This window comes from Peromyscus leucopus, chromosome 11 (genome assembly GCF_004664715.2).
Source record: "Peromyscus leucopus breed LL Stock chromosome 11, UCI_PerLeu_2.1, whole genome shotgun sequence".
In the NCBI taxonomy this organism is placed as follows: Eukaryota; Metazoa; Chordata; class Mammalia; order Rodentia; family Cricetidae; genus Peromyscus; species Peromyscus leucopus.
Window position 1 is genome coordinate 31832352 of NC_051072.1, and position 288358 is coordinate 32120709.

Consider the following 288358-nt stretch of genomic DNA (forward strand, 5'->3'; position numbering starts at 1 on the left):
TACCCCTAACAGCAGTGGATAAGTGTTCCTCTTTCCCCACATCCACACTACCCCTTGTCTTTGTGTTATTTATCTTAGCCATTCTGGCTGGGATAAAAATGAAACCTCAAAGTAGTTTTCATTTGCATTTCTGGGATGTATAAGGATGTTAAACAGTAAAACAAATGCTCTCTGCCTTTTGTATGTCTTCTTTTGAGAGCTCTTTGCTTAGTGTCATGTCCCAGTTTTTAATTGGGTTGTTTGTTTTCTTGGTGTTTGGTTTTTTGAGTTTCTTGTATATCCTGGGCTGGCCATGAACTTCCCACCCATCCTGTTGCTGTCACTGGCTCCAGCTCTTTCCAAACACTAGGAATCTGGGTGAGCACTGTATTGTGATATATTCCTTTTCCATTACTTTCTCTGATTTATGTTGATACTTATTAACAAGAAATGAACATATCACATGTTTATTCCTACGAAGAAGAAGTGTTTTATCTCTTGAGAGTATTTGTCTACTACACTTTCCTTTTTCAGACTTGATCTAGTCTTCTACTCAGAAATCATTTCTTGGGGGTGGGGACTGGAGAAATGGCCCAGTAGTTAAGAGCATTTACTGCTCTTTCAGAAGACCCGGATTCAGTATTGAGTGCCCACATCACCTGATGCTTACAACCTCCTGTAGTTCCAGCTCTGACCTCCGAGGACACCTGCAAGCACATGATACATATAAATGCATACAGGCACACATTCATATACATAAAATCACTTTTGCAAAATAAATCATTTCTTCACATACAGTAAATGTGGATACTGGTTGCTACTCCTCTCATCGACATTGCAGCCCATTATATAAGCCTCCCTGAATGGGCAGCATTTGAATTTTGAATGATCATCACTAAAGAAAGTTGATTTCATGACTTACAATTTGCTGATTCCTTTTATATATTTATTTATTTAGGTGATGCTGGGAATTGTAGTTGGAGAGTTTCTCTCCAGCTCCTGCCAAGCCCCAGCAGTCCCGCAGTCCACTTATAAAACAAACACACAGACTCTTATATTATTTAAACTGTTTGGCCTAATGGCTCAGGCTTCTAGCTATCTAGTTCTTACATATTAAATTAACCCATTTCTATAAATCCATACCTTACCACATGGCTCATGGCTTACCGGTATCTTACATGTTGGTACTCATGGCTGCAGCTGACAGCATCTCCTGACTCAGCCTTCCACTTCCCAGAATTCTCTTCTCTGCTTGTCCCGCCTATACTTCCTGCCTGGTTACTGGCCAGGTAGGAAGTATAGGCGGGACAATCAGAGCAACACATTTAACATACAGAACATCCCATAGCAGGGAATTGATGCCAGATCCTCATGCAGTCTAGGCAAATGTTCTATCATTCAGCTACATCCTCAGACTAGCTTCTTCATCAACTGTAGTTCTATTAACTTATTTGTAATTTGGGGTGTTTCTTTACCTGATACTAAAATTCTTTCCCTTCTCAAAGTTCCTGTGAGTTTCTGAGTTTGCATACTGTGTGCAATCATATGGGAAACAATAAAGAGATTAGAGTGTACTTATAAATTTGTATGCTATTGTTTTGAAGTGTAATAAAATATTTAGTATACGTGGAAGAATGTCTATAAAATATGTATATCAGATCAGTACTTAAATAATAATGTATCTACCTCCAACTTTCAAAACCAGGTCACTGAAATACTTGTGAAGCTCATGTGACTTTAACCAGCAACTCTTGCCATCTCCGTTTCAATCATTTATTGAATTCCAATGAGTTTGCCTTCACATCTCTTTCTCTTACTCTGTTCTGTGTTTCAGGGAAATAGCACTTCCAGTTTTCTTTGCCTTCCAACTTCACAGTGAGATTGTTACTGGGAGACAGCAGGAGGTACCTGTATGGCAGATCATCCCTTTTTCTTCTGGAATTTCCAGCAATGCCTGTCTCTTCTCTACGGGTTTTAGTTCTTGCCAGAGGGTCCCTCCCTTTGTGGACCAACTTCCACCAGGCAAAGCTGATCTTACCTCTCACTGGTGTCTAGCCTCCTGGCTCCAATATCTTCTCATATTACCCTTCTAATCCTCAGGGCATACTGTCCCCTTCTTTTTAGTAGCTGACTCATCATGCCTGGTTTGGCTTCTGTCACCACTGTAGCCAATCATCTATATGAAATCATTCCTGCTTTGAAGAGCAAGAATAGTCTCTGATTTATAAATGGACACTAAAAGCTCTTTTATCTCTAGTATACTAAGAACATTTATCATGCTTAAATTTTATTGAATTCACATTGTACACCTCCCCATATGATTTGTTTTGCCTCCTGTAACTTATTAACTTGATGAACTGTATTTGTAAACCTGTGCATTTATCCTCTTGTCAAAAATGTTGTATTCGTGGGATAAGTACTATTTATCCCCCATTTTATGCTCTCTTATGATTTTTGCAGATTGTTGTGCTTTGTATGCTAACTTCTACTTTAGAATGCTTGTCATAGGTGCATGGCATTATCTTACGGTTTTGTTTTCTTCTGTATGACTTGTATTATATATCATTGCTGTCAAAACTGCATTTGTCTTATTAACAAATATTCCTTCTTTTTTGGTCCTGAGATAGTTTTTTAAGATGAAAATAATCCAGTTTTTTTTAAAACATCAGGCAAAATATCTGACTCTGTTCTACTTTTTTCTGGGAAAAGCTAACAAGTTTGTTTTTTTTTAATTAAAGCTCTGTACCATGTGAGAAACTCTGCACATTTTCTATTTATCTTAAACATTATAAATTTGAGCTATGACGTTTCCTGTTTCCTTGAGTGTGACCTTTCCCCGATTCTGTTTCTCTTTTGTAAATCAGTTTAGATAGACTATTATTTCTGTCTCTGTATTTCATGTGTCCATTTTCCTTCCTTCCATCTACTGCATTCAGAATAACTTAGGTCAGAGGATAAAGGAGCTAGTCTACTACAAGCCTAGTAACCTGAACTGATGTTGGGATTTCTATATTAGTTACTCTTCCATTGCTGTGAAGAGACACCATGACCAAAACAACTTATATTTTTTTTTTTAAAAAAAAAAAGCATTTAGTGTGGGGCTTGCTTACAGTTTCAGATGGTTAGTTCATGATCATCATGGCAGGATGTGGTGGCAGGCAGGTAGGTATGGAGCTAGAACAGTAGCTGAGAGCTACATCTGATCCACAGGCAAGAAGCAGGGAGAGCAAGATTGGGCCTGGTGTGGGCTTTTATAACCTGGAAACTCACCCCTGGAGACACACCTCCTCTAACAAGGATACACCTTATTAGTCCTTCCTAAACACTCTATCAACTGGGAACCTGACATTCAGATAGACGTATGTGCTTATGGGGGCCATTCTCATTCAAACCATCACAGCCACATACAGATGGCAGGTCAGCTCTACAGAATTGTCCTCTGATTCTCACAGGTATGTCACGGTACTCTTGCCACAGCCCATACACATAGCAATGAAAAAAGTTTTAAATTTCAGAAAGAGAATTTGCTTATTCTCTCTTATGTCTAGTTATATTAAAAACTATTATATTTTGGGAGCCAGGGAGCAGGCTCAATGAGAAAAAGCGATTGCCTTGTAAGTCTAATAACTTGAGTTCAATTCCTGGAACCCACAATCGAAGGAGGGATGTGACTCCCTAAAGTTGTCCTCTGACTTACACACAAACACATGCCATAGCACACATGCACGTGCCTATATGCACACACATCATACATCATACACACAAAATAACAATAACAAATACAATTTTATGCTAAGAATGTATCTTTTATATTTTCCATATCTAGAGGTTTCTTTTAAAATTGTGTGTGTGTGTGTGTGTGTGTGTGTTTGGGTTCACATGTGCCATGGTGCAGCACACGTGGACGTCAAAGGACAATTTTGCAGTCAGTTCTCAGCATCCACCTTGTTGAGAGCAGGGCCTCTCTTGTTATTTCTGCTATTCAGCATACTTCAGGGTAGCTGGCTCATGAGCTTCCAGCCAATTACGTTTTATTAACCTTAATATTTTTTGTAATGTGCTTTTAGGCATTTGCACAGCATTGCTACCATATATTAACAAACCCACCTGGAGGATTTTATAAGTATTGTTGTACATGACTCTTTTCAAAAGTAATACCACAATATATACCAATCTACACTATACATTCATTAAAGACAATTTCCTAGAAAGTAATTACTGAATCATTGACATGATCATTTTGGAGACTTAAAGCACAAATATGCCTGAATTATGTCCCCAAAATAATGATACTAGTCCACTTTGATACAAAGTAGCATTTTACTGCACTTCCATTAATGCAAGTCATCCTATTTGTACATCTGAATTATATTTTATATCTGGCAAAGATTTTGAAAGGCATCTCATTTCAGCGTGTGGTTTTTTGTATACTAAAACACTAAATCACTCATTTTGCGATTATCCATTTCAAACGAACAAAAAACCATTTTACTGTGCTTTATCTTAAACAACGGTCACCATTTTGTTCATCTCAAATAGCTTCCAAAGGAAAAGTATATGTTGCTCAGTTCACATGTATTTTTTTATTCGATTTCCCCTTTATTTTTATTTCTTGAAAAAATATGTCAGAATTATATGCTAATTGTGAACAGTTGATCATACACACTCTCTTCATCTGATATTGTCTTTGTGAACCTACATTTGATCAGCCTGGTAAGTGGCTCTGAGGTCTGGCCCTTGGCATTAATCATGGCAGATAGACTCACATTCCATTGTTTCTGCTCGGTTGCTAGCTACTGTTTCTCTTACAGCTCAAGACTTCTAGAAACAGAATCTGTTGCATTTTTTCTTCCTCCCAGCTTCCCACAACCATTTAAAGATTCAACTTGACCTTTCCTCCTGTTCTTATTTCAAGTTACCAGCATGTCAATACCTGAGAAATCTCATCAAAGGCTTAACCGTCTATACCCCACTGACTCATTCTTTATCACAATTTGATCTTGCTTATTTCCGTTCAACACGTTTTTTAGTAATGTAAGTTTTTCAGGCTTTTCTTCTCTAATACATTTCTCCAAATAGCAGCTGTTACCCCTATTTGCCCTTATTTAGAAAGAAAAAAAAATCAAATGTACTAGGTTTCTCCAGTGAAAATTTTTATTCTGACTTGAGAACAAGAAATTGATGCTTGGAAGACAAAATGGGGGTCTTGTGGCCATGCCCATGAGCAGAGCCAAGCCAGGGATTTCTGCGATCCCCTTGGGTTTTATTTTCAACAAGCTAAACATAATTGCTGTTGGGAAAAAAATCAAGTTTTCGCCTTCTCTTTGTTGTTACAATTGTCTGTTTTTAATTATCTGTGATCTGCTGTTCAGATGCAGATCCGGAAACCGACAGCTTCTGTGTCACAGGAGGCCTGGTGACCAAGGCGGGGCATTGGGCCCTACCCAGACCCGTTGCATCAGAGTATGTGATGTACCAGGATTCCCAAGTCATCTGAATACACCATCCGCTTCCAAAGTCCGGTGGCCACAGCCTGGCTCCGCTTTGCTGCGGGTGACTTAATTAGTTAATGAAGCAAAAAGCTCTTGTTTCTAAATGGTAGGGGAGAGACACTGACGATTATTTTGGGTGGCAAAACAGGTTATTCTGTCCCCGTTAAGAACAGAGGTGACACAGATAGACACCACGGTTTTCGTTTTCGTTTTTTGTTTTCTTGAGGCACAGTTACTTTGGCTGAGTGAAGCCGCTTGAACAACTAGAGCCCATTCTTGTCTTTGTTCTTTCTGAGGTGAATGGGAAACAGTAGACTCTTAGAACTGGAGGAACCAGGTGCCAGCTAGTAAAATGTGCAATCTTCCTTCCTTCATTTCACCATATTTCACTTTTGACATTATTGTGTAAAGCTAGAAATTAAGAGGGAGAGAGAGAAAAAAGAACAGCTCCTAATCTGAACACAACTGCTACAAAAAAGCAAAGGCTGGAGATATGGCTCAGTAGGTAAGAGCACTTGCTGTTCTTCCAGAGCACTTGCTGTTCTTCCGGAGGACCCAGGTTTGATTCCCAACACCACATGGCAACTCACAACCATCTGTAATTCCAGTTCTGGGGAATCTGATACCTTTTTCTGACTTCCTCAGGCACCAAGCATGATAGATATCTCATGAAGATAAAACACATAAAAATAAAATAAATAAATCTTATTTATAAAAAGAAATGTGATCATATCATCACACAGAAAACATGTGTGTATAGTTTGAAAGAGAAAGGGGGGCCTAGAAATTCAAGTTGCCTGAATCATTAGCTGAATACTTTATATGCATTTTAAAAAGCAACAAATTGATTTTATTGTTTATTTATTTAGTATGTGTATGCAAATATATATATATATATATATATATATATATATATATATATATATATGTGTCTGTGTGTGTGTGTATGTGTGTGTGTGTTTGAATGAATATGCATGCAATGACCTACATTTGGAAGTCAGGGGACAGTTTTGGAAGCCAGGTTTTTCCTTTTATCATGGGAACCATTTTGATTCCTGACCTCCGAACCTTAATTTTCATATTATTGTTATCCTTACTGATGTTTTGAGACAAGGTCTTTCTGTGTTGCCCTGGGTAGCCCAGTACTTGCTGTGTGTATCACCATGCTCAGCTTGTTTTATTTCATAGTAAACATAGAGAGAGAGAGAGAGCCGACAAGGAACTGGGTTTAACTTTGTTCTTTTCACAAGCCACACTCTGTAACTTAGAGGGGGATAAAAGGAAATGTGCAACTTTCCATGCTGCTTATCCCAAATTATTCAAGGGATTGATTGATTGATGGTTGTTGTTGTTTTGGAGTAACCAGGTCCCTCACATAGTTTAAGAACCTTGCCTAGCAATTGAAAATACCAGTGTTTTCTTTTGCTTTGTTCTTCTATGTTCTTTTAACCACATCCTTTTATCTACTGTTTCCTGTGTGTAGGGTCTGGTTTGCTTATGTGGCTTACCATTGGAAGGTCACAAACAAGGAGAGCTGTTTATTATGACCTTTTATCTCTTCCTACGATACTTCATTTCTTGAACCAGTTCATGATTGGCCTGCACCTATGTCTGCAAGATTTTAGGACACCTAACAGCGTAATATACAATGGCTATCTTGAAATCCTAATTTATCTTCAACCAGCCTAATATCTAGAAGTGGCATTAGTGGAATGATTTCAGATTTCAGATTAGAGAGATAGAGGTTAGAATCAGCTCTGCCCATTTTAGACATTTGCTAGCAAAGTTTCACCCACAAAAACTTACCATTGAGGCAGAATCTTTTTTTTGTCTGCAGAACAGCTATTTCTCATTCTTCTTTGAGGATGGTTCTGTTACTATTTAGGAGCTGGTTGCAGTTAATGAGTCATGAAAGGGTCTGAGCCAACCACCGATCATTTCCCCTTGGCTTATGATTGCTTGAGAAGCAGGTCTATTTCTGACCTCAAAGACAGAAGAGGAAGTAGGCTGAGAGCTTCTGGGAAAGAGTTCTGCTCTGGACAAAAATGAAAGAAGCTTTATTGACCACCTCTTCCACCTCCTTTCAAACTTGCAAATAGATATGGGCCATCTGAATTAACTGTTGTAGCTGCTTGCAACCTCGAGGGGATGAACTTCATGATGAGACCACCTGATGAGGAAGGCAGAGCAAAGGGAGAACGATATTTGATTTTAGAGACAACACCAGACAAAAAAAGCAATCTGGGGCAAAGAACCTTAAGATTTCTTATCACATGATATTAGGTCTCCCCTGCTTCCTTCTTCTTCTTCTTCTTCTTCTTCTTCTTCTTCTTCTTCTTCTTCTTCTTCTTCTTCTTCTTCTTCTTCTTCTTCTTCTCCTTCTTTCTCCTCCTCCTCTCCTCCTCCTCCTCCTTCTTTTTCTTCTTCTTCTTCTCCTCTTCTGCATCTGTGGTGCTGTGGATCAAGCCCAGGCTATCACATATGTCCATCAAGAGTCCACTACTGCCCTCCTCCCCAGCCCAAGAGTAAGGTTTTCTGTTTCATGCAAATGCATTTTTTGTTGTTGTTGTTGTTGGTAGTTTGATTTGATTTGACTTTGTTGTTTAATTGACAGAGGGTTTCATAGTCTGTAGCTCAGGTTGCCCCCAAATTCATCTTCCTGCTTCACCTTCCCAAGTGCTGGGATGACAGGCATGAGCCACCACGCCTGGATCTCTCCTTTTTTCAATAGTTCCATCTTGTTGTAATAACTTTAATCTGAGTAGTCTTTTATTGAATTATAATTGCATCACATTTATTTCTATTATGGTGTCTCTGTTGATAGTCCCACCATTTAATAACCTCACAGTTGCCTTTTCTTGTATAATATAATCTTTTAACATAATAGATTTAAAACATTGTAACTTTTTTTTGCATGCGTGCACATGTGCATTAGTGTTGTCATGAGTGTGGTCATGAGAAGGCCAGAGGTCAACATCAGGTGCCTTTTTCAATCTACTTCTGCAATCTTCACCTTATGTCCTGAGGCAAGATCCCTTATGTGAATCTAGAGGTTGCTGATTCGGCTGTCTAGCTAGCCAGCTTGCTCAGTGAATTCCAAGGGCTGAGATTTCAGGTGTACCACCATACCACCTGACATTTCTGTGAGTTCTAGGCATCTAAACTCTGGTCCTCATACTTGTGTGGTAGTCAGTTTATCTACTAAGCTATTTCCCCAGCCTCTGTTCCAATAGACATTCTTTATACTGATGGTATGGGACACACAAAATATGTCCATGGACGTGGTGGACAAATTATTGTACTCTGCCGCCTAGAACATTACATGCAAGCTTTGAAGTCTCTAGATTTTAGAGAATTCATTTTTTTTTCTTTCAGTCTCTCCTCTGTATCTTGGAATGCTGCCACCCTTTGTTGGTACCAAGATCAACAGAATAATTTGTACGTGGTCCTGATTACCATGCCCCTTGCTTACTAGTCTTGATACATTACAACCGCTGACAAACAACTACTGTGCTTCCCGGGATTTTAAAGAAAATTCTCTTTCGTTTGAGCAAAATAAAGTTCTTCTTTAAAGACATAACTCTTGGTTTGATCCTAGCCACTGCAGAAACTCAAGTCCTAGCAAAAGAACAAAACACAACACCAGACACTACTAACCGTGAAGGAGTCTTAGCAAGTCAACTCTCCTACTCCTGCAGACAGTGGGAATGATCCAGTCCAGACCAGTGTCCTCCAGGGATGTTTCCTTTGGTCAGGCTTATAGATGGTAGTTGATAATTTGGCTAGATGTTAAGGAATTGGAAGGAGTAAAATTCAAGGTTGGTGGCAAGCTTTAGGAGAGTACTATGTGGATGAATTACTGAGAATGAAGTACATGTCCTTCCTTCCTTCCTTCCTTCCTTCCTTCCTTCCTTCCTTCCTTCCTTCCTCCCTCCCTCCCTCCTTCCTTCCTTCCTTCCTAATTACCGTGATAGTAGTTCTGAGTACCACACCTAGCTAAACATTCGCACTTCAAGCAAAGGCTCACCATTCAACAACAAAACAATCAATCAGACTTAAAAGCGTGAGTCATCCTCCTCCATCAGGTACCTCGGTGCCTGCTTGGAAGACTGATGGACAAAATAATTAAGTGTTCAACATGCAAGCAACAGAGACTAAGCTCACAGACGCACATATCTTGGATGAGTGAGTCACCCCACTTTTATCAGATTTATTGATAATTCTAGAACTCATCTCTCTCAGAGGAAGTACGGAGCTGCATAATTGTAAACATTTACTTTTGGCTGTCTTTTGGTGAGCAAGAGCTTATGGTGGAGCAAAGCAGCTCACCTCCTGGGACACAGGAGCAGAGTGAGGAAGGATCTAGGTTTAACCTCCAAAGGCTCACCCACACCCACACCCATTGATTTGCTTCCTCCATCCAGACCGCATCACCTGAGATTTCTACTTCTTCCCCACCACATAGGAACCAAGACTCTTTTTTTTTTTTAATTTTAGATTTTCTTTTTATGTATCCTCTGTGTCTTTCACATCATGCTTCTCCATCCCATTCATTTCCCATCCCTTCATATCTATCCTTTGCCCTTTCAGTGCCCTCCCCTCATAAAATAATATAAAAATTAAGAGAAAAAAGAACAAAAAGGGAAAAAGGAAAAAATCTAGTCCTGGACGTTGTAGTGTGACACAGTGAATCACACAATAAACCCTTTTATCTCTGTATCTCTACATGCAAGTGTTTATTGCAAAGAGTCATTGTTCTGGTTCAAGGCCTCTGTTTTCTGCTACACTATTGATGCTGGGCCCTCACTGGGATTCCTCTGAGGTATCCTGTTGCTGCCCTGTGTTGTGGAGATCCTGCAGCTTTTGGTCTGCAGGGCTAACACCTTCAGGTTCTCCAGCAGATCACAGATGGGGTGGATGTTGGGGTGTGTTCTCCTGAGTGCTGCAGCCAATGAGGGGTTGCATCAGGTCCCCCACATGCTGTAGGTGTTGAGGGGTGAAGGGAGAAGGGTACCAAGACATTTTAAACCAAAAATTAATATATTTTATTTATTCTTTGAGAATGTCATACATGCAGCAATGTATTTTGATCATTGTCAGCCCCAACCCCCTCTCCAATTCCTCCGAGATTCTCCCACCCCTTATTCATTTCTAACTTCAAGTCCTCTTTAATATTATTTGTCTTATAGTCTCTGAGTCCAAAGGAACAAGGTTTTTGAACACGTGAACCTATGGTATATATTTCCAATACAAACCACAATACGTGTGTGTGTGTGTGTGTGTGTGTATGTGTGTGTGTGTGTGTGTGTGTGTGTGTGTGTACATGAGAGATGGAGAGACAGAGACAGAAGTCTGCAATTGGGTGGCACAGCCTGTAATCCAAGCACTTGGGAGGTGGAGACAGAAGAATCAGCAGTTCAAGATCATTCTCTTACATATAGTTCAAGGCCAACTTGGAATACACGAGATCCTGTCTCAATCATTTTTAAAATCTATTCACTTTTATTACATGTATTTATTGTGTATGCATGTGTCTGTATGTCTACCTGCCTATTGTTAGGCACCTGCTATGGTGTGTGCCTGTCACAGTGTGACTGTAGAGGACAACTTGAGGGCATCACTTCTCTCAGTCCAACATATGGGTCCTGGGAATTGAACTCAGGTCATCACACTTCGCATCAGGTATCTTTACCCACTGAGTTATCTCACTGGCCCTCTATTTATTTTTCTTTAAGGAATAAATTGACAATGACCCCAGTAGGCTCATATCTATAGGCAACCAAGCACAGCTTTGGTAAGAATTTGGTTATTCACTAGTAGTAAGAATTTGGGTGTCTCACCAGATGCAACTCTAATTAGCAGAGGTGCTAGCTGAAGGCAGATGGCCATTCAATCCAACCATTTAGTAAGTCAGTGAGAAGCAAAGATTGACATTTGTGTTCTTCTCTTGCCTTGCATTTAGTCAGAGAAACCAATATTTCCCCCTGTTTTAGCCTCCCTGTTTGTCCCTCTTTTTTATAAAGGGCACATTAAGAATGACTAATTTTATAGAATGTATGGTAGAATATCAAGGTAGTATAGCAATGATCTTAGAGGAATGGACAGCCTCCAGAAGTTTAGTGTGTTCAGTTTTGGTTTTGTGAGTCAGGGCCTCTTGTAGCTCAGTTGGCCTCAAATTCCCTACAGTTGAGGATGACTTTGGACTCTCGATTCTCCAGCTCCCACCTCTCAGCTGCTAGGATTCCTTGCGTGTGTTGACAATACTTTGCCAAGTCACTCAGAGTTCCTGAATTTGGACTTAATGCCCAGTTGCGAGGAAAATGGTTTCATTCTGTTAGAAGAAAATCCGGCTTTGTATGTTTAATTTTAAAAGGGAAGGTCTGTGTCGATATTGAGCAAACCAAAGCATGAATATCTGTTTTCATCTGAGGCTTCTTCCTTTCGGAGGAATTCCCCAGTGCACTAGTTTAGAAAGCACCGCCTGCTTTAGAAGAGCGAAAATGCCACATGCTTGCTTCCCGGGCCTCCTTTGCAGCTAGGGTACAAACATATGATTTCATTTTTGTCAATCTGTTTGCCTGGGCTGAATTTTTGACTTGGGAGTTAATAAAAATGAAACAGATTCAGTTATGCTTTCTCTGTTTCTCGTGCAGGCAGCAGAGCAGCTGCCGAAGTATCTGTTGTCTCAAGAGCAAGTGGGAGTGGTAAGGGTGGTGTAGCAGTTGGCTTAGGATTGAGCAAGCCTCACAGCTGCTGTTATTCAGGCTGCTTACTTCTCACTAGCGGTGGAGTGGCTTCCTCCACTAGCTGTGGGGCGTGTTTCCTGGCTGCTTAGTTTTGAGTCTGGCTTCTTAGCCATCTCCACAGTTCCACCAATTACTAACTATTTCTGTGATGAATGCGTTTACTCTCAAGGTCGGACATGTAGGCTTCTGTGCTTTCTACATTGAAAAATTCAAGAGAGGGCTGGCAAAATGGCTCAGTGGGTAAGGGCACTTGCAGCCAAGCCTGAGGGCCTGAATTGGTTCTCCAGAACTCACATAGTGAGAGGAGAGAAATGACTCCTGCAAGTTGTTTTTTTTTTTTTGACTGCTATACACACATCATAGCATGCCCCCTACAAATAAAGGTAACAAACAATTCGAGATAATGCACATATAACAGATACTCAGCATACATTTATCTCCATGTGTGTACATGCATGCCAGTGTGCTCATGATTTTGTGCACAATGGGACCAAAGATTGAGTTCAGGTGTGTTCCTCTATTGCTCTCCACCTAATTGTATTTTTGAGACAAGGCTCTTCACTGGATGTGGAGCTCACCATTTTTGCTCGACTAGCTGGCCAGAGAGTCCCCAGGTCTATCTGTATCCACAAAGCTGTGCTGGGATTACAAGTAATGTACCACCATGCCTGGCTTTTATGTGGGGACTGGGGACTGAACTCAAGTTCTCATGCTTATACAGTAAACATTTCATCCACTGAGCCACCTCCTGTTTCTAAGGATTTGTCTTCTTAAGTTAAGATGTAATGTATGTCCGGCAAGGTAGAATACGTAGAGTAATTGAGCTAAAGATCTCTCTCTCTCTCTCTCTCTCTCTCTCTCTCTCTCTCTCTCTCTCTCTCTCTCTCTCACACACACACACACACACACACACACACACACACACACACACATTTAAAAAAACTACAAAAAAATTGGATTAGTTACAGGCATATATTTCTTTCTGCATCGATGGCCAGGACTGAAACCAGGCCTGGGAGATCGTTGCACTCAAATGTGAGGATGAATAATTAGGTTTGTTGAGGAATGGGTGAATGGGGAACACTGAGCCTTTGGAGGCCACCACAATGCCTCCTGTGTGCATTTCCATTTCAGTCAACTTTCAGTGAAATCAGGGGAGCAGAGTCCAGAGTCACGACATTTGTTTACCTGACAAAATGACGTTTCTTCAACTTCAAAATCTCACATGTGCCAACACACACAAGTCCAAGCATATTTTAAGTAAATGTTAGATTCATATGGTTAGTAATTCTATTTTTATCTATACCTCTATATTATACATAATATACAACATGTATAAATATTCAACATATGTCTAACACACATCTCTATCTGTAGCTAAGGAATCTTCACATGAATCAGTTTTCTCCAAGGACAGAAGAGAAAAGGAAATATTTACATTTTTAGTGTTTATATCATTATATATTACAGATTTATTAACTGCTATAATTTTCAAAACAAGAAGATGGTTTATATTAAGCAAATGTGGGGGCAGTACATGAGAATGTATGTCTATAAGTCTGGCAGTTGAAAGGCAGAGGCAGGAGGATTGCTGCAAGTTCAAGGCCAACCTAATCAACATAGCAAGACCCTACCTCAAAAAGAAAAGAAAGAAGAAATAAAACAAGTAATCCCCAAGAAACAAACAAGCAAACCAACAACAAAGAAAACACAAATTCACTAAAAGCTAAACCTGGCTCTCATCCAAAAGGTATCAGAGTATGTCCTGACTGTAAGCTGCTCGTCAGACTTCTGCTCTGAAATTCCAAAGGCCCCTACATTTCTCAATCAGCCTAATGTGGGATTGGACTCTTGTGCTATGTTCTACAGTTGCCAAGTCTGACATAGAGCTTCGCACATTGCGGAGAGCTGGCAGCGCCTGAGTTTGCATTAGCCCCTACAGGTTTCTTCACCTTTTTCTGTCTGATATGTCTCCTGCTGCTGTCTTTAAGTGTTCCCTTAGCTTCTAATGGGCTTACGCCTCCGATGGGTCTCGTGTGAACGTGTAAATAATTAAAGATGCATTAGCTCTCAGGAGGGTTGCGGTGATTCCCTGAAGAAGTGGTACTGCCTAGAGACCTCGTCATACAGTTTTCCTAAGCCGTGGCCTAGCTTTGAGGATGAAGTCACATTACTCGGCAGTGAGCATTATAATTACTCACAGCAGTGTGCCTGGTGCTATATGACATCCAATTTACAGAATTAAAGGTAATGTAATTCAAAAGAAAAATAGCTGATTTTAAAGGATAAATGGCTGTCTCAACTATGGGAAATGTCTGAGTTAGACTATGTTGGGATTTTATAAGGTTTTTATTTTTTAATTAACATCTTATTCAACTTGCTGTAATTCTTTTGTGTTTTCTAGGGTAAAACAGATCAGAATTTGGTCTGGTGTGGTGGCACATACCTATAATGCCAACATTTGGAAGGGTGAGGCAAGAAAATCATGTTGAGTTCAAGGCCAGTTCGTACTACATAGTTCTAGGATAGAGGAGCTACTCTGTCTTAAAACACACATACACACACACACACACACACACACACACACACACACACGAAACAAAAATTAAAGAGGATGGGAGATCAGAATATGTTCTTTAATTATAAACCTAAATCCACCCATCAAAGAAGTTTTGAAGACAAATTTTGAAGGGCTATTAGAACTAACCACTCTGAAATATAAAGAATTACCAAGAAACAACCATATTTCATAAACCATACCAAGAATAAAATTGCTTTAAGGGCGGGTGGTGGCGCACGCCTTTAATCCCAGCACTCGGAAGGCTGAGCCAGGAGGATCTCTGTGAGTCGAGCAGCCTGGGCTACCAAGTGAGTTCAGAAAGGCGCAAAGCTACACAGAGAAACCCTGTCTCGAAAAACCAAAAAAAAAAAAAAATTGCTTTAAGAAATGTTTTTAAGGGCCCGCAAGGTAGTCAAGTCCACAGAATAAAGATGTTTGCTCCCAAGCCTGCCAAACTGAGTTGATCCTCAGGATGTACAGAGTAGTGGAAAGAGACAACCAACTCTATCAAGTTGTTCCCTGACCTCCATATGCACATCAGGATACACATATCCCTCCTTGCCCATATATGCACACACAAAATAGACAAATAAATTTAATTATTTTAAAAAACCTGTCTTGGGCCTGTGAGATGGTTCATTGCGTAAAGGTTCATGCCACCAAGCCTCAAGACACGAGTTTGATCCCTGTGATGAGTCATGTCCTGCAAGTTGTTCTCTGATCTTCACACATACCATGGCCCTTGAGTGCCCATGCCCATGCATATACCTCCACACACATACACTTATATACACACACACTAAAAAAAATTAAATGAAAAGAATTTAAACTGAAACCTTTTGCAATAGCTTCATATAATATAAAACATATTGGGGTAACTCTAACCAAGCAAGTAAAAGAATTGTATGATAAAAACTTAATACTCTGAAAAAAGAAATTGATGAAGGTATCAGAAGATGGAAAGATCTCCTATGCCCAGGGATCAGCAGAATTAATATAATAAAAGTGACCATCTTACCAAAAGCAATTTACAGATTCAATACAATCCCCACCCAAATTCCAGCATAATTCTTCACAGATCTTGAAAGGACAGTTTTCAGCTTCATATGGAAGCACACACACACACACACACACACACACACACACACACACACACGAAAACAACAACAACAAAAAAAACTAAAACAGGATAGCTAAAACACTCCTGAATAATAAAATAATTTCTGGAAGCATTACCATCCCTCATAAAGCTGAAAAGCTTCTATACAGCAAAGGACACTATCATTTGGGCAAAGCAGCAGCCTACATAATGGGAAAAGATTTTTACCAACTATACACCTGATAAAGGGCTAATATTCAATATATATATATATATATATATATATATATAATATATCCAAAAATAGGTAGCAAGAAAACAAATAACCAATTAAAAAAATGGAGTACAGATCTAAACAAAATTCTCAAACGAGGAAACTCAAATGGCTGAGAAACACTTAAAGAAATGTTCAACATCCTTAGCTATCAGGCAACTGCAAATCAGAACTTCTTTGAGATTTCATCTTACGCATGTCAGAATTGCTAAGTTCAAGGAAACAAATGACAGCTCATGCTAGCCGGGATGTAGAGTAGAGGAAATACTCATTATTGCCAGTGGGAGTGCTAACTTGTAGCCACTATAGAAATCAGTGTGGTGATTCCTCAAGAAGATGGGCATTGTTCTACCTCAAGATCCAACTATAGCACTCTTGGGCAGATACCTAAAGGATGCTTCATCCTACCACAGAGACATTTGTTCAACCATATTCATTGCTGCTCTACTCATAATAGTGAGAAACTATAAACAACCATATCCCTCCACAGACAAATGGATAAAGAAAATGTGGTACATTTGTGCAGTGGAGTATAATTCAGCCATTAAAAAACCGAAAATATGAAACGTAGAGGCAAATGGATGGAACTAGAAAAAAAAATCATCCTGAGTGATGTATTCCAGACCATAAAGACAAAGATGGTACATATTTGCTTGTATGTGCATATGAACTGTTAAGTCAGTGATAACCAAGTTACAATCCATAGAACCAGAGGTTACATATACAGTTAGGGACTAGGAGAAGATAGGTAGAGCTTCCTAGGAAGGCAAATAGAATAGATAGTTACAGGTGGATTGATCAGGGCTAAAATGGGAGTATAAAGTGGCGAAGGCAGAGGAAAGAGGAGGAGAAGGGAAGGAATATGGGGAGAAACAGCTAAAATTAAGGGCTATTTGAGGATAAGTATGGATGACTAATAAAGTAGAAAATTCCTGACATACGTGTGTGTGTGTGTGTGTGTGTGTGTGTGTGTGTGTGTGTGTGATCTAAATGAAATCACCAAATAATAGGGGAGACAAGAGTCCCAACTGGCCATCTCTTGTCATCACATGAAGCTTCCAGATGAAGCTTCCAGTACCAGGATTGGGTTACATCTAATTAAGTTGTTGGCCAAAGGGGTCCCATAGGAACCCCAAATAACCCAGGCTGTTGCCAAGACTGTAGGTTGCTCTCCACAAACTGTCAGCAAGGCTATATTGCTGAAGACAACACCTACACAACTCATTGAACATGGAGAAGTCAAGTTGGTAACTACATAGAGCCTTCACGCCTACATTCTAGGATTGTAGGTAGGTACAGGAAGGTACTCTTGTGTGTTACCAAAAAAAAGAAGAAGAAGAAAAAAAGAAATATAGACACCAAACTAGCCACAAACCCTTTGGTATATATCGGTGTCCTGCAAGAATATGCTAGGGCAATGGTGGCACAAAGCTTGTGGGAGTAAACAACCAATATCTGACTTGATTTGACTTAAGGCCCACTCCATGAGATGGAACCCATACCCAGTACTGCTTGGATAAACCAAGAACATGAGACTGGATAGCTCAGGGACGGAGGGCAAAGCCAAATACTACTGTGTTTGTTTTTTTTAAACAAACCCAAAACATAGCAATAAAATGATTCCTCATGACATTCTATTATATTCATAGATCAATACTTTGCTCAGTTATCATCAGAGAAGTTTCTTCCTGCAGCTGATGAGAACAAATACCCACAGCCAGACATTATGCAGAGAGTGAGAGATCTTGGAACACTGAGCCTTAAATGGGATGTCTCCATCAAATCCCCCCCAACAAGGAGTTGAGGGACAACACCTCTTATGAAGAGGAGGCAGAAGAATGTAAGAGCCAGAGGGGATAGAGGACACCAAGGAAACAAGGCCTTCTAAACACAACAGGACCAATGTATGTATGAGCTCACGGGAACTGAGGCAGCATGCACAGGGCCTGTATGGGTTTGCCCCAGAAGGGGTCCTAGAACTGTAAGAAGTGGACACAAGCCCCCATCCCTAAGCTGGAAGCTATCTCCAATTGATAACCACTTGCAAATAAAAATTGAGTTTCCTCTAAGGGAGTCTCACCGGGGAAACAAAGTACTCTTAGGGGCAGGCCACGTGCCAGGCAGTAGATGGCCAACAGAAAGTGAACTCAACAGCATCTCTGGTGGTTCCTTGTCTCATAATATCCAGTCAAGGCTTTTCTCTTTAAAAAGTCTTATTTTTAATGTTTATTTTAATGTGTGTGTGTGTGCATATGTGTGTGTGTGTGTGTGTGTGTGTGTGTGTGTGTGTGGTGGGTAGCTGTTCTAGCTTTGACCTTGAAGCACTGCCCCTAGTGAGGCAGCAGGTAACTGCCACACCTGCCTATGACCTGCCCCTGGGGTGTGGCCGAGACAGAACCCCTTAAGACCTGAGATGTGTACGTGCTCACTTCTCTTCTCTACCTCTCCGTCTTGGATGCTGGTACGGATCAGGGCAGAGCTCTCCAGAGAACAGCGCTGAACTGTGTGTGCCTCAATCCCTATTTCCTGTATTGTGAGTTTCCTGTATTGTAGGTTAAGCCCCCAATAGATTCTCATAATCTTTCAGCTGTTTCTGTGGATTGGTAGTGATTTAATCACATTATAAAACATATACATACATACATACATATTTTTTTCTCTCTTTTTACTGTATAGATCCTTCGTGTATATATTATGGCCTCCAGGTTAGTGTTTTTATGGCATTCCTGAGTGGATCTTTGTTTCCTGTGCCTTCTCTTGTTTTTTTTTTTCCTTTTGTTTGTTTGTTTGTTTTTTCCAATTCTGATGTGTTAGTTTTTGTTTTATCTTATTATATTTTATTGTATTACTATCACTAGAAACTGCTTTGTTTCCATTGAGAGACAGGAAGGGGGTGAATCTGGATGGGAGGTAAAGTGGGGAAGAACTGGAAGGAGTAGAGGGAGGGGAAACTAATCAGGATATAGTATGTGAGGAAAAAAAATCTATTTTAAGTAAAATGGGAAAAATGAAAAATAAAAGAATTTTAACCTGATCTCTTTCTTTCTTTCTTTTTTCTTTTTTTCTTTCTTTCTTTTTTTTTTTTTTTTTTTTTTTTTTTTTTTTTTTTTTTTTTTTTTTTTTTTTCTTTCTTTCTTTCTTTTTTTTTTTATTTATTCTCCTCTCAGACATCCCGACCACAATTTCCCCTCTTTTCACCTCCCCTCTTTCCCAGGCATGCCTCCTCCATTTCCCTTCAGAAAGAACAGACCTCTCAGGGATAGCAACTGAATTTGGCATAACAAATGGCAGTAAGATCAGGTGCAACCCCTCATATTAAGGCTGGAGGCAATCAGGTAGGAGGAAAAGGGTCCCCCAAACAGGCAAAAGAGTCAGAGACAGCCCCTGCTCCCACTGTTAGGAGCCCCACAGGAACACCAAGCTACACAAAAAGTCAGAGACAGCCCCTGCTCCCACTGTTAGGGGCCCCACAGGAACACCAAGCTACACAATCCTAACATGTATGCAGAGGACACAGCTCAGACTCATACAGGCGCTGCGATTGTTGTTCCAGCCTCTGTGAGCCCCTATGAGCCCTGGTTAGTTGATTTTTGTGGGCTGTGTTCTTGTGGTGTCCTCGACTCCTCTGGCTCCTACAATTCTTCCTCCCTCTCTTCTGCAGGGTTCCCTGAGCTCTGCATGTTTGACTGTGGGTCTCTACATCTATTCCTATCAGTTGCTAGGTAAAGCCTCCCTGATGACAATAATTGCTAGGCCCTGCTCCATGAGAACGGTAAAATATCATTAGGAGTCATTTCGTTGCCTTTTTCTTTTCTTTTCTTTCTTTCCTTTTCTTATGTTTTTTATTTTTTATTTTTTATTTTTATTTTTATTTTATTTTTCTGGCCAGTCTCTGGACTATCAAGTTCTGTGCCACCATTACTCCAGCACATCTTGCAGGCAGGACAAATTTTAAGTCAAAGATTTTGTGGCTGGGTTGGTGTCTCAGTCCCACCACTGGAAGTCTGGCCTGGTCTGGCTGCAGAAGATGGCTGGTTCAGGTTCTGTATCCCCCATTACTAGGAGTCTTCCTTAGGATCGCCCTCATAGATTCCTGGAAGTTTCTATTGCACTGGTTTTCCATATCACCCCTGAAATAACCCCCAATTCCAGTCGTCTCTCCCTCCATTACCCCACCTAATCCCCCCCTCCCATTGTCAACCTCCCTAGGACCCCTATGAAATCTATTTTCCCCTTCCCAGGGAGACCCATGCATTCCCCTTTGAGCCCTCCTTGTTACCTGTCTCTCTGGGTCTGTGGACTGTAGCATGGTCATCCTTCACATTATAGCTAATATCCACTTATACGTGAGTACACACCATGTTTGTCTTTCTGGGTCTGGGTTACCTCACTCAGGATGATTTTTTTTTTCCTAGTTCCATCCGTTTACCTGCAACTTTGATGTTGTCTTTTTTTTTTTTTTTTAAATTAACAGCTGAGTAATAATCCATTGTATAAATGTCATCCATTTTTGTCATCCATTCTTTGGTTGAGGGACATCTAGGTTGTTTCCAGTTTCTGGCTATTAGGAATAAAGCTGCTATGAGCACAGGTGAGCAGGTTTCTTTGTGGTAGGATGGAGCCTCCTTTTTAACCTGATCTTCTAGTCGGCTGTAATTGGTTCAGTAATTTTTCTCAGTTTCATTTCTTGATAGTAATGGTGACACTTCTTGATATTTAGATTTTAAAATTCGTATAAGATGTATTTCATTATCTTATTTTATGTGTACTTGTATGGATCTGAGTGTGTGTGAACTATGTATGAGTGTCAGGTCCCTGGAACAGAAGTAACAGGTGGTTGTGAGCTACCACGTGGGTGCTGTGAACAAAACTTGGGTCCTCTGCAAGAACAAAAGTTCTTAAGCACTGAACCATCTCTCCAGCTCTGATTTTAGAGTTTTAAAAACATGCTTTGTGGCCCAGCACTTGGGAGGCTAAGACTGGAGGATTGTGAGCTTGAGAACAACCTGGATCACACTGCAAGGCTCAGACCAAGTGTCTTATAAACCAATTTATATTCTTTGTCATTCATATATCTAAGTGTGTGAACTTGCAGACTTCCCCCAAGTAAAGCTCTTCAGAGGCATTTCTCTTTTTGACTTTGGAGCTAATACTAACACTAGGCCTGGCAGGCAAATAGCAGCCTGGCTTCTGGGTCTGTCTCCAGGTGTATATTCTCAGGCTCCAGCGTCCTCATTTGCATCTTACCTTAGAGTGACTACTCTAGACTTCCCTTCCCTGAGACTGGTCCCCTCGGGTTACACCACTTGTATTTCTTGCTTAATAAACACCCCCGTCAATAGAATTTCACCCTGTAAATAGAAAGTCAGCCTATGGGTGGTGGTGATGTGTTCCTATGATCCCTGTGCTTGGGAGGCTGAGGCAGGCAGCAAGATCAAAAGTTCAAAGCCAGCCCAGGTAAGTAAGAGCCCATAACACACACACACACACACACACACACACACACACACACACACACACACACAAGCCACAATTCCTCGGGATACAGAGAACCCTCCCGCCATCTCCTGAGGCCTGTTTTCCTGGAGTCCAACCTCCACACTGTGCCAAACAGAATGAAAACTTAACCTGGGCACTAGCTAGAGAGTATTGAAAGAGATGCCTCTAGGTTTCCCCTGTCCTTACACACATCTCCTTAGCCATGTGCAATCAAGACACTTGACTAAGGGCGGCAGAGACGGCTCAGCAGTGGGCTGCAACGGCCGCTCTTCCAGAGGATTCGAGTTCTGTTCACACAACCCGCGTTGGGCGGCTCACAACTGCATATATGACTCACGTTCCAGGGGAATTGAAGATCTCTGTCCGCCGAGGGTACCTGCCCTCAATGTGCACATACCCACATGCAGACCCATGCCCCTACACATAATTAAAGACAATACAAATAAAATCTAATTAAAGAGAGAGGGAATTTGACTAAATCCTCTACTCAGACAAGCTCTGGTGTGGCCATACTGGAAGTCCATGAAGGGACTGTGTCACCCAAGCTGGACTCATTTGCCCCCCATGCAGTATGTCAGATGTTTAAGCAATGGCGCCCACCAAAGAGATTATTTGGAAGGTGGCCAAACATGAGAGGAGAGCGATTTCAGGTTCAACCCCACCTCCCCAAAGCTAGAATTTAAGGACTAGAGAGATGGCTCAGTGGTTACGAGTACTTGCTGCTCTTACAAAAGATCCGAATTCAGTTCAGGACCATGTCAGACAGTTTACAATGATCTTAACTCCAGTTCTAGGGGATCTGACACCGTCTTCTGGCCTCTGCAGGTATCCGGACATGCATAGCATACATGCACACAGACACATGTACATAAATAAAATACCTTTTAAAGTTCTAAGGTTTAGTGTATTTATGGGATAAAGGATGGCAAGGGAAGGATCCCTGGGGACACGAGAAGGTAGATAAACTGGCCGACTGCATGGTCATCACCAAACCTCCTGGCTCTATATGCATCTGTTGCTCAAATCTTAAATTGTGGTCATATATATATATATATATATATATATATATATATATATATATATATATACAGGTAACAGATATTGGGGTAAGTGCTGAAAGATCAGAGAGACAAAGGAACAAGTCACTGCCATGTTTTAGCTCACCAGTTCCACGAATCCTCTGACTGAAATCCTCTGAGTCCTCGCCCAAAAGACTCCAGCTGAAAAAGCCTCTAGCTGAAAGGGACACGTGTGCCAAAAAGCCTTTAGTTTCTGTCTCCTCACACCTTACATACTTTTTTCTGCCTAGCCATCACTTCCTGGGATTAAAGGCGTGTGCCACCATAGCCTGGCTCTGTTTTCTCTCCTAGACTGAGTCAATCTCCTGTAGTCCAGGGTGGCTTTGAACTCACAGAGACCCAGATGGATCTCTGCTTCCCAAGTGCTAGGATTAAAGGTGTGAGCCACCACTGCCTGGCCTCTATGTTTAATCTAGTGGCTTGTTCTGTTCTTTGATCTCCAGGCAAATTTTATTAGGGTACACAAAAGGTAGACTACTGAATGTATTATGAAAAGAAAAAAGAGAGAATATGGATACAATAAGATAAAAAGGGAGATTATGGAATATACTTTAAAAAGGAACTACTTGTTTTAAATAAGACAAGTAATGAAAATTTTTTTTGGTCTGAGTTTATTAGATGTTACTGGACTGGACATTGTTAATATATATAATGGAGTTTTTATCTGAATCTGTCAAATGTTAATGGACTAGACATCATTAATGTAATTTTTGGCTGTATATATTGTATATACTTATTGGATAGTTTTTCTCATATTAGTTATAAGCTTTCTTTAATTTTAGACAAAATGAGAGGAGATGTGGTGGTATTGTGTTCCCCAAAATATTGTGCACCTTAATAAACTTACATGTACACCGTCCATGTTCAGAAAATGGTGCTGACACAGCAAACCTTGGGTGGAGTTTGTAACCCTCTGACGGCTAAAGGTCACCCGTCTGCGAGTTGTGTAAGTGATCCTAGTGAGCGAGACAGTGGCTTCAACTCGTTTGAGTCACTTCTGAAGAAGCGACATAAAACAGTTATTACGAAGTTGTGTATGTACCGTTGTTACACACAGCAAATCTGGCCGGGGTCTGTCACTTTGTTTAGCCACAGGATCTCTGCAAGCGGTCATGAAGGGGGTGACCAGAAGCACTTGGAACTGGAGGGAGGGCTGTTCAGGTTTTCTCTGAGTTTCCGAAGAAACAATGTCTTCTTTGGGTCTTAAGTCGTCACCATGAAAGCCAGCCAACAGGGAGGAAATTCCCCAGTCACTTGGAGGCTGGTGGGTCCGCAGAAGCATATGGCATTCTCAGCAACAGGGTCTTACTGTGTGGTTATGGTGGCTAACCAAGGTCAGGGCAATAGCCTGCGTTGCTTTGAAGACTTCTGGGGTCACCCTGATGGATAACATGTAGGGTCTTGCACTGAAATTTTCATTTACTAACCCACGCAAAGCAATTCTGCTCGAACTCTTTTTGTTGTTGTTGTTAAAGTTGTATTTTGAAATTAGCTTACGAGCTACTGTGTTCCCATGAGGGATTTTTGCTGACCCTTAATTTGATCAACTAATCTACTCTCTCCTCCTCTTTATCCCCCATATTCTCTCACCTGATTCCCCTCTTTAGTTCTTTAAATCTCATTATACCCCCTTCTTTCATTTAACATGTTCTATTTCCCTCAAATTCTTTTGGGTAGCTGGGTATGGTGGCACACGCCTTTAATCACAGCACTTGGGAGGCAGAGACAGGTGGCTTCCTGTGAGTCTGAGGCAGTCTTATCTAACATAAGAGAGTTCCAGGCCAGCCACAGTGACAAATTTATACCCTATCTCTAAACCAAAACCAAACTAAACCAAAACCCCCAAATAAGTTGGTTTGTAAGTTAGCTGACCTTCCTTTGGGTTACATCTTGATCACCCCTTAACTTCCCCCATACTTCCCCCACCCTCCTGCTTTGCTAAGCCTTTCTGCCCCCAATATTCTACCTCACTACTTTCCTTATACCTATAATTTTCTATTCCCTGTCCATTAATGTGTCCCTCTCCAAGATGTCTCTTTCTATTTTCCTGGCTCCCACTTCTGTTCCAAGTTAAACACACAAACCAAAGGATAGATTCCTAAGTGAGAGAAAAAATAGACATTTGTCTCTTGGGTCCGAGTACCCCTCTTGGTATAATTTTCCCCCCAGTTCTGTCCATTTCCCTATAAACTTCAGGATTTATTTGTTCTTTACAGATGAGTAATATTCCATTGTGTATGTATACCTCATTTTTCTTATCCATTAATCTGTTAACATGGACATTCAGGTTGATTCTTTTTCTTAAGCTATTGTGAATCAAGTAGTACTGAACATATAGACATGTAATTATCTATAGGTGGATATAAAGTCTGTTTGTACATGGCCTGGAGTAGTATAGCAGGTCATATCCCACTTCTATTTCTAGTTTTTTTTTTGTTTTAAAATTTTTATATTTGATTTTTATTTATAGGTATGAATGTGTGATGTATGTGGTTGGTGGGGGTTGATGGTGCCATGGCACACATACAACAGCCAGAAGATAACTTTTGGGAGGAGACAGTTCTCTCTTTCTATCTTGTGGGTCCTGGGGATCCAGTCGAGGTCACCAAGCTTAACTGTTGGTGTTTTTATTTGAAGAGCCATCTCACCAGCCCCTTTTCTCTCTCTCTCTCTCTCTCTCTCTCTCTCTCTTCTCTCTCTTCTCTCTCTCTCTTTTTCTTTCTTTCTTCCTTCCTTCCTTCCTTCCTTCCTTCCTTCCTTCCTTCCTTCCTTCCTTCCTTCCTTTCTTTCTTTCTCTATTTCTTTCTTTCTTTAGAAATCTCCAGACTGCTTTCTAAGATGGTCGCACTAGTTTATACTCCTACCAACAGTGTATGAGAGTTCCCCTTCTATCTTTTCCCTGGAGGCATTTATTCCTGTTGATGACCATTCTGATGAGTGAGATGGGATCTTAAAATACTTCTGATTTACACTGTCCTAATGATCAAGGATTTTGCACACATTTCAAAAGGCTGCTTGTTTTCCCTTGACAATTTTCTGCTTGGTTCCATATCCATTTTTTTTTTAAATTGAGTTATTTATTTTCTTAATGTTTAGTTTGGAGTTCTTTGTGTATGCTAGGCACTAATCCTCTGTGGGATGTAGAACTGGAAAAGATCTTCTCCCATTCTGTGGGTGCCCTATTCATTTGCCTCCATTTTTTTTTTTTTTTTTTTTTTTTAGTACAGAAGAAACCTTTTGGTTTCACAGGGTCGCATTTGTCAGTCTTTGGTCTTATTTTCAGTAAAACAGAGTCTTATTTGGATAGTGAATAACCAAGATGAACTACCTGTGTCCATAAGTTGAAGTATTCTCCCTGCTTTTTCTTCTGGCAGTTCTACAATATGGGTCTTTTGTTGAGGCTCTTGATGCATTTGGAGTTGAATTTGTGCAGTGTGAGGGATAACAATCTTGTTTTACTTTTTTCTACCTGGTAACATTCAGTTTTTCTAAGCACCAGTTGTTGAAGACGCTATCTTTTTTTTTCCAGTATATATTTTTGGTTTCTTTGTTTAAAAAGAATCTGATGTCATTAGTCACATGGACTATGTTTAGGTCCTCAACATGTTTCATGGGCTTATGTGTTTATATTTGTGCTGACCCCATGTAGTTTTTATTGCTATGGCTCTATAGCATGATTTAAGATCAGAGTATGATGCTATCTCCCACAGTATTCTCAGATTACTTGACTACCCTTGGGCTTCTGTGACACCATATACATTTTTTTAGTTGATTTTTCTATGTCTAAAGAGTGGCATTGGAATTTTGATTGGGATATAATTGAATCTGTGTGTTTTGTATGGCAACACAGTCATTTTCACAATAATAATAATTTTCCCTTTCATGAGCATAGGATGTCTTTCCATCCTCTGGCATCTTTCTCGGTTGTTTTTTTTTCTTTCGGTGTCTTAAATTTTTCATTGTAGAGATCTTCCATTTCTTTGGTTAGTTTTATTCCCTAGTCGTTTATTTATTTAATTTTTATTGAGGATATTGTGAATGGGGTTGTTCCTCAATTTCCTTTTCAGTCTGTTGTAATTGGTAAAAGAAAGGCCAGTTGATTTTGTATCCTACTACTTTGCTGAAATAAATGAGCTTATCAATTCTAAGATTTTTTTTTGATGTGTTCTTTAATACAAAGGATCCTTTTATCTGCAAATAAGGATACATTGACTACTTCTTCTTTTATATGTATTCATTTTACTTCTTTCTCTTGTCTTACTGCTCTAGCTAGGACTTCAACACTATATTGAGTAGGAGCAAGTGGACATTCTTCCTTTTTTCCTGACTTAGCGGGGACTCAAAGTTTTTCTCCATTTAGCAGGATGCTGTCTACTGGTTTGCTGCATAGCCTAGTTCTTAGCTCTTTTAGAAAATAGAATTCCAGATTTACAGCATCTAGAAGGTGTGCGTAGCTATTTTCTCCAATCTACAACATTTCCTGGAGGGAGGAAGGAGGTTTATTACAATTGGCAAACCCAAGAACTCACAAGGTTCCATGACCCTCCCCAAAGTTCCTGAGTAAGAAAGGAGACTCTCGTGTGATGCTGCCTGTGAGTTGGGCGGGGAGCTCCAGGGAATGCAGTTTTCCAGAATCATCACCTATGCTCTGGTAGGTTACTGGTGACACAATTGCCACTGAGTCATCCTGGCTCCTCTAAATGGCCCTAATAAACTGGTTGATTCGCCAAGGTAGATTAGATACAATCCTTTCTTTTGTTTTGTTGCTGGTGCTCTGTCTGGTGTGGGAAGTCACACAACAGGAGATTTTCTTTCCCTTGCCTCCTCCTCCTCTTCCTACTTCTACTGTTCAGAAAGGGCATCGCTGTGTTGCTCCTGCTCACCTTTGCTGTCCAACAACTTCCTCTAAATTGAAACATTCCATTCAGAGGGAAAGCTCAGCCTAAAAGGAGGCTCTTCAGGGCAGGAGAGATGGCTCAGTCGTTAAGAGGATTTGCCACACTTGCTGGGGACCAGTGTTTGGATCCCAGCACCTCCACCAGCATGTCACAACCACCTGTAATTTTAGTTTCAGTTGACCTGATACCTTCTTCTGGCCTCTAAAGGTACCTGCCCACATGTGGGACACATACAGAGAAACAGGTACATACTCATACACATAAATAAAAACATAAAAATTTAAATAAGTAACGAAATGGAGGCCCATGAAAACCCGTAAATGAAACAGTTCACAAATTTCACCTCAAAACTTACCAAATTCACAAGGCCCTTTTTTCCCCAGGGTTATGTGTTCAAGAACTGTTGCAGGGAGCCCCAATCCAGTTATGTGAGTCATCAACTCATGCTATGGTAGGGTTTTGGGATACAACTGCCTTCGAGGGGTCCGAGCTTCTGAAAGTAACTCCTCACTATGTTCAAATAATTAACCCAAATAAACTCACCGCGTGACGTCTCGCATTTTAACTGTTAACGCCATACAATCTAGAGTCACCTGGAAAGAGAATCTCGGGGCATTATCTAGATCAAGCTGGTCTGTGGGGGATCGTCTGGACTGTTAGCTGACATGGGAGGACCCATTTCTTCGTAGGTGGCCCTGTCCCTGGGCTGAACCCTGAGCTGTGCGCAGAGCTGAAGAAAGCTGGGCCGAGTGCTCAGAGCAGCTGGCAGGCAAGGATCCATGCATTTGCTCTCTTTCTGCTCTTGATTGTGGATGTGATGACTTGATTTCCCCACAATAATGCACTGCATCCTTGAATTGTAAACTAAATGCATATCCCCCCTCACCCCCCCCCCCCCCCCGCCTTGCTGTTTTAGATCAGGATATTTTTATCACAGCAGCAGGAATGACACTGGAACACGTTTATTCACCACGCTGGATTGGGGTGATGTTGTTACTATTGTCTGCCATTGGATCTCCATCTGGAGCGAGCAAACACTTGTTCACGTTTCCCCAGGAATAGGGTCACACAACACGTGGAGTTCCCCAGTTAGAGCCGTCCTTCTGTCTTGGCCTTCCGAGAGCTTAGATTACAAGCGTGGCCCCTTGACCCAGTTCCTAGCTTCTCATTCTAAACAAAAACATACACATATAAAGAAAAACACATCTCAAATCCTTTCAGTTGGGAAGCAAAAGAAGGGTGCGTGTGGATGGGTGGGTGGGGGTTAGAGTATAAAAGTGAAGAGAAATCTAGAGAGAGACCACTCCTTGAACCAAAATTCCTTTACTCAGGAGACAAGAGGCTGGAGACTCCGAGTGCAGGCTGGGCAGTCCCTGTAGCCACCACGCCGTCATGAAAAAGAAGTTTGTTCAGCTCACAGTTCTTCAGGAATACAACGTGCTGCAGAAAAGGCTTGCATCAGGAAGCGGTACCGAGGGCCCTAGAGAGTCAGTGCTCACTGCCTTCCTGTCTGTTGCGGAGCATGTTGCCCAACCGCTCCTTAGGGTGAACTTCCCCTCTGACCCTCGTGCCTGTCACCCCTTAGCAGAAGGTTGAAGGGTGTCATCTGTGCTTGCCAGTAGACAGTGATTTCCCTAAAATGCCACTGGTTAAAGAGTTTGAAAGTAGTTCACATGGATGAAGAGCTAGCTCCCTGCTGTTGATACCTGCTCCCTGTAAAGCTGACTCCTGGGTTTTGCAGAGCCTTCTACTGGTACCCCGTTAAGAGCATCTAAATGGACATCAAGAAACTGGAGCTGGCCGATTTTTTTTTTTTTAAGTTGGAGAAAATACAGTAACTGCAAAATAAATATTGAAGTTAGTGAAGTGCAACGATGTTAATTTTTCATCTTCTGTTGTGTTATAAAATTCTCATTAGGAGAACAAAGTAATCCTTTAAAAAATCTATTATTTGGAAAGTGGGTGGTTAGTTTCTTTTAAAGTATACTAAAATGTTTTAAAATTCTGCCCATTGGGGTTGGGGCTGTAGCTCAGTGGTATAGCGTTTGCCTAGCATGCAGGAGGCTGGGGGTTCAATTCTTATACCTCCCAGGAGAAGAAAAACAGAACTGGTCAGTAAAAACATGATGTATGTACCATTGTAAGAACTATGCCAACAATCTATGTCATTCCTATAAAATTACAAGTAAAGCAAAAAGAAATGTACGCACCCAGAGATTAGGACTCAGAGTGTCTTGATATGATTGCCATACTATAAAATCCAACTTTTCAGCTATTAAGACTTTACGAAGATTAGCATTTATATTCTCCCTTCAGCTTATAGACACGAACTGAGCATGAGAAAATGGGGACCAACATGAAGGCGTGGAAGTACTGTTGAGGGGCTTATTATCTGGGGCTTCCTTTCAAGAAATCTGAAGTTATCTGGGTTGTAGGGGTACTGGTCTTGTAGACTTTCTACAGCATTAGATTGGCTTCTTTTGTCTCTCTTATTCGTGTCAGTAAAGGTACTTGTTACTCCGACAGCGCTGAGTAACAAGGGCCCAAACTCACTGGCTTCACAGAGTCTTCTCTCATATGTCAGCACATGATCTCAGAGAGGCTAGACTGGCCTGGGTTCCAATTGTAACTCGGATCCAGTTTGCCCTGCGCTTCTCCCTTTCTTCTGGGACCCAGTAGATCATTTAAGTCATGTTTTTCTCCTTGTCTTGACCGAAGTAGAAGACACCAAGTCAGGCCACTAATGCACACTTCAAGCTTCTACTTCTCATGTACCTTCATACACGTCATGTGGTATACCCAAAGTCAGGAGGGAGTAATGCCTACTCTGTTGGTATGAGGCTAAAGGGAACCCCACACACAGCAAAAAAAAAATGAGCAGCATATTTCTCTCATGCAGATTGATGGCCAGGAAGAATTTTGAAGAATCGTGCACTCTATCTGACTCAATTTTTTATAGTTGAGCATAGTTTGTTTTATAAATTTTTGAAGTAATTATGGTCTGTTGATGCAATGTAATTATATTTTATTAACAGATATTTCCCATATGACTTTTTTTTCATGAATGACTTACTTTCATAAGATGAGCAAAAAAGAACAGGCATGATGGCTCATGACTATAATCCCATGAGGAGGCTGAGGCTGGTGGATTGCCATGAATGTTTTTTGTTTTATTTTTTTAAAGACATTTTTTATTTTTAATTATGTATATACTTGAAGTCCAGAAAAGGACTTCAGATCCATTAGAGTTGAAGGTATAGGCAGCTGTGAGCCTCCAATGTAGGTCCTGGGAACTGAACTCTGATCCTCTGTAAGGGCAGTACATATTCTTAACCACTGAGCCATCTTTTCTGGCCTGATTGCCATGATTAAGGCCAGTCTATCTAACATAATGAGTGCGGGGTCACCCTGGGCTACAAAATGAGATCCTGTCTCAGTTTCCTTACCATATTAAAAAAAAAAAAAAAAAAAAAAAAAAAAAAAAAAAAAAAGAAGGTGGGAAAAGAAAAGCTTGCAATAGCTTTGGACCTCAACAGGTTGTTCTGTAACTGATTTTTCTACTGGCAATGGTGGTACCAATATCAGCTTTAATTCCTCATTTTATTACTAACTTCCTTCATATGCTAGAAGAAGCTTCAGCACACCAGGCATGTAAGGGCACTCTTGGGATTCTATCGAATTGGAGATGAAGGCAGGAGGATGAGGAATTTAAGGTCACCTTGGACTAACTATACATAGGGAGTTTAAGGCCAGCCTCAAGAAAACCATATTGAGCAATAATTTTAAGTACGAAGTATTCTCTACACAGGGTGCTGGGAAGGCCAAAGATGCCAAGACAAGCAAAGATGCTAAGCCTGAGCTTAGGGCAGTGCTAGCCCTGTAGCTGCTATTGAGTATCTGAAACTCGGGAAAGAGGAAGCAGGAGCTGGGCTGCTCTGATGCCAAAACAATTTTGTGGGAGCCTGCCCACAGAGGCCCTTAAAGATGAAACTTTCACAACAAAGTTACTCTGAAAAGAGTTCTCCTGTGTCTTTCTCAGTTCATCCAAAGAGACCGGGCAGCCGCTGCTGCCAGTGCCATTCTATAGTTTCTACGTGAGCAACTGGGAAAGAACCCCACTTACTTTGCAGAGGGGCTATTTCCTGCTCAAAAGCATTGTCTTGAAGCCAGACCTTCTCACATGTCTGTCTTTCTACTGAAACTAGGTGTGTGTGTGTGTGTGTGTGTGTGTGTGTGTGTGTGTGTGTGTGCCTGTCATCCTTGAGACTGCAGGGTCTCAAGGTGTGGGTAACTCAGGAGTTAGGGGTTGGCACAATCAAGGTCACATAGAACTTCAACTGAGTTTGTGGCTTGGCTCTGGGTCCTTGTCCTGAGAATTTGAAGACTGAAATTCAAGGGCAGCTGGAAGGATGAGCTTAAAAGGGAGTTTTTATTACAGAGAGGAAGCATAAAGAAGAAAGCTTGAGGATCTGTTGCAGAAAGCAGAACTCTGGGAGCTAGCGGTGCTCTGGAGGGGGCTCCAAGAAAGGGGGAGGGGAACCCCAACCTGTTTATCTAAGGGCTATTTATAGGACATAAGGCACAAACTGGATGACGCCTGGGTAATTTCTGTTGATATTGGTTAATTCTCTGAGCATTTCACTAGTTGAGCCAATGAAGACCTACATGCTCTATGTATGTCCCCCTGGCCCAGCCATAGAGTCCGTCAGGTACTCTTCATGTTCCATTAGGGGAGGGGTCATACCTTGAACACTCTTTCCATCTCAGACTTGTCTTTACCGGCTGTTGACCCTGATTATCTGCTGACCATTAACCTAGGCTGCATAGCTGGTCATGTTAGCCTTGCAGATGACACAGCCCTTATTTCTTAACCTATGTAAGGATCTGCCGATTGTTATTACCCTATACTCTCTGTTCTTGTCTTTACATGACCAGCATGGAATCTGGCTATGGAGCTAGCTCCTACCACAGATAAGAAGATGTTATTATTGTTTATCTCATATTTTACCCCTTGTCTTTGGTGTGATCTAAGGAAGTCTCTTTCCTGAAATGGGTGGAGACTTTTCAGAAGTCATTAACCTTAGTCTGCTACAGTTGGGTTTATTTGAAGCACGATTATAAGGAAGGGCAATGTGCCTTGCATATGTTCTTCAAGGAGGAGGAACCAGTCAGCCTGCCAATACTGGCTCGGAGCCTTGCTATTCCTCTTATCTGGTCAGCTTGGTTATTTCATACCCAGTTGCAAGCCCTTTCATTTCTCACCTCCAGTGTTCCCAACCTTGCTATTTTAACCCTACCATTCTTTATAATGCCAACCTTTGTTCTTAACCTTATCACAACCAGTAAGCTATACATCCAGTCCCTCCCTCTCTTCTTCCTTCCTCACTTCTTCCTTTCCTTCCTGTCTTTGAGGCAGGGTTCCATGTACCTCAGGCTGGCCTTAAACTTGTTTGTAGCTGAGGATAGCCTTGAAATCAAGAGTCATGTGCTTCTGCATCCCACGCACTGGGATTTCAGCATAGGTGGGTCAACTGATTCATACTCTCAGTTCTCCTTCCTTCCTTCTTTCTTTCCTTCCTTTATTCTTTCATACATTTTTAGTGTGTGTGTGTGTGTGTATGTGTTGAGATGCATGCGAAAGTCAGAGGACACCTTTCAGGAGTCAGTTCTTTCCATTAGCCATGAGGGTTCTGGGATCCAGTTCAGGTCATCATGCCTGGCAGCAAGCCCCTTTAGCTACTGATCCAGCCCACCCTGGCCTCTCTCCTTTTTTTTTTACCAATAAAATTGAGAGAGAGAGAGAGAGAGAGAGAGAGAGAGAGAGAGAGAGAGAGAGAGAGAGAGAAGAGTAAGGGTGAGCCATTTCGAGAGGAGAGAGAATGTGTATGTGAGAGAGACAATATAAAATCCCGTTTAGTTCATACTTCTATTAGGCAGGCCCACACCTAAAATAATCTAGGCAGTAAAGAAAAATATGCTCGAGTTGGCAACCTTTGTGTTGGAAGTTTGCTAATGTCAACATTTCAGGAGGCTGGTGTGCCAAGTGGCATGAGGAAGCAGACTTGGACCATGTGGGATATATGAGCTCCTGGCTCAGACTTAAAGCAGTGCAGCTGCCATGACCACGCCTGGTCCTGTTGGAATGCAGCAGCCATTGGTCCTGGCACGCTTCCAGCCCATGACACAGGCTAAGATTGATCTACTTGGACAGACAAAAACTTCCTTAAAACTGCAAGCCTCTAATAGAGGGCAACTGTTGTGCTACTGTCTACCAATCTTGCCATGCACAACTCTGTTGCTGGAGAGGGCAACCCATAGAGACTGAACACGTTGCGTCATGTATTTTCTCTTTCACAATCTTTCTGTTGCAGAGAAATAGGTGTGTACAGCCCTGCTTTGCAGTTTTGGCTAGCCTAGAACTCTCTGTGTAGACTAGGCTGGCCTCGAACTTGCAGCAATCCTCCTACCTCTGCCTCCTGAGTGCTGAGATTACAGGCACACAGTGTCATACCTAGCTGTGTCTTTATCTCACTCTTTAATCCCGTTATTACTGGGGTTATACCTTCATGGCTTCCTTTATAACCATATACCTGCTCTTCCCACATTTCCATGTAGTGGCATGACAAGTGATTAGGATTCAACTTCCTGGTAAAAAAGAAAAAAGACCGGCTAAGTGGTGATTCTAACTTCCACGGTATCATAGTCTGACCATAGATAATTTCATACTAATGTGAAATCGCTGAATGTGGATCCCTGAATGTGGAGCTGAGAAAAGAAGTACACAGGTGGATTTGAAAGTTTATGGGGGCCAAATGCAGCATCCCACTGTGTCCAAATCTTCCCACACCCTATAACACCATTCCATATTTTCTTTACTCCTGACTTTCTTTTCCATTCTCAGTCTCCCCAGCACTCAGCCTCCACCTCCAGCCCTCTGAATTCTATGTTATTCTTTGCTGTTTCCATTTTGCTCCATAGAAGGCTACTGTCCCCTGTCTTTTTAACAGGTTATTTGTTGAGTATGGTCTGTGTTTCACACATCAGCTAAAAGAGAGGAGAAAGGCTTTTGAACAGAGCAAATTACACAGGCTCAGAGCCTCTTAAGAAAGGAGGACAAACAGTAAGTGTAATAGGTACTGTCACTAGGGCAAGCCCACAGGACATGTGCTGGTCAGGAGGACAGCCTGTCCCTGTAAGTATCACACTATGATCAAACCATGCCGATTGAAGATATTATTTTTTTTTGATATGATTCAGTTCCCATAGAAGATAGGTATTACCCTAGGTGCTGTCTTGAGAAATGGAGTCAGTTGGCTTACTGAATAATTTTGACTTTGTCTTTTTGGAGTTATGTTGTTGTTATTTGTTTGTTTTGAAACAGGTTTTCACCCTTTAGTCCAGGCTGGCCTGGATCTCACTGTATAGCCCTGTCTTACCTCAAACTTGCTTCACAGTTCCCTCGGTTTACCTTCAAAATCTCCAGACAATGCCAGACACATAGGACACACTGCTATGAACTAGAGGCTATCTTTATTCCTGGAATTTTAAGTTATTTGTAACAAAAGTTACCTGTAACAAATTCATCCAGACAATATGGTAGAAGACTACTGCACGTAGCTGCAGAACAATGAGGAATTGGTCAACTGACTAATTAAATACATTATTATTAAATAACTTTATTTCTGTATGTGTATGTAGAAGGATGTACTCATAAATTTAGGAATGGACAATTAGGAGGAAAGTGCCTTTGTTGTCTGATGTTTCTACAGCAAAGCAACCAGAGGGGAGTCAAATCTACTAGATCCTAATCAGGACTCATCCAGGGAGGGAGAAGTTGCTATTGTGGTCGTAGTGACAGTGGATCTAGAGAATTTGGAGTTCTCTTTTTAACTTCATTGGGGATGGCAGAACATGCCATACACGCCTTGTTTCTTGTCTGCTAGGTGAAGGAGGAAGGAGTTGAGATGAAATCTCTTACTTTTGATGCGGTGGAATGGAATCTGTCAGGGAGGACCATGGGTCTTCCTCTCTAACACGTCATGTCACCACTGTCAGGATGAGGATCAGACAGAGGAAAGCTCTGAGCCACTTCAGTGACTGTTGGGAACTTAGGCTGATAAGAGATGCTGACTGAGACGGGTGTACCTTGTAAAGAAAGGCTGCGAGAAACAACTCTTTGTGTATTCAGCCAGCACTGAGGTCTTGGAGATGACTGAGAGGAGCCTGCCTTTCTAAAGGTGTTGAACATTGTTAAAGTACTGTTAAATAAATGTGATTGGTTATGGGGCTTTGTGAAAGCATCCTTTTTTTAAAAAAAATTATTTATTTATTTCTTTTTAATTTTTTTATTATTATAAAGAGATTTCCTATTCATTTTACATACCAACCACACATTCCCCTGTGCCCCTTCCTCCCACCCCCCAAGCCTTCCCCCACAACCCACCCCCATTCCCACCTCCTCCAAGGCAAAGTCTCCCATGGGGAGTCAGCAGAGCCTGGTACATTCAGTTGAGGCAGGTCCAAGCCCCTCCTCTCTGCACCAAGGGAAAGCATCCTTTTTAATGGTATGTTGGGGACTAGGGCAAGTTGATGCCTTAACTTGTAAGCTTCAGTACCCTGCCTTGATATCCTGGCTGCCTTAAGCACAGGATTATCAGCCAAGTAGCCAGCCCAAATACTCTCACCCTAGCTCTTGCCATTCCAAACACTCCATGGGAGCCTACTACAATCACCATGGCTTTCCCTCTCTGGAAACAGGAGAAGCAGTTCAGTTAATGAAGTATAACTCCAACTCCTAATGTCACGGTCTCAGACATGAGTGTCTCAAACAGCTAGCACTGGATATCTTCCCACGGCATGCCTTGGTAAACTCTAGGTGACCTTGAAGCCTTCTCTATCCATAGCAGATGGAGACTTCCCCTAGTAATCCATCAGAAGAACTGTGATTGGAGCCAACGTGGTCCTTGGTCTGTATGAGGAACTGCCAGGATTGGTTCAAACCCTATCACCCCCCCCCCCTTTTCTGGCAACATAAAAGCAGGTTGTTTGGCTCACTTTAGCCCAGAAGACACTCCCTTTTGCTGACCATCCCCCCTCCCCCCCCCACACACATTGCAACATTGACCTTTAGAGAAGTCTTCTCAAGCAAGGTAGTGAAGGGAAACTGAAGGCTTCGGTTGGTCTCTGGAAGAGTTCCTGAATGTGGTCAAGCCTTAAAGACTTCAGATCTGAGCAACCATAGGCCTGGGCCTCAGATCACTTGTCAGGGAGGGCTAAGGATCGCTGTGTGCAAGGCCTGTGGGAGAACTTGAAAGCGGGAAAGCACCACCAAATTGCTGCAGGATGCTGTCTTATGCTGTCACCCATAACTGTCAGAAACCGAGGATTACAAAAGAGGACAAGTATGAGACTACAGATGCTGAAAGGCTGGAGATAGGTAAGCCTACAACCCGAGTGTCAAGAGCGAGTGTCTGGATTCTAAAGGGTTTGAGACGGTAATACTCCTCTGGGTTTGTCTGTTCAGCCCCTAGGCCTGGGGCACTCACCCAGGCTTGCCAGCACAGGAAGAACTTCTCGCCTACTCACTTTTCCTATCGGGAAGATTAAAAGGCTCCCGACCAGCTAGCTGATTGATAACGCCTCCTATATTCCAGACACTGCTTGGTTTTGGAATGCAAAACAAAATAAGCATGGTCTGCCAGGGGAAAGTTCTCAGTAAAGATGCTAAAGAAAAGTGCACGGTGGAGCCCCGTCCACATTGTTAAGTTATGGCAATAAGGGTGGGCCAGCTACCCTAAGCTTCAGGCAGGACAGAAGCGAGGATCTCAGCAGTATTGCTTTGCTGCTCAAGATACCAGGACTGGAGAAGCTTTCCCCCTGGCTAGCCCGCAGAAGGGTGGTTTCTGAATATGACCCAAGCCAGAGCCTCTTGCCTAGGGAGACCCTGGCACATTCCAGCTGCGCCTGTCAATTTCTTATTAACAGAGCTAAGCCGGAAGTACTGGTGAGTCTTTGGAATCTCTCAGAAAGGGCTTCATTTTCCAAAGAGCTCCTCAAAGGGGCTGAACTTCAACCTAGGGGAAAATAAAACAAAGCAAAACAAAACCAACCAACCAACCAAACAAAAAAAAAACACCACTACCACTGCCACCATCAAAAATTAAGGCATTAAAGAAATGAGAGGGTGATTCTGGAGCAATCTCCAGGCTTTTCCCTTCTTGCCTGATGTGATTACAAGGAAAGATTTGTTCACTTTATTTATTTTTAATTCTTGAAGATTTTTCTTTCCTCCCCTTTCTCCCTCCCAGCCACTCCGGCTTGGGTTTCCATATGACTCATAATTCCTTCTGAAAGTGGAGTCGAATTCATAAAAGTGGTGGAAAGGCGGGGAGGAGGGGGGGTGTGCGGGAGAGGCTGGGAGCCCCAGGGAGTCTTCACTACCTACACTGTCACTCAGCTCCCGGCGCGAGTGGCGGTCGGGGGTGGGGAAATCCAGACTGCGCGGATGGCGGATACTATTAAAGCCCCAGCGGCGCGCAGCCGGGCCCGGTGACCCGCGGCGGGTGCGGGAGGGTCTGCGGCGGGCGAGCGGGCGGGCGGCGCTGCAGCAGCCTGGGCACGGCCGCCGCCCGCGGGCGCGAGTGTGCGCGGGTGTGGGAAGGCCGGCGTGCGGGCCGCGAGGGGTGTGCGCGCGTGAGTCGGAGCGGGGCTCGCCCCTCGCCGGCGCCCGCCGCTCCACGGCTGCCCATCGCTCTCCAGCGGTCCCCGGCCCCCTTCGGGCCCCTCGGCTCCCCACGGCCGTCCGTCTCCGGGCGGGGGAGGGAGAAAGTGAGACTCGGTGTCATCACCATCCATTGTCAGAAGGGGAGGAAATTGGAATCCAGCAGCGGCGAGCAGCAGCTGGGCGGTCACATCTGGGAATGCAAAGCCGACCTCCCCCTCCTCCTCCTCCTCCTCCACCTCCTCCTCTCTCACCCGGGATCACTTCCGAAACCACTTCGCCTTCAGCCCCTGCCTCGGCCAGAGGTTTCATTTTTAACTGAATATTTACGAAAGCTGGAAGCGTGCGAGGGGGGTGGGGTGGGGTGGAAATAGCGGCTGCTTCTTTTCCAGGGATTTATTTAATGGGGATGTGTTCAAGGCAAGAGAGAATTCAGAAGGATATCGACGTCGTGATCCAGAAGTCCAGAGCCGAGAAAGACTGCCTGTTTGCAGGTGAGTTCTTGCCTCCCGGATCCTGGGACCCGGAGCCAGCCTTCCCCTCCGGCCATCCCCCCTGCCCAGATTTCTGACCGCGACGCGTGTAGCTGGGGGTGTGGGGCTGCAAGACCCCGTTCCCGGTGCATTTGCAAACAGCTGCAGCGGCGTGAGCTGGAGCCCCAAGGGGGAGGGGGGCACGAGCATCCCTCCAGCCCCGCCAAGCTCCGCCAGGCCAGGGGCAACCTCCGGCTCCGGGGGCAGGACCCGCGCGGTTGGAGCCGAGGGGCCGGGCGCTGGATTCCAGCCACCGGCGGTGCCCGGAGCATCCTCCGGGCTCCGGCAGCCGCGGCCGAGCGGGGCGGGTTTGCGCCATCGGCCGAACGGCGGCAGCCGGGAAGGGACCGGCTGCGCTGCGCTGCGCCGCGCCGCGCCGCTCGGCTCCGCTCGGCGCCACTGAGGCCCCGGGAGAAAGCAGCGCTGGGCCGGGCTCCCGCCCCCCTCGGCTGCACCCGCTCCTCTTGCGAGCGGGCGCACAGACACCGCCCCGGGGAAGGGATGGGATGCCCGGGGCTCCTGAGCTAGGCAGGCCCAGCCCGGGGGTCGCTTTGCGTCCATCTTTGCTCCCCCCGAGGCCGAGAGCAGTTCGGGCTTCGCAGCCCGAAGCCTGGCAGGGGTTGCTTCCGGCCGCCTGGCTGGGAAATTCCCCGCCGTTGCCATGGCACCCGGCACTTGTTGCGGGGGGCAGACTCCCGCTGCACCCCGCGGGGTGCTCGGCATCCCCTCCCGCACCGTGGCCGTGCCCACTCCTGGCTCTCCAGCCCTCCATTCCCGTCCTGCTCGGGCCTCCTTGGCTCCGATGAACTAGCAGGTTCCAGACAGAATTGGGGTTAAAAACAACCCACCCGGGGTGGCTTTTTAACACGACTTTTCGTTTCAGATTTCAGATACTCAGACTCCACCTTTACTTTCACCTACGTTGGCGGCCCCAAAAGGTATTTATGTATATAGAGTTGCTTCATTTCCTGTTCACACGCTTGTGTTTCCTTTGTTCCTAGCGTGTTCCGTGTTTGGGTATTTTGCTTGTTTGTTTTAATTCACGGGACTGCTTCCTAGGTGCATTCCTATCCTGATGTCTCCCGATTTTATATAGCAGGAGGAAAATGAATATACTTGAAGTTTTATTTTTCTTCTTCTGAAGCTACGCTACAGGCGAAGAGCAGAGAAGTCTCATGTTAAACTGTTGTGCCACAGCAGTGGATAGCTCCTTAGGCGTTCTGATTTGACACAGGAGAGCCGGTGCAAAATTGGGAGTATTGAGCTTGGAGTGAAATACGTGAAAGACATAAAATGCCACAAAATAGTTTGCTCGCCAGTGGTGATTTTTTCCCCCCATGAGTTGGGGCTGTGTGTTTCCCTTTCCCTGAAGGTTGACATAAACATGCGTTCTGCCAGTTCTCCAAACGGTTTTGTTTTTGTTTTTCCCACCCCCAAGGAGTGGTTATTTTGGTTTTCACATTAGTTGTAGGAAAAGATTTTGGAGTTACATGTAGCTGGAGTGGATGACTTCTGGAGAAGAATGAGAAATGCACATTTTAGTAGTAAATTGTCAAGGCTTTGATGCCGCCCCAAATCCAATTTTGTCATGAGGAAGTAGAATTAGCACCAGAAGTTTCTACAAAAACACATTTTCGTGGTTAGGATTTTCTTCCTTTATTCTTTTAGGGACAACTGATTTAAAAGAGCTTTGGCTATTGTGAGAGACTAAGTCTACGGAGACTCCTGAGCCTACCCCAGCTGTTAGGAGTCCACGTTCAAAATATCTTGACCACATTCCAAAATATCTCTTAGCTAATGGAAACATTTATGAATATAGAAATTGCAAAGAAGCTTTCATCTGTAAATACTTTTAAAAGCTTGATATTAATGTGTACCTTTAAAATACTTAGAATTTATATTGTATCCTTCATCTCAAAAATAATAAAAAAAGAAAATAAAAATCTTAGTTTGAATGGTTATCCTGTACCCAAATATAGTTCACCCTAAGTCTCAGGATTGGCATCACATTGATTGACTAAATTACATTATTTCTTAATTTCTGAGAGTACCATCATTTTTGTAATTATGGATCAAATTAAATTAGAGGATGTTTGATTAAATTAACACTGCTCCTACACTTAATATCCAGAGGACATTAGTATATGATGAATGTCCTCTTGGATTATTGTAAGGGCTAAAACATGCTATGTGGCCATGGAAAACAGTCTCAGGCAATCAGGTGCAGTCAGTTGTCACCTCCCTTTAGTGGAGTGTGGGGACAGGAATACCCTAAATGGGCCTTTCTTTGAGGGATGTGTGTGTGTGTGTGTGTGTGTGTGTGTGTGTGTGTGTGTGTGTGTGTGTGTGTGTGTGTGTGTGTGTGTGTGTGTGTTTCCGTGTTTCCTCTATAGCCCAGGCTTGCCTAGAACTCAAGGTAGTCCTCCTGCCTCAGCCTCCCAGGTGCTCTGATTTATGGTAAGATACTTGTAGTCCCAGTGTCTGTACCAAGAGGGGCAGACTGTGATTTTAATCTCTTACATCTGTTAGATAGCACAGTTAAGGTTCTTTATCAGCAATTAATGAGCTAGGGTTCAGTGGCTGGAGGTGGAGTAGTTATGAATATCCCTAGGATCAAGCCTAAGGTGCTGGGATGAATAATTAACTAATTAAGATAACATCAGTTTTCCCTGTAGAAACAAGTACCGTGCTTGTTTTTAAAGTAAGAAATATTGCCTTTCCTATGCCGCTCTATGAAGAGGTAGTGTGTTTCCTTGGTGCCTATTGAAATATCTGGGGCTTGTGTGTATAATGTGGAAAGGAAAAAAAAGTAGGGTTGTGTGGTTGCTTTGTTTTCTCGAGGCTTGTTCTTACAGTGCAACAAACATAAAAGTTGTTTGATAAAGGATAGTAGGAAATCCCTGTAAGTTTGTATTCGAGGCAGAGATTATTGTTTATTAAAAATATATTGCTTTCATTATCCATATTAATATTCATTATCCACTTCCCAACCTGAAATACCTATCAGGTGTTCAAAATTAAAATGCCTCTCCTGGATCTTGATTTATTTTTATATTTCTAGTATTGTTTTTGAGACAGTCTCACTGTCACACAGGCCGGCCTGGGACTCTCTATGTTGACCACTGTCTAGCTTTGGGCTGTGATTGTCCCGCCTCTGCTTCCTGAGTGCTGGAGTTACAGACGTGATCAACCACACCAGCTCTGTCTTGATTTAATATGCTTACCAACGTATAGCATTAGATGAATGTTTTCATTGCAAGTAAATTACACTTCACCATTGAAGGAAGTCTTCTGCAGAGAACAGTCCATGGTTATTTTGAATTGTTTTCAGCCGCTGTTCCATTTAAACCATTAGAAATCATTTTCAGTTCAAGTTGTAGATAAAATTTAACATACCATTTAATATCTGACACTTTCTAAGAATGAATTACATGTTCCAAACTTATAAAAGCCGGTCATTCACGGTACCATTAAAAGAGGGAATACTGAACTTCCATTTTTGATCTTTTTACTTCAGTGTTTCTGTAGATAAGAGGAAATGCAAAAGAGTGATTTGATTGTTAGGCTTGAGTAGCAGTCTTGTAACCATTCATCAAAAGGTCCTCACAGGGGCAAAGAACTTGTTAAAATATTAGGTATCCTGCCTTGGTGGACTGGAGTTGAGGCATGAGGAAGAGAAAATAGTTGGATCAAAGCTCTTCCTAATGGGAAAGCACACAGAGTTTCTCTTCCTCGCTTTCGGATGTGCTGAGAGCCCGAGACTGTTCAGTTTGCATGGTCACATTTGCTCAGTTAACTCAGGGAGCCCAGGTGTGAATCCCTGTTCTGTCACACTCCTGAGGTGTGTGCCACTCATTCCCTGTGCATCAGCTACTTGACCTTCCTGAGAGTGCAGACAGGTTCACAGAAACAAACACAACAGACAACAGGACTTTACAGACACTTGGAATGTTTAATGTCTGTGGATTGGGAAAAGGTGTTAAATATTGTGAACATTGGTTTTCCTGACATCTACCCGTTTGACTTCGGCAATGTTTAATACTGTTTAACTCGTTCATTCTAGCAGTGGTCTTTATAACACTCCCTGTTCCCACTCCTGAATTCCAGTGTTGCTTGATTTCTGACGTTTGCTAAGAATAGGCCTCAGCTGTCCATGATTTAGAGTTCATGAAAAAAAAATCATTTTTTTTTCTCTTACACTTTGCCACGTTTGCGACCTCCTGGCATTTCCCTTTTCCTATATGAATTAGCAGGACATTCCTTAAAACCTCAACGGATTGGGGCTCTGATTTTGCATCTTGGTGTGGTCAGAGATGGGATTAGTGCCAGAAGAAACAGAAGGGATAAAATATGTAGAACCAGATAACAAGGAGATTGGAAGGCCGACTCACTCTCTGGGGCCAGAGGTTATTAAAGTTTAGGCCAGAACCAAGAACCCAGTTGCCCTGACTATAGATTGCTCCCTGATTCTCTTGACCTTTCAACCATGGAAAGATTATGAAAATAAAACAGTTTTAAAAACCTAAGAATCAGAGTTTTGATTGTTGGAACTTTCGAATGGGGCAGGTGAAATGGCTAAGCTGGTAAAGAAGGCACCTGCCACAAGCCGGAAGACCCGAGTTCCGTCCCTGGTACCCACACATCCTAGGGAAAGAACCAGGCCCCCTGAAAGTGTCCTCTGATCTGGGCCTGTGTCCCATGGCTTGTACCTGTGCAGGTGTGTGTGTGTGTGTGTGTGTGTGTGTGTGTGTGTGTGTGTGTGCGCGCGCATGCATGTGTTCACAGGTGCAGACAAAATAAGTTAAAAATATTTAGAAAACTAGACATGACGAAAGGAAGGAAAATTAAAAAAACACCACGGAATTCATCTAACTTCTGTTAATGTATTAGTTTATGCTTTTAGATTTTTTTTGTGTTTATATACATATAAAATATACACTTCCAAACACTGGATTATATTCTTCTGAGAGGTTTTGTGTGTGGTCCAAGGGACTGAACCCAGCCTCTCCCACATGTTCTACAAACTTTCTACCACTAGTCTGCATCCCTTACCTTCATTTGACTCTATATATCCAAATAGAATCTCACTACCCAGGCAAGACTTGAACTCACTCTATAGCTCCAACTAGCCTTGCCTTTGTGACATTCCTGCCTCAGCTTCCAGAGGAGCTGGCATTACAACCTTGAGTCACTGGTGCTGGCTGAGAAGTCACATTTTGGAATATAACATCAATGATTTCCCTTTAGAAAGGACATGAGAATAAAGACATGTTCATTAAATGGAGGGATTCCCAGTCAAAAGGCGTGACTGCATCTTAAGAATTATAATATTTAAACTGAGTATACCATATACTTAAAATATCAACACCGGGACATCTGAAATAGGAGAATTAAGAATTCCAAGTCAGTCTGGCCTATGTATTGAGACCCTGCTTTTAAAAAGAATTCTAGTATTTATGTTAGAAATTATGAAATTTGAAGTGCAACATTCTACAGAAGTTGTGCATTTGCCTGCTCATGTACAGCCTCAGTTTGTGGTAACCCTCCTTCATGACCTCACAGGTGAACTGACATCTTTTGGAGCATACCTCCAGGGAAGTGCTTTGGAGCATTGGGTAATAGTAGTGGTATTCCTTGGAGCATATGCCACCTCCTGTTTCTCAGAATGTTCTTCCTGGACCTTTCTGTCTATACTTTGCCCTCTATTCTTTTACCACCGAATCCCTGGGCACTATTCATTGTTGAGCTGCTTGCTAAGACAAAATTCTCATCTCAGAAATCTTTTCCTGGAACCCTTCCCTGTAGGATTCTGCTAGATGTTTCTAAAGGCTGGCATAATACACGGATGCATCCCTACACATGAAGGGTTACGTCTCTTCATCCATCCATAGTAAGATGATATTACAGTAGGTTGATATGCATTGGTAATGCCTAACCTACCCAACACCCTGTTTTGGCAACACAGTTCACTGCTAAGACTGGGTTTCCCCTCATGATGGAAGGGCTGATGAGAAATGGCTGAGCACCACAGGAATGTATCTGATATCTTAGGGCTAACCGGGGAAAGATAGAAATTCAAAAATCGAAGGAAGTTCTGCTGAGTGCTCATTGCTTTTGCATTATTATAAAGTGGAAATTTTAGGTTAAAGCTTCATACGTTAGGGACTGTCTGTTTTGTAATTAATTGCTGGTTTACATCTTTGTAAGCATTTTAGAGAACTAACTTTGTCCTGTTCACTGTGGTTTCCCTCATCCCCCAACCCCAGCACTGCCTAGTACACTATTCTTTCTCTATAAGTAGATGGTTTATGAATTACGAGATGAATACTAAGGAATCTGGCAGGCAGGAAGGAATTTTCTAACAGAAATGACCAAATATGGCAATACTTGGATACTTAAGAGAGCCCTCACTCACTCTGGTGATTCCACTTGCAACAGAATTTCGTATGAATCCAGAATGGTGAAAGTTACCTGGCCAAGTCACAATCCCTGTTTTCTGCCTCTGTATTCAAGTTGCTTTTTTATTGCAGTTTTTTTAAAAAGAATTATTTATTTCATGTGCGTTGGTGTTTTGCCAAGGGTGTTGGGTCCCCCGGAACTGAAATTATAGACACTTGTGAGCTGCCGTGTGGATGCTGGGAATTGAACCCAGGTCCTCTGGAAGAGCAGTCAGTGCTCTTAACCACTGAGCCATCTCTCCAGCCCCTCAAGTTGCTTTAAGGGGGCAGGAAGACACGTAATGCCATTGTTTAAGATAACACTACAGTTATTTGACAGACCAGGGATTTGAACTCTTTAATACAGAAATAGCTTCTTTAATAAAAAAAAATTTCCTTTGGTAGCGGGGTCTGGCTTACCATAATTTAATGCTGGATTAGTGATTAGCCAAAAGAATGTCTTGAAAGTGTCTTCCTTAAAGTAGTGAAAGGCTACCTCAGATCCTGGAGTGGCTGGGGATGGCAGTGTGAAGAAAGCTGAATAAGTGAATGGGGGACCTGGTGGTTCCCACTCCCTGCCCTCCCTGTTCCCCCTACTCCCCTCCATCCCTCCTCCGACTGGGGATTGAACCTAAGGCCTTATGCATGCAAAGCAAATGCTCTACTACTGAGCTGTAGCTCTTAAATCATAGCTGCTCACTGGCTGGGGTGATGCATATTTGTAATCCTAGCACTTGGGAAGCAGAGGCAGGGGCATTTCTGTAAGTTCCAGGTGGGGCAGCGACATAGTGAACCCCGCTTTAGGAAAGAGAGCAGCAGCACGGACACCCCCTCTCCTCCAGCAGCTCTGTCTTGTGTAGTTGTTGAGAACAGAGTTCATTATTAAATGAAATTTCAAGCTGCTGGCTTCAAGTAACCTGCAGTTTAACATGAATAAGACTTTATTGGAGCGTACATATTTAAGATATTTAACCTTTATTTTGTGTATTAAGCTAATACTATTCATGCTACTAATTTTGTTTAACATAGTCTCAGCGGAGTTCCTGCCTCTCTTCTCTCACCCCCGTGTTTACACTAAAGAAAAGTAGGCATTTTGTTGGTTACCTTGCATTTCATAGCTAAAGGAATCGAGCATAGGGTAATTTAAAACAGATTAGCATTTGCACAAGACAGTAGGGTTACAGTTCGGTCCAAGTCAATGTTTATAGAAGGTTTAGGGACATTGGTTCAACTGGCCTGACCAGAGTTGTTGGGAATATTTGGGGACAGGGAGGGATTGCTAAAGGGATGTTTTCCAGGGTCAGTACTGAAAAAAAATCTACCGGTTGGCAAGAGGTGTGCCAGGGCCCAGTGCAGAGCATAGTAGTTGGAAAATTATGTACCTTGGCTCTGGAATCCTTAGGCAAATATTTGGCTAATCCATTTAAATTCCCCACCATACTCCGCAGCGTTAAAGAGAAAAAGCTAAGTGAAATTTCATCAATCCTGAAACGATTTTGTAATTCTTTACCCACCCGGATTTGCCTTTCGGTGGCTTGTGCTTTAATAGGTGAATCTTGCTTTAAGATAATGGCCACTGATTTAGTCAGTTTATTTTAGGCAAGTATTGACATGGGATATTTTTATTTCATTTCTGAAATACCATTTTCCTGTCCCTCCATGAACACTGGTAAGAAATGTGATACTAATAATGCCCATTTTAGTATTTGAGACCAGGTTTCTCACTCAGAGGCACAGTCTGGACCCTTAACTAGAAATCCTCCTGGCTCAGCTTCCCCCTTTCCCCCATCAAATGTCTGGATTAGAGGTGTACGTCACCACAATTGGCCAAGAATATATTTTTAGAAATGTATTTTTGTGTGGGCGCATACAGTGCGTGTTGTGTCTGAGTTCTTGTGCTAGGGTGTGTGTGTGGGGGGCTGTCACAGGACAACCTCGGGGTTGGTGCTCAGCCTTTACTTTGCTTGAGACAGTGTCTGTTTGCCGCTTTCCCAGTGTATCTACCAGGATGGCTGGCCTCCAGCGTCCAAGGGATTCTCCTTTCTCCACTTCCCCTTTCCCCAGAGCACTGTTGGAATTGCACACATGAGACACCACATTCGGCTTTTACTGGCTTCCAGGGACTGCACTCAGGTCCTTTGACTCTACCCCGAGCCATGTGTCCTGGCCCAGGCATGTGTTAATGTCTTTTTGTCAAGACCCCTTACCCCAACCTTTTTTTTTTTTTTTTTTTTGCATATGCTGTAATTGAGGTTTCTCCTTAATCTTAACTCTGTGAATTGCTTGGTCCCGCCACCTGAGCGTTTCTCAGCATCGTCTCAGTTCAGCATGTCAAAACAAACCATTTCCTCTTCAGAACAAGCTTCTTTCTCTGGCCTTTTCCTGAACAGAATCCTCTCTGTCTCCAACTTCACACGTCCAGACATCCTTGAAGTCCCACCCACTTAGGAGTCGCCTTTGGCACCAGCATTTCGGCAGTGACCTGTTTACTCCAATTTAGACCACTAGCACTTTAATAGAGTGGCCTTTAAGAATCCTGATTGTCATATTCTAATCCATTAGTGTCTTTACCAGATGATTTAAATTAATTTTTATTTATTTATTTTTTTTAAAGGATAGAATCTTGCTATGTAACTCTGGCCTGGAACTTACTACATAATACAGGCCAGTGTGGAATTTGGCACGGTCTTTCTGCTTTTTCCTTTAAAGTGCCTGGGATTACAGGCATGCACTAATACACTCAGCTTTCTTATATGTTTCCATGAGCATGAAGTTGATCATATGTGTCTCTTCAGCAGCTTTCAGCTGTGACCACACCGACCTTAAATTCCTGGTTTGGCTTTCCAGAACTGCTTTCCGTATCATATCCACCCCTATTTGGAATGTCTCCGGCTTCTAAATACTGACGTTCTTTTGTCTGCCTATTGCCCCATATCTCCACACTGAACAGCAGTTTGATTAATTTAGCAGAGGGCTGTTTAAAGCTTATTGATAGTAAAAATTCCACTCGCATAATGTAGTTGGTTTGGAGATCAAGAGCGTGGATTTTAGTATCATTAAAAAAAAGATGTCATTTTGTTTTCCTTGTCCAGGATCACATGTCTGCTCCTCCAAATGTATGACGTATTTAGAGATGAGTTGAACAGAGTAAGCATGAGTGGACGGAATGAGATCTGATAGGATGAGCAGGTCCCTAGGTTAGCTTTCTCCTTCTGCTGCTGCCTACCAGTCAGCCTTAACACAAAACCAAATCCACCAACCAAACAACAATAAATACCGACTTTTGTCATTGTTTTATCTTTATTCAACATATAGAAGCTCTTTTAAAAATCATTTATTAAAATAATTGGATTGGAAATGTGGAACCTGAGGCACAGAAATAATATAACTGTATTTGCTGACCTTTCACATTTATGAAAAGGAAAATACTGGAACACAAAAGAAAAAACAGATCAGATATTATTTTGAGGCACATGGCCTCCAAAGTCTTAATCATAAGTCAAAACCAGAACAAGTCAAAATGGTTCCAGAGAGACACATCAGTATTTTGTTTAGACATTATCATTCTTGTTTCAATTAGTGTGCCTAGATTAGTGAGTCTTTTTTAAAGTTTCTTTATGCCAGAGTGGTATTATTTCCTATATTATATGACAGTGTTTCCCAAACTGTTTTATTAGATATTAGGGCTGTGGCCAGATATGTCAGGGAAATGCTCAGTTCTTAAACCATTTTAACCATTAGGGTCTTAGAGTCTTTTATATAATGGTGTGCATTACATACAACCATGAGGTGGATGTAGTACTCAGGGTTGTGCAGACTTACTTGATTACGGATTTAGACTGTCTCAGGAGAGTTGTTTTATGGAAACTACTTTGGCAACCTCCGAGTCTTATTCATTGAAATTAGTTTTTGGGTAAATAGCAGTGTGCTGTGCATGGAAATTACAGATTCTTATTGAACACTGAAGACATTTTTTAAGCGTCTTTTTAAACAAATTTGCTTTATGACGAGGAAAGTATTGATTAAAAGACCTCTGGCTGCTTGTAGATTTGCCTCCGTGGTCCCCTCTCTCCTCTCCCAGTTGTGCCGAATCCATTTATGATGAGGGCTCTCTACTCTTCTTACTTATCAAAGCCCAAAGGTTAGGAGAGGCGTCTTTCTTGCATGATTAGAAGTCAGGCTTCAGGAAGTGTTGGAAGCAGATGATGGTTCTGGAGCCCAAGTGCTCATCATGGCCTTGAAATTCTGTTGCTGTGGCTCCAGTAGAGTGTCCTGGGGAACAGTCTGCTGAAGCACCTTTTAAAGATGTTCGTGATGAGGGAACTCTGGAATTTGTCCAGATAGTTCATTTCTTTGATAAATTACATTGAGAGAGAGAGAGGGAGAGAGAGGGAGGGAAAGGGAGGGAGGGAGGGAGGGAGAGAGAGAGAGAGAGAGAGAGAGAGAGAAAGGAGAGAGAGAGAGAGAGAAAAGGAGGGAGAGGGAGAGAGGGAGGGAGGGAGGGAGGGAGAGAGAGAGAGAGAGAGAGAGAGAGAGAGAGAGAGAGAGAGAGAGAGAGAGAGAGAGAGAGAAATAGTAAGAGTAAGGGAAAATATCTGTTTGGTTAAAATAATTTCCCTCAAGCCACCAAGTGAGAAATTTAGTGAAGAATTTGAAAAAACCTTTCCTTCCTTCCTTCCTTCCTTTCTTCCTTCTTTCTTTTTTTGTTTTTGGTTTGGTTTTTTGAGACAGGGTTTCTCTGTGTAGCTTTGGAGGCAGCCTGTCCTGGAACTCACTCAGGAGACCAGGCTGGCCTTGAACTGTCAGAGATTCACCTGATTCCGCCTCCCAAGTGCTGGGATTAAAGGCGTGCACCACCGCCACCACCGCCCGGCTTAAAACTTTTCTTTTAAGCCCTTTCAACATTAATGAGGAAGAAAATGACCATGTTTTGGGGGTACAGATCGGTTGTGTTTTTGAGACAGGATCTCATTCTCTAGCTAAGGTTGGCCTGGAATTCCTGATGTGTCTGTCCCAGCCTCCCATGTGCTGGGAGTACAAGTGTGAAGGACTTAAAGTGCCCCTTTAAAAGGCAGCGCCTATGTTTAACCCGAGGAAGCTGTGTATCACTTTTGGTAGGACTTGATTGGAGCCTAGAAGCCCTGACTTTCAGGTGGTGGACACAGTGATTGGCAGGTGCTGTGGATAGTTCTTGATGATTGTCGGTGTCCTCATATAAGAATACTCCATGGCTTTTATGATTCAGGGAAACCACAGGCACAAATAATCCGTTCACTCTAGGTTTCTTATTTAAATGTGCAAAATTTTAATTGAATGAATTGTTTATGGCAACTCATCAGTCAGCACAGATGTACACATTCTCTCTCCTTTACACACACACACACACACACACACACACACACACACACACACACACACACCCTTAGTTTTGTTTTCTATTGCTGTAATAAAATACCCTAACAGAAAAACTTAGGGAAGAAAAGATTTATTATTTATTTTCTCTCACAATTCCAGGTTACAGTCCATTGTTGAGGGGAAGTCAAGACAGCAGGAACTTGAAGCAGCTGGTTACATCTCAGCCAAGAGCAGAGCAAATAGATGTGTGCATGCTGGGATTCACTTTCTCCACTCTTACACAGCCCAAACCCAAACCCAGAGGATGATGCCGCCCACAATGGGCAGGTCTTCGCACCTAAGTTAAAGTAATCAAGACGACCCCCAAAAGTCAGACATGTCCACACACTAACCTGATTTAGACAGTCCCTTATCAAGACTTTCTTCCAGGTTAGTCTAGATCAGTGGTTCTCAACATGTGGGTGTTGACCCCTTTGGACATCACTTATCAGATATCCTGAATATCAGACATTTATATTACCATTCATAATAGTAGCAAAATGACAGTTATGAAATAGCAACGACAATAATTTTATGGTTGGGGGTCACCACAACATGAGGAAATGTCTAAAAGGGTTGTAGCATTAGGAAGGTTGAGAATCACTGTCCTAGGTCATGTTAAAAACTAAAAAGTTAAGACTACCTTCATACCTTGTCATTGATCCTGAGAATAGTCTTAAGGTATTGACTAGGTGTAATGCTAAAATCTACCAGTTAGATAAAGCTGATATACTAATCATTTCTCATTAAAATGTATCACAACTAGACACAAGAGGAGAAAAAAAAAACTCCATGAAAAAGCAGCTATTATTTTATTACCATATACAATCTGAAATGATTTCTGTAATGAGTGGTCAGATTTATTTTTAGGTAACTGAGGAAAAAGTTTGACTAATTCTTGGAGCCAAATTCTTTCTTGTAGGGAGGAAAGCAGCCTGATGGGTACGGTGATTCCAGCGTGTCTTAATTAGATGATTTCAGTGAGATTGCTATTCTTGGTTGAATTTGGCTCCAGACTGGTAGGACGCGGGCCAAGAAACACTTTAAACTTAATTTTTTGAAATTGTACTAGTTTAATTTAAAATGTGCTTCTCATGTCGACTTCCTATGCCATTAGTTTAACACTTCCTGGACCCTCAGTTCTTGATGTCTAATGCATGCAGCATCCTTTCCAACTGTGGGCAATTGTCAGGGGAAAAAAAATTGAGCTGTGGCAGGAGTTTTATAAAAGTTTTGGTTTTTAAAACAAGGAAATGATTTGCAGTTTCTGAGTACATTTTGAATAATACCACACTTTAATTGTATCTTTATGATCCAAAGCCAAGACTTCCCCAACCCGTAGATAAAGATTCTGGGCACAGAAAATTTTAAAGAGATTTATTTATGCATGTGTGAACGCCTGCACGTATGTATGTGCACCTCATGTGTGTGTCTGGTACCCAGAGAAGTCAGAAGAGAGTGCTAGATCCCTGGAAACTGGAGTTGCAGCTGGGTGTGATCTGCCATGTGGGTGCTAGGAACTGGGTCTTCTACAAGAGCAGCAAGTGCTCATCGCTGCTGGACCACCTTTCCAGCTCCAAGGGTTTTTTTTTACCATTACTAAAGCATAGAAATTTGAATCAGGTAAAATACATTATTTTTATGAAGTAAAAGGGCCTTGGCATAAAACTAAAATGAGTACTGTGTGTTAAGTACATGGAAGCAAATCACAATTTTATGTGAATAGAAATCCACCATTGGTTATATTCATATATGATTATAATCTAAACAATAAGTTTAAGAAATATTAAGAACCTTTATAAAAAGTCTAAACCCTTGTGTGAGGCACCCACCATGACTAGGAGATATATTAATATGTAAGATGGACTATCACTGAGTAACAACACATGATTTTAAAAAATGTATGTGTCCACAACTTTAAAGCATAGCAGCAGTACATTGGTCTAATTGCATTCATTCAGTTCGGAGGTGGAGTCTCTTCAGATAGTCCAGGCTTTCCTCAGATGCCTTGCAATACTCCTACTTCATCTCACTCAGCGTTGGGATCCAGGTGTCATCCACATGCCTGGATTATGAATTAATTTCCCTCCCTTTCCTTGCTTAGTTACACTGATTTCACACACTTAGTGAAGAAGAACATTGTTGAAACCAGGCATGTGCTACAGGTCTGTAATCCTAGCACTTAGGAGGTGAAGGCAGGGTGAGCAAGAGTTCAAAGTCATCCTCATCTATATAGCCAGTTCGAGGCCAGTCTGAACTACATAAGACCCTGTTCATCCCTTAAAAAAAATCCAAACCAAAACCAAAACCAAACAAACAAACAAACAAACCCCCCCATGGGCTTGTTATATACACATTTCACTTTCTTCACTTTCATTAGCTTTCCATATTGTAGTTACTTAGATACTGTGTGTGTGTGTGTGTGTGTGTGTGTGTGTGTGTGTGTGTGTGTGTGTAAATACAGACACATGGGTTGAGTTCAGGGGACCGTCTTGGGTGCTGATCCTCACCTCGTGCTTTGTTTGAAACATGTTCTCATTGTTGCTTCACAGAGAGAATTTTATTCACAGCCATTCTCCAGCCTCAGCCTCTTCCTTTTAGAGGTAGTTTCTAAGTGGAAATGGAATCCATGTGGTAAGAAATAGGTCAGAGTCAGTCTGGCTTGGTGGTTTACACCTTGAATGCTGGATGACAATGAGTTTGAGGCCAGCCTGGGCTACGCAATAAGACTGTATCTCAACAAAACAAGACAGAGTCATAGAATTGGATTTGAGTAAAGAAGTAAAATGTGCTATGGCATGGATCCAGTCAGCCCTGAACACTGTTGGCACTGAGCTCTGCCAGGTTTTCGTAAGATCTATGCATTGCTGTGAAAATACAACAGGAGTTACTTTTGTAGCCCGCTTAAAGGCATGCAGATATCTTGAGTGTTAGGAATGTCACTACCAGCTGAAATAAGATACCCAGAGAATAAACAGATAGACTACTTACCTTGCAAACTAATTTTATAGTTAATTTTCCACTCAAGTACTGAAGTAGGTTCTACTTCCAACTTAAAAAACACAACAAAAAACAACTGTGTATTGTGGCTGTAAGAACAAATGAGTCATGAATATCTGATCCCATTAGAAATAAAAATACCTTTTCTAAACATTTTTAGTAATCACAACTTAATGACCCTTAAAATAAAACATAATCGAGCAGTTGAGATCTCTCCCTGCTCATATCTTTCTTTCTTTTGGCTTAAAATGAATTGAGTTTTACCTTAGGTATCTTATCTGTTCCTGAATGTTTATTGTCAACTGGCCTGTAAGAAAAACACCGTTTAATTATGACCCATAGAGAGCTCATGATGTAGTCCAGGGGCCAAGGATCTGACAGCAGTTCTGCCTCAGCCACCCCAGTGCTGGGATTACGAGCCAGAGGCTCACTCTCCCTTCCTGGGTCTGCAGCAGCAGCTTTACACGTGGGCTACTCCTGCAACCTGGACTCCCTAGGATCCTTTAAGCTTTTGTGAGGTAAAGGACTAAGTTGAAAAGAAAAAACAAAAAATGAAACCAACTGGCCAACCCAACAACCCAAACTAATCAGCCAACCAACCAACCCAACAACCCAAACCAATCAACCAACCAACCAAACGAAACTAACCAACCCAACAACCCAAACCAATCAACCAACCAACCAACCAAACCAAACCAACCAACCAACCAACCCAACAACCCAAACCAATCAACCAACCAACCAAACCAAACCAAACCAACCAACCAACCAACCAACCCAACAACCCAAACCAATCAACCAACCAACCAAACCAAACCAAACCAACCAACCAACCAACCAACCCAACAACTCAAACCAATCAACCAACCAACCAAACCAAACCAAACCAATCAACCAACCAACCAAACCAAACCAACCAACCAACAAACAAAAAAATAACAAACAAAAAACCCCAGAGCTCCACTGTGCTCATTCACTGGGAACAATTTCTTATGGTTTCTATGCCTGCTTGCTGAGGATACCCAGCCTTTGGCCCCGTCTTAGTCCTTCATTTCCTGATTCTACTTGCTCAGTCTGCTGTTTGCAGTGTTAATGGATACCAGCTTGTTGGAATTGTTCCTGAAGTGGTAGGTTTTCTTGATGGCTCTGAATAAACAGGATTTGGCTTTGTGAGGTTGTTTTAAAAAATTTATTTATTTATTATCTATCTGTTATCTATGTGAGGTTGTTTTAAAAAATTTAGTGTGTGTGTGTGTGTGTGTGTGTGTGTGTGTGTGTGTATGTCTGCCACAGCAAGTGTATAAAGGTCAGAGGACAACTTGTGGGAATCAGTTCTCTCCTCCTCAGGCCATCAGGCTGGGAGGCAAGCACCTTTACCCTTTGCCTGAACTGTTTTGCTGGCCCTTATGATGCATATACACAGGCATATTTGGTAGCTTCAAACCTTAAATTTTTTTCTCCCGTTCCTAATTTATAGTTATGGCTCTGTCCTGACAAAGCAGCCTAAGTGTCATACATAGTACCATCTGTCCTCTTGGCAGATGGCTATGCTTAGGTGGCTAGAGTTTGCCCTGTGATCAAGGTTATGCCATTGGAAACTCATTTTCCAACTCTGGTTACATTATTCACCTTTATGGCTTTTGGAGAGAGGGATTATTTAGTAGCTGAGGCCACCCTGGAACTTACTCAGTGTATAGCCTAGGCTTGTCCTGAATTCATGGCACTCTTCTTGCCTCAGTGTTCACAGGTCGCCATCGACTTTTCTAGAGTGGAGTAACTGGACCTGCGTAGGGATTGATGAAGTACACAGGGGGCCTGGGATTGTATGTGCAGTTTGGTGTTGCTTCCTTCACTTGTGAATTGTTTATCTCATTTGAATATGAATTAAAACTCTTCCATCAGGAATAGGAAAGGAACATTTTGCTAAGCTCCATTTTAGCGAACACATCAGGATGTTTTTGTAGTCATTTAACATTTTCAACTTATGCACTAATACTTTACCTTCTGGGTAGAAAGACTTGGTGTCCCATATGATAACGGCTTTATTACTGTAGAAATGAAGTTTGCCATTTCACTTGTTTTACTTGTAGGATTGTGTGTGGGGAGAGCACACAGTTGTGGAGGCCAGAGGGTGACGTTTGGGAGCTGGTTCTCCACTTCCACCGTGGAACTCGGCATCAGGCACAGACTGTCAGATTCACAGGGCAGGCCTTTGTCAGTGCTGAACCATTCACCAGTCCATCATTTTAAAGAGCATGCATTTTTAGTTTAAAAAAACAATTGTTGGAGGATCTGGGAACATGGCTCAATTTGTAAATTCCTGAGGAGCTAAGTTCGGATCCCAGTAGTCACATTAAAAACCCAGGTACAGGAGCACATGCCTATAACCCCAGCGCTAGGAGTGAGGGGAGAGGAGGCAGAGACAAGCTAGTCTCTGGAACTCTGTCAGTGTGGGAGACTCTGCCTCAAAACATAAGGGTACAGAGATGGCTGGGTAAAGGCATGTAATGACTTGCAGACCTGAATTTGGACCCCAGAACACATGTCTGGTGCTCACAACTACCTAATCCAGCTCCAGGGGATCTGATACCTTCCTATGTCCTCTGTGGACACTGTACTGTCCCAACCCCAACACACGTGTGCGTGTGCAGACATTTAAAAATAAAAACAAGATAGAAAGCAATTGAGGAAAGACACTCATTGTCAACCTCTGGCTTCCACAGGCATGTTCAAACTATTGTATTTACATGCCCATGCACGCACACTCCCCCCCCCCCCCCCCGACACATGTACACAAAAAAATGCCTTTCAAAGCACAGAGATGATATGTGCTTGCTGTTATAAAATTAAGCCTGGAGGCCTTATACTATTTAAAAATTTCGAATTAGGTCATGTAAATGTTTTGTTGGACTTTCAGTTCATAAGAAGCTTCCTCAAGAATAGTGAACGATAAGATACATTTATATTCTGCTAATGGTTTAACTGTGAACCAGATGTGAACATAGAGTGATAATGGTATTTGATGTTAGTAAACTGGTTTTCTATAATTTCTTACATTATATAAAATTTTATATATTACATATATAAAAAAAGAGAACGACAGCCTCTTGTTTTCCCCCTTCCTGAAAGAATATTGGAACATATGGTCTAACAAGCCTGTGTACATTGGGGAGGGCAAGATGGAAGGCTTCAAATCAGGACTGACCTGGAAAAGCTTTGGTCACAGTTATTGTGGATCAGGAGGGGGAAGGGCTACATGCGCATTCTAGAAGCCTTCAGAAGGTAGAGCGCAGACTGGCTGCAAAATACAGAATCCCTCATGAAGAGGTCGGGGCATTTCAGTGCTTAATGCAGCAGGGACTCCCATCAAAGCCTTCCATCCACTCAGGCACTGCCTTCCACTGGCTGGCACTGGATTGGGAACACTCATTTACTGTGAGGAAGTGTTTAACCCTTCTCAGGCGCTCCATCAATCTCAGAGTACTGTAAATACATTTCCCCTCCGGCTATTTCACAAGGACATTGAGGATTAATTAAATTTAAAAGAAACTAGTGCAGTGAACTCCCCGGAGACAACAGGGCTGTTTATCATTTTCTCATCATTCTCTCCTCATTCATCCAGTTTACAAATATTTGTGGAGTTCAAATTATAATGAAGGAATGACACCAGGCGCCCTAATTGGGGATACAAAGAGGAGTGTTTAGGATGACTTTTGTCCTCTTTATGTGTTCTTATTTTAACGCTTTACTTTATTATTATTATTATTGTGTGTGTGTGTGTGTGTGTGTGTGTGAGTGAGTGAGAGAGAGAGAGAGAGAGAGAGAGAGAGAGAGAGAGAGAGAGAGGTGAGGGGGAGGCACACGTGTGTGGAGTCCAGAGGAAGACATTGTCCAGTTCCTCCTTCCACTTTTGTGTGTATTCTAGCTATCAAGCTTACGTTGTCAGGCTTGGTGGCAAGTGCCTTTACCAACTGAGCCATCTTGCTGGCCCCTCCTAATTTCATTTTTAAGACACCTACAATGTGAGTAATTATACAAGGTTATAGCATTACTTATATCAGTAAGAGTTGGTCTTTGATTGACGTCATGGCAGCATGTTTACACTTTGTATATTCATGTTTTCTTTAGAAATTTAAAAATTCTTTCACTTCTGCCATAAAGTATGCATAGAATAAACTCAGGCTTTTTTTTCTTTATTGTTATCAGTGCCGTATGAACTTTTTCTTGCTCAAACAATGAAAATACATCTAATCTTGTTTTACCTGGCTCATTTAGGTTTTGTTTTTTGAGGTGGAATCTCATGTTGCCCAGACTAGCTTTGAATTTGTTGTGTAGCTGAGGATGTCCCTGAACTAATCCTTCTGCCTCCATATCCCTAGTGTTGGGGTTACAGGTATGCTCTACCAAACTTGGCTACTACGGTCATAAATTTATTAAGGAAAGATTTGAATTTTAATTATTAGTATGCATGTGTATCTGTGTGTGGGGGCATATGTGCATGTGAGTGTTAGTGACTGGAGGTGAGAAGATGGTGTGGTATCCTCTGGAGCTGAAGTTCTAGGCTGTGGTGAAACGCTGTATATGGGTACTGGGAACCAAACTCAGGTCCTCTACAAAAGCAGTATGTGTTCGTAATTGCTGAGGCCTCTCTTCTGCCCCATATGTTTAGCATCATAGGTTTAGTGAAAATCACGAGGTCAAATTAGAAAAGAAAAGGAAGTGTCTAAATCTCCAATTTAGCATTAAAGTAGACACATATTAATCTATAGACCGAATAAAAATGTGTTAATTATCTAAAGTTTCATTTCAATAAGCATTTATAAAAGCTATTTAAGGAGAATGCATACTGTTTCCTAGGGAGGCAGGGGTGACCTTTAGTTGATGCTTAAATTTTGACTTTTGTTAGTTTAATAGTCTTATTTATTTGTTTGTCTAGCTGTTTATTTGGTATAAATGGCTGACATTATATCCCAACTTGATTTGAACTCCTGGGCTAGACATCCTCCCACAGCCTCTTGAGGAGCTGAGCATAAACGTGGGGGCCATTGCACCTGGCTTCAGGTTTATTAAATTAGTATTTGAATGAGTGGCTTGGACTACCAGCCTGAAAACGTTAATTTTTTATTTTAGTTAAACACATAGGAATAGCTAAGTTCATATGGTGTGTCTGAGTCTCCTTTCTGGCTTTGAAGAGATATAAAGATACATACATTAAGTGTAGAAAGAAGGAGGAGAATTTCTCTCCTTGATGTAGTTCTCAGTTTGTGGCGATGTTTGTTTGTTTGTTTGTTATTTGTTATTATTGAGACAGGATCTTGCTACGTAGCCCCAGGATAACTTCAAAATGGAGTTAGAGGTGTGAGTTGCCACACCTCATATGGCTTGTGCTTTTGTAAAAGGGAAATAGTGGTCCTGAGATCAGTAGCCCCGTCACTGCCCAGTCAGTTGCTGAAAGGGGAGCTAAGGGGGGGGTGGGGTTTGCTGATTGTGTAACAACACTCTTAGGCCTGCAGTCACAGAAAGAAAGCTGTGGAGGTATAATAATGCTGAAACAAAAGAAAAATTACAGGCTCAAAGTTACCACTTTGAGACTAATGGTAAATGACAGCCAAGACTTTATATGTATTCATAGATTCTATTTGTCTTCAACCTTAGTAATGTTATAAAAATGATAAAATGCCTCAATCTAGTTTTGATAGCATTTGGCATCCAGCTTTTGCTTAAATTGTGTGGTCTGTAAGAACTTTGGGCTATATTTTAAACGTAATCTCGTATTTTTAGTGAACCACTGTCTAGTACTCAACTTGACTCACATATTCATAGTGGGGACCTTAAGAAAACCCTTATTAATCAAGACCACTCTAGAGAAGGCAGGGACATGGGACATGCTATAGGACTTCCTCCTGGTTCGTTCTTTGAAATGGGGACTGGGGCAGCAGTGAATGCTGTTTTGTTGTAGGGTGCTGGGCTTGTCAGCCATCCCAGTGGCTGGTTCTGCTGTCTTTCTGTCTCTTGAAGATGCTTGTTTGGGGTCTCTGCTGTTTCAGCTCTGTGTCTCACTTAACTACTTCCTCAGAAATAGGCATCTTATAATATCCCTCCTCAGTCTCTTTGCATGTAGTGTAAACATGTTATTTGGAGTAGATTAGAGAGCAAGGCAAAAAAGCCAGGGTTTCTGGGATACCAGCCTGCTTGCCTGGCGCCACATACCACACAGAAAGCATGTGTGTCTTTTTGTGACACATGCTTCTCATAGTGCCTTCCTTAGCCAATGGCAGGACGTCCAACCTCACTCTGGTTTAAGTGCAATCATTGTCTTGTTTATCTGACTCTAGTTTCTCTAGTTCATTGGCTTTCTGGGTTGATTGGTTCAGGGCTTACCTTTGTCTTCAAGGATTTGGATTGTTTTTTTCCTTATTTTCTTTAGTTCTTGCCTCCCGGGTCAGCTAGTGCTGTTTCCCCAGGGGACAGGAGAACAGCCATCTCCAGCTCCCACGAGTCTCCCTTTTCCATGTCTAGATGCTCCCTGTCCCAACCCTAGAATCAGGAGTCAGGGATAGAATGAGCCAGTCCTAAGTGAGCCTTCCCTGTTTGGGGACAGGATTGTGTTATGTAGCCCAGGTTGACGTCGGTCTCCCAGTTCTCTTGCTTGACTTGCCTAATTGCTGGGATTCTAGACAAGTGCTAGTATGCTCAGACCAGCAGGGACATTTCTAGGATAACGATAGATATTGTTGTGGCAGCCATAATGCCTGCCACAGTGAGGGTTTTGACATTTCTGTTTCATAATATTTCTTCTCGGCTTTGGGAACTCAAAGGAGCAGTTGGGTTTATGTTAGACAAATAAATGGTATTGTGCTGCGTGGGAAGAGTTTACCATAACCCAGCATCTTCACTCAGGCAAAGCAGGCTCCTTGATTAGAATGTGCCTGGGGCACTTTTGTAACCGGTATCAGTGGGTCTGCCACAGGCCTCAAGGAAGCCTGTAGTGACTACAGCACTGTATAAATAGAAACTTCATGAAGAGTTTCATCAGAAATGGCATAACAAAACACCCTTCCCAACACATGCCTAGGGGATAATGATGTGAAAATGTTTTATTTTGCATAATTGTACAAATCACATAAAACTTTCATGATATCTTTGACTTAGGTTTCATACCCACAGATTTATATGATATAAAGAATGTACTAATGTGATATGAATTAAATTATGAGATAATTCTCATCTTCAGGTAAAGTGAAGTTTGGGAAGTTCTCAGTTTTAGCTTATGTAATGCCTTGAGAATAATTATAACTTGTTTCATTTGTTTTTTTGTTGGGGGAGGGGATGGTGGGAGAGACAGTGTCTTGGTATATAGTTCCAGATGGGTTCACATTCACTAAGTGGCCCAGATTGGCCTGGAAATTGCAGCAATCTGGTAAGAAAATTAAGGATGTCATCATATATTAGAGGTTGAACTTTGGCTGAGAGTACTTGGACAAGAGAATGGTGGTTTACGCGTCTTTGATCTTGGACATACAGCATCATTCAGGCCTGCTTCTTTGTTTGTGACAACTAGAAAAGATGTTTTTAATACAGTTGTGTTTTCTTGATGAGTTCTTCAGGGGTGCTATAGAGTGCTTGAAGGATACCTAATCTTCCAGGAATGTGTTCTCTGAAACTGTAGGATGACTGTGTTCATTTTCCTCACTGCATTCACTTTTGTGTGTTCTCACAGCGTTTGATTTCCTTGGCATTTGTTGAGCATCCTTTGGTTATGCTGCAACAAGCAAACAAGTATGAAATTAGAGCCACTTGGTTCTACCGAATTTTGTTTTTCCCTTTTCTGGCCACGTTGGTGCAGGTCTCTCCTCCATTCAGCCATTCATGGAGTCAGTTGAGGCATCATCTGTGTGTTGCCTGTGTGTTGTTTTTCTGACTGGTGTGACAAAACAGACAGAATCCCCAACACAAGAAACAGAGGGAGAAGAGAGTTTATTTCGTTTCATGGTTTGAGGCCATCATGGTGGGAAGACATGGTAACAGGAATGTGAGGTAGCCGCTGATGCCTGTAGTCAGGAAGAGAGAGTGAGAAATGCTGAGGAATGCTCATGTGCCTCCCAGTGTAGGATTGCTCTTCTCGGTTCACTTAACCTAATCTAGAACCTCCCTCATAGACATGCCCAGAGGTTTATCTCCTAGGTGACTCTAGACCCTCTCAAGTTGACAGTCATGCATTCTCTCTTTGGTCTCCACTTCAGAGAAACAAATAAAAGAATTTTCTGTGAATCTTTTATTACCTCAGCCTAGAAGTGATACTCGCTACTTACTCTTTCATTTCTGGGTGAAGGGGTGACATTAACGTGTAGATGTGGGCAACTCTAAGAGTTGTAGGACAGACAGCAAAAGACCATGTGGTCAGCATTTCTATGTGCGATACTAGCCCAAAAGGCTGCAATTTCTGAATACTTCGTGAGGTTGGTGAAGAATAATTCATTTCTTTGCCTAATCCCTCAGGTGTTAGAAGGCTCTCAGTGTTCACAGATTCAGATGACACCTAGAACATACTTTACATGGTGCACCTAGCTTGCATGTGCTTCCTATAGGGGGATTCTTTGGAAAACAGGATTTTAGCTTACAACTGCAAGTGTTGGCATTTTTAGTTCATTGTTTCCATTCTGTATCGACAGCTCTGATCATCGGTTTCCTTCTATTTTCTCCTTTTCTTGATATCCTACTTCTCCATGAACCCAAAGAGAAAAGGCTATAGGTAGGTGTTCCCTCACTGTTCATCTTTCCAAGGCTACTAATTTCACAGCTTTACCATTTCAGCCACTCCCCTATAACCACTTTCTAGAACTCTCTGTCCCCTGGAATTGCTTCACCTATGGTGCAGCTTATACCACACGCCTGAGTACTTGACCATCATGTGCTTCATTGCCGGCTCACACAATTACTACCTCCACTTCATCAAGACTATTGTGCTCAGAGCCCATCTACTTCTTCGTAATGTCTAGTTTTACCCTTCCCCTTTCTAGCTGTGTTCCGTCATTTTAGAGAATCATTTTGTCATGGTCCACTCAGCTGCTTGGTCTTTCATCTTTTTTTGAGTGAGGTGGGTCGTAAAACTACATCTATCGGTCCGTCCTTATCTTGCACTCCCAATGCCCCGGCTACTTCACATTTATAGAAACAGAAGCTCATTCATGACAATTAATATTCTGTGTATTCTTCAGCCCCAGTAGGGCCCTCACATATCAGACACTAAGTTGATGAGAATATGGAATTATGAGAACGAAGCACCATTTACCATTCAACTCACTACATGCAATGTTCTATCCTTCCTCTTTCTCTCTTTCTGTGTTTCTCAAATTTCCTATTCCTTTACCTTCTTTTAGTTAAGATTATATCAAATTAGAAGCTTGATAAGTTACTAGAAGTTGGTGACTTTCCAGATACTTAGAACTCAGATTGGTGATCTTTTCTTTCTTTCTTCAGGTCTGAGTAGTAAGGAGCCTAATGCCTGAAATTGCTTTTGAATCCTGGACTCTGTTCTCTGATTTATCCACCGTTTTCTCAGCTTCCTATCATTAGCTCTTTTCTGTGTTAAGAAACAAAGGGGTGAGGGGGAAACACTCTCTCTCTCTCTCTCTCTCTCTCTCTCTCTCTCTCTCTCTCTCTGTCTCTCTCTCTGTCTCTCTCTCTCTCTCTCTCACACACACACACACACACACAATCTCTTTTGTTTACTTACTGTTTTTTTTTTTTTTTGCTCCTGTTCTCTTCTCTCCAAAGCCTTTCTCTCACTTCCTCATGCTTTCTCTTTAGTCTGACAGTACTCTGGCCTTGATTCTAGGATTGAATGAAAGCTGTCCTCATTGTACTTCATTGAGTGAACACAACTCTCCACGGGGCTCCTCAGACCCACCCTCCTTCCTGAGTTGTTTTCCTCTCCTGTCTTATGGGAGGGACTTCTGGATTTTGCCTGTGTCTTGACCGCTGTGCCTCTTTTCTAGGGCTCCACTTTCTGCTTCGTTCTCATGAAGGCCAGTGCAATTTAATGGTTCCTCCTGTTAGTCTGTCTTTATCTAATTAAACACTCTAGGAAGTCCTCCTCAGTTCCCTCAAGTGCAGGTACTGTCTGGGTCACACCCCAGAGACCTTCCAGTTTCCTGATTTCTTTTAGTTCATTTGTCTGTAATGTTTTTGTCCATAACTGCTTTTGTGTTTATACACACAACACAGGCATCTTAATCTTCCTTGGAGTCACTGTGCTAAAAGTAAAAATCTCAGCATCAAAAATCTGGTGCTGTTCAAGATGCCTGCCTTTCTCACTAAGGAAACACAAATTATCATCACATTCTTGCTGGTTTTAACTTTTCCATCACCGTCAACTATCTGTAAACGAGGTCCATCCACCATCACTATCACTTCTTGCTTTGCTTGGTCTGAATGTCCTTTCCAAACTAGTCTCTCCTTATCCAGGCTTGCTTTATTCCATTTCAGTCAACCCATAGCAAAACAGTCTTTCTTAGGTATAAACATGATCGTGTTATTTCCTTCTCTTAAGGCTCTTCCCAGTTGCCTCTGGCTGAAGAGTCAAATCCAGATTTTTCCATTATGCTGCTCAGACATGTGTCTTTGTGATCTGGCATATCCACACACCCCCTTTGACATATGGGGGCTTTTGCAGTGGTGCACATGTGGAGGCCAACCTCAGAGAATACACTCTCCTCTTTCACCGTATGGATTCTGGGGATGAAGCTCTGATGAAAATAACTCTCAGTTTTTGATGTCACCTCTCTAGTTCTAATATGTGCTGTGTTTCAAGTTCTGCAGTGATGGTGATGGCAGACCAGGACTGAGGAGTAGTAAGTGAGGGCTTCACCTTCATGAAGGGACTGACTTCACTGTGCAAGTGGATTACTACTGAGAATAGAATTGCTCAAATGTAGGTGGAGCTTTGTCTTAAGACTCTTGCCTTCTGTCTCCTGACATGGGGTGATGTGTCATGAATGCTCTCACTAGATGCCTGCTCTACCTTGGGTTTACCAGTCTCTAGAACCACAAAACAAATAGATTATTCAGTCTCACATACCCTGTAACAGTAACACAAACTGAAAGAAACAACCTGTGAAGGGCAGAATTCACTTTTCACTTAGCACAGTGTCCTATTGATAAAAAGCAAGAGGCTGGAGAGATGCCTCAGTGTTTAAGAGCACTGGCTGCTCTCCCAGAGGACTTGTGTGCAATTCCCAGCACCTACATGGTAGCTCACAGCCAGCATAACTCCATTTCAAGGGGATCTCACACGTACTTCTGACCTCCATGGGCATCAGGCACATACAAGGAGCACAGATTACAAGCAGGCAAAACACCCATACACGTTAAATAAAGAGATAAATGAGGATCAGAACCCCACATTTATTTCATCAAAGCTTTTGATTGAAGGCGTGGGTGGTCTTGGGACTTTAGGATGCAAGTCTACCCGTGAAATATTCTCTTTGTTCTCATGATTGCTTTTCTTACTTTCATGGTTGGTGTGTTGGGTAGTTTTATGTCAACTTGACATAAGCTAAAGACATTTGAGAGGAAGAGATCTCAATTAAGAAAATTTCTCCATAAGATCAGGCTGTAGGCAAGCCTGTAGAGCATTTTCTTAGTTAGTGATTGATGTGGGAGAGCCCAGTTCATCGTGGGTGGGGATACCCCTGGGCTGGTGGTCCTGGGTTCTAGAAGAAAGCAGGCTGAGCAAACCATGAGTTACAACCATTAAGCAGCACCCCTCATGGCCTCTGCATCAGCTCCTGTCTTCAGCTCCCTGCCCTGTTTGAGTTCCTGTCTTGATTTGCTCCAATGATGAATAGTGATATGAAAGAATAAGCCAAGTAAATCCTTCCTCCCCAACTTGCTTTTGGTCATGGTGTTTCTGCACAGCAACAGTAACCCTAAATAGAACAGGTGGACACAAATTAATACCATCTCTAGCTCTGTAATCAATTGACCCAAATCTTACTGTCTTTTAAGTTACTTAGTGTAACTTGGCCCGTTCTTCCCCTATTTTAAAAGCGCCGACTGGGCACCCCCTTGGGAGCTTATTCACCACAGCCCAGCACTTAAGACTGTTATTTCTAATTGCGGTTTTCCCTTTTGTATTCATCTTGATTTTTAACTTGCCTGACACAGGGCTGTCTATATATTCTAATCTGTGCTGCTAAATCACTAGCCCAGAAGGAGTCAGGAACTCCTGAGATTTTTAGTTTAAAGGTGTTTGCGAACTCCCTTAGAGATTCTTCATATAATTTAAATAACAGTGCTCCCAAAGAAATTATCAGATTAAAGTGCTAAGAGGTAGATCCCTACCCCCATTTTTGAGACAGGAAGTCTGGAACTGTGTAGGCGGGGCTGACCTTTAACTTGAAGCCTTCCTGCCTCTGCCTCACAAGTGTGGGGATTGAAAGTGTGAGGGTCATACTTGCCGTGAAAGGAGTATTTGAATTCACTTTAGTTTCTTGAGATGGTGGCTTACTGTGTGAGCTCAGGCCAGCCTCAGTCCTCCTTCCTCAGCCTCTCACGTGCTGGGATCACAGGCTTGTGGCGCCACATACCAAGCCATATTGAACTGTATTTTACATGGCTCTTTGGTGTTGCCATCCTAATTATTCCAAGGAACTATAGATCCTGTCATTGACTTTTAAAAGGCATTGCAAGATTTGAATGAATGGAAGGCTAGTTTGGCCCAGTCTTTTCCCACTGTTTATTACTTTTGGGGGCTAAGACAGTGTCTCCCTCTGTAGAGCATGCTGGCCAGATTTTCCATGTAGTGTAGGCTTCCTGGGAACTTGTAGTGATTCTTCTCCCTCAGCCTCTCAGGTCCTGGGATTGCAATCCTGAGTTTCCACATAAACTCCTCCTTAATTAATTTAACACTGTAGTTCCAAGACTCTCCAGGCAGGCGTAGGATGGATTACACTCGGCCTTTGTTTGGAACCTTAGCCTTGTTCTGAAGCCAGTAGAAATCTAGTCTATCCGTTCGACTGACTGAGAATATTTTCAGTGTCTAGAGAACTGTCACAGAATAATTCTAAGCCTTTTTTGTTTATTATATTCATTTCTATGTTGCCTATAGTTTAACAGTTATCCATACTTGTTCCAAAAAAATCTTGGCAATTCAGAAGGAAATGAAGAAAGTGAAATTTATTATAATTTTGGCACCCAAAGATAATATATGGACTGTTGAATGTACATCTCATCAGTATTTGCTCAGATCCCTCCCTCACAGATTCAACTCTTTCTCACACATTTACTTGTCATGTATAAAATATTATTCTTATACTTATATATAATGAGAAGTGGCTCATGCCTCTAATCCCAGCACCTGAGAAGCTGAAGCAGGAGGATTACTTTGGTTTCAGGGCCAACTGTGGCTGTATTGTCTCAAAGACACAACGATAAATAGTAAAGGATTATCCCTAATCTGAGGTGGCATTTTGCAGGTAGAACTTTCATTTAATGATGTTAGTAAATAATTATCTAGAATCTTCTGTGTACCACATTTTATGTTTAAGACACCTTTTTGTTAAAATATTTTTGTTGCTCTTGGTGCCTTGTAGCAAACAAGGAACCTTGTGCTGATTTATTTGCATTTCTCTTGACTTACAACATAGGACCGGAGTGAACGCTCCGCGTCTGGCAGCAGGTGCCCGTCTAGAGGTGGCATCAGCGTGCACTCCTGCCAGTGTCCTCATGACAGCTCATGCAGGGGAGTAGAATTCTTTAAAAGTTTTTGCCTCTTCCATGGGAGTGAAGTTGAATATCATTATGGCTTTGATTTGTATTTAATTAATTGAAAGTGAATGTGAATAATTCTTTATGTTTACTGTGTTTCTAAATATGATAAATCTCTCTCTTTTTATTTTTGAGGAGTGGGGATGTTTAAGCAGGTGTTTGAAGGCAGAGTTTCAGTTCTGCTCTTCTAAACCTAGTGTCCTTGAGGAGCTTCCTTAAGGGGCTTCAGGAACCTTGGTTTTAACCATGCCTTGACAATAACACTTGAGATGTTTTGGAAACCGGAACTGTATTTAGCAGGTTATATAGTGTCTATGAAGAAATCAGCTCCCAAATACAGAAGTAGAGTTAGAATATCACTTTGTGATCACCACAATGACCGCAGTACAAAATTATAGGTGCTCAGGTAGGTCAGAATTAGTGCTGTGAACATGATTTTGGGGCAACATCACCAGTACTTAGAAAAACAACAACAACAACAACAACAACAGCAACAACTCTCAAGCTGGCTTGAGTCTGCAGTAGTCACTCAGGCTTCCTGACGGAGTGAAGTAGGTTGTAAATGATTACTGGGGTTGGAGCAGGTCAGCAAATTGAGTATTTTTTAGATGCAGTTCATAAAAGCAAATGGGTAGGTCTGTAATTAGTGCTCTTAATGTGCACTAATTAATGAATGATTATCATTTTCTATAGGAGGGCCAAAAACGTGTGTAAGCTAGTCTTTTAATGACTCTTTTAAACAAATAAATATGGTCATACCTTTCCATTGGTGGTTGCCCAATTTTATTTTTAATGTTTGTGTCTGTTCCACTGCATTGTTTCTAAACTTAAGTTTAAAGAATTGTGTATGTGTGTGTCTGTGTGTGTGTGTGTGTGTGTGTGTGTGTGTGTGTGTACATGCCCAAATAGGAGTGTGCACAGGGTGGTTGTGTGTGTGTGTGTGTGTGTATACACATACCCACATGTGAGTATGCACAGGGTGGTTGTGTGTGTGTGTGTACACACCCACATATGAGTGTGCACAGGGTGGTTGCGTGTGTGGAGGCCAGAGGATAACTTCGTGGAATGTGTTCTCTTTTCCCACCTTTCCTTGGGTTCCAGGGATTCAAACTGAGATCAGCAGGCTTTCTTGGCAAGGGCTTTACCCACCGAGCCATCTACCAGCCCTAAGCCTTCTCAAGAAGCCATGCTGGTGGCTTGGATCTCTGACTCTCCTTTCACCTCCCGAATGCTGAGATCACAGGTATCTCACCACACCCCATTTCTAAACATGTTTTCTTTTTTTTTAATTTTTAAAAAGATTTATCTATTTTATGGATGAGTGTTTAGCCTGCGTGTGTTTATGTGCACCATGTGTATGCCTGATCCCCAAGGAGGTCAGAGGAGGGCATCATATCCCCTTGAACTGGAGTTATAGGCAGTTGTGAGCTGTCATGTGGTTGCTGGGATTGAACCCATCTTCTGAAGGACAAGTGCTCTTTAACTGTGGAGACATCTCTCCAGCCCCCTAAACGTGTTTTCTTTCATCATAAATTATTTTGATTTAAAAGTAACTCTGCATGCATGTTGTTATTCCCTGAATCACAATAATTTGATTTACTTTTGGATATGAAAAATTCAAGCTTCAGTGTGGGTGAGCAAAGATTTTGTGATTTAGAGTTGCCGTGGGAATTACAGATTTCAAAAAAATTTCCCGTGGATGGATTCATAATTATTTTTCAGCGTGGCATTATATTGATGTATTTCAGCTGAATTATATTTTAAGCAAAGGTATGATTTAGATGAAAACTGTATGCTATTGTTATGAATCATGCAGCTCTTATACGTTAAATCAGCACAACAGCACTTAGAAAACTTAATGCATATGATGAAGAGTAAATATTTGGTGAAATGAGAAATAGCTGCATTTAATGAGCTTAAAATACACAATGGAGCTGAGGACTCAGGATACCAGACTGCAGGAATCATCTCTCATTTATTATTGCGTGGTCATCTCTTAGATTGTTTCGGTTGTTGTATGAAAGTAGTAAAAAGAACATAGATTAAAGTATGAATCATTTAAGTTTTATATGTGAAAGCTAGAAATTCATCTCAAATTAATTTAAATCTGAATGACTTCAGAAATTGGCCTTAAATTTAAATTGAACATTCAAGGTATTGTATTTCACTGTAACTTTGTTAAGTGGTAAACACATAATCTTCCTTTTGAAGACATGAAAACTCTAAAGTAGCTTTAATTATACTGTCGTGAAACACAGTAAGTCTTGTCACCACTGGCTGCCTCTCTGGACTTGGAACTTCTTAGGGACCCGGGGCTGCAGACTGTTGTGAACCCCATGCAGGAGCCAGGAACCAGACTCAGGTCCTGTGCGAGCAGCTGTGCTTTTAACCACTGGGCTGTCTCTCCAGCCCTCGAGGAGTAATTTAAGCTAAATGCACAAGTAGATAAATGGATGCACTGATGTTGCCCAGTAGGAGGCTTACATGAAGAAAACATTGAGTACAGAATGTGTGAAGTGTCTCAAAATTTCCATAGCTACTGTCCGGCAGGCAGGTGAAGTCAACCTGATCTTCGCACTGGAAGTGTTCATGTTACTCTAAATTTCCCTGTACTGTTCTCAGGCTTCCTAAGAATCCTAGAGGACCCATGAATATTAGAATTAAGATACCTGTAAATGAAGTATTTTCAGAAAGCTCAGTGACTGGGATAAACAGCACTGTTTTATTTGAAGGTAGATACTAAAAAATTACATTTTTTTTCAAGAAAGTGTGTGTGTGTGTGTGTGTGTGTGTGTGTGTGTGTGTGTGTAAGTATGTGTGTGTGTATTTGTGGGGATATTCTTGTGGTTATAGAAGTCCAAAGAGGCCTGAAGAGGCAGTGGGGCCCGCTCAACCTCGAGTTACAGGAAGGAGATCGTGAGACACCTGATGTGGGTGCTGAGAGCTGAACTGGAGTCCTCTAAAAGAGCAGTACAAGTTCTCGACTGATGAGCTATCCCTCTAGTCCCTGAAGCTAGAAGTTATCTCTGGGAGTACCATTTGCAGTGAAAATTTGAGGAAAGATTATCTGTCCTTTCTAAACACAAAGGTCAAAAAGAAAAAGAACTAAGACACAAGAACAATTAATCTTCTTTCTTCTTTTCTACCCTTCTAGTCTTTATATTGAGACAGGGTCTTGTTATGTGTCCCAGGCTGACCTCAAACCCACTTTGTAGCCCAAGATTAGCCTCAGACTCTCCAAGATCCCCTTGCTACCAACTCTGGTGTTCTGGGATTACAGTGTTGTGACAACATGCCCAGTAAGAATAACAAGTATTTTATCCAGATGAAAAATGAACTTTTCTCTGATTTTGAATTAGACAAGAGTGCAAAGGAAACAATAAGATTTCAGAAAGAATCTCTAGGGGCCAGGGCCTCCTTGGAAGTCCAGGGAAAGAAAAAGATCAAGAGGGAAGGTTTTATAAGAAGTTGCAGCCAAGATGAGCTTTACTTTTTAACTATGGAGTTACAACGGATGGAGTGCATCTCTTAAAGACTTTCTCTCTTGCTTTGGGTAAGAATTATAACAGAAATTTACTTAGCTTTGCAGGAAAAAAAATTTCTAGCCTTGCCTCCTCTGCACTCTCTTCCAAAGGTTATCTATATTCTTTTGGTTTGGAAACCAGGACACAGATGTCCTTGGATTTTGGGTGTCTTGTGGGAAGAGGGTGTCCTGTCTGTCTTGCTGTGCATGGACTTTATCTGTTCCAGGGCATGGCACAGAGGAGTTGTGTGTGAGTGAAGTAACCTAGTGAAGGGCAGACAGTTGCCTAAAGAATACGGATCTTGGCAGAACTGGAATCTTAAGACACACTAGCATCAGTAGTTATTTATGACTGCCATTTTCAGAGTGTTTCTATGTATGCGTTTCAAGTCATTTCATGTCCATAGTTGCCTCTGTCTCTCCGTTAGCCTGAGCAGAGAGACGTACAGGGGTATGGAGATGAGAGAAAGCCTATATCCCATCAATCTATTAAGATTCATCACCGCTTAGGACTCTCCTAGGAATCCTGGAGAACACGTGGGCACCCAGACTACTGCAGTGGTGTATTATCATCACAAGAAACCACGTGCATGCTGTGGCTTGGATCTCAGACTCAAAGGTCCTGTGAGTCACCTCATCTGCTGTTGGAATGCAGCTGCAGATTCTGGGGAGGGGGCTTCTGTGATGTCCTGAGGTGGGAGGGGCTTGCTTTAGATAAGGGACTATGCGGTGTAGTTTGGGTGATACTAACTTTCTGGGGTACAAAGTCTTCAGGGGCAGCTCAGGCCTTTTGCTGAACTCTCATTGGCTGGTTTTCTTGATAGGATAATGTCATAATTGTCTGTAAAAAGTTTCATTAACGATGTGTTGGGAGACAGGCAGCATACTCATGGACCCTATCAGCTTTGAAAACTAAGGAAATAAACCAAACTAAACGTGTATCAAGTTCTAAAAGTCCAGCTGTAGGCATTCTCATGAGAGAAGTGGGGCTTTCAGATATGGCCCGTGGCTCACGGTTTAACAAAGCAAGTTTGATTCGATTCTTACATCATGTACCCTCCCTGGGCTGTAGGAGCGCGCACAGATGCACCGGTCTCGGGTTCGGGGAGAGGAAACTGCGTGTCCAGGGTGACAAGAGCCAACATTAATATATGTTGTCTCTGACAAAGAGAACCGAACTCTTCGAACCTAACTGTACAAGAGACAAAGGTCTCTCTAGAATTCCACCTGGCCCCTGACAGTCCTCTGGGTGACTTTCACAGCTGGGAGACACCATAAATTTACACATGAAAATCATTTTCCTTGAGTGCTCTATGGTTTTCCAGCCTAAATTTTTGTTTGGCTTTTTTTCCCCCCTTCTCCTGTAATGCAGTGAGTTTGGAGACTTAATTGGATCCACTACAAGGAAGTAAACAACTGTGTTGTAAATTTGCCAAATAAAGCTTTAAGACAATTATTTAAATGAGTAATAATTGGAGTTTATATTTATTTTCCTCTTCTTTTAACTGTTTGAAATCTGTTGGCTGTTTCTTATATTGAATAAAGCGATGCTTTTCATCATTGTTAAAACTTTTGGTTTCCTCCCTGTGGGACCCATGTTAAACTAATGTGGTGGTGGTAATGCTCATTTGGCTGCTGTCTTAGGCATTTCCAGCTATTCTTATTTCTCTTGCAAAAGCCTCCTCTGGATAATCATTACACTTAATAATCCTTACTCTGAAACCTGAAGCAGCACCGGAGATCCATCTGAGCACTCCCTGGAACACTTTTGACATTACTGGAGTTTGTGAATTTTTCTGTCTCTGAGTCAGTGGAAATTCCCCAGATGATGCCAAGGAGAATTTCTTCTTATGTTAGAATTTATATTAAAAAAAGAATTGATATTCAAGTCTTGCATGTTCAAATGCTAATTTTCAATAAGGTTTCCACCATGTATTTTTAATACCTGCTAAATTCACATTATGGATTTTTAATTTTAGAGCTTATACCTATTGAAGATCTCACGGCATATGTCTTTGTCACTCGTGTGTGTTTTAGAAGAAAGATCAAGTGCAAAGAGGTCCCCACTTCAATCATAGGAGGTTCTTGTGGGTATAGGATCAGGTGGAGGAGGTGAAGAACACAGATCCAGCAGGGTTTATGGGGCCGTTTTCATGGGGGATGTGGAGCAAGGATCAGTTACTAAAAGTTCAGTATAGAAGTGGATTTGCTACCTAGGATAACACGTTTAATTCTTCCAGCAAATACAATATGCTTCTTAGATGTCTTCCTTTAAATCTTAATTTGGTCTTGTTGGCTTGGTTTTCATCAGTGTCATGCTGTACCACGGCATCCTAATTGTGTGGCTATATTTAAAGTCTGAAGCATCGTTTCCCAAGTGCCTTTGATCAGTATGATTGGTTCTTTTAAATTTAGATAGTTTATGAGATTGTCAAAGAGATAAAGTTAGCTTGAAGACCATTAAAAAACAAGTTGATTAATGACTACAAAATAAGCTGTTCATTCTTCTGACAGATTGCCCTGTGCTCAGCCAGCAAGGAGGAGGTTTGCTGGTGCTCAGTGACGTGGCCAGAGACAAGCATCTAGAATTTATTTATTCGGTTATCATTTTGTTAAAGAATGGACCTTGTTCTGACAGGATTGACTCATGAAAATAATGGGCTTAATTTTGGGAGTTGTGATGATCTTATGGGAACACAAACTACTGCACTTTTCTTGTTTTGACAGTTGACCTTTTTAACTTAAGTAACACACAGTTTTTATGCATTTTGTTCGTAGAACAGGTAATTTGGAACATGGTGAGAACACATTCATCTTTAGTTGTATAATTTGTGTATATTTTAGTGTATGAGCTCCTTCTAGAAATAAAGAGGTATCTTCTCTTGCCGTCAAAAAGTAACACATCAGTTGCATCTTTATTATCATCATTGAGTGATGGGGATTGAACCTAAAGCATCAGGCCTGTAGGAAGCATAGATAAATACCTTGCTGTTCAGTTCCTCCTTCTCCCATACTGGATCCGACATTTTTTTAAATGACAATTTATCTATGTAATTTTTGTTGACCTGGAACTCATGATCCTCCTGCATCAGCATCTAGATGGTTGGGATTACAGGCATGGGGCCCCATACCTGGCTTCCCAGGTTGGATCTTGTTAAATTTTTTTTCTTGTTGCCAGTAAAAAAGGACAATAAATAGTTTTTTTTTTTTTTTAAATAAGTGTGATACTATTTTGTTTTGTTTTGTTTTGAGACAGGGTTTCTCTTGTGTAGTTTTGGAGCCTTTCCTGGAACTCACTCTGTAGCCCAGGCTACCATGTATGTTTATACAGTTGCAATAATTAGACCTGTTTATTGTACATCAGTAAGCAACTTGACTTGTGGTCACTGATAAAGCATCATTGTAGAATAATGTTTTTTGGTTTCGTGACCTAGAACATCAGCTTTCAACTCAGACAAAGTAATCCCAAGCAACAGTTTTTAACACTTAGTACTTCATTACATGATTTTTAAATGTTTTTTTTATATTTTATAAACATTTCAATTAAGAATTTACAACAAACAACAACAAAACTCTGGTTTATTGGAGATTAAGTGCTTAGGAAGTGGGTCCCTTTTCTGACATTTCAATATTCTCTCTACAATTTTCAATATTCTCTCTCTACAAGAGAATATTGAAAACCCAAAGTCTCTTTGAAGCAGAGATCTCTCCTTCCACTCAGTTTTTTTCTGCCTTCAAGAACAACAGCAGGAATATTTTTAACTTAATACAGTGCCAGAGTTCTTTAGCCCAAATAGCATTGAGTGAAACAACAGGATTAGGTGAGCACAGGAGGAAACCTAAAACACGGTGGCTTTCCTTCATGGAATGGTCCCCTGAAGGCTTCTCTGTCAGACAGTGGCTGTGTCGGTGACCGGGTAGGCAGACCCTTTCTCCAAGGAGCTTATCTGAGTAAAATTGACAGATACAAGTTCATACAAATTGAGGAGGTAGCTAAAGATGGCAGCGAAGTAAAAGCAGATTATCAGGATGTGGCTGTCAGTTGGGACCATTGCTTCTATCTTCATCGGTTCTGAGTGGAGCAGATTCATATGTTTGAACTGTCCAGCTTAGACTTCCACTGATGGAGCTGACAAGGGGTTTGGACTTGACCTTCTTAGGATTTATATTATATATATTGAATAAATATGTCATAAACATATATTGTATATTACTTATTTTATATATTACTATATATTATATAAGCCTAAGGATTTATGTTGTCAAGGCAACAGCTTCATCTTCATTCCACAAATATTTATTGAACACTTGTATACCCAGTTCTCTTCACTGTGGAGAACGTAATTGTTGGATCCTGAGATCATAATTGAGTTCACTCCCTGGTCTCTTCCTTTGGAAAAACCCACCTTGGGGACAAGTGCCTCCCAATCTTCGACCTCTGAGAAAAAAAGCCATGAGGGGAAGATGCCCTTGGGGGGAATATTTAGAGCCAGTCTCTGTGGGAACTCAGTTTTCTCTTTGTCCAGTTCACTGTGCTTGGGAAAACGAAAAAGAGAAGTGGTTGGAGTTTAAGATTTTTGGAATTATTTAGACTTAGGTTTTTCTTTTTCTTCTTTCATTCTTTTATTTTCTTTCTTTCTTCCCCCCTGCAAATTTCATGCTTTCATTGCTTTTTTTCTGCTGAGTAGTACTCCATTGTGTATATGTACCACATTTTTTTCATCCATTTTTCCGTTGACGGGCATCTAGGTTGTTTCCAGGTTCTGGCTATTACAAATAGTGCTGCTATGAACATAGCTGAGCATGTATCTTTATGGTATGAATCAGCATTCCTTGGGTATAAGCCCAAGAGTGGGATGGCTGGGTCTTGAGGTAGTTCGATTCCTAATTTTCTGAGAAACCGCCATACTGATTTCCACAGTGGTTGTACAAGTTTACATTCCCACCAACAGTGGAGGAGTGTTCCCTTTGCTCCACATCCTCTCCAACATTGACTGTCATTGGTGTTTTTGATCATAGCCATTCTGACAGGTGTAAGGTGGTATCTCAGAGTCGTTTTGATTTGCATTTCTCTGATGATTAAGGATGTTGAGCATTTCTTTAAATGTCTTTCAGCCATTTGTATTTCTTGTTTTGTGAATTCTCTGTTTAGCTCTTTAGCCCATTTTTTAATTGGACTGTTCAGTATTTTGATGTCTAGTTTCTTGAGTTCTTTATATACTGTGGAGATCAATCCTCTATCAGATGTGGGGTTGGTGAAGATCTTTTCCCATTCTGTTGGCTGTCTTTTTGTCTCATTGACTGTGTCTTTTGCCCTGCAAAAGCTTCTCAGTTTCGAGAGGTCTCATTTATTAATTGTTGTGCTCAGGGTCTGTGCTGTTGGTGTTTTATTTAGGAAACGGTCTCCGGTGCCAATGCGTTCAAGAGTGCTTCCTACTTTCTTTTCTATTAAGTTTAGTGTAACTGGATTTATGTTCAAGTCTTTGATCCACTTGGACTTGAGTTTTGTGCATGGTGACAGATATGGATCTATTTGTAATATTTTACATATTGACATCCAGTCATGCCAGCACCGCCCCCCCCCATAACAGATTAGCTGTAAAGAATAGAAGCTTTTTGGCCTCATGGTTCTGCAGGTTGGAAAGCCCAAGAGCATTGCATCTCATCTGCTGTCTGCCTTGTTAAGCCTTGCTGAATCATATCATGGTGGAAGGTATAACATGGATAACCAGAGAAAGTATACTAGCTTGAATGCCTTCCTCTGAAGACTCTTATGGAAATATGCTAATGATGTCTTGGGATGCTTCCTAGCCTATCACCTCTTCTAATGCTGTTGACCTCAAAAGGCCCAGTATATAAATACCATTACCATATGAATTTGGTATTAAGAATCTAACACAAGGACTTGTGGAGTGTGTTCAAACCGTAGCAGTGGGATTAAAAATGTGTTAGTGCCTATCCTGATATTTTTCTTAACTTTTAGATCTTAACATGTCACCTAATTTTCCCCACAGTAATATCATATCTAGACTATAAAATGATTGCAGTAATAACTTCTTGTTAGCTTAGTGGGAGGAATAAATGACTCACGATGATGGCAAGTAATGAGTGTTTGGTGAATTACTGATAAGAATTTTTTATTATTATAACTACTCATACTTTAAAATCATACTTTTTAAAATTCATACTTTAAAAAATTAATTAATTTATTTATTTTATATCCTGACTGTGTCCTCTCTTCCTTCTCCTCCCACTCCCTCCCCACTCCTTTTCCATCTCTTAACCTACTTCTCCTCTGATAGTCACTCAGAAAGGGGCAGGCTGCCCATGGTTATCAGCAAAGCATGACATATCAAGTTGTCTTAAGGCCAAGCACCTCCCGCTGTGTTCAGACTAGGCAAGGCAATCCAGCATGAAGAATAGGTTCCCAAGAGCCAGCCAAGGTGTCAGGGACAGCCCCTGCTCTCATTGCCAGGAGTCCCACAAATAGACCAAGGTACTCAACTGTCACACATATGCAGAGCCTAGGTCAGTTTTATGCAGGCTTCCTGGTTGTCGCTTCAGACTCTGTGAGTTCCCCTGAGCCAGGCTAGCCATTTGTGTGGGTTTTCCTGCATGTTCCTCACCCCCTTGGTTCCAACAGTCCTTCCTCCCTCTCCTCAGCAGGACTCCCTGACCTCTGTCAAATGTTTGGCCATGGGTTTTTGACTCTACCTCCATCAGTCACTGGATGAAGGAGCTCCAATGACATCAGGGTTAGTCACCAGTCCAATCACAGGGGACGGCCAGTTCAGGCTGTGCGTCCACTGCTGCCAGGGGTCTTAGCTGGGACCGTCTTTGTAGACTCCTGGGAGTTTCCCTTGCATCAGGATTCTACCCAATTCTGTAAAGCCCCCTTTCCAGTCATTTCTTAGTACTCTCCCTCTTTACCCACCCCCCAGTCCAGTCCCCCAAGATCCCATGCCCACTTACCCCTAGTCCAACCAGGAGATTTCCTCTGTTTCCCCTTCCCAAGAAGATCCATGCATTCCCCTTTGGGCCCTCCTTGTTACCCAGCCTCTCTGGGTCTGTGGATTGTATCATAGTTATTCTTTACTTTACAGCTGATATCCACTTATGAGTGAGTACATATCATGTTTGTCTTTCTGGGTCTGGATTACCTCAGTCAGGATGATGTTTTCTAGTTCCATCCATTTGCTTTCAAGTATCCTGATGTTGTTGTTTTTAACAGGTGAGTAACATCCATTGTCAAAATGTACCACATTTTCTTTATCCATTCTTTAGTTGAGGGGCATCTAGGTTATTTCTGGATTCTGGCTATTACAAATAAAGCTGCTATAAACATAGTTGAGCAAGTGTCCTTGTGGTATGGTTGAGCATCCTTTGGGTATATGTCCAAGAGCGGTATCACTGGGTTTGGAGGTAGATTGATTCCCAGTTTTCTGAGAAACTGCCATATTGTTTTTCAAAGTGGCTGTACAGGTTTGCACTCCCACCAGCAGTGGAGGAGTGTTCCCTTTACTCCACATTCTTTCAGCATAAACTGTCATTTTTGTTTTTGATCTCAGCCATTCTGACAGGTGTAAGGTGCAATCTCAGAGTTGTTTTGATTTGTATTTCCCTGATGGCAAAGGATGATGTATATTTCTTTAAGTGTTTCTCTGCCATTTGAGATTCTTCTGTTGAGAATTCTCTGTTTAGATCTGTACCCCATTTTAAAATTGGGATAATTAGTTTTTTGATGTCTAGTTTCTTGAGTTCTTTATGTATTTTAGAGAAAGCCTTCTGTTGGATGTGGAGTTGGTGAAGATCATTTCTGATTCTGAAGGCTGCTGTTTTGTCCTATTGACAATGTCTTCAGCCTTACAGGAGCTTTTCAGTTTTATTAATTGTTGACTTTAGTGTCTGTGCTACTGGTGTTCTACTCAGGAAGTTGTCTCCTGTGCCAATGTGTTCAAGGCTATTCTCACTTCCTCTTCTATCAGATTCAGTGTAACAAGCATTGTTGTTAATATGCTGATCTTACGGGTCTGAAGAGGAACACAGTGGAGGGGTGGAAAACCCAATCATCTGGAAGACGTTAGTATTTGTTTATTGAGTTTGTTCATCTTGAAAACAGGAGCTGTTGGGATTATAGGTGTGTACCACCACTCCCAGCCTGCTTTATTAATTTTTTTCTTTTAATCAGACTAGATCTTTCTCTTTGTAGCCCTGTCCTGGAACTCACTGTGTAGCCTAAGCTAGCCTTGAACTTTAGCCTGTCCTGAGCTGGTTGTTTTTATTTAACTTACAATTTAAGGAGAAGGAAAGACCTTTGGCAGAGTTTTCTAGAAAAGAATAATAACTGTGTTTGTGATTTATTGATTCCATAAGATTTGACTGTATTTGTTCCATGGCAAGCACGTTGCTAGCTACTGACATATAGTGATAAACACAGTAACACAGTAACACTGGTTTCCGTATGCAGTTTGAAAAAGAGAAAGAAAGAGTGAAAAACATTGAAATGTTTACAGCACTGTTGTAGAAAATGTGATGTAGTAATTACGAATGTGAAATCTGTTTCTAGGAAAACTGCAGTGAGGGGCTGTTGATAACACTTATGTTTAGGAAAGGAATTTAGCAAATGTACATTCTATTTTATTGACTAGCATTGAAATGGTTCATGGAAGAGAGAAAGCAAAACATTGACTGTTATATTAGGATTTTAAAAAGCGTCATGCAAGACATCAGTGACAACATCAAAAGTGATTAACATTCATTACACAGTTATATTTTTCTAGACATGTACATGTATACCCCCCACAGAAAGAGACAGACAGATATGTACATATATATACACATACATATACATACAGAGCATTTTGTCACACACACACACACACACACACACACACACACAGAGAGAGAGGCAGTGAGAGACAGAGGTGAGAGAATGTAATAAAAAATTAAAATGTGTTAAGTTGGTTTAAGTGTATATGAACGAGCCAGTTAAATAGAGTTCTTGTATATGTTGCCACCATTTTTTTGTGGTATGAAATTATTATACAAAGTAAACAAATAGAAATGATCATCCACAAACAAGCAGAATCCATAGCTTTCATTCAGACGTCTTTCACTTGCAGCCAGGTATAGTAGCACACACCTGTGAATCCTAGTACTCAGGATGCTGAAGCAGGATGATGTGGATTCCAGGTTAGCCTAGGCTGCATATTGAGACTACTTGATGAAGTCCTGACTGTCAACGTGATAGGGTGAGTACCACCTGTAAGCCTAGTAAAACACATCTCTGTGTGTCTTTGAGGCATTTCCAGAGGCTTAACTGAAGGAGGAGACCTACTCTGTGTGTGGGTGGTACTGTTCGGCCAGATGAGATACAGACGAAGAGGAAACCCTCTAATGTGGGCATTCTCTCTGCTCTCGGCCACTGTGATGTCAGCTGCCCTGTTCTCCATGGCCTATCTGCCGTAACGTCCAGCAAACATAACTATCCTCAAGGCAGAGCATTTTGTCACAGAAACACAGAGTCTGACTAATACAATTTCCAAATGTTTTCTCTCCTCTCTAGACTATTGGTCTTTCAATTACCTACGCTATTTGCTTAAGCAATTGTTAGCTCTGCAGCCCTAAAATTTCACTCACAGGGATAATTCTTAGTGTGGACATTTACATCTGAAAGGCACAAGGAAGCACATTGTAAAGAGCCAGTGTTTGGAAGCTTGGACCAAATTTCAGGTCTTACAGTCTCAGGAAGCTCTCTCTGCAGACACAATAACCTGTTTCTGTTCAGCTGGAAGGTACTGCATTTCATCTAGTCTTGAGGTTTCTCTCTGGGGAGTGGTTAAAACCTGCAGCTGCCCGGACAGGTTTGGCAAGATGGCCATTCTGTAGTAGAGCTCTGACCAGTCCCTAGTGTTCCAGTAAGGTGAGCTGACGAGCCCAGGAGAAAATGCAGAAGCCTGTTCAAAGCAGCTTGTTGAATTCCAGAAAAGGTCTAGTTTGGAGACGTTTGTTTACTTAGCTAGGTGGCTTTTCTCTTTCGATTTTATTTGAACCAGTTTGAGTTCAGGATGGTTTCCACCGATGATGAGGGCCATAAAGCTGTTTACTGAGCCTTAAGTCATCCAGGTCAACTTACTACTAAGTGTTGTATCATCTTTGGAACTCTGTCATTTTTAGTACACTTGTCTATATAGGCAGTCCGACTGAATTGTCTTGATTATGCCCCTATGGAGATTTAGTTATTTCATTATAGTCTTTCTTGTTTCTCAGTGTTATTCAAACCTTTAAAAAATCCCAACATTGGAAGATAGCATAGTTCAGGTCATTTTAAATGAGTTTAGCTTCTGGGTAAAGTGAGATTCCAGAAAGTGTAGAGGGAAGATTCAATATCTACTGCTCCTCAGATTTTAAGGGTCAAATTTGCAAGTGCACTCTCTAGCAGTGGGTGATTTATTATAATTTCTAGGTTCTCAGCCTTTAGGTTGAATGGGTGGTACCAGATATAGGCACACTTGCCATGGTAATGTATGTCCCCAAATTCTTATTCCAAATGCAAGCCTTCTCTGTAGAATTGTGCTTTGTTCCCCCAATACTGGGAATGTAGCTCAGCAAGAAGCGAGCCACTGTTTGGAGTAACTACAGTCAGTTTGTTGATGTCCATGGATGGTTGCCTCTGTGTTTTGTAACTTCTCTATCTCTTGTTGGCTGAATTGTATGCCTGTCACTGATCACTGAGTTTCGCAAAAGGGAGTTTATTGAAAAAGAAGCCAAGTGTGGATCCTGGAGTCCAGACCTCAAGGAAGTCTCTTTTTTTAGGGAAAGGACTTGAAGATATTTTGGCAATAAGAGAAGCAGTTTGGCTTAAAGCAGAGAGAGATGATTGCAGGTGCGATAATGCAGAATCAGCCTGTGTATCTTTTTTTACAGGATGCATGGTCAGAAATGTGGTCATGATATGATGTAGCTTTTGGCTCTCTGACATCAAAAGGTCACCCATCAGATACTTGTGCTCTTCCTGAAAACTGACTGTCATCAGGACCCACATGACGGGTGTTATCTTCAGACAGGCTCATGGGAGCCTAACACATTGTTTAGCTGTCTGACCTCCAAAATTAGTGATTTTAAATTGTTGTTGTGTCTGTATGTGGTGTGAGTTTGTGAGTACGAGCATGTGTATACCACAGCATGTGTGAAAGGAGAACTTTGGGGAATCACTCTCTCCTTCTGCTGTGAGATCTAGGGATCTGTCTGAGATCGTGAGTCTTTTAACTGCGGAGCCTTCCCTGGCCCCCAAAGTCGTCAACTTTAAAGTCTACTAAAAGTAAGTAACTAGAAGCAAGGGAAGTTAGAGCATTTGCTCATATTTTCTTTCAGCTTCAGTACAAAGGTCTAAGTAGTTACTCTTCGAACATTTATTTTCCTGTTTTTAACCTGAACCATACGGGAAAGTGCCTATCATATATAACAATATAAGGCAAGCTTTGTTTTTTAATTTTAGTTTTTGTTTGTTTGTTGTTATTTTGAGACAGGGTCTTGTTATGTGTCCTAGGCTTAGCTCGAACTTGGGGGTCTTCCTGCCTCAACTTTCCCAGTGTTGTGAGTTGCAGGTGTGTGCTACCATGCCTAACCAGAAAGCAAAATAGGTTTCATTTACTACACATTAAGAGGATGGATTTTGTTGTTCCTTTGAACTGTATTTAGCATTGGCTTAATTTGTTTTCTTAAATCACATTAAATCCTTTCTGTAGTTAGAAGTTGTCAAGCACGGCATGGAGGTTGCCAAGTCCGCTGTGGGCCGAAGAGGCTGTTTTGTTTTATTTAGCCTTTGAGACTAGAGGCACATCAAAGTCCTTATTATTGTATTTGGGATTTGGTCTTTATTGGCCTCTTATGGCTGACTCCTGGTTACATATCTCCCAGTGACTCTCCATGATGAAATGTGTACAGCTTGAAGATGGGCTTATTATTCTGCTATTTGAAAGTGGACTTTGAAGCCTTAATTACTTGCTTGGGTCTATAACCAGTTATTTATTTGACTGTTTACTATGTGGTTACGTCTAAAGATTTTTTTTTTCCAGTTTTGGGAATGAAAAACTCTTTTTTTTTTTTCAGTTTGGAAACATGTACTAGTTCCTTGTACATGTTGGGCAAGGCTTTATCACTAGACCTAGCCCTTGGATTTTTAAGATGGGGCCTTGACAGATAATTCAGACTGGCTTGTCTTTTTATTTTGTAAATATTTATTTACTTATTTATTTAATGTGAATGGGCGTTTTGGATGTATGCGTGTCTGTAGACCACATGCATGCCTGGTGCCTTTGGATGTTTGGGACTGGGCTTGCCAATGTGTTTGAGCCACAGTGTGTGCACTTGGGATTGAACCCGGGCCTCGGAAGAGCAGGTAGTGCTTGAACCCCTCAGCCATCTCTTCTCCCCCTTAGCTGGCCTTTAACCCGAGACTCTTCTGCCTCAGTCTCCTGAGTGTTGGCATTATAGGTATGTTCCACTGTACCTAGTTCCCATTAAAGACTTGAAGTAGTAATTTCAACACTCTACATTCGTAAAGTTAATCCTTTAAATTACCATCCTGCGTGTGGCAATCACTAACTAGCCAGAGGGCTTATTGAGACTCGAGATGTGGTGCAATTGAGATGTGCTGTAAGTATAAAAGTCCATACCAGATTTCATAGATTTAGTACAAGAAAAATAGCGTAAGATCTCGTCAGTAATGTTCGTGTGGATGACATTAGAATGGTAAGTTTTGTACATACTGGGCTAAATGAAATTATCATTATTTATCTTTTGACTTTTTGAGGGAGGATCTTGCTATGTTCGGTTGGCCTTGAACTCAACATGTAGCCTAGGCTGGCACCCAACTCATGATGATCCTCCCCATCTTTTCCTCCTGAATGTGTGAGTTACAAACTGTGTTACCATTCCAATTGACAAAATGTTACCATTCCTAAATAATAAAATATATTTTTGAAGTATATTTGGGTGATTGTGGAGTTTGCTATGTAGCAGGGGGTGACCTTGGATTCCCAGTTCTTCTGTCTCTGTCTCTCAAGTGCTAGGATTACAGATATGAATCACCATGCCCAATTTCATTTTACCTTTTTAATATGACAGTTTCAAATTATAAATGTGGCTTGCTGCATACTCCTTTTGGACAGCACTGCTTTTAAAATAGAAATATGTACCGTATGTTCGAAATGGTTTTAGAAGTCCGGATTTGTTCATCTATTTGAGGAGCTGTGAGATTACTTGAGAGCAATGTAAAGTGTAAATTTGGACCTACTTTATGATCAATAATTTGCTTCCTTGTAGAGTCAATGAAAGTATTAATATTGCATGTGGAATGGATTTAGCATTTTCTGATGGGAAAAGTTTAAACTGGCCAAACCCATGTCCTTATTGCCATCCTGATTATCTTTCTCCTCAGTATAGATGAGACTCATGTAAACAATGATTATATTTTAATGCTAATTTGTCTTACATTAAAAAAAATCATTACCTAAAAGCTTTGGCTGTTGACACAAATGGTCTTGTGGTGAGGTTTCCTTTGTGTGGATGATGAGTTTCCTTAGACCCATGTAAAGATAATCAGGAGGTTTTCTGCCTGGGAATTATATTTTCCTCACTTGATTAAAGGAGACCAACCACAGTAGCAATTAACTTGTTTCTTCTTACATCTCCATTTCTTTATACACAAGGGAGAAATTAAAAAATACTGACTTGATAAAAATATCTGACAAAGGTTGCAATAACGGACTGTAAAGTGTGAAGTGTAATTGTATGGAAGAAAAATACTCAATGAAACTTTTAATGCAAGCACTTGTGTTATTGTTAGAAATACATAACTGATTAAGACAGCTGCTTCATCTCAGGCAATACGGGTCAGAAGAGTGTGTGATCTTAAGGTCAGAGAAGAACATGGCGATGCCTCGTTAGATTTCTGGGAACTACTATGAATAATAGCTGGCTCACATAAAGGTCAGGTCATTAACAAGAGTGGTTGAATAAGACATGAGGACAAGCTATGTGATTTCAAGATACCAAGGTACAAAATCAGCTGAGAAACTATTCATGTTCAGAAACTGCACCAATCACTTGCTGCTTAGATTTATCTTCTATGTACAAGTGTTTTTGCTGCATGTATGCATGTATACTGCATGAGTATCTGGTGTCCTCAGAGGTCAGAAGAGCGTTTTGGATCCCTTGGTACTGGAAGTTATGGATGGTTGTGAGCCACCATGTAGGTGCTAGGAATGGGCTGGGTCCTCAGCAAGGGTAACAAGTGTCCTAAACCACTGAGCTATTCCTTTAGCCCCCCCCACCCCATTTACAGCATTTTGTGTGTTTACTTGATAAATACTTTCAGTTTGGTTGAGTCTTGTTTTGTAAAGTGTAGTTCAGGTTTTGGTCTACATTAGAAGTATTAAAGTATATGCAAAATGCAGATTTCTTATTTTCACCCCAGAACAAATGGATATCATTTTCTGAATGTGATGCCTGGAAATTTGCATTATCACTTCACTTGACTTCTTGTGACTGTAGATAGGTATGAGAATCTCTGCAAAGGTCCCTCCCTCCCTCCCCTCCCTCCCTCCCTCCCTCTCCCTCCCTCCCTCCATCCCTCCCTCCTCTCCCTCTCTCCCTCCTTCCCTCTCTCCCTGCCTCCCTGTTTTCCTTCCTTCTTTCCTTTTCTTTCACTAATTTATTTTTATAAGTTTTGCTTTTTGAGACAAGGTCTCACAATGTAGCTCAGGCTGGCCTCCAACTTATGATCATCAAGCCTTGGCCATCTAATAAGACCATCATTACACATTGGCTTTTTGTTTCTTTGAGACAGGGCCCTATTATGTTGCCTTGGTTGGCCTGGAACTTTACTATGTAGACCAAGCTGGCTATAAACATGGGTTGATTTTCTTATCTTTGCCTCCTGAGTAGGATTACTCAGGATGTAAGTAGGATTACAGGCATATATAGTTATCACACCCAGATTTTAACAATTTCCTTCATTACATTTATCCATCCACCACCCATCCATCCATCCACCCATCCATCCATCCATCCATCCATCCATCCATCCATCCATCCATCCATCCAATAAATATCAGAAAACCAGGACTCAAAACAGTTTAAATATGAGGACATTTATCATCCCAAATGAGCAGAAACACAGAGCAACAGCAAGGCCAGCCATATTTCAGAGGCTAAGTGTCATAAGAACCTGGCTATGCAGGCTTTGTCTCAAAGCTTTGTCCTGACTTTTTGCAAGATGGTTGCCATTCACAGTTAGCATTGGGGGTGCTTTCTTGTCAAAGCGAGAACTCTGTCTTGACAGTAGGCCATGATCTGGATCTTTTCCCTTATTGTCATTAGGCCAACTTGGAGCTAGAGTTAGATTTGAAAGAGAGGAGTGCAGGACTGACTGACAGAGGAGGGAATCAGATTCTGTTTTTCAGGACTATAAAAAAGGCACATCGAGGGCAGCTAACTAACTGAGGCCATTCATATTAGGGTTCTCTAGCGAAGCAGGTCTGGAGAATGATAACAATATTTATTAGATTGGTGCATGGAAATATGCTTTCAATAGTCCCAACAACAACCATCTTACACGGAAGAAGCCAAGACCCCAGTGGTTGCTCACTCCACAAGACTTTGTGCCTTGCAGTCTCCATTTAGCCCCAAAGTCCTGGAGGCTGCCCTGGAAAGCACTGGTCCTCAGTCTGTATTGGAAGTGGAAAAGCCGGTTCTAATATTAGCATAGTAGCAGCAGCAGCAGCAACTGAGTAAGTCGACTCAGCAGCAGGAGGGAAAGCCAAGTGAGCACAAGGGGGAGATAATCTTCCTTATCCAAGTCCTTTTTATTTAGGACCTTCTGCCTGCTACCAGAGGTGCCCCACCTTTGAGCTGAGCCCTCCCACATCAGTTACAGCACCAGAGACAATTCCTTAATGAAGGCCCCTTGTTATGTGATTGTAAGTTGTGGCAAGTTGACATTTAAAACCAACTATCATGGGGGCTGGAGAGATAGCTCAGCTGGGAAGAGCACGTCCTGTACTCCTCTAGAAGACCTGAAGGGTTCAGTTCTCAGAACCCTTTCTGGTGCCTCTGGCAGCCACAGGCACCTGCATACCTGTATGCATTAACCCCCCCCCATATACACACAATTAAAAGTAATAAAAATAGATTTGAGCCCTAGCCACCCGTAGTGGGCTGGATCCTTCCACATCAGTTATCAGTCTTGACAGTCTCTTAAAGACATGTCCATAGACCAGTCTGATAGTGGCAATTCTTCAAATGAAGTTTATTTTTCTGATGTTTCTGTAGGTCGTTTGAAGTTGATGACACAAATTACTGTGTTTTTATTTATACAGTGACAGTTCTGCAACTGTATGTATTTTCTTCCCAAGTAATTTTGAGATTTGTTTAAAACTTACTGTTTTCCGCTTTCCCTTTTTTTGAGGTGAAATCTCACTTTGTAACCCAGGTTGGCCTGGAACTTATTTGTATAGTCCAGGCTGCCCTAGAACTCAGGATAAGTCTCCAAGCCTCAGCGTCCTGAGTGCTCGGATTACAGCCATGCACCGCCATACCCTGCTTGTTTAGAACTTTGTTGCCTATCTAGCCTATTGAGTTTCATTGTGAGAATAAGCCAGAGTTCATTTATCCATACCACAATTCCTCATAGTCCTTCAGTGAGAATCTTTGCTTGGCTTTCATTTGTTCTAGACTCTTCAGACTTTTCCATGTGGGATTTGTGGACTGTCACAATCAACAATTGCTTTCTAACTTGGTTCTCCTGAGTCATACTCCAGGCAGAAATGTCTTTACCCCTTCAACTGATACTATACTCTGTGTTCCCCAGTAATTGATGGTACACTTCAAAATTTATGTCAGTATTGTGACAGTAAATCATATGCTCTAGGTAGTTTGTCTCTACTACCTGTTTGGTTTTGAACATCATTTCTTTGGAGCTTTTGATTGAATTCAGGATACTTCTGCCTCAGTCCCCTGAGTGTTGGGATTAGTGGTCATGTGCTACTATATCCCACCTGTACCGGTTCATTTTCTTGAAAAATTTAGTTCTGGGAAATTGTATATCCTCTAAGGACTTTTTGATGTGAATTTTAGGAGTTATATTCTAAATCATTAGCTTTTGATACAAAAACCTCTGGTGCCTAGCCTGATCTTTTTTTTTTTTTTTTGGGCATAAATGATTACTTCTCTCCCTGTCCCATTTGACTGCATTGGTTCACCTCTCTCCACTTCCCTGCTTTTTTGAGGCAGGTTCTGACTCTGTGACGGATGTCTTCTCTCACGAGACTCCCAGTGGCTGGGATTACAGTCCCAGGCTTCCACACCTGGCAGCCCAGATAGAACCTATGGATTCTAAACTTTTTGTGATGGTAGATACCAGATCAAGCTGGCTTGATCATTTCAGTGGCTCAAATCAAGATCTTTAAGAGTTTAGAAGTTTTCGTTTGCATCTAGGCTCACAGTAGTGATTTGCCATCCCTCTTTCCTAACTAGGGGTGGTGATGGGCTCTGTTGCCCCCAGCACGCTCACACATAGGGATAACAGGGCTCAGAGCACATCTGCAGGAGAAGAGACTGAGAGAGCAGGACCAACAATGTTCCTTCCCCCAAGTCTCTTGTTTTCAGAATGCTTCTTCTTAAGTGAAATTTGCTCAATCTAAGCATTACCTAATTCATGCATTTTTTTTTTACAGTGCATTATAATTCTTACATACATTGACTGATTTCTGTAATTTTCACATACTGGTAGTCATATTTTGCGTATGAAATTGCTACTCACGGGCTGTGTAATTTACACAACAATCGTTAGAGCTACTTTTTTGTTTGGTAGACTTGTCTCCATGTTAGATTCACATCTATTTATGTAGTTCACTGAGTCATTATGTTCTTTGTAAACTGATGGAAAATCTTTCCATGCACATTTGTAAGAACATTTATTGATTTAATAAATCACACACTTGTCAGGCATGCATCAGTGTGAATTGTTGTTTGTGTATAATGTAAGCATAGCTCTTTAGACAGACTACATAAGTCATCATTCAATTACCATAAATATATAATCAGTTAGTCGTTTATCTTCCGAGGCCCAACTCCCACAGGAAAGGAAGTTTTGATATGTAGAATTTGTAGATGCCTATTGGATGCTTCTCCCAGAAGGCATTTGTGTTTCTTTAGACACCTTAAAGTTAGATTTCCTAGTGTTGACTTTATTGTAACAATGCCGTAGATTTGACAACTACATAGAATGCATAATTCTTTTCTTAGAAACAGTATGACTACTTGTGAAACTTTGATTATTGTGTCATTAGAACTTGTCTTTTAAAATCCAAATGCAATTGTGTGTATGATTGGAAGGACTGGCATTTGAAGGGTATTCCTGAAGGAGTAGGGCAAGTATGGGGAATGTTCTACCAGGTTTCACCGAACGGTAGCAAAGCTTCTGTTTGGTGTGCTGTCTTGTTCTCAGTAGGGAGTTATTTATTCAAATGTGTACATATGTATTTGAAAACCAGGCGGTAGTGAGAGGCTTATACTTAACTGTGTTTACTTCGTTCTAATGTGACACACTCACATTCATGGCTCTTTAGGTAGCTTTTGTTGAATGCCTGTTTCATTGGTCTCCCTCGTTCCCACATCTCCTTCCCCTCTTTCACATAGTGTTTTTAGTTGCATCAGCAATCAACATCACAGCCTAACTATGCATGTTTTCTTCCTGTAAGTTTTGGTTTTCCCACTAGAGTTGGAAATTGCTCATAATTTCCCATTAGCTTTTAATTTACCAAGTTTTTTGTTTGTTCTCAATAATTTGAAAGCATTTGTCACTTTGCCCATATGGCCAGATACACGAGGTAACTTAGCAAAGCTACTTCTCTCTCCCTCTCCCACGCTAAAGATGTTTCTAGGACTTCCCCTTCCCCCTAGTCTGAGCCATATCTGTGGAGGTCTGATCCTTGACTGTAGCCTTGAGTTTGTAGCCTCCGTTTTCTGGGTTCTCTGTCCTCCTTGTTTTGGTGATAGGGCACACTTTGCTACCAATAAAAAATGTCAAAGATCTTCTTTTCCTCCACAATATGGGCAAGTCTAAAATGTATTCCTTCTTCAGTTTAATTTTTGTTTGTTTTGAGGATGTGTCTTGCTGAGTAGCTGGTGTTGGCCTGAGACTGGTCGCCAGCATGACTTTGCCATCCTGCCTCAGCTTTTCGAGTGCTGGCATCACAGGCATGCGCCATTTCCGATATGATCTGACTCTGATTTCTACATATGGATCTTGTCTGTGTGTCTTTGACATGTTTGAGAGTTTTGTTTTGTCCTTGCAGTTTGAAATTTCACAGTGATTGTAGCTTGGGGTGGACTTTGACATATGAATCAGATTTGGCTTTTAGGATATTGCTTCAGTATTTGATAATATTTCTTTACCTCCTTTAATCCTTTCTTCTGGCTCTACCACTCTGATTCCTTTTATGTTGTGAAATTTTTCATTCTATTTCTTTCAAGATTTCATTAAATATGACTTTTAATTCTTTTTTTTATTTTTATTTTTATTTTATTTTATTTTTTCAAGACAGGGGTTCTCTGTGTAGCTTTGTGCTTTTCCTGGAACTCACTCTGTAGCCCAGGCTGGCCTCGAACTCACAGAGATCCACCTGCTTCTGCCTCCTGAGTGCTGGGATTAAAGGCGTACGTCACCACCGCCTGGCGACCTTTAATTCTTCTGTTGCATTTTAATTTTTTAAAATTTTATCACTTATCGTTATGTTTTAAATTTTAGTTTGGGAAGTAAGCACTCTGTAGCTCAGAGAGGCCTTGACAGTCCTGCCTCAGCCTCTGAAGTGCTGGGATAACTGGATTAGGACCACCACACACCGCTGCATTTTTAACTGTCAATAAAGTCAATCCTCAATCTCTCCCGTCCTCTCACCTTCTTCCTCCCCCTCTATCATCTATTATCTATCTACCTGTCTGTCTGTTAGCTCACTCTCTCTTTTTCCTTGGGTATCTTTATATACATAAATACACTATCTGCTGTGTCCATACTCAAGTGTATGCACTTGAATGTTTTCTTCGAGCCAATGTATACAGAGTTATTAAAGAGCCTCTGGAAAGTGCATTTTTAAAAAAATTGCCTATTTCTCAAGCTGTTTTCTCTGGTAGACAGTGGCTGTTTTACTATGAATCTTTCCACACACTTCTTCACTTTTGAAAGCTTCTTCACCTGGTCAGCTGTACAGTTAATTCTTTTGATTCCTATTTTAGAAATTGATCGTCGGGGGCCAGGGAGTCGATTCCGTGCTTAAGAGTGTGTACTGCTCTTCCAGAGGACTGCAGTTTGCTTCCCAGCACCCACGACAGATTGTCCACAACCACCTGGAACTCTGTCATGAGGGTTTCTCTGTCCCTTTCTGGTCCCTAGGGCACCTGCACACACACAGGTATACACACACACACACACACACACACACATGTGAGCACACACAATCTTTGCAAACCAAAATTGAAAGGATTGTTGGGATGACTCCCTGGTTTTTCTGTTGTCAAGTTGCTTTCTGCTGAGCCAGAAGTCCTAAGTTCAGTACCTGGAACACACATGTTGGGAGGGTAGCATTGACCCCCGAAAGTCGTCCTCTATACAGAGTGTTATGTTTGTTAATCCTCAGTTTATTAAATATTATTTGAAATGAATATGGCAGAAACTAAATTTGTTATGTTCAAAATAACGATAGTGTCTACCGACCTCTGACCTCTGACTCTCATTGTGCGGCTTCTTCCAGAGTTATGTATTTGGGAAAAGACCTTTGATGCTATATTAAAAAACAACCTGGTGAGTGGTCTTCCATTTTCCAGTGCATTGGAAAGCACTTGGGGAACAGCACACTGGGTCTCCCCTGTTTCACTTTGGTTACCATACTGGTGGCGTCAGATCCAAAATAAACAAGAGACATTTTAGAGTCTTTCCAACCTCACAGACTGATATTTTTTTTTTTGTTAATATCGGGCAATATTTTATTTTAAGAAATATACATTTAGTGGTCACATTTCTCAAAATGTCTTGGCAGAACAACCCGTCAGGGCTTTATGTGTTTTTTTGTGGTTCACTATTTCCTTGGGTTACTGAGTAAGCACTGAGGACCAGGCTGTGCCGACCACCCAAGTCCAGGACTGCATTCGCAGACCAGGCCAGGGATGCCACGGCAAGGCAAACTTGGTGTGTTCTAATATTGTATGTGACAGTAAAGATGGGAGCAGGGAGGTGTGAGAGCATATCGGATGGGAACCAAATTCAGATCTGGTGGGAAGGAAAGGAAAGATATTTCGGTGTAGGGAATATTTAAAATAGCAAAGTGGGAGGAACTTAAGGCCATCTTTTTTTTTCCAAGTTCTGTTCCTAATATTAGGTTTGACTATCATTGGGTTTAGTTTCCTCAGCTATTTTATGTTGATGTCATGAGATTAATAAACTTAATCCAGAGATACAGCAATGACAGCCAGACCTGGTTCTGTTTTTCCCCTGGTTGTTAAGACAGAGCCCGGGAGGGAATTGGCCCGCTTGGCTTCTCTACCCACTTCCACCCAGTGCTTACTGTGTCCTTCCATGTCACCTTAATCATGCTGCATTTGTTCTATCTATAAAATGGAAGGGATCCTTGTGAGTTGCAGATCTGCAGTGAGCTGCTAGTGAATTCTCCAAAGGATTTAGTTGCTCATACTTATTGAGTGTTCAGTAAACATGGCTGGGTAATCTCATTTAAACTTGTAATTGGATAAGGTTGAGGGGTAGGACAAAGGATGGCCACATCCTAACCCTACAAATGTTATTACTTTATGAGGCTGAAAGGTGTCTGCCATTGTGCTCAAATTAAGCTTTCTCTATAGTAAGATTATTTTGGAAATTCAAGGTGAGCAGAGGGGAATTACGGGACCCTCCTAGGTTCACGTGAGTCAGAGTAATGCTGATAGAGAGGAGCTGACCAAGGTTTAGGGATGTTGTTCTGCCATCTAGGAAGATGGAAGGAGCCGAGGCAAGGGTTATGGGTGGACTCTAGAAGTGGGAAAAGCAGAGATTTCCCATAGAGCATCTGTGGGGGGGAATGTATTACTAATGAAGCGTTTAGTCCTGGTCAAATCCATTTGGGATTCTGCCACTGAGTTCATGGTGTCTTCTCATACAGCAGGAAGCAAACATTTACGGGAGGCACTCCCATTTCACAGAGAAGGAGTAAGTTCTGGGCGGCAATCAGGGATGCTGGAAACTGAGAAGTGGGGGGCCTAGGGACTCATTGGCTTTATGATCAAATAGTCCGCCCCCCAAGGAAGGAATCTAAGCCTCATGGGTCTCTGCTACCTTCTCACCAGCTGTTGGTGTTGGTCTCCTCCCCCACGCCTCCACCCCCCATCCCCCAGCCACCGAGTTGGCGTGTTCCAGGGTTGAAGCTCACACCTTGACTCTCTCCTCCTTCAGATGGAAGATAACCCGCCACTACTGTTTTACTAGACCTTAGAACTCTTCCGTGGCGGTTCTTTTCCTTCCTCATTTTGAGCATTTATGTGTTCTTTTTCCTCTCCTTAACTCTCATTTTAGCAAGAGTTCATCAGGAAACACAACCAGCGCTGCCTCAGCCACTCGCCACCCAAGCAGCATACTAATTTTTGACTCCGGACAGTGCCTCCTCTGATGTCTGTGCACTTAAAAGACTGCAAACAGTGATAGATTCAGCCAGGATTGCTGGTGAAGCACCGCTCCCAAGGTCTTTATGAAAGCCTCCATAGTTCCCTGCTTCTTTCCTACGAGCATCATGGTAGAGCAGTAGGCAAGAGGCAAAATGTTCCTATGTGCTTTGCCAAGACAGACTTAATGAATGCGATTCATAGTTTAGAGAAATTCCTGTGAATTTGTGTGCACGTCCATGAACTTTCCAGGAATTTAATACTCTCACAAGCCCCTTCCCTACAGTCGATGAAAGAAAGTGTAACTTTGGAGAGTTGGAATGCATGCCAAAGTATCCTGATATGAATCCCAGAACCTTTATAAAAAACATATAAAGGGTATGAAAATTCATCACTAAATAAGGGATATGCTGAATATCCACAGGCATTTAAGACCTGGGTTGGTTTTTCTCCTCTCTAGCAGGAGATTGAGCCCAGGGCCTCTCCCATGCTAGGTGAGCCTGCTACTATTTTTGAGCCACACCCTTGGCCCGAGAGCTGGGGTTTTAAAAAGTTGTTTCTCCGGTCTCCCTGTTGTCAATAGTAATGACAAGAGATCACACACAAAGAGTATGAACACGGCTGTTAAGATTACAATGCCCAGTGTGGTTTTTTTTTTTTTTTTTTTAGATTACGTGAGCAAGTTTCTAGTCAACCAGAAATCTCAACGGTTGCGTCTTTACAGACACATATGCCTAGAGTTTCTTGTTCTCTCTCATACAGGAAGAATTCAGTCTGTATGTGCAGCACATATTTGCAATCTGGACACTCAGGAGACTCAGGGAAGAATCATGTAATTGAAGCTTCTCTGTGGTAGCCTGTTTTGAAAAACAAAAATATTTAAACCAAAGAGAATAACTTTCCCTTGTCTGGTCTTGCTTTTTTTTTATTTTTTTATTTTTGAGACAAGGTTTCTCTGTATAGTTTTGGTGCCTGTCCTATATCTTGCTCTGTAGAGCAGGCTGGCTTTGAAATCACAGAGATCTCCCTGGCTCTGCCTCCTGAGTGCTGGGATTAAAGGTGTGCACCACCACCGCCTGGCTGGTCTTGCATTTTAACTTATTTATTCATTATGAATTAAAGATTAAACACTGCATTGGATCCTTATTAACACATTCAATTTTCAGCTTTTTTTTCTTTAATTTATTTTTAATGTGTATGGGTGCTTTACTTACATGTGTGTCTGTACATCCTGTGTGCCCGGTGCCTGAGGAGACCAAAAGAAGATATTTGGAACCCTTGGGACTGTAGTTGGGGCAGTTGTGAGCTACCATGTGAATGCTAAGCCTCAAACCCTGGGGTCTCTGGAAGAGCAGCCAATGCTCTTAACCACCGAGTCAGCTCTGTAGCTCCTAATGCTTTCAGCTTTTTACGACAGGATTGATTTGTATTTGTTTATTTATTTATGTGTGTGTGTGTGTGTGTGTGTGTGTGTGTGTGTGTGTGTGTGTGTATACGCTAGCAGGTGCAGGTGTAGGTGCCTGATTGAATATGTGTGTATGTGCATTGTGTGTAGATGCCTGATGAATCCAGAAGAGGGAATTGGATACCGTGGAGCTGGGGTTGTGAGTTGCTTGATGAGGATGTTGTAAATGAAATTCTGGTCCTATGAAAGACCAGGAGGTGTTCTTAACCAAGGAACAATTTCTCTAGTCAATTTCTGCCTTTCTCATTGCAATTTCTCATACTTTTCTCCCCCATTTGCAAAAATTACACCCAATCCAGGCATGGTGGTATACACTTTTAGTCCCTGTATTTGGGAGGCGGAGGAAAGAGAATCTGTATGAATTCAAGGCTAGCCTGCTCTACATAGTGCGGGTCAGGTCATCTAGGGATGTGTAGCGAGACACTGTCTCAGAAAGAAACCAGACAACAACAACAAAAACCCTTTCAAACCCTCCAAAGTCCATCTGAATGAATATAACGCTGCTGCTGCAAGAATCCTGAATTTGTTATGACTAATAAATTAAAATAAAAATTCTCTGTCTTTCAAAAGTTCATCGGTAGACCCCCATATTTCCATATGGAGATCAAGAATTGTTATCTTGGCAACTTCTGCAGGGAGTGTGAGAGCTGGCTGTCCCTCAGATCACAGTATAGATGAGACAGGCTTGCAGAGGGAGATGGCTTGGTAAGCTGGCACAGGGCTTTTCAGATGAAACAGTAATTATGTGATGGAGGGGAGTCCTGATTGTGAAAGAACACAATTTGAACAAATTACATTTAATGATGTAATTGGCATTTATTAGCATTCATGAGCTGGGCAGGTTACCATTTATGAAATAGGAAGGCACTCTGGGAGCCCAGCGGAGGAGTCTTTTAGGTAGAGAAGTCTCTTTCTGGGGGTTGGTGTTAATTTTCTGCCATTTGGAAAACTCTTTTGATTTTTAAAACTCAGTTTTGACAGTGTAGCACTTATCGTGAGTGACTCCAGTTTGCTTTGGTCTAATCTTTGGATTTAATTTAGGAGTTTAGTTCAAAACTGGTCTCTGGGCTTTAACAGGACTGGATACCTGTGTCAGTTCAATGAGCTTTTTGCTTGCTGACCAAATGACCGATGCCTGTTTAACAAAATCTCAGATTGCAGGAATATTCATGATTAGTTTTTGCTCATGATGGTGTTAAACTCCTTTAAGGTTATTTTACTGTATTTGTGTTTTACTGTACCCTGTGTTTTTCTTCCTAGAGGTGGTGTTAATGCCAGTCAAAGGTTTGATGCACACAAGGTAAACAGTGAGTTCTCTCCCCTATACACTGTGCATTGTGGCTGTGCTTCTTTTTTTGGGGGTCCCCATGCTGTGTAAGTGCTCTTCCAGTAAGCTATATCCCCCAGACCTGTTTTGTTTATTCTTCTAAATATTTTGAGAATGGTTGTCTAGGCTGGACTTGAACTCACTTTGTAGCTACACTGGCTTTAAATGTTGTGTAGTTCTGCTGCCTGAGTTTCCTGAGTAGTTGGGAGTAAAGGCCTGTGCAACCACGCCCCACAGTATCTAGATCTTAATTATATAAAATGATCAATAAAATGATCGACTGTTCTTTTATATCCATTACTATTTAGAAGAGGAAAAAAACCCCACAGCTTTACCATTTTTGTGTTGCTCCTGTCAATTCAGATCTGCAGTGCACCTGTTTAAATGAAATGTGTATTATTTTGCGTGTGAGGTGTGCTTGTGTGTTAAATAACCCTCACCTCATCCTACCGTCCTTAGCACTGTTATCTAAACTTGTAAGAGGCCTAAAGCTATTCGTTTAGGAGACACTTTCCCTAGTTGGTGTCTTCCAAACTGTAACGGTGGCAATTTTCAAGCTTAGATTGTGCGTTCTTAACTGTGTCACCTAAATTTCATCTCCACCTAAACCCTGCCCTGAGAGCAGCGTCTCTCTGATAACCGGACATTAGTCGCTGTTGTGGTTTGAATGTAAATTGCTCCCTTAGGCTCCTGCATTTGAACACTTGGTCCTGACTGGCCCCACTGCAAAGAGAACGTTGTGTAACTTTTAGGGGTGGAATCCTGGAAAAAGTGGGTCACTGAGGGGCGGGAGCTTGAGAATTGTTTAGCAGGGCTCCAGAGCTGCTTGGTAGCTGGCTTCCAGGACTGCTGGGAAGGAATGTATCCCCTGAACTGTGAGCTAGAATCCATCCATCTTTCCTTCAACTGCTTCCTGTAAGGTATTGCATCATAGCAACAAACACAGTAACAAATTCAGTCACATTAGGAAGTTTATATGTAAAATAAAAATAGGGACCTCTTTATGGCACTTAATATTTTGTTATTGGGTAAATATAATCTGTTGTTGTTAAATTCGGGTATGCAAATTTAAGGGTTTTTTGTTTGTTTATTTTTTGTTTTTATTTATTTATTTATTTATTTATTTATTTATTTATTTATTTATTTGAGCTGAGGATCGAACCCAGAACCTAGGCAAGTGCTCTACCACTGAGCTAAATCCCCAACCTTGTTTTTTGTTTTTTGAGACAGGGTTCCTTGTGTAGTTTTGGTGCCTGTCCTGGATCTCGCTCTATAGACCAGGCTCTCCTCAAACTCACAGAGATCTGCCTGGCTCTGCCTCCGAGTTCTGGATTAAAGGTGTGTGCCGCCACCACTGCCTGGCTATTTAAGAAGATTTTAAAGAAACAGCGCAGCCTGTTTGATTAAGTCCATGAGATAGACATAATAACCACCACACTATGAAAATGATTGACTGGAGTAGATGCAAAACCTTACATGTTCCTTTGAGCCTTTCTGGTTGACAGAAGTTAACGTGGAAATCAACCACTCCCAGTTCAGGTTGGTGAACTGATTAGGATTAGACGTTAAAACTATAAGAAAGATGGACTAATATTTTGGCCTTTTCTTCTAAGGTTAGGCAGGAAGCAGGTGATGAAGGGATGAGACCCCTCTAGAAACAATCCCTGGAGCTCCTGTAAGTCATTGTCCTCCAGATTAGAGAGTTTGTAAGGATACCAGAGACTGGGCTATAATCCTTGTGTTTTGCAAAAAGAAGAGTCAGTGGAGAAGGCACAGGTTCAGCAAGACCATGACCCACCCTCGCAAATGGTGCAGTTGGTAGCTGGTGAGAGGAGCGAGACTCCAGGAACTGAAGTCTCTGAAGGCCCTGAATGCCACTGCTGAAGAGACCTGACTGATAGTAGCAGTAGGGAGAAAGGGGTTAATTCTTGGCCTCATACTTGGACATGAACACCTGGGAGGCAAATCTAGCCAGAATGAGGTAACTGATGCTCCCACAAAGGTCTTAGTTCTTCTCTTGAATCAGAGGTGGCATTTCTCCTTTAGGAAAGGAACACCCCCGCTCCATTTCACTTCTTTTCAGGTGCCTTCCTTTCTGCAGTCTGTACACTCACTATTCAAGCAATGGAAAGGTAGTGAGATGGCACAGCATCCCTCACTGGAAGAATGGGGGAAAACAAATGGGGAGTTGGACCAGAGGTCCATTTGAAACCACCCTTGGCTACTCCGTTTTTCTCTCAGCCTTCGGCCCCTCCCTGAATCTTTTCCTGAAGAGAAATCTATATAAGCTGGGGAGAGCCAAGTCCACTGTGAGTTTGTTCTCCAGAGGAATACAGTTCTGGTGCCCTTCAAATCTGTGTGGACCTGTGTGCATCCTTTTCTGTCAGGAACTTCGATTTCAGACATCACCAGCCTTGCTCAGCAGGGTGCAGCCAGAACCAATCCTTCATCCCACATCCATGGAAATGTAATGGAGGCTTGGCAGTGGAGATGTGGCAAAGAAGGTGGAAGCCATGTTGTAGGGAATGTGAAGATGCAGAAGAATAATCAGAGCAACAGACTTCTGAAGTTGGTTATTCTGGAGATGTGGGAGATGAAGTGGGGTATTAGGACCTTGGGGTTTGTCTCCTTTCCCTAATCTTTCCCCTAATCTGTTAACAATTTGTCCTTTTCACTTGGTGTTCTCTGTAAGACGTACTTCTTTCTCATGTGTCTCCAAGAAGACAATGCAGCCATTGCCCTAGGAAGTCTGAGTGAGATCCAGACCAGCTTCTAAGAGGGAGAGGAGGAGTCGATTACTGGGGAGGAAGATTCTGCTCAGCACCCCTGGCATTTACCACCTTGGTGTCAAGTAGCCCTTTGTGCCCCCATAAATGCCCTTCACATGCTCTGGGTACCGAGAGGTAGAGATTTGAGTTGGCCATGTCCTTCTTCCTTAGGGCTGGCCATGAGTGCACCTGTTTCCTTCTACCACACAGAACCCCAAAGTAAACAGCTACCATCCAGAGCAGGATTCAGGAGTGTGTTTTTCCCATAGAGACAGGGTAAGTGTTTGTAATGCAGCATCTGATAGATGATTCATTTGAACCTGAGAACTGGCTAAGTATTTAAGAAGTCGTGAGCTAATCATGACGTTCATTGTAGCTCCCGGGTTTTGTAATTTATCACAGCATATATAACTGCCTTAGTTGAGAGAGGGTATTTAAGTTAATCTTCTCTTTCCACCTCCCTCCCCCACCTAATCCCGAAGGTCAGGGGAGGGTGATTTCCAGTTGCATTGCTGGAGCCTTGCGTGGCCTGTGACTCAGTAGCTCAGCTCAGTTGAGTAGTGTATGGCAAGCTGTTCATATATGACACTGAGATGGATTACTGTGTGACTGGGAATGTCTTCATCTCTTGTAACTCTTTGTTGTGTGTGTGTGTGTGTGTGTGTGTGTGTGTGTGTGTGTGTGTGTGTGTGTGTATGTGGTTTTTTTGAGACAGGGTTCTCTGTATAGTTTTGATGCCTATCCTGGATCTCACTCTATAGACCAGGCTGGCTTGGAACTCACAGAGATCCGCCTGGCTCTGCCTCCCGAGTGCTGGGATTAGAGGCCTGCACCACTGCCACCCTGCCATCTCTTGTAACTCTTTAGATGAGTGTTGAACACAGGTGTCTTATTTCCAAAGGCAAGGATGAAACAATCCATAGAAAAGCACTCATTAATGAAGAAAAGTCATGATATGGTAAGATATCGTCATTTGCAAAAGAAATGCAATGCCTTAAAATTACTTAAGCTGCATTTAAAATTAAAAAAAAAAAAACCACATTTATTTATTGACTGTATGTGTGTGCTAGGGTAGATATTTCAGGAAGCTGACTGTGTACCTGTCCTGACACATGTGTGGCTGGCAGAGGGTGACCTGTCGAGTCATTTTTACTTCTGCCTTTGCTTGGTGACCCCCCCCCCTCCTCGGCCCATCTCTCCTGGTAGGCTCAGCCGCCCCTCTGGTCTGCATCTGTCCTGCGCAGTTCAGCAGCTCTATCTGAACTATAGTGGCATCGACGTGTGTGACAGAGCACGAAGCCCACTTTATTTTTCATTTCCAAGCTGTTTCCTTTTTCTTCTTAGCCAATTGAAACACTCACCGGTTGTCACAAGTGAGTCTTGACGTGTAACTTCAGAATGATGAGCCATGGCTGGGCTGAGCAGTTTTTTTTCAGAACTTTTTTTTTTTTTTTTTTTTTTTTGATTGCCGAAGTCTGCTTTAAAAATGACCTATATTTGTTTTTCTCTTCCGTTAACTCCTAATTAATGGCATTGCCAGTGAAAGTGACTTTCTGGAGTTTAGGCGAGAGTTTTCATAATAATTAGATTTTACAGTAAATCAATTATGACTATTGCTGCGGGCTTCTGTGTACTCACCAAATTCTCTTTTTAATATAGTTTTATTATCTTTGAGAATTTCATTCCTGCCTATGTGTTTTGGTGCTGTTCACTCCTTCCCCTCCGCCTAACTTGCCTAGCCTAGATACATTCTTCACTTCCCAGGTCGCCTCCCAACTTCATGTCCTTGTTTCTTTCTCCTCCTCTTCCTCTTCTTCCTTCAAAAATAACCCACTGAGTCCACTTTGTGCCACCCATGTACTCATGGGTGTGGGACCATCTTCTTTACCAGGTTTGTTTGCTCTAAATACACAGCCTGACTACGTTTTCCAGCTACCTTAGTAGTTCTGATCATGTACCGAGCTTCTAGGCAGTCGAATAAGGATGGAAATGGTGCATGTTGGGTCACTTCTTCACATTATTTATGTTCAAGTTTTCGTGCATGTGATGGCATGCTGAGGAGGACCAAGCTTTAGCAGATGGTTGGTGACAAGTCAGTAAGCCTGGCTCTCTCAATAACTGTGGAACAGCACCAGCCCCAATTCTCCGAAATGCTGTGATGTGAGTGAGAGGTCAGCCTTGATCGTGTTAAGCTCCTGAGATTTGGATTGTTATAGTACTTATTTACGTTCATACAGAATTGGTACCACTTAATGGCTTGCTCTTTTTAGTCCCTTTGGGGCCATGGAATCCAGCCATGTGCTCTGTACGAAGTAGGGATGGGACTTGGTTAATGCTGAGCAATATCTCCAGCAGAGAGATTTTGCCAATAGTTTTAAGTACAAAGATTTATGCACAACCCTTATACAATTGATTTTACCCCACCTCTTAACTAACACTGCAGTATGATGTGAGCTGTATGCGCACCAGCAATGTTTGGGCAGCCTACCTCAGGAAAGCACTTGAGTTAACTCTAAATCATGACCATTTCTGCAGCAGATGATTAACTTTGGTGATTGTATTGTTTTACAGCCAGCATCCTGGATGCTCTGTAATGCGGCCTGGCAGCAGTGGACAGTCACCAGATGCCATTTAGAATAGTTTACTGATAATGGGCAGTAAGTTCTTAATTTTTGCCCAGCTTCTCTGTTTGATGGATGTTCAGATGTTATTCTTGCCTTTTAAATGTGGCAGTAGCTTTTCCTTTACATGAAAATATTAATATATTATGATTGAAATGCCTTTCCTTAGAGAATCAACTTAAATGTGTTTAATGGACAATTAATTTTTATTGTTAGTTCCTTGAAAATATGTTGTTTTATCAACTTTGCAACCTAGTATAGTTAGGCAGACATGTAATCCCAGCAGAGGCAGAGACAGAAGGATCCTCACTGCTAGGCTAGCCTGACCTATATGGTAGACACTGTCTCAGAAAATAAAACAGAAACCAGAAAAAAAGAGCCTTACTTTCCTGAGGTCCTGGAGTAAAGTCTAGAAACAATGGGAAACTGCTTAGCCTCTCCCAGAAGGCTTTGGTGAGGCCTGCACAGTGGACCTGTGGCTCCAGACTTGGGAAGCCAAGGCAAAGAGATCAAGAGTTCAGGGTCATTCTTGGCTACATAGTGAATCCATGGCCAGTCTGGGCTCCATGAGACCCTGTCTCAAAACAAACAAGAACAGATAAAGAAATGAATAAATGACAAATGAAATCAAAGACTTTGATAAAGTTATAATATAATATTAATGAATCCTTAGGTATCAGAGACCAGAGGAGGCCTTTCTATTTGTTTATGTTTTTCTCTCTCATTTCATTTCCTCCCTCCTTTCTTCCCTCCCTCCCTTTTTAAGACAAAATTTTCCTTATGTAGCCCAGTCTGGTCTGAAATTTACTGTGTGGTCCAGACTGCCACGGACCATTCTAGTCCCCCTGCCTCAGCCTTCTGAGTGCTGGGTTTGCAGGTGTGCATTGGCAAGATTGCCAACCTTCAATTTATATTCTTGAGCCATTTAATATTTTCTAAAATTTCCTTTTGAAGAATTTTGTTTCCATTTTAAGTCTTAAGTCAGTGGTTCAAAATATCCTGAGGAATTTTTTTCTTTGGGGCCAGCATCTATCTGTGTAATATGATATGCCTGTAAATGTCAGGGTCAACAACAGAAATTCTGAAATGGTGATTGTCTATTCACACTACACCCCTTTCTTTCCTGGCCCTGGAAAGAACAAATACCAGTGAAATGTTGCTATCTGTGTGAAAATTGGTTCTTTACTCTCACCTTCATTAGGAATGCAAATTGCTAGCTTTTCTAATTTAAACATAAATTAGAACTAATCAAAGGTCTTGCTTTACTTCCTTCTGAAGGACAGTATGTATCAGCACAGCGGAGGGGGAAAAGTCAGTGTATTTATCCTTTACTGAAAACAAAAGTTGGTTGCTTCAGAAAAGAACTTGTCACTATTCTGACTTGATGTGTAGATGAGTAAGAATCACAGTGTGTCAGAAACTCTGCGTGTGACACATGGTGACATGGAAAATAATTCTTCCCTCCTCTACCCATCTGTCTACACTTCGCTTCTTTATTAATAGAAAATTTAGTTTTCTCTAAAAGTTTTTGGAAGCTATATTATGATACCTTTAAACATACTTTAATGTTTTAATTTATAATATAGTTATACTTGATGTAGTAGTTTGTTAACAGTTAAAATATAATGTTTGTGTATATACTAGCTATAGTTATATATACACACTGGTTAATGTGTATAAAAACTAGTGATTTCACATGTTTATACGTTTAACAAGAGATGCCAAAATTGAAATAAAAACCTTATATTTGACCTCTCACTGTTAATCTGTGAAAGTATTGGCTAAATATGTCTCCCTACCACATATACGTATTAGCATGCTAGGTTGGTTTTGAAATCCAAGCATGATCTCAAGTGTTCACCACTAATTCGGCCATTAATGAAAACAGAATTAGTTGATTAAAAGATAACATGGAAAAATTATTAGTTCACTAAAAAAAATGAATCCCCCTTCCCCCAAAGTCATGTTTCCTGCTACACTCCATCCCAGACGTCCCAGGCGTCTTCAGCTTGGTTTAATTTGCTAGCCGTCATCATCCGCCCGATCTCTGCTAGTTTTTCCAGGTTAGAAACAGTGAGCTTTTGTGGACTGGTTTTGGTGCTTCCAAATGGCACTGCGTGTGTGGGCAGTATCTGTTGGTAAGCTGTACTGCTTAAACAGCAGCCGCAGTTACTTCTGTAATTGTAGTTTGCAGGCAAGAGTTTCTTCAAGTCAAGGAGAGGGAAGAGACGCTCACCTGAGCTGTTCGGTTCTGCCTCTTGTTTCTCTGGAGTTTGGATGGCTCCTTTTTCCGAACCCAACAACTGGAATGCTTTTCCTGCGCTTAGTCTGGAGCTATGCCTGGCTGCCCCAAGTTGTGCCCCCAACTTGATGGGAGTTAGCTGCGGGTTGGGCCTGCTCGGCCCGAGACCTCATCTCTTTAATTCATTTGGTACCCTCATGAATGAGGGTTTCTCTGAACCTGAGAACCTCTGTGTCTTTGATTATCCAGTAACAGAGTCTATGATGTTTTATTGAATGACATAATTAAGTGCCATGTAAATAAAAGATGTTAAATAAAAACCCACTGAAAGACTTTTGTGTAATCAGTTCCACCGACTCCTAGGCAAGTCCCTCCCTCCCCAAGCACATTTCATAAATACAGTTTTACTGATAGACCTTCAGATTTAATCCGATTGAGCAGAGAAGCTGCTTTCTTGTTGAACCACAATGATTAGCATCGCTAACCACTGTAAAGCGTATTGTAGATTGCCAATGATGTCTCAATTTAAAATCCGCTGGAACAAAGCTCTATTAACAAAATTGGCTTGGGTACAGTGGGTTGAGAAAGTTCCCTCACAGGAGAGTCCAAAAGTAGTAACTTCGCACACTGCTGTCTTGTTGGTTCCTGAAAGTTTATTGCGATGGGCAGACCCACCAGAAATGATGCAGGGTCTGTGCATGCTAGTGCCAAAGGTACTGCCATGGCTTGTTGTTGAAGGTCATCCCCCTGTCTCTGCTGAAGTCTGTTCCCAGCAGGAATTAGGACCCCTATGCTTAGGAGCGAGTCTTTATTTGGAGAGGGAGTATGGTGGGTCTTATGAGTTGAACTTTAGAATAATGCCCTTTTCTAGTTCCTTTAACGTTTCTTTCTGTGGAAATAAGCAATGTCATTAAAAGTCACTTTCTCATTTCCGTATGGTAAACATGGCATTTGTAGTCTCAGATCAGAATTCGAGCTTCTTGGGACCTTTGGAGCTTGTGCAGAAACGGGTGATTCCTCTGTAGTATTGTGTGAGCATGCTGCTCTGGTACTTTCCAGGTAATCGCTTTCCTCCTCGCTTCCACCTGTCAGGAGTGTAGTGTTTTTGTGATCCTCCATCCCTTTTTCTGGATGAGTATTTGAGATCTCCCCTGCGCAAGGAACTGCTGGCACGTTTAGGCATCGTGAGTCAGACATAGCTCCCAGTGCCAGACACTCCTTTCTGTGGCTGGAGTCTGCTCAGTCCCCAAGCCTGGCTCCTGCTTCTCTCTGTCTCAACTTGACAAAGGGGGATTCTCCTGCACCGGCCTGCCGCCACCCTCCCATGGTGCTCTTCATTTAGAGCTGGGCAAGGGCTTGGATCTGACTTTTGCCCAGGGTAGATGGGAATGGTATTTTTGTGAAGTAAAACAGTGTAGGTACTGTACCTTCCAGGCTTGTTTTTAGTGCATTTTAACAAAATATGTTAAGGCCATCTGTGGTCCATATCCCCCCCTGGCTCCAGTCCACACTCTGTGTTCAGATGGAACAGGTTCTGCATTGATTTGGGAAATCGGGCTAAAGAGAGGACATTTGAAGAAGAACAAGAGTGGTTCTGAATTTAGACCCCACCTCCGGTCCTTTCCTTATATTCACCTATGAAATTTCCTGTTCTCACTACCTTCGGGAAATACTTTGTCGTTGACAAGTCTCATGTCCTTGTTTCACACAGATTCTCAGTAGTTTTACATTAGACATTTATTACAGCTAAACCTTGCATTTATTTGGATGATATTTTAATTGTATTGTCATACTTGTACCACAAATTTCTCAAGCCTGTTGTCCTGTTTCTTTTTATTTACCATCTTCTTTGTCAGTGTAGAGTGGGTCTTCAGGAATTATTTCCTCAGTAATCGGTTGGATGAATTTATGAGTTCCAGCCATTGATGGCTGGTGAAAACCAATTAGTCAGTCTATTCTCTTGTGTATGTCTTTCCATCCTGTGTCATTTCTTTAAAGGGTTCCTCTTCTAGCCTATTTGCACAGCTTTCCCAGCATGTTCATAAAGGATTGCCTTTGGTGGTAGTGGGCCAGTTGCTTTGCAGGCTTCCCCTGAGCCTTGTTCGTTTGCTGTTGGGACATGCCTGGTGGTGCTTATTTGAAGAGGAAGGTCTGGGTCTGGAGCCTGGCAGACAGAAGCATGGCCTGCATCAGTTAGCTCTGTGTCATTTCTCTCGGTGGGAAAAAAAACCGGTTTGAGTGTTTTCCTTTGAATTCTGACTGAATCCTTCTCAACCATTATCCTGTTTCTTCTCTTAAATGATGGCGTTTGGTGACGAAGATTCAGTGACATTTGCAAGTTTAGGTATTAGAGCGAGGATAGGTGGAGGTACTTCAACTGGCCTGACTTAAAAAGAACAACTGGGATTTTACATTTGTGAGTCCATTCATAAAGAGTAGTTATACTGATCTGAATATGCATATATTTTTAAGGTAGACCCTTTCCTTGCAGCCCATGCTGATTTCTGATTCAGGATTCTCTTGCCTCCACCTCTCTAGTGCTGGAATTACAGGTGTTTGCCACAACATCTGGCTCACTTTGACTTTTCAGAGACTTTATAATTCCACTTTGGTATTTTCTTATGAGCTTAGGAAAAAATGACACTGTGAGCTGAATGTGGCGGTATGACCCCTAATTCCAGCACTCAGAAGGCTGAGACAGAAGCACCTTGTTTTCTTTTTTCTTTGTTTAAAAAAATTTTTTTTTTGTATTATGAGTGTTTTGTCTGTATGTATGTCTGTGCACCATGCATGTGAAGTGCCTCCGGAAGCTAGAAGAGGGCATAGGGTGCTCTGGGACAGCAGTTACAGATTGGGACCTGTCATGTGGGTGCAGGAATTGAACCCAGGTCCCCTGGAAGAGCAGCCAGTACTCTTGACTGGTGAGCATCTTTCCATTCCCACATCTGGGTTACACATATTATTTGACATAGCTTGGCATCAGGGTCATACATTTTTCATTTGTGCTGTTCTGTGACAGTTTCATCTTTGGGGTTTATTAATCTGTGTTTTTTTTTTTTTTTTTTTTTATGTTGTACCCTTGTTTGCCTGGGAATCCAATTCAAGGTCAAGTTCTATAGTTTTCGCACTTCCTAAAGAGAGTATACGAAACTTTTTATTTTTGGCATCCCAGTAAGACCTTCGGTTCTCTTCTGGAAGTGGTTGCCTTTCCTTTTCCAAGACCACCCAATGGAAAAGCAAAACTAAGAGTTGTGGATGTGGCCAGCTGTCTCAGCATCATGACCATGTGTCTTGTCACGCTGTACTTCCAGCCTTTGGGAGGTGGAGATAGGAGCTTCTGGAGTTGGAGTCATCACTGGCTAGTATCAAGTACAAGGCCAACCTAGGCTACAGGGGACCCTGCCTAGACTAGTTACTTGTTTTGTGGCTGTGACAAAATATGAGAAAAGCAACTTAAGAAAGGGTTTATTTTTAGCTCATGGTTGCAAAGTAGAGTTGGTGGCGGTGGGGAGGCCCTGGCAGGAGCCTGAGGCAGCTGGGCACATCGTATCCCTAGTAAAGCAACAGAGAATAATTGCTGCTGGTTCTCAGCTTGTCTTTGCCTTTTTGTGCAGTTCAGGATCCCAGCCCGTGGAATGATCACCCAGTTAAGGTGGGTTGTCCCACTTCAGTTAAGCAAATCCCTCGCAAGCATGTCCAGAGCTTGTCTTCTAGGTCATCCTATCCCTGTTCAAGGTGAAAATATTAAGCATCATACCTCAAAAAGAAAGAGAAAGAAAGAAAATCCAACACAAAAAGCAAACTAATATTTTAATATTTGTAGTATGTTAATACCAATATTTTTGAATTGATAGCCTTTTCCTCTCAAAATTTAAAAAGATGCGTCATTTATAATGCATGATTTTGACATCATTCTTAAATTTTATGTTAAATATTTTAGTCTTTCCAATTTCACATTTTATTACATATATTTGTGTTAACTTTGAAATATTCTTACTAACACAATGAGAAGTGTCCAAGACGTTCATTGATGTGGAACAGGGCAACTCAAGAGCTAAATTGACTTTGAGCTGCTTAAAGCTAGTAGTTTTTCTCATAAATGTTGTTAAAAGCAAGTGTTGGGGAGACAGGTAAGTTGGCAAATGCTGAGGACCTGAATTGGATCCTGAGAACATACACACTTGTATGTGTGTGTGTGTGTGTGTGTGTGTGTGTGTGTGTGTGTGTATGTGTGTTTACATGTGTGTATATGCACAATCACATGTAAATGTATATTTGTATATACATATGTATATGTGTGTGTTGGTGTACACATGCAGATAGACATACACATGCCAGGCATAGTTGCACATTTCCAATCCCTGAGCTGGGGAAGCAGAGACAAGTGCATCTCTGAGGCTCCTTGGCCAGTCTACCTGACCTAGTTGGTGAGCTTCAGGTCCATGAGGGACCCTGCCTCAGGGTGATGGCTCGTTAAAGGATGCCGCCGGGAGTTGTCCTCTGGCTTCCACCAACATGCATGCACAGTATGCACCTCTGCACAAATGACCGAAAATGGACTCGTGTGTGTGTGTGTGTGTGTGTGTGTGTGTGTGTGTGTGTGTGTGTGTGTGTATTTTAGACATCAGATAGTTTAGTATTCAGTCTGTGTTACACATTAATGCTCTGTTGTTGACGAAATGAAGTTCCCAGTCCCATTTAATTAACAAAATACTTTTCAGCGTATTTTTGTTGTCCTTCTGTTTTGACAACTGTAAACGAAGTGAAATAGTCTCAATATGGAGATATATTATGTATCAAATAAAGCTTGCCTGAGGATCAGAAGACAGAGCAGCCACTAGATTCAACACAGATGCCAGGCAGTGGTGGCACACACCTTTAATCCTAGCACTCAGCCAGCAGAGATCCTCCTGGATGTCTGTGAGTTCAAAGCCACCCTGGCTTCATGAGATTGATCCAATCTAGGAGAAAAACAGAGCCAGACAGTGGTGACACACACCTTTAATCCCAGTACTTGGGAATGACATGCCTTTAATCCCAATACTTGAGATCTCATGCCCTTGGTACTAGTATTTGGGAAGCACACACAGCATTAATGCCAGCACCAGGAAGGAAGTGAAATGGCTGGGAGGAGAAAGGTATATAAGGCATGAGAAGACAGGAACTAGAGCTTTTTCAGCAGTCTGAGGATTCATGGACATAGGATCTCACCTTCGATTTGGCCTGAGGATTTGGTAGTGGTGCGAAGTTTCTCTATTGGCCTGATCCTTTGTCTCTCTGATCTTTCAGGCAAGCTTTATTTGATACACAATATTATTGGTGAAATTATTAAGGCCACTCCACGTAGTTAAAAGGGAGGTTTATTTTGTGAAGTAACTTACAAGTGAAGGGATAGTTTACAGGGTCTGGGAAAGGCATGTGCAGTCCGGTGGTGTTCTCTGGAGAACTCTGCTCTGTCTACCTCCAGCGTCCAGGGTCCAGGAACCAAGAGAGTGCGCTCACCCATCCAGGTCTCCAGTCTCCAGGCGCCTCCCCTGGCCCCGCCTCGTAGGCGTGACAGTTGCCAGAGTCTCAATGGGGGTTGGAACTTCCAGATCCAAGCTGGAATGGCTACCCACTACACAATATATGACCACAGTTCTTGAAGAATTTGATACTGAAAAATTAGCAACAAATAAAGTCAGATGTCTCCCTTTATGAAAGTTACTGAGGATAGAAAACATGATGACTTTTCCCTCCTATTTGGCTTTTAAATACATTTCACAACTGGTTTAAGTGGAATGATGCTGCTTCTTGTCCACCTGTGCTGTGCAAATTTAAACAGTTATGTAAATGGTAAACTAATGAAGGGCATCTGGACAAAGATCTAAAACTCTGGACCAAGTGCAGTGTGATGTAGGGCAAACTGATAGACGTCTCTGGGCTGTAATTTTCTTGACTTGATGATCAGATGAAAGATGAATGGTCCTTTTGGCAATACCGTTTTGTTAGTGGTGTAGAAGCACATTTTACTCCTTGCCTCCTGGGTAGATTGCTTTTCCTACATACTTTTCAATTAGATATCATTTTACCCACATGCCTCCCTCATCCATCTCTTCCAGATTAGCTGTCTCAAATGTTTCCCTTTACTTTTTAACCGATAATTCGAGAATGCCTCTTGACATGGATGACAACTTTACTTCCCTTGTCAGCTTGCAAGCTTTAAGCATAAAAGGTCGAGGAATGTACATTACAACAAGGAAGGTGGGCCTGTAAACATCTGTCTGTCTTTTATTGAATATGCATTTTCTGAACAAAATTTATTTGTGTGTGTGTGTGTGTGTGTGTGTGTGTGTGTGTGTTTCCTTTTTGATACAGGATCTCCTGTAGTCCAGGCTAGTCTTGAACTCACTGTGTTGCCAAGGATGGCTGTGAACCCCCACCTCCTTAGCACTGGAATGGCATTGTGCTTTAAAATACCAGCAAGGATTTTTTGTTTGTTTGTTTACTAGTCAAAGGGGAAGTATAATAGATAAAGAAATCATTGCATCTACTTAGAATACTTTGTAGGACGGTAACCTTGAGGGAGGCTTTGGCTCATCTGGGGCAGTGACTTTTTTTGAGCCAGAAATGTTAGATTCTGTTATAGTGGGAAAGAAGTTTCTTGACCATAAAGAGGTCAATATGAGAAACCACAAGAAGCTGTGTGATTCAGGAAGATTCTGGGAGACCTGACTCTGCTTCTTGATGGAATTGGATGTTTCTTTACATACTCACCGTGGGCATGATGGCATACTCCTGAAATCCTAGTATTTTTTGGGCATGTCTCAGAGAACAAAGAGAATAAAATTCATATTTCTTTTATATAATGAAGGGTACATAGCTGGCTTCTGACTTCTCTTCCACCAAAGTCCTCTGAAATCAAATTGTAATATAGACTTTTGTCCTCCATTGCTAAAACGTTTTTGATTGAGCTTCAAGAGAGGGAAACCAGAACATGGAGTCCCTCCAGTTTCAATCTCTTCTTTTACAGTGGTTTGGTTTTTACTCTTCTTCCCAAAACAATGAGTTTGTTACTAGGTGGACTGGAGTCTGATGCAAGTGTAAGCTGGAGTCTGCAGCAGTGTACAGTGTACAGGTCTGGCTCCTGTGTGCCTGGCCAAGGCTGGTAGTCTCTTTGTGTGTGAACGATGATGAGATGCCCTGTTGTAGCCTGCATGGAAGGGCCAGGAGACAGCTCTTTGTGATTTTCCCTGTGAAGAGACAGTCATCTAGTAATGACTTGGCACATAGATGTTTCCCATGTTTGTGGATGTAGGTACTGGAAATCCTGAGCTGAAGCACTCAGCACTTGGGTTTTTATCTGCTGATAGCTTTCTTACTATAACCAGTCACACACTTCCCCTTAGTTACACCAGTCAGCCTCATCAGCCACAATTTTGAAATACAGATCGGATACAGTTTGTCCTCTAGAGTTTCTTGCTAGAAAAATCTCTGAAAATGAAAACAAAGTTGCTTTGTAAATTATGCCCCAAGATATTTAATGACAAATAGATGTGAAGAAAACCCGGGGTTATTTCAAGTTTGTTGTAAGTGCGGTAATGAGAAATCAGCCATGCATTTCCCTGTGGATACCCTTTTTTCTTTAGAGATAGAGTCTTGCTGCTTAGCTCTGGCTGTCCTAGAACTCACTATGTAGAAGAGAATGGGACCATACTTGTGCTGATTCTCCTGTCTGCACCTCTCAAGTGTGGAGACTGCAAGTCTGTACCACATACCTGACTCATCATGATGTTCATTTTCCTCTTGAGACAGGGTCTCATGTAGACCTGGCTGTCCCCAAAATCAGTGTATACCCGAGGCTGGCATCAAACTCCTGATCGTTTTACTTCACCCCTCCAGTGTTACCGCAGTTCCTATTTGTTTTAATCACCATGACTCACCAGGGCTTTGAGGTAACATAGATACTCTATTAATTTTCTAAAAGAGGAAAATTTTGACTTTTTTCCAAGTGCATCTGGCTACGAAGATTTCACATCAGAGTGATTCCCGAGACTCACAGTGCTGATCGTTATCAGCATTGGCTTCCTCAGGCTGAGTGTTGTTCGCTCATTGCCAGCAGTGGAAACGAAGCATTGCACACAATTAAATAAATAACTACTTAGTCATTGCTCCTAAGAAAGGTTGAAATTAGAATCTAGGAAAACGGCTGCATCCCATGTGAGGGCGAACTGACAAACACAAGGCAGTGATTCTTACCTGTAGAAGTCCGTGCACATAGAACATGTGTCTGCTGAAGGTATAAACAGACATACTGTTCTGTACATATTCGGTGGAAATCGTTTTTAAAAACTCTGAATAGAAATAGTAGCTATCAGACTGCTGCTTTGCCTGAAGAACTAATTAAAGTACGGCTGGGGTCATTCAGTATATGGCTGAGTTATTTGGCTTTGGACACCTAGCAGTGTAAGTTGTCATTTTATTGACAAACGCCAATCGCAGACAATAGCCCTGACTCAGCAGCTTTGGGCTGGTTTTTCTTGTTGTTGTTGAAACCACAGGGACTGAAGCCGGATAGTTCTTGCAAAACAGTGCTTTTTATTTCTGGTCTGTGTTCATAGATGACTGGCTCCAAATGGGTGAAAAACTGGCTTCTGACAAGTTGTTAGTTCCACTCTGATGGGCAAAGGAAAATCCAAATTATTAATACCAACACCTTTGTTTCATTGTGTCTAATTTCCTTTTGAGACGAGATCTCGCTGTGTACTCTAGGCTGGCTTCCAACTTGTTATGTAGCCCAGGTTGGCCTCAAATTCAGTCTTACTTCAGCTTCCCAAGTACTGAGATTACAGGGGTCCCCACCACCCCTGGCTCTTGATGACCACTTTGAAAATATATTTGTTTACTTCAAACAAAAGAAAAAGAAAACTACAAACCCTTTTCACGTTTTAAAATCCTGGATGAGGCAGTCCTTCTTAAAGCTCTGAGATTTTTCTATGGTTGACTTTAACAACATTGTCACATGAAGTCAGTTTTTGAAACATTATGCCTGGATGCTGAAAGCAGTATTTATCGCTCCATTTCTAACTACACCGAGGGGCAGAAATTGTGGTTGTTAAATCATTTACAAAATGGCCCATCGGTCATTGACACAACCTCACAATTTCTGTAATCTACCAGAGCAATTTGTTAATGTGTGTTAGCACATTAACAATGTGATATCTTTATCCTCCTGCTCCATCTCTTATCATACAAGGCTTCTTTTAATATCCAGTATGATGACTTCTTTTCTCACCCGGGTCAGAGACCCCACATTCCGTACAGATGTGGCTCCCACGCTCCTTCACTGTTTTCTTCCCAGTGTCTGGAGAGTTCTCAGACACTGCCTGCCCTCTTCCCTTCTGAAAGCCTTCTCTCTGTGGCTTTGTCCAAATAGACATTGCCTTGCTTTCCTGTAGTCTCAGTGGTAACTAGCCGCCTTTGCCAAGGAGGAAAGTGAATTGATTTGCTTTGCTATGGAAATACTTTTGCAGGTATTTAGAAGTCCTAATGGAGTTTGTGGTTTAAATAATATTTCATCTGAGCATAGTGAAAAGTGATCAAAAAGTTTTTAAAGTCAACCTTCAGCTTCTGTTTTTATTGAAGGTTTTATTTTTGACCACATTTGGATGTTTATCTTCTTATCTGTTGGTTCATGTGAAATTCAAAGTGTTTCCTCATAGATCTTTTTTTGGGCTAGGGGCCGTGGTTGGGAAGCCTCATGGGAGACATTCATCTTTCCCTTCCATTGTAGTTGAGGCTCAGCGGCCCTGCTGAGAACAGAAGGCAAAACTTGTGTGGTATAGATGTGGAATGGCAGTTCTTCCCTTTGGGCTGTCTCCAATATACTAAGTCATGAGGTCATTGCATGGTCCTTAATGATAACAGGGCATTATTGGTGGTTTGCTGAAAATCCCACAATCTTTTCAAACAAATAATTTTTTTTAGTAGTGTACTTGTTGTTACATAAATTGATTATATCTTCCACGGGTTAGTTCCTTCCATGGGTGTTAGAACGACATGGTTTGTTCTCAAATCCTGTCTCCAGGATGCTAGGGTATATTTTCTTTCTCAGATTAACTGAAAAACTAAATATTAGGCATCCTGTGGAGAGAGGGTTATTAACATTCTCATTCTTAGATTTTTTTGTGGTATTCTGTATTCTGAGAAGTTTCTTCATTGAATTTTCTGCAGCTAGAAGTAGATCTGTCTTTGGAAATCTGGGATGACTTTGCGTGGGTTTTGGAACTCCCTGTTTTAGTGAATTTGTGGTGCCCAAATCAAGGGTACCAACATCTGGGTTTGTTCTTTAATCCTGCAGTAGGTACAATCGGAAGCTGAGACATTGGGACATCTTTGCTCACCTTAAAATTCAGATCACAACAAAGATAATTAAAATATGCACAATTAACTGCCAGATAAACTCTATTCTAGAGTAATGCTATTATTATTCTCAAGTCCCAAGTGTCATTATTACTAATATTCACTATGGTAGATTATTATAATAGAAATTCATCCTGGGCAAACAGATGTGATGATTAAGAGAATGCCCTCCTCTCCCTCCCCTCCCCTCCCCTCCCTCCCTCCCCTCCCCTCCTATGCAACCCAGGTCCCTTATGAACTTGAGCTCCTTCTGCCTTGGTCTCTCCAGTGCCAGGGTTCCAGGTGAGCAGCAGCACACCCAGCTGTAAGAATGCTTTCACATGCACGATGAGTTGCTGGGGGCCTGTCTGCTGAAGCAGTGCTGTGATGAGATTCCAGGGTACATCTGCTCAACTCCTGTTAGCCTCTGTTAGAACAAAGTATGTTTTGCAATTTATTTTAAGCATGTTTGTATGACCTACAAATATTGACCATCATGGCTCTGAAGTGCTCCTTCTGTGTGTTAAGATTTGATAATGTTGCAAATATCAAGTGTAGTGTGTTCATGATTTTGAGCATGTTGAATTATATAGGTGGATAGATTAATGAACAGATGACGTGACTCCTTTGTCTTCATTTCACATTATAGAGTATAATAAAATTCTGTTATCATGATTTATTTCATGTACACTAGAAGCCAAATTATGTCCCTTCATCTGTTCCTATGAGTGAACAGCATCTAAAATCATCTAAAATCAAAGTACACATACACAGCATAATTGGATTTAGGTTGTTGATCTTCTGCAAGGCACAAAATACCTTTTGTTTCTACTATGACTTAACAATTCCATGTCGTGGCAAAGGAGCTATATGTTTTCATAGTTTTAACACTTTTTAGGAATATTATATTGGAATACAACACCCCCACACACACCCCCCCACACATATAAATTTCTGGGATGCAACAAAATACATAGAGAAACTAGATCTCATCAGGGAAATAAACAGTCATCTGAGTAGTAGTTTCTGAGAGCTGGGAAGATGATTCTGTAGTTAAGAGTACACACACACTCTCACACACGCTATTCTCCCAGAGTACCTGAGTTTAGTTCCCAACATCACATCAGGTGACTCACAAATGCCTATAACTCTTGGCTTCCTAGTGTACCTGCACACACGTGGCATACACGCACTGCCCTGTCCCCTCCCATCTTAAAAACACTAAAGCCAGTACATACATAAATAAATGAAAGGGAACGGTCTGGGCAGGGTTGTGGTGAAGCTATGGAAGGTTTATTGAGACAGACTAGTGCTGACTGGGTCAAATTGTTCAGTGGCGTAGAAGCTCCAAATGCCTAAGAAAGTGAATGTAAATTAGTACCTGAAGGCTGAGTCACAAGAAGCCAGGAGATAAAGGTTCCCAGACTTTATTAGGGCATGCATTCCCACTTGAACTATGGAATGTAATTTTTGTGTTAAATGTAATGGTTTCCTTATGAATATGTTTAATAACTACTAATAAAGGTTATTTTTAAAACAATCAATAAAGAAAAAAGCAAACACTGTCATCAGTAGCAACAACCAATGACTCAAGATCCTACCTATCCTTCAGAGTTTCCCCCCAGTCTCCATTGCAGCATAAATCCAGACAGAGTAGCATCCTTAGGTAGCCTTGACATAACACTGTCTGTGGACAAGAGGACATTTCTTTATGTATTATTTTGAACAGAAGTGGGGTTGTAACCTGATTTGGATTAGTTTTACATGGCTTATGTTGGTTTTAGCATTTTTTTTGTAATGGATATACTGTGACTTAATCAACTCTGTTTGTGAACATTTTAGTTGTTTTTACTTTTTTGTTGTTTCTTTTGTTTTTTGTTTGTTTGTTTTGGTTTTTCAAGACGGGGTTCTCTGTGTAGCTTTGGAGCCTGTCTTGGAACTCACTCTGTAGATCAGACTGGCCTTGAACTCATAGAGATCTGCCTGCCTCTGTCTCTCTAGTGCTGGGATTAAAGGTGTGCACCCCCACCGCCTGGCTGTTTTTACTTTGCAAAACATGGAAGTGGGCCAGGGAGATGATTCAGCTGGGAAAGGTGCTTGCTGTCAAATTGAAGACCTGTGTTCAATCCCTAGTACCCACAAGTTGTCCTCAGATCTCTGTATGTGTGCTCTTACTGTATGTGTGTATGTGTCTGTGCATATACAAACAAACACAACACACACACAAATGTTAAAAAAAAAAAGTTTGAAAAAGAACCAGAAGTATTTTAAGTGGTGTCTACCCTGTTTATGTGGTTGACCTAATCAGTTTAGAACCCAAGTTAATCTCACATCAGGACACATCGACTTTTGAATGCCAGAGTTGTGTTGCCTGTGTTGCTTACATGATTCCCATGAGAACTGGGGCTGCAGACAATTACTGAGGTGTGTATTTTACCACACAAATTCATTTGTAATGCCATTAACAGGACTCACTCGTATTGTTACTTATTTCTTTCACCTTATGGCCAGTTTTGCAATGGAAAAAAATAAAGATTTTTGCCAATTTAAAAATTTTAAATTTTTCTTTAGATTGTCTTTCCTGTGCTGATCAATAATTGTCAGACAGGGAGGGAGTGATGGTGCAATAATAGGACTTTGGAGGCTGAGTTCAGGGCCAGCCCGGGATACAGAGTAAGGCCTTCCCTTCAAATATTGAAAATCAGATGTCAACAACAACAACAACAACAACAACAAACACTAACCAAAAAACCTAGCATAGAAGCAGGCAGGTCGTTATGAGCTCAGGGCTATCCTGGTCTACATCCAGTCCAGCAAGGCTGCTTAGACACTATCCCAGAAACAAAACCAACCAACCAACCAACCAAACAAACAAACAAACAAACAAACAAACATTACCCAAAAAGAAGCAGTAAGTGTTAGGACCAGTGTCTGGAACATGCAGGTCTACAATTGTGGAACAGCTATTGAACAACACAACACAGTTAACTTTTCACCATTTTTCAAGGAAGTCTTGAATTGGCTGTTTCTGTCTGTCTTTCTGTAGATAGCACCTTACCTCACAATTTACCTCAGGCTAGCCCTGAACTCATGATCTTCCTATCTCAGCCTCCTGAATTCTGGCCTTTCATAAGCCCTGATTGACATTTCACTTTAGTATCTACATAATTCATCTTCTTGGAGCTCACATGATATCTCTGGTGTCCTGACCTGCCCCGTTCCTCCTTAGACTAGGAGTCTGTAGCTAGTTATTAGGCCAGTTTTCTTGGGAGAGTTTGAAAGCGTGACTTTAAGAGAGTCAGTCATTCTTTCTTAATAATTGCTTGTCATTCCCAATTAATTGAAAATTATCTTCAAATCCTATAAGGATAACCTTAAATAAAATCAACTTATCCAATAATATTCTTATAGAAAAGGAAGGCTCCTTCCTATTGAACCAGTGAAATTCATCATGTTGCATAAGATGAAAAAACCTTCACGAGTAGTTTGTGAATTCTGGTGTGACCAGGGAGAATCAGATTTTCAAAGTGTTTCACAGTAGTTTGCAAATGCTGTGTCTACAAAACTTAGAAATAGCTTAAAAAGAAAAGCTATAGGTCCTCCTCAGCTATACTTCAGAAAACAATGTTCAAACAGCAGCAATAATATCTAAAACCAGTAGCCACAACTAGATGCCCCTCAGCAGCTAATTCTCTCTGTGTCACCCTTGTTTCCTTGGCTCTGAGAGCAACAGTGAATTTTCTGCTTCTACCATGAGAAGTCTACATGTCAGTGTTCCATTGAGATGCATATCCAGGCTGTAGTCATAGTCCGGGATTGTCGGAACTTGTCTCTCCCTTCCTGGAACCAAACAGCTGCCTGTCTTAGTTGTTTATGGTTTTGAGGCTTTGCACATTCACTGGTTTAAGAATGAATTGCACTCACTAATTGAAAACTCATCAATCTGTCAGTGTAATTGTACTTTTTTTTTTTAGCCTTCATCTTGTGAGAAGAAAACATTTTTCAAAAGCTCAACGAACAGTAAAAGGATAATTGATTTTAGTAAGTGACTGATAACTGATTTGGAGTCTGATAGTCAGGGCATTTCCCTGTTGGGTTGGTGTCTTCCCCAAAGACTGTAGTCCAGAAAGAAGCGAGAGAAGTGAAAAGGAGCCTGTGGCTTTCTAAAGTCAACTCCAAATGCACAGAAGGTCTGGACCACTCATGTAGAGGGAGACAGTGACATTTGTGGCCCTGCATTTTTTTTTTTTTTCTGGTAACCTATGTACTTAGATTTCTTGCAATTATTTCTAGGTCATAAATTCTGTAAAAGTTCATGATATTACTTGAGACTCTAAATCAAATAACTACTGTATTTTATACATCAGATTCATTAAGTATAAGGCATAATGTTAAAACTATAGAGTAGCCGGGCGGTGGTGGTGCACGCCTTTAATCTCAGCACTTGGGAGGCAGAGGCAGGTGGATCTTTGTGAGTTCAAGGCCAGCCTGGTCTACAGAGCAAGATCCAGGAAAGGTGCAAAGCTCCACAGAGAAACCCTGTCTCAAAAAACCAAAAAAAAAAAAAAAAAAAAAACCCAACCAACCAAACAAAAAATTATAGAGTAAACTTAGTATTCATTGTAAATTAGAATGTCTATGTTTAATAAATCTATAAAATTCAGAACCTTTCAGTTCTACAAAATGAAAATATTTCGTGCTGGCTTAACATAGTAAAAGGAAAGTCATGTAATAAAGGTTTAGAATGAGATTTTGATGAGGGAACTGTGTCGGTCTTTGAACTTTTTTGTACATTTTTTTTTTCATGTAGCCAATGTGTCCTTAGATCAACTTGCTTATGGATGTCCTGAGGTCACTAGAAGAAACTGGGCTTCCTCATTCCCATGCAGGAAGAGCAAGTTATTGTTTCATAACCATTCTCTAAAAGTCCGAGCTTTGCTCTGCATGGGCAACCCTGAGCCAACCATTGAATAAATGAAATAAATGCCTTGAAAACTCTGTCATAGGAAAGAGGTCTAATATGCTTTATCCTTTATGTTTTTAATTTAAAATGTGTATGTGTGTGTGTGTGTGTGTGTGTGTGTGTGTGTGTGTATGTGTGTGTGTTATGCGTGTGTGTATACAAAGGACAACTTTATGGAGTCGGTCTCTCCTACATGGGTTCAAGAGATTGAGCTCAAGTTGTTAGGCTTGAACAGCAACCAATTTTGTCTGGTGAGCCAGCTTATTGTTTTATTTATTTATTTATTGAGATAGAGCATTATATAGTGCAGACTAGATTCAAACCTCTTTGTAGCAGAGCATGATCTTGAACTCGTGACCCATCTGTCCTTACCTGCAGCATGTGCTTCCATATCCAGGTATATGGTGTCCTGGGAATCAAACCTAGGTCTTTACCTGAGCTGCACCATCAGCCCTTGGGGTCTGTTATTCCGAATGGCTCGTTCAGTCAGCTTTGCGCTCCAACCTCAAGAGGGGATTTTTCTTACACAACCTTTAAAGGGAAGCAGGGCAGGGAAAGGAGTGGAGTGATTTTGAGGAGACCTTGTGATATCTGTTGCTGTTGGATTCTGTGTCTGTCCAGTCTTCAGTTTGTGTGTGGGCAGGAAGTGGCGAAATCATCTTCACTGATTGTATCTCATCACATAGCAGCCTTCTTTGGCACACCATCTTCACCGTAACCCTCTTGACAACACTCAGCAGTAGACAGCCTCTCCCTAACTCAACAAGCAGGGGGAGACCCAGCTAGCAAATGCAGAGAGGCTCACTGTATGCTAAAGCGTGGGCTTTGTCCCTATGTACAGTGCGCTCTTCAAGTGTGAAGTGATTGTTATTATTTGTAAAATCATTCCGGGTATTTACTTAGCATGGAAAGATCAAAGGATTCATATATTATAAACAAACATCAATTCCACAAGTATAATGCTCTCTGTGGTAAGTGTATTGTCACTCTTTAACTTAAATATACTGTTCACGTTTGCATGGAACCACGATAGTGTAAAAAAAAAAAAATGGCTGCTTAAAAACAAAACAGCAGTGTGCATCAGTATTATTAATCACCTGGAGAAAAACAGGGCCTTTTGCACTCATAGATTTAGGGGGGGAAGTAGGTGGGAGTGAGTCTTGCAGATGGGTGTGTGATTTCAAATTTGACTGTTCTGGCTGTTATCCACAAGCCTGGGAAGGGAAAGAAAGCATTCCCTAGAATGGCGCCTTTGAGCTGGGATCTGAGGGGGTAAAAGAAAGTCAAGGAGACAAAATGCAGAGAGAATTCTAGACATGGACATGGCGTGCTCAAGAGCTGGGTTTTGCCTAGGGAAACAACCAACCAACCAACCAACCAACCAACCCCACACAGCCTGAGTCAGAGAGATAGCTCAGCAGGTAAGCTCTTGCCTGGTAAGCCTGACTGATGACCTGAGTTTGATTACTGGAACCCACATAAAGGTGGAAGGAGAGAACTCACTTCACCCAGTTGTCCTTGGCTTTCACTTGCATGCCTTGGGATGTGTACATGCATCCCCTCACATTCTATATACACCTAGTAATAATAAATGAAAAAAAAAAAACGTAAACTACTTGAATGGTTTTTCCTGTATATCCATTTTTATGTATATAAACGTTTTGTCTGCACATATATGTGTTTCTAGTATGCATGTCCGATGCCTATGGAGGCCAAAGAGGGAACTGGATCTTCTGGAACTGGAGTCACAGAAGATTATGGGCAGGGATCCAAACTGTAGTCTACAAGCACAGTATTTGCTGTGTCATTTCAGGTATAAAACAGTGAAGATGAAGACTTGTAAATATGAGTGAATGTTTAATACACGAATCTTACATGAATCGTAGTCTTGGTTGCACACTCCACTGAAGAGCTCTCTCTCTCTCTCTGTGTTTTTAGTTGTTGCTGGTTTTTTGTTTGTTTGTTTGTTTTGTTTTGTTTTTTCTAGATAGGGTCTCTAGCTCTGGCTGTCCTGGCTCTCACTTTGTAGCCTAGGCTTCTGCCTTCTGAATGCTGGGATTAAAGGTATGCACCACCATACCTGGCTGGGATTTATCTTGACAAAATTGTATTTGTGTCTGTTTCTTTTTTCATTTTTAAAATTTAGTTAATCAGTTTTCCCCCAGGCTGATTACAGTCACCCCTTCTAGTCCCTACCTTCAACATCCCCTTGTCTCCACCCATCCACTCCTCTTTTCTCTTCAGAAAAGTGCAGTCCTCCCATGTATATCAGCTAGCCATGGCATATCAAGTTACAGTGAGATTAGGCACCCCCTCTCCTATTAAGGCTGGACAAGGTAACCCAGTAAGAGGAGAGGGTCTTGAAAGCAGGTCATAGAGTCAGAGACAGCCCTTGCTCCCTCCGTTAGGGGTCCCACAAGAAGACCACGCTACACAGTTGTAACATACGTGCAGAGAGCCTAGGTTAGTCCCATGCAAGTTCTCTGGTTGGTGGTTCCGGGAAGGACAGCTGAAATCAGGGGCATCTCTGGGATGAACTAGAAACCTAGTGCAATGGAAATGCAGCTAAGACTCCTAGCAGTGGATTATCTGGAGCCTGAACTGGCCATCTTCTCTAACCAAGCAAAACGTCCAGTAGAGGGATTGGGATCCTAACCCAGCCACGTAACCTCTGACCTACAATTTACTCTGCCCACGAGATGTGCTGGGACAAAGGTGGCGCAGAAATTAGGGGAGTGGCCAACCAGTGACTGGTCCAGCTTGAGACCCATGTCATGAGAGGGAGCCCACCCTTAACACAGTCTGGAGGTCCAGGACCCAGAGGCTGGACAGCCCAGAGACCTAGGATAGAAGCAAACATGGCTGGCAAAAAAGAAAAAAAAGTCAATGAAATGACTCCCACTAATATTCTGCTATATTAATAGATCGTTGCCTAGCCCAATTGTCATCAGAGAAACTGATGAGAACAGATGCAGAGACCCACAGTCAAACACTAGGCGGATCTCGGGAAATTCTGTGGAAGACAGGGGAGGGGGAAGGATTATGGGGGCCAGAGGGGCCAAGGACACAACAAGAAAACCCACATAATAAAGTAACCTGAGCTCCCAGGGGCTCCTAGAGACTGAACCGACAACCAGAGAGCTTGTATTAGATCATGTCTGTGTCTTAATTTTCATCTCCATGTACATATCCTGGTGACAGCAGCCATGGTAATGGAAAGAAACTGACCACCCTCACAAAAGCAATGGGTTTAATTCCGGGAGCATCAGCATTCTAAGGAAGAAGGGCAAGTTCAGCCCTGCCCAGAAGATGTTCACTCAGAAGTCTAAGTATTGACCTGTGGTGCAGAACTGAGGTATAGAAGTGGCCAACTATGCCTGGTGGTGGTGGCGGCGGCGGCGGCGGCGGCGGCGGCGGCGGCGGCGGCGGCGGCGGCGGCGGCGGCGGCGGCGGCGGCGCACGCCTTTAATCCCAGCACTCAGGAGGCAGAGGCAGGAAGATCTCTATGAGTTTGAGGCTAGCCTGGTCTACAGAGCGAGATCCAGGAAAGGCACAAAGCTACACAAAGAAACCCTGTCTCGAAAACACCAAAAGAAAAAAAAAGTGGCCGACTAGGCCCTGGCTTTTAACACAATCAGGAAAAGCATTTCTTTACATTTGGTCATGTTACTTCATCTGTTCAAAATATAATAGGTTTAAACATCATCAACATGTTCTGGAAATGGGAACGTGTATGATCGGCTACTTCAATGTTTGCTCACTATTGCCAGGCTTGCTTTTGCAGGGGCTGATAATTTACCTAGTTGGCTGCGTTTTCTACCATGAGAATGTGTGTCCCTGGTCTTGATGCTGAGGAGCAGCCAGGCAGGCATTTGTTCAGGGGCCGGGCGGGCATTTACTCACGATTGCCGCTAGTGGACTTGATTCGTGGACTGAGTGATATTGAAACAATTCCCAATCACGTTTCCACCTGACATGGGCGGTTTTTCCTCCCACCCCCTTGTGTTTCGGAGAATTGTCAATCCTTCCACTACATTTTGTAAATGGCAGGAGTTTACGTAAGAACTTTAATGTGTAGCATACTCCTGACAGATAATTTGCTAATTAATGTTGAGCCGCTATATAAACTGAAGAGAGAACAACTCGGGCTCCCATCTTTTTATTTATTCATTTTTTTTTTAACATCTCAGAAGTCTTCCTGTGTAACGTGCCATTGAGTTTGAGCTCATATCCATGGGAGTGCTGTAATGTACTTGCTACCATCAGTCTGTAGACGTGGGAATGCAAGTCTCAGAGACTTCATGATGATCTTGGCATCCAGAGTTCAGTCTGCTTTTTCACATCACAAAAGGTACCTGAGAGCACATGGTAGGTGGGTCTGAAACTCCCTGCGTTTGTGGTGATGGTGTGTATGTACACAGTGAGCTGTTGCAGGCAACCTTTGTTCATTTTTCTAAAAATTTAAATACTTCCTCAGGTAGGGTATTGTTAGGGCATTCAGGAATTTTGGAAAATATGATCTATGCATCCCCTTCCAAATTTTGTTTTGAGTGATATGCCACCCTGTCTTGGCCCTGAGAATTTGAGAGTACAAACAATCGTTCTTCCCCTGCAGTCGGAAGAGATTCAGTGTCAAGGTCAAGTGATACCAAGGGAAGGAATCTACTCTTCTGTCTTGGTGTTTGGGGAAAATTGAGAGGAACTTGACCCGAGATAGAGTTTTGATGGTGGATGAGGTGTTCACTAGAGAAATAATGCTTTGTAGGAGTAAAAATACCATTCATTAATTTGTGTGTCTAGTTTTATTCCTTTTTAGAACATGTGTTATCTCATATATTCATCATAGCAACTCTAAGAGAAGAATCACAGATAGGGAAATTTAATCAGGAGAGTGCTTAGCAGTGATCACACAGTTCATAAGGCAGAGTCTCCATTCAAAATTCAAATCCACACAATCTAGTGTGCGTGCGTGTGTGCATGTGTGCGTGTGTGCGTGCATGCGTGCGTGCGTGCGTGCATATGTGTGTGCGTGTGTGTGTGTGTGTGTGTGTATGAGAGATAGAGAGACAGAGACAGACAGAGAAACAGAGACAGAGAAGGCAGTCACTCAGACAGATAGACAGACATAGAGACATCTCAGCAATGATGCAAACTGAAATTATTAAGGCCACTCCACATAGTTAAAAGGGAGGTTTATTTAGTGGCATAACTTACAAATGAAGGGATAGGTAGGCTACAGGGTCTGGGGAAGGTGTGTTGCAGTCTGGCGGTGTTCTCTGGAGAACTCTGCTCAGTCAACCTCCACCATCCAGGGTCCAGGAACAGAGAGAGTGGTGCGTCTGGGTTTTGAGTCTTCAGGGCTCTCTCTTGGCCCCACCTTGTAGGCGTGACAGTTACCGAAGCCTCAATGGGGGTTGGAACTTCCAGATCAAAGCTGCAATGGCTACCTACTACATTGGAATGTTACTGTCTGAGGTAGAGTAGAAAGATGGAAAACCATGGGGACACGGAAAGGGAAAGGAGCCCTGAATTCAGGAATCTGGCTAATGCTTCTCCCCAGGTGAGGATAGAGACTTCCAGCACAATTAATTAATATTTACTGTGAAAAGTGTCTATGTAGAGACACTATTCCTCACGTACAAAGATAACTTTAAGATGGTAATATGCATAAGGACTGAGTGTATGTAGCCTTGAATGTGGCACTACTCCTTTCCCACATAGTTTTTTTTAGAAATCTCACAAATGGGACTATTACCTTTTGTTTACTGTGAAAATATCTTTACTTCTCATAGAACTCTTGTGGTAGAGGCTCTTCTTTGAGAAACTCAAACTTGCACTCTGGGTATCTCATCCCCAAGCACTCTTCATAATCCCCATGCAAAACCTTTCTAATAAACTTCCAACTCTGCTCCACAAGGACTCATCTTGAATTCCTTTCTTGATGAAGTCAGGGTTCCTGCCTTTTGTGGGGGAGAAGAGGCATCAGTGGTTTCTCTGCAGCTACCCCTGCCATGGTACAATGCCTGTCTTCCAGCATGGCTGTGGTGCATAAATGGGGTTTGTAAGCAGCACTAGCACCACATCTTGGTCTACGGTGTAGTTATACTGATTGAAATAATTCAGATATACAGACGATTAATTTCATCCAGAATTCTAGGGAGCGAGAGAGGGAGCTACTCATTTCAACAGTATTTCTGTAAGTATGTGTCTGTAGTTGGCATATGTGTTAATATAAATGAAAGTATGTCTCATCAGACCAAAGGGTTTTTCCTTATTGTATCAGAAATACCGTTTTGCTTCTACTATCTCAAATTCTTGTTTTGTTTTGAGACAGGGTCTCATGAAGCCTAGGCTGGCCTTAAACTCACCATTTTGCTGAGGATGATTTGGACCTCAGATTCTCTTGTCTCCATGTCCCAAGGACTAAGATTACAGATGTAAAAATATTCTTGGGGTGATGATGTCATTCGGTTGGTGGAATGTTTACCTAGCATGTCCCAAGGCAGAGTTCAGTCTTTAGCACCACATAAAACTGAGAGTGGCTCATGTGTGTCATCTCAGCATATGGGAGGTAGAGGCTGGAAGATCAGAAGGTCAAGGTCAGCCTTATGTATACTTGGAGTTTAAGGCCTGGTTACTTGAGACCTTGCCTTGAAAAAAACAAAAACAAAAACAAAACTCTATTCCACTACTTTAAAGTTGTCTAGTGTAATAATCATGCATATCTAATACAATACTGAGGAGAGCTGGTACTTTACATTTAAAATTTTATCATCGGTGTGCATGTGTGCATATGTACCACATTATGAATATAGAATTCAGAGAACAGCACTGTGTAATGCCTTTTCTCCTTCCTCCTCCATGTCGTGCTGGGGATCGAACTCAGGTTTTCAAGCTTGGATTGTTTGATGACAAAGGCCTTCACCTGCTTCACGCCCTGCTTCGCTCTCGTCAGCCCTCACTTGTTTATTTTAAACAGTGTCTTCTTAATATCTTTGTAGTTAAACTTTGCCACTTCCATAATGGCATAGATATTATAAATTGTAGAACTGTGAGACTAATAGAACAAAAGTCCCAAATGGCGTGTGGGTTTATGGGGTCCGTATAGCAAATTAGACTCGGTCGAAAGGACAGATGTTTGTCTTCTCTTGTGTGGATGCAGAAAAAAAGGTACTGCAAGTCTGTATGTGGGTGGCTGGTGGGAGAAATAGTTTAAGTGCCTGAGGGAAGAGCCAAATGGCAATCTCCTTTACCTTATTGTGAAATAAAATGATTTGATGGCCAGAGGACAAGGTTTTATTAGCTTTTGGAAAATTGTCAAGATTTATAAAGGAAAAGAAAAATGAGGAATCTGAGCTATAGGTTCCAGAGTTATTGGGCAAAGTCTTTTCTAGCTGATGCTGAGGGCCCTGGATGTCCATGTGGGCTTATTGTGCCTCTGTCTTCCCAGCAACTTTCAGCGGTCTAGGGGGACAGTGTCAACCACAACTGAATCTACCATTTGGAACTTTCAGGGTCTCCAGGGGCAAGGTTGGGGCTTCACAGTGAAGGAGGTGAAGGTGCTATAGAGAGCATTTATCTAGAGCCAGGCAAAGGAGGAACTGAAGTGTGGAGGAACCTGTGAAGGCCCAAGGAATGAAAACATTGTTTAAAGATCTGAGAGAGTCACAGCTAAAGAGTAGAGCACAAAGGTTGGGGGTTTTTCAAGAGATGCAGATTCTACCCCCAAGTCAAGATCCAGGGTCTAGGAAGGAAGGTGAGGTGAAAGAGGCCTTGGGACTCTACGGAGCTTAACATTGTCAGTATTGATGTGGGTGATGGAAAGATTTAGTGAAGTGGGAAAGTGCACTAGAATCCCCTAATCCCGAAGTTGCTCATCGATTGCAGCCAATAATCGGTGAAGAATGAAGGAACACTAGCTGGTTGACCTAGATAATTAGAAAATATTTTTTGGGAAATGAAACATGATAATGAACATAAAGGTGAATGTTGTGAGTCTTGAATCGGATCAAACCAGCAAATTAGGCTTTTAATAGTCCCTAAAGCACTAGAGATAAGCCTGGAGGTGGGGCCCTGGGATAGTTTCTTTTCACTCTGGCACCAAAGGGGCAGAAGCTTCCGGCTGCATGGAAGCAAGGAGTGTGCTTGCCTGTCGTTGGTTTTCAGCGGCTCACTTGGAGGTGAACAGAGAACCTCCAGACCCGCCTTAGTTTTTGTGTTTTGATTTTCCTTGTGTGAAGTTTAGAAGTCTGATTTAGCTAGGAAAGCTGAGAGGTTGAAAGATGCTATTATTAAGAAACGCGCCACCTTAAGGTTTAAGAAGTAATGCAAAAGAGGCATCACAGAGTACAAATACTTTATGTCGTTTGTTCTGTTAAAACCTTGGGTGTTGTGGAAAAATAACAAGAGCGCACGACCCAGGAGTTTTGCTTCACAGATGGCCACAATGTTGTGGGGTCTATCATAAAATACAGGTATTGAATTCTAAAATTCTTTTATTTCTAGTCTGAGTTCTCACTTCTATTTTAAGACGCTGTCTTCCATTAGCCCCTGTATTCATTACTTTCCTATTGCTGCGATAGAACACCGTGATCAAGGCAGCTTACGAACAGAGGGGTGTGTGTGTGGCTTCCGGGTGCCTGAAGGATTAGAGTTCATCATGGCTAGGAGTCACACTAGTGAATGACAGTCACGCTGGCTGTGACAGCGAGCTGACGGCTCCTATCTTGAACTGCAAGTGTAAAGGGGAGGGGTTGGGGAGGAGAGAGAGAGAACACTCAAAGTGGTTTGAGTCTTTAAACACTCAACGTCCACCTTCACAAGGATACATCTCCTAAACTTTCCCAAAGCGCCGTTAATTGGATACCAAGTATTTACATGCCTGAGACTTCCAGGGACATTCACCTCATTCAAGTGTATGAGGTCTTTTTTTTTTTTTTTTTTTTTCTGGAGCTGAGGACCAAACCCAGGACCTTGCGCTTGCTAGGCAAGCACTCTACCACTGAGCTAAATCCCCAACCCTTCATTCAAGTGTAAAGGAGAGGGGTGGGGGAGGAGAGAGAGAGAAAACTCAAAGTGGTTTGAGACTTCCGGGGACATTGCTCATTCAAATCATCACACCTCCCTACCATTCTTTTAAGTTTTTTTTAAGTTATTATAATTATTGCTGTTATTTTGAGACAGGGTTCTTCTATGTACCCCTGCCTGGCTTTAAACTTGCCCACCACCCCTGTCACTTTCCCTTCCATCCTTAAATAGTTTTCTTAAGTTGGAAAACTTGGGAATGAGGAGCAAATTGGTGCCTTCTGGCTCCCAATTATATGGTCCAGGAGAGAAAGGGCATAAGGTACAAGTGGTGAATTTAAAAGCAGGAATGGCCCTGTGAATGATTCCGATGATAGGAATAAAGCCCAACTGTAAGGCTAGGACAAGCTGAGTGTTGATGGCTCCTCTAGGTTGGCCTTCTGGGTCTGCTGTGGAGAGATGTCTTTCCTTGGAACAAATCAATATCAGAGGAATCATACAGGTAATAGCAATACTTAATGGATTCCAGCGTACACCCCTGATCAGATGCACCTCATGCCATGGTCCTCGGCGAGACTATACCAAACATACCAACTTCCCTGACATTCTCTAACAAAGCTCTTTAATGTACTCACAGTACAGCATAGTCCAGGATTACGAGGGCATTCCCCCTTGAACAGAACAGGAGTCAAGAGCTTCAGACTTTTTTTCATGTCACCTCCAGGGTTTATTAAGTACAGCACATTCCAACCCTATTCTGAAAGCTGCTTAAGCTTTGCTCTCTGTCACACTGTCCCTGCCACCCTTTTTGGCCCTACTCATTAGAGCCTTGAGCTTAATCATCCAAGTCTGCTTGTACTGGATTGCATCCCTTCGAGTTCTGCAAGCCACAGAGTGAAACTGATTAAGATTTTACAGGCCTGGTGATTTTCCTCCTGGTATGCACCCAAAAACACGCTTTAGGTCAGGGAGCTGATGAATCATTTTGCAGGTCTCTTGTTTTCTATTTGATTGCAGAAAAATTAGGCACGGTTTTGAATGTGGACCTGTCCCCTATTATTTCCAGGATATTAGGACCATAAAGTAAAATTGTCAGAGTTAGCTTTGGCTTCTGATAAATGTAAAGTATTGATTGTATCTTCTTACAGATGCAACCGAGTTCTCCAGAGCACATTCATTCATGTGAAACTCCTGTTAATTACAGTGCTCGAGGCTCAGGGTGGTGATGTACACATTAGAATCCTAATATTCTGGAAATGGGGGCAAGTACAAGGGTCAGTGTCAAAAGTCTGTCTGGGTTATGTGGTGATCTTCAGCTTAGCTTGAGTTCCCTGAGATCCTCTCTCAAGAAAACAAAATAAGCAGAAAAGGCTGGAGTTGGCCTAAGGTTACTGGGTTTCCACTGCTGTGTAGTGGTATCATGGGGGTCTTTCACCAAACCGTCACATAAGACCTGGAGGGCGTAGATGTGGATGCTCTGATTTTTCTGAAAAGAGACTGAAGCTGATTGTGTATGTGACTTTTTCTCTGTTACCCAGCTAGTAAGTCTCCAAGCTAGCTACACGACTCCTGCTAGTCTGTAGCAGGCTCCCTGACTGGATGAAGACAGAGGAACAGATTAAGGCTTCATGTGACATTTAGACATTGATTTGAGTGAAAAATGAGGCCAAATACTGTTAGTTGAGAACATAGATGTTGTAAATCAATTCAGCTTGGAATTGTGTATAATCTTTGGCCAAATGCCTGGCTTCTGTTGTATAGAACTGACGGATTAGAAAGGGTAGACTGATCAACAAGGATTTTATTGCTGTATAGTATATACCCACTGTATAAGCAAATGACTTATGAGAGAGTAAAATCACATTGGATCATAGTGCTTATTTCCCCTCCCAAGGATGAGGCAGCAGTGATGTGGATATTTTACCTCCTTGGCATTTGATCCCCAAAGCTGGGGTTTTGGCTGGGGTTCAGCATCTGGCACTCACTTGGGTCTTCTCGTTCCCTCCCCATTCATTACAACCCATTAAGACTTGCCCTCAATTCACTACTGTGGTAGGGTCCTATTTTGCTTTTTCCTTGTTTCCATACTAAATACTGCATAATGAGTAATTTTTTGAGATAATTACTATGAATGTCATGATTGTGATTCTTACTGTATGGTTTTATGCTCTCTCTCTCTCTCTCTCTCTCTCTCTCTCTCTTTCTCTCTCTCTCTCTCTCTTTCTCTCTCTCTCTCGATCTCTCTCTCTCTCTCACACACACACACACACACACACACACATTTAAATAACACTCTTGAGATGACAGAATTAGAGAACTACTGGAAAACTGATTGGTGGCTGTGTGAAGCTAGGACCATTAAGACAGAGGGGTGACAAGTGTGTCTCTACTGAGACAACATGAGTGAATAGCTCTGGGTCTTGACTATGTAGTACATATATGTTTCATGCATGAAAAAAATGACAGCAATACACTTACTTTAATGTCTGTTTCTTGGTTTTGGTGTTCTGCTATATGTACATAAAGTATAAGCAGTAGGGAAAGCTTCATGGAAGATAAATGAATCCTTGTACATTCCTTGCAACCTTGGGTGAATTATTATTTACAAGTTCAAAACAAAATGATTGGGCTTTCTGCTGCCCAAGTTCTTTCCTGCCATGTTCATTGCTTGTTTTCGTACCTCTCTGAATTAGTCATCCATGTTATCTCCATTGACTGTTCTGATTAAATATGATTTCACATTAACATGTTTGGCTTCTTGACTTAGTAATTGAATAGCAAAATGTCCTTTATGAACAGTAGCATATCTTTTCTGTACTACTCCACTAACCCCTTCAAATAACTAATATTGTATGAGTTCTGTGTATCGTGCACTAAAATAGTTGTTCATGCTTGAACCTCAAGAGATATGCAGTCTTGTTGACAGAGATAGAAAAAGAACAAATAGGTTATCTAAATCCTTATCATCTGAAATAGGTTTGTAGATGCATCAGGGTTCCTGGGAAAGGAGTTGGGAAATTGTTGACATACAATTAAAAAAATTTTTTTTTTCTGAAGCAGTGCAGTCCTCAGAACTGAAAACCTTCTGTTTGTTATATATAATGGTTTTCAAGACTGAATTAAGAAGAATAACTTAGTTACATGCATCCATCATATCATTAGTTTTAAGTGAAATGACACTTTTTCAAAAATGCTTGTGGGGAAGCGATATTAAAATAGATGTTGGGTTTGTTAGACACTAAGTGGCAGTGTCTCGTGTGTATAAGGTCCCAAGTCCCATCCTCAGCCACATACACATACAGTTAAATTCTTGAGTGCTGTACCCGCTACAGAACATCCTCTCTAATATGGAAAGAAAACTCGGGGAAATACGAACAGATTTGTGAAGAGCCTTTGTGTATTGCCGAAATGAAAAGGCCTGCCTATAAGCTAAGGTCCAAGCATCAGTTGGGAGAGTGATTGCTTCAGGAAGGATCGGGAAGACCTGCTGGCATCCAAATTCACACCTGCATGTTTTCTGTGGTCATTAAAAAAAAAATCAGCTTTCTGGTCTGTGTGGGTCGTGTGCTTATACTTGTCGTTGTACAAATAGATGGCCATACAGGGTTGGATTTTCTTGTGCACAAGCTTGACTGTCTCCACAGTAACTTAATCCTTTTCTTTTTCCCATGTCTTTGCAGTGTGTCGTACTCAGTACACGTCTCAGAAGACTATCCAGGTATGCTCTTCCTTAAAGTTTTTATTAAGTACCTTTGATAGTTTTGATCTGGAGATTTGAAATTCATGTCCGTGCATGTCCTATGCTGGCAAAGGAGGCATAAAGTCAGAGGAAGGATCCTGTTGATTGTGAGATACTCTGACACCTGGTCCAGAATCAAATGTCATTTCCTGATGAAGGCATTCTCATGGACTCCTGGGGTAGCTTCATTTTGTCAAAAATATTAAATGCTCACTGCAAAGACACACACAAAAATTATGTTCTAAAGAAATGTGTGACAATGTCTTTGTGCCAAAGATATTGAACTGCTTATTTTTAAAAGTAAACTCATGCAGACTGATTGTGATAGCATATAACTTTGATTTCAGCATTTGGGAGGCAGAGGCAGATAGATGTCGGTGAGTTCAAGGCCAGCCTAGTTTACAGAGTGAGTTCCAGAACAACCAAGGGTATAGAGACCCTGTTGCGATAAACAAGCAAACAAGAAACCTCACATGCACACCCACAGAGAAGTGACTCAAAGAAAGAACAATTAGGTATGTTTTCCATATGAAAACACAGCCACTGATTCAGATTATAGCGATGTAGTGTAGTAAACCAAGTGGCCTCAGTGCTTAGCTCCCTCTGGTGGCAAAGAGGTAGTACTTAGGTCCCCCTCCCCCACCTCATTGGTATGGTGCTTGGAAATACAACTTGGTTCTGTATAAAAATTTAAATATTATTTAATTTAATTTCTTATTTTTAAAAGATCTATTTATTTTGCTTTATGTGTATGAATGTTTTGCCTGCATACATGTGTGTGCACCATGTGCATGCTTGTTGGATCCCCAGGAACTAACGCGGTGGGGATTGAGTGAAAATCCTCTGGAAGAGCAGCTAATGCTCTTCACCACTAAGCCATCTCTCCAGCCCCTAAAATTTATTTTTACATTAATTTTTTTTGCAGTTTTGGGGACTGAACACAGTCTTGTGCATGCTAGACAATTTCTCTGCCACTGATTTATATGCCTAACCTATCAAAATGGAATGGAATTAAATTTATTTATGTATGTGGTATTTTGCCTGCCTTCATGTCTGTGCATCATGTGCCTGCAGTGTCCACAGATGCCGGAAGAGGGCATCATATTCCTTGGGTTAGATGTTGTGAGTGACCATGTGGGTGCTGGTAATTGAAACCCAGTCCTCCGGAAGAGCAGCTAGTGCTCTTCACCACTGAGCCATCTCTCCGGCCCCTAAAATTTGAAATTTCTTAATAAAACATTGATTTTTTCATCTGTGTTCTTTTTACTAAAGTCTCCATCTTGGAGTAAGTTTGTAGTAAATTGTCAACGTAATTTCATTTCCACAAGGTAACAGAATTTAAATACATATTTGATCTACTTGATTAGGAGTTATTTTGCTGAGGGAGAAGCAAATTTGTATTCTGGTTTAAATGCTGAGACTGAGTTTTGAATTGGCTGATGCGTGTACATCAAATACACCATGTAGAATACAGATACAGAATGCTTCCAGGTGTACAGTTGAATCTAATTCCAGTCGCGATTATAGGTTACAGGGGGAAAAAGTGGCAATTATGATATTCATTCTTAAAGACTATGTGCTGGAGAAACCAAGGAATGCCTTGTAGGGACATGACACTTGATGACAGACACTCTGCATCTCACCTCTGGCAACTGTTGTTTCTGAGGAAGTGATACTAGTGCTTTCCTAGGGCTTCCGAGTGGCCGTTAGTGGGATAGTAGTTTCCCTTTTATTAAATTGTAATCCAGATGTACTTGAGGGTTGTTGGTTAATATGTTTCACTTTTCCAGACTGACAATATTATATAAAGTGGTTTGTTTGTCCTTCCTAACAGATGTGGTCCCCCACCCCACCCCCCATACACTTCCTAGAACTTCTGGAATAATTTTCAATAATAGAAAAGTTGGCAACTTTATATAAAAAATAGCATGTTTTTACTTGTCAGAAAACATCATTTTTTTTCTTGTTTACCATGTTTGAGAACATTAAGGACTATTGAATCTATTGAGTTTTTACTTTGCCTCTGTTGCGGAAGCATTTCCTCCTTTACTAAGCATCTTGATGTTGCCTGCTGGCATGGTGTGAGCTTTGGTTTGGACTTGGCCTTATAGACGTCAAGATGCTAATGGAACGGACTGGCTCTATGAGCCTTCCTAGGGCTAGCAAGCCTGTCTTTTTAGATGTGGTGAGGTACACTTAGGACACTTGTGATTTTCCTGCCGTGATTATGGATTTGTTTTATCTCAGCAATTTTTCTTTTTTTACTATATGTCTTTTTGGAAAAGTCGCTATGGTGTTGAAATGTTTGTTTTGTTTTATTAAGAGAAAAGTACTTTATCCTGTTTTTTCTATTGTAAAAAAGTCTTACGTATCTGTTTTTTTTCTCCTCCATTCTCATTTGTGTTGCCTATGTTTGTTCTTCTGTTCCCAGACTTTGGTTTGTTTTACAGGACCTTCGCCTACTTTAAAAATTCTCTCAAACAAATAGCTCCCTTTACTGTTTTTTAATGACTAAATTCAGTATTCTTGGTACTGCCCTCACTAATTTCTTCTAGTATTGTCTGTGGGCTTATTTAACTATCTTTTGAGGATGGTTTAGCCCAAGGATTAGCTCATCATCTAATCTTGTTAGCATGGACTTTTCTTTGTCCCACATGTGTACTCACTGTCCCCCTCAGTTAGGAGCAGTGTGCCACACTCCCCTAAGTTTTTTTTGTTTGTTTGTTTGTTTGTTTTCCGAGACAGGGTTTCTCTGTGTATCTTTGTGCCTTTCCTGGAACTCACTCTGTAGACCAGGCTGGCCTCGAACTCACAGAGATCCGCCTGCCTCTGCCTCCTGAGTGCTTGGATTAAAGACATGTGCCACCACCACCCTGCTCCACTCACCTAAGTTTTTAGGAATAATTTTCAGTTTATAGTTTTGTTCCACGAACTCAGGCCATTGATTGATACTCATTTTGTAGTCTGTGTCTATGAAATGAAGATTTAAAGTCTTTCATGGACTCGAGCACATGTAATGACATAGATACAAGGTAACTCTTTACAATCAAGAGAAAATGTAAAGTAACCCTCTGGCTTCTATGAGTCCTACAGAGCAGATTTCATTTTTGGTAATGGATTTGAAATGGCATATGCACCACAAGTCACCATTTAGATCTGCTAAGACCAAACTGCTCATCAGTACAGCTCATGTTTTCTCACCTCAATTAGGAGCTTTTGCCACTGTGGTGACTGAATTCTCTCATCTCTTCTCCATTCTTCTGTTGGATCTAGAGGAGTGAGGTGGTAGTGGTTTCTGGATTATTTGGTCCCCATGGCTCCAGAGCCCTGACTTACAGATGATGTATTTGAACATCATATATAACTGTGAATTAGCAACTTAAGTGAAAATTGGAATCCTAACACTCTACGTAGAGCCCTTAACGAGTAATTGTTTTTACAGTTAATAAGCATTTATATCTTGTAATATGCTGCAGTTTTTGAATTATCATGGTTTCTATATTTAAAACATAGTTCAGTGACAAAGTATCTACTTTTTGATTCAGAATCATTCCAACTTTACTACTTAATAATTATTTAATCAATCAATTCCTTAAATAATTTGAAAGAATTAATTTCCTTTAGTTTTGGTTTCTTTGTCCTTAAAAGTGCATAATTGGTTGGTTTGAAAAAAATGTATAACAAAAATGACAAAATTTGAGAGACAACTCAGGGAAAGTATCCAGACTATAATACAAAATCAGGCAATTATTTTTTATCAGTACAATTACCCTTTCTCTTAAGTTACATAGTAATAATGAATGGAACAACTTGACTTAAGTGGCCCCGTTCTTGAGACTGAGTATGGTCAGTGAGAGTTGCTTTTCTGTAGCTATCCTTTCCCATGCTAATGATCCTTAGAAGCTATGGTAATGATGGCAATGGTCTACTGAAGAGAAACGGAAATACCCACATGGTTAACGGCTTAACATAAATCTCTACATCCTCTACAAAACATGAACTTAAGAACCTGTCTCCATTGACCTAGGCATTCTGCATGAGCTTGCTCCTCTTATGAGACTCCTAACAGCAGGAACTCTTTTACTGTCTTCTGGGACCCTACTCTTTATACTGGGTTCTGGGACCCTACTCTTTATACTGGGTTGCCTTGTCTAACCTTAATACATGGGGGAGGTGCTCAGTCTTTACTGCAACTTGATATGCCATGCTGTATTGATACTCTTAGGAGACCTATCCTTTCCTGGGTGGAGACAGAAGAGGAGGGGATTGAGGAGTGGAAGGTGGGGAATAGGGGAGAGGAACAGGAAGGAGAGGATGTGGCGGGATGAGGGGGGCAAGGGGGGACAGGCTGTGGCCAGAATGTAAAATAAATAGATGAATTAAAAAAAAAAAAAAAAAAAAAAAAAAAAAAAAAAAACCCTGAGCCAGGTGGTGGTGGCACAAGCCTTTAATCCCAGCACTCGGGAGGCAGAGCCAGGGGGATCTCTGTAAGTTCGAGGCCAGCCTGGTCTATAGATTGAGATCCAGGACAGGCAACAAAACTACACAGAGAAACCCTCTCTCAAAAAAACCACCACCAGCAACAACAACAAAAAACCTGTCTCCAGGTGTTGAATGAAGGAGGAAATAAGACAAAGCCTAAATCATCAAAGAAAACGAATACCAAATACAGCACTCATGGGAAGAGTCCAATGAGAGAATTCAAGATTCAATCCCCTTGCTCTGTCTCAAGGAGTCTGTCATCTCAAATGCAATCCTTAGCCCCACTTCTGCCTAACTTTCCCATCTCTAAACCAAGATGATGCTGTCACCCCTGTGACAAAGCTTAGGGAAGAAGTAGCTATCTGAACAAGAGTGGAGATCGATTGATTAATGCAAATAGCACAGTGCTTATCGACACACTTCCTAAATTTGTATCTAAGGCTGTGACTTAGGTTAAAAAGACTCTATAGTTGGAGACAGGTTCTTTTTATCACCACAGTCAAAGCAATTAACACGTCCATCATCACCTAAGCTGTGTGTTAGATCCCCTGGAACCTCCTCATCGCACACCTTCATATTTGTTCCCTTTGACCAAGCTTTCCACTTCTTTGTCCACAACCCATGGCAACTACCATTCAAATAACACTCTCAGCTTCTTTCATACACACAAGGGCAGTAGCAGTTTGTCTCTTTTTGGCTTATTTGACTTACCAAAGATATTCACTCATTTTATTGCATGCATTCTTTCTTTCTTTCTCTCTCTCTTTCTCTCTCTTTCTTTCTTTCTTTCTTTCTTTCTTTCTTTCTTTCTTTCTTTCTTTCTTTCTTTCTTTCTTTCTTTCTTTCTCTTTCTTTCCCTCTCTCTCTTTCTTCTTTCCCTCCCTCCCTCCCTCCCTCCCTCCTTCCTTCCCTCCCTCCCTCCCCCTCTCCCTCTCTCTTTTTCTTTTTTTAATGGCTGAACAGAATACTACTTTATACATATTTACAACAATTTCCTTTTTTATTCAGTTATTGATGGATACTTACATGACTTCCTCATCTTGACTATGTTGAATAATATCAAGGTCCAGGGGAATCCAGATTTACTGATTTCATTTCAGAGGGCCTGCCCAGAGTGGGGTGGGTAAGCTCGAGAACCTAGAAGAATGGACTAATGCAGCCTCTCAGAAGCATCCTGATAAACTGTGAACACAGTAGTAATGAGGAAGGAGGCTGAATCAATGATCTTAAACTTTTCAACAGAGAAAACAATTCTTTTGAGGAAGAGTTATTGCTACTCTTTTCTTAACTCCCCAAATGGGATATTCTAAACTTGATGAGCTCTTTACTCTGCCTCTTTTCTGACCATAACAGATATGGTCTACTATATCATAATGAAGAATTAACACCTGGTACTCTAACACCCCAGAATATTCTGATTGGAGGATACTTGAGTCAAAAGCAGAATTTGAAAGTATGGCTAATCCAAACTGCAAACAAGTAGAAAATCTCTTCGATAGCCTAATCCTGCGTCATGCCACACACAATCAGCAGATTAATTTTTGAATCAAGTCTCATTGCCTTCTGGTACTTGAACTGCTTTGCCGATTTTAAAGCATTTTTTTTTTTCAGTTTAAATTCATTTCTTAAAAATGAATTAGAGACCAATTTTATCTATTATTTTATGGACAGGTCCACTTCCACAGAAAAATCCTTCAAATTGAGTCACACCCTTGAGTAAAACTGCTGTTCTGTAGTCTGTGGATGGGCTGCTGCTGTCTAGTTTATGGACTCTTCATCTCTCCCTCCAGCTGGCAGCCACCTTCTACTTCTGTTGCTCTAGTGTCTCTCTTGGCCTTTCATTTGTCTTGTTCTTTGTTTTTTAAGACCATGTCTTCTGTTGCTGAGGATGACCTAGGATTTATCTTTCTGCCTCCGTCTCTCAAGTGCTGGGAGTATAGGCCTTTGCCACCATCCTTATTCTTAAATGCTGTTTTATTATGCCTTCTCTCCTCAGGCTGTGATGGGATCCAGTGTTCTGCTGTTTATATAAGTACTTTACCTCTGATGAATTACCTCCAGCCTCTCCTTCCCTGTTTATAGGGAAAACAGAATTAGTTTGCTTGCATACAAAATAGCTTCACATCAGTAGACCAAGTAGAGTTTAAGAGAAAAGAAATATCTGGCTCTGAAGTTGGCCGTACTAGCCTTTGTCTGTCATCCCAGCCCTTCGGCGGGGAGGGGGCTCAGGCATGAAGGTCTCATGGTTGTCTTGGACAATGCAGGCAGACTTTGTTTCAAAACAAAAACAAAAACACCACCACCACCACCACAAAAAACAAAATTGAAAAGTTCAGCTATAATAGAGTTCACCTCCTATCTCCCCCTGCCTTTTTAAATCACTGGTCTGAATGCATAAAGATACTTACAGAAGAGAATCCAGAAAGTGGTCAGTATCCCCATATAAAAATAATTCATTTACACACGATCTGTTTCATGAGTTGCATTTACACACAAGATCTGCTTCTTGGTCTGTGATGTGATGGCACTTAGTAAACATGGATATGTCACAGTATCCCTTGTGGTGTCTGAAAATTAAACACACCCAGCCTGTGATAGTACTACTCAGGGGGACAAGGCAGATCTGCCTTGTTTCTACTCTGGTCTATGCCATCCCTGTCTCTCCTCTAGATAACTTAATAAAGCCATAAAGCCCTCTTCTTCATGGAGAATCTTCTGTCGCTAAGTGGAATATATAGGTATAGATATAATTTCCAGGCTTAAAAATAGTGCATTTGAAGGAGAGGGGAACCATAATGACATAAATCTATCAATTAAAAGTCAGATTCTTGTGGTAATGATACAATATTATTACAACATGTCTCAATATTTTTTTAAAGATAGATTCCTTCAGTTATCTGAGCAGCAATTGATCCATGTTTCTATTTTTGGGGGGTGTTTTATTTTTACTAAGTTAGCAGTAGTTGTGTTATAGGGAATTTGCACTTAGATTATTTTACTCTCACCTCATTTTATTGTTTTTGGTTTGTTTTTTGAGACAGGGGCTCACTGTGTAGACCCAGTGACTTAGTTACAGTTTCTTTTGCTGTGAAGAGACACCATGACAATGGCAGCTTTTATAAAGGAAAACATTTAATTGGGGCTGTTTTATAGTTTCAGAGGTTTAGTCTGTTTTCATCATCATGGGACATGGTGGCATGTGGGGAGACAAGATGCTGGAGAAGGAGCTCAGAGTTCCACATCTTCATCCTCAGGCAGCAGCAAGAGATTATATGTCACACTGGGCATACATAGCTTGAGCATATGAGATCTCAAAACCCACCCCTACAGTGACACACTTCCTCTAACAAGGCCACACCCACTCCAACAAGGCCACACCTCTTAATAGTGCAACTCCCTATGGGCCAAACATTTAAATACATGAGTCAATGAGGGCCATTCCTATTTAAACCACCACATCTAGGCTGGCCTCAAACTCACAGAGATTGGCCTGCCTCTGCTTCCTGAGTGCTGATATTAAGGGTGTGTGCCACCACACCCAGCATATATGTGTGTGTGTCTGTATTTATGCATATATGTGTTTATTTATTTGTGTGTGTATGTGTGTATACCATACATACATGTGGAGGTCAATTGTAGGAGTCTGTTCTCTGCTTCCAACATGTGAGTACTGGGGATTGAACCCAGGTTATCAGGCTTGGTGGCAAATCCCATTACCCACTGAGCCATCTCAATGGTCTGAACTATGGGACATTTGTTAGTGAGTTGGTAATCTTACAGATGCTCTTCAGTCATTAATGAGAAAAATAGATAAACAACTTTGTGTTATATTATTATAATATATTATTTGACCACACTTAAAGATCTGTATATATTGGAGAAATTGGTAAATGTATACATTTTCTTTTTCTAGAGACAAAAATAGTGAATAAGAAGTGTAAGTACTTAAAGTATAATTTAGTATTCAGTGTGTGGTACATTCGGATAAAATTAATTTGGAGAAGAATGACTCTGGTGAGACATAATAGCAGGTTGTATAACAGCAATATGGAGGGTGCAATGTCAGTTAATTACTGCCTGGAGTTTCCACCCTTCCCTTCCTCTCTGTCTCCTTTCCTCACTAAGAGTTTCGGCTTTCTTTTACTTTAGATAGGTTCTCCCTGTGTTTGCTTTCTATCGCTGTGATACACAGCATGACTAAAAGCAACTTAGGGAAGGAAAGGTTTATGTGGCTTACCTGTCAGGGGCACAGTCTGTCGCTGAGGGATGTCAAGATAGAAACTTAAGCAGGAGCAGAGGCCGGGGGTTGTGGAGGGAAGCTGTTTCCTGCATTGCTTTCCATGGCTTGCCCAGCTTGCTTTCCTACATAGCTCAGGACCACCTGCCCGGAGGTAGCACTGCCCCCACGCTGGGCTGAGCGGTCCCCTCCACCACACATAAATTATTCATCAAGAAAATGCCCACAGATATGTTCACAGGTGAAGCAAATACAAGCAGTTCTTGAAACGTGGTCCTCTCTTCCCATGTAACTCTAATTTGTGTAAAGTTGACACATTTAACTAGTACACTAAGTGAAGAAGGCTGACCTCAAACTCAATGCTTTTCTTATGCCAGCAGCCCAAGTATTGGGATTGCTAGTGAGTTGCCAGCGTGTTTGGTTTTGAGATTTCTAAAGAAATATCAAGCATCCCTTAGTTATCTCCTCAGCTGAGTACCCTACCGTTTGCAATAGATGGAAATTGAGCAGAGTGCTGACCTGTGACATGAGCCAACAGCAGCATCCGAATGACTGGTTACCTTAAGCTGTATTAGAAATGTATGAGGAGCCAGCCCTGGTAGAGAGGCCTCCTGTAAACTTGACCTTTAAGAGACAGAGGCAGGAGGATGCTGAATTTGAAGGCTACACAGGGAGATCTGTCTCCAAACCTACTCTCTAATAAACGGAAAGTGTGGTTTGGAATACTTTCTGTCCACAATCTGTATTCTTGTGAGAAGATCTGGACTCCTCTGAAATGGCTGTAACTATAGGCTTAATTTACACACAAGTTTGCTTCCTTTTTTTTCTGACTTAATGAGAGCAGCAGTATGTGCCATTTCTGAGAATTGGATTAAAGTGATGAAGTTATGTCTATTGCTTTTGTAGGGGATATATAACCATTATACGGTGTCTTTTCTCTCGTTTCCTTGCAGACAATACATATGTGTCAAGTTCAGAAAATGATGAGGACGTACTAGTTACTACAGATCCAATTCCTGTTATTTTCCATAGAATAGCAACAGGTAATGGTAATGCAATATTTTCCTTTCCTTAGCTTAAGTTTTTTAAAATTGTTACTTTGGTGCTCTTTGTTTTCAGTATGACAAACACAAGTATTTACCTCCCAGAAATCTGTTCATATACTTTTTATATCTAAGGTATGTTATTTTTTGAATAATGTTTAAATGCATCATGCCAACATTACTCTTGAAAGTATTTTCACCCATCATGATACTGCTAGACAAACTGAGTTCAGAAAACCTGGGGCACTGAAGCAGCCTTGAAGTAAATAATAAGAGTTGAAGAAATCTGTGTGCTTGCTCTTTAATTTATTAAAATTTGTATGCACAACAAAAAATCAGAAGTGCTTGTATGATCTATCTTCAAAACACCCCTTAATTCTTTCACAAAAGGGGAAAAAAGCCTACCATGTTTTTAGTCTAGGAACTCAAAAATGTATGGCAAACAATATGCTAAAATCCAAAGTAATTTAAAAAATTCTTTCTTACAGAATTAAGAAAAACAAATGATATTAACTGTTGTTTATCCATAAGATCCAAACTACAAAAGGAAAATGGGGAGGTATGTAAATTTTGTTTCATTTGATGTTTATTTTGAAATGTTTTAAATTTACCATGTATTTGGATTTGTATCTTATTTACACTACAGTTGTATATGGTGAATGAAAGGAAGACTCACAACTTTTTAAAATTTTTTTAAAAAATTTTTTATATACTGGTATTTTGCCTGCATATATGTCTGTGTAAGGGTGTTAGATCCCCTGGAACAGGAGTTACAGACAGTTGTGAGCTGCCATGTGGGCACTGGAAATTGAACCCGGGTTCTCTGGAAAAACATCCAGTACTCTTAACCCCCAAGCCACCTCACCAGCCCCTCACAACTCTTTGTATGGTACTAAGACTGACCTAAAATTAACCCTGTGGAAGAAGTTCCTGCTAAATTAATAGAAAAGAATCTAAATAAAACATCCATGCCATGTAGTTCATTCTTTATAGATAGCAATGTAGTTGAAAGAGAAACACCCACATGCCTTACATCACAAGTATACATGGATATACATAATTTTGATCATTTTTTTTTTTTACAATTCTGTTTGTAGAAGGTGTGGTCTTCTAAACATGGGAGTAGACATTATATTCCACTCACTTATTTATTTATTTATTTATTTATTTATTTATTTATTTATTTATTTTCCCCCTCAAAAAACCCTAAGCAAGTTTGTCTCATATCCTTGCTTTTTAAAATGTTTTACTTTGATCTATGGATAACTCTCAGGGCATTAAGTAAAGAAAGCACAGTGAGACTGAAGTCACTTGATTGAAAGTTACACTTACAATATGACCCTCCCTTGCTATTAGGGTTGCGCTATTCTTTGAGATCCCCCTCTTTGTCCACTGTGAAAATGACTGCTTGAAGAATTGACCGAAACCCGTCAGAATTTCATTTCATCCAAAGCCCCTCTTCTTGGTTGTCGTATTTTCCTCAGGAAGTTGAAATGTAGGTCTTATTAGCAACATGGATGGATGGAGTTCTGAATCCAAAGGAAATGCTGCTTTTTTTCTCCTCTTTAAAAGAACTTCACTAATCATGACGGTGATAGAAATACCACCTTGATTTTTCCTTGTACTTCGGCTACCTGACAGATGTTCAGCTCAGTTAATTAAAAACTCAGACATCAAGTTAAAGGATATTAAATTAAACATCCTTTTGAAACTTGAATTTCCAAACAAATCATTCCAGTATACTGAAAGTTCCCTCTGTATTATGATTCATATTTAGTTGCATAATTTGATTTTGTACATTATTGCAGTCCAAGTTTCCTTTCATAGCATTGCTTTGTGTTGGCAGTGGAAAAGGAAACTGTCTTGGATAATTAATGCAGATGAACTTTTTAATAAGAGTTGAATTAGTGGGAGCCTGTCAGACATTTTATCAAAGAGAAGCTAATATCATAACTGATTATACAGAGTTTTTAATGTTCATCAAATGTGAAGCTGCAAGTATTTACATGACTAGAAGCAAGCTCCAAGAAAGGTGTATTTTTAGTAAACTCCTCTTCAAGAACTAAGTTATCTCCCTTACTCCTTTTTGTTTTGAAGTTGTACTGCGCCAGCAGTGTGCGCCATATAAAATCCCTTCATTGTGCCAGAGCCTGTCTGTTACGGCTGTTTTCTAGTTTGACCACTGGAATTACCTTTTTTTTTTTATCACTTGAAGGAGTCAAGGCAGAACAGTACGGTGGAAGAGGACTCTGAGGGCGACAACGACTCTGAAGAATTTTATTATGGAGGGCAGGTAAGTAATGCTGCCTTCCAAAACCCAGTTTTAAAGTGTGCACAGTCGTGGGGGTCCTAGTGGAAGCCGGCAGCCTAGAAGTTGTCTAGGCCTCAGTAAGTAAGTAGAAAACACGAATAATTTGTTTTTCCACACATTTTCAGAAGTTAAGGTTTCCTTCACAGATCTTTCCACTGTGGTCATTCATTTACTGTCCTAATTAATTATAGAGGTTTTGCACCTGGATTTGGATTATCATTTTGGCTTTCACGCTGCTTGCTTTAATATTAAATTTTTGGTAAGCATGCAGGGAAATGGGTTTTGCTGTGGCATCTTCACACATTCTACTCTGCTCTTATTGGCCCTTTCTCCCTCTATCTGGTCTTCTTCCCTCAAATAGTCCCCCTTTGTTCCACCACAGTCTGTGTATCCCACTGCGCCTTCTTCCTCTTCCTCCACTCTGGCCATCTTCCTCTCCTCTTGTAGTCACTTTTTAAATCTCAATATCTCTCTCTCTCTCTCTCTCTCTCTCTCTGTCTGTCTGTCTCACACACATATACCTAGATTTCTCTCTCTCTCTCTCTCTCTCTCTCTCTCTCTCTCTCTCTCTCTCTCTCTCTCACACACACACACACACACACACACACACCTAGATTTCACATGAGAGAAAACAAGTACGGTTTGTCTTCCTCATAGACTTAACAAGAAATATTTTTAAATGTTGGTATTTCTAACAAAAAGTAGAGATTATTAATTTTAAATTGAAGATAGTTTTTTAATAAATTTTGATTGGTTACAATTATTGAGAAATACTTGTTTTCATTGTGTTGAAAATATATGAGGAAGATTTTTTAATTTTACTAAATGTATAGTCAAATTTTTCTTTAGACCATCAGCCCATTAATAATGACACCAAGACTTATTATTAATTATGAAAGCTCAGCTTTAGCATAGGCTTGTCCTGCTAGCTCTTATAAATTAAACAAACCCATTTATATTAATCTATGTTCTATCACGTGGCATTACCTCTCTTCTCCGTTTTGCACCTCCTGCTTCCTCTCCATGTCTCCTGGCATCTCCTTCTTCCCAGTTTCCTCTCTGTCCCCAGAAGTTCCACCTAACCTCTTTTGAGCTTTTTGTCATTCAGTTTTATTATACCAATCACAGCAATACATTTTCACACAATGTACAAATATCCCATAACACATATATGTTAGATATGCAATAACTCACAAGACTTTTCCAAATTTAAAATCAAGCATTTGATTTTAGGATATAACCATATAGTATGTTGTTAGATTTCTGTAAACTCTTTGATCAAATATCTTTGTAGTTTGTATACTGTGAGGGAAGGATAATGTGATAATGTGGGCTTTAAAGATAAAGTTAATATGGAAAAGAATTCACATGTCATATATGCAGAATAAAAAAAAATCAATACTTGCTAAATCAGACATAAGCAAGATAGTAGAAACACGGCCATGGTAAATTAGTGTTCCTTCCATGGAGTAACTTTCTAGCTTTGGGCACTTGTGTAAAACAGTAGCTCTCTACCCAGCACAGCACTTTATGCAAAAGAGGCCTTCCAAGTCTGAGTTTTGTTTACACTGTTCATTTTTTCAGAGGGGAGTTTGCTGCTTTTCTTCAATCTAGATATTTATCCTAAAAGGTTTCTGGAATATCTATCAGTCATTCACAACTTTTAAACACTTGCATTTCTTTATAAAATGAATTTCAAAAATGAAAGACGGATCACTAAAATGTTGGAAGTAGAAAGGGTGTCTCCTAGGATGTAATTGTATAGTGAAAGCACAAAGAACTAATCTAGTCCCCTATCCCTTGCTACTGGAAGGCATTATGTATTGGCATACTCCATCATGCAGATTTATGTTTGAAATACCTAATGCAAATAGGAACAGAAGTTACAAGTCATACTGACTAGAAATGAATGTCATATAAAGGATTGCTTCACAGTACAGTAAATAGGCTAGAATAAGAGAAATGAAAATAAGAAAACCAGTGTCAGTTCTAGTATATTCAAGTATGCCATAGCCTTTTAAATGCACATTCTGGTGTTTAAGATTTCTTTTCAAGTTTGAGCATGACAGAAAGAGACAAAAGACTAGATTTAAGAAAGGCAAATTGAAGGAAGAGATTAAGAAGGACACCACAGATTGACAATAGATTTTTCAATTTGATGAATCACCTCTTAGGCACCATGGCAGAATTGGACTTGTGATTCATCAACTTTAGGACTTTAGATTTAGGCTTGGGTAAAAGAGCCTTCTGGTCAACCAACCATACTCTCTGGAGTGCTTATAAAAGATATGTACATCGATCTACTGCTTACTACTTAACATAGCTGAAGCAAAGGAAGGATAAATAACAATTTGGCTCTTGGCATATGTAAAAGGAACAAGAAAGTTGTAAAGAGATGAAGAATAAAATATCTGAGTTCCTATTGAAATCAGCATACTAGTAGTCTAATCTAACAAATGGATCTATATTTCTAATTCTATAATACATATGGACTGCTAAATAGGGAAACATGACATGCTCAGAAAAATATATATGTGTGTGTAAAACATTTATGTACACACAATACCTATATGTGTGTATATAAAATAAATGAATAAAAATGAGACTATAATTACACTGAGAATTTTCTTGAAGCAAATTTAAAAAGTCTGATTCTAACTTTAAAACATAATGAATTGTCCTAGCCATGTGTGACCCTAAGAACTTTGCACAGATGCTGTCAGCCTACCTGGCTTACCTGTAATGCCAGGAGGCTTTCCCACAGATTGTTTGGGTTGTTTGGGTCCTGGTTCCCTGACTCTCTCTTCACATAATTCTGAATTATCCTTTTTGGCAGGTGAACTATGATGGGGAACTGCACAAACATCCTCAGCTGGAAGCTGATTTGTCAGCAGTGAGAGAGATCTATGGACCACATGCAGTTTCTCTCAGGTAAACAGCTTTAGTGTATTATTTCATAATATATATATATATTTTTTTGTGATATATATTTTTTATTTTACAATACCATTCAATTCTACATATCAGCCATGGGTTCCCCTATTCTCCCCCCTCCCACGCCCTCCCCTTACCCCCAGCCCACCCTCCATTCCCACCTCCTCCAGGACAAGTCCTCCCCCGAGGACTGTGATCAACTTGGTAGACTCAGTCCAGGGAGGTCCAGTCCCTTCCTCCCAGACTAAGCCAAGTGTCCCTGCATAAGTTCCTGGTTTCAAACAGCCAATTCATGCATTGAGCACAGGACTTGGTCCCACTGCCTAGATGCCTCCCAAACTGATCAAGCCAATCAACTGTCTCACCTATTCAGAGGGCCTGATCCAGCTGGGAGCCCCTCAGCCTTTGGTTCATAATTCATGTGTTTCTATTCATTTGGCTATTTTTTTTCAATAATTGAGTAAAACTGAAATTTATTATAAGCCACAGTCGTCCTAGGGACCTCCATGCTATATATATATATATAGCCTTTATGGTTCTATGGGTTGTGGTCTGATTGTTCATTTTATATCTAGAATCCACCAATGAGTGAGTACATACCATAACTGTCTTTCTGGGTTTGGGTTACCTCACTCAGGATGATTTTTTCTAGTTCCATCCATTTGCCTGCAAATTTCATGCTTTCATTGTTTTTCTCTGCTGAGTAGTACTCCATTGTGTATATGTACCACATTTTTTTCATCCATTCTTCCGTTGATGGGCATCTAGGCTGTTTCCAGGTTCTGGCTATTACAAATAGTGCTGCTATGAACATAGATGAGCATGTATCTTTATGGTATGTATCAGCATTCTTTGGGTATATGCCCAAGAGTGGTATGGCTGGGTCTTGAGGTAGTTCGATTCCTAATTTTCTGAGAAACCGCCATACTGATTTCCACAGTGGTTGTACAAGTTTACATTCCCACCAACAGTGGAGGAGTGTTCCCTTTGCTCCACATCCTCTCCAACATTGGTTGTCATTGGTGTTTTTGATCTTAGCCATTCTAACAGGTGTAAGGTGGTATCTCAGAGTCGTTTTGATTTGCATTTCTCTGATGATTAAGGATGTTGTGCTTCATAATATATTTTATAAGCCATTGAAATTTTCTATTAGAGTAACTTAAAGGAAAATTCTTTTCACTGATTATATTTGGAAATATTTGAGGAATTCTATGGTGTCTCTCCTGGTGCAAAATGACAGCTTTATGGCTTTTTGTTACGTATTATTTTAAAGTTAAATTAGTTGTGTTAATGAAATTATTCATTTTGAGAGTTAGTTTTAAAAAGTAGCAGTCTTTAAAAGTGTAATTAGCCAGGTATGCCAGCATGCACTTGTGATTTCAGCACTTGGAAAGCTGAACCAGGAAGATTGCCAATCTGAAGTCATTTGGAGCTGTATAGCAATGTCCTTTATCAAAAACAGAAAAAGTGTCATAATTACTTGCTATACTAGATGTTTCTGTAAGTCTGGCCATGTCATTGTAAACAATGAAAGTAAATAAAGCAGAACTACGGGTACACAGGTCACATGTCCACTGAAGATGGAGGGTGGGGGGTGGGAGACTTGATACAGGATAGTTTGAATGATAGTGTGTTTCAGTCTGTAATTAACTAATATCTAGTAATATTTTTTTCTAGCTACTTTTCATTATATTTAACTCTGTGGAAGATCTTCCATCCCTATTCTTTTTTTCTATTTAGCGTAAGATATTGTTTGTGTCCTTACACTGGCATCTAGAAGTAAGGCTGGCTTATTTTAGAGTCTCGCTCTTTGCGTATGGTATAGTCTGTATGTTCCCAATGGAATTCTAGGCTCCTTTCACGGCCTGACCTCAATTCTAGCCCTAACTACCAAACACCCCAGCTGGACTAGGCTACCCAGCAATTGCACAAGTCGCCCCTTGTTGAGAGGAGTACTCCCTGTACATCCCACTGTGAAGGTCAGCTGCTTAAGCCCTCCTCAGATCTCAGCACCAACAGCTCAGTCTGTGTTCTGTACGCCCAGCATTTGGCTTTTGCCTCTTGATTACATTTCTGTTGTTTTATTAATAATTTACTGACTAGATTGAGATTTGTGATAGCTGTGGCACTGCCTTTTATTTGTTGTATCTTGCTTTGGTTTGTTTTTTTTTTTTTTTTTTTTTTTTTTTTTTTTTTTTTTTTTGGTTTTTCGAGACAGGGTTTCTCTGTGTAGCTTTGCGCCTTTCCTGGGACTCATTTGGTAGCCCAGGCTGGCCTCGAACTCACAGAGATCCGCCTGGCTCTGCCTCCCGAGTGCTGGGATTAAAGGCATGCGCCACCACCGCCCGGCTTTTGGTTTGTTTTTTTAATCATTATTTTGGAACTGAACATAGCATGGGTGTGTTGCATAAGCGAGGATTCGTGGTGGATTCTTGACTGTCTCCAGTGACAGCCTGTGAAAAAGGACACATTATCTGGTTGTCACTTTTCGGTGACATAGCTCTTTAGTAGACATACCCATATTTTGAGAAGGTGAACAAATATTTTTATTTTGGAAGTCTGCACACCATTAATTTATAATTACTAAATACTTCATTTAGATTTTAGGAATGACAACTCAATTCCACCTCTAGCCTAAATAAGCGAGGATTGTGTCCCCAAAGCACCTCATTTTTAGAGGTGCATGAGGCTGACAATTGTGGGTTTTACTTGGTAAATGAAGTTTTTACAGATTTAAAAAAAAATTTAGCCGAGGGGCTGTGATCATTCCACAGTTGGTCTGTTGTGTGGTCCAGATTAAGTACTGTGGACATATAGTATTACAGAGTGAATGCATAAGGAGAGTATAGGAGCTACCAGGAAATTATCCATCACTATGGCTTCTTTTTTCCTATGGTAGTGGAATTTTTCTAGGAAACTTAAAACCTTAATTTTAAATACAATAATCTCCCCACTAAAAGAAGGCTATGAGATATAACTATAATTCAACCTAGAATTCAGCATCCCACCCTCCCCTCAAAATACATATTGTTGCTTTTAGAGGATTGCTTTAGTACATGCCTTTTATAGTTAAGATTTTTCTAAAGCACATTTCCATATTTTCTGAGCTGTCATGTGACTATGAAATATTTGTTTCTTCACCAAGTATTTGGAAGTATTATTTGGCATGTCTGGTGGTCTCTGTTAGTATTTTCTATTAATAACAATGGTATTGACTGTTGTGATGTGTTGCAACTACATAAGTGCTTGGAACTCCAACCAAATGAAATACCTAAAAGTCATAAGTTACTAGAATTTTTTTCTCCTTCTCTATTTCACTTACAACAGTTTTGATCCCACTTAAATCTCCATATGAGCTGTATTCTTGCCTTGTGTAGATTTTTTTCTAGCTACAGAAGATGATTGTAAAACAAATAATCTCTAGTGGTCTCTTGACATGAAGTGAACTACAGCAAAACTTGTTTGATTTACTTTAAGTAAATAAAAATGAATTTTCAGCCTAGCCTATTCTTCTGGCCAAAGACACACTGGGAAATGTGTAGTTAGATAAAAGGCCTTGGAACCTTCCTCACAGAGTTCTAAGTCTATTGAAAGCAGAATGTTCTAATTAGCTGTTCTTTTACTTAATTGAGGCTTATAAGGAACTTAATGGAGTTTGAAGAGCAAAAGTACCTTAATATGCACAATAGGCTATTTGGTGTCATTTTTTTCTTCTTTTTTATGTGACATCTAATGAGAAAGGCAGCTAACCACATCTGAGTTCTTTATAAGAGATAGAAATAGCTGATTGCCTAGGTTGAAGCAAATCCCTTTTAAATGCAGGCTAAATGTAGATTTGGAAAGAGTAATTGGTAAATAGACTTATTACTAAAATTAATAATGGAAGCTCAGTTCGTCCTTACATCAAAAACAAAATGGTGGCTGCATGGAATCATGCATGTATGTGTTGAGGATGATTTTGATGCCGAATCTTGTGAATGGGAGGTGAATTAGATCCCTGGTCATTGGACTAAATGTGTTTCATCTTGAGTCACCTAGCAGTATGCACTAGTGCGTGTTTCTCTTGTCAATGTAGTCCTCAGTCGTGTGTTCATAATATAGTGTAGATAAATGTCATTTGAAAACAATCTGAGATGAGTAATGTTAGAGGTGGAAGGAAATTCTCATTTCCCTGGAAAGAGATGGTTTTCATAGTCACCTTGTGAAATGTCAAACTTCGATCTCAGATAACAGATTTTTCATTTATGATGATGACATTTTTCATTTTAAAAAACTGGCATTGTTGGAGTGAGCACTCAGCCTCTGACTGTAGCTAATGCCTGGTGCAGCAGGATGTTCCCAGGTTTGGGAGGGTGGCACATTTTGATCGTCTTTATTGATGGACTGCTGGGATAAGCCTTTCTGATGTTTGGAGAGCAAGGCCATTCTGAAGATGTGATGCTTGGAGGAATAAACATATAGTGGTAGGCTGATAACCACCAGACTGTTACCTCCTAAGAGAAAATAAAAAACAAAAAATAAAACATAAAGCAAGGGGTGGGGGGAACCTTAGGCATAACTCAGGACATCCACTTCCTTTCTTCTGGTCCTTTTGCTTCCCATTTACACCATTCTTAGGAACTGTTTCTTTTTCTTCGCTCTTCCCTTTCCTGTCAAGTGATTGCTTTGTCTTTGCCTGACACCTTTGACACTTGACACAGACACACAGCAGTCCTGGCCAGTGAATTATGCACATGTGTGCTGGAGGATGAGTCTCTGTGTCTTCCACATTCTGTCCCCCTTGGCATCTCAGTCATGACCATGACCAGCCCTCATCCCTCAGTACCTTGTGGGGTGAAGTATTATCATTAGTGTTGAGCCATTGAGATCTTGAGGATGCTTCTTCACCACATAAAGGAGCCTACACAGAAGCCTGTCATTCAGCAAAGGAAGATCTTGAACTGCAGGCTTGTAGCATCCTATCTGGCATATTGATTCTTGACACTCTGTCTGAGCTGAGGGTATTAAAAAAAAAATCCCTAAGTGAAAATCAGGGAAGAGGTGAGAGTACATGCACAGTGCAAAGGAACCAAAGGGGGAAGTGTTTTCCAGACTCACAAATGCATTTGAGATGTAAGCCTCAGTACCTCAGAGCCTGTGTGCTCGCCTCTGCTCCCAGAGCCTGGACTTTCTTCCAGCAAAACCAAGGGTTTATAAGCCGACCACAAAGTCACAGCAACTCTCTGTTCTATTCTCTTGTGCACTATTGTTTGGTCTCACAAAAGATCACATTGCTCTCTCTTCTGCATCTAAAGTCTTCTCAGCTTGTCTCTTTGAGAAATTTATAGCTGTGTTGGAGAACAGTCTTGGAAAAGCTTTCATCTTGCCAAGATTTCTTCCTGATGGCTGAGTTTGCATATTTCTTGGCCCATTCACAAACATCTCTCCCACACTGGGCAGAAACACACACTGAGTAGGCATGCAGAGATAGACATGCAAGCTGTGGAGTTTCAGATGTCACAGGAAGGTGTATGTTTCTTCCTACGTATCTTCTCAAAGTATCACTGCCTAGTGGTTGGAAGTAAAAGTAATGAAATAACAGTAAATATTTATTTCTCAGGAACCTGTGGTAGAATTGTGTGTATATATAAATCTATAGGTTTTTGACAGTCAATGAGGAAAGATTAGATATCTAAAATGTTTTTATGATAAGTATATTCACAGATAATTTTGATCAAGTTGTTATAACTATTGTAACAATATTAACAAACTGAGGTTTATAGAGAAAGACAAGCCAGCATGGTCTAATATTCAATATAGTATACATATTAAATATATTAATACATACTTAGTATGAGCATTTTTTTGGGGGGGTGGGGAGCTTCTTTCAGCTTAAATAGTTCGACACTGAAGGATACCAGAACATGAATACAAAGCAGGAACCTAGGGGCAGGAACAGATGCTGACACCATACTACTTACTGACTCGGTCCCCAGAGATTGCCATCATCCTTTGGTCCTCTCTCCCTCTCTCCCTCCCATTTCTCTCTCTGTCTCTCTGTCTCTGTCTCTCTCTTTGTTTTTTGAGACAACGTGTTTTCCTGTAGCCCTGGCTGGCCTCAAACTCACATAGATCCACCTGCCTCTGCCTCCCAAGTGCTGGGATTAAAAGCATGTGCTACCCCTGCCCAGCTAAGGAGTGTTTCCTGATTGGTGCAATTAAAAAGAGGAAGAGGAATTGACTGGATTCTCACATTGTTTTCATAAACTTATAGTTACTGGCAATAAACATGTCATCCTTTTTTAAAATGCTAATGATTAGATTCAGGGTCTTGGACATGCTGGGATCCGTTACATCACTGAGCTACTACATCTTCTACCTTGTCACTGGGAGCTGCAGTTGTCCTTGAACTCATGTAAACCAGACAGGCCTTGGACTCTTCATTCTCCTACATGCCTCAATTACAGACACACACCATTGATTCTGGTGTGTACAGATAATTTTGAATAATGAATATCACCTGTAAGTATCTTAAGAATCATGTGATTTTCAAAATATGTTGACTCAAAGAGAAGCTCTTTAAGGAGCCTGAAGTCAGGCTGTGGGTCAGAGGGGAACATTACGTAGAAGATCTTCCCTGACCTGCCATTCCAGAGTAAACCAGCTATATTAGATTATTTCTCAGTAATTACCCGCATCCCAAAACTAAAGGGAAAAAATTCAATTTCAATTTGGTGTGGTCTTTTCACAGCAAATAAATCGAGGCTGTACACAAAATTGTTTTGTCATAAACTTAATCCCACATCCAGATCACAGTCACAGTTCGAATTACTTCATACATCAGCATGCAACTTGATACTGCGTTTCTGTTGTTGATCTGAGCCATGGAAAGTTATTTGGATGCATAAGTGGTCTTGATAACTAGGTCACTCCATCTGGACAAACTGTAATCGTGCTTTGTGTCTCTCAGTGGGAAACATGAAATTACTGGCATTATGTAAAAAGGACATCAACACCAAAATGAGTTTGAATATGCACAGTGCCATTTGTGAACTCTGAATTATGGCATAAAAACAAAACCAGTGTAAACATTTCCAGATATGTGCCTGTGCAGCACTGCTAATTGCCTCCTTAAAGTAGTGTACTAGTGCTCTGCCATGGTGAAGAAGAGGGCCTGCTACCCAGTATTTCACTTCGTTTAGAAAAATTTCCATATTAGAAATAAGGAGGAAACTAAGTTTTGACCCCCCCAAATAAAAAAATCATACATAGAATATTAATACTTTCAATGTTCATAATGAATGGTTTTAAAATGTGGCATGCCACATGGTGATCATATCTTTCTATTGGGTTCATTAAGCTACTTGCAGAAAATCCATTGTGGATTAGGATTTTGTGTATGTCTGAATCCTTCCTTTCTGCCTCTTAACCACACTCTTCAAGCTAAGACAAACTCAGATGTTCTACTAACAGAATTGTAAAGAGGAGAGAAAGAGAGGCATCATGATGAAGTGGGAAGTAGTAACTTTGATAAATTAACAGTTAAGTAATATGTTGAGAGTCTCAAATAAGTCATTCCATGCATTTGACTTCATAATTACAGAAATTATTGTTAGGAGAAGACAGGTGTGTAGAGATTTCTTTCTGAGGAAGCGTTTGGTCAGTGTTTATGATGCAAAAGAATCAAATGCATCAAAGTATTGTATTTATTTTACAGTTACTTTACTCTAATTACAATCATTTAAATGTATGATTTTGAAGAATAACACAGAAAGCACCAATTATGTTGAAGAAGAGAAGTAACAAGAAAAATCCTTTAACTACAATATATGGAAAAGACTAGAGTGAGTCTGAAGCAAGAATGATGATGTCTGGCCAGGCATGGGGACTCATGCCTATAATCTCACGCTTGTGAAGCTGAGTCAGGAGCGCCATGAGTTTCAAACCAACCCTGGCCACATAGTAAGACCCTTTATCTCAAGAATGTTCTCTGATGATGCTCAAAAAAGTTAGTTTTGTGCTTTTTTCCCCCTGTTTCTAACACATAGAATCATATCACCTTTCTAGTCAGTGGTTAGGTGTTTTTATCAAATGTATAACTTTTTAAAATGAACTTAAAACAAACACTGTATTTATTATACAAATATTCTTCCAGGCCTGTGAGGGTGAGGTAGAGGAGGTCTTCCAGATGCACTCTTTACTGATCATTACAAAAAGCATGAAAACTAAGGTGATTTAAGAAAAATAGAAATGCAAAGAAGTAGGAAGAATGTTTATTTTTCATTGTTTAATATGTTTTAGTGTGTGTGTGTGTGTGTGTGTGTGTGTGTGTGTGTGCACGTGTGCATTTGCACGCGCTCCTGAGCGCATAGGGGACTATGCTTGTGAGCATTTGCCTGTAGAGGTCTAAGGGAGAGCTTGGAGGAGTTGATTTCTTTTTTTCTTCCACCACTTGTATTCTGGGGAATCAAGCTCAGGTCAGGCTCCATAGCAAGGATCTTTATTCACTGAGCTATCTTGCCGACCCAAACAAAAGTTTTTACCATTAACATACTACAGTGTAAGCATTTCTTTGTTATTTGTTACTCAGTGGAATTATTTCCAATAATTCCTCTCCATGTATTGATCTAGGTAAGGTTTTGCACCCTTGCCTTGTTATTTTCTAAGGGTCAACCCTTGTCAATAGAATGGTTGTTGTCAAGGCCACTTCCTCCCCAGAAGCTTCTCTTGAACATATTTGATTATCTTGTGTTAGCTTCTTTTCTGTTGCTGTGAGAGAATACCATACCCAGGGCAACTTTTAGAAGACACTGTTTGTTTGGGCTTAGTTTTCCAACTAAGGGTTCCTGATGTGGAGTGGAGGCAGGGGGCTGCAGAAGCCGACAGCTCACACCTCAGACCACAAGCAGGAGACAGAGAGAGTGAATTTGAGATCACTTTAAACCCTGAAAGCCCGTTCCAACGACATACTTCTTCCAACAAAACCATGCCTCCCAAACTTCCCCAACAGCATCACCAAATCAGGACAAAGTATTCAAATACCCTAGACTACGGAGGACATCCCCTTCAAACCAAAACACATCTCAGAATTGCATTGGCCGGCTTTTTACATGTATGACTTGGATAATCAATGTTTTTCATGAACCATTTGCCTGTGCTCAGGGTCATTAAATTGTGACCACTGAGCTTGTTTTCAGTACTCTATTAGAGTACAAGCGAATTTTGCCTTTCAGAGGAGTTGCAGAAAGAAAACGTGAAAGGAACAAAGCAACACAGGACAGTGTGTAGCCGAGAATGGCCGTGTGTAGACGAACCAGTTTCTCCCGGCTGTCTGTTCCTGAGCAACCCGTCATAGGCTTAATATTAATTACAAACTGTTTGGCCCGTGACTCAGGCTTATTATTAGCTAGTTCTTATATTTTAAATTAACCCATTTCTATTTATCTGTGTATTGCCATGTGGCCGGTGGCTTACCAGTACTTTCACATCTTGCTTCTTGGGTGGCTGGCTGGCTGGCTGGCATCTCCTCTGACTCTGCCCTTCTTCATCTCCGTCTTCAGTTTGAATGTTCCACCTAACCTTATTCTGCTCCACCATTAGCCAAACAGCTTTATTTATCAACCAATGAGAGCAACACATATTCACAGAGTACAGAAGACCATCCCACAGCAGCCATGCCCAAAAATTCCCAAAATATTTATTTTCTCCACCACCACAGAAAAAGTTTTCTGTACCTGTAACTTACAGGCATTAAAAAAAAAACTTATTTGTTTGGTCCTTATTTTTGTCATAATTGTTGTATGATATCATATAATGTGTGATATTTATTTTATGAAGAACATAGATGATATGATGATGCTGTTTTTTAAAAAAGTCAATTCCTGTGTCAGTAATTAGTTGTTAAAATGTTATCATGAGATACTTTATATTTCCTAAAAAAATAAATATGTGTTTTATGGTTTGACATATTTTTGAGGAAAAAAAGTGAAGAGGTTAAATTATCATTTCTAGCTTTATACCTCTTTGGTCATGGAAACAAAAAATACCAAAAGATCCTGCTAGATATCTTTCTTTATTAAGCTATAGAAACTACATGAATTAAATCATATGCTCATTCAGTCATAATGTTTTATACTTAGAACCCTGTAAACATGGCACAATCATGTACTGTATTTGCATTATTGGTATGTACAATACACAGCAATTTTATTGAGTGTCTCTCTGTGTTCTATATACTGTCCACAGGCTTGGATTTGGGTATATGTGGGTAAACTCTGCATTGACTTTTTAGTTGTTTCACAGCCTTACATATTCATATAATAATTGTAGTTATTTTCATCTTCCTTTCTTCCCTCTCCTTTCTACTGGAACCCTTCTCAGCAAGTACCACTCCTCCACTGATGTCGTGTGTGTGTGTGTGTGTGTGTGTGTGTGTGTGTGTGTGTGTGAGTGTGTGTGTGTCCCACTGAGTTCAGTAAGAGTTACTTGTCCAAGCAAAGGTGGGATATTATGTAGTGTAACCCCACTGACTTCTTTATATTTCATTTGACAACTTTTTTTTTACTCCCCTGTTTGTCAGTTTCTCCATTAATATTAATGTTAAATTGTGTAGTTCACAAGGTTATCATGTGGACCTAATGATGTTTTTCTTGGATATTTAAACTGGTATTCATTACAAAGTGGTGGTTATTGAGTATTGGGCCAGTTTAATGCTTGTAAAATGACTGACAAATACAAACTTCAAGTCCCAGTATTGCTACAGAGATATGATGTATAAGCCACTTTATTGCTTTATAAGGCATATGCAAACACAGTGAAAATAGTAAGAAACACTATCTGTAATGTTTATGGATCCCCCTCTCTGTTCCCACCCCACCTTCCCTTCTCCCTCCCACTTTCCCTCCTATATTTCTCATAAAATCCAGACTGACCTTGAACTCACGATGTAGATTCTGATCCTCCTGACTTTATCTCCAGAGTGTTGATACAGGCATGCACCACCATTCATAGCTAGCTGTATACAGTACCTGGGGATCAACCCCAGGGTTTCATGTATGCTTAGTGAGGAGTCTCTCAGTTGACCTATATCTCAAGCCATGTTTTGTTGACATTAAATTATCACATCGATATAAAATCCTGAGAATATTTTCTGCCAGCTATAAGCTCAATTTAAGTACTATCTATTAACTTTTATAATTTTGGTTATTTTCATATTTTATCCCTGATCTTCTGTGCTATTCATAACTTCATAAGAATTATAGGAACATATAGACATGTATATGAAGAATATTACTTTTGTTTTCTTTCTTTTTTTGTTTTTTTTTTGTTTTTTTGAGACAGGGTTTCTCTGTGTAACTTTGGTGCCTTTCCTGGATCTTGCTCTGTAGACCAGGCTGGCCTCAAACTCACAGAGATCCTCCTGCCTCTGCCTCCTGAGTGCTGAGATTAAAGGCGTGCACCACCACCACCCGGCAACTTATTTGTTTTCTTTTAATTAATTAAAAACCGTGCTGCACAAAAGTTGGTCTTCATAATGCCTTTATATAACCCAGAGATACATCTCACAGGCAGAGTGCTGACTTAACATATACAACACTGTATTCTTTGTGTAGGTAGCCTGAAGTCTGATACAGTGACATGAAACTAAACAGGGTTGTATAAGTAACAGCATCTGGACCAGTTTCCAGTCCACTCATGTCCAAGGTAGAAGAAAAATCCATTAACATTTTATTGTATGTCCCCTTTATCTCCTCAGGTCAGAAACTGCTTTCTTGCCCTTAAAATCAGCTGCTTGTCCTCTCAGTGGGTAGTGATACTGGAAAAGTCACATAGGGACACTAATGTGACTCAGGAGACGGGTACTGTTTGGTCCCATGATGGACCAAGAAACTCTTGAATTTATGTATGCAAATACATACATAATATATTCTGTAGTACAAATAGGCAAAAAGAGATGACAGTCCAAGTATACTGATTTAGTTTATTCATATCCAAGTTCATCTCTAATCTTAAAGTCAGCAATCAGAATTAGTGACTACATTTTTAATTACAATAACCAGTCACATACTAACTATTAAGGAAAATGAAAACATTCATGTTAATCTTTGCTTTCAGGGAATATGGAGCTATTGATGACGTAGATATTGATCTGCACATTGATGTCAGCTTTCTGGATGTAAGTATCAATTTCTGTAATATCACTCGCACATTTGAAGTATATTTATCTTTATCCTAAGAAACTCAATTTTGGATTGTTTTATAGCACCATTACATACTGCTTTGTTAAAGTGATTTATGAAGACTGATCAATGAAGCTGAGATAATACATCTTTTTCATTGTTTGTCCATATATCCCGAAACGTCTGTGTTTTAATTATAGTACTTCATTATATAAGTTCTCATTTTTATTTGTCATACATAAAGCAAAAATGAAAGAGTACTTTGGCCTCCTTGTTACACAACATTGTTTTTTGAAATAATTTGTAGGCCTTTGCAATTTATGCATTCCATTAGTGTAAGTTGAAAAGTTATGATTTCTTTGTTGTTTTAAGGTCTAAAGGATGCCAACCTTATCTTTTCAATGTGTTTGTGCAGGAGGAGATTGCTGTGGCCTGGGAAGTGATTCGAACAGAACCTATTATCGTCCGACTACACTGTTCACTTACACAGTATTTAAATGGCCCAGGTTAGTCTCGTTTCTCTGTTGGTTTCAAGATTAACTATGTACTGTGCTTCAAGCAAAATGGGTATTCCTTTGATACTTCTGATTGCTGACTTTTAAATGTTAAGTATTTTGATAATGGTGTAGGTTCTGTGCTAAGCAAGATGATTGATCACCTATATAACTAAGGAAATAAAATTTATCACCTTTATAATTAAGGAAATAAAGTAGATAATGCTAAACTACATAGACTTACATAAATTGAACAGTTTCTGCGAGGAAAAAAGCCAACAATAAAACCTCACAGGCGCCGGGCGGTGGTGGCGCACGCCTTTAATCCCAGCACTCGGGAGGCAGAGCCAGGTGGATTTCTGTGAGTTCAAGGCCAGCCTGGGCTACCAAGTGAGCTCCAGGAAAGGCGCAAAGCTACACAGAGAAACCCTGTCTCGGAAAACCAAAAAAAAAAAAAAAACAAAAAACCTCACAGGCTTTGTGTACAGTTGTAGCACAGTTTATACATATATAAACACACACACACACACACACACACACACACATGTTTGGTTGACCTTAGATTTGGTTATTTCATTTTCCTGGTAATCTCACCCATGGCTCCCAGAGAATTTAGCTTAGAAAACTGTAACAAGTGGAGGTCATAGCAGCACTTTTGGTTTTTGAATTCCTATGGGACAGTGCTGCTGTATTCAACTGATGGTTATTAAAAACAAGGGACTCTGGGGCTGGAGAGATGGCTCAGCAGTTAAGAGCACTGGCTGTTCTTCCAGAGGTCCTGAGTTCAATTCCTAGCAACCACATGGTGGCTCACAACCATCTGTAGTGAGATCTGGTGCCCTCTTCTGACCTGCAGGCAGAACACTATATACATAATAAATAAATAAATCTTAAAAAAATAAAACAAAAAAAAAACCAAGGGATTCTGCTAAAAAGAAATTTTGCCCAAATTTATGAGATGGCTAAAATGTCTTTCAACCAATGAATGTAACCCCCCCCCCCACAAACACACATATACGATGATACTTCCATTTCATCTGCTCACGCTAATCTAATTACCTACTGCTGCATAGGAAACCATCCCAACACTTCGTCCTGTATGGGCTTTCTTAGGTTTAGCTGCAGTTGTTGCAGTGCTTTGTCTCACTGGGTTTCAGTCATGTGGGATGTGAAGCTGGAGGGTTTAAATGCATCACTGAGTTGGAAACACACCATGCTGGGTATAGAAATGACTAACTGTGGATTCAGGATCATCTGGTCTGCACCTTTATCATGTCAGTGACTACAGTCTGCCTCACACTTGACGTATCCACGTCTTTGGGCTCCTTTCACTATGCTGGACAATGACCAATAAAAAAAGCATGTTTCTTGAGACAAGGTATGCCTACTTGACTTTATCCCGACCATGGTTCCAGCACATGGGGATGTCCGGTCTGAACTTTTTCCTTTAGTATTTAAACTAGGAATAAAATGGAGTTATTTATGAGATGGAAATGAAGTCTGTGTCCATGTAATCATACCACATGTATTGATCACAACTAACTTCATTATCACTCATACTGTGTGTCATTCTCTTTCTTTTATTCCTCATATCAAAGTACTTGGGTTTTTGCCAGTCTGTCATCTACTATGCCATTGATTTAGTTCATAATTCAGTGTTGAGTTGAATGTCCACACTATATATTCATTTTGTCCGTGCTCTGTAACTGACCCCACAGTATACTCCCATTCTATTTTCTATCTATTTTGAATCTTACTGAGGTCATCAGTCAGTGACTGTCCAAGATTCATCCTCAGTCCAGCAGGAACTGAAATGCTTTTCACAACTTAGTATGTAAGTTTTGTAAATTTTTATTCATTTTCTTTGAATAAGAATTGGAAAGGAAAACAGTTCTGCACTTACTGAGATCCAAAGGTTTTGACAGTGGGAGAGGTGGGCTGTGAATCATATGCAACACACATTGCTCCTTTGCCAGCTTTGGTCCGGCATCCTTATACCATGCCCTCAACCCTGCATGGCTCTTAATAGCAGCTCATAGACCCTAAGCAGACTGTCCTTAGACATAGGGCACTTTTTACTGGGAAGAGTAGATATGGGCATTCTTGTCCCACAGTTTGGGTATGACTTAGACGAGGACAATGGCCTACTTAAACTCTGAGATGTAATCCATGCTTCCATCCTACTCACAGGACAGAGGCAAAGGAAAGATGGCACCTCAATCTGTGCTCTCAATGGGCTACTCTCCTTTTTCCAGCCATGTCTTTTCTTCACTTACTGAGTTTACTGGGTTCTCCTGGGAGCAAGTCGTAATAACCTGTTTGCCCCTAATCTTCACTTCCAGTCTCCATGAGATTGTGACCTGTTACACTCTATTTGGCAGGGGAAAGTGGTCTCATGCTATAGCCAACTTTATTTAGGGCATGGGACAACTTACATTCTGAGGGCATTCTGCAGGTTAAGCAAGTTCATGTGAGCAAAGTTCACTTGGGTTTGTGTTGTATACAGTCAGGAGGGCAAGGTCACCTTAGTTCAAGCTACATACAGTCAAGAGGACAACCCATGCTTGGAAACATCATTCCAAATTATTATGGATAAGATGGTGGGTAATCTAAAAAAGCGCCCACTCTTGTTATTACATCTGGGAGGAGTACAAAATCAATGCCAAGAACAGCCCATGTTATGGAGGAACAGAGATTACAAGACTCTTGTCTTGTTTCCTTGGAGTTTTCTCTCAAGGTCTCAGAAATCTCACATAGCTGCATTCATGGACCGTGTTCCAACATTATCCTAACATGGGCAGGGCAGGAGAGGAGCCACAGCCTCTTGAGGGTGGAGGCCCTGCCCGACCAACCTGGCTCCACACTGTCAGTCTCCTAGAACCTACTCTCTTTCTTGTGGTTCAGTTGCCCCTTGTATGAGATGCACTTGATATTGGTGGCCTTTCGCTCCCTTTCTCTCACAGGGTGGGACTATGGGACCAGCCAGTAGGACCCTGGGCGTTGCTTTATATTCCTATTTTTTTTTTTTTACCCCTGAGCTGAGGACCAAACCCAGGGCCTTCCACTTGCTAGGGAAGTGCTCAGACTCTTCTTTTTATAGCAAACTTCGCCTCAACTTTCTTATGCTACTCCATTTAACATAAGAAAGACCTGGTTTGATTGATTTTTCTCATAATTCTCTTATACACTAGTTAAATTAGGGCTTGTTCAATTTTTACTTATATATCCATCTTACTAGTAAATTCCTCCCATAGTTACGACTTTCTTGTCTTGAAAATTTGGGGAAGAATTTGACTTAAAATGGACTATGATATATAATATATGAGTAGAGGTAGAGATACTGTGCCTGAGAGAACAACCAATTATTCCAGGACAGATAATTAAGTTTTATCCTAACTTATGATTTTGATTATTTCAAACAGATAAAATGGTGAGAAAAATCTCTTTTTGTATTCAATTTTACTCAGAAGGCAGTGTTATACTGTTGACAGTAATTACATTATTTATTTATCATTTCAGAATTTCATATATTTCAGAATTTCAAAATGCATGCAATGCGTTTTGATCAAATCCACTTCCTTCTAATTCCTTCCCTTCCTCCCCTGATAAGTTTTCCATATATATATATATATATATATATATCCCCTGAGCCCTTTCTCTGTCTCTCTCCTTTAAAACCTTCTAAATTCACTTAGTACTATTGCAAGTTGCTAGATGTGTAGGCCATCTACTGGAGCTTGGGTAGTCTCTCAACCCCCTGAGGAAAACTCACTCTCTCTTTGACAGTATCCATCAACTGCCAGGATCCACTGAGGTAGGAGGAGATCTCAGTGAGTCTCTCCCATCCATTCTGGGATTTTGTCTGGCTTGATCTTTTGCATTTAGTCACAGCTGCTCTGAATTTATGTTTGCAGCAAACTTGCCATGTCCAGAAAATACCATCTTCCTGTATTCATCCAGTACCTCTGCGCTGACAGCCCTTCTACCCACTCTAATGAGATGATCCCTGAGCCTTGGGAGGTGGGAGTGTGATTAAATGTGACAGTATTTCTTCTAGGGTTGTTTCATAGTTTTTGTTTGACGGTACCAACATTTATAGTGAAAAGAACTTGTAAGAATTTATGACTAATACAAGATTTAGACTGACCTACTTGACAGTTCTCTTTGAAAAGCATTTACTACTATGTTTTAGAATTTATGAACAACACTAATTTGAAGTACAGTATTTAGTTGGGGCTAATCTTTCTGTGAATAGAAGAAATGGGGCAAGCATTTTACACTTTGAAATTAAAGAGAAAGATAATTTTTATTGAATATGTTTAAACATGGTTATGTTTGTTACAGTAATATGTGTTAACATAAAATTTGTGATCTGTAAGTCCAGTTCCTGATTAGAACCCTGTTTTGTTGAAAATGTTGAACAATTTTCATTAATATGCTCTTTTGTTTAAAGCACCACATTACTGGTTTCTCTATACCTTTGCTTACATGATCAGACTGCATATAATGAATTTTCATCATTTTCACCCCCATTATCCTGTCTCACCTCCTTCACTCTTCTGCTGAAGCCCTACTTCTGACAACAAATCCCTCCTACTCTGATGTCGTGTGTGTGTGTGTGTGTGTGTGTGTGTGTGTGTGTGTCTGTGTGTGTGTGTGTCTGTGTGTGTGTGTCTGTGTGTATGTCTGTGTATCTCCCACTGAATTTAATTATGGTTCCATTGATAAGTTTGTTATTTACTGGAACATGGGCAACTTATCAGTGGTTACCCCACTGTCTGTAGACCAGAGGTTCTCAATCTTCCTAATGCTGCTATCCTTTAGTGAAGTTCCGCATGTTGTGGTGTCCCCCAATCATAAAATTATTTTCATTGCTACTTCATAACTGCAATTTTGCTACTATTTTGAATAGTAATGTAAATATCTGATATGCAGATAGTTTTAAGCATCTTTTAGCAACCTTTGTGGAAGGGTTGTTCGGGCCCCCAAAGGAGTCCAAATGGATCATGACCCACAGGTTGAGAACCACTGTTGTAGATCCCCAGTGAGGGGTAAGGTCTTCTGAGCAGGGTCTCAGTCTTACGAGGATCCTTTGCAGTTAACCACAGCTGCAATGAGTTCATGAGTTCAGTGGCCATGTCTTGTCCTGAAGACTCTTTCATGGCATTCTTCCTCCATTTTATTCTTTCCATCCCTTTTTTGGTCATGTTTCCTCAGCGTTTGGTGTACTGCCATAGAAATTCTCTTTGTGAATGACCACTCCACAGCTATCTCTAAAGTAGTGATATTTACCTTTCTTATAAAGGGATGTTTGTCATAGTTTCTAGTTTTATGTATCAGTGCAGCTCTAGCCTCCTTTTCCCTTCTCTTTTGATGAAGCCTAACAATTTCAGATGAGTTTATCCACAAGTACTGGCTTGCTTAGTCAGACTTTAGAGTTCACTATATCTTCAACTCATTATTACTGGTTCTGAGGAAGTTATTAAGTTTTTTAAAACATTGTTAAAATGCTTTTAGAGTTAATGAAAATTACAGATAGAATTGAAGTTCTGTACCTTCCATGCTGTTTCTTGACTGTTGTTTTATACTAACTCATTAAATAGAACTAGTTATAGTTAATTACATTCATTTTAACAGTATTAGTCATTGTATCACTTGGGCTTTGGAATATTTTTAAAGTAGCATTTTGTGAGCTGTTTTGGTATACCCGAAGTTTTTAGCTCATTTAGATTGTATTGCTAGTGACTAAGTGAGTCAATATTTATTATTTATAGTTTCCTTAAAAGTGACTTTTTTTTTAAAAGTATTGACACTTATTGTCTGGGTTTTTATGCAATGATTAGGTTTTAAAATTGTGGTTTTTTTTTTTTTTTTTTTTTTTTTTTTTTTTTTACTTTTTAGAATTACCTATAATATATGCCGGACAAACATCATCATCAAACGTTACCATTTTCTCAATGTATCTCACACACTTTCTCCCCTGAAGGGTTTTGATTCTTCCAATGTCTTTGGACCTTGCTATACTTTAAAAGTAGGCCAAGGCCCTGTAGGTTTCTCTTCCTTCTCTTATTAGTCACTTTTTATCTGCCTGTGAGGAGATTTTACCTTTGAAATCTTAGGGAGACATAATGTGTTTCATTTTATTTTTTAAAGATTTATTCTTATTTTATGAGTGTTTTGCCTACATATGAAGTCCAAGCACTGTGTGCATGCCTGGTGTACAAAGAGACCAGAAGAAAGCATCAGGTCTCCTGCAGCTGGAGTTACAGACATTTATGAATGACAATGTGGGTGCTGGGAACTGAACCTCGGTCCTTTGCTGGAGCACTAAGCACATTGAACTGTTGAGCTAGCTACTCACTTTTTTTATCCTTTTCTTTGAAAGAAATATTGCACTGAATTTTCAGGACTTTTCTCTTAATACAGTGACATCTTGTTTGGGTCACATGAGATTGGACTGATGTCTACAGTCTCCTTCACTTGTATGGAAGGGCTAGACCGTTTTTTAGAGTGGAACTGATGGGTGTCTAGGGGACGGAGTGCTTCCATCCCTGAGTAGGCAGTGTGGGCTAAGAACTGTGGCGCATGTGTGATCTGAGTGTGGCCTGCAGAAGGACCGCACTGGCTCCAGTTGTCCCAACCCTTATTTTTCTGGGCACGTTTGGTGCTGCTGTGCTGTCACACTGTGATTTGTGCACTAATTTTCCTCCCCTTTCATGTGATTACAACACTTCAGCAATTGTCCCTTTCCTTCTGGTACTATTCCATCTTTTTTTTTTTCCTCCCAGAAGATTCTCATCAAGAAACATTTCTTTTTGCAATCTGGAAAATTAAATAAAACCCTTGACCTCAAATTCCCTTTCAGCTGGTCCTAAAGTACTGTGTTTTCTTTACTGTCAGATTTTATTATGAGTGTTTTCTCTGCTCCCTTCTTTTCTTTTTTTCCCCTCTCTTAAAATCCACTCAGACCAGATTATGGGGCCGTCACTTCACACACGAATCCATGTTCCCCAAGACTTTAATGTTGCTAAATAGTCCTGTGACCAGTGTTGAGTTCTTATCTTAACTCGCCGTCTTAATTAGTTAATCGGTTGTTTCCCTTTCTTGAAAGCATTTTGTGAATGTGTGTTCAGCTAGTGTTCTGGAGTCTCCACCCTCTTGGCTGTTCCTCACCGGGCTTCATTGATGGATGCCTGAACACCAGTCGTGTACAGCCTCTTTCCCAGCATTCTCTCCTCCATGAGTAGTTCCGGCGTTACAATTGTACATATGTGTATATGACGGCTATTTCAGACTTACAGCTTTAATACGCACCTCTGCTTGAATGCTTTTTATTTTTTTATTGTTGTTTTCACTCTTCCACTACAATGCCAAATGAAGATTTCAAATTTAAAACACTTAAAGTTAAATAATCACTTTCACGTCTCCAAATAACTATGGTAAGTCACTAATTTTAAGAGTTATTTATTTAAATGTATATACACACACATCTGTATATATGTATGTATATACAAATGCATATAGTGAAATATGCACTATATCAAGAGCATGTACAGTGAAAATTAAGTCTATGGTTTATCCTCATTGCTCACTGTTTAAAAAGTTATGTTTTATTTACTAGCATGTTTCACTTATAATTTTAAAATGTTCCCTGAACTGTCCTAAGTGTGGTTGTTGAAACTATTGCTCATTTTAAGATTACTCTTCATATTTCTATGTGCTATAACAGTAACATATGCAGATATTTACATTGATACACAGCCTGTAATGATCTTATATTTAACACTTATATAATTAAAGCAATGCTACAAAGAAGAGTGTGCATACTTTGTATGTGTGTGGGTGTATGGGCACATGCTCACTAATAGTAATTCAGTCATCTTTTGTGACTGAGTTTCAAGTCAGTATTTAACTGTGTTTTCCCCCCTCTTTCCAGTGCCCACAGTTGATGTCTTTCAGATTTCTACAAAAGAGCGATTTGGATTGGGACATCAGCTGAAAAAGTAAGTTTGCTGAAGAGTCAAAAGCAAATTGCTTTTCAGGAGAAGTGCATTTCCATTTTGTTCCTTTGCTCAGTTTTTATTCTCTCACATCTCTTTCAAGTGAGTCCCTGGGGATAGGACATCATCTTGGCGCAAAGAGCTGCATCCAGGATTCAGTTCTCAAAGCTCCTTTCCAGCCTCCCGGGCCCTTCTAGCTTCTCGTCCACATCTACTCATCCCTCCGCACCCCACACTATACCCTTCTTCCCTATGTGAACATGGGGTCTCTATCCCTCTCTGGTGGGCCCAGCAGAAAAGCAAAGGCAGGGAGATGCATTAGTGGCGACCAGGCTTTCTCCCATGGAACTCACCTTGAGCTGACTTGTTTACATTTGTTTTTTCTGTCCTGCTGAGCCACAGCCTTTTCCAGCTGCCCCTTCTTACTATTCAATTGTGGGGGTTTTCGCTGTTTATTCATGTGGCCTGGGGATGGTAGCTGGTTAGCCCCCACTGTCTCACTGCTGCTCCTGTTTCCCATGCTGATGCCTTTGAAGCCCTCCTTTGTGAATTTTCTTCCTCTTTATTCTTGGTCCTTCACTAATAGTATCTCAGTTTATCTTTTTACAAATGGACATGGTTCCCCCAAACATACCGTGCTTAGAATTTATTTGTATAAGCAGGTCTGTTCTTTAATATGTCATCATTAGCATTTATGACCTATCATTTATATGGTCACTGAGATTCTGGCATACTTTGTTATCATTAATAGATGTGACGTAGAAATAGATGATAACAGGTTGGGAGGGCTGAGAAAAGATGAACCAAGTTTTTGTTTATTGTACCTGTCAAAATCTCACAGGGTCTTACTGATAGTGTTTTTTTTTTCTTTTAAACTCTAATTCACTTTTGTTTTCTGATTTTTAAGTCTGTTTTTACCTAAAATCTTGGGTTTAAAAAAATGCAGAAAGAAAAAAAAATTATTGATAGAGCCGAATACAAGGGCAGCATGCATTATGTCTTTGAGAAGAAAAGTGGTGCATTACAGACATCGGAGTTGACTTTTCAGCTTCTCTGAAATCAGTTACACTCTGTTATGTGTGAAGGTATAGACGTTGGGGCCAGCGAGACTGTGTGGATCCTGAGTACTCGTGGTTTGCCTGAAGGAATAACCATGCTGTCCACATTGTCTCCTTTGCTGAGCTTTCTTGCATAGGGAACACAGTTGTATATTCAGACAGGATCTAGATGAGCCCCAACCTTCCATAAAAGGATATCAGACCACTCCATACGAATAGGAGAGATCTTTTCTTATCCATTGACTTTTAACTCTAAAGCATATCAACATATAACACATACATTTATTATGTAAACCTACAACGTACTGTTTTGAAAACACACACATTGTGGGACGGTTCACTTTACAAATTATACTTTTGTCAATAATACCAAAATACAAATTTTTGTTTCCTAGTAAATATCATTTTTTTTTATTTTTAAAATATTTTTTTTTAGCAATGCATAAACATTACACACAGTATTGGGACAGCATTTGGTGATTCTACACAAGTTCAAAATATTTATTTCTTCAGCATCACATCTCTGTGATGAAAATATTCAAAATCAGCTTTTTGAAGTACACAGACAGAATCTTTACCTGTGATCATGGTGCTGGGCAACAGCACACAGAGCTTCTAATTCCTGTCTTTTTGTAAGTTAGTACTCCATGCTCTAACTCCCTGCCGTCCACCTCTGTACTGCCCCCCCCCCCCCACACCATTGTGTTTATCTTGTGCACAGGAGCGAGACCAACATATTTTAGATGCTGCAGAGAAAAGAGAGCACCTGGAGCTTTTCTTCTCTACTTGCCTTCGGTTACTTAATATGACCCTCAGTTCCATCCATGACCTTGTGAATGACAGGATTCTGATGCTTTATGGAAGCATGGTTCATGTGTCCTTGCCCATGCTTCATTGTTTCGGTTTCTTTCAGGTAGAGGTTGACTAGGTAGCCCAGGCTGGCCTCTCCAGTATCAGTCAGCCTGTGTCAGTGCTGGAATTGCAGCTCTGCAGCACTTACTTGCAGCCGATGTCGTCGTCTCTGATTGGGCCCTTCGTTTGTTTCTATCTCATGTCCATTTTGAATAGTGCTGCAGCAGACATGAGTGTGCAGAAATCTCTTCTCTACAGATTTTATTTGTTTGGATAAATGCTTATAGGTGGGGTTGCTAGATCACCTGCTACTTCTATTTTAATAGTTTGAATAAGCCGTATTCTAGTTCTCATAATGACTGTTCTAGCTTTCCTTCTGTTTGTCTATCTATCTATCTATCTATCTATCTATCTATCTATCTATCTATCTATCTATCTATCTATCATCTTCTTTTTAAAATTTTGCTATGTGTATGTGTAAGACAGTTTTGTGGAGTCAGTTCTCTTCCATTTCAAGTGAGTCCTGGGGTTATCAGACTGCACAGCGAGCATTTTTAACCTACTGAACCATCTCACTGGTCCCCATCATGGCTGTTTTAATTTAACATCACGGCTTCCCTTTACTGTGCCTTCCAATCCTTCCTTGTTGTCATCTATCTTTCGATAAGGATCAAAAAGCCGACTGAAAATACTGACGTATATGCATGCCCCAGTTAACTGTGGTCATAATGTGAATAATAAGTGCTGTGCTTATCAGAATTTCAGCTTTTAGAATTCGTAAGAATTCTTGAAGGACTATTTATTCTTCCAGATCCATCAACTTGATTTAGTAAGAGCCCGTCTGACCCTGTGCACTACTGCAGCGGTTTAGTTCCTTGATCAGGATGCGGCCCACGTCTTTCCCTTTCAGTTTAATGAATTTTCATCTTCATCATATGTCAGCCTTTATTGAGTAATGTTCTAAGAGAAAACACTTTACAATTTTCTGTGCCAGCTTCCTTTTTTACTGGTGCCGGAAGTCTTATGTGATGTCTGGGCTTGTCCGTATCTTAGACCTCTAGGATTGTCCCAGTTTTTAATGACACTACACCAAGGTAACTTTGCTCAGATATGAATTATGCATAATTGCATTTGAAGTGGGGGGACTGCTCTTTTAGCTGCTCAGTTTTGAGTCTAGATGCGCACACAAATGCAGCATCAGATAGTTAACCCTTAACATTTAACATTCTGTGTCTCTGAAGCTAAATTAAATTTACAAGGGATCTTTAGCACATTATAGCAATGTTCTCTTTTAAAGACTCACATGGGGCATCTTCAAATTTCTGTTCTGGAATTAAGGAAGCTTCTCCAGTGCAACTGGTTTTATTTATTTATTTACTTTTTTCAGTTAGACTTTGTTTTTTTTTTTTTTTTCTTTTCTTACATGAATCCATGGCTTACCCATCTTGGAGAGGAGCATGGGGGCACATTTACATTATGTTACCATGGCACTGCTGTTTTTTTTTTTTCATTTAGCTTTCTTTTTATTTATTATTTGTGTCTTTCACATCATACATTCATTTCCTGTCCCTGCATATTTGCCCTCTGCCTTTGCAGCCTCCAACCCCCCCCCCCAGATAACATGTAAGAGAAAAAAGAAAAGAAAAAAAGAGGGGGGCGGAATTTCATCATGGAAGCTGTAGTGTGACACAGAGAGTCATGTAGTAAACCCTTTTGTCTATGTATCTTTACTTGCAAGTGTTCATTGCAAAGAATCGTTGGCCTGGTTCCAGGCATCTGGTTGCTGCTGCACTATGGATGCTCGGGCCCTCACTGGGACTCCTCCTGGTTATCCTGCTGTTGCCCTGAGTTGTGGAGATCCTGCAGCTTTGAGTCTGCCAGGCCAGTCCCTTCACATGCTCCAGCAGCAGATCATAGATGGGGTGGGCCAACGCATAACACTAGTTCTAAGAAGGTGGGCCTGGATAGTTGCTGGGTTGGTCAGCCCACCAGCTCTCCCTTGTCCTCACCACCAGGGTGAGCTCTTCTGCATTGCCTCAGCGAGTTTACCCCTTGAGGAAATGAGCAAGGTGTGGGACCAGTTCTGCTTTTAAGTCCTCAGGGTCAGCTCTCCCATCTCCCACACCTATATCTTCAAGGCTAGCTCTTCTGTGTTGCTCAGGTGGGGTGTAGGGACCACTGTCCTGAGTGCTGCAGCAGATGAGAGGCAGTGCTGGCTCTCCTGCTCTTAGGACCTCGGGGCCAGCTCTTCCACCTGCCTCGGGCATCAATGAGGGGTGGCATCTCTCTCCTGCCCTTGCCTCCACGTGACATGCTCACAGTATCAGGACTGGGTTGCCCAAACCTCTGCCAATGGAGTTGGCTCTATTGTGCTGCCCAGGCAAGATGCAGGGTCTGCCCTCCTGAGTGTTTCAGTTGGTGGCAGGCAGGGGCAGATCTCCTGCCCTTCCGACCTCGGCCAGCTCTCCTACCTGCCTCAGGTGTTGATGTGGAGGGGGGGGGCATCTTCCCCTGCCCATGTGGCCACATGGCAGATGAGTATTGGGGACAGTTCTCCCATGCTTACAACTTTGGTGCTGGTTCACCCCACACCTCCGTCAATAGGACTGGCTCTGTTTTCAAAGCATCTTTTTATTTATTTGTTTGTTTGTTTTATTTATTTAGTGGGATGGGGTTGATCAAAACAAGACAAGAATTAAACACCCGCCCACACACCCCAAAATAAACAACTTTCTGCCTATAGTGGCTCATGAGCGTATCACATGAGTTTGGACAAAGAAACAGTGTCTGTAGTTGTAAGCCTGAGAAATTAAAGAAAGCTGTATGCCGAGGTTTGTGCTTAAGAGACTGGTTCAAGCCGGGCGTTGGTGGCGCACGCCTTTAATCCCAGCACTCGGGAGGCAGAGGCAGGCGATCTCTGTGAGTTGAGGCCAGCCTGGGCTGCCAAGTGAGCTAGCAGAGAAATTCTGAAAAAAAAAAAAAAAAAAAAAAAAAAAAGAGAGTTCAATTCATAGATCCGGCCTGGTGGTTAATGTTTTTGAAAACATTACTTTCTTCTATGAATGAATGTTAGTTATGTAGGGATTTTGTTAATACGGGTTATATTATTTTTCATGTTTTTTTTTTTTTGATGAGTTTCTGTCCAGTACATGATTAAGTTTCTTTAATTACAAGTGGATTTGACTGAGGTTCTTCAGTTCCCATCTAGCCTAAATAACATGATTTAAAATTTCCAGTCTCATCTTCATGATAGTCCATAAGAAAAGATTCAGATGTGAAGAGGTTATCTTCCTTGAAACATAGGAAAGAATGCTGATTTGGAATCCAGGCTATGGTGCTGTTCAGATCAGTTTTTACTAAGTAGATAACTACATTCAGTGTGTTCTGTGATCCATCCCTGGTGTTTTGGGGTACTAGGACCAAGTGCTTAGTGTGTGAGTGACTTCCATTCCAAGTACTGACACACAGTCAATCACTTAGTCCTTACAGTAGCTCTGGGATGCATAAGAACTCTTAGGATCCTAGTTCCTCAGTGATGACACTGAAGTCCAGCATATATAACAGTTTCTTTAACGCCAGCCAACCAGAAAATGCTAGAGTCCAAATCTATTTCTAGGTCAATCCTTTTGACCCATGTGCTGGTTTGTCTGTCATATAAACGTATGTACCCTTTTGCCATGGGTATACTGTGGAATGTGTTTGGCACTGAGTGACTGTTATGTGAGCGTCAAGTCAACAAAAGAGCTTAAGAAAAAATACTTAAAAATTTTCATGGCTGATCTGACAAAAAGTGGTGATCCATGTGATGGGGTGTCTGCCATTAAAAGGTTGAATGTCACAGAAATAGTGGCCATGTATGACTTCATGCCTACTTGATCAAGGTTAGGTTCTGTTCACGGTGAGAAAATAGTGTGAGTCTTCTTTGGCTTCAAACACTTGTAAAAGGCAAATGTAAAATTCGGTAAAAGTCCCTAATTTGTGTGCTTCTGCATTTCTAACGCTAAATTCACCTTACATGTGAACTGTATGACCCCAAATTTAAACCAACACCATGAAAAAGGTTTTGAGCAGATGATTTTTGCTGAAAACTGACCATGACTACAGTGACAGTCTAATACTACTCTTGTGTACTGTTCTTCTGAAATCAAGAGACGGTAAATCATGATGTTGCCTTTATGTACTCTCTTGTCCAGATGTTATGCATGCTTTTGTCCAGATGACCCTGAACCCTTGATCAGAAAGTGGCTGAGACATCAGTTGCCTGTTTGTGCTTCTCTTAATAAATATTAAAATATTTCAGTGGCTCTGTGTTATGAGAAGGAGGTCATTATAGCACATGTGATCATAGCACAATATGATCGATCACATTATATATGTATGTATATACATATATATATGATCATTATATACTTACACATACATGTATACATACATTTACACACACGTTGGATCAGCAGTGACATTAGCTGTCTTTCAAGAAGCAGTTGATTCCTTTTACAACTAAGGACAATTAGGATCTTATTATGTTTGAGAGCTACTGTTAGAAGGTAAAGCCACACTTTGGAATAACAATGCAACCTGAAAGCGAGAGATATTTTGGCCATTTAACCTGCTAAGACCTTTGGTTCCAATTAGCTTGTCTAGGATGCACTTGGTAGCCTTCTTAGGTGACTGGTCACAGGAATAGGAACCTTCATCATAGGAGGAAAAGAATTTAAGTCTAATTGGTACAAAAATGGTTTCAATGAGTTTTTTTATTTTATTAGAACAAGGAGAAATAGTGATCATGGTGATACCAATACACTCCAATCTTCCTGAAGAATCAAGTAAATGAAGTCTTCAGACATTAAATAAAAATAAAATAAAGAGATCCCCTGTTCTTACGATCCAGGGCAAATTTCCTGTGACTTTGGAATCACAGAATCAGTCAATGCAGAGTTTACTCTCCCCTTTCTCTTGACTTCTCCTAACCTAATGACCTCAAATAATTCGGACATGACTCTGAACACATCAAAGATATCAGAAGAGAGGCCAACAGAGGAAGAAGTGCTGAGCTGGGTTAGCTGAGACCTGAAGGGTGTTGAAGAATTTGCCCTTCTTGCTAAGAGCCACACCTTCTCCCCTAAACATATGCCTTATCTCAGTGTGTGGAGTAATAACTATTTTCTGGAACTAAGAGGAACACTTTTATTTTACAGAGCTTTATTTTAGTCCCTGGCATAGTCTAACTGATAAACAAATACTATTATCAATTTTCTCTCCTAGAAGCAGTTTGTTGAAATAGCGAAAGTACACCACAACCAGGCAAACTTGAAGGGATTTTTTTTTAAAGAAAGCAAAAACGTTGAATGTATTGTACATGTAATATGTAATCGTAAAATTTCACATCTACTGAGATATCAGCATTAAGGGATCTTCCTGTCCTGTGACTTGACAGGAGGGATGCACAGCCACAGCCTCAGGTCCTTTGCAGATAACATGCTGTTCTAGTTCAGAGTTTGCACTCCAGAATTCTTTCCCATAAAGCACCAAGGAAGCAGATATTGTGGAAAATTCTGAGACCAAGAATTACTAAATTCCAACCTGATGATAATAACTAAGAAATTTTAGGAATATAGAATTTTGAAAAACAAAATAGCATATAAAGAGGTGATTGGGCTGTGCTTGAAGACCATATATTTTTATATCACTTGTTTCTACATACAGTTTTACAGTTTGGTATTCTATTTCATGAAGAAAAACCATAGATGCAACAATCAAGTGAAAAGTTGGCTTCACTTAAAATAATTCATATAAAAGTAACTGATCCTGAAGGCCACTCTCAGGATTCTCTTTAAATCTTTTATTTCATAAACTCTCTGGTAATTTGGGTAATGAAATCATGCCAGTATTTTATTTTAATTTATTAATAAGTAGGTTTCTTAATCACTTGCTATGATATAACTTGTCATAAAAAAGCCATGGTAATTTCTTACGTTCTGGCTTCCTTAATATGAAAGTTGCACAATGAAGCTTGTACAAGTCTTAACTTAGCATTTTCCTCATGGTTGTGTTATTTTCCCTTGATAATGTGTTCTCATTGAAATAATACCGAAGTATTGGTGGACACAGTATTGAGTGTGTGGTGGCACACACCTTTAATCCCAGTACTAGGAAGACAGAGGCTGCCTGTTCTCTGGGAGTTGGAGGCCACCTTGGTCTTTGTATCGAGACCTCAGTTTCAAAGCAAAACAACAACAACACCCCTCCCCTCCCAAGCACACAAGCAAAACCCAGAAATAATCATTTCGATGGTGTTGGGACTGAGCTAACAGAGCTGCCTTGGGTTTGCCAGGATCATGCAGACGTTTGTAACTCAGCAGTGGAAACAGAGCAAAGAAAAGTCCAGTTGCCTGCACGGTAAGAAGCTGTCAGAGAAGAAGGTGAAGTCTCCTCTACATTTGTTTACTACCTTGCGCAGGTTGGTAACCGGTGTCTTCATTCTTGTCTTCGTGCTCAGCCTTTAGAGTGCCACGATACTCAGTCAAAATTATTCTTTCTTGCCTAGGTGTCTTGTTTTCTGTATGACTTCCAACAAAATACTAAATTATAGGTAGTCCATCAAAAACATGGATGTGCTTATTTATTTATTTTGACCGTCAATATTGGTAAAATTTGTGAAAGTTAGATTTTGTTTTTGCATGACATAGAGATTCCTCCAAAAATCAGTTCTTCATGGGGTTCTGGGATAGGTCGGAGGGAGAAACCATGTTAGAATCTTCTTGTGTTTATCAGGTGTGGCTGAATTCCTGTGACCCAGTCTGCATCCATCTTTGGTTTGGGTCCTAACGGGGCGGGGGCGGGTGTGTGTGTGCTGTTGATGAGGTGGTAGCACATGTTGAGCTGGGACACTGAGGTTAGGTCCAGTTTTGCCCTGTGTTAATTGTTGATCATCTTCAAGGTCGCCCAGCTATCCTCCCCCTGGTTGTGGCAAAAGCAAATCCAAACTGAAATCCGAACAAGACGGCATCTCCAAAACGCACAAGCTGCTGCGGAGGACTTGCTCTAGCACTGTCAAAGCTGATGACATGTGCGCCAAGACGCACAGGACCTTCGGGCGCTCGCTGTCCAGCGACCCCAGGGCCGAGCAGGCGATGTCCACCATCAAATCGCACAAACTCTTGGGCCGGCCCTGCCCTGCAGCGGGCAAGCAGGAAGACTGCCTCACGCTCAAATCGCATAAGTTATTGACTCGCTCTTGTTCTGGAGACCCGCGATGTGAGCACAACACCAGCTTGAAGCCCCACAAACTGCTAAGCAGGTCCTACTCCAGTAATCTCAGAATGGAAGAGTTATATGGGTTGAAAAATCACAAATTGCTCAGCAAGTCTTACTCCAACGCCCCCAAGTCATCGAAAACAGAGCATTTCAAGGAACCCAATGCAGAGGGCAGGAGGCTCTCGCTTACCTCAGGGCTTATCGGTATTTTAACACCATCATCGTCTTCTTCCCAGCCTCCTGTGCGTAAACACTTTGATCTTGTCTTCTTAAATGTAGCGAAGGGGCAGGGGATTTGTATGCATTTTTTTTATAAGACCTGGGAGAAGATGCAAGATTCATTTGACTTGTTTTTAAATTTGCTGGGTTTTTTTTTGGGGGGGGGCATATTATTTATGTATACTAGGTATTTACAGGTGGCAAAGAATAGTTAGTATTGGTTCAGGGGAAAAAATGTAATCACTGATTTGCTGTTCTGTTTGTATTCCTATCCATTGAATTCTACTAAAAATAGAAGGAATTCAGTTAGATTTACAGAGTTTTTAATCTTTATTAAATAGGTTATTTAATCTTTTCTTTCACCCCACAAATAGTGGAGGACCACACTTTTCTTATAATTAAGAATAATATTTCAGTTATGTGTTAGAGAATTTTGTCTGTGAACATTATTGTTGGTGATAGCGTCTAAGAGTCTCACATGAAGATTTTCTTGATGTCCTTTTAATGCTAAAGCCATATTTTTGGGTGGGAGGATGTGGGTCCAGTTGATGAGTGTATGGTTGGTATTGACTGTGAATCAACCCTACTTAAAATTCACCTCTCCAGTGATTGGCATTGCAGTCAGCTTCAGACAGACTTAAATTATAGATGTAGTTACATATTCAGAAATGGCGGGTAAAAGTTTTTGTTTGCTGTTTTAAATATGTGCATGTTGTGAGTGTCAGTTTAACGATGCATATGATATACCCAGCCATATGTACGTTGACAAAAACAAGAGACTGATTTTAGGAAGTCATCCATACATAGATTTTCTCCTACAACTGACTTACAAATATCACTGTAAAAATACACTTGTTGGCGTTAAACTTGACAATCTCTATAATTTTATATGACTATACTAAAAGTTCATTTAAAGGTATGCTTTAATGACATGGGGAAAGTTATGTCAATCAATTCCTAAGCCCACAAAAATAACTTCAGATAGTTTGTGAAAGAAAACACGTTTTCCCCCCATGTACTTGGCCCGCTAAGAGGTTTAGTACGGGGGGGGGGGGTTGCTTTGCTAACAGCTGTCTAATTTTCCTTGGAGGAATCATTGATTAGATTTGAATATTCTAATGATGGTGTGGGTGTTTTTTGATCAGTAATAGAATAAACGAACTTTCTTTTCATGTAACAATGGAAGAGATTTCTACTAAAAATGAGAAATTAAGAATATCATTTTGTTTAGGCAAATATAGCAGATTATGCAAATATGACAAAATCAGTCTGTAATGAAATTCAGTGTTTTAATATCATAACAGCTTACAATACTCATTGGCCTTCTGCATTCATTTCTGAAAAAAAAAGGTAGAAGTTGTGATTTTTACATTCTCCTCAATGAAAAAATTACTGTTTTTTTAAAACTTTGCTTTTCATAGACAAATGGTGCAAAATGCATTCCAATCCGAGACCGCGGCTTCCTGGTGCAGGTATGAATTAAGATCATCCACGGTGGGAGGACCTTGTCCTTGCTGGGTTTTCTCATCCTCTGAGACCCTCGCTGGCTCATTTCCTTGCATTGCTTTATCCAGACGATTGAGTTTGCCGAGCAGCGGATCCCCGTACTGAATGAATACTGTGTGGTCTGTGACGAGCCGCACGTGTTTCAAAATGGCCCCATGCTTAGGGTAAGTACTTCCTGACTGAACTTCCATGTTAACAAGAAATATAAGTGAAAGCATTCCAATATGAAAGTAAACAAATACAGCTTAAGATAAATACTTCCTAGGGCAAACTAATGTATACTAAGTGCTATCATTTGGATGGAAATGAGTTAGCGTTACTTCTGGAAGCATCTGTGAAAGAGTAAGTAATTTTCTATTAAGATTGTGCTCCTTATGCCCATCATCTTTGGATCCATTTACATCTATTTCTATATAGGCAATAAGTCTCATAAACTGTATTTATATGTTTATCTAATAACACATAGGTTCTGGAAACAGCTTTTTTATAAGGCAAAAAAAAAAAAAAACTAGGATGCTTTAGTGTGTTTGTTCAAAACTCCATAATTTAAAATATGGTTAGAATATAGAGAGGTTCCATGTGAGTTTGAGCAGGTACACAATAGCATTGGGAAAGTTAGAAGAGAGTCCGAAACTTAATAACACAGTTGTCACACCACCAAAGAAGTATGGAAATGGAAATCAGTGGACACGCATGCTTTGGAGGGTGAATTATTCAATTTAAAAACTTTTTTTTGCAATAATAACTTTATAAAGCTTTCATCAATAAAAGTTGCTAAAAAGCCAGTTTTTAATTTGAAGTTTTTGTAATTCTTGGGGTGGTTTGAATGAGAGCTGTGCCTCCTGGGCTCTAATATTTGAATGCCTGGTCCTGAGGTGGTATGCTGTTGGGGGGCTTATGGAACTCTAGCAGACAGGGCCTTGGGGAAGGCTTTGTGGATTTATAACTTTGCCCTACGTACAGCTTTCTTTCCCTGCTTCCGGTTATGGGGTTGAGAGGTGACCTCTCAGCCTCCTGCTTCTGCTCCTGCTGCTGTGCCTTCCTTGCCCTTCAAGTTCTCTGGAGCAATAAGGCAAAATCAATTCTCTCTTCTCTAAGAAGCTTTTGGGCATGGTATTTCGTCACAGCAACAGTAAAGTAATCAATACAATGTTTAAGTCATTAATGTGCACGGTTAAGTGATTTTTAATATAACCATGATTATAGCCATCATCGCCAATTCAGAATATTTCCACTACCTAAAGAAGAACCCTGAACTGCTAGCAGTCATTTGCACTCTCCCCCTTTTCCTGGTGGCCTGGCAACCACTGATTTATTCTCCTCTTCTATGAATTTGTATGCTCTCACCTTTCATCCTTACAGCATAGATCAATAGTCTGTTCCTTCTCATCATCCAATATTTCATTTTATGGATAGACTCACCAGATAGAATTACTCATTCATCAGCTGATGGAATCGCTAGGACCTGTGTTTACTCTCTTTCTGAGGAATGGCTGAACTGTTTGCATAGTGATTGCACCCTCCTACTATCAGTATATGAGTTTCCCTTTTTCCATATCTACATTCCCTTTTCTTTTTTCTTCTTTCAAAGAGTGTGTGAGGATATACATATATGTGTAACCATTCCAGTGTATAGCTCTCTGATTTTGGTAATACCGTCATAATGAGTGATGATTTTGATAATGTTTTCATGCTTATTGGCTATTTGTATATCTCTAGAGAAATATCTGTTCAAAACCTTTCCTTATTTTCATGTTGAGTTATTTTAATTTTTATTACTGAGTGGCAAATATTCTCTATTCTGGATATTATATCTTTATTAATAGATCTTTACCATATATAAATGAAAAAGACCTTATTTTGTGTGCTTTCCATTATATTTCCTTGGTAATATCTTTGATCCAGTAAAGTTTCATACTTTCATGAAGTCTAACATTTTTAATTTCTTACATTTTTTATGTGTGTCTAAGGAACCACCACCTAATCAAAAGCCACAACAGTACAAATGTTTATTTCTAAGAATTTTATAACTGGTCTCACATTTAAATGAGTGATTGTTTTGAAGTTAATTTTTGCAGGGATGTGAAGCTATGGTTCAGATATGTTGTGTTGCAGCTATGGACCCAGTCTCTCTAATGGATTTACTGAAAGCTATTATTTAATGATTGTGGTCCTTTGAAAATCATTTGGCCGTAAATACATTAATGTTTTCTGGACTATACATTTTATTTCCACAGATCTCAATGTCTGAAGTTACACCAGGATTACAAGTCTTGGTCTACATAGCTCTGTAGTAAGAGTGAAATCTAAGAAGTATGCATTAACCTTGTTCCCCTTTTATAAGATAACTTTGGTTAGTTGGACTCTCTTGCTTTGGCCTATCAGTTCTGTGGTCATCTTATCTATTTTTTGCAAATAAAAGCATAAAAGCAGTTGGTATTTGTATAAGTTTGCATTTAACCTGTACATCAGTTTGGGAATTACTGTCATCAGCTATACACCAAATATTTGTCTTCCCTCCCAGATCAATATACTGAAATCCGAGCATTCGTGTGATGTCAGTGGGAGTGGGATGCTGAGCTGTACCACATAGTGAGGTGGAATCCACTGGATCAGATAACTGAGACAGCTGCCTCACTCTTCTCCCAATGAGACAGAATGGCATCTGTCTCTGGTCTTTTGTTGGTGTTGTTTTTTGTTTTTTCACGAGACAGGGTTTCTCTGTGTAGTTTTTGTGCCAGTCTTGGATCTCGCTCTGTAGACCTCGAACTCACAGAGATCAGCCTGCCTCTGCCTCCCGAGTGCTGGGACTAAAGGCGTACACCACCACCACTCGGCATGTCTCTGGTCTTATTGTTGTACGACTCTTTTGGTTTTCTAGTTTCCAAATGATGAGAAATAGAAGTTTGTTTTATTGGCAGTTTGCATGGGCTAAGATACAGTTTCATGATAATCTTTCCAAAGCATAAACACAGGATATTTTTCACTTATTTGGGATCTTTTAAATTTTCTTTCAGTCCTATTTTAACTTTTTTTAGTATCTGAATTCTGTATTTTCTGGATAAATTTTATGTAAATGAATTCTTTTATTTAATTTACAGGTAGTTCTTGTTAGTATAAAGCAATACAAATGATTTTTGTAGATTATCCTTGTGTTCTGTAAGTTTGCTGAATTTCTTTATTAGTTCTAATAAGTTATTTTTGGCTTTTTTAATGACTATCTATAGAAGATTTCTTAGTTTCTTTTTCGTATTTATGGTAATACTTAAGGAAGGCTTGTGGGCCAGCTCATTGGTTCAGAGATAATCAACATATAAAAAGAAGTGACTTATTTTTGGCTCATAGATCGGAAGGTCTTAGTCCATGATCAGTTGGTTGCATTACTCTGACATGTGTTGTGGCAGGATATGACAGCAGGCAAATGAGACAGCAGAGCTGCACACCCACTGTCCCAGGAGCAAGAGAGAACAGAAGTGGCTGAGACCCCACAATGCCTCTTAAGCACACACACCAACGACCTAGTAATTCCACTCTAGGCCCCACTTCTTCAAGCTGCCACCATCTTCCCACAGGACCTGTCTAAGAAACAAGGCTTTAGCATGTGGGACTTTGGGTAGCACTGAAACCTAAGCTACAGCAGTCTCTTTCAAGACAGAGGATTGTTGGTTGTGTGGATTAAAAAAAAATTATAACAGGGCCTTCATTACTATATTTGATTTTATTTACTTTTCTAACTGTTATTGAAAATAGAAGTACTGAGTTCTCGACTGTTGAGCTGTCCATTTCTACCTACACCTGTCACTATTTCCCTCATGTAGTTTGGAAGAATGTGTTATTCAACCTGTGTTTATATAATTATGTTGCATATTTGTGATTTTTGTATCTGTCATCTCTAAGAGCAATTTTATCTTCAACAAGTTGTTTTGTCTCATGTTATTGTAATCTCTACATGCTCTTCAGTTCCCTCCCACCTTCTGCTTCTCTCCTCCATTCCTACTACCAAGAAAAGGATGTTGGTTTCCTATTTATTTTCTTTACAAATTACGTCTATCCTTATTCATCTGTTTCTATGATACTAGCTAGCTTTTTTTGTGTGTGCGTTAAACAGCTATTTTCTAGGATCTCATTTAATTCCTGTCTTATAAAATTTTGATCTGTTTTCATAGTTGTTTAGGATAGTAAATTAGCATTTAAAAATTTAAAAATCTAGTTTAGATTAATGCCAACTTGATTTTAATAACATGAAAACTTTGTTCCTCTATATCTTTTAAAAATTATTTATTATTGTGCATGTTATTATGATGTGGGTATGACACACATGTCATAGCACATGTGTGTAGATCAGGAGACAACTTTGTGACTGAGTTTCCTTATTTCCCCTTCAGTAGGCTACAGGGAAGTCCGGCACTGTCCAGGGTGTCTCGCTCATGCTCCACATGTCTGATCTTCCTCCCTTATGCCACTGTGCCCAAAGACACACTACCTCCTGTGCTACCAACATAGATTCGAAATTATTGCTTCATGTAGTTTGCCTTTAAACTAGACAGAAACTGATCAAAATGTTAAAAATAAAAAAAAATTACATGCATATACAGTTTTAAAATTTGTTTTTTTGCCAATTCAAGTTCTTACCCATGCTCATTATGTTTTTGTGTACCCTGTCTAAGACTCTTGGAGTTTCAACTTGAGGTGTTCCTTCATTTTTTTCTGAGGGACAGTTGCACTAAAAGTGGACTCTTAGATTTTGTTTGAGAATATTGTCATTTCTTTTTCCAGTTTGAAGGATAGTAATGTTACACATAGAATTATTTGCTAACTCCTTTGCTTGTTTAGATTTGAATTTCTCCTCCCCTTGATCCTTTGGCTTCTGGAGAGAAATGAATTTCGTGTGCCTGTGTGTGTGAAAGTTTCCTCATATAGACGAGCGGCTCTCATGGTTTCTTCTGTCAATGTTTTTCAGTGATTTTCTGTACTTCTGCTTTGATCTTTGGTTTTTTTCAGACGAGATCTCTCACTGTAGCCCAGATTGGCCTGAAACTTACTGTGGAATCTAGGCTAACATGGAGCTTCAGGCAATCATCTTGTGCTAGCCTCTTAAGTGCTGGGATTACAGTGTGCATCACCAGGGCTTCCAGTATTTTGATTAAGATTTGCACGTATCTCTTTATGTTTGTCCCAGTGGAGTTCATTGGGCTTTCTTGAGTATAGGTTAATAATTTTTTTTCACAAATTTGCTATTTTGGGAGCTATTTCATCAAATATTCTTCCCACATCTTTTTCTTCTCTTCCAGGACTCCATCATTAATAGATTTGTATAAGATGGCACTGAGTAGACTTCTTAGCCTTTGTTTACTTCCTTCATTGTTCTTTCTGTTACTGAAGTTACACATCTGTTGGCCTACATACAAATGTTCCTGAACTCTCCAAATGCATTTATAGTATCCCTCAGTGAATTTTATTTCAGCTTTTATAGTTGTCAACTCCAGAATTTATTTCCTTTTTAAAAATAAATTCTGTTGATTCTTTTGAAATACTATCTTTATTTAGATAGAGTTTGTTTTTGTTTTTGCTCTTTAATCATTTTGTGTATGCTACTCAATCCAGTATCTGTGCATTTTCCTGGACTCTGTACATCAGTCGCCTTTCTCCTATACCTGGGCCTTACTTTATTATTTCTTTGCATGCCTCATTCTTTTTTATTGGAAGCTAGACACCCTGAAGATACTAATGCAGCAACTTTTGAATCAGATCTCTGTCTTTTCTAGGATTTATTTCTTGATGAATTATCATTAAAAGTGCCTTACCATTTCTTGGCAAGGGTGCCTGTTTGTTGAGCATTCCTTTAATACTTAGCCTGCCTGTTTATAATTCTACCCTAGCCTGAATTTCCTCTTTATAATAATAAAACCAGCTAGAAATGATATTTAATGCTGTCTCCTGATTTTTTTTTTTTTGTATTTTTTTTCTTTTCTTTTTTCTTCCTCCTCTTCCTCATTCTTGGCTGGCCAAGAAGTTTCTGTTTAGTTCAAACTGGCTTCAAACTTGTGGCTATTCTCCTGCCTGAGCCCTTCAAGTGCTGAGATTTTTGGCACAAGCCACTGTGACTGGCTACAAATCTTTCTTGAGCACATGGAGTCCTGGCCAAGTATGTGGCCTTCTGTCTTTCCAGGCATGCGTAGAAGCCTTTCGTAGCCCCTGTGCATCTTATTCTTACTTAGTCTCTCCTCCAAAGCAGTCTTGTTAGTGTGTCCTTTACCTCCATCGTTACTTACTGCCTCTGTAATGACCAAAACACTGATCAATGTCCAGTCCTGGTCCTGGGTATTAGATTAGTGCTGGCTGAGTTCCAGATCAGTCAGGGACAGACAATTGTTCAGAGCTTGACTTCCAAGAGCCGTCAGATGGGGTCCACAAAAGTCCTTTGCAAATGACTTCCGTGCTGCCTAATTCCAGTTTCAGGAAACGTGAGCTGGTACACATAGTTTGCATTCTTACCAGGGTGTAGTTATTTGTTTTGAGTAAGTGCTTTTTGCCTCCTACAGTATTTCATTGTGTTGGTTAAGACCATTTTTGCTAGTTTTTTTTTTTTTCCTTTAAAGCTTTTATAGGGCAGTTGGGTTAACACACAGTCCTTTTTGTTGATATCAACCCCCATTTCAGTGTTTAAAAATATACATTCTACTACACCTATGTAGTAAAATCCAAGTTTTAGTTTGAGAAACAGTAAAGTGTTGGTAAATATGAAGATAATGATTGACCTAATGTGTGTCCAGATTATTTATTGAGGAGGGGAGCCCATTTCCCACTGTGGACTAGGCACTGTGTGAGGATAGTTTGTTTATTGATTCCTTACTTGATGTTTTCAAAGTTCTAGTCATTTACTCCTGTGGGTCTGATAATGTTGTTTTAAGTTCATAGGGATTAAACAATTTGTTCCACACCATTGACGTCCTGTATCAGGGTGCTGAGCTTTGATCCGGATTCTGTCTGACTTCTGTACTCTCCATCTTAATCATTAATTGGAGGGTTGGTAGGTTGAAGGTGCCATGGCAGATTCTGTTCGACTTTTTAAGGAGAACAAAAAGGATCATGTTGTTTGTTAGAATATGTTTAAAAAGATAAATCACACAGCCTATAAATAAATGATCTTATGAGAAATTTTTTCTCAAGATTCATATGGATGAATAACTATTTTATTAGCACAATTATCAGATCTTGTGATTTATCTATTTCATTCAAAAGAAATAGATGAAAAATTATTCTTATGGCCCATATCCTATATTTGGAAAGTCTACTTTTACTTTATTCTCAGAATAAAATACATCCAGCTAAAGCAGCACGTATTTGTTAAATTGTTATGTGATTGAAAAGAAAAATGTCCACTTGATGAATGGAATGGCAAGACTCCTGGTTGTCTCTATATCTGCCTCTTAGAAACTGTACTTCTGTTCTGCCAACGTTCATGCTTTGACCTTGAGTTGATCCATGGCAGCGCTGTCTCCACCACAGAGAACAACAGGAATTCATCAATACCAGACACTCCTTAAGTATTTTTTATGTGTGCAAAGCACTTTATATGGATTGTCAGCGTTTAATCCTCATAGTGACTCTGTGAGTTATTATTGTCCTCACTTTACAGGTGAGGAAAGAGACACTGTTTTCAGTGACTCTCTGCTGGTAAGTGATAAAGACAGGACTTCAGCCAGGCAGAGTGGCACCTAGACAGACTCTCAACCTGCAGACTCAGAGGACCGTGTTTACGTCCTTGAAATTCACTGCACACGTTGTTGGCAGTCTACTCTTTGTGGTTTAATTGCTGGCAATTCATTCCTATAATAAGTGGCAAAGATACCAGTTTCTCTCAGTCTTCTTTCTGTCTCACTCCAAATTTGGTTTGCTTTGTTTCTGCACCAATGAAGGTTAGAGAGAAAAAAATCTTCTAAATAAATATTTTTATATAGCTAATTATTAGATTGTTTAATGTTGCTGTGACATAGCATAAGGGAATCAGACAAGTGCCTTTGGCTTTTTAAATAATGATATAAGTGACATGGAATCAGATTAAAAAAATTATAATCAAAGAAACCTCTCCTGTTTAGAGAAGGATAAACAGAAAGAACCAATTCTTAATTCCATTAAGAGATGCTTTTCTTGATTTAGGCAATCTTACTAATTTTTTCTATATCTCTCTTGCAGTATGTTATGCTGTAAATTTAAGAGTCATATATTTCTTAGGGGATTTTAAGCAATGATTCACTGACCATTGGATTACCCCTGTGACGTATTTCCAGCTGTGATAAATCCCAAAATGGGTGCATTATAACACAGCTGGTGGTTTAAGAGATGAAACAATACTTGTTTTTTTTTTTTTGTGAAATCCTGAACCTAAGGCCTTTGTCTTCCCTACTTAGAGTACTTCTCATGTTTTCCTTGAAGTCTGATTTTCTTAAGATGTGGTCAGTGTCCTTTGCCACTCTGCTCTTCAAGTCCTAAAATGTTGGCCCCTACTTGCACTCTTCTGTTATTCTGCTTAGAGGACGCAGTTAGTGCGTTACATACTGTCTGGAATGCACTCAATGTGCTATTTAGAAGTGTAAGATGCTCCAGTTTTCTCTTTATTTGTTTACAGCATTTCTAAATGACACTTTTAGGTAAGTCCTGACAAAACACTCAAATCTGTATAATAGCCTGCATAAACACTGAAGAGTTCATACAGTCCGGGTTCTTAACTTGGCAGTACAGTGGATTGTTATCAGAAAACCAAACCCGAACCTACTGAATAAATCTGTCCCCTTTGAATGCACTAGAGGGTCAGTGCAGCATGCGTTTTAGAGATGCCTTTGAGTGTTACAGAAAACAGGAAAGGAAGGACTTGGTGCCTGAAAGCCTCTAAATTCCTAGTTCTTTTACCTTTCTACTTTGCTGCTGTGTGTTTCTTGACCATCCCTTGGGAGCTGTTGTCCCCCCTCTGGAAAACAAAACAAAACAAACGTCTATATGAGGTAGCATTGTTATGCTCACTGATACTGGCTATTCCCTGTTCCTGGTTTAGAGGCACATTTCCCATGTCAGTATACATGTTAGTAAAGACTCATCGTCATGGTCAGCTGCCTTTACTGCACTGGGCCTGTGTTGAGGCAAAACCTCATAGAGCAGCAGCATGTGACAGAAGAGGAAGCAGAGAGGCAGAGGGAGAGAGATGTGATGTACTTTTCAAAGGCAGGGCCCCAGAGACCTTCTTCTCCCAATCTGGAAGTACTTCCACTTTTCAGCACTTCTCAACAGTTTGATCAATTATTAACCACTCAGTGGATTAATCCTTTGATTTGCCTGTACTTCCTTCATCTAATCACCTCCTAAAAGCCTTCCAAACCACCACCCCACCCCCGCCCCCCACAACTTGTGACCACTCCGCTGGGGACCAAGCCTGCCCTGTAAACACACCTCTGCCCTGATCCCTGTGTCATTTCTGTCTCCGTTAATGAAGAGTAAACATTTGCCCACCCGAACATCTGTCTCAACTGCAAAACACTCAAAGCCTTGCCTGTGACACTGGAAAGGTAGAGAAGTAAAAGCTTAGAGATGTTGTTCTTAGTATGTTAGCTTTTATTCTAATTTTTTCAACATTATTTTTAGTATGTTAGCTTTTATTCTCATTTTTTCAACATTATTTTTAGTATGTTAGCTTTTATTCTCATTTTTTCAACATTATTTTTAAGTCAAGAATTTACATTTAAACTGATTTTTCTCTTTTTGGTTGGAAATACTTCAGCAATATTTTAACATTTTTGATTAACTAAATGTATAAAATGCTATCTGACATACTACAGTCTTTATTCAATATTTTAGTGTTTTTTTTTCTTCAGCACTTTCTTAGGCATTGACATAAAGCTACTATAGGTACACCTGGGATAATTTCATTTATTTTGTTTAGCACTGAAATAGCTCTGCATTCCTAAAGGAAATGTTTATAAATCTTGTCTAACTTTCTTATCAACTCATAGAGTTGGCTGTTATTTTTATTCCCATTTTACTGGTTTGAAAATAGCTGCATATATACTCTGGGGTCAACAAGGTCCAGTTGTGTGTTTTTTTATATTGGGCTTGTATGAAATATTTAGTTTGAACAAAAAGATCATAGCAGAAGTGTTTGAAAACCATTCCCAACACCATGCTTTACTCTCCACACAAATGTGTAGCAAAACCCTCTAGAGTTGTAACATTTCTATTCTCAGTAAAGGGTAATTTAAATTCATTGAAAACACAAATTTCTTAAAATACGGTTAGGTTCTAAAATATATTTTGAGGCTTAGGAACAGTTTTTGAAATATGTTTTTATTGCTCACATTTAAATTGCTTTGATTCAAAAAATTTAAATGTATTCATGTTAGCTGAAAGGTCTACAGTAAATCATATTTTAAGGACACATATGAAAGTTTTCATCCTTTTAAGTTGGTAAATAATAGATATTATGTAGTAAATATGTATGTGTTGGCAATTGATTATAAGGTTTTGTAGTCTAAATTGTAGGAAATTGATTGCTCCAAGACAACACACAATTATTAAATCTTAAGGTCACATATTAAAACAAAAGAAGAAAAGAACTAATAATGACAGACTTGATTACATGATTTTCTATGAAAATATAACATAAACTCGTTATTACACCTATCTCTTAATAGATGTTAAGTAGCTGTGTACAGTTTAAAATAAACTGGCATTTTCTGTGTAACTGTCAGTCATGGTAGTTTTTCATGAGGGGTACACAAGAATCATTTCAGAGTGGGAAAAGGATAGTCTACAGTGTGACTCCTTCCATAGTGCCAAGGAGGAATGATTCTGTTTCTCTTCCTTGAGTTGATGCCCTTTCTGTGATTAGAGAAGCCTGATATTTTTTACTTATTCTTTTAGAATTTTCATGAATGTGCATAATATATTTTGATCATATAAATCCCATACTCCCCAGCCAACTCCTCCCAATGATACCCCCACATCCCACTCCCAATTTCAATCAGTGCCGTCCATATATACATGTCTGTAGAGTCATTCACTAGGAAATGGACAACCTACCAGAGGCCACTTACCCTGAAGAAGGCTGACTCTCACTACCCCAGCTGTATTCAACTTTCAAAGCACCTCAGCTAGGGTTGAGACTCCATGGTACCTTCCTCCATCTATGCTCGAATTATGACTAGTTTTGTCTTGTACAGGTCTTGTGTGAGCATCTACAGTTGCTGTGAGTTCATGAGAGTGATAGCTCTGTCATGTCCAGAAACACTTTCTTAGCAATTCTCTTCAACCTCTGGCTCTTAAAAATCCTTCTGCCCTCAGAAGTGCCAGAGGGGATTGAGGACACCACGAAAACAAGGCCCTCCAAGTCAACATGAGCAAAGCTCATATGAACTCACAGCGACTGAAGCAGCATGCACAGGGCCCACACAGGTCTGCAACAGGTCCTCTGTATATGTATTACGACTTCCAAGTTAGTGTTTTTATGGAATTCCTAAGTGTGTAAACAGGTAGGTCTCTGATTCTTTTGCCTTCTCTTGGGCTCCTTTTCTTCTATTTGTTTTTGTCAACTCCAATGTATTAGTTTTTATTTTGTTTTATTTTATTTTATTTTAATTATCCCTTAGATGCCTGTTTCTTTTCTAATCAGAGACAGAAAGGGGGTTGATCTAAATGGGAGGGAAGGTGGGGAGAAACTGGGAGGAACAGAGGGAGGGGAAACTGTAGTCAGGATATGTTATGTGAGGAAAATGCCTATTTTCAATAAAAGGAGAAAAAGAAAAAAATCTTTCTGCCCTCCTCTAGAATGTCTTCTGAGCTGTTCGGGAGGGGTTGCAGTATTGAAGTCCCACTTAGGGGTAGATACCACATAGTTACTCATTCACCACACTCTGACCAGTTGTCAGAGAGATACCTAATTTTAATTACCTTATATAATTTCAGAATTTTTGTAGTACCATCATGTATTGACAATTCAAATTTGCAAATATAGTATAGATGAAGGAGAGGGTATTACTGTATAAAACAGCTGTGTAGATGTAGAAATATTTATGAGAAAGTTTAATGTTTTTGTATCGTACATCTTGAAGTGTTTTGACACTTCACTAGCGCCGACTTAGTGTGGTGTTAGTATGGTAATAATTAATAACAACACTTACTGTCTCATTGCCACATTGCAAAATAGGATATATGTTCTTGTAAGAATGTAATTATGCTTTTACTTGTAAATTTTTAGAATGATGGAAAGTTGTTTGGGTTTTTGTTTTCCGAAAACATACTTTCTAGTTTGCCTGATTCCCTTCTTCCAGCTGATGGAGTGCTAGGAGGTTTCCGGAAATGAGCTTTACACAATTGAGTATGGAAAGAAGGGTGACTTTTAGGGAAACATGTCCATAAAGTAATTGTGTCATAGTTTCATTCATTAGGATGCAGGTTTATTGTTTGAGAAGACTGTTGGTCAATCTCTGGGATTCAGAGCTTTCTAGGTGCAGGGCCAGGAGAGTGAATGCAGAAGAAATCACTATGGAAAACATTTCCTTGGGGGAAATTACCAAAATTCATTCTAGACAAAGTCAGAACAGCTCATGAATTCCTAGGATTGTCAGTTATGAGGCATATATATATATATATTATATATATACATATATATGCATATGTATATATGCATATTCATCTACCATAATTTTTTCATAAGTGTTTCTTGTATTGTAATTTTTAATGAACTCTTAAATTTGGTGTAGTGAAATTTTACTTCTGTTTAAAGCAGTAGTATAAAATTGAAAAAGTAGTTTCTGTTACTTTTTTAATTGTAAATAATTTTTTCATGGAATATATTCTGATCATGATATATATTATGTAACCTGCTTTTCCTTTTACTTGAATGCTTAATTTACTCTGAAATTTGCCATATATGTGTATGTATATATATATATATATATATATATATAGAGAGAGAGAGAGAGAGAGAGAGAGAGAATGTGTGTATGTGTGTATGTGTGTGCCATTCACATATATACACACATGTTTAATTGTTAAAGATTCAGATAAAACTGATAATTATTGGAATTACTAAATAAACCATACTTTGTTATTCAGTTTGGAGGTTACTGTATTTTAGTCACTAAAAGGGTGGTATGTTATTTAACTAGAGTATTATTCTTCTGTGTTGCTGTTTACTGGGATGAGTGAGTGATACATGGGCAATTCCCAGCAGTCCTTCAGGGTCTCTAAGCCTTTTTCTCCCTCCATTTTTGTTCACGTACAACTTTGTTATATCCAGACATTGATGTAACTTTGAATTTTATAGTTAATATGCAGTAACGGTTGCTCCTGTTCCTTAGCGTCGTAGCACATTATACTCCCCAGAAAGTGAACAAAAGGAAAAAAGCCTCGTGTCCTTGGGGGAAAATTGAGGCATACATACACAGATCCTCCTAAAAGATTGAAGAAGATTTCAGAATAAGTCAGACGTTCATATAGTGGGGAAAAGAGTCGGAATTGACGAGTCTGCTCTGTGCTTATCCAAACACATAGCACTGAGTGTAAACTGAGTCAGCACAACTCCCTCCATTGAACCTCTTCCCCCGATTTCAACATTTCTGAAACTGAATCAGATCAGACCAGCACTGTTAGGATCATCAAACGCGATAGAGCAAATCCTTTATCCCCTTAGATCACCTTCAGGGATTCTGCCAGAAATTGTGATGACTCAGGCTTCCTATCCACAAAGCCACACATATGGGCTCCTTCTGAACATAAAGGATGTTCAGAACAGAGCCATACTTTCCCCTGGCTGAGCACCATCGGGTCATCCTCTAGAAGCACCTAGCCCGGGAGCTGCGGCACTAACAAATGCCTTTTGTCTGGTGTGCAGAGGCACAGTCGATGGCATCGTGTTAGGCTTCATCAGCTACCTAATGCAATGTAACTGGGGAGATAAGATAAATCAAGGGGCTGACACTGTATTAGAATTGAACAATGAGAGCTCCTCCAAAGGAATTGCAGAGCGTATATTTCAGCGCTGTTGACCTCAGGAGGTTATTGATGTCAAAAGTCTGTGCAACAAAACCAATCTTTCAAGAGCTAGGTAGCAAGTATGTAGAGTCATGCTTATTTCTTTGAACTAAATTTCCTAAGGAAAAGTGAGACTGGCTCATTACATCTTTTTAATGTAGTTTTTGTGTATAGCTTCATTATATACCCAACCAGGGTTATACTTTTTAAAATGAATATATCTAATGTTGTGCATTGCACATTGGATAGAGAGATGTACTTCACCGCTTAATATTCTTTTCATTGATTGCTAAATTGTTCTGAATGGAAATGTCTCCACCTTGCTCAAACGGATCATTTGTTATTGTAGTTGTGATTCTACAAAGAGACTCTTGTTAGTACAGTGCAAGAATTTGGTTATTACTAAGTAACATGATATGATTTCCTTGTATAAAATAGTCTAAGCCTCTGTACTTATTATATAGAATGACTTTCCATTTTTGAATTGAAAGATGGAAAAATATACTGTAATTGACTCCTGTTCTTTTGTAGCCCACGGTGTGTGAGAGGGAGCTGTGTGTATTTGCTTTCCAAACCCTGGGGGTGATGAATGAAGCCGCCGATGAGATAGCCACTGGAGCTCAGGTACTCATGCGAATTGTGTCTTGTTTGGGTTTGAAAAATTTGTTCCAGTCTACCGCTGTTCTCTCTGTGCTGTTCTTGGGGGGAAGAATTCTGATAGCGTCCTGCTGAAAACAATCTGGCACTTGATCTTTTTTCTTTTAAATCTATGCTTTGTCATTTTGCAGTGGCCTAGGGGAGAAACCAAACAATTTTCTTTTAAAAATAATTGTCTTGTGTGGTAAATGGGGCAGAAAGCCTTGCATGTGTTCTTTTGTATTTTGTGGGTTTGTTTGTTTTGTTTTTTGCTTTTTGGTGCAGTTATACTTCCACAAAGTAGAAATCTGTCTATTTATTTCATTTATTGTCTATCTGGAGGGTTTCACTTTGTAGCCTTGGGTGTCCTGGAACTTGCTATGTTGTGGCTGGCCTCCTACTCACAGAGTTCCACCCATCTCTGCCTCCCAAGTGCTGGTATTGAGAGTGTGCTCCACCAGGCCCAGCTTGTTGTTATTTGTTGTTGTTGGATACAGGGTTACACCGGGCCATGTTCGTGGAGACAGGATCCTAGTAGGTGGCCCAGACTGCCCTTGAGTTGAACTTGTAAACCAACTACTGCGTTGGTGTCTCCAGGGCTGGGATTATAGCCATGTACCATCATCCATTTACTGTGCATTGTAAAAATGCTTGTTTGAAATCTTTGCAGACATAAATTTCCCTATTTGTATCCACACTGGGTTACATCCGTTCAGAGGAGTTCCTTCCATCCAGACAGTAGCCTCTTTCTTCATTCCTTTTCCAGAAACAGCATGTTCTTCTGGGAACTGGAGAATGGAGGCAGCTTAGTATAGACAGTACTGTCCCCGTGTAAATCAGCAGAGGGATCATTGAATACATAGCAACAAAGCCATTGTATTTAACAATGACCATTAATAGCTTTGACAGAGGAGAGGAACAAGAGGCAAGGTGACTTCCAGCAATTTGCTTTTCCTAGAATATGGCAAAATCGTCATGGCCGTGTGACTTTTCTAACCCGGGGCAATGTCCTCCCCTACAGTGTCAGGCCTCTCTAGGATAGCTCCAGAGCCTCCATACACACTGTTATCTAATAGCTATTTTGTTATCATTCCATTTAATAACACCAGAGACTGCAGTGAAGCATGTGTTCCTTTAATTGCTATCTATTTTGTATATCTTGCCCATTAGACTGCACACAGCATCATAGCACAGACCTGACTTGTTCATCTTACCATAGAATCTAGAACAGTGTCATCACACACTGTGTGCTCATGTCAGAGACATAACTCAGAGCAAATGCTATTTGAAATCAGTGGTCCCATTTGGCCAAGTTTGGTATCAAGTCATGAACTACAGATTTGAGAGAAGGGTGACAGACCTGGGGCTTCCTGATTACATTGTGCTGCCCTGAGCAGGACAGTCAGTAGCAAAATATCCACTGGATATCCAGAAGTGACTCATCTCACGTGTTTTCCAAGGTGGTAGATCTACTCGTGTCCATGTGTAGATCTGCATTGGAATCTCCTAGAAAAGTCGTCATTTTCGAGCCATATCCTTCTGTGGTAGATCCTAATGACCCTCAGATGTTGGCCTTCAACCCCCGGGTAAGTGGTCAGCTTGAGCCTACCATGTCCAAAGCTCCTGTGAACCAGGATGGAGACTTTAGTCTTATGGCTCTCTTCCCTTTGAATGTCTGTCTTGTTAAGTGTATCTATGGTTGTTTTAAGGTCATAGCATGTATTTTGGGATTCTATAATCTCATCAGAGTAGAAGGAACATTAGTCAAGGGATAGCTTCCCCTTTTCTCCTTTATCACTTCAACATTCTTCCCCTGCTGTTACCTACCCTTCTCCTCAGAAGTTAACAAAAGTTAAATCCATATTGTTAAAAGACTCACATATCTTAAGAAAACCAGATCATGAATACTTATGGCAGAACTCTTTCTGAAATAATAGAATTTCAAATGGACTGAGAGCCAGAATTGCCTCAGTTTATATTATTGTTCATCTCGAAATCCTTTTAGAGAAATGACTATATAATACACCCTCAGAAGACCTTTCCTTCCTTGTTTACTTTCTGCATAGAAATGAGGGATCATTTGAGCACATACTGTCACCTTACTCTTTGGGTAGCAGTGTTCCAATCTAAAATTAAAGCACTTGGGAGATTTGAAGTATATCTTCTTCCAGAAGGATTCTAAGCTTACTTTATTGCTTATTGCTTTGGTGTGGTGAAAGCCAGAATGAAGAGCCCAAAAATCCTTCTGTATTTCAAGATTTTTATTTCAGGGAGGTGAACATGATTTTGCGACCTTACATAAGGAATACTCCTTTAGTTTTTCTTTCCTGTGATTCTGGATAATCAGCCCTCTGTCCTTGAGCTATCTTATTACAGTCTTTTATGTACCATCCTTTGCTTTCACACTGGCTTTGATGGAAAATGCATGTACAGAAACAGTATGTTTCTCCAGTAATATGTGACTTGCAAAGGCTTGTAAGTGAATAATGTTTTTTTTTTCTTTGTCATATAGAAAAAGAACTATGACCGAGTAATGAAAGCTCTGGACAGCATAACTTCCATCAGAGAAATGACACAGGTAAAAATGTGGTCTCGTATTCTTCTACCATTCAGTCTGCATGAGTAAAATCATATTTTAAAAATGTCTTCAGAACAACACTTACAGAATGCACATTTTTTTTCTATACAAGACATAATTAAAATCATAAAAATGTGCTAGGATGGTTTAATTCAGTTCTGTCAGTGTCTTGGCGTGCTAACATTGATCACTAAAGAATAAATGCATAATTGTAATCTTAATATTTTGTTCTTAAACTTGAGTAAAAACTTTGAGTATTTGAAGTTATTCAACAGGATATTTTATTTTTAAAACAGTGTTTACATCTAATAAGTACCACCTTTGGTATTAACTGGTGCTAAAAATTTCAGATATGATTTTGATTGTTAAAATAGACAGAGATTTGGGACAATAGAGAATGGTGTTGCATGTGTACCACCACATCTGGCCACAAATATTCTTTGTCATTTGATGTGTGTGTGTGTGTGTGTGTGTGTGTGTGTCTTGCTTTTTGAGATAACATCTGAAGTAGTTCAAGCTGACCTTGAACTTGCTATGTAGCTAAGGATACCTGGAACTTCTGATCTTCCTTTGTTCGTCTCTTAAGTGATGGGTTACTGACATATGGACATATGCCACCACAATAGCTCTAGAAATATTCTCTCTCTCTTCCTCCCTTCCTACTTCCTTTCCTCCCTCCCTTCTGTGTGCTCATATGATTTCTTCAGTCCCTAGAATTAGTCTTTAAAATCCATTTTCAGGGTTGAAGAGGTTGCTCAGTGGTTAAGGGCACTGGCTGCTCTTCCAGAGGACTTGGGTTCAGTTCTCAGCACCCACATGGTAGCTCATAAATGTCTGTAGCTCAAGCTCCAGTGGATCTGACTCCCTCACTCAGACATATATGCAGACCACATACCAAGGCACATAAAAATAAAAAAATACTAAAAGATAAAAAAATTCATAAAATGTTATAGGTATAACACAGAACCTATAACCACGTTGGAACCGACAGCCACCCTGGGAGTATGAGCTGATGTTTCTTGTTCTTAGGGAAGCTCTGGTGGAAAGATGTGCTAAGTGAAGATCTGGGTTTATTATGAAAACTTAACACATCCCTGTGCTACAACCTAGCACTTGGAGAAACATTGTTGAAGTACTGAGGCCTTTTCACTGTTGAAACATTGCAAAGAGGTTTAAAAAAAATCATCATAAATAAAATTAATAATCCAAAATTAGCAGTACATGTTGTGCACAGCTTACACATGTCCTTTCTAGGCCTGCCTTGGTGCTAGACACCATTAAGCATATGATGAGTCTAGCCTGGGGTCATTCATTCTCTCTGTGGAGAAAGAGAAGTCTTCTCTTCCCCAGGTTCACTGAGTTTCTTTCTACTTTACCCCTCACGCCAGTGTGGTCTCCACCCCTTTATTGAAGACGTTCTCAAATGTACATTTCACACTTCTAATTCTTGTCCTTGATTCCTTTGGTCATTATTTATTCATGATGACCAGTATTCATTCGTTAGTTTGCTCTTTCATCTCTTCCTCTCTTCCTTCATTCAACAGTCTATATTAGACAGTGGCACATATGTGCATCCGTACTTCACATGTGATACCGTTTGCTTTAAATCTCCCATTTCTTTTTAGTGACCATTCGGGGCTCATAATTTGCAGTAGCCTCTGGATTATTTTTTCAAACAACCCTTATTTTTATAAGGAAAGAAAAGAATAAAGTACATTTTTTCATAAGGATAAGAAAGAAGAAATAATGCTGCATCTTATGTAAAGATAAATATTTTTAGTCACAATAAGAGATTTAGTATAGGGTATTTGTACTATACTCTAGAGTCTAGACTCATATATGATTCTTAGGTTTAAACATGGCTACAAACCCTGACTCTAGAATCTACTCACTGCCAAAAAAAATTGCTTTCTTTATTCTGGGCATGTGTAAGCTATTGTTAAGAAGGCCATAGAGAAGTTGAAGCATCAGCCTAGGAAGTTAGAGGCCTGAGTTTCATAATCACCTCAGTGTGGTGTGGTGCATGACCTTGGGAGAGTTGTTTAGTTTTACTTGGAGCCTCAGTGCCTTCAGTATCTAGTAAGGAAAAGTAACTTTGTATTTTCTCCCGCAGAGTATCTGCATAGGCATGCTGTCAGGCTTTATTGAATCAAATTTTTTCAAGCTTTTCCACAATATTACACTAACCCATGTTTTAAATTCTCAGCTAGCTCTAAGCTGTTACAAAGACGTTGTTCTTTGGTCTGTAATAAAATGTTTAATTTGACAGTAAATTCCATTTAATTTCTGTTGGAGAAGGTTCTTACATAAATTGTGTTCAGTTTTCATATAGAATGCATTAGGACTGTGAGTTTTCCTTTAATGTTAAAATTCAAAGTGTTTGACAACAAAGAGAAACGTTGTAGGGTGCTTTGTTAAGGGATGGGGTCCTTTCTCTTTTGAGCACCCCTGTGGGTGAGGGACTGCAATGTAAGCTGAACTTACCTCTCAACCATTTTCCTTCAACCCCAGGAGGAGTGAGGCTTATAAAGGGAACTGAAGGAGTTAGGAGGAAGAGAAAATGGGGGAACAGAAGGATGAGACCAGGGGAGAGATGTAGACACGGAAGATCATAGGAGGGGCCAAGTGGAAGATCACAGAAAGCAGTATGGTGAAGTTGGTTGGTACAGCGTAGGCTGTGTGATAGCTTTACATCTTCTCAAGAGAGATACAGAGGTGTGTGTGTGTGTGTGTGTGTGTGTGTGTTCAGGGGTAAGGGAGTCACATCTAGTAATCTAGTGAAGGTGGAATTCTGGCCAATATTGGGTCAAGTCTTTGTTTTTCATCTTCTGTTATTTTTAATTTAAACATAATTACATCATGTACCCCCTTCCCTCTCCTCCCATGTCTCACTCAACCCTACTCCCTTTCAAATCATGATCTCTTCTTTCTCAATTACTATTGTTACACACACACACACACACACACACACACACACACACACACACACAAACATGAGTAAATATAGGAATGTAATTTGCCGAGTCTGTTTAGTGTTATTTATATGTTTGTAGAATTGACCACTTGGTATTGGATAACCACTTGGGGAACTCAACCCTCAGGAAGTCTAATTCTTCTCTCAGTAGTTGTTAATTGCCTACAGCTCTTCATCAAGCAGTGGAGTCCCATGAGATTTCCCCCTTCCACACTGGCATGTGAACTGTTGTTGTTCTTTGTTCAGGCAGCCTTATTGTTGAGATTTCATGGATGTGGCTGCCTTGTAGCTAAAGGCACAATCTCTTAGCAGACTTCCTGCTCCTCTGTTTCTTACAATCATGCTGAGCCCTTTCCTATGATGTTCCCTGAACCTTAGGTATAGGGGTTGTGTAGTAGATTCATCAGTTGGGGCTGGGCATCCCCCTGATCTTTATTCTCTGCATTTTGATCTATTGTGGCTTTCTCTAATGATCTCCATCTGTGGCAAAGACAAGCTTCTTTGGTGAGAACTATACTTACATGAGAGTATAAGTGTTCACGGTGCAATTAGACAATATACTGGTTTAGGAAATTGGCAGTAGTACTTTCTCCTCTAAGATCCATGACCTCACTGGGCTGTGGGTAGTTGGTTTGGTTTACAATACCAGGCATGAATTTCCTCATTTTGAGGAGGCCTAAAGTCTAGTTAAACAGCTATTGGTTATTCGCAATTGTACTGTTATGGATCCCTTGTCTTGTTGGTTATTATTGTAGTTCATAGGCTTCACAACCATGTAGTACTATTGATTGCTTTCCTCCTTTGGCAGTTTAATAGCACTCTTTGGTACTATGAAAGCTAGTCCTCAGAGAGGAACTTTTCAGGTCAGATCCAGCTCAGGTCCTCCGAGTCCTTTGTCCAAAGTACACAGTGTCCTCAGCAATGGCCATCAACTTCTGAGAAGTAATCAAGGACAACAGCAATAGCTCACATTTGCTTTAGGATTCTCTTGGGAATCCACTGTGGGTCAAGTCTCTTATATCCAGCAGGCAAATCCTTTCACATGCTGCCTGAAGTATATTCCCTACCCCTTGTGTGAAGAAGGTAATTTGCGATTGTTTAGCCAAATCTGTATGAATTTTGTTTTAGATAGACTAGAGATATCACTTAATCTCATTTTCTTTTTGTGGAGGGGAAAGTGAATTTTAAAGAAAAATGAAGGAATATAATTTTATCTTGCAGGCGCCCTATCTGGAAATCAAGAAGCAGATGGATAAACAGGACCCCCTTGCTCATCCACTTCTGCAATGGTATAAAATTATAATTTTCCTCTAGATAAAAATTGGTAGCTTTTTCTATTTTTTTTAACATTGGGGGGAACTATTTCATAAGCCCTACAAAGCTACAGTTCTACAAGCCTGTAAAACCTGGTGATTTTTTTTTCTACCATTCTACCTTAATGACTCTCACTTTAATTAAAACTTGTATATCACAAGAGGAGGAAGGTGCTGCCATGTGTACAAGTGGGAGTACACAACAAGCTTGACAGCCATTAGTCCATGGTCTTAAAGGCTATGCTTAATTAGATTATGTGTTGAAAGCATTTTGCTTCATTTAATTTCCCAGTTCAGCGAGGACTTGGTGATAAACTTAAACCTTTCCAGTGAAGACCTTGAAATAAGCTTTGTATATTGTGGATCCTTAACAAGGCTGGTAAAATTTGGTTGACGCTTGAGCGTTGCAGAAGATGTACCGTTGAAGGGTGAGCCTGGTGAGGGGCACAGCATTTAGTCCAGCCTGAACTCTAGGAGGTCCACACAGCAGAGAGGAGAGGTGGTGATCTGAGAACACACTTTGCTTTGATGCCTGCTTCAAATAATGTGTCCTCTCTCATCTGCAAAGTGGAGACGATAAGGGCTTATAAGGGTTTTGTGTACCTGGCTCTTTGGAATTGCTTAAGTAGACTTATTATGATCATCTTAATAGTACAAATGCAAAGATTATGAAAGATCGGTCTAGATAAACGCTGGGGGTGACAAGCAGTGGAAGTGTTTTTAAAATGTCATTAAAGGGAAAAGTGCCCATTTTCCTTGGATTTTGATTGATTACCTTTGCTTGGTCAAAATTGCATAAAACACATGGTCTAATAAGACCACGGCAAACTTTAGGTAAAGAAATTGGCCTTGTTTGTGTCCATTAGGATCTGTTCTTAAAATCCTGACTGATGAAGAAAAACAATACTTTCTCTTAATGCCTCACATTTTCTCAAAGTTGAAGTGAAAAAACAAACAACTGAAATTTTGGGGTGCTATGTTCGTCACCAGATGATACAGGGGAAATCTGGTTCCTGTCTTTGGGTTCTTAGACTCAGTAATAAAATAATTTAAGAAGGGACTCAAACAAAAACTTAAAAACAAACAAACAAACAAACAAACACAAACAAGCCAAGAACAGGAGAGGCCAGCTATAAAACTCAGCAGCAACCTGGGTGGGTAGGGGGAGACAAAAAGAAAATGGCCATGCCATTTAAGTTGGCATTGGTGTCAGATGCATGGCGGGCACGCAGCCATATGATGGATGAGGGCTCTAGAGAAAGAGTGACGATTTCTCAGATGTTGTGGGGAAAGCCCAGATGTTGAGAAAACCATGCTTAGAGAAGAGATACAAAGAAGTTACGCCTTTTTGAATAAGAGAAGAATACAACAATTTTATCTCAGTGCCACGAGGTCCAGTAATGCTACTGCATTAGGGTGGGCATTCTGGGAAGGGAAAGTACAGTATCTCATTACAGCTGGTCATTCCTATCTCGGGGGCATGTGTTTAGCCTTCCTAAGAGTGGTCTCTTGGCCAAGTGAGCGACTATGTCAGCTGGAGTACTAGGTCTCCACCCAGGCCATGTTCTTAACTGTGTTTTTAACTAGAAGGTTGTTCCACCCCTCCCCTCAATCTACCAATTACACATATATAATTGTATTATTTTTTTCTCTTGAAGTGAGCCCAATTCCAAATTTTCACTATTTTTTTTTTTTTTATCTTTTTCTCCAGTTAATTAGTATCACTCTTCTTTCAGGGAGAAGAATTTAATAAAAAAAAATTATAGTCTTCTCTTCTATTTTATACACCATAGAGTATGAAGCATTAATTACTTGTACCTGGGTTAAAAATGGTCAACTTCAGTGTGTGACTATGTTGACATTTGTGTATGAGCCACGGTCAACTAAAAGCATCCTTAGGGGTTTCAACAAACAGCATCTTTGTGGAAACACATTTAGGAGTTGTAGGAGTCAAAACAATCAGGTGCATGAATCCACTTCTCATTTATAAACTACCATTATTTGAAAGTATTAAATATCTTAAAAATGTTCATTTTGCTAATATTTGGAGTCGTGCTTATTAAAAATTACACATTCACAAGTTTTATGGAACTACTTCCCAGTGAGTTTTCTCAGATGAAAGTATTTTTTTTATTTTATTTTATTTTACAATACTATTCAGTTCTACATAACAGCCACAGATTCCCTTGTTCTCCCCCTTCCTGAAAGTATCTTTTTTGATATGTAAGTTCCTTAAACTGTATTAGTGAGTAAACCGTACTTATATAATCAACTGAAAAGCAAGTTTTGTAGCACAGTAAGACTACACTTCAATCACTTGCTGAGTAGCATATGAAACAGCCAACAGATTTGCCATGTAGTTGTGACTGACTGATCATTTCAATTTCAGGGTCATCTCAAGTAATAGGTCACATATTGTGAAACTGCCAGTTAACAGGGTAAGTTCTATTTTCATATATGCACCCAGAAATGGGAGAAGGTGTTAGATGAGAGCTCTGACCGCTGTGGCTCTCAGGCAGCCTGTCCAAGGATGGATATGATTCAGCTTATTTCTTCAGTTTCAGTTTGTGCACTAGCTGCGAACCCTTCCAAGACTCAAACCCATATTCAGCCTGCACCTTGCCCTTTCAAATAAATGAATGAACGAGGAAAGAAAGAAAGGAAGGAAGGAAGGAAGAAAAGAAAGAAGAAAAAAAAAAAAAAAAAAAAAAAAAAAAAAAAAAGAAAAAAGAAAGAAAGAAAAGATAGCATCAACATGAGAGAATGTAGTCTTCCTACAAGAGTTCGTGAAGTGGTGTCTAGAGAGAGATTGGAAGAATACTTGATGTTATAGTTCTGCCTTCCCATTTGGAAAGGGAGCTTCAAACACCTTGCTTATCAGCCTAAGTAGTGTTTAAATAATGTTTTATAAAAGCTAAGGGGCCCTGATTACTGTGGTCATCACCACCTAAGAGCAGCGTTTAAAACTCTTGTTTCCCTGTTTTCACATCTCCGCATGGGAGATTGGTGTATGTGATATTCCTGTGTGAGTATCCAAGGTGAAAGGGGATGATGAGGGAGTCTTGTCAAGCAGTTCCCCTGATCTCCTTCCATTGTCAATGAGCAAAGGCATGCAAATAAAGCAGGATGATTTTCATTTTAAAATTGTGAATTAAGTCTTCTGCTTAGGAAATTCCAGAATATTTTCTCAGTGGAGGAGCTAATCCATACCCATGGAACTCTGTAATGAAAGCCTTAAAAAGAAATGTAATCAAGAAGACATTGAGTGTGAGCATGACAGCGTAGTGGAATCTAAACAAAAATGTCTTCAGTTTGTCTGTTACCTATTGCTTTCCCACCAGCCTAAAGAAGCAGCTTCCTATGGGTAATTCCATGTGAGATATAACTTAAGTTGGGTTCTAAAAAAAAAAAACACATAGTTTTAAAATTAGTCTGAAAAGGTTATTAGTGTAAAATAACCTTTAGTTTTGGAATTGGAAAATTTGGATGACTCCTCAGCTGGTCAAATGTTGACATGTTATTGTTTGTTATCACTTTGGATGGCAGCAACTGAAGTTCATGCATACTCCACACCAGTTCCTCCTTCTCAGCAGTCCACCAGCCAAAGAGTCCAACTTCAGAGCTGCTAAAAAGCTCTTTGGGAGCACCTTCGCATTTCAGTGAGTATGGCTGGGAGGGAGGGTGGTACCTGACCACTTTCCAGTGTGTGGTGGAAGAAAACATTGTCTCAGACATTGTCATGAACTTCAATGATTCAGCTCTGCGAACATTTAACTGGGAAACTCAAAACTTTCAGATGTATCATGACTTCTTAAGTTGAGACCAGTTGGAAAGATCATTGAATTTCTGGCCTTCCTGTTTCCCTCCCCCACTTCTGTGTTTTAGTGGCTCTCACATTGAAAATTGGCACTCTATCCTGAGGAATGGTCTGGTCGTTGCCTCTAACACCCGTCTGCAGGTAACATTTTTGCATGTTTTTTAATAAGAGTCGATTTATTCTTAAAGGAGAGATGTGAACTTTAGAGTATTTATTTAAAACGTTACATGGAATTTTTAAGAAAGATAAGTACATTTTCACAAAATAACTGAAGCAAAATTGATCTATGCTTGACAGTGAAGGGTCTTCTCTAAGGAGAAAATGTGAAAGCCGCAGTTGGAAAGTAAGAACTAAAATATGACTGGGTAGAAAGTAAAACCATACAAGCATTCAATCCATTATTCCAAAGAGCATTTCATCAGTTCTTTGCCTCAGTGTGGGCCTTTTTAGAGAAGAAGGAAGGCATAAGCAGAGGAGACGTGGATCACCACAGATGCATTGTGCCTGCTTTCCAGCCTTGGGCACAGTGCTCGGCATGATCAGTATATTGTGGTTGGCATCCTGAACTCTGCTATACTCTTCATTTTGTTTATTTCTCCTCAAAGCCATCCCTCCAAATTGTCCTTTAGACGGCACATGAGGAAAGAAGCAGGTCAGCCCAGTCACCTGAGCCAGCTGTCCCTGAACAGCGACAGCAGGGCTGACAATGAACGGTGCATGTCTGCAAGGGTACACCCATTGACTTGGTACCAAGTTGGTACTACTGGCGTGTGAGGGCCCTAGAGCATAGACATGAGAGAAAAAGAACTTCAAATGTTCTGTGTGGTTTCTTTAGACCACTGGAATTGTTTCAAACAATGAAGCTCCTTTTAATTTGAAAACTGCAGTGGAAGGGTGAAATAGCAGATGAAGTCCATAATAAACTGGAGTTGACACGTTGTTCATATTGTGGCTTGTGAGTGTTCATAACAATGACTTTCCATGCTCTTCAGCCAGTCTGGTTTTTAGAATTTTAGATTCATTAAAAGAAGAACTAACTATAGTCATTTGTAATAAGGGACTCTCTTTATTATTGACAGAATGAAGAACATTCTTTGGCTCTTTTTACTGACTTTTTTTTTTAATCAGCTCATTCCAAACATGGTAATAGTAATGTTTTCATATGCGACCCAGCATAAGTGTGCTACCATTTTAACAAGACTTAATGTTCCAACATGAAACCAGTTACTCTCTTCTGTATGCTGTTAATTCAGACCATTGACTGACATCTTTCTCTCTGTTGTGTCTGAAATAGCTCCACGGTGCGATGTATGGGAGTGGGATCTATCTTAGTCCAATGTCAAGCATATCGTTTGGTTACTCAGGTAATTCCATGTGTCACTTCTAATCTCAATGTTACCACTTTCATGACTGGAATAGATTAGATATATTTATATTAAATCCATTTAACACTAGTCATCATTTCTTGCTAATATTGTAATGAGATGGGGATGTTGGAGGTAAACTGAAAGCATATACTGTACAGAGCCTATGAAATATAAAACATGCAAAGAATGATGTCTCATTTATTGGCATTGAAAAATTCCTTGGGCAGTGGAACTTATGATTAGTATGCCTTTGCATTTTTAAAATTTTAACTATAAGGTAATAAATACTTTGTAAACAGATTCAAATAACACAGAGTTTTTAAAAAAGCAAATGACAATTTCTCTTTTGTCCTAAAATCTTAGTATTTAATGCATTTTCCTTTCACCTTTAACTGCTTCTATGGCAGTAGTGTGCGCGTGTGCGTGCATGTGTGCACATGCACGTGTGTGTGTGTGTGTGTGTGTGTGTGTGTGTGTGTGTGTGTAAGTGTGTGTGTTGCATGAACACACTGCACAGTTCTTCCAGGGGATGTTGTACACATGGTTCCTGAATGCTAAATCTTAGTATCTCCACGTTGCAAGAAATGATACTTAGACAAGTCTATAAACTAGGAGACAATTAACCTGGCCCATCTGTCCATTCATTAACCAGGGTTCATGCAAATTCACTACAAAGAGTCACTTTTTAGTGGTGAAGTAAAATTGGAATACTTATAAATAGATCTTACTTAGAAATATCATGATAGAAAAGACAATAAAAAGCTGATGGAAAGAATATGTACAATTTTAGAGGATTACAAAATAGCAAAAAAAAATGGAACTAGAATTATAAATGAAGAATCTTAAGTAGTCAGAATAGGTGTAGATGTTACCACGTAACTACTGTTGTATAACACGTTGACTTAAATATAAGGGAAAGCAATTGCTTCATTATGTCCAGAGTCTTTAGATCAGGAGTCTAGTGAATCTGTTTGTCATGTGATTTTCTTTGTCTCAAAGCATCCACTTTGTAGCACACAGTTGGTGGATGGGTTGTTCTGATGGTCTAAGATAGCCTGACTTCAGGCCAGACACTTGGTAGGTGGGAATTAGCAGGAACTGACACCCAAGTCCCTGGTTGTAGCTGATGGAATTTGGTGAACCCGAGAGCATTGAACCTAAACTTTTCCAGAGTGCTAATAGCATCAGGCAGCTTTTGTGTGAGCACTGCTGATCTTGTTTCTTAAGTCACATGGCGTTGGCAGCTGCCCGTACACATAGTCAAAGCCATTACAAGGCTTTCCACTGTCTCTGTTGATACCTGTTGATGACGGAATGACAGGTTACACTGTAACAGAGCATGTAAGTTAGGAAGTACTGTTATAGTAAGATATCAACAGAACAGAACACTAACAATAAAAATAAGAAGGAAAAAAAGCACTAAGATAGGTCATGTAAAATAATTAAAATCAAACTTAGAATAGTACAAGAAAAAAAGTTAATTTTTTTTTAGAAAAACACTGCATCATCAGCATAGATAATAAAAATGACAACAAAACTCAAACACTACCCCTTATGCTAGTATAACTATTCCTTAGATGGATTCATGGAAAGAGTTGGGAGGAGGATTAGGTACAGACAGACTGAATGGATGTGAAAGTCTGTCTGTGTGTGTGTATTTATCTTGGAGAGAGTCCATACCATTTATCAGAATCTGAAGGGCTTTTCATATACTTTTAAAAGTAGGAATCAGGGACTTGGAATGTAGCTTGGTAATAGAGGCCCTGGGTTCTCTTCATAGCCTAGATTGTGGCAGGGGGCAGAGGTGTAAAAATCTCCAGAAATAGATGATGTTGTGTTTGCTTTTGAGGGTTGAAAACACAGAGCCCAGACAGTGGAACAGCCCTGCATGCAGGGCTCTGCCAGGACCATACTTTGCAAACTGTTGAGCATCATTGCCTCTACCACCAAGATTTTTATTGAAATGAAAGAATTTTTTTAGTTTCTGGTATGATTGTACATTGTGCACTCTCACTGATTTAGTTCTGCATATTCTACAGTGAAATATATTGGTTCGGTTTTTCTAAAATCTTTCACAATAGGATATCATATTATGACTTTAATAGAGCAAGAGCTAAGATTTATGATTTAGCATAGGCAAAAGAACATAGAGTTCTTTGAGTTAGAAACATTGTAATTCTACAGAGAAGTGAGTATATATTGGTAGTTTACAACACCATGGTGAAATACCTCTTTGTTCCTGTCTGCATTTCCCTCTCTTATCTTTTCCTGTACTCAGCAGACAATAAGGGTGAAAATTAATTCTAATTAACTAAACATTTTTAAATCAACTTTTCAGAATTTTCTAATTCTAGTGTATACCAGAGAATTTTCTATCCCCATTTTTAATGCCAAGAATGAACAGAGATTCCTACTCCCTTAACTCTTCTGAGATTTCCCAGACCTGCAGACAATTCACTCCAGGGTCTGGGGCACAAGCAGCTGTTCCCTGGTGAGCCTGTTATAACTGTCTCTGGCTTGATGTGATTCTGCTTCTGGCCACAGTACCACGTTTGACGTAGGTGGATTGTGCTTTCAGTTGCTTCATTCAGCTGTATCCCTGAGTTCCTATTGTGCTGGTGTTCTTTCAGGGATGAACAAGAAGCAGAAGGTGTCGACCAAGGACGAGCCAGCTTCAAGTAGTAAAAGCAGCAACGCATCACAGGTGCTGTGGCCGCTCATGAGACTGCATATGATTAGTGAATTGCCGCCTCATTAGACAGCAGGATGTCGATAAATACTCAGGATTATTAAGGCAAAATAATTACATTAAGTGGTCATTTCTCATCAAGATTCAAACTCACTCTAAATGCAAAGACCACATAGCTTGTGGGTAATAACATACATTCATGAGTATGCATATGCATGCATGTACATGTGCATGTGCACGTGCACACACACACGCACGCACGCACGCACGCACGCATGCATACATATCCTGGTCTCCCATTGTATTACCAGAGTCTATCCTACAATCCAGGAACTAAAACCAGATTACTATTCTTGTTCTACTGGGAATGCATAAACACTACCAGCATGCTTAGAGCGACAGACTACTAAGTGACAAAGAAAGATACCTCACAGTAAGAAATATTTAATAATGCTATAGTGTGGGAGCTGATACTGGAGTGAATGATGTGGTCAGGAGAAAACACTCTGAGCAGATAACCTTTGAGTATAGTATTGGAGATGGAGAGGTCATGAGCCATGTGACTCTGAGAGAAAGAACTTTCCGGACAGAGTGAGGGCAAATCTCAGGCTCTTATAGAGAAAATAAGACTACCCCGGGCAAACTAAAACCCATCAGATGAATGATGAACTTAGCCCATCAATATCTGAATGGAAACTCAGCTTCTGCATGAGATGCTTTTGAAATCTCTGTGACTCAGTAAATGTTGCTATAAATGTGGGTTGGTTTTGATGGTTGCATAATCTGGGGTGGTTGGGTTTAATGTTTGAAAAGATCATGCAAGTTTCATTCTGTTTGCCTTGATGGAAACTTGCCAGCCTCATCAGTTAACCTAACTTTGAATTCTAGTTGTATGTTCTGAGATCACTGAGCTCTATTTTACCCTTGTTTCACTTCACTGGCTTTATAAGTAATTTGATAGTGATTATATTTACGTAAACTAAAGAATGCAACAAAAACAGATGGATATTAAAAGAATACATAGATATTGGTGGATAGCCTCTGCAACAGTCTTAGTTACTCTTGCTTTTTAATGACAAACACTTATTGTTGATGTTTACTGGAGTATCCCATTTTTACTGTAATTTTTAAATTGTTTTATGATTTAGTCTCAGAAAAAGGGACAGCAATCCCAGTTCCTGCAAAGCCGTAACTTGAAATGCATAGCCTTATGTGAAGGTGAGTGCCTGGGCCTTACATCCTGGCTTTTCATTTCCGAACTGAAGGTATTTACAGAGTGCTTGTGGTGGACTAGTGAATTGTTCCTTAAGACCATCTCAGTGGGCACTGTGGGAAATGAGCCCTGTTGGATTGCAGAGGTTAAAACCAAAGTGCAGAGTGGTTGTGGGTTCAAACAGCACTGTTTTTTTTCTGGTAGATTTCCTGAATATAACGCAACTTGCAGAGAGTGCAGTTCTTGCTGGTTACTGTGCTGTTTCCTCTTTAAGAAGGGGCTAGACTGTGTGTGTGTGTGTGATAATGAAAACCTTGAATGAGCCAAGCACTGTAAAGATAACGTAATAGCCTTTTCCCTTCCTCCAGTGAAGGAATTTCGTTCTGATCTCAGTGTAGACAGACTGAGAGGTGGTTTTCGAGATCATATTCTTCATTCTTGTTCTGAAATCTGACTGGCTACAAGTCACTTTTCTTTGTGCTGTAACTGTCCACGGCCACCAGTGTCTGTCTCAAGTTTTCAACACCTGAGTGTTACGTGTGACAGTAACTTGCTGTTAGCATCACGTCAGGACCTGTGTGTTTCTGATGATAGTCAAATGATTTCTTTAGTTGTGAAGTGGCCTTTTTTAAAATTTATTTACATTTATTGATGACTGGCATGGTTATATTCATTTGGACAGCTATTTTTGCTTTTAGATTTCAGAGAGAAGGAAGGTAGTTACTAATAATGGATTTCTATTCCCTTAGAATTAAATTGCTCTTTAATTTTATCTCCACTTACAGTGATCACGTCACCTGACCTGCACAAACATGGAGAGATATGGGTTGTCCCAAACACGGATCATGTCTGTACACGATTCTTTTTTGTGTAAGTCTAAAGGATCACATTTGTGCATTACTTATTTTTCTATAAATAAAACAGTGACTTCAGCGTTATTTGTTCACTTTAGCTGCCAAATATAACAAACAAGTAATTGAAACCCTCATGAGTCTAATGATTGTTCCATTTCAATAAGCTTGTTTAGGAAAGTGATGGTTACACGCTGTTAATTTGGAAGAACTAAAGGAAAACATGATTTCTAACCATCCATATATCCTTAATAGTGAACTAATTTACAACTGGGGACAGAGAAAGCAGTAATGAAAATATTCTATAAAAATTGATGTACGTTTCCTATAATATGTGCTGGCAAGGCACTGTATGCTGGTCTGCGTATGTGTTGGCACACAAGTAGAAAGAAAAGCGTTGTTTTCATTCCAAATCAACAGCTGCAGTAAGCCAGTCTGACATTTCATTCCGTCTCTGCCCCTGCAGCCCCATTTCCCCTGTCTGGCTGTACCTCTTCCCTGACCTGGCACACAAAGGATTGCTGGAAAGAACTGAGTTATTGGTTTTGTAGTTCGTGAAGTTTCTAAAAAAACAAGGTGAAAAAGTGATCTGGGTTATTGTATAAGCATGTCAAAGGGATGGCATCCAAACTGGTACAGTCTATTGTAGGTCCACAGAACGCTTTGTGTTTTGTGTTTATCCTTCAGCATGTGGCCAGCTTGTTCACTGTGACAGATTCTATGGAAGCTGTCATTTTCTTATGGCATTTACTTACCGGCTATTGGTTTCACAGCAGTGGGTATGGCAGCTGGGACTCCTGTTTTTATCAGGTTGTTTGAATTCCAACTCAACAGAAATTAGGAAGAACAATCAGCAAGTTGCATAACCCCTGAAAGCTTTGTCAGCAAAATGAGGACAGTATGCCTACCTGTATCGGTTATTCTCAACAGCAGGCAGATGGCTCACAAAGAACATGGTCCTTTCATTACCCGCAATTAGACGATTTGCAGAGGTGTAGCTGTGGGGCATCAGGATTCCATAGCAGTAGGATTGTTACACAGCCTCAGGTCCAGGCGGCTGAGACAGGAGGCAGTCCTGCCCAAATCCACCTGACCAAACCCTGCTCAAAGTGGAGGCCAGCCGAGCACAAGGCTGAAGTCCATGCAGGTCAACCTCTGAGGGCTGAATGACGTCAGAGAAGGACTCTGAGGACCCACCTGTGGGAAGCTGCTGGGGAAGCTGTCGGTGTGCATCCCCTTATAAGATTTTTCTGAGATTCAGTGAAGCCAGTGTAGGTCTCTGCTGCAAAGCTCCTGAAAAACTTGTCTCTTTTTCTTGGCTAGTTGATTATTATCCATTCCTAGAAGTTTGGCCTTCTGGAAAGCAATTACAAAATTACCTTATTGGTCTGGGTCTTTCAGATCTTGGTCTCGCATAAAAAGACTCTCGAACTCCAGGTGCTTGTTGGTGCTGATTAACTCTTATTTTTTTTTTTTAGCTTACAAAAATACAGATTTATTGAACATAATAGCCTTATATACCTAAATAGTTCAATTTCCAATAAGTCTTTTTTTAATATTTTCTTAAGCAATACATAAAACATGTATAAGGGACTAATTATGGGAGAAGAGAGTGCCTGGTCTCCATAGAAGTGAATAGAGAGTAGAAAACCATCTGATGAACCCAGTGTACCCAGATGCTTTCAAAATAATACAAAGGGGAGTTTTCATTAAGATAATTTTGATTGCTTTGTAAACACAAATGAGATGTCATGCTTTTTCTTTGTACCTTCAGTAAACGAGACTCATTAGGTAAGACTGATAAAATCAGAACACACCAGAGAGAGAATGTATTCAGTCATTATTGTACTTCTAATTACAGCTTTTAGTCTCTTCCTTTATATAGGACACAACCACAGGGTCCTTGTGATGTGCCTCCCTTAGGAGTGTAGCTTCTAGGAAAAGAGTAAGCTGATGAGAATGAAATCAACCATTAGGCAAAAACTTAGTCTCTGTTATTTTTATTTTTTTATGTTTTTTGTATGTTTGGTTTTTTTTTTTTTTTTTTTACATTGTGTGGTCACTGATGTTAGGAGCTTTGCCTCATGATGAGGATGCAAGTTAATATGCATTTCTTAAAAGGAGTAGATGAAAATGCTGAAAATTAAGACAATTTCCATGCTACTCCGATTTCCCAGAACTATGGTGATCACAATATAGTCATTTGGTGTCTTATTAAAAAAAAAAAAAAAGCACTCCAGCATCTCATCTCGCCAGCATCTCAGCAACACAGAAGAGAAAAAGGGACACTCTAGGGAACAGACGAGTGTGTAACAAAGGACACTCTAGGGAACAGACTGGTGTGGAACAAAGGACACTAGGGAATAGACTGGTGTGTAACAAGGGACACTCAAGGGAACAGATTGGTGTGTAACAAGGGACACTCTAGGGAACAGACGGGTGTGTAACGACATATTAAAATAAAACCGAAAGGACTGGACTGCTTTTGGTAGAAGTTTGAAAACTGTTATTTAGGAAATCCCTGAATGAATCAACTAAGAATAAATATTATAGGCAAAATGTAGACATTCAGATGTTATGACCAGATCCCAGCCCATGTCTAGTTGTAAAAACTGTAAAGCTTGATTTCCCACCAACCGTGGACACGTGTGCAAGCACACTGAGACCTGTTACATGTAGAAATGAGAGAGCTGACTTCAAAGGGGCCATAGGATGGGCTGAAGCAAAGACCAAACACACAGAACGTTAGGGCACACTCAGTGAGTGTCATCCTGTCTTCTTTCCTTACATTAGGGCACACTCAGTGAGTGTCATCCTCTCTTCTTTCCTTATGTTGGGGTACACTCAGTGAGTGTCATCCTCTCGTTTTTCCTTTTTTTTTTTTCTCAGTCATGAATCTCACTCACTGTATAGCACAGGCTGGTCTCAGGCTCCCAGCAATCATCCTACTTCAGTCCTCTGAGTTTTGGGGTAATAAATCTGTACTGTGCTAGAACTAGTAGGTTATCTCATAATGACCAAGTGGGTTTTTAGAGATAGAGAGGGAAATTTACTATTGTAATTTTTCATAAGTAGGATAAAATAATAAAATCAAGGGTGGTTAGTTGATCTGACAGATGGCCAGGTGTGGGCTCCCCCAGGTTCCATCACTGCACAGGAAATGGCCATGAAGGGTGGGAGGAGGCCCTCTTTTTAAGCTGTGTGGGGACCAAGAAAGATTTGGAGCAAGATGGCAAATCCTACTGCTCTGGTAATGAGAGCCTGTGCTTGGTACTCTGATGCTTTCTGCATCCCGAGGTGGAGCTGTCTGGGAATGATCCATGTACTGTGATTAGTAAATAAATGCAGTGTATGTACCCACTCCTGTTTCTGAAAACATTTTAGCAAGTTCACACGCACAACGGTGGTAAAGATCCCATAAAACATTTTCTCTGCAGAAAATGAGCCAGACATGCCACGTCCTTGGACCAAGCAGATCTCAGTCCTGCATAAATTCAGGATTTCCTCTTTAGTCCATTTTGCCTTCTAAGGTGTAGCTCCACTATCTCCACTTCCATAACATTTCTAGAAAATTGGGCTAGAAGACCATGGTGTCTTGGTGTTCCTGTGGCTCATGACAGAACTTACTCTTAAAATTTAGCTCATTTATCTTCAGATTGAATAAAAGCCTTGGAGCAAAGTTTCCTTCTCTTGTCTTTTTTCTGCCCCACATCCCGGAACCACTTTGTATCTGATGTACAGTCAGTAACTTTTTTTCTTACATGAGACAGGGTCTCACTGTGTAATCCATGGTGCCCTTAAACTCAGCCATGATCCTCCTGCCTCAGCTTCCCGAGTGCAGGGATTATATATGGTTTTGATATAGTTTTAAAAAGTTTGAAATGCTTTTGGCACATACAAGAGGAATGTATAAAATATGAAATTTATAATGACCATCAGGTAAAATAAACATCCTCTTTAGTTATGAGTTTGTAGACCTCCACAGTTCAACTTGAGACATCCACAAGAAACAATTTGCTTACAAAATTAGAAGACAGAACACCGCCTTTGCCAGTGAAGGCATCCCTGTGTGCGTCATAAATACTGATAGAGTCGAGGAACTCTGCTCCGTCTCTAAAGTATCCTAAACCCAGTCGGTCTCCAGCCAGATCACTTTCCAAGCTGTAAGCTGCCCTGGCAGTTTCTTAGAGTCCATGGCAGCCGCCGCTTACCGTGAGAGTCTCAGTGCCTCACACCCTGATCTCTTCACCCTCTGGGCACTCGTGCTGTAAGGGTAGGGGAGGTGGCGTGCAGCTGCTTTCGTACCTTGGGGGGAGGGGGCAAGCTTCACACCCCCAACCTTGTGCTGTGCTCCTCACGGTGGAGGTTCTGTTCTTTAGGTTCTGTCCTTGGCCCTCTCGCACCAGTGTATCTAATTCTCACTCCTCGTCCAAGTCTTCCTTCATGTTTCCCTCCTTCCAGAGGCTTCTTGGTGCTTCTGCTTTGTGGGAACCAGGCAATGAGCAGGGCATATTTCTGTTGTATTATCTGTTTTTTTCTGCATGGCCTTCTCTCTTGCTCTCCATCTTGGCAGCACTTACCATGTATGTGTGTCCTTTTGACTTTGGTACCCAGTGTTTGTCTGGTAGGAGAGAGTGAGGGCCTGCACTTTAACTGCTCAATGACTATTTACTCTCAAACATCCTACAATACCTTAAAAAATCAATGTATACCAAGTGGAACCCATTATTTAAAATCCCCTTTGTAGCACCTCAATGTCTCTTATCTATGCAGATTTTCATTTATCAGACACAAAAAGCTGAGCTGTGGTTTTCTGTGGCCTTTCCCTTCTTCGCTGTATTCACCTGCTCCTAGGTTTTGTCTTTTTACCGTTTTTCCTGTCAATACTTGTAATGCTATAGATCTATCACTGTCTCCCACAGAATTCGTCAGAAAGCTACTTGTTCCCCTTGCTTCTAATTTCATTGCTCTCAAAACCAATGTTGTACAGTGACAGATATATTAACTATTGTGTTTTTTACACTGACGATTCAGGTTTGAGATGCAGAAATTTAAGACAGAAAAGGGAGAAACATCATTCTGCTCTTGAAGCCCTAAGACAATTGCATGCTAAGCAAATGCTCAAACCCATAGCTACATTTCCAGTCCCTTTTCTTCAAAGTAAACCTTAGTGTTTTCCACCTTCTCTAGCTTCCTTGTCAGAAGTCACATCTGAATTCACTTTTAGAGTTGCACACTGTCTCTATGTTCCCATACTGCCTCACCCCTGCCTCGCTCGCCACTGTGGGATTATCCATCCATCCATCCATCCATCCATCCATCCATCCATCCATCCATCCATCTCTATCTATCTATCTATCTATCTATCTATCTATCTATCTATCTATTTATATATATATATATATACCTACCTACTATCTTTCTGTTTCCTCCTCTTGTGAAGTTCTCTTTGTGTATGGGCACTCACATCACAAATGTCTTACACAGAAGCAGGTAGTATACTTATTGTTTAAAAGCATCTGCAAAATAGTGATCTATTTCAATGAAGAGATTATATGTGACTACAGTGTTTTAAATGCATTACATCAGTGATGTCTGTGGAAAACTATATCAGAAAAAGATGCAAGGATTGGAAGTATGGTGATGAAATTCTAGGAATCAGAGTATGGACAGTAGTTAAAATTTGGGAGAGGCTGAAAGAGTTGAGGGAGTTTGATATATCTAGGAGAAAAGGAACTGGAATCCACTTTGTGCTGGAAATCATTGAGCTGAGAGACTGAGGAAGAAGAGGCAAAGATATTCAAAATAATAATCAGAAGCTAGCTAGCTCAGGAATGAAACAATGTAGCTGAGAGAGAGAGAGAGAGAGAGAGAGAGAGAGAGAGAGAGAGAGAGAGAGAGAGTGAGCAAGCAATAGAGTGATGAGCTATATGTTACATATTTTACTCAGAGGAGATAACATCATTTGAGGGCATCACCTGAGGCTCAGGCAGAATTTTCATGACTTAAGTAGAACATTAAGGTCAGGAGGGGAAATGTTGACAGTTGAGCCAAAAAACAAGAAATGATTATAATGATTTACAGACAAATCCTATTTACAGGTCCATTTCGCCTTGTGCAGAGCAGAAATAATAGCGTGTAAGCTGCACGTCAGTTATCAGTTGGGCTAAGCATGTCTTATTCAGTGAAAGTCCAGATTGCATAGAATGCAGTAGGTGTCAGGAATGTATCAAAGCTGTAAGAGAGAAGAAGCCAACCTGGATGAGACAGTTTTAAATTCTGTGGAAGCAGTAATCTAAAGTTGGAAAGTCGCAGCCACAGGCAAAGTTGAGACCTGCCACTCTGCCTTCTCTCTCCTGGCAGGATGGTTTTCTCTGTGTCCATTCCACTCTCTTTCTCTTGGCCTCATACTCTTCAGATTCAAATCATGGAAAATTAGTCTGCCTTGGTAAAAGTCTGCCTATGTGCCGTGCCAGGCAACCTGCCTCCTCCTTTTAACAAATATGGACATATCATTGTGTTCATAGAAAAACCAGGTTACTATGGTTTTTTAGTGTTTCTATTAGCATAACAGATTTTATTATGACATTTCATACGTGTACATAATGCATTTTAATTGTATTCCATCCCTTACACTTTCTTGTCCCCCTCCATCTTCTGTTAATCCTCTTCCTTTTCTTAATTGTAGGATAATAGGTTTTGCTTAAAGGATATCTTTATATAATCTGCCTCTAAACATCTGATTTAGTTTGAACAACTGTATGTTGCTAGAGTTTTCCTGCCTTGCCCACAGTCAGGACAAATCTCTGTCACCCGCCAGTCCCACAGCCGCTCAGACCCAACCAAGTAAACACAGAGACTTATATTGCATACAAACTGTATGGCCGTGGCAGGCTTCTTGCTAACTTTTCTTACAGCTTAAATTAATCCATTTCCATACATCTATACCTTGCACGTGGCTCGTGGCTTACCAGCATCTTCACATGCTTCTTGTGCTGGCGCATCTGGCAGTCTGGCCTTCTGCCTTCCTGTCCTTTTATTTCTCCTCTCTGTTAGTCCCGCCTATCCTTCCTGCCTAGCCACAGCCGATCAGGTTTTATTTATTGATCAATCAGAACAACTTGACATACAGACCATCCCCCAGCACAGCCAAGTGCAGACCATCTCAGACACCTGCACTCAGGCCCATGGTCCTAATCATCCTCTATGCGGACCTGCTGGTAACGCACAAAGAACCCAAGAAGGGCTCCCACAGGACATACAGAACATCCCACAGCAACTGTAACACATTTTCTAATTCCTTTTAAAAATATATTTTTTTATTTTATATATGTGTATATGTATGTGCATGTATGAGTTTATGTGTACCATGTGCATGTAGGTGTCTTCACAGGCCAGAGGGTGTCACATTTCCTGGAAGTCAAGTTATACATAGGTGGTCGTGAGCCACTTGATGTGGACACTGGGAGCCAAACCTGAGTCTTGTGCAAGAGCAGCAAATGCTCTGACTGCTTAGCCATCGCACCAGTCCCCATATTTCCCAATTCCCAGTGTGGCATTTACTGTTTGACTTCCTGAGAGAATATTAGTGTTTGGACTATGTACCGTGCATTTTAAGAGTTCCCATTGTACAGTACTATTACAACAAGGGGATGGAGGAAACAGGGCAAGTTGTATCTAAAATAGTAAAATTGTATGGTAAGACTTAACCAAGTCTATCAATATCCTAGACCAAGCCCAGCCTTGGACTGAATTCAAGTGGACTCATCACTTGCTGTTTAAGCAGTGGATTATGTAATGAGCTAAGGTCCTGTTCTGTGTGTCAGTGTTTTATTTTCCCACCTCATGCCGTCTCGGGAGAATTTAAGTATGGTGAGGAGAAGACAGAGGTGTGCATTAATCTCCGAGACACTGTGCTTATGCCCCTGGTTATCTATTTTGAAGTAATTACCGCTTCCCTGTGGCTTCTTTCTTGAAGCTGTTTTTATGTCACAGGATTAATTCATCACATATTTCACTCTGAATATTATCATTTCGAGTTTGAAAATTTGCTCTTTGGAAATTCTTATTGCCTAAGTCAGCTTATTTGAGAAAATGAATTATCTAGGATGTAATTATTTCTTTCTCAAGCACTGAGCAATTGCGGTCCTTTAGGATCGTGTGTTCACTTTCTCTGCTAGGCTGAACTTAGCAGGCCTGCAGTCTTATGCGAAGCACCAGTATACATAAAAATATATGACAGATGAAAGAGAACAAGTTGCCGGTTAAGACGGAAAACGAGTTTTCCTTGCAAAGCACTAGTTAGGTGGCGGGAATGGCAAGGAAGTAGGGTTAGACTGGGAAGCCAGTACAACCAGCTGGGAGGGGACAGCTGAGACACCAGTGGAGTGAAGATGTCCAGACCCCAAGAAAGGTGAAGGGGTGGAGTGTTTTGCAGTTGCTGTCATAGCAGCTGTTGGGAAAAGGATACTGGGGTGTCCCTACCAGTCCGGCAGTGTTCTGTGTGGGATGAAGCACTTATTCACATCCAAGTGGAGGGAAGGGAATAAATTAAGGCATGGCATAAAAGAACCAACTATGCCGAGTTTCATCTTGAACATAACATTAGATACTACTAAAAAAAATTAGCCTGTGTTTTTTGGTGTCCTTGGGTTACTTTTTAGGGATCCAACAGCATTTTGAAGCCATACACACACTGGCATTTTTGTCCATGTTTCCTGTTTCTGCTTCTGTTGTAGCTATGAAGACGGCCAGGTGGGAGATGCTAATATCAACACGCAAGAAGGAGGCATTCACAAAGAGATACTCCGAGTAATTGGTAATCAGACTGCTACTGGCTAGAGTCCCACCGCTTAACAGGATTGGAAAGCTTCCTCGGGTTCAAAGCTGGATTTTGAACTGAAGAAGATGATAAAAAAATAATTTATTGTTATTATAAACAAAATTAACCCTTTGAATACTGATTTTCTTTTCTTAGTATTTCTAAATATTTCATTAAATACCTAAAATGGTATAAGATTTACCAATTGTAGGGTTATGGAATCTAGTAATAAACATTAAACAGCACTTAAACTCAAGTTTGGGTTGCATACACAATAAACAGATTGAAAAAACAGTTTTGTGCTGATATTTTTATATTAAATTCTTTAATTGGACATTTGGTATTATGTACTGCTATTTTAGGGTACTGAAATAGGATTGAGGTCATTTTATAATGGCTTCTAAATCTACCGGACAGTCTGCAATAAGTACAGTGTCTTGTGATGTGCTCAGTATGAGTCACACATGCATTCAAATGCTGTGGGAGGGATATTCCTGTTCTCATTATAAAACAACAGTTAGTTTCAGAGGCAGTGCCATGCCAAAAGTCATGCAACACATTTGTCTGTAGATTGCATGTGTCAGAATATGTGATTATGCCTGTGTGTGCATGATCACATGTGTATTTTGACAGCAGATGGATAGCTTCCCCATGCTGTTCTAATGAACAAAAATCACAATAAGCAGTAAATTTGAACATAAACCATGATATGAGCCAAATTTACTATAGTTCATTTACACACACACACACACACACACACACACACACACACACACACACACATATTTGCAGACCCATTTTTTCCCAGTTAGTTTGAAGAAACATCCCATTGGTTAATATAGCTAATTTAAAATGTTATCTGAAAGTCAGCTCGGGAAAAGCAATGTTCCAGATGTCTTAAATCTGTATTTACCTACTCATGCAGTTTAAAGGGGGTAGGGGACATAGAATTAACAAACAGAAAGTGCACATTTTTTATTTCTTCCAATGGAGTTTATTTGTACCATATCTGTATTTTTATATTTTTCATTTGCTACCTCTGCCTATTTTTTTTCATATTGAGAAGGAAGATAAACTTTGAAGCTTCTTTTACATTAAAAGAACACAAGCTTATAGAGAAATCTCGCCCCAGCTTTCAGCAGTTCTTTATCGAGAGTCATGTGCTCATCAAATCCTTCCTGTTTCTTTGAGTCTTAGAGTCATAGGCATTTCAAGTTTTAACTGACAGTGTTTATTTTGCTACACAATGGATGTCATTGGAATCAGGCCATTCATGAAAGCAGTTTAATTAGTGAGTCTGCCACTCTATTTAAACCCTGAATCAAGGCTCGTATCTGATTTTAATTTATGTAGACAGAAAAAAAATACAAATACGTCATCATTTGCAAGTGTGGTATAATAACTTGCATGTTTATTTCCTTTGGTATAAAAGGTGAGAGGTGGGCCATGCATGTTGTCAGGGGTTACAGTTTAGGGAGATTTTACCGATCATTTGTTTTTCTTATATTGTAAATAATTGAAATGCTACCACTTCTATAAAATACAGAATTGAAGAGGTTAAGATTCTAATGAATTTGGTAGTGTCTGCTTAAAGGAGCATCACTCTGTTCTGACTTGCGCCTCTTGAGCTATGGAGTAACGTTAGCCTGGTAGAACCTATCAGTGACAAGGTATTTGACAATGTGTGGGATGCGAATACCATTACTTCTTTCTAGCAGACCTCTGAAGTCACTGTAACAATATTTTGAGATATTTTCTAGGCAACAACAACAACAAAAAGAAATAATTTTGTGGGACATTCTACATAAGATACAAATATAAAGATGTAATTCCTGAATTTAAAAGGGGGGATGTCCTGGGATCACCTCCTATTAGGCCATTGGTAAGGTACCTCGAGAAAGGCTGTAGAATGCCTCCTAGCCTAATTGCAAAGCCACTAATCTGATCAGTTATGGCTTTACTTAGTAGTTGGGTGATCTGTAAAGAATGCAGTACTCGAATCTGAAGGGTAACCTATGCTTGTACTCAAAGGAGATGATTTAGAGGAGAGAAAACTGGCATCAAAAACTTCTACTGCCAATTTAAGAGTACAAGAAAATTTGCCTATCCAAGTAGAAAAGTAAATGTTAGTTTAATACCCACTAAATACAATGTAGTGATAGGCATTTTTAAGACAATTAAATGAGCTGTCTTATAATGACCATCAAGTTGCATCAGAACTTTTATAAGCACATATTCTAAAAAGGGTAAAACTTTTATTAAACTTTTGAAATTGGGACTGCTATGATATACTAATGAAAATGCTTATATTTCTAAGGATCTAATTTCTACTAATACCATTAGTAAGTGAATATCCTACTTCCAAAACTCAAGCAGTTCTTTAAGAGATTCAAACACCATTATCATCTATGGCTCAGTCACCCATTCTGATATTATGATTTGATGATTCTAGACATTTGAGATAGTGTTGCATTTTAATAATCATTGGAAATCCATCCATTGCCTTTTATACCAGTAACACTAGTTCTGCTTTCATTGCTACTTGATATTACTTCACTAAGAAAACTTCATTCTTGAAGTAGAGTATGAAGACACTTACTGTTGGGTCCAGTCTTTCCTGCTTTGCTGATTTTATGGAACATTTCATTGGGAAGAATTCTGCCTCTTTCACTGCAAAAAGGAGATGAAATAACTGGAAATTTAAGGAGAGGAAAGTGTAATGATTCATAAATAATACAGTATTGCAGAGTGCACCATGTGGTGTGCCCAGGGGTGAGTTATGCTGCTAGTTAATCTCAGTCAGATGTTGGGTTTGGAGATTATTTTAAATTTAAACTTGAATTTTAAGAGTGCCATATCCTTAGAGTTGCTGTGAACTACTGTAGGACATGAATTCAAATTGCTATGAATGTTCCTGCTTAGAAATTTTTGAGAATTTGCAGTAGAAATCTCCCAGTTTTCCTCTCCTCTACTGAAAGAAAGCACGCATTGAATACGGAAGTATATAATTTTTAAATTAATAACGCTTGAAGAAATTTAGCAGTACTTTCTATAATAACATTTCATTAATCATAACCTGCTCCAGGACATGTGATTTCAGAAATCATTCAGGACAAACTCATCCACAACTTTCATCACATAGTAATTTAATATCCTAAAGGGCCACTCAACCTTGGATCATCTCTCACCCAAATAAATAAAGATTTCACGGTAGCATTTGAAGCACATTAAAGAAACATAATAGTCTATTGTCCTGCTGGATTCTTCATTCCAACACTACCTCAGCACTAAAGAGAGACTGCTTGTCAAGGCAAATTGCTTTTCAGAATAAGGAGCAAAAGCAGTTTTACAAACGGAAGTCATCAAATAATTCAACAGTTAAGACCATGGTAGACACAGATATTACCAACTGCTTCACAACTCTGTCACGTAGGCAATTGTGTCTCAGTGATTAATGACATAGTTAACACGGAAACGAGTTGTTTGAAGGGTTTGAGTGGCTTAATTAGAAGTTAATTAGTTCACTGCAAGGTTCATTCTCTTTATGGGCCAGTTTCATGTCCATTCACATAAGACTCACAAGCAGTTGCCACACTAAAGAGTTTAAAGAGCAAAACAACAAAATAAATGCAGCTGCTGTGCCAGAATGACAACCTGAATATTCAAATATTTTGGCAATTAATGCCTACTAAATTTTTGTCAGCTCACTATGAATTTCATGTATATTATTGCCCAGTAAATTTTTCTTGGGAATTTTGTACACACTATGAAATATAGACTAAGTTTTTGTAGGTCAAAAGTGTTTCAAGTAGTTTGTAGACAAAACATATCCATGAGTGTGAAAAAGCTTTGTTGAAGAATAGATTACATTACACATTTACCAGCCAGTCAGTAAGAAGCAGTGCTTATTTACATAGTCAACATAATTTAATGTTGTAAAAACAATCTCTTTCATCTGCCCAATATTTAATGTATCATTTGAGATTTTAAAAACTGCAGCCACTCCTTTATGTAAACGTTAAGGTATGCCTATGTTTCTTTGACTATACAACCTTTACAATAAATTTCTTGACTTTTGTGCACAGAATAGGATTGCAACCTGCTATGTAGCCTTTGGTGCCTTAGAGTTATTATCACTATTTAACACTATGTACATACTGTAAATACTGCCAAGAGATCACTAAGGCCAAATATTTTCTCTATTCACTTTTTATTGCACTTGCTTTCTATTGCTACTTCAGCCTCTTTTATCCTGCTTTGTAATAGTTCTAACATTGTAGCCAATGTAAATGTTGACTTTCAATAAATCTGAATTTGTTCAACAAGTGTATATGTGGGCACTATGTTAAAGCCTGGGGGAGACCCTAATTACTCTTGTTGGTAAATCTTGCTTCTAAGGACTACATATTGGATGATTTCAACAAACTCTAAAAATGATGTTGCCCTTTTGGATTAAAATTTTTTTTTTAAAAAAAAGGTGGGGGAAAATAAATGGAAAAAGCTCTTATCATTATTCCCAATATAGTAGCAATGAGTGTAATTGAACATGAGACTGCTGTTGCAGCTTCAGATTCTACACCAGTTCTGATACACAAGTACAGTGTTGAAATGAGGTTTTTAGACATTTTATATGCTCTGTCACAGTGTCTGTATTTAATATCATCAGAAGCAATTCAGTTGAGTGATTATTTTTTTTGTAGACAGATTAATCACTGCAAAATTATTTGAGAGAGGATGGGAAGGGAGCGAGACAGGGTATCACTCCTATACCTAGGCTGGCCAAAGACTCAAGTATGTAACCCAGGCTGGCTCAGAATTTATAGAAGTTCATCTGCCCCAGCCTCCTAAGTGCTGGAATTACTGACCATGAGACACTATGTTTAGTTACAAGAAGATTTTTAGCATATGTACTGCAGAAGCAAGCACACAAGATTTTAAAGCATCACTTTTTGTAAACCGCCTTATTAATTGAATGAGAGATTAATATGGCCCTCTAAACACAAAAGTGTAATGAGTACCTGTTTATAGTCGCCTCATGAAATGATTTTTTGCTTGTGGTACATTTATAATTGAGAAACTTTTTAAACAGCAGGTTTCTATTTAGTCGAGTTGGTTTCATTACCTCTAGAAATAGTTGAAAACATTGCCATATGCAGGTTGGTGTTCAGTGTAAGGATGGGAGAGCTTTAATATATTTGTGAAACTATAACAGGTTTGGGAATAATTCAAGAATATAGCACAGGCCTAATGATGCTGAATGGAAAAGTCAAATAACAGTGCTGTTGGGGAAAGAACAGATTACAGCAGAACAGTGAGGAAAATAACACAAAAGACCCACAAGGTTACCTGATACACAGTCTCCTGTCCTATACTCAAGTCTTAAACATCAGGAAAAGGAAAAGTATACCTCGGGGGAAGATAGACAGAAAGAAGTGAAAGTCTTGGGTGACCCTACAGAAGTCTTTGAAAAAAGTTTACATTACATGAAGAGAAATCTACAGTCCAATTGATGTTTTGAGTTTTTAAAGTGGTACAATGAATACAGTATTATCTACTTACTGGATCAAACACTTTCACAGTTCTCATACATAATCTAGTACTCACTCCAGCCTTTGGACTGTTCAGATCCATGAGACTTCTGACAAATTCCTAGGCAGGTGAAATCAAGATACCTTTGCCTTTTTGCAGATAACAGACACATGTTAGATGTGTCTCAATTTTGTTGAGTCTTTAGATTTTCGATAACATGTTTTTTATTTGATGACCCTGGAGAACTTCTGGGTCTTTCAGTCCCTCCAACATTTGCTTGTCTTACTCTTCATAGGAGCTGTTCCAGAATGTGGCTCTCAATTCTATAGTCAGTTCATTTACTTTTACTCTTGAAATGATCACTGGCTAGTCTGATAAAAAGCCTTCTTGTTTTTAAAAGCTTACATGGGATGTTTTATGTAAGATTCACTGAAAATTGGCTTAATATTATTTGACTTCTGCTTCTGTTCCCAAATGTTAGTCCTTTGATACAGACAGAAATTACTTATAATTTACCAAAGAGGACACAGCATTTTTGAAGATATGAAAGATGCCAATAGCTTATAGTTTGTATGCTTTTGGCGCCATAAATATTTGTTTATCAGGCAGAATTAACTTTAGGTGGCAGTTTATAACTTAAGACACAGATTCACACAGGTGTTCGGATTTTTTCTTCAACGAAATTATGAAATACGTGGATGGGTGTCCTTGTTCCAAGTATCATGTCCTATATGCTGAGTCTCCCCATTAAACTTCTCCCAATAAGCAACATTTGTTATTGATAAGATATGAGGTTGACAAAGCAGATTATAGCAAAGTAACAATTATAGGGGACTCATGGGAAGAATCAGTGAACAGAGTTTTGATTGCTGTAAAAGCACTATTAGGGAAATGTGGAACATGAATGCATAAACTAGATTGGATTTTAGTCTAGGGAGCTTGAAAGGCATTATACCTCAGTGTAATTGGCAATGTGAAAAATTGTCAGCCCTTGGATGCGTGACATCATGACAGCAGAGATTTGAAAGCACGCTAGCAGGAGTTATTCATAAAGGGTTTCTGAAAAAGAAGTTAAGGACAAAAGGAAATGTTGGAAATCAGCTGTAGTAAATCTGATTGTAATGGAGGCCAAGAAAAGAAAAGGTAGAAGTGTTCAGAAAGGACTGAGAATATATGTGGCCTGGGGATGGCATCTATGGGGTCAAATTCTGTGAAGGCATATGCAGCCATGTGAAGAGGAAGAAGGGATATTCTGAGCCACATGGGAACATTTAAGAATGAATCTCTCTTTCATCTATAAAACAACTTTATAAATACTGAGATGGGTAAGACCAGGGTGGCGACAGTTTAGCAAGTATTATGATGCCCTAATATGATTTAGAACTTCCAAGATATATCAGATTGTATGTGTGGTGTGTGGCATGTGGTGTGGTGTGGTGTGTGTGTGTGTGTGTGTGTGTGTGTGTGTGTGTGTGTAGAGTTTTCTTAGAGCCAAGAGTAAGGAGCAAGGAGAGAAAGATGCATGATGAAGAAACAGGACAAAGATGGGGTCAAAAGCATAGGAGCTTACTAAAACTATGAGGACAGGAGAAATGGGCACAGAGAGGAGCTGAAAGTGAAGACCAAGCTGAAGCAGTATACATAGAATTTTGTCATAGAGGAATTAAGTAAATGGGCAAAGAGCATGGCATACCTAGATTCATTTCCCAAAATTAATTCTCGCCATTCGTAGTTTCTCTTCTGGACCCCTGGGGAGAATCTTATTAAGGCTGGTCCATTAATAATATTCGATACCCCTGTAATCTGCTAAATCCTAAATATGCTGTTTTCCCTGTCTCCGTTGAGCTTCAAAATCCTATGATTCAAATACCACCAAGCAAACATCTCTTTTTGACTGTTCAAGGACACCTGAAACTAACTACTGTCCCTGCTCCTCACCATTCTTTTCCTCCTTTTGTCCATTTACCAGTGAACCAAGAAATGGTCTGAACTACCCACCTCTTGACTCAAGTCTGAAGACAAATCAACTCATTTTATTCAATTTCAGCAGCCAATTAATTCTCATGCCCTGCTAATTTCCCTTCTGTGTGTTGACTGTGTACTCCGTTATCTTAAGTGGTATTTGTAACTTAGTTTGTTAAGTTTTATGTGAATTATCCAGATGCCCTCCAAATAGCTCTGCATGATGGAATCCACTGCCATCTGCCAGGAATAAACTCAACACATGAGTAATATTCATATTCGCAGATGGTCCCTGAAGTCTCATATTACTCAGATGGAGCAACTGAACCGTTGACATAGCACACATTAGACCTTCCTGCTACGGTATGAATTCCAGCTAAATAGATACCTAGAGCTTCCTAATTGTCTGCTTTTTCCTAACGCCTAAGCTAGGGTGATCTTCTAAAATCTAAGTCTGATTCTGTGAGTCCTCTGCCCAAAAACCTTCAATCTCTCTCATTCTCTCATTTAAAAACTCACTAACTTCCTACACATGGCCATTGAGGATCTCACCCCTGCTTCTCTCCAGCCTCTCTTACACCGTTCTGCAATGGGGCTGCATGGTTCCCTTATAGTTTGAAGAGCCTGTTGTTGTTCTTCACATCCTCACATATGCTCTTTCCTCCAGCCCTAATTCTTTTTCTTTCACTTTTGAAATATTTATTAAATAAAATCTTTTTAATTAAAATATTTTTATTCACTTTATATACCAATCACAGATCCCACTCTTCCCCTCTCCTGCTCCTCCACCCTCTCCAACCCCCCCCCATTCCCTCCTACAAGAAGGTAAGGCCTCCCATGGGGAGTCAGCAGAGCCTGCCTGGTACATTCAGTAGAGTCAGGAACAAGGCCCTCCCACCACACCAAGGCTGTGTAAGGTGTCCCACCATAGGAAGTGGGCTCCAATTCTTATCTCCAACTTCTGTTGACGATGAATGTGTTTTCATTTCTTCTAAAATTTTCTTTCATATTCTCACTATATAACCCCTGTATATCTCCCAGGATCCTCACACCTTATCTTTCTCAGTTCACCTGCTTCTTTCCCCATGACCACCAGGCTCAGATTATTTTTATTTCATTATTTTTAATTAATATACAAAAAATCATTTTTGTTACGATATTTTCATATATATGTATGTATATATATATATATATATATATATATATATATATATATTTCATTGTACTTTCTTCATATTCCATCCCTTGTTACATGCTCTTGTGTACTCCCTTCTCATGGTGGTCCCCTTTCTTCCCTCATATCCTCCCAATAGTTCCCCTCCTCTTGGCCACAAGAGGGGATGGGATACTGTGGAACTGGAGTTACAGTTGTGTGCTGTCTTGAGGGTCCTGGGAGTTGAACCTGGGGAACCTCTGGAAGAACAGCCAGTGCTCTTAGTCATTGAGCCATCTCTCTAGCCCCAGAAGCAGATTCATTATCTTACTTTGCCACTTGGTCACACATGTACCAAATAAAATTACAAATGTCCATCTGATAGAGGTAGTTTTCATAATAAGTGGCAGGATTGAAAGTATTTAGAATAGATATTCTAATTGATATAAATTATTATATTTATAAATATTATATATTTATAAATAATTTGCCATTCGGGGAAATACAACAACGTTATCTATCATCATCATCATCCTTATCATCACAATTATGTCTTCCTCCGGCTCTATTACTGCACAGAAAATACAGGAATCTACAGGCTGGAAGCATTACTGAGTCTGTCATTCTTGAAGAAAAGTTTTCATATTAACTATACGTTAAAAAAAACCAAACTTAAAGGTCATTTTGAGGACCGAGAACAAAACATAAAATCAGATACTTACACATTTATAATTTAATGATAGTAATTTGCATAATGGAAGGATCATTGCTTTGCTAAATAATTGCCTTAAATAATGTACATCCCTGACATATTTAAGAGTTCATTTACAGGTCATTAACTGCTTGACATACAAGAAAGTGGAATACTTTATACTACTAATCTATCAATAAAAATAAATGAGTAATGGAATTAACACATCTGTAATTACAAGTCAGTGGGTAATTAAGGGTGCTTCCACAGGGATTGCTTTCTTCTGACAAGCTATAAGTTACAACAAATCTCAATTTTATTACACATACTACTTTGGCATCCAACTTAATTTTGCAGCTATATAATTGGCAACATTTCCATTCTTCATGTGTTTCCTGGTTGACTTCTCAATGTCTATTTAATAGTTGTAAGTCACAGCAAAGCTAATTTTCAACTTCAGTTGTACAGCAGCCTTAGCGTGATTTAAGTTTCTGTAGGTTATTCTTTGAAAAGTTCGTTAAGTTGTTGCCTGGTGCAAATATACCCATAGTTCAAGACTGAATTCATGCTGCTTCAAGTACTTGAGTGCTTCTTGGCTCATACAGCCATAAAAACACCTCTCTCTGCCTAGTGGTCGTGGCACACACCTTTAATCCCAGCACTGAGGAGGCAGAGCCAGGCAGATCTCAGTGAGTTCAAGGCCAGCGTGGTCTACAGAGCAAGATCCAGAACAGCCAGGACTACACAGAGAAACCCTGTCTCAAAAAAACCAAAAAAATAGAAACAAACAAAAAGCAACAACAAAAACACCTTTCTCCATATTCTACATCTACAACACTTTGTAATTCTAATTGCGTCTCAGTTTGGAATGATCACCATTTCTAGGACTCCTTTATAAAACAAACGAATACATGAATAAATATTAAATAGTATTCCTAAATACTGTCATTTGTCAATTGCAATAATGTCTCTATGTTAATATTATGCTTCATTGTGTACATTTACTCTGTTAAATGCTAAGTGTTTAATTTTTAAAGAACACTTAATGGCTTTGTATTTCTATTAATATTACTTAAGAATGTACAAGAGAATGAGCCCAGTCACACACACTTTTCTTTTTCTCAGTAGTATTTTATCCTCTTTTCCCTACAAGAATGACTTTGGGGAGGAGGGGATGGTCCCTGTTGAGGATCATACCATAACAACTTAATGAATAAGAGATGATCCACCATTTCTGTTTCAAGGGAGTTTGCTTAGTTTGTTGGGTGTGAAAGATACTGCTTACTCATTGGACATGACACATGATATGAAGATGTGCATTGACATCAGAATGCATCTGAACACTGCAGAACTCACCTTTCAATACATAATGTTTAAAAACCCACGTATAAGGAAATATGAAAATCCATTAGCATATTGATGTTCGGTATCAGTTCTGATATTGTCTGCTTATTGTGATCAAGTGTACTGTGTCCGCTTGCATGGTTCTGGTCATGAAACTTTAGAGAAGCCTACCAGCACGTTTTTCCATCGTAATAGTGCTTTGGTCTCCTCCTGACTCCTTATCTCTGTTCAGGTCAACTCTCTTCCCAAAGTTACCATGGGGAAAGTGTGTCTCTTGCCTTCATCAGCTCATCAGCATTGACTCTCACTGCTAAAAATTTGTTATTTGTCTAAAACACTCTTCTTCATCTATGGAATGTACTGGGCCATGACAAGTATTCTCTAGGAGATTACCTTTCACCTTCAAGATAAGGCTTTTGCTTTAAAAGACTGTAGAGACTAGAGGTCAGAGGAGGATTCTGGCTAGAAGCAGTTGCATTCCAGTATTGTGCCTGTTAACACAGGTGAGACACAGGATAGGAAACCTCCGTGTGTTTGTGTTTGAGCTCCTGCTCAAAAGATGCTGTAGGTTCATTCCCAAATGGATCCTACCTTGTCAGATAGCGTCTCAGCCTTGTGTGATGAATGTTTCCAGTTCTCCCTCTGTGTTTGTGTATGATAAAAATTGCCAGATTTACTCTTCATTCTTAGCCAAGCTAGGATTCTCATTCCTGAGCTTAGCAAACCCTGTAATCTTAATTTCATCTTTCCTTTGTCTTTCCCTTCCCCCTAACTTTTTTCTTTCTTTTTTTTTTTTATTAGTTCTTTGAGAGTTTGGTAGTATGTGATTAGATCATATTTACCTTTCCCCAATTCTTCCAGCCCTTTCCCCTTTCCCATGCCCAACTTTGTGTTCTGTTCTAAACACACACACATACACTCACACACACACACACACACACACACACACGCACGCACGCACGCACGCACGCACGCACGCACGCACACCACCTCCAAGACCAATTTGTGCTGCCCAAATATTCTTGGATGTGTGGTTTTACACTGGAGTGTGGGCAGCTTATTTCTTAGAGAAAGCTGTGTCTCCTCCCCCTAGCAACTACTCAGTCCCTTCTTCAGATCTATCGGCTTTAACTTTTTTTTTTGACATCTTGAAGCCTTATCTTCTTCTGATGATTGTTTTATATACATTTTTTCTATACTTACTCTATAGGTATTGACTTGAAAATTTCTCTCTCTCTTTCTTGAGATTTTTTTAAATGTGTATGAGTGTTTTGCCTACATGTATGCAGTCCACATGTGTGCCTAGTGCCCACAGAGTTCAGAAGAGGTTGTTGGATACCCTGGCACTATAGTTATGGATGGTTGGAGGCCACCATATGGGTTTTGAAAAACAGACTCTCAGAGAGCCATCCCTCAGCCCTGACATTGACTTGAACATTTCTTAAGGATCCTATCACACTCTTCCCGAGTAACAATAGACTTGTTTGTTTCTTCACTAGGTTGAACGATTTTCTCAATAAGAAATTACAGATGTTTTTATTTCTTGGTAACTTCCACCACTGCAAGTTAGCAGCAAATCTTTTCAAATAGAGTAAAACAAATATCATTTGAAAGCTATGTGGGTAATATGATGATAATGATGATGATGTATGAGTTGGTCCCTTTCTTTGTTGTTTTTTTTTTTTCTGTGCAGTACTAAGAATGAGGCCGACCTCGTGGATGACAGACGAGCATTCCACTGCTCAGCCACATCCCAGGTGATTCAGGCATCCATCTTAAGGGATGTCTTCCCCTCTACTCTAATAGTAGCAAATTTTAAAATGGAAGTAACATATCTCTACCCTGTTTTGTGGGTTCAGTAATGAATCAGAAACAGAAAAAAATTCTCTTTCCCCACTGTACCAGCACCTCTGATTTGAACCCCAACTTGATCCTTATGGTTCTTTCCTATTTAGCCTAGGATGTACAGCTAACTGATTGCCTTTCACATATTGTGTCCTACCTCAAAACCTGAACAGCACTGGGAAGATCAGCATGTTTGTTAGCTCCACGGTCAAATGCACCAGGCTGGCACTAAACTTGACTGCTTTACCTCACAGCTGTACAGCCTTGAGTCTGCTGTCATGAGCCTTTGTCATGCTCACGAAGCACAAACTTCCTGCTGCTTTCATGGAATTCTCCAGAGCTTCATCAAGACAAATTCATCTTGATATTAGATGTTGCTACATCATGCCTTTGGATATCCAAAGGCTACTTCCTGCCCCCTCTCTGAAGAGGTAGAAAGAGAGAGATGAGAATAGTTCTTAAGAGACTGTAGGAGTCAGAGGAACAGGGAACTTGCTATGAGACTTTGTCTCCTACAAACAATAGAAGCTACATCTCTAAGCGCTTGTCAACATGACTACCTAAACATGAGCTGAACAATGATCATACCTATAGACATGCTAATGGGAATGGGGGAAAGCTCATAAGTCCTCAGTCCTACACAAAAACTACAGACAGTAAAGGAATGATGAGAGCTGGAAAAATTGCCTTCCCCTGGAATGAGCACAGAAACCAGTTATCCAATACCAAATAATCAGCCCTGAAAACATGCATACAAGTAGCATTATATGGAATGAGCAAGTTGTGTTTGTGTATATAGGAATACACACACACACACACACACACACACACACACACACACACACACACACATAAAACAACAACAATGAATGAAAAAAAGACCATGAATTTGAAATAGGGAATATATGAGGGCTATTGTGGGAGGAAAGGGAAGGGAAAATGATGTAATTATATTACAATTTCAAAAAAAGAAAAAAAAATTTAAGAGAGAGATTTGCATCATAAACAACTGGGTAATTCCTTACAGAGCGAAAACACCCATGGTTTCCTTTACTGACATGAGGTGTGGAGTGGGCAGCAGGAGGGAAGGATGGATACTGCATTCCATTCCAGACACAGCAGGCAGAGGAAAGGACCCAGGTCAAGATGCTCCTCAGGGAATGAGGGGAACAAGGAAATTGTGGAATAATGGAGGATCCCTATACAACTAGCAAGAGCACCCAGAAGCCTTGGCTTCTCAGCCTCCCAACAGAGAAGCCCCTAGTGACCCAAATTTACTCCCCTTCTCACTCTACCATTTTTACTTTGATTTTGAAACTCAATAACTTAATTGATTTTCTCCATAATTCTGTGTTCCAATTACCTGGCTATTGGCATCAGAATAAGTGCACGTTAGGCCTCTGTTTCTCATTTTGCTTATAATCTATATAATGATATTTTGCCGAGGCATGATTCTTAGCATACTTTTATCCATAGCCCATCTCCACAATTACCTTCCAAGAGCATGTGTTAACCGATCGTTACAAACATCATTCTGTAGACGACAAGGTGAGGGGTTGGTCTGTATTGGATGGTGACACTGTTGATAAGGTTCTGTCATCTAAGAGTTACAGACAATAGAGAAGCAAAGTGAACAGAGTCTAGGAATGCAGGTAGCCAGCACCCTGTTCTTCACGACTGCTGGCAGCCCTGACAGCAGCAGAGAGATCAAAGTGAAATGTTTAAAGGCAGTGACAGCAAGTGATGTCTAAAAATACCTGGCCAAGACTCAACATTAAATGTTAAAGTCAGACTACATGATAGGGACTTCACTTCACAACTGAGCACATGTCCAGTATGACCAGTTTGTCAAAGCAAACCTACAATTTGTTTATTGGCCTTTTGTTGTTCCATAAGACACACTTTGGAGAACTGGGTACATACTATGCACTAGGCTCTCTAATTATAATGCTGTGCCTCCTACCCCTGTAGGATTTCTAGACCTTTGTAACATGACACCTGCCATCAGTCCAAGCTCATCTCCTCCTGACACCTTGAATTCAGCTACTTTTCTTTCTTTACTCATATCCAATCAACATACCAACAGCCCTTTTGTTCTTACGAGGCACTCAAATTTTCACTGCTCAGAAGGTCTTCCTAGCTCTTTGTTCTCCAGGTTCCAGTCGCCTGTTCTGTCTCTCGGTCTCCAGTCAGTTCTCCCCTGCATTTGCTGGCATTGGTGCTTTGAAGGATTTTCCCTCCTTAGTACTAAGTTAAAAATGCTAGGATGGGCAGATCTGTTCTGTGAGTGAGTCAGGTGACTCCAGGTTCAAGTATGCTGCCAATCAAGATTAAACATCATATATGGCATCACACAGGAGTTATAAGGTAATATTGATTTAAGGAAAAAAAAAAAACACAACTTTTAAGATAAAAGCTATAATCAAAAAAATTAGCATGAGCCAGGGAGTCTCGATCATGAGTAACCAAATTCAGTTTTAGCTCATGGTTTTGTAACAAAGATACAATTGAATGTAACAAAACACTAATTAGTATGCACTGTATGAGTTATTCCTATAAAACTTAATGTAGATGAAACTAATTGATATTTTTACATTTGAGTATAACAGTTATTGAAGAAAGGGCAATTACTAAGAAAAGTCATGGGAGTGACTCAGAATGAGAAATTTCTTTCTCTAATGTTATTATTTTTAAAAAGTTTAGTGATATTAATTGTATACTTTACAAAACTCTTTGAGTTTTAAACCTTCAATTTGCTTAATCATGCATGCACATATATTTGCTGCACACTACAAATTGTAGATAAAAACACTGCTGTTTAAATACATCAATATCATTTAGCAAATATAAAATGTGTACACTTTATAAACATGTTTCTTGGTACCTTGCCAGTAAAAGATTAAAAGATGGCAAAAAAAAAAAATCACTTCTAGGATGGAAAGAGATATTTACACTTTCCACCTCTGTAAAGATTAGCATATAGCAAGCACTCAACAGATACTTATTGATTAGGCAAATTGAATTAATTAGGCCATCAGTGCCAAGTGCATGAGAAAGTTCTGGCTTAAAGAAGATGAGTTATAGGGTCAAAAAATATATTGAAGTCATTTTGCTATTTCTCATTTCTCTGTACAGCATCCAAAGTGGCTTCTGCTTTAAAAAATGATCTCACTAATCTACTTATTTATGTTGATGCCTCTTTGGGTCTTATGAGGCCGAAACCTCAGAGTCACTTGTATGTATCATGCGTGTTGGGGTCACACTTGTTATACACTTGTTGCCTCCTAAGTGAGCTTGTCACACACCATGGAAAGGAAATGAATTAATGAAAACAAGATCACAGACTCTGTAAACAACATCTACTGAAACCTGTTGGGAATTAATCATATGTTATGCTGAAAAATTCTAGTGAGTCCCATAGGAATGCATCCTTATTCCAACAAGGATGTTTTGGACCTGGGCACATGGAGGAAGGAAACATTATTTCATTATTTCATATATCTTACTCATGTCAAAATTCAAATAACCTTTGTGGTTGAGTCCATTACTGTCCATGGTCTACACATTAGCAGACTAAGGCTGGAAGGCACAGATATCTGCCTAAGGTCACATATTCAATGAGTCGTAGGTTCAGTGCTGTCCAATTCAAGCTCATACACTTAACTGCTCCATGATTTCCTCCTCATCTTCAGCTTAGCACAGTCCAAGTGCCTAAGGTAAGTAGTTCTTCAAATTACTTTTGGCATTTAGAATGTCTCAGAGAAAGACTTGGTTAGGGGAAAAAGTGACAGGAATGAGGGAAACAGTTGCTGGTATACGTGCTGCTCACACTTCCAGAGCATCGCCTACAAGTTCAGCAGAGTCTTAGAAGTGTCTTCCAGAAGAGCTTCAGATCAGTTCTCTGGACCAACTACAAGAAGGATTCTGAGATCTGTCACTTTTGAAATATGGCAGAACAAAACCTGAAAGTTGTCATAATTCTTGTCCTGGATATATGGGAATTCTGATGATTCTCAGGGCTGTGAAGCTTGGAAAGGTACGAGACTGATAAACTCTAAAGCAAAATCCCACTGAAAATATTGTGCATACAGAGTTTGGGTACCCATGAGTGAACAGAAGCTGGACTCTATTTGATAACCTGCTGTAAACCTACTCTCCACAGCATTCTCCCAGGAAGCACTATGTTGGGTGCAGAGTGAGCAGATAGATAATAAAGGTGACTTCCCATGTGTGATGTAGCAAGCCTTCTTGTCCAATTATCTTTGGATCACCAGCCCCCAAATAATGGCATGGAGACTTCTTATTAATTATGAAAGCTTGGCCTTTAGCTTAGGCTTGGCTTGTCCCCTACTAGCTCTTATAACTTAAATAATTGACCTGTTTCTGTTAGTCTACATTTTGCCACATGGCCCTTATTTTTTTTAAGCTATCCTTCACTCTGTATGTCTGACTTGTTCTGCATCTTGCTGGCATGTCTGAGTGCCTAGATTCATCTCCTCTTTTTCATTCTGCCCTGAAGTCCCACTTATCCTCTCCTGCCTAGCTATCGGCTCTTTATTAAACCAACCAGAAGGTGTCTGGACAAAGACTCATCTTCACAGTGCCCAAAGAGATTATCCCACAGCAGTGTGACTTACTTCTTTTATCAGATAAGTCACCATATAGGACTTAGGAATGCTCATAGTATTCATGAGGGCAGAGAATGCTTTTCTGAGTTGGTTCTCACTGCCCTAGTCTTGACAACTTTGCTTCTGCTCCCTTCTCACCCTTCTGATGTTCTGCTGTGTCACTGGGAAAATGGCACCTGCAGACTGAATTTCACAATATGTTGATATTGGCCAGCTTCCCAATGGATGTAAATGGTTGAAGGCACTAACTGCACATTGGAGACACGGAAAAGGAGAAGGTATTTCTATGCTATCTCTGTATTCTAGGTGATGGCAATTATCTTGACAGTTGTCGGGGGCTTTTCTGCTACCCTGTGTAGGATGCAGCCTCTCCCAAGAACCCTTCCTGAAGGGGAAGAATTCAGCATTTGGTGAGCATAATGCTAAGCTTGCCTCTGTGGTCTGTGTCTCTGTTAAGCTGTAGAATATGAGCTGGTTCTCCTCTGTGGCTCCAGCCAGCTTCTGCAAGCAGATGACCATGGCTGCAGTTTCTAATGGGTGACCCTTGCCCTTGGCCTCTTGTAACATTTCCTCCTCCAGCCTCACTGCTCTTCGGATGAGAGCAGTCTTTTGAAGTCACTAATTTCTAGGCTGACTCCTTATGTCCAGTACAGATTAGAAATCTTCTCCAGCTGCAACATGTCACCTTGAGTCAAATTTTCTTTGCTCGCTCCCTTCATTCCTCCCTCCTTCCTCCCTCCCTTCCTCTCTTCCTCCCTCTATCCCTTCCTCTCCTTTCCTTCTTCTCTTCTTTCTTTCCATCCCTCTTTCTCTCCTCTTCCCTTCATTTGTCTGCTTGTTTGAAAAGGAGGTGGAAGCAGCATCTCACCATGTAGCCCTGGCTTGCCTAGGACTTGGTTTGCAGACCAGGATGGCCTTAAACTTCCAGGAATCTTCCTGCCTCTGCCTCCTGAGTGCTGGGATCAAAAATGTCGCACTGTTATATCCTGCTGTGGTTGTTAATTTAGACCTTGGTGACTTTAACTGCCCCATCCCTGTATCTAGAATAAAGACTATCTCCTATTTCTTTGTGAATCTATTAGGGATGGAAAATTGATAAATGAGAAAGTAGTGGAAATGAATATGTGGGTTGTTGTAATCGATACATTTAAAATGAAAAGATGGAAACAAACTACTGAGACATTGAAGGAAAGAATTTTGATATGTTCAAAGAATTTAGGGATATTTGAGATGTAAAGGAGAAATTTTTAGGCAAACAGTAGCCGGTGTGATTTCCAAATGTCAGAAAAAATGAAATAGAGACAGAGACAAGGAAGAGAAATGTGTATGTGCTTGGGGACTACCTAGTTTCTTCATGAACATGTATAAACTTGATGTTTGAGGGTTGTGAAGGTTAAACTGAAAGATAGTAAGGTCAGAACTACAAAGGGACTCCGTATCAACACTAAGGAGTTTAGATTTATGCTGCAGAACTATTTAAAAATTATAGGCAAGGAAATTCATGCACATAAAGATTCTGATAGCCCTGATGTGTCATTCTGTGAGAAAAAACATGCATTTTATGATTACTTAGTGTCAATATTTTGCTACAAAACCCAACTCTCTACAATATTTCATCTTGTTAAAAATGACTTTCAATGGTGACTGACACTTCATTGTGAATGTTTTGAGGAATGCTAATTGGACGATGCCTTCAGGTTTTAGGCTGCTCCACTCCAGTAAATGTGAGGCACCATTTGTTTTCTTTCTAAGCAGATGGCTGCAGTGTGACAGTTGCCTGAGACTGGGCAGTAATCCGATGGAGGGACTACGGTTGTGCAGAGGACAGGAGAGTGCAGGCATGCAGGGCAGACTCGGGCATTATAAGTGTCACTCCAGGATCTTTGTTAAGCCTGCCTTATGTCCCTGATGGCTAGAAGAAAAACTGAGACAAGGGCTTGTGCTGAGGGGTAAGGGCAAATCGTGATCATCTGGACCTCAGAAGCCCAGAGAGGATGTTGCAACATCTGCTTGAAAGGATTCTTTTAAACTATGGAATTACCTCTTCCCCCCTGCCTTGAGGTTTTATGTGGTTGGCTTAAATGCCTTGGAGCATATCATCAGAAATACAGAGGCTGACTCAAGGTTTCTGTAGATTACTCATATGGAGAAGTCACCCCGGCCGGCTTCCAACATGTGCTGTTTTTGTCCCTCTGTGGTTGTACGGGAGCCTAGAACGCAGTCACTCCTTAGGCACACACGTCAAGCACAGCACTGTTGCTTTTCTTTGAACATTTGCATTTTCTAAGGTCTTTCCAGCCTCCTGTCACTGGGGTCTCCTCCCTGGTTCTTCATGGATACATAGGCCAGTATCTTTCAAGTTCTCTATACTTCAGAAATTTAAAAGATACAATTTCACATTCTTAGTCAACTAAGGAAATCTTTCTCTTCCACCTTCTATACCTTCTATACCAATAGACAAGGAAAGACCTTGAGTCTGCATGAGGATTCAACACACACATGATCTCATCATGGAGACAGAACTATGAGTTAGACATCTTCGGGTCCGGGGCCCCTCAGGACACAAGTCTCCTGTAATGTGATGAAAACATTGTGTGGTCAGAGTAAGTCAGTCAACTTGAGGAATAAGGGCTGTGTGGATAATATTGGATTATGGGGTTTTCTAAATCTGATCATAGATCAGCTTCATGAGGTTCATGAACCCACTCTGGGTAGAAAATGTGCATTGCTACCTAAGCCCTGCTTGTTCCTTATCCCCAGAAATGCTGTGAAATCATCCCTATCGTGAAGGACACTCTGGCTGGTGACAGATTCTCTCATTTTGTTCATTTGAAAATGCTTTCATTTTCTCTTCATTCTTAAAGCACTTGTCCCTGAATGAATACCCATAATATTCCTTTCCATCCCATCATCCTTCCTCCCTGCCTTTCCTTTGTCTCTTCCTTCCCCTCCCCTCCCTCTCCCTCTCCTCCCCTCCCTCCCCCCCCCCTCCCCTCCCTTTCCCTCCCTTTCTCCATTCTTTCCATTTTATTCCTCTTTTCCTTTTGTTTTCAAACTTGAAAATGTTTGCTTCTTCTGCCTGGATTTTATAATTCCTATGACCCTTTGGATGGCTTTTCCTGTATAGGAAACTCCTTTTGCCCTTTATATTTTAGTCTCTGTGTGTGTCCACATGAGCACACATGCACATGGCACAGCACTTGTCTGTTCTCTCAGTCCATCATATGGGTACTGGAGATCAGGCCACAGAGCTAAGGTTGCCAGGCTTGGCAGCAAGCTCGTTTTCCCATTGAGCAATACCTTGCTGGCCCCCTTTTGTTCTTTTTAAGATACAGGTTTTCTTCAAAATTTATTGTTTAATAATTTTGTGTGTAAATATAATGTGCTTTGAGCAAATCTGCCCACTCTTTGCCCTCTAATTCTTGCTAAACATTCCCTCCCACCATCATGTCTTCTCCTGCGTCCACTTAGTGTTGTCAGTGTGTCCATGGCCATAAGGTTGTTGGCCACCAGAACACACACCAGCATCCATCCATCACCAATCTCCCCTGAGCTAAGTGTGGGCTTTCCTATGTCTCTCCTGTGTCCATACTGGAGCTTTGGATGGCTTCATCTTGTGTGGGTGGTATGCGTGCAATCATAGCTTTGTCGATTCCAAGTGTGCAATGAATGGTCCAGTTACAATTGGTAGACAATGTTCTGCAACAGTCTTCCACTATCACTGGCTCTTATGTTCTCTCTACCTCTTCTTCTGAGATGATCTCTGAGCCTTGTATGGAAGGGATGTAGAACCAAAGGACTCTATATTCCACTACAGAGATATTTGCTCATCTGTGTTCATTGCTGTTCTATTCATACTAGACAGAAAATGGAAACAGCCAAACTATGCATCAACTAATAAATAAATAATGACAATATGACACAAGCATAAGAAGATTTTATTCAGCTGTAAAGAAGATGAAATTACGAAATTTTCTGACAAATGGATGGATCTGGAAATAATCACTCTGGGTGAAGGTAACCCAGATCTAGAAAGATACATGCAACATGTTCACTCTCAGCTGAGGATCCTGGCTTTGAATCTTTAGATACATGTGCTTAAAGTGGAATATCCATAATGTCGGGAAATTAGAGGGTGAGTGTAAAGAGGTCTTCAAGGGGGAAGGAGAGTAGATCACAGGTGGTATAAAAGGGCAGAGGGGAGGAAAGGGATAGGAAGGCTTATGTGGACTGGGTATGGGAAGGCAGTGCAGAGGAGGTGTGGAGAGGGAGAGATAACTAGCAGTAAAGATGCAGGTCTTCTTCTCCTTCTTCTTCTCTTCTTCTTCTTCTTCTTCTTCTTCTTCTTCTTCTTCTTGTATTGCATTTTATGTGGACAGTCTCCCTGTGTTGCCCAGGATGGCCTCAAGCTCCTGAACTAAAATGGTCTTCTTCCCACCTATCTCAAACCCCAGGTGTATGCCACCATGCCCCACTTATTTTTGAGGCCCTTTGGCTTTATGTTTCCGAAGCATGACTTCTGAATACAGGGTCATGGTAAGGATTTCTGGGTCTTGTTCCTTTTGAGAATAAGTCTCACTGTATATCTCAGATTGGCTTTGAACACATGATCTCCTTTTCTGGTGTTTTGAGATGACACACAGGTGCCACCCACCTTGCCCTGCTACTTAGATGGATTTTGCTTCATGCAGATATATAGATTTATGCTTTGTGCCAAATTTGAAGGAAAAAAGAAGATTTTTCACCAAGTATTGGAGTAGTTTTCTAAGCCTGCCCTTGTCTTTCTTCAGAGACCTCAGGATGCAAAAGAAGAGCTTTTTGCTATAGATTGAAACTGTTTTCTGCCAGTTTGGAATGGGTCTCCTGGATCACTGATTGCTCTCTCTCCATTCTGTTATTGAGATTTTTATTTTAGCCATTGTAAGGTTTCTACTTTTTTCACTTGTCTCTGGAATATGCATGGAAGTGCTTTTGTGTTTGATACTTCCAATCATTAAAAGTGACATAAAAGGGGACAGCAGGGACTATGGATATAGCTCAGTTGGTAGAATGCCTGTCCAACATTCAGGAGGCCCTGGGTTCGATTCCCAGTACCTCATAAAATGGACATGGTGGTGCTTGCCTGTAATCCTAGCTCTCAGGAGGTACAGACAGAAAAAAAAAGCAGACATAGCAGCACACACTATTAATGCCAGCACTCGGGAGGCAGAGGCAGGAGGATCTCTGAGTTTTTGAGGATAGCCAGCAAGGACTACACAGAAGGACTGTCTCAAAAAATAAAAAGGTGACAACATCTCAGTCATAGATTTCTAGCATCTGTGTCATCTAGATGTTGCTATCCACCATCTTTTCATTCTGTTTCAGATCTCTTTAGCTCTTGTATGACAAGTGATTTTCATTTAAAACTTGGACATTTGGGATGTTAAGTTTTGAGTTTCTAGACTCATTTAATGTTTCTTCTCTCCCTCCTTCCTCCCTTTCTGCTTCTTCCCCACCCCCGGTTCCTTCATGTAGTTCAGACTGGACTGGAACTCACTATGTAGCTGTGACCTTGAAACTCCACCTCCACTTGCTTTTACCACCCAACCGCTGAGATTATAGATATGTACCATCACACCTATAAGAACTTTTAGTATTTATATAACCAAAATCTTTGTAATCCCCCCACACACTTAAAGCTGAAAAGGGTTCTTCCTGTTCCCACATGAGCCAAATATTTGTCCAGACTTATTTAGATTTTCAGTCATGTCGTTTTCTTTCATTTTCACGGCTTCATCCACTTAAAATTGGTTTCTTCTATGATATTAGGAGTGGGTTTTTTTGTTGGTCTGTTAACCTATGGTTTTAGGGAAAGGATCCTTGGATTTTTTTCAAAACCTAAAAATCTACACAAGTATCCTCAGTGCATTTCAAAATGTTGATGCAGCCACTAGAAGGGGACCTTCCTCCTCTCACCTGAGGCAGCAGGACCAGTCCTTCCTGTGAGTGTCTCTGCATTTCTTTCTCCATCCCAGTTGAGGATGATGGGAAGGAAACCTGTGTGAGCTGTCAGTCAGGCTTGTCAACACCCCAGGGGTCAAGCTCGACAGCCAATTTTGATGGAGAAGGATGCCCTGAGTTGGAGTGTCCAAGAATGTTGTTGAGGCATCTTGCCAAGTCTCCTATCATTCAACATACCCTTCCAAGGTCAGAAATACAAGTTGACTCTGTTGAAATATTAATGAAATGATTTGCTTAAATCATCTTGATTCAGATTTAGTCAAGATTTGAAAGACAAACAAGGTTGTATTGTAACATTTTTAAATCCCCCCCCCCCCCCGCAAGGGATAGTCTTTTCTAGGTGCTCTATTGCTAGGCCAGCATCATTCTTTCTACTTATTTGGACACCAAGCTTCTGTATTACCATCCTCCTGACACATATGAGCCAGAGTGGTGCTGCCATCTTTGGACAACTGGTAACAATTCTTGGCATTTGACATAACACAGAACACAAGTCTTTCTAATTCTCCTGCCTCTCTTCTCCTTTCCTTAACATTCTAAATCTTCAAAACCACAGACCCAACAAAACAGCATGTGCTCTCTGTTACATTCTTGATGAAATGAAGGAAGAACTCTTTTTAATCAACTGTGTAAGAAATGGGAGCAAATTCAGAAAGGGGAGGCAAGATGATGAATTTGAGGCCAATCTGTGCTAGAGATGGTACCTAAGCAAAACAAAGCAAAACAAAAAACAAACAAAAAACCCAAATCACAGAAAAGAATCTTATTGCTAAAGTGAAATAATTCCATGGAATCGATGTAAAAATCTAATGCTTTCACTATCAGGAAACAAACAAAAATGACATTAAGAGCTTTCAGCTAGTTTTTGGCCATCTTTCTTCCTAAACTTTATATAATGATGCGAATTTAGGAAATATTTGAAAGTTGTATTTTGCAGCATTTGTGAGTTAGAGAAGATAACTGCATGAAAGAAGAAATGACTCGATATCCTTTGTTGTTAGTTCCCTGGAGTTACAGACGCACTGATTTTGGAGTAGGGCTCATGTTGACTACTTCTAAGGCAATAAAATCCTGTTTATTGAAACTTGCCTTGTCATTACCTGAATGTTTATTGCTACACAACCCCACCATGGATTAAAAGAAATAAATCAAATATTACAGTGCTTTATAAATACCAGTGCTGCTTTATAAGCAATTCCCAGGAAGAAGACGGCACACAACAAAGGTGCATTCCTCAGCTTCCTGCTCTCTCTGGGCTGGAGAGGGATGTTAAAACCCAATTAAACCAGAAAGTACTGGCGCTTTCCTTGTGGTGTGCTTTCCATTAGAGGCACTCTGCCAGAGACCCAGGCGGCGGAGCTTATTTAGTGCCAGCTATCACCTTCAGCCACGCCAAGAATCTGTTGAGATGAAAACCCCCAGAAGCACTTCATCCTTCGAAAGATGGATTTTGGTCCAGACAGAGGGCTGATCTGTGGCCATATGTGCACAACTCCAGAGCAGATGAGTTTCTTCACCAGAGAAACAGGGGAACCCAGTTACTATTGGTAAGTTGAGAACAGAAAGCTGATAGCTTTAAGACAAAAGTGAGAAACTTCCTAAGTAATACATGGAAATAAACTAGAATATAGGTGCTATCACAAACACCACACACACACACACACACATCAAACACCCACCACACACACACACACACACACACACACACACACACATACACACCACATACAGACATATACACACACACCATACACACAACACACACAACGCACACAATGCACATCACACACACACACACACACACACACACAAATACATACATGGGGTGGGGTTGTGGTGAGCGCTCTCAAGGCTGGACTGTCACTAAAACTGAAAAATAATGTTTGGCAAACAGAAGTGAAGAGTGCTCCAGAGTCAAAGAAGAGTTAAACCAAGTCTAAGACAAAATGGTGTTCTTCAGACACAGCAGGGCAGCTGTGCTTGAACCCACAGCAGCTGAGACAGCATGCACAAGGCTGCATGAAATCCAGGCAGACAAAATTCCCAGCAGGGAAGGGAGGTGGTCCTGTCCCGAGATGAGAAGCTGCTGGTAATTAACAGCTATTTTCTTTGAGGGTGTGGTCCCTGGTACACTGAACATCTTCCTGTGGATGGCCACACATCCAAGAGTGTGTAGCCAGAACTAATGTGTGAGTATGGAGTGCAGTAGATATGGGAGGAGTTAGGAGAGAGGGGTGAATATGCTAAAAATACAATATGTGTAGAATATTACTTTGACTGTGTAAAGATGTGTTATATTTGTTTATGCTGCATTTGTTTACTTGTATAAGGATGTGTTGCTGTTTCATCTTGCCTGACTAAGACACCTCATTGGTCTAATAAGCTGAATGGCCAATAGCTAGGCAGAAGAGGGAGAGGAGGGAGAGGAGGGCTAGCTGGCAGTGAGAATAAGAGGCAGAATCTAGCGGGGGAGAGAGGAGAGAGAGAATGAGGAGCAAATGTGGGAGAAAGAAAGGGAGATGCATGGGGCCAGCCAGGCAGCTGCCAGACAGCCAGACACAGAGTAGGACATACAGAATGAAAGGAAAGGAAAAAGCCCCAAGGCAAAATGTAGATGAAGAGAAACAGGTTAATTTAAGTTAAAGAAAAAAAAAAAAGCTAGCCAGAAATAAGTGTAAGCTAAGGCCAAGCATTCATAACTAATAAGTTTCTGTGTCATGATTTGAGAGCTTGATACGTACATGTATGTATATATGTACGTACATATACAAAGGTAACATGAAGATTAGAGAGACTGCTATGGGCCCCAGGCATGTCCATATATCTCTGAGAAGAAAACATTCATAAACTCAGGCATTCTTAGTAGCTTGTTGAAATCTTTTTATTTATGTATATGGTGAGGGGATATATTTATCCAATGTTTATCCAGCAAATAACCTTATTTGTACAAGTCTTGGCTAAGGATCCTAGTCAAGAGGTATATATTTATAAAATTACTTGCAGATAGTGGCCTGCAAACAATCACATCCCTGAATTGCTGCAGAGAGGAGAGTGGATGATCCATCCAGAAGACAAGAAGAGAAGAGAGACTTCACATTGCCATGTCCCATTGTGCCCTGGACTATATCATTATTGCCTTCACATATCACAGGTAAAGAGGCTCAGGGACTTGCCTATGACCACATTAGCCAGGTCTTGCCACACATGGTCTCCACTTCCCAACAGCAGGCCAGGTTTAATGTGTTTATGTTCACATTTCCTCAGCTGCTTAAATGCCACTTAGAAAGGCCATTCTAGTGCCACGGCTCCAGTCCCTGCTCCAGAGGGGCAGCGTCTTCTGGTCCTAATCAATGGGCACCAATGACAGCACCCAGAAAATTCTCACTTCTGTGTTGTTTCAGGTCTCACTGAAGTCACCTCAGCCTCATGCTGGTCTTTTCTTCTGAGGTTCCCCAATGGGTACTTGATGTGGCCAAGCAGCTCCTTCTATTAAAATCATGCACACCTTTTTTTTTCCTAGTAAAGTTATGCTATGTATTTTTAGTTTAAAAAAAAAAAACAAGAAAAGGGCAATGTAAATTTTCTAGACATTATTTCTTAAGGAAATATTTACCTACCACTTATCCCCATGATGGCTTCAAGGTTTTTCCATATTACAATAATCCCTAAATGCCAGAGGTATTCTGGTCTGTATCACTACTCACTTGGCACTTCCTTCTTTGGGGACATTCTAAAGTACATGCAATTACTTTATTCCACAGTTGGCGTCTCTGCCATATTCTGAAAAGGCCAGTGTTGTGTTGTATCTGTCTGTCGCAGGAATATTGGAGTTCAAAGAGTCAATGTTGGAGGCTGGAAGCTCCAAATGCAATTAGAGACACCTCTCTCACAACTTTCTTTGAACTCTAAAACAATTTGTACTCTGTTAGCTTGATGTCCTTTTGACACAGGAAGGGTAGACACAGAGGGAAGTTGCATTTTCACTGTTTCTTCTCATCTTCCTTTTCTCTCTTCCTGTTTACTTTTGTAAGCAATATTCTTCCTAACAAGGAATTAGTTTTAATTCTTTGAAAATGTATTAGTATGGACACATTGAAAAAGCCAAGCTGACAAATATAGGTGTTTTGTTGTTTGTTTTGCCCTGCTTTCTATTTTTGAGATAGTATCACATATAGCCCAGGCTGGTATCAAACTCTCAGTGGAGCTGAGGCTAGTCTTGAACTTCTGATTGTTCTGCCTCTCTCTCTCAATTTTCCAGGCATGGGCTACCAGGCTCTGCTTGTGTACGGTTTTATATAACATGTTTGGTTTTTTTTTTTTTTTTTTTTTTTTTTTTTTTTTTTTTTTTTGCTTACAAATGACATACTCTTACAGAAGTTGAAATTTCTCAAGTTGCTGATACAATCAGTATAAACTGCTTGCACTGCTGTCTTACAACTTTGTTTCTCATTCTTCTTTAGTTGTACTTATGAAGCATCGGTCCACTAATACATGCTGTCCAGAATTCATCGAAAGTCTGTAGAAGACATGTGAGATCAAGAGAACGACAAAAAAGAAAACTAGAAGTGATCTAATGCTCTCATTACTCCATGCTATAAACACATTTCGACTTCATGCCAATCGAGAACACACAACAAACTGAAGCTCTGATGGATGGGTCCAACACTCAGATCGTCTCGTAGACACAAGGATATGTAAAACGTCAACGACTTGGGTATGAGGATCATGCAGTGATGCCTGAAGACAGGTGGATGAGTTCAACATGCAATCCATTTTGAAGGGAGAAAGAAGGGAGGTAGAAGGTTCATTTTAGTGTAGAGTGTTCTGACTGGAAGAGCTGTCAGTCATTCTCAAGATGATTCTTGAGTTCCTCTGTGTTCATGGAGTGAATTATAGCGAACAATGAATCCTGTAAGTTATTTAGTTCCTTACTAAGTTAAAGCGGTTTCTATAGTGCTGACCGGATCACTTTACGTTGGTCCGCTAGCACCCTTGCTTGACACCTCCCTGTTTGTGTTTCTTCCCTTGAATTTGTCCATAAACTGTTAGCAATAAACTATCTTCTACCTCATAATGCAAACATTACTTAAAATAATATTTGTATTTACTCATTACTCTGTTTACACAGAGTATATGTATGAAATCTAAATAAATTCTAAATTCAAATGAGTCAAATATTTCTCTTTTTTTCCCCTTTACAATGTTGGTGAACAATGCTGAGTTTTAAACAAGATTTTGTTGTTGTCATCTTTGATTTAAATTTGTGTGTGTGTGTGTGTGTGTGTGTGTGTGTTTGTGTGTGTGTGCAAGTGTGTATATGGAGGCTGTGCGCAGGTTCATATGTGGGCATGTGTGTGAAGAAAATCTCACACCATGTGTATGAGTGGAAAACCTCAGGTGTAATTCTTGTGCTGTTGTTTGCTTTGTTTTTATTTGCTGTTTTTTTATTTTTTTTTTTTTTTTTTTTTTTTTTTTTTTTTTTTTTTTTTATTTTATTTTATTATTTGAGGCAGAATCTCCCTGTATAGCCCTGGCTGGCCTGGAATTCACTATGTAGATCAAGCTGACTCTGAACTCCCAGAGATCCTCTTGCTTCTTCCTCCCAAGTGCTGAGACTAAAAGTGTGAGCCACCACATTTGTCTTGTTTTGTTTTTCATCTTTAGTATATCTGTGTGCATATGATATATGTGCATATGTGTGTGCTCATTTGGTGTGTTTGCTCCTTTGAGTGTGTGTGTGTGTGTGTGTGTGTGTGTGTGTGTGTACGTGTGCACATGCCAGAGAGTGTTCGTGCATGCCATTCCATTCCGTGCATGTGGAGGTCATAGGACAACCTTGCCTTTTCCCTTTCAGCTAGGGTCTATTGCTCACTGCTACATATGCCAGGTTAGCTGGCCTGCAGACTTCCATGGATTCTACCATCTCTGTTTTCCAGCTTGCCATAGGAATTCTGAAATTACAGACTTTCTGGATCCCAGGCACTGTTTCCAGAAATCATTAAAACACTACTCCTCAGATACCATCTGAGTTTTGTTCTCATGCTCTTGCAAACCCATGGTGACATTTTCCAGAGGCTACACATGGTGTTATGACACATAGCTCAGATTCAGGAACAGCTGGGACCCAGGTATCTCCTCTTCAGCCAGGCACGAAAACATTTTGTAGGGCTGGGATGTGGCTCAGTGATAAACTGCTTGAAACCCCACCAAACAAAAAGGACAAAATCTTGCAAACAGGTAAAATGATGCCACCCTTGAAAATTAATGCTCTATTTTTCTAGAAAGGTGTCACCTACTTGATAAAATGATAGCATAGTGATTGTTGACATGATTTTAAAATGAATGAAGGAACAGATGCTCTTAATTTTCTCACTTCCCTTTTGGTAAATTTTCAGAGGTAAAATCCACAGGAGCTACAGTCCTTTCAGCCCCTCAATTTGAGTTTTAGAATTGTTATTTCAAGAGTCATCAACCCTCATTTGATTATCTATTTTTAATGTTTTACCTCTGGGTGACTGACCCTTAATGACAAGGTATATGTTGACTTGTTCTCTATTTTTTTCTAGTCATTCCATGTTGCCCACGCCCCTGTCTCCCTTCTGGAGCCAACTCACAGAGTTTTTGTCAACTGACTCATTTTTGCCCTGCGAAAATAAGAACATGGAAGAAAATGAAGACAGACTAGTGTAATAGAATAGGAACCAGAGGTAGTCCTAGCTGTGGGCTAAAGAAACATAAATCTATTCTGGGCTCATAAAATGAGAGAGGAAATGAGGTATTTCCAGACTGTATTCCACAGACCTTTGTGGCTCTGAGGGGCAAATGGGGGGGTCTGAGTGGATGGACTTCCTCCTCTCTGTGCCAACCAGAACAAGCCCTGGGTTATCTTACAGACCAATGCTTAGGATGGAAACACATTTGATAAAAGAGTTTGTGCCACAAAACAAACAAACAAAACCAACCAATCAACCAACCAACCAACCAACCAACCAAACAACGAAACCACTGGACAGATTGATTTTTGAGGCTCCTCTCAGCCCCAATGTGGACATGAGAGCAGGACTCTCAAGGAAATGTATCTACCTCCACTATAACAGGGTAGGCTTGCTAAGAAGGGACCACCAATGAATTTGGGCTAGAGACATATCCTAAATGAGGAAGATGGGGAGAGAGCCTTTGTGCTCCACTCAGGGATCTGGGCCTCTTCAATACTAATTCAACCTTTTGGCTGGCTGAACAGAATCTCACTCTAACAGTGAGCCCTTCTCTCTTTAATGGGGCCACAAACTTCTGAGAAGCAATTTTCCCTTGATCCAATAGAATATGATTGAGTACCAATTTCCAAAACTTGTGAGAGGTGGTTTTTTTTTTTCTCCATGAGCTGGAGTTTATGGAACATTTGTTCTGCTGTTCAGATGGGGGAAAAAAAAGAAAATGAGCTGCAAGATCTACAAAGTTATTGAAGTAGAGGATGGTTTTCAGAAGAAGCAGAGTAATAAAATATTGCAATGAAGTAGCATTTCATTCCCTCAAGGGAGATTTTCTTATATAGCATCTCCATTCTCTTTGCCTTAACTCAATAAACTATTTAGACAAGTCACTATTTCTATTTGACAACATCGAAAATTGAGGCTTGGCGATGTGGACCTACCTGTATGACTCCACTGGTGTCCACAAAGACAGAACTAGACTGCCCAGATTTTGACCCCTCATCTGGTTGTTGGTTTTACAACCAGGAGAGTGGGTCTCGTTCTCATAATAGAGACTGATCTAGAAATACGTTTAATAACAAAGTGTTTCCTAAGCAAACATGGCATGTACTTGTTTCCATCTCAAGTCCACTTTCGGTCTTCCACCACACAAATCTTGCATGTTTCTTTTTCATGTCAATTAGCACATATATGTTAGTCAAATCAACTTCACATAAGTTACAATAAACATCTATATGAGAGGGAGTCTGGGCTTCTCTATTTTCAATTTGTACTTTACTTATATTTTTGAGAAAATTTAGTTTTTGTAGATGTTCATAAAGAAATACAAACAAAATACCTACAGTCCCCGTAGAAGAGGTAAAGGGGGTCGCTGTTTGCTCATTTCTTTTCCAGATCAAATAAAAGGTGAGTTGGACTTCCCTGGAATTTAGATGGCTGCTGTTTAAACCTAATTCCTCTGAGACCCTTTAAAAAATGTTAGTACTTCAACTTAAAACAAAATCACAAGGTTGAAAAAAGATTTAAATGTTCTTGCTTTATTCAGTGGCTTGATTCTTTTTTTTTTTCGGAAAATAGATTTTTCTTTTTATATAATATATCCTGATTTATGGTTTCTTTTTCCTCTCTTCTGCCAGTTCTTCCCACCTCCCTTCCATTTGGATCCTCCTGCTTTCTGTCTTGCATTAGAAAACAAACAGGGAGCTGGCCCATGGTGGCACCTGGTGGCACACACCTTTAATCCCAGCACTTGGGAAGCAGAGGAAAATGGATTTCTGTGAGTTTGAGTCTTTTCTGCATAGCACATTCTAGAATAGCTAGGGCTGCATAGAGAGATCATGTCTCAAAAAACAATCAGAAACAACAGAAACAAACAAGTTTCTTTTTCGTTCTTTTTTCCTGCTCCCCCCAACCCACTCTCTGTCCCTTCCTCCAAAAGGGTAAGGGTTCTCATGGGGAGTCAGCAAAGCCTGGTACATTCAGCTGAGGCAAGATCAAGCCCCTCCCCCTGTATCAAGGCTGAGCAAAATTTCCTACCATAGGTAATGGGCTCCAGAAAGCCAGCTCACTGCACCAGGGATAGATCCTGATCCCATCGCCAGGGGCCCCTCAAACAGACCAAGCTACATGACTGTCTCCCATATGCAGAGGGCTTAGTCCTGTTCCCATGCATGTTCCACATCTGTCAGTCTAAAGTTCGTGAGTTCTATGAGCTTGGTTCAGTTGTCTCTGTAGATTTCTCCATCATGATCGTGATGCCCCTTGCTCATATAATCCCTCTTTCCCATTCTTTGACTGGACTAGAGTTCTGCCTGGTGCTTGGCTGTGGATCTCTGTATCTGCTTCCATCAGTTACTGGATGAAGGCTCTATGATGACAGTTAACGTATCAACAATCTGATTACCAGGGTAGACCAGTTCAGGCACCCTCTCTATTATTGTTAGTAGTCTAAGCTACGGTCATCTTTGTAGATTCCTGGGAATTTCCCTAGCACCAGGTTTCTCCCTAACCCTATAATATCTCCCTCTTATCAAGATACCACTTTCATTGCTCTCCCACTCAAGCCTCTCCCCTAGCTGAACCATCCCATTCCCTCAGGTTTTCATCCCACATCCCCTTCCTTCTATTTCCTCCCTTCTGCCCATTTTACTCATGGAGATCTCATCTACTTCCCCTTCCCAGGATGATCCATGCATTCCTCTTAGGGTCCTCTTTGAACAAACAGGTTTCTAAGCAATAATAATACAATATAGTAAGAAAAAAAAAAAAACAAAAGCAAACATATCAAAATAGGAGAGAAAAAAAGAACAAAAATAACTGTGGTGGTTTGAATGAAAATGGCCCCATAGGCTCATGGGAGTGGCACTATTGGAGGGGTGGCCTTGTTGGAAGAAGTGTGTCACAGACTATGGGCTTTGAGGTTTCAGAAGCTTAAGCCAGATCCAGTGTCACTCTCTTTACCTGCTGCCTGCCAATCCTGATGCATAATTCTGGGCTCCTCCTCCAGCACCATGTCTGCCTTCACGATCCCATGCTTCCAACCATGGTAACGATAGAGTAAACCTCTGAAAATGTAAGTGAATCCCAAAGAAATGTTTCCCTTATTAAGAGTGACCATGGTCGTGGTGTCTCTTCACAGCGATAGAAACCCTAATTAAGACAAGAGCCCAAGAAAAGGCACAAGAAACAGATATAGATGCAGAGACTCAGACCTTCAAACACTTTGGAATTCCTAAAAAACACAAAACTGGAAGTCATAATATATACACAAAGGAACTGTATTTTAAAAAAGAGAGAAAAATAAAAAAGATATAATTAAAAGAAATAGGAAAAACCCTGACATGACATTATGAGACAAGGAACCTCCAAAGACGTCATTGTCTTTGTTTTCTATTGGCTATCTATTGCTGGGAATGCAATCTACCCTTAAGAGTAGTTAGTTTCCCCAGTGAGACTCCCTTGCAAAAACTAAACTTTCTTTTGCAAGTGGTTATCAACTGGAGATTGCTTCTGGGTTAGAGATGAGGACATATGTCCATTTCTCCTTTCAGCTCTAGGACCCCATCCACCTATTGCAGACTCATAGAGGCCTGTGTGTGCTGCCTCAGGTTCTATGAGTTCATATGTGAGTCAGTCCTGTTGCATCTACAAGGCCTCATTTCCTTGGTATCTTCTGTCCCCTCTGGCTCTTACACTTTGACTCCTCTTCTGCAAGGTTCCCTGAGCCCTGAGAAGCTTCTCTTATAATGGCTAAGCAAGGCACTGATCTATAAGTACAGCAGAATGTCATTAGGAGTCATTTTATTTTTTATGTTCCTTTAGTAAAATAGATGTATTTGGTTTCTTGGTCACCCAAGTAGTGTCAGGTAGGGTTTTCATCTTGTGGAGTGGGCCAAAGTCAAATCAGATATTGGTTGATTGCTCCTACAAGTTTTGTGCCACCATTGCCCTAGCATATTTTTCGGGCAAGGATGCCATTGTAGACCAAAGGGGTGGTAGCTGAGTTGGTGTTTATGTTTCTACTTTAGTAGCATGAAGACTGTCTTTCTGTGCCAAGAACACTGACCCATAGGGATGAAGGCTCTCTGTAGGTACCAGCTTGACTTCCTCATGTTCAATTTTGAGTTGTATTAGTGCTGTCTTCAGTAATAGGACCTTGTCATCAGTGTGTAAAGAGAAACCTACAGCCTTGGCAACAGCCTAAATTGTTTGGGGGATTCCCGTGAGACTCCTTTGGCCAACAACTCAATTAGATGTTACCCATTCCTGGTACTGGGAGCTTCATTTGGTGACAGGAGATACACATTTGTGGCTCCCCCTCTCCATTGTTTGGCAATTTCATTTAGGTCACCTTCATATATGTATATATTTTAGGAAGCTTCTACTGTATTAGGGTTCTATCTATCCCAGTAACCCCCCCTTTCACCTTCTTCTTCCATCCCCCTCCACACTTGGTCCTCCCATTCTAGCCCCCCTCCACAATGAATCCTTAAGCATCTATTTCTCTTTCCCAGGGAAATCTATCTGTCCCCACTTAGTCCATTACTCTTTACCTAACCTATGTGGTTCAACTGATTGTAGCTTGGTTATCATTGACTTAACAGCTAACATACGCATATACGTGAATGCATGTCATATCTATATCCATCTGTATGGGTTTGGATTACTTTACTCAGGATGATTTTTTTTTCTAGTTCTATCCATTTACCTGTAACTTCCATGATTTCATTTGCCACACCCCCAGTGGCTGAGTATCACTGTGTATCACATTTTCTTCATCCATTCTTCTAGTTGAGAGTCATTTGGGTTGTTCACAGTTTCTGGCTGTTATAATCTGAGCAACAATGAACATGGTTGAGCAAGTGTCTCTGTGAGAGGATGAAGCATCCTTTGAATATATGCTCAAGAGTGGTATAGCCAGATATTGAGGTAGATCGATTCCCATCTTTCTAAGAAACCAGTACATTATATTCCATCATGGCTATACAAATTGTACTCCCACCAGCAATGGATGAGTGTTCTCCTTACTTCACATTCTCATCAGCATGAACAGTCACTTGTTTCATAGATCTTAACCATTCTGATGGGTATAAGACTGTTTGATTTGCATTTCTCTGATGGCTAAGGATGTTGAACATTTCTTTGTTTCTCAGCCACTTGAGTTTCTTCTTTTCCAAATTGTCTGTTTAGATTTGCACCCCATTTTTATATTGGATTGTATCTTGATAGCCAGGCCTTTTGAGTTCTTTTTATATTGTGGATATTAACTTTCTATCAGATGTGTAGGTGATAAAATTACTTTCCCATTCTGTAGGTTGCCACTTTGTCCAAATAATGTGTTATTTCTCTTGAGAAGCTTTTCAGTTTTGTGGTCTCATTTATTAATTGTTGATGTTTGTTCTTGTGGTAGTGGTGTTCTGTTAAGAAAGTCTTGTATAATTAATTCTGGGATATTTCTCTTATTTCAGGTTCAGTGCATCTGGTTTTACATGGAGGTCCTTGATCCATTTGGAGCTGAATTCTGTACAGGGTGATAAGTATGGATCTGCTTGGATTCTTCTACATGCAGCCATCCAGTTTGACCAGCACCATTTGTTGAAGATGCTATCATTTTCCAATGTTTATTTCTGGCTTCTTTATCAAAAATTAGGTGTCCATAGATGTGTGGGTTTATGTCTAGGACTTCAGTTCAATTCCATCATTCCATGTGTCTGTTTTTGTGCAAATTGTGCCATGTTGCTCTTATTACTGTATCTCTTTTTGAGGTCAGGGATAGTGATATTTCCAGTAGTTCTTTTATTATTCATGATTGTTTCAGCTATCTTTGGTTTGTTGTTTCCATATGAAGCTGAAAAATTATTCTTTCAAGGTCTGTGAACAATTGTGTTGGAATTTTGATAGGGATTTCAATGACTCTGTAGACTGCTTTTCACAGAATGGACGTTTTTACTGTATTAATCCACTGATCCATGAGTATGGGGGATCTTTCCATCTTCTGATATCTTCTTCAAGTTCTTCCTTCAATGTCTTTTGTAGCAGGAATCTTAGAAGGTGTTATTAATAAAATCAAACCTGGAGCCAGGTATTGGCGTGAATGCTGGAATATCAGAGAAGCAGAACAATCCACAGATACCTCACCTTGCCAATTCCTCAGCTGATCCTGTTTCCTCAGACTGGAAGCCTCTGAGTCCTCATCCAGAATGGGTCTCACCTGAACTGTGCTGCTCAAAGCCTAAAAGTTTAACCAGCCAAACGCTTCTAGTTTCTGATCTTCACGCCTTATATATCTTTCTGTTTTTGCCATCACTCCCTGGGATTAAAGGGTTAATTCTTGGGATTAAAGGCTTGTGTTACCATGCCTGGCTGTTTCCAATGTGGCCTTGAACTCACAGAGATCCAGAGGGATTTCTACCTCTGGAATGTTAGGATTAAAGGTATGAGTGCCACCATTTTCTAGCCTTTGTATCTGGTGGCTCTTTTGTCTCTGACCCCAGATAAGTTTATTGAGGGTGCACAATATTTTGGGGAACACAATGCTACCACAGTCTTTTTTTTTTTTTTTTTTTTTTTTTTGAGACAAGGTTTCTTTGTGTAACAGTCCTGGCACTCACTTTGTAGACCAGGCTGCCCTTGAACTCATAGAGATCCACCTGCCTCTGTCTCCCCAGTGCTGGGTTTAAAGGCATGTGCCACCATTGCCCAGCTTTTTCAATGTCTTAAAGTTTTTATTGTATAAGTCTTTCACTTTGCTTGGTTAGAGTTACCCCAAGAGACTTTATATTATTTGAGGCTATTTTGAAAGGTGTTGTTTTCCTGATTTCTTTCTCGGTTTATTTGTTGTTTGTGTATAGGATACCTACTGGTTTTTCTGAGTGAATTTTTTGACCAGCTACTTTGCTGAAAGCATTGGCAGTGACTTACTCTGGGGTTACTGATTGAGTTCCTAAATTTTTTCGTTTCCAAATTTTGCTCAGCTTGGGTTTTCTGCGCTGATTCTTTTTCCACTTTCTAGTCTTGAACAGTTTCATTCATTTCTTTCCACTGCTGGTTTGTGTTTTCATGAGTTTCTTTAAGAGATTTATTTTTTTTTCCGAGGACCGCTATCATATCCACAAAGGTTATTTTAAGGTCCTTGTCTCGTGTTCCAGCTCTATTGTATTTTCCAAGGCCTTCTGTAGTAGGGTTGTTCTAGCAGAGATATATATATTGTTTTGGATGTTATTGATTTTGTTTTCACACTAACTAGCATCTGGGGTTGAGATGATTGTAGTGATAAGTACTCTTATCTGGTCTTATCTTTGTTGAGAGGATGTTTTGTTCCTTGGTTCCTGTTGCCCTTCTCTAGTTCATAAGAGAGGATTGTGGCTGTGTGTTGCCTGCTAGGAATCTCTTCTGGATTGTGCCAGTTGTGGCCACTGGGTGTTCTGGGCAGAATGTCTTTCTTGGTATTAGGAGCTGAGTCTTAGGAATGGGCTAGGAATAGGATTGAAGGGGTCCACAAAAGGTCAGAAAGCAGATTGTTCCAATAGGATTTGCTTAGTCCCTTGATAATGGGGCCAGAGAGTAAGGAGCAGCCACAGATGGATGTCTGCTACAGATCTGTGGATGAGAATAGGGAACTGGATTCAGAGGAATGGAGGGAGAGGTGAAGATCTACAATCAGCTTACCTGTTTTGCTGGCCAAAGTGGCCTGAGGTTTCCCAGGTTATGCCTGTTGGAGTTGGGGTCTAGGATAAATCAACAAGTCAGGTGAAGTTGGAGAGAACAATTTGTGTGATCCACTAGAGGAGTAGAGAGGAAGGAATGCCACAGCAGGTGGTCTTCTATAGAACTGGCTGTGAGACTGGGGCATTGGATTTGGAGAAGAGGAGAGTGCAGATCTGTAGCTTGTTTACCTGCTTTCCTGGCAGGCCTGGCTGGTGGGTTCGCAGGAAATGCCTGCTGGAGTTGAGGGTTAGGACAACAGAAAAGTTGGTGGAGAAGTTCTGTGAGATCAGCAGGAGATAGGGACAGAAATGAATGGGAGGCCTCAGCAAGTGGTCTCCTACAGAGCTAGGGGTGACACTGGGGGGCCTGGATTGGGAGGGGAGAAGGAAGAGGTAAAGATGTGCAGTTAGTGACCTGCTTCCCTGGCTGATGTGATGGTTGGAAATGTTTAGTAAAACATTGTTTACTCTGACGTTGATATTCTTTTTCTCATCAATCACAGCTGTGCCACTGGCTCTGCAGTGAGGCTCCCTGAAAATTTATGTCTCTCTCTAGCTTGAGTTCCCTCTCATGTAAAGAGCACTCAGTTTTTTATTTGGATCATGAATTTTAAAGAAAATCACTTAAAAGATAAACTGTATTGTGTAACTCAGATTCCACACCATTTACTGTCCCACAGACACTGAATGGGTTAGTTATTTCCTGCAATTGTTAATGACCTTCATATAAGCCTCTGATGAAAGTCATGCTTTCCTAGTCAATTATGTAGGAGGGTCTTTGGGGAACTTTCTTTTTTTGGTTTCTTTGGACCAGTTCTTTGGTGCACTAAATTAGTTCATTTCAGTCTGCTATTTCAGCAATAAGTTACATGTAACCCATTTTTGTATGCTTATCTGGGGATGGTCCATTATTGACTTGGTTTGGAATAGATATAATGCACTAATCTTAGTCATCAGAAATATGCCCTACTTAGGGAAAATTTCCATTCAATTTATTTCTCAAATGCAAAAGCCACTTTTAAAAGTTCTTATCTACAAACAACAGAGAGTGGTTTTATCCTCTAAGAATTCATCATGAGCTACTGGAGAATTTGATATATCCTTAACATCTAACTTATTTGCTTGAAGTACATTTCAGCAGCAATCCCTGAGATGATTAAATGAAATCCATTCAACCATTTACTGGCATAGCTTGAAGATATATGACAGAAATGATGGTTTTATTTTGTGGGGAAAAATATGACTTAAATTGCTACCTTGACACAAAACAAAACAAAACTCTTCCATGTTTAGCAAATGCTGTAGGCATTTAGATTTGGAACAGATATGAGTTATGATGACCTTGTACAACTTTATCATTCTTGTTTTTCCATTTTTTCTCCTCCCCTTTCACATTGTCTTTATCTGCCGCTCTATGCCATGTTCATTTTGTGAGACAACCACAAAAGTTTCTGGAACAGAGTATCATGCCTGCCTCTTTACCTTCATATTCTTCTGCACTGTTCCATTCCAATAAAATGTAATCCGGGAGAATCAAAAGACAAAAGACATAGGACAGTATCTCTTGAGCTGAAGTGACTGTGGGATCATCTAGAAAGTCATCTTAACTCTGGGAGGGGGGCATAAGTATTTCTTGCTCTAGAGAAATAGATAAGTTAATAAGTAATAAATTAAGCTTTAAGGACTTTGTTCATATGCTTATTGGGCCTGTCAAGTTCAATTAAACAGGGCAGGCTGGAAGGCTGGGGACCAGAGACGTGTAGATGTTCATTCTCAAGTTCAAAGGTGAAAGTATCATTCTTTCCCTTTTTAAAAGATCTCAACATGATGGCAGCCTCTTCTTTTAAGGCTTTGGGTTGATTAATGGGCAATCTACTTAAAGTTTACAGGCTTTAATATCTGTCACATCTAAAAATATATATTCATAACAGTATGATATGTGACCAAATAACTATATACAATAACCTACACAAAAATCGAATGACAGAGTAGATTTTATAATACAGTTGTAGCAAACCATTGTAACTCTATCCTGACCCCAACTCATGTGCTTCCTGTACCTTACCCACTGTTAGGCAACTACTGAGCATCAAATGTGAGTCACTCGTCATAAAGTTATGTTAAAGTGAAAATGGACAGTTTCTAATAATCATTTCCTCACACACCAGATCTTTAATCTATACTAGAAAGCCACAAGAGCAATGGATGCACACTGTATGAATGAATGCTCACCTTCTGGGATGTACAGCATGACCTCATGTGTTTGTCTGGGACTTTAAATCCGCTGTCTAGAACCACACAGATGATTTCTGTCACATTATTTTAATTATTTAATACAGTAGATTCCTATTTTTTAGGGAGAGGCCTTTTGACCCCTTTCTTCAAATGAAGTGGTTGAAAATGGAGTGAAATTAAGCAGCAGTACACATGGATCCTCCACTCCACCCCTCCCTCCTCTCTTCTACTTTTTCAAAGACCATATAATACAATACTGTAAGCATAAGGTGAGGTTTTGCTTTTTTTTCATAGCCACACATTGGTAATGCTGTATCATCAGAACAAAACCATACTAGAAATGAAAAATGTTTCTCCTAGTTTGAAACAGTTCCTGCAAAACTTCTGCTTTATGAACTGTGTTCCATTATTTCAGCCTCTGTATGTGTCTTTATTATCCCTAATTTATTATTCCATCCTTTACCAAGCCCAATTATGTGCCTTCTCAAGCCATAGCATATTGCAGTGGTGAGCAAGCCTCTTGTTTGAAAAGTGAGACTATAAACCTAATAGCTTCTTCGGTCTCCTTCTCATAAGTTATGGGAAAACACAGTTCTGAGGAAACATGATGAGTAGAGAAATGGAAGACAGGATAAGGTGAGGAGGTCACAGGATGGACTTCTACCATGGTGATGGATGATTGTGTTGATAATAACGAGTCAAAACAGATTTAATTTAAACATAGCAGCCTTCCTTAAGCATTCAGAAGAGTGTTTCAGAAGCCTTGAAAGTAGGCTGGTTAACATTTTTTAAAAGACAATTTCAGCAAACTATAGAGGCAAAGGTAAATTTGAACAACTTTCATTTACATAAAAACTGAGTGTTGATTAATAATGGAGTTATTTACATGATCATTTTATAATTGTCTATGAAAGTGCTGTATTTTCCCAATCAAGCTCAATGTCAAGGTTTTGAAAGACAGCAAGGCTTGCTCTTGGGGGGAACTTTTACTACAGTGACAAAAATGAGCACACAAAAGAGGTGGTTTATCATCAGTATAAAGAAAGACAATAGCTATAAGTAACTGTTAAAAAGTGTTTCCAGTATGCCAGGCACTGATCTGAGCATTTTACAGTAAGAAATCATGTAATTCTCCCAATATTCCTAATCCCCACCCATGCAGCTACAGAAACAGAAACATGGGAAGCTTGGTTTAAGACACGGTGAACAAACACAGCTCTGGGCAAAAGACTCATACTTCATTACTCAGACCAATGGAACAAGCTACAGTAGAGTGTACTCAAAATAATAACAAAAATAAAACCTGGAAGTTATTACTGAAGGAGCAAAGCCAGAGAGAGACGATAAGAAGGCAAAAAATTCTGCACAGTGAGATGCAGGAGAGAGACTGGGGAGAGGAAAGGACAGAGGGCTGGGCGAAGATGTCCTGAGCTGCGGTGCCTGGTCCATGGAGACCGAAGGGAGGAGCTGGAGAAACATAGAAGAGGAAGTCTGTTGATGGAGGAGTTCAAGCCGAGCTCAGGTTTGGTACTTAAATCCAGCAAGACTAATGGAATGCGTTGGCGGTTCCTTTGTGTGGTAAGTCAGTGACAATGGCTTTGGAGAAATAATGGTTATTTTATCATAATGCTATAGAAGAGAAATCCATTTTAAAAAAAGAAATGGACTGTGATAGCCTCTGTTTTGAACCCTCCTTACTCTGAGGACACAGTTGAGGTTACATGAAATTTCTTTCAGCCCATTATTGGTGGCATTGCCCATACTATGTGCCGAGGGGGTCTCAGGGCACTTCAGGAAACTCTCAGGGGCACAACAGGATATTTTGAAGACAAACAAGGTAACATTAGATATCTCTTAGAGGCAAGCAAATTATTACCTTAAGAATATTGACCTTTTCAATTGAATTGTACTGTGTTTCTCTTTACAACTTCCTATGTTAAAGCAGCTGAGTTTTCTCAGTCTACAATTACAAACACTTGTAGGGTGCAGGAGTCCATATGAAAGAAGAAACAATGTGTCTGTGTCTGGTTGTGAGAATTTGAGAGGCTGTGGAGTAGCCAAAGTGGACCATCTAGTTGTCCCATTAGTAAATATTTGGCAGTATTTAATGGCAAACCCAAAGAAAATTGTTCCAGTATCTATGCACATGGGCATGTTTGTATGAACATGTGTGTGTGTGTACCGTATGGAAGAAATTACTGAGGCATCTAATGTCTGGTTGAGATGCTTTAATCAAAGTGCCCTCAACTGAGTGGTTTATAAACAACATCAGTTTTTGTCTTCAAGGACTGTTTGGGAGACAACCAAATCAAGTGCTCAGAATTTGCTTTCTGCTTTACAGATGTTGCTTTGTGCCATGTTCTCACATGTCAGATCCAGGAACAGGCTTCTTTGAGTCTATTTTGTAAGGACTTTAGCATTTCCGTCTGCTTCTCCCTCAGGGTGTGATCTCTTCTTACTTGTTGATACCATCCTTCAAGATGTTAGGTCGTCTCTGCATTGGAGGCACACACGCATTCAAAGTAGAAGGCTTCACGAACTGGGAAAATTCACAAACTATCCAAGAGAGTAGGACAGCAATTGGTACCTTCCACCATTCGAGAAATGGGTTTCGGTGTGCTAAATCTGCAGACTTTTAAAACCTGGTATGTATAAGACTGAAAAAGAAATGATCAAGTGTGGTAGAGGATGTGTACAATCTCATCGAGTAGAGGGAGGGAGGCAGAGGCGGAAAAAGCAGGGAGATGGGAAATTTAAGTTCAGTCTGACTATCATGAGTTCCAGGCCAGTCTGGGTTATACAGAGAGGTCTTGTAGCAAAGCAAGTGAAAGAGATGGGCTGGGGGAGCTGCAAGAGCTTTAGCTCCATAGTAGCTATTCTATCATTTAGAAGAAGGATTTTGGGACTAGGGAAATGGCTCAGCAGGGAACATTTACTGCTTTTCCAAAGACCCTCACTTGTTCCCCAGCATCCATACCAAGTGCTTCACACTGCCTGTAACTACAGAACCAGGGGACCTAAGACCCTTTTCTGGCCTCCACAGGTACCTGCACAGGTATCTGTGGCAAACACACACACACACCCACACCCACAGCCACACACACACACACACACACACACACACCCCTCAATCAATCAATCAATCAATCAATCAATCAGTAGGGCTTTTACATTTAACAGGAGCAAACAGATATTTAATCTAACCCCCAAATATCTTATCCATTTCTTTACCCAGTTTTACTCAGTCTTTTACTTTGGTAGAAACCCCTCCTCTACACCTGTATCCGTTTACTCTTCCTCTCTGTTCCTCCACAGTGACCCTGTCACTGAGGCATGTGGCTTCTGCTTCCAGAATTCATCTTAAGACAACCATTTCTCCCTGCCCCCACAGCTATCCTCGGTGTAAGTCTCCTTGCTCCCCATCATAGACTTTGAGAACCATAACAACCTCTGGGAATGCTTCCTGTGTCCATCCTTCACCTCTTCTAGGTAGCAGCAAAGCAATCAAGTTTATCCCCTATTTAAAACCTTTGCTAACTTTTGAGTTCATTCTATGTTTAAAAAAAAAACAGACTATCTTAAGCTACTGCCGTGAAGAGCAGAGCCTGCCCAACTTACCCTTCTCCTTTCTGAGCTCAACTCTGCATCACGCTCTCTGACCACAGCACACACTAGCTTCTTTCAGAGTCTCACTCCAGCCTTTCACAGCTCCTTTCACAGCCAAGCCTGTAGCAAGGCTCCTCCCAGCCACTCCATGAGTGCGTTGGGACTCCTTTTTATCCTTCAGGAGACAGCTTGACTATGATTTCAACCAAAATTGTTTCAGATCTCACTGCCATAAGTAGAGACCTCCTGCATAGCCTTAGGCTTGAACTGGTCACAGATAATATTGACAGTGTAAATAATATCTCTCCCTCTCAGGATTTCACTATACGGTGCAGGCAGTTTTAAACTTGTCATCTTCCCATTCAGCCTCCTAGGGGGCTAGAGTTACAGTTGCCAAGCCAGGCTCCATTTGCATCTATTGCTCAACTGACCCCATGCAACAGAAGACTCTGCTTCAATAGGAGTGGAGCTTGGTATTCCCTGGCATCACACAGTGTTTCTGCATATCCTGGATCTTCAAAAATGGTCATAGAATGAATCAGTGAGTGGATATGCAAATGGAAGAATTCACTGTTTTATTCATCCATTAGGTATGTGGGTAAGAATCTGAGATGATCCATTGGAATTGTACTATGTTGGTCTTCTGAGAGTCTGGTCTTCTTGTCCTTGGTACCTAACTTTGAGAGCTCAACTAAATTAAGATTCCAGATCCTTCTCATTGGATTATTCTTTCTATATATACTTAGTAGTTTCTATATTCTTCCTACCTACATGCCTGGCTATTTTAGTAGTAAGTGATATGACTATCTGCCACCTAGAGAGATTTCCAGAGTAACCATTACTTTCATGTGACAAATTCTGTACCAGCATTTCTATCTATGAATATCACAGCAGAGATGCCCATGTGAGTGACACAGAAGCAAGAAGTCTTGAGATATCTGCTACACACAGCAGAGGATGCTGCAAAGCACTATTTCAGGTTCCTGAAAAGAAATCTTATCTCTAGCCTTGTACTCTATTAAAAATATCATTATCCTCCACACTCTCCAGAGGAAAATCTTTATCTGGTGACTGAAAATACTGAGGCTTATGTGCAAAGCTGAACTACAATTGAAAGGTATTTTAAAAGGAAATTAATTTGTATTACATGTTTGCAAAGTATTTTAATTTTTCTTAATCTTAGTAAAATATGTGCCGTATCACTAATTTAGCATTTTAAAGTATACAGATATTAATTTCTTAAATACTGGGGGTCAGGTTTTGTAGTAAGCACAAAAGAGAGATTAAAACAGTGGAAGGTCTGGTTTCCTCCTACTGGGAATTTACACTCTAACATGGAAGGCTACACATCTTCATGCAAGTACTGATGTTGAGAATAAGATGTACACTCATGGAATCCACAACAAGTACTACAGAATACAGATGTGCAGCTGAAGGAAAAGAGAACTGTTTCTCAGATTCATTTTTGTTTGTTTGCCTTAATTAAGACGGGATCTTTTTATGTGGTCCAGGATAGCCTGGAACTCACTGTGTTGCCTAGACTGGCCTTGAACCATTAACAGTCCCTCTGCCTTGGTATCTCAAGTGTTGGGAATGTAGTACTACACATCCAGCAAATTCTTTAGCCAATGAAAATATGAAAAACATGGTATTTTTACTGGCCCTTGAAGAACAGATTTCCCTATGAGCATTATTTTTTAAACTAGTGTTTAAAATAGGAGTGTACAAGAGGCACAGCTGTCTTGAGCAAGTATTGCCAGTAGATGAAAAGAGGCACGAAATTCCAGAGGTTGGTGACCACAAGTGACATCTACAGTTTTAGTCACGGCTCTATGCTAGGAGGAGACATCATGCACAAGGCAACTTATAAAAGAAAACATTTAATTGGGGGCTTGCTTACAGTTTCAAAGGGTTAGTCTATGATCATGATGGGGAGCATGGCCACAAACAGGCATGGCTCTCGAGCAATAACTAGCCTAGAGCTTAATATCCTGATCTACAGGTAGAGAGAGACTGGGCCTGATGTGGATTTTTGAAATCTCAAAGCTCCCTCCCAGTGACACACCTCCTCCAACAAAGCCACACATCCTAACTCATCCCAAACAGTTCTACCAACTAGGAACTAAACATTGAAACATATAAGCTTATGGAGGATATTCTCATTCAAACTACCACATCTACTAAGATGTCAAAGGGTGCATCCTATAAATGGAGTCCAGGTGGCCCAAACCTATTTTCATTCCCACCACCGTTTAGCAGAAGAACACTGGAGTTCTTTCGTCCACTCAAGAAAATAAATAAAAATGTCTCCAGATAGATACATGATTAAGTTTCAACATAAGAGCAAGTAGGAAGATGCTGCCTCTTCTCTTGGAATGTTGTCCTGGTCCTGATTTCTCTGTGATGACTAAACTCCATAAAGAGGTTGCTCCTGAGCAGATGACTGGAATTTCAATGACATGGTTTCTTACAAACATTTTCCTCAATAGTATTTACCCAGAAACATCTTGCATCAGTATCTCTCAGTAGGAATGTGCACTTGTCCCCTTAGGAGATGGTTCTGATTAGGGAAAATTGTTTTGGGGGTGGGGGATAAGTTCAGGTGAAGCTGGTGGCAGAATCTAAGACTGCTGACTTCAACTTTTACATTAGTCTTGACATAGTTTTGTTTTTTATTTTACTTCAAATATTTTTGATTGAATAGAAAGCCAGAGGTTTGTTTTTTTCTTTTTTTATAAAGATCATTCAAAACCCAAAAACAGACTTTCACAGAATAAAGAATGGTAAATAGCTTTGTGTTTATGCCTTTCTGTATTCAGTTGGAGGATTCAATTTAATCTAAAAAAAAGTGCAATTAAAATGTAAGTGCTTTGCACTCACTTTAAGTCAATAGGCAGTAGACATTTCAGTGCATAAGGTACCATAAAAATAGCCATGGGAGATTTGAAAAAATTTAATGTATGGTCTCTGCATCACAGAGAAGAGGAGATATAATCACAGGAAACACAAAATATATAAGGCAATATGTTAAGAGATTCAGCAATTTAAATTTAAAGACCCAAAGCCTCATTTTAATTGCAAATTACATAATTGCATTTTCATGTTTTCCAATAAATGAGAGGAGTTTCTTTCTAAATTGCTTCTTAGAACAGCTACTTGACCTGAATAAGTCCATGCCCAGCACCTCTGGCAAGGAGTACTGGTTCTGGATCAGCACAGCTCCACATGTACCTTCTGCTTGGGTAGGTTGAAAATGGAGGGTCTTGAATTAAAGAATAGAACAGGCAATTGTTGTGAATGACTGTATTTTAATAGAAGAGAAAGGTTTCTCCTTTTCCAGCACTATGAAAACAAACCATTATGATTTTTCAATTAAATAAATGAGAGAGTTTAGGTAATTATTCATAGGTGTTTAAAAACAACACTTGGGTACATGGTCTATCTACATGCATGGTTCAAAGGTCAAGATTTTAGGGTAGTTTTTGTAGAGTGGAGATAACCTAGCTCAAAGTTGATCTTCATTTTCTAGTGTGCAATCAGCACTTGGTACTTTCTCGGGTACATTCTCGCAAGGCAGAAAGAGCCTAGCCATGTAAGTTAGTCCAGTGTCCAAGTTACCATAGCATAATTTTTTTAGGTGAACTTACACTTATTATTTTTATTATGAGAAAGCTAGTTTATACCCAAAAAATATAAATTTAAGCCAAAGTTCAGTTTACTATTGGAATTCATAAATATCATTCAGGTTTTAAAAAAATAGATGCTATTCATTCAAATACTTCGATTCTTACATGCATAAGTATTTGTGCAAAAAGAAATAAAGGGAAGGGAAGTACAGGGATGCGCATGTGTGACTTAGAAGTGCATCCCATAGTGCCTCACCTGGATTTCTGCTGGGGAGTCCAATGCCCTGATGACATCATACACTCCCCACAGTGCTGAGGTGAACATCCTGCCCAAGGTCAGCCATTCTCACTTTCTTTCCTAAGAATCTGGAATAGAGGGAATTTTTAAGCAGCCAGGAAATGTGTCGATGGAAGGGAATCATATAAACAGTTGAGTTGTAGTCATAGCAACATCATCTATCCCATCACAGGAAAGCAGGGAAAGCTAGTCAGCAAGTCAAGGTTTTAGTAAACACTTACAATCCCATCACTGACGAGCTGGAGCAGAAGGATTGCAAGACTACACTTGATCTTAGCCAAAAGGCCAAGACACGATAAGGATTGCAAGACTAAGGGTATCTTGGCCAGAGAGACCCTGCTTCTAAAACTAATGAAAAGAAACATCAAATCACAACAATAAGAAAAAAAAAAAACAGAAATCCCAAAGCTGATGGATGAGTGGAGGGTGAGAGAAGAGGAAGCAGCTATGTCGGAAGCTGAGGTCCTATGTTAAACACCTGTCTTTTACATCTACTACTCTGATAAACACCATGACCAACAGCCATTTGGGTAGGAAAGGCTTTGTTTCATGTTACAGCTTAAAGTCCACCATAAAAGGAAATCAGTTACAGAGGAACTTTGGATGACTGTCCAGACAGACAGCTGTCTCTGTCATACTAGATTTTTGAAAGTTGCTTACAATGCTCTTCCTGTTTACTTAGATAATATTATATCCTTCTGACATCTTTGATGTGTTTGAAGATTATCTACCTAATTGAATTATATCTATGTATACCTAGAAAACTTAACATGACTATAAGTTTGACTACCACAGAAGACTAATTATTAATCTGTATTTCTTAATTATCCATTACAATTTAAATGAGCTGCACAAACATAATACCTTAAACAAGAGTAGAAATACACATACAGTATAACAAAATTAACTTTAAATTTGTATCAATAAACTGAATCTATACCAATGTAAAACAGTTTAAACAAGTTGCTCTTTAAAAGTAGGTTCAACAATCCACCTTTTATCCTATCATATCTATATCCTATATTCCCATATCAGGCAGGAGCTGAAGCAGAGGCCATGAAGGAGTGCTGGCTACTGGCTTGTCCTCGTGGCTTGTTTAGGCTGCTTTCTTATACAACTCAGGACCACTTGCCCTCGTGGCATAACCCAAAGTTGACTGCACTCACTCATGTAGATTACCTATCAAGAAAGTGTTCCATAGACTTGCCTACAGGCCAATGTGATGGAAGCAATTTCTCAAGTGAGGTATCCTCTTCTAATGACTCTAACTTGTGTTGGCAAAAACACAATCACCATAGTACCCACAGTTGCTGGTGATCAGGTGCCTACAGGCCAGAAAGGTAGTTTCATATTTCCAGGGGAGCTGCTCTTGGTCCAGTCAGCAGTACTGCATGGATGCTACAGCAAGTAGTGACAATGATAACTAGGACGTGACTGTAAGACCAGTCCAAGAGATGCCAAATGAATGTGCTGCTGACATGGATATCACATGGACGCCTTAAGATATAACTGTATGAGATTTGTATCTATGAGGTGAGGGGAATGGCAGGCCACTGAACTCTCAGAAATTAGTACTGATTGCATTGAGCCCTTTACTACTAGTCATGGGTTAGACTTAATCTTCCAACTGTGTAATCGCAAGAGGTTGAGCTGGGGATGTAGCTCAGAGATGGAGTGCTTGCCTAGGCTGTGAGGCCCTGGTTCATCTCCTATACTGAGAAACAAGTGAAAGGGCAACATTTCCAAGGTGGTTGCTTTGTAAGTGGTGACCAATGAAGAAAATGCAGTACAAGTTTTCCATTCAGGTGTACTTGTACTTTGGAAAAAAAAAAATGCCATTCAGTTCCCAGATAGTTGTGGTAGCTACGGCTAAGCTTTTTGCTTTCTTAAGTCCTTATTTGTGTATTTGTCATCATCTGAACAAGAGGATTCATGTGGTGCTTCCGGGTCAGAAATCTTTATTTCCACAAAACTATGAGCAGCTTACAATTATTCTAGTTCTTCAAAATAAAATTGCAAAAGTATTTTGTGACAGTAAATTCATTTATTTTCTGTTTTCCCTGCCTGTAGGGTTTACTGTCTATGTATTTTATTACAAATCAGTATTTGTTACAATTTTTCTTATAAGATGAAGTGCAAGGGGCCAATTTTCCTAACAGATTTCTAAAGAGTGTATATACGTATATATATTACTATAGATGGAGGGGAAAAAAGCAGTGTGCTGAAATGAATCTTTCCTCTATGAAGTACGGGCCCTCAAAGCTATTATAAACATTCCTCTGGTAGATGCCAGTGCCTCAGCATCGGGAAGAAGTAATTTAGCTGTTGTTGAAAACCTGATTTGTGTTTGCTAAAGTATTCCAGGAGCCCCTTTATGGAAGCTTTCCTCCAACTCTTACCAACAGGGGAAGTGCTCCAACAGAGGCCTGAAAAATGAAGGGCCGGGGAGAGCTGTGCAAGAGGATAATAAATGCCCCTGCATCTTTGAGAGGCCACAGAACATTACGTCCTTCATAAATCCCAGCTTGCCAGAGAGATTCAAAAGAAAACAAAAGAGGAGACACAAGGGTGCAGGAAGAAAAGGGCCTCTACTGGAAAAACAAAATGAATCAGGAGTGCTGTAAAAGGCTGCCGGTCCTCTATGGGATCAGCTGGATGACTTAGGACCCGCTTTGAAGGAAGCAGAGTGTGTTTGGAACCATCTCTTTTGTTGCCAGAGTATTACAAGATTTCTTTCCTGGGATATAATTTATTTTGTGTGTTAAAGCACGGTCCAGATGCAGGGGCATTGCTTGAACTGGATTGTAGGACCAGAGTTTTTCAGTGCTTTTGAGATACTCTTTTAGAGCTACCGTGGTCATGCATCCCACTGTAATTCAGATAAGATTGTAGAGCAGAGGTTCTCAACCTGTGGGTCGCGACCTCTTTTGGGGGCAGGGAATTGAACAACCCTTTCACAGAGTCCCATATCAGACATCCTGTGCATAAGATATTTAAATTATGATTCATAGCAGTAGCAAAATTACAGTTATGGAGCAGTTATGAAAATAATTTTATCGTTCGGGTCACCGCAACACGAGGAACTGTATTAAAGGGTCACATCATTAGGAAGGCTGAGAACCACTGCTGTAGAGTGCAAGAGTGAGGTGCATTTGACTGACATATGAAGAAAGGAAGTGAGAGCATGAAAGGAGAGATGAGAAGGGAAGGAAAATCTAGGAATCTGATGACAACATCCATAGAGTGACTTTATTACTTACCTTTAAAGAGTCAATATCGAGTCTTGAGAATTTTGAGGAATAGATGTAGACTCTTTGGGAACAATGAAGCATTTCACTGAGTAGCAGGGGGGATGATATTGAATATTGGTTAAGGACGTAAATGTAAGAGGCCATAGGGTGTGTGTTTGAATCAGAGATGAGCTGTTGGCTGACCACGACTGTCAATTCCCTTGTTTCCAAGGTAATGTCATGTCAAAGGGTTTCAGCGACATGCAGCAATAAGCTTCAGATTCCCCATTGAAAAGATTGTCCTTTGTTCAATATGTGTTCTTGGGATGTTTGTCAAGAATCAATTGACTATATATGCATAGGCTCATGTCTACACTTTCTATTCAGTTCCTTTGGCCATGTACTGTTTGTCCCAGCATAAGAATTATTTAACCATAGTCTCAGTTAATCCTCAAAACTAATATCTGTGGTAGATATTGTGAAGTCCATTTTATAAATGAGTACATGATGGGTAGAGAAGTGAAATCTTTTGACAAAAGTCATAGCTGGCCAGTGGCAGTAAGCTTTTAGTTTGAAGACTGACATACTTGAGGTTTTGAGCCAAGGACTGACGATAAAGGCAGGAAGAATGAAAAACATGTAGGATCCAAGTCCCTCCACTCTTCACCATTGTTTCCAGGACCAGCCATCTAATGTTGCCAGAGATGTCTTATCAGTTTTGTCCCTATTGGTCACAGTGCTTTAGTGAGACTTGCTCTTCTTCTGTCAAGTCAGACATGTGTGAATGTCATGCATCACAGATTTAGTTGTCTGCGTCAGACTAGATGAGACTTCACATAGGGTGCTGTCCTGGGGTGATGGTTAGAGATTCCATCCATTATGCATTCTTTCTGTCTATTTCAGTGATTCAAAACAAACATAGAAAAGTTTTTAAATGCCCATGTCTTATATCCTCATTTTAAACACACAGGGTTATTCACCCAATCCTACAGTCATCAATCAGGAAAGTGATTCAGTGGCATTCATATGGCCTGCTGTTGTTATTGCCATCTTGAAGCTCAGAGCCTTGGGAAGCAGGACTTTGGATAAGGCTGAATATGTATTCATCATATTTTCCTGTGTTGAGAGTTTCAGAGTGGATGTCTCTCAATTGACCAATCCACCATTGAAGATACTAAGTAATTCCTATCAATGTACTGTTAGGAAAAGAAGAAAACATAGTGAGCTATTGTTTGGTTCTCAAGGAGTTCATAGTATTCTCTTATGAAGATCAGGAAAAGTCCACGGTCAAATGGTCTATGACTGGTTGCTCTCGCCTTTTAACTAGTTCTTAATTACAGGAGTAACTAAAGCAAGTCACTGTCGGAGAATGGAATACACTATTTTTGTTTGTATTGCTATTATTACAGCAATGTAGAATGCTATCAGAATGAAGGAAATCTAGGAGTCACTAAAAATGAGTTAACATTGCTTTTCTGGCCTTCCACCCCTGTTGAACAAACAAAGCTTTAAAAGGCTTATTGTTGAAACTACAACTTAAAACATAATTACTTGATTTTTAACCTTGAGCCAATCAGCAAGCACTTGCATCTTATTGAACAAGTAACTTAACCTCCTGTGGAGCTTAGTTTTTTTCTAAAAAAAAAACAAAAAACAAAAAACAAAACCAAAAACAAAACTTTGCTGTTAAATTGTTAAATGAAAGGACTATAATGCATAAGGAATTGTACGCTTATTATATTTCTTTCAGCTACAGCAAATGGCTTCTGGGACCCTGGTTCTAGAAAGACTCTTAATTTTAATTATCACAGTGATATTCATAAGCTTGGCTGCTGGTGCAGTGACTTGTATTTAATAAAGGTTTTGGTGTCTGTAAGAACCAGAACCTTTGGGCTCCACAACAAGGAAAGACAGGAAGTGAATCATTGGAATGAAGGTGTGTCTGATCCTGCCAGCAGCTCATCATATACCTCTTAAACTGATGAGCACAGATGATACAGAAGTTTGGGGACATCTAACAAAAACTTATTTTAATAAATGAAGATTCAGAACTAGAATTTGACTCCCTGCATCAATGCTAACTCGAAGCACTGCTTGAGGCAGACTACTCACGGCTAACATTTCATTTTCATCCTTGGAGAAGAGTGGAATAGTCATTTTAGTCATTTCATCAGATTGCCCCCCATAGCCTTTGCACAGTACTTCCACAAAAGCATTTTCGTCATTCATAGGATTTGGAATAGTGTATCTTTTGATTTTACATCACTCTTTGGCTACCCACACTATTGATCTATTTTGTTTTCTAGTGTTGAAGATGAAACCTAAGGTCTTGTGCCTAATTAACTCATGTTGTAACACCGAGCCACATCTGTAGTTCCTGGCTTTTTGAGAAGGTACCTTATCATGTAGTCTAGACAGGCTTGGAGCTTGGGACATAGCCCAGGATGCCCTGAAACTCCTCCTGGTTTGTCTCCTTGCTGAGATTACAGATGTTTGCCACGGTGCCCAGATCTACAAATGACTGATCAGTCATTAGAGGAAGACTCTCAGCTTGCCACTTCCCCATTCACAAACACTCCATAGCTTCCTTCCCTGTTTCGTGGAGCTAATCTGGCAGGATTGAGACCTATCAAGACAGGTCACAGAGATGATGCAGATTTCAGATCTGTGAGCTCAAAATTCTTCAGGTATACGCATGGAGTCCTTTGTATTCCCAGTTATCTGCCCTTGTTTCTTTATGAATCTCCACTGGACACTGCCCAATGCTTTAACAGATACATCAGGTGTGGTGATAATTTATCAGTGTTTCCCAATAAAATTTATCCGAGGATCAGAGGATAAAGGTCAGCCACTATTAGTAAAACCAGAAGTGATGCAATCTTAGCACACACCCTTAATCTATCTGGATCTCTGTGTGTTCAAGACCACACTAGGGAACAGTGCCAAGCATGGTGACACATGCCTTTAATCCCAGTACCAACCATAGAGACCTGGAGGTCTGTACAGACAGGCAGTGGCAAGGAAGTGAGGCAGCTGGGCTAAGATAGGCCAGGAGAGGGCAGAACAGCAATGCAATAAAGGTGTGGGTAAGACAGGAAGTAGCTCGTGCTTTGGAAGCTGCCACATGGTGAGGTAAGGTTAGCTGGTGGTATTTCGATTTCTCTGATCTCTGTCAGATTTTCACCCCTATTTCGGGCTCTGTGGTTTTTTTTTTTTTTTTTAATAATACTACTTAGAAATTCCTCTACAATCAGGGTTTCTGATCCTTTCCCCATGCCTTTTCCATTTCCATTGTCTTTGTCCTGCTGCTCACTCCATGTGACTGCCAGGTCCCTCAGTTCCTCTTCTGTAAGGATCACAGTTACAATCCTGATACTGATGGCCTGGGCTGCCTTCCACTCCACTTCAGCCATGTAGCCTTCTTTTCCCTGTGGGAGCTTTGATCTCAGGCCAATTTTCATTCCTTTTTAGGTTTATTTTATTTTCCATTATGAGCATGCTTTTGTGTCTATGGGGTGGTGTGTGCATGTGGGTGCCGGTGCCAGAGGCCAGGGGTGTCAGATCCCTTGGAGCTGGAATTGCAAGTAGTTGTGAGCCACACAGCATAGGTGGTGCGAATTTAATTTGAGTCTTCTGCAAGACCAGCAAGTTCTTTTGCAGGCTGAGCCATCTTCCCAGTGCTGTCCCCTCACCAATTTTTTTTCTTAATGTAAGTTATCTTCCCTATGTTAAATAATATGCCCCTTCTCCACATTTAAGTTATGCCTGTAAACCCTTCCTTCTCATAGAGTTTAATCATTCCTCACCTGCTTCCTCTGCTACGTCACTGATGCCCAGAGGCTGGTGTTCTCTCAATAGCTCTAACATGTCTTCTTTGCACTTAAACACTGACATGGCTGACTTTGAAAGGTAGGTTTCTAGTCTTGCTATCAATTTTATAAATTCCACCATTTACATGATATCTCACAACTCGTTTCTCGAAAAGTCCAAACTGAATACAAATTACCTGGGTAAGATGTTGGGAAAGAGAATAAGTGTAGCAGAACTTTAATTCAGCTGCTGCTTTTTATTAGACCTTCAGTTGAAGAAGTGATGGACCCCATAGAATCACATTTTCATTTTGTTGGCAATGTGATTTTTCCACTTGCTTCAATAGACTCTTGAAAACCCCTTGAAAAGGATGGGAAATGAAGCCAAAGTAACAGGCCATGCCTCTGTTCTTTAAATGCCCCAAAGATGATCATTAGTGTTGGATTGCTCATTTGACTACTTCCAGGGACAATATGGGGATGCATGAGATCAACACATCTCTTCCTTTAAGTCCAGGGAACTTGCTGACCACTATAACCAATACAGCAGAAGTGATGCTGGGTCACCTTGGAAGCCAATATTTTTACAGACTGGCACCTTCTACTTTTCATCTTTTGTAACATTCACACTCAGAAACAGACCTGTGAAGTCTTCATTAAACTGTGAAGTCCAAGCCGTCTACAGAAGACACCCTTCAGGAGCCTATTTTCAGGCCTTGAAAGAGTTCCATGTACAATCTTTCTGCTCTGTGGCTGTGCTTTTGGGAAATAGAAACTCCAGAGCTGCTAAAGGCATTCTATTGAAGCTTCATAGAATAAGTGTGCTGTGTCCATGTACAACCCTGTCTAGATTACTTAAAAAAAAAAGCAGAAGAATTATTATTCTAAACCACTAATATTGGGTGGCTTGTTAAGTATAGACAATGATAACATAACTGGAATTTATTCCTACTGGTCTGGTTAAAATTGGACTATTTAATATATTTTACACACACACAAACACACAAACACACACACACTGTAGGTGTTCTGGGTTTAGTGGAGTCCTATAATCATCAGATGCCTAAGAGAGTATTGACAATCTATCAGGTCTGCTGAGCATTGGGGGAACTGTGGCTCTCATGAGGACCTGGTCCCTGTCTCCTGATGCTTACATTTAAGCAGGAGAGATAGATATGAAAAAAATCACTACCTATCAATTAGTGATATCATAACAATTCCACTAAGTGCTATGGAGAAAATGATGCACGAGTATCAGTGGTTTGTTAGCAGAATCGAGAGTCTGAACTTAAAAATGAGTCAAGTGGGTGGAGGGCAGGGTTGCCTTCTAGTGAGACATCAGCTTCTGTGAGATGCTGCTGTAGGAAGATGCAGTGCTTCATCCACAGAAGCTGCTGGTCTAAGCAGAACGACACAGCAGGGAGCAGTAGGGGATGAGGCTGCCCAGGGTATCAGCTGATAGATCACACAGTATTTTGGGCCATGATAACAACTTTCAATTTCAATCCCCCAAATGAGGTGACATTCAAGCCTCGTTTTTGAGAAATGGAATCTTCTTATTGATGTTTTGAAAAGATAAGTCTCAAGAAAAATGGTTTGGGGGTACTGAAAAAGGTAAACTAGATATTCCTTTGCTATGGTTTGAACATGAAATATTCTTCACAGGGAACATATATATATATATATATTTTGGGCCCTCATTTGTTGATCATCTTTCAGGAAGTGATTTAATCTGGAGATGTCATGTCATTCAATAGATTGGACCCTTGATGGATTCATAGTATGATGGGATTGTTGAGGAATGGTGAAGGTAAGAGTTAGGACCTTACTACAGGATGCCTATCACTGAGGACTTCCCTGTGGAAGGCTATTCCCATTCTCTGCTCTCTGCCTCCTCTCCTTCCTGTCTGCCTTGATATGAGCAGCCCTCGCTGCCTCACACCCTCACCACTGTGGCAGTCTGCCTTTCCGAAGGCTCCAGGCAATAGATTCTGTCAACTTTGGGCTGCGATCTCCGAAACCAAGAGCCCAGATAGGTGGTTCTCTCCTGTGAGCTGTTTTCATCAAGGTATTTGCCGTAGTTATGAAAACTCTGACTAAGCAGACCTTTCAACCAAACAGGAGTCTGACATGGGAGGCAGTTGAGGTACTGCTGTGGCCTGACTTCACTGAGGTTTCTTCCTAGTTCTTCCTCCAGTGATGCTCCAAATGACAGTGTGCTGAAGGTACTAAACCCTCCCCCAAGCCCCTCAACTCCCTCAGGACACTGGCCTGGCTTTCTTTTTCTTGTGGTGGGAAGACGCATGTGAGAGGGATAGGGACAAAGAACAGAGAGTGATTCGGTCTTTTCTTTTACATGATGCTGGATAAGTAGCAGGCACCTTCTTCTTGCCCACCAGTAAAGAAACAGAACTGATTATTCTGTAGGTGGCATTTTCTTTTTTCAGTATCAAACTAATCAGCATCCTGCTGTGGTGGTGAGGGATGCGAAATTGCTGAACCTGCTGCCCTTCAGATGAGATAAAACAGGGCACCTGCACTCTCAGGGCCATAAATAACTGATGGCGATTGTCCCTGGGGACCTGGTTGTTGATCCTAATGTTCTCACCAAATGCTGGCTTAGTGATTACACGATGTCTGCTGAAATTATTATTGTAATTTTAGGAGGAAAGCATCTGTTTGGATGGGGAAAATGTATATTAAGAAAATATGAGTTTTTATCGCAATAACGGTTTCTGACTGAAAACTCCGCAAGTACACACACACACACACACACACACACACTATCCACAAAGAAGAAACATACTGTAATTGTTCATTATTTCTTGTACGTAAATATGTCTAACTACAAGCCTGTTTCAGTGTTCTGGAAAATCACTATAGGGCTAGGTCTTGTGGCAAATAACTGTAACCTCAGCATGCAGTAGGCAGAGGCAGGATAGGGATAGCCTGGGCTACACAGGGAGACCCTATCTCAAAAAACAAACAAAACAAAACAAAACCAAAACCAAAAAAACAAAAAAAAAAAAAACCAAAACAAAAAACCAGACAAAAGAACACTGCACAAAAGTATAGATTATAATTATTATCTGTTTCATCTTATTCATAATCAAGTACGCATTTTTGAAATACCACTTGCATCTCAAGCTGTACTGCCAATCTTAATGTTTCTGTTAGCTTTCAAAGAATTGACCTTGTTTGTCGCAAACTTACTTTTCTATTTTCTTCATTAAGAAACTTTTTATTCATTTTACATACCAATCACAGATCCTCCCTCCCCTCCTCCCACCCCTCCAGCCTTCTGCCCTGCCTCAACCCACCTACTCCTTTCTACAAGAAGGTAAGGCCTCCCATGGGGAGCCAGCAGAGCCTGGTACATTCAGGAAATGCAGGTCCAAGCCCCTCCCCCTGCCTCAAGGCTGTGCAAGGTGTCCCACCATAGGTAGTGGGCTCCAAAAACCCAGCTCATGCACCAGGAATGTATTCTAATCCTACTGCCAGGGGGGCCCTTAAACAGATCAAGCTACACAACTGTCTTGCTTATGCAGAGGGCCTAATCCATGCTCGTGAAGACTCCACAGGTGTTGTTCTAAATTTCATGAGTCCAAACTTACTTTTCTAATGCAATTATTTCAGTATTACTTCTGTGCTAAGGAAATGGGATATATATGGTGAGTCTATGTATATATAAAAGGCTTTGTCTTCTAAAGGTAGAAGACATTCTCTCCTCTGATGACTTTTGACATAGTTGTATATAAACACATGCCTATTTCAACTCACTGGCTCCCACTGAACCATCTTTCACAGTTCATTTCTCCAAGTAACTTTTATCTTTTAGTTTGGTTTCCCATCACATCCAGATCCTATGCTCAGAGCTTGCAGAGTTGATTAATATTTTTTTCTTTCAGCTGCGTGAATTCAGTAATGGAACCTCCCCTAGGGAAATGTTCTCTTTCCTTTGTTCTGTTACTGCTGATTTTGAACTTACAATGGCTTGCTAAAGGTCCACATCCTATATGAAGGTTTAACAGACATGTTAAACATAAATAAGTATTTGAAGGAGCTGAAGGATGAACAGAGGATGAAGCCAGTTCTTATCACAGGCCCAGGTAAAGGCTCAGGAATTTAACTAGACTGAAGCAAGAAGTAGAACACAGGCATCATTTGGGAATTTTTTCTGGAGACTGGTAAGAGTCTCTTGCTTTGTATGTGGCTGGGTGACTCTTCCTTCACCACAGAAGACAGTGGGGCTTCTGTAGAAAAACTGTTCCAGAGACTAGATGAGAGGAGCAGCTTGCCAGCACCACTCTGTTGTAAACTAAAGTTTGTGAACTAAAATGAATCTCTAGCACCAACACCCACTTCTCACTTTTAAGAAAGTTGTGCTCAATCTGATAACTAAGGCAGAGGACTGAGAGACTTATTTCTAGACAAACAAAGTAATTCCAGGGGGAGAAACTAATTATTGTCAATAATTTGAAGGGTCCTTGATGATGTGTCCACATCTCTACTGAATGCCTCTGTGGTGACATTTACCACTAGCAAAATCCTTCCAGGCACATAGGGCTTCCAATCAGCATTGTGCTAAATCTGGGGAAACCCCTCCTGAAAGACAGAGATGAAAACCACTAAGGAAGCAATAGGAAGGAAATGAATTTTAAGGACAAAAAAATAATTTTTTGTCATACAAGGGAACATGAGAACAATATTTTAAAGACCAATTTGTGCTGCTCAAATATTCTCTGATGTATGGTCTTCTACTGGAGGACAGTCATCTAATCAGTGAATACATACTTAAAGAAAACTGTTTCTCCCTCTTCCACAATCCAGATAACAATCACCATTCCATCCATGGTGAGGGGTGTGGATTGTGTGGCCATCATGCCTCACTATTCTGGGATGTGTCTTGCTTGGGCTCACACAAGTTTTGTGCATGGTATCAGACTGTGTTTTCTTATGTGCTTGCTGTCTTGCTGTGTCCATGAGATAATGCCTCATTGTAGTCACCCACCACATCTGGCTCTTACACGCCTCCTGTACCCTCTTCTGCAATGATTCCTGAAACTGGGAGACAGGTATAGTATATGTGTTCCCGTTAGGTCTGAGCGTTCTAAGGTCTTATTCTCTGCACGTTGGCCAGTTGTCGGTTTCTGGGTTAATCATCATCTCCTGTAAATAGAAGCTCATCAGATGAGGGTTTGGAGATGCATTGATCTATAGATATAATGATAAACCATTAGGAGCTGTTTTTATATGTGGCATGAGGTGAGGACTTAATTTCATTGTCTTTGTTTTTGCCCATGTGTTAAAGAGACCATCATTTTCCGACTGTATGATCTTGACAATTTGGCAGAGATCCATTGACCACACATATGTATGAGTTTTCTTCTTTCTAGATCTTCCGTTCTCTTCTTGTTTCTATCTCCTTACCCTATTCAATACAGTCTTAGTCACTGTCACTACATATTTTGAAATTTGGTGCCTCTAATGAACTAAGGACATGAGCAGATATTTTATCCAAAGAAAATATATAAATGACCAAAAGGCATGTTGAAAAAAATTTTTTCATGTAACTAATCAAGGATAGGTAGACTAAAGCTTCAATAGGATGTCATCTGCTATCTGTTAGGCTGTTTTTTTTTTTTTAAAAAAAATATAAAAACAACAAATAAACAGTAACAGTAATAACACAAACAAATGCTAGTGATATTTTGATAAATTGGGCCCTTTGCACACTGCTGGTGGGATGCTATGAAAAAATATTATGAAGATTCCTAATAAAATTAAAAGTAGAACTACCATAGAATCCAATAATTCTGCTTCTGGGCATTTATCCAGAAGAATTGAAATAACTTTTATTTTCATTGTGACATTATTCACCAGAGCTAGGGTGTGTAAACAACCTAAATGTCCTTCAACAGATGAATGGATGGAGACTATGTGATCTAAATATATAATACAGTGCTGCTCAGCTTTGAGAAATAAGGAAATACTCTCATAAACATCATCCTGGATGAACCTTTGAGAACATTACATTAACTTAAATAAGCTAGTCACAGAAAGACAAAGTCTGCATTATTCTACTGATAAACAATATTTAAGACCATCTTATTCAGAGAATCAGAGTGGGATGGTGATTGCTAAGGACTTGGTACATAGGGGACTGTGGGGTACCCCAAAAAACAAGTGAGGTTTGTCAATCAAATCCAACACAAGGGGCCCTAAAATACTGCTGAGCTTTGTGTTTATAGCTAACAGTTATGAGAGTAGCTGAAAATGTTGCTTGATAAATCTGGTGGTAAATGTTCTTACCACACTAATAACAAAATTAAGAGAAGATGTGCTCTAACAAAATAATGATATAAGTCAAAATTAGAGAAGAGTAGGATAAAGAACATGAAACAGTGTTAGAAAATGATAACTGTAAAAGCCTTGCATAGCAACCAAATCAAATTTATGAGGAGGTTTTTGAGGGAGATCAGAAACTCAAAGATCAATATTTTTTTTTGAAAACTAAAATACATACAAGTACAGTGAGCTATTACTATTGCTCTGCAAGCTATATATCTGTCTATGTATGTATGTATGTATGTATGTGTATATGTATCTGTCTATCATCATCTATCTATCTATCTATCATCTATCTATCTATCTATCTATCTATCTATCTATCTATCTATCTATCTATCATCTATCAATCACAAACACATCAGTAGGGAAAATGTGGCAGAGAGAAAGCCCTAAACACCACCACAAAACCCAAACAGATTGTGATACTAGAAGCCAATCCCAAGTCTTGTTTTGCAAACACTACTTGCTTTCAGAGTTCTGCTTGTTTGTTTTCCCTGACAGGTTTTAAAACCACAGTTAATACTGTGATGTGAGGCCACTGGGCTTCTGATACCTTTATATTGGCTGTAGACTAAACTTCTGTTTCTGATCTCCTGTAGGAATGTCCATGGACTTCTAGCCCTGTCAACAGCTGCCCTCTGCATGTCTTCTAATACTGGGAATGGTGTCTAGAATGCTAGTACTACTAGTCTGAAGAGCAGGACTTTGACAAGATCCATACTCTTCCTTCCCATGCCCGTCTCTCCACCAAAGAAATCTGCACCTATACTTAAGTTTCCACCATTTGAGGGATTCTCTAGCTATTACTATCAATCAACTCTCTTGGGAAGGATGACTTTTGTGGGGTAGGTACAAACTCTATCAATAGAAATGATATACCTTTCTTTTTCAACCCTCAGTCAAAAACAAGCAAGCAGCATAGGAAGGCACTATGAGTTTGGCTGTCCTTTAGAGGAGTTAATAGGGACAAATATTGTTACCTTAAATCCACCATTGTCCCTTACTTTTAGTGAGTTTCTCATGTTGACCAATCACACCAGTTTAACCAAGGATTTTTTTTTCCATCAACCTAATTTCTTTTAGCTGCCATTTTAGTTTAGAGGTTGGATTCTTTGCTTTTTGTTTCTTTTTTTTTTATTGTTTGAGAATTTTGCATGTGCATATAAGATGTTTTAATTAAAGCCAACCACCATTCCCTCTGCTCTACTTCCTCCCCAATTCTCTCTACCTTGATTCCCTCCTAACTTCATGTATTCTTCTCCACCCTACCACCACCACTGAATCTACTCAGTGATGCCAGTATGGGTATTGGTGGAGGACCATCGACTGGATCATGGGTTGTTCTTATCAGGGACTCCATCTCAGAAGAAAATGGAGCCTTCCTCCCCCAATAATCATCAATTGCTAATAATGCCTCAGCTAGGGGTCGAGCATTTGTGACTACCTCCCCTTCTCATGATAGGATTCTCTCTGGCTTGATTTTATACAGATCTCACGAACCTTGTTACTACCACTGTGAGTTCATATGTGCAACTGCCTTTGTGTCGTGAAAATACGATTTCTTCGTAATCATCTGCCACCTTTCTTACCAGTCTTTCTACTCTCTCTTCTACAGTAGCCCCTGAGCCTTAGACAGAAGGGATGTGATGTCCCATGTAGGGCTGAACACTGCAGTCTCTTATTCTCTGCATATTGATCAGTTGTCAGTTTCTGTGTTCATCACCATCAGCTACTAAAAGAAGCATCTCTAAAACTTTAAGCAATTCCATGGAAGTTAGGAATGAGACAGGAGCGTTCACTATCCTGACTCCTTTTCAATAATGTGCTAGAAGTACTAGTTCAACAAAGGAAAAAGAAGGAAATTGAAGGGATACAAATAGGGAAAGAGGAAGTCAAACTACCACCCTTTACAGATACCATGATACTGTACATTAAAGATTCCAAAATTCTATGAGAAAACTTTTAGAAATGACAAATTCAGCAATGTGGCAGGATATAGAATCAACTTGCACAAATTAATAGCTTTCCTATACACCACCAACAAACATACAGAGAAATGGATCATGGACACGCTCGCATTTACAACAGCCTCAAATAAAATCAATAATCTAAGAATAAACCTAACCAAGGAAGTGAGAGAGCTCTGCAATGAAAATATGAGCCACAACAGAAAGAGAGAGAGGAAAAGACACTAGAAAATAGCAAAATACCTCATGCTCATGGATTGGTAAGTTAACATTGTAGAAATGACTATTTTATCAAAATCTATTTAAAAATTCAATGCAATCCCAATCAAAATCCCCATTCTATTTTCCACAGAAATACAAAAAAAAAAAACTATCTTAAAATTCACATGGGACCATAAAAGATCTTGGATAATGTCTTAGTCAGGGTTCTATTGCTGCAGTGAAACACCATGACCAAAGACCTACTTGGGGAGGAAAGGGTTTATTTGGCTTACACTTCAGTATCAGTGTTCATCATCAAAGGATTTCAGAAGAGGAACTCAAGCAGGGCAGGAGCCTGGAGTCAGGAGCTGATGCAGAGGCTGTGGAGGAGTGCTGCTTACTGGCTTGCTCTTGATGGCCTGTTCCACCTACCTTCCCATTTAAAATTCATATGATTTAATTTTAAGTGTTTGATGAGTAAGAGCATTTGTGAAAATAAAAAATATTTATATGAAAATAAATAATTTATAAAGTCTTGCTGCCAAAGGAGACCTAAGCCATTAGTAGTCAGGGCTGAAATTATTCGCAATCAATAATTTCAATGGAATCTTCTTTGTAGAATTTTTTAATTGCAGAGTTTCAGTGCTATATGGCTTATGTAATGCTTGTTATCATTGTTTTGAGTGTTATTATCCTCCAGTGATTTCTGGACTGAGAGTGAAAAAGCCTCCATTGATTATGAACTTATAACATCCAGGAAATCACTTAACTTCTCCATGGATATCAATTTTCTTATTAGTAAAATGAATTGGTTGAACAAAATTATCTCTAGAAAAAACTTGTAAAAAGATATGATTTTGCAATTATATTATGCTTATGATAAGAATTGCCAGTCAAATAAGCAAATGCAGATAAAAGATGTCTTTCTTTTAAAAAATAATAACAGTTATATTTTTAATTAGATGAAGAACCTTAACAGGATTTAAGCTTAATCCTTCCATAAATGGGAAGGGACTACTGACAATTTATCTACCAAAATCTGTAGACTTTTGTGGGGAGCTAAAGAGATGCAAGAAACATTATTTTAGCAGTAGGATGAAATGCCCCACTACAGCAATTGGAAGAAATCCCAATAGTCTGTGAGCCCAAGAAACTGACTCATAAATTGTCCACAAAGAAGTCTTTCTTAGATAGTGAATAGAAACCTGGCATTGGTGGCACAGGCCTTTAATCCCAGCACTCCAGGTAGACAGAGGCAGGTGGATCTCTGTGAGTGTGAGGTGAACCTGGTCTACAGAGTGAGTTCCAGGACAGGCAGGGCTACACAGAGAAACCCTGTCTCAACACCCCCCCCCCAAAAAAAAAATGAATACAAGTGACTATTTTCTTCAAGTGGGTAATAAAGACAAAACTTGATATGATTCTTGAGGAAATTGTTATGATTATGAAACACATAGGGTACTTATAGATGTTTTATGAACATTTTCTAATTTTGTTCCTCATAATATCACTATGAGATTAATATTGCCATCAAAGATCTGTTGAATAGTAAACTGGGGCATAGTGAGATGGAATCAAGATTATGAAATTAGAAAATCATATATTTTACTTTTTGGCCTGTGACATCAGGCTCCAAAGCCATTCTCATAGCCACAGTGATACCTTGCTTATATTTCTTCAAGTAAGTGTACTACAACTTCATATGTGTGTTTCTTCTAGTCACTGTATTATTTATTCAATATTTATGCTCTCCCTTCCACCAGATCCATGTGCTCACCTACAACTCTGATTCAGTGAAGGTTTTGGGAAACAGAGCCTTTGGGAGGTGGTTAGGCTAGATCGGCTTAGATAGCGGAGCCCTCATGAATGGGATTAATACTCTTATACAATTCCCAAAGACCATGCCTTTAATCCCATAATTCAGGAGGCAGAAGCAGACATATTTCTGTGAGTTCAAGGCCAGTCTGGTCTACATAGCAAAATACCAGCCAGGACAACATATTAAAACTCTATATAAAAAGAAATTGCATTGTTAATTTATTGCACTTTGTTAAAATAGCCCCATCAAGTTAATGTATCATGCTTTTAAAAGGCTGTCTCAGCAATGTCTTAACCTCAACACACACTGTGTGTGTGTGTGTGTGTGTGTGTGTGTGTGTGTGTGTGTGTGTGTGTGTGTGTGTTTCTGGCTCTGATAATTTTTTTTCAGAAAAAGCAGATGCCTCAGTTTCCTTACAGGTAGATCAACCCCATGCACTTTGAAGATTTCTTCTGCTTTATATCCATATTGACTACATGACCGTCACAGTCATGCTTTGAAGTCTTTGGTTTGTGAATCCTACTCTTGACTTCCTCCACCGCATTGATGGAGTCTAAGATGAAGAAGACCAAGGAAAGAGAGGCCAAGACACACCACTAAAGCTAGAAACATTCATTAAGGGGCTTGAATTGGAATTTGAATCTCATCAAGGGCATATTTTTGTTGATTATTTTTAATGAAAATATACATACTCAGAGAATCTAATCTTGTCAACACTATGGATAAATGTCATAGAATTAATGATTAAATAGTAGCTTAATGGCCAGGCATGGTCATTATACATACCTATGATTCCAGCAGTCAGCAAGTATAGGCAAGGGGATCACGAGTTGAGACAAGTTCAAGACCAGCTTGAGCTATATAGTGAGATTCCCACTAAGGGCTGGAGATACAGGTTAGTGGTAAAGTATTTGTTTCATATCCTCAATGTGTGACAGACACTCAACTCATATAGGAAGAGAGAAAGTCAATTGAGAAATTGTCCCTACCAGATTGTCAGGTAGACAACTCTGTGAAACATTTTGTCAGTTAATGATTTCTGTGGAAAGGCTCAGGCCAATGTGAGCAGTGCCAACATGGGAACATGGGCCTGGGTTGCTTGTCTAAAAAACAAAACAAAACAAAACAAAACAACAACAACAACAAAAAAAAAAAAAACCGAGGTGAGAAGGCCATGGGGAGCAAGAAACATTCCTCTATGAAATCTGCTTGAGTTTCTTCCTTCGGGTTCCTGTGTGGTTTCCTATCCTGACTTTCCATCACAGTAGACTGTGAATGGCATGAGTAAGCCAAACCAACATTTTCCTCTTTAAGTTTTTTGATGGGTTATCACACTAGTAGAAAGCAAACTAAGACAGTCAACATCATATGCATACTAACACAAAGTATCTTGCAACCAATCTGTAGATATAGTGTCTATATTTATTTATTATTATTTATTATTTAATAGCTGTGCAGTTAAATAATTAATAGATGCCTTCTAAAGGCAAGGCATGCATTTGTTTGTTCAGCAAACATTTATTAAAGCATTTTGTATCTAATAATTAGTTAGTCTAATAATTCTTAAAAACTTGTAATTGAGGGAGAGTGAGATAGCACAGTGGATAAAGGCATTTACTGCGACGGCTGAAGACCTGAATTTGATCCCCAGGATCCACATGGTTGTAGGAGAGAACTGAATCCTACAAGTTGTTCTCCAACCTCCATGCATATACTGTGGCAAGCAACCCCACCACCACAGACACATATACACTACATAAATGTTTTTAAAATGCCCCCCTTCCTGAGGAATGGCATTCATCGTACCAGAAGGTGCCATGCAAGCTTCTAAAGGAGAGAGACAAACAATGGTCACATCCAACTACAATGCCTGTGAGCCCCATTATTGACTAGCATGGCATCATAACTCTATTGGTACAGTAGTGGCACACACACTTGGCTGTAAACAGTAGATCTTTAATTGAACTTATTACCTGTTGTGGGATGGTCTGTATGTCAAATTGCTCTGATTGGTCAATAAATAAAACACTGATTGGCCAGTGGCCAGGCAGGAAGTATAGGCGGGACTAACAGAGAGGAGAACAGAGAAAACAGGAAGGCGGAGGGAGACACTGCCAGCCGCCACCATAATAATCAGCATGTGAAGACGCCAGTAAGCCACGAGCCACGTGGCAAGGTATAGACTTATGGAAATGGATTAATTTAAGATATAAGAACAGTTAGCAAGAAGCCTGCCACAGCCATACAGTTTGTAAGCAATATAAGTTTCTGTGTTTACTTGGTCAGGTCTGAGTGGCTGTGGGACTGGTGGGTGAGAGAGATTTGTCCTGACTGTGGGCAAGGCAGGAAAACTCTAGCTACATAATACCTGCTCAACAAATGGATAATATATCTAGTACTGGAAACATGGCTAACTACTCAGTGCTAGTAAATCATGGTTTAGGGGAGGGGGAAGAATCTATAACCACTAATTTACTAACCTGGCACAATCCTTAAAAACAACCTATAAGTATTTGTCCTCCTGTCCACAGAGAAGCATTGTCTTCATCTCTCATCTACTTCTTTTTGCAACAGATGGAGATCACTACAAAAAACCCACAACCAATCAAAAGGCAGAGTAGTGGAGCCCAGTTCCAATAGATATAGCTACAAAAATGACTCCTGTACCTAAGGCTAAGGGAACATTTCAGAAGGCAAAGTGGAAGTGAGTTTGCTATGAGATTGTCTCCTAGCAGCATCGGAAGCTATACTTGTAAGGACTCACCAACACCACTGCACAAACGTGAGCTGAACAAGGAAGAAACCAATAGACATGACAAAGTAGATGGGAAAAAGCCAGTGGGGCCTCGATCCTATACAAAGAACTACAGGTAAGAACTGAGTACAGCTGGAAGCAGGAGAGGCGGTTCTCCCTAGAGAAGAGCAAAATAGCCCCAAAGACAGGCATACAAGTAACATCATATGGACTCAACAGGTTATATTTGGAAATAGTATATTGTATACGCAAATACACATATGCTTTAAAAACAATGAAAAAAGAGGATGTGAATTTGAAGGAGGGTGGGGAGGGAGGAAAGGAAAGGGAGAAACTTTTTTTTTTTTTGAGGCAGGTTTACTCTACAAAGCCCTGACTGTCCTGGGACATACTGTATAAACCAGGCTAGCCTTGAACTCAGAGATCTGCCTGCCTTTGTTTGCTTCCTGGGTGCTGGGGTTAAAGGCATGTGCCACTGTGCTTGGATAAAATGTTGCAATTACATTATAATCTCAAAAACAAACAGCAGAAGAGGCAGGACTGTAGAAGTTTTCTGCCGTGTGTTTTTGAGCAAGGCTTATATCATCTGACGCCTGTTGTCAATCATTTGTGTAAATGTAAAACTGTAAAAAAGCAATTTACTAGATTATATGTAGAGAGCTTTTACTTTTAAGCTTTACAGGATTTTTATAATTCAATTCATTTAATTTCATAATCTTTTTAGATTTTCTTCTTTTTATTAAAATTCCCTTTGATACCATCAAACTTTACTCATTTATATTGCAATAAATATTTACACTTTCCACAACTCTCTGTGATATATAGGTATCATTTTTTTGTATACTTTCACTGGCCCACAGGCACAATTTCTAATATTTAAAATTTTTTTAAATTTAATTTATAAGAAAACCCACAGAATCAACTAACCTGGGCTCATAGGAGCTCTCAGAGTTTGAACCAACAACCAGGGAGCCTGCATGGGACTGACCTAGGCCCTCTGCATATATGTGACAGTTGTGTATCTTGGTCTACTTGTGGGACTCCTAACAATGGGGTGGCATGGGGGGTGCGGGGGGAGGCTGTCCCTAATGCTTTGACTGGATTTGGGACCCTTTTCCTTATATTGGATTGCCTTATCCAGTATACAAAGGGAGGTCCTTAGTCTTACCACAACTTGATATACCATGTTTGGTTGATACACATGGGAAGTCTGCCCCTTTCTGAGCAGAAATAGAAGAAGTATGGATTGAATGGGGAGGGAGGGAAAACTATGGTCAAGATGTAAAATAAATTAATTTCATATTTGGAGTATCTTTAAGTTGCCAGTGTTTGATATCGTTAAGTTGTAGGAATCCATTATTCTGATTAAACAGTCTAAGTGTGAGGTTACTTATTTGATCTGTCAGAATGCTGCTCACAGGTGCCTGGCTGTTAATGTTTTCTAGGTCATGGAGCTAAATTTGGAAGATGGCAAGATTTGAAGTAGCTGCGACTTTAAGATTTAGTACCATACTTTCTGTTACCCCAAAATAGTCCCTGTTAACATTTTCTGCTTCTGAATGGTATGAACAGTTCACTTTACTTTTCAGAATTAACAGCTATCACAAGTGCATTTAAAGGGCACCATTGTGAAGTTTGTCTTATGTTCCTTGCCATTAAAATGTATTATTTTTCAACACCTTGCTGTTTTACTTCTTTTCCCTGGTGTTGAACATAATTACCGCAATATTCTTATGACTCTGCACTCAAGCTCTCCTTCTCCCTGAAAGCCACATTCTATTGCTACCTCCACGAAGTCCAATAACGTTTTCCCAAACATGTT

At 40.4% G+C, this 288358-nt stretch overlaps 1 protein-coding gene across 4 annotated transcripts; it reads left to right on the forward strand.

The window, feature by feature from the left end:
• Nucleotides 1-36765: 36765 nt before the first annotated feature.
• Nucleotides 36766-223393, forward strand: Parp8 (poly(ADP-ribose) polymerase family member 8). 4 transcript variants are annotated; one of them, XM_037209427.1, is made up of 27 exons: nucleotides 36766-37062; nucleotides 38739-38840; nucleotides 39763-39817; nucleotides 132181-132218; nucleotides 141912-142001; nucleotides 142490-142560; nucleotides 144217-144294; nucleotides 147149-147243; nucleotides 159340-159400; nucleotides 159820-159910; nucleotides 167835-167901; nucleotides 176143-176268; nucleotides 176749-177307; nucleotides 178706-178756; nucleotides 178859-178954; nucleotides 193344-193436; nucleotides 194909-195034; nucleotides 195961-196026; nucleotides 200222-200289; nucleotides 202703-202751; nucleotides 203860-203972; nucleotides 204199-204271; nucleotides 205425-205494; nucleotides 208128-208201; nucleotides 209335-209404; nucleotides 210185-210269; nucleotides 218989-223393. In XM_037209427.1, exons 1-27 carry the CDS (start codon nucleotides 36969-36971, stop codon nucleotides 219089-219091), a joined length of 2664 nt encoding a protein of 887 aa, XP_037065322.1. In that variant the 5' UTR covers nucleotides 36766-36968; the 3' UTR covers nucleotides 219092-223393. The 4 variants fall into 4 exon arrangements, with proteins under 4 accessions (XP_037065322.1, XP_037065323.1, XP_028741205.1 ...); XM_037209428.1 differs by lacking the exon at nucleotides 36766-37062 and adding an exon at nucleotides 38102-38188; XM_028885372.2 differs by lacking the exon at nucleotides 36766-37062 and adding an exon at nucleotides 38522-38651.
• The last annotated feature ends 64965 nt before the right edge of the window (nucleotides 223394-288358 follow it).

Excerpts from the sequence above, each read along its gene's own strand:
- Parp8 (XM_028885372.2), top strand. The coding sequence starts at position 38,546 with ATGCAAAGCCGACCTCCCCCTCCTCCTCCTCCTCCTCCACCTCCTCCT. Across the intron at positions 38,841-39,762 it reads GAAAGACTGCCTGTTTGCAG|ATTTCAGATACTCAGACTCC; the intron begins GTGAGTTCTTGC and ends TTTTCGTTTCAG. Across the intron at positions 159,401-159,819 it reads TTGATGTCAGCTTTCTGGAT|GAGGAGATTGCTGTGGCCTG; the intron begins GTAAGTATCAAT and ends GTGTTTGTGCAG.